This window comes from Mus musculus, chromosome 6 (assembly GCF_000001635.26).
Source record: "Mus musculus strain C57BL/6J chromosome 6, GRCm38.p6 C57BL/6J".
NCBI classification, from domain to species: domain Eukaryota; kingdom Metazoa; phylum Chordata; class Mammalia; order Rodentia; family Muridae; genus Mus; species Mus musculus.
Window position 1 is genome coordinate 140356171 of NC_000072.6, and position 259241 is coordinate 140615411.

Genomic DNA, 259241 nt, shown 5'->3' on the forward strand with positions numbered 1-259241 from the left:
GTCTATTTCCCAAAACTATAAACATCACAGTTGTTCCAATTGTTCATTCACTAATTTGACAAATATTTGCTGTGCATAATAGAATCTTGCACCTTGATGAACCAGATAACAATGATTCAAATAATGAAACCAACAAACATTCTAATGGGAAGCTGTGATCAGAGCAATGAAGGGGGTACAAGGGTAAAACTGGGAAACCTGATGTAGTTTGCATTTACAGGGGTGAGAAGAAGGAAGATGGGGAGCCCTCCCGAAGAAAATGGTGCCTGTTTGGACTATGAGTTATTATCCACATGAGAAAAAAAGAAAAAGAAAAAGACAGAAATATAGCACACTGACCGTTATCATGGCTGCAAGTGTGCTGTGGAGCAGATTTCAAGGATTAAAGACTTAAGGTCCAAATTCACATGTTAATGGGAGATGAGACTATCAGCAAGTGACTGGGTCAGAGGAGTAGTCCTCATGAATGAATTGATGGGTTACCCTGGAGTTGCTTTATCATAAAAGCAAATTCTCTGTAGCTTGTCACCGCATCCCATCATGTGATGAATGTATTATAACACCATGTATTATTTGCGATATAGTACAATGTTACGTTATAATACAACATGAAGACATTCATCAAATACTAACACCGTGATGTTGAACTCTTTGGCCTGTAGAATCATGAGCTGAATAAAGTTCCTTTTTTAAAGAATAATTGATTTTTTTTTTGAAGAGGGCTCTCAGTATATTGCCTAAGCTATTATCAAACTCCTGAGGCATCCTCCTGCCTCAGATCCCCAAATAGTTACAACTATGAGAAAATCACCATGTCCAGCTCTGGTCTAATTCATGTATGTGTGTTGTTTTTAATAATGTGTATGTATGTGCGTCTAGGTGAGTATATGTGAGTGTTAGTTAGTTCAGTGTCACCAGAGGACAGAAGATGTCAGATCCCATGAAGTTGGCTAGATAAAAAGCCTCCTGATATGGTGTTGAGAATCCATTTTTGGTCCTCTGTTAGAGCAATAAGTGCTTTTAACCACTGAATCATTTTTTTCCAGCATTTTTTTTTTTTGTGGATGCTTGTTTGTTTGTTCATGAGAGGATCTCACTAGAAGCCTTCTTCAGAGTGCTGGGATGAAATGCTCACACCACGACACCCAGCAAGGGCTCCATCCTTATACATTATCCAATCTCAAGTGTTCTACTGTATCCAAAGAAAATGGACTGAGATGAGGGCAGAGTGTGTGAGAATGTCTTAGAAATCAGAAGCACCACTATTCAAAGGACTGCGGAAAGGTGTGTGGTTGGAACAGAGGAAGCAGAGAGGGGCCCTGCACAGGAGGAAAGTACAAATTAGGCAGGTCGGAACACGCCAGGGTTGGGGAGAGAGGTGGTTACAGAGTTTGAAACAAAAGGGAGCGTCGTCACTTTAAAGTTCTGAAAAAATCTTCTTGAGGTAGAAATGTGAGGAAAGGTCGGGAGCGGTGTTATTTTTTTGTCATTTTTACCACTTTGACTTCTGAACCATGTCAATGTTTTAACAGTCGTAAAATAACAATGAATATATTTTATCCTGTAAAGGGAATATGAACTAAAACAAATGAACCTTATTCCATTTCAAAAAGATAACATAAGCACAAGGGAGGTGTAAAGGCAGAAAGAGGTGATCCAAGTAGTTTCTGAACACAGTATTTTGACACCATGCCTTCTTCCTTCTGAAGACAGTGGACTGAGATTAAATACCGAATATGTGGCTTTTAATATTTATTGTGAATGAGCAAGAGAAATAAAGAAGTAAGAGAAGGATGAATGTGCACGCTCACCCAGGGAATTCCTAGAAGTAATCCTACCCAGTAGCAATGAGAACCTGTCAAAGCTTGGGCTTCTAAATGGAGTTTCCAGTAACATGAGCCAAGCTCTTGGAGCAATGGCCCACTGCAGACAGAATTTAGAAGGATTAGATGAACCTGGAACATCTTATTGAGTCAGAGAGTCAGGAAGTGATTCATAAACAACTCAGTCATCAAAGGAATACAGAAGCCAGCTTGTGAAGGTAATATGTGGCCAAATATGGGTATATGCTCAGAAGTAAAAAGTATTAAATATAGGCACACTGAAGGAAATAAGGCATGAGTTCATATTACGATAGAAAGCATATGAAACAGAGTGAAAGGTTAAAAGGAAGAGAGAAGAAAGCAGAGGTGGGGGAGGGGCAGAGGAAAGCTTTCATAGGGTGGATATCATAACTTGAACAACCATCATCGCCAAGAGATCCTAGTGAAAACATGATAATTAATTAGAAATCTATGTAGTTCTCCCTATACTAGAGTACCTTCCCAGAAAAAATAGTTGCAAATCAAAGGATAAACTGTAACAATTTTGTAATAGTGTACATACTTACTAGGTACTGTTCTTGTAACTATGTCAAAGCTCCTTTGGTCACAGTTTGTAGCTGTTGTTCTTATAATGATCCTCTGCATTTCATCAGGCTTTGGGGCATCATTTCTTCATCTGAAGCTTGTCATCCAAATGTGAGAGCTGAAGCTGGAGAGATGCCTCACAGGTTATAAACGAGCATTCTGTTCATGCACAGGACCGAAGTTTAGCTCCCAGCATCCACAGGAGGTGTAGCTCATCACCACCTGTAACTCTAACCGCAAAGGATCGGATGCCTTTTGACGACCCAGCTACCTGCACTCCCGTGCAAATGCTCACACACACAGAGACACACATGCATACACATGATACAAGCAATTATTTTTAAAAGGAAAGGCTGTCAATACAGCTCAGTAGTAGAACTTTTTTTTTTTCTAGCATGTGTGAGACCCTGGGTTTGACCCTCAGCACCAAAAAAATAAACCCTGAATCTTGTCACACAAGGTGATGCAAACCTTGTAAGGTAGAGGGAAGGCAGGAGGATCAGGTCAAGGTCACCCTTGTCTACACAGTGAGTTGGAAGAAGATAAGTGGAAAAAATAAATAATAAGCAAGCAAGCAACTAAATGTAATTATCTGAATGTTTATATCAATTGATATACTGGGAGTTTGACAAACAGCTGCCACCGGTTTGGTCGCCAGCACCTGCTCTGTTGGTCGCTTCTGATGCCCCACAGCTCATCCTGGGCTCCACTTTCTCAAGCCTGATTAGTCGCTGCCCCGGGAACTCAAGAGCTTTGCTACTTAACGATAAATTAGAATATGACCTGTGCGAGAATATGAGGTAACTTGAAAAGCACCAAAGAATCAAAAAGGAGGCTAAATCCCAAGAAGAGGCGCTTGACAAGCTTTTAGAGACATGAAAGGAGCCAACTTTAAGCCGTGAGACAGAAGAGGCGATTTTGATCCTTCAGCTGGGAGTAGAGAAGGAGGAATATTAAATGTCCAAAGGCCTCAATTCTCGTTCATCACATCTACCGGAAACGGACAAAATTGACTTTAGGTGGATGCTGCCGACAGGAGGAACTTCGCCAGGAAACATCCGCGCAGCTGAGGCCATTCCTCTTGCTCCACTTTCGGTCTCCGCCATCTTTGATTAATCTCACGTAATTCCCATACTCCTCTCTGCTAAACGTTATGACCTAAATACCTCAATTGTTACTGCTTTCTGAAGTGGGGCATAATGTTACATATTCTAAGATGACAAAATGAGGTGCCAGGACCCAGCAGATGTTCGGCACAGGTGTTTTTAATCCCAAAACAATTACCACCACACACAACACCGAACAAGCTACTCTTACTCATAGATCATCCCACAAGATCTATGATTCCTATGCAGAGTTCCAGAAGGAAGCAGCTTGCTTCTTCCCTCTGATTCTCTTGTCTTCCTACACAGACTTAATGAAGACATCTGCCTGACAATAGTCAGCTTGTCAGATGAGACAAGAGGCAACCAAATCTACCTTGTCATCTGCAAAAACAATAAGAATCCACAGAAAAGTTGTCAGGAATACAGAGGCTTGATCGTGCCCTCAGCCCATCCCGGGCTAATTATAAAACTAATGGATGGTGAATGGCTTTTACAGTTCTCTTAATTTTGACATTCCCTCCTGAAAAACAAAAGAATCATTATTAGTACTGAGACCCGTGAGTAGAATGCAAAGAATGGACTTGGTAGGGAGAGAGATCGCTTAAGAGAGAATAATTAAAATATGGGGCCTTTTCACCTATCTGAATGTTTGATCCAGTGTGCAGAAAATTCTGTGTGATGGAGAGGAGGCTGGGGTGGGGGGGTATTAAACATTGAGAAAGCAGAAGGGGGGGTCCCCCAAAAGATTTGCGATGCAGTTAGCAGGGGTCCCACAATGTCCCACGCTCACAGATGTCACCCCCTAGTTTACTCCCTATTCAGGTCCTCTTGTCTGTTTCTCTTCTCTTCTTTCTCCTTTTCTACATCTCAAAAGCAAATTAATAGCTAAAAGATAGATAGATAGATAGATAGATAGATAGATAGATAGATGAATAGATAGGTGATAAATAGATGAGTAGATCAGTGATAGATGATAGATGAATAGGTAGGTGATAGATGATAGATTGATAGGTGAATAGATTTGTGATAGATAGATATAGATATCTATATATAGAGAGACATATAATGTAAAGACAATGAGAAAACAAAGATAATCTCTTACACCCTCTTTGTTGTATATCTTATTGTAAATTCTTATTGGTTAGCATATTATTTAGATTATTCTCTCCATAAGTACCCAATGAGCATCATTTGATGGGTGCATGCATGTGTTTGTGACATTCCCCTTAGATTCTACTACACTGTGCTATTTTAACAAAGAAGCAACTCAACCCAGGCCACCAGTCCCTTAGTGGATGTGGATCTTAATCGTGGCTTCAGTAGCTCACTGCCCACTGATTTCCTCACTGTACACACTCATGGTAAAAGCACACTTGCCTTGAGGAATAGAGGTGTCTCTGCTCTATCTGCTTTTTCTGTTAGGCCTGAGTCAGAGGCATGACTTAAATTCACCCAACCAGGTTCTTTCTCCAGGGACTATGAATACCCAGTGAGTGACGCAAGATCAAGAGAACTTGTGGAGATGGTTTCCATGGCAACTGAGACAAGAGGTGCACTAAGTATTTTTGGTCGAGGGATGGTTGCCATGTCTCCTCATTCTTGGGCCCACTAAATCCTCCATTGCTTCCCAGCCTTCCCCCTTGGGCCTCTCAGCCCATGGTCCCTACGTTCAGAAACACCATCCCCACTTCCAGCCCTGCCAACGGTCAGTCTTCAATGCAAGGCAGCAGTGATCAGTTTCTACTGATGCCAGTTGCAAACCTGTTCACGAAGGCAACTTGTCTAAAAGATAATTTGCAGCTATTCCAATTTCAGTAAAACTACACGTGAGAAGAAACCCTGACAATGTTACATGGCAGCGTGGGAAAATAGGCCACACACTTGGCTAAGAAACATATTTTTAGCTACTTTCTCTTTTAAATAATTCCAGTAAGGTCTGGAGAGACAGCTCAGTGGTTAATAATGCTTGCTGTTCTTCCAGAGGACCCAGGTTCCGTTCTCAGTAACCACTCTGTAAAGGTACTGAGAACTGAACTGGGTCCTCTGGAGGTACACAGTGGGTCACAGGCAGCCTGTAACTCAGCTCTGGGGGAATCAGATGCCCCCTTCTGACTTCCTCAGGCCCTTGTACACATAGCCTACACCTAGCCATACACACACACACAGGTATAAATATAAACACATCTTTAAAGAAGTCACGTAAAATAAATAATTCCACATGTTTTGTGAAAACGGGAACCAGTCTTTTAAGAAGATAAGGGGTAGTATCTTAGTCAAGGTTCCTATTACAGTGATGAACACCATGACCAAAGCAAGTTGGGGAGAAAAGAGTTTGCTTGGCTTCCACTTCCACATCACAACCCATCCCTGACAGAAGCCAGGACAAAATTCAAACAGAGCAGTAACCCAAAGACAGGAGCTGACACAGAAGCCCTGGAGGAAGAGCTGCTTACTGGCTTGCTCATTATGGCTTGCTCAGTCTGCTTTTTTATAGAACCTAAGACCAGCAGCCCAGGGGTGGCTCCACCTATGATGGAATGAGCCCTCCCACACCAGTCACTAACTAATAAAATAAGGCACAGTTAGCCTCCAGCCCAATCTTACAGAGGCATTTTCTCAACCGAGGCTTCCTCCCCTCTGGTGGCTCTAGCTTGTGTGTCAAGTTGACATAAAACTACCCAGTACAGGTAGCTTGTCACATAAAACACCATCCCTCCACTTTATGACAGAGTTGGGGGAGATATTAATAGATAAAAGCACAGTTTTAAATTTGGCGTAGTGTAAAACTTTAAAATTCTAAAATGTCTCTGAATTAGAACGAGAGCTGTACAAAGGATCAGAGAAAAGGCAGTGGAGTGACAGGATGGGACACACAGACCTGCTGTAGTGACTCCTGTTAATCTTCTGCTGACAGGCAGCTGAGTCATGAAAGTCCCGGGGATCCTAAAGGACAGACAGAGCCCCAAGGGTGAGAGAGGACACCCCAGGAACACAAGGCACAGCATGATAAGACCCTACTTGTTAGTACTCGCTATCAGCCTTCTGAAAACTTGTACCACAGGTCTCAGATTTTATTAAGAAATTACTTTTGATTCGTATCTTTGCATTTCATTTTTTTCCTATATCACAGGAGCAAACTTGAAAGCAGTAAATTCTGTGTTATAGTATTTTACCACACCAGGGACAGAATACAATGAGTGTGTGTGTGTGTGTGTGTGTGTGTGTGTGTGTGTGTGTGTGTGTGTGAGAGAGAGAGAGAGAGAGAGAGAGAGAGAATAAAGAAAAAAACAGAGAAATGAATGGAAATCTAAGGCTAAACTGCCTAAATTAAAGTTCATGTTACCAAGAAATAAAAGCCAAGGTCAGTCTACTAATCAGGCTCCAGGGATGTAGTTCAGCTAGTAGGTTTCTTTAGCATGGCTGAAGCCCTGGGTCCAGTTCTCAGCACCACGTGAACTGTGTGTGTGCCTGTGGTGGTACATGACTGTAATGGTGGCAGCTCTCTGAAGGTGGAGGTATGAAAATCATTAAGTTCAATGTCAGCCTTGGCTACATAGCAAGTTTGAGGCTAGCTTAGACACATAAGGTTCTGTCCCTTTCCCACCCCCAAAAAAGATATTAACTGGGTAACTGAGAAGTTATACATACATAATGATTATTGAAAACTGAAGGAAAAAAAAATCCAAGAATTCCGGCATGAGAACTAGGGGGGAGCATTTGCAGATAAAGAAGAAGCAGCAAAAACCAGTGGGGTGATGGGCTTACAAACACACTGAGAGAACTTAGAGAGCTCACAGGCTCCAATGCAAATAAGAAGTGTTTTAAAGACCTCTGTGGGGCTGGAGAGATGGCTCAGTGGTTAAGAGCAACGACTGCTCTTCCGAAGGTCCTGAGTTCAAATCCCAGCAACCACATGGTGGCTCACAACCATCCGTAATGAGATCTGACGTCCTCTTCTGGTGTATCTGAAGACAGCTACAGTGTACTTAGGTATAATAATAAATCTTTAAAAAAGTAAAAAAAAATTTTTTTAATTAAAAAAAAAAGACCTCTGTGCACATAGATACCACACCTCAAGAAAACTTCTGGTAAAGAGAAGGCATTCGGATTGATTTATGTACCACGTGTTATGATAGCATTAATCATGTTCTCTGGCTTTTTTTTTTTTAACAAAACACATTCGTTGCTAAATTTGGTGAACTATCAAAAAGCGTCTGGAAGATGCCAACAATCTATTCTGATGGTTCATCGCAAGTCAATTATTTTTGGAGAACAAGCATGTCTGTATGATGAAAATTGCAAAGTCAGGGGTGTGCAGGGCCATTAGTATGCACACAGGCACACACACACACATACACACATGCACGCACAAGTGCTTGACCAACCTGGAATAAACAAGAGAAGGGAAGGCCAGGGGCTGTAGAGACTGCTCTGAAATGGCAAGCAGTGCTGCTCATCCAGGGGACCAGAGTTCAGTTCCACTCACCTGCACGACTGCTCATCTCCACCTCTAACTCCAGTTCCAGGGGATCTGCCACCTTCTTCTAGTCTCCAAGGGCATATGGATACCTCTACACAGATGCACACACAGACACATATACATACATTTAAAAAGAAAATAGTTGCAGGTGAAAGGACTCAGTGGATAAAGGGGCTTGCTACCAAGCCTGATGGCTGAATTCAATCCCAGGCCCCACATGGTAGAAGGATCAAACAGACAACTTGCATGCATGCATCCAATAAATACATGTGGGTTTGTTTTTAAAATAAATCATTTTTAAAGGAAGAACAGATATGATGGTACATGCCTTTAAATCCAGCACCCAAGCAGTAGAGACAGGTGAGTTCAAAGCCAGCCTGGTTTGCAGAGCAAGTTCTAGGCCAGTCAGGGGAAACATGAAGAGACTCTCTCTCTCTCTAAAGAAAAAGAGGAAAAGAAATAAGAAGAGGAGGAGAAGGAGAAGGAGGGTACAAACTAATCCTAGGCAATATTTACACTTGTGTGTGTGTGTATGTGTGTGTGTGTGTGTGTGTGTGTGTACTAGAGTACAGTATCCTCAGAGGCCAGAAGAGAGTGTCTGTCAGATCCTCCAAAGCTGTAGCTACAGGCACCTGTAAGGGACTTTATGTCCAAAGTCAGACATAAAAAGTGCTCTTAACTACTGGTTCACTTCTCTACCTGCACCTGGCTTTTATTTTTGTGATGTATTTCATCATCCTACCCAACAAGAGAAAACACTGCTGCGGCTAAAAGTGATATGTTACCACAGGCTCTTGCGTTTGAACACTACCTGGTGGCACTGTTTCAGAAGGTTGTGAGCCTTTAGGAGGTGGAGTCTCGCTAAAAAAAAGTGAGATGGTGGAAGAAGCCACCTTGAAGTTCCGTACCCCAGACCCACTTCCTGTCTCCTCTCTGCTTCCTGATTTTAGTCTCAAGTGTGCTCAACCACTTCCTGTTCCTGCTGCCATACCTGCCCTGTCGTGATGCGCTGTGTTCCTTCTCAGGCTGTAAATCCAAACAAACCCCTCCTCAAATCGCTTTTGTCGAGTATTTCGTCATAGCAGAGAGAAAAATAACCACAGCCATTGGGATGAGATACGCAAGACTTCATAGTGGAGCTCAGCTCGGTTATCCACTAGGAATCTGACCTCAAGGAGTTGCTTCGCCACTTTAATCTTTGGTGCTTTCCTGTACAGGTGGAGTAAATGTCTACTTGATGAGCACTCCATGTGACTGTAATATAAATATGGTTAATAATATGGTCTGGGGAGATACCTCAGTGGGTTAACTGCCTGCCTTGCAATTATGAGGTCCTGAGTTCAATCCCCAGAACCAACATAAAAATTGCAGGAAGGGTGGCATGTCCCAGTGTGAGGACATACAGACAGCCTCAATTGCCTGCCTCATTGTTAATTTATAGGCTATGGAGAAACCTTCTCTCAGAACTCAACCCAAGTTCAATTCCCAGCACCCACGTCAGGCAGCTCACAACTGCCTGCACCTCCAACTTCAGTGGGTGAATCTGAGGCCTCAGATCTCTGTGGGCAATCTGCATTCACTCGCAGAAAGCATGGTGGGCGTCTGAGCGATGACACTCACTGGTGTCTGGGATACCTGTTGTATTGGATGCTTTCCTGTTGCTGTGCTAAAACACCATAAGCAAAGCAATGTACAGAAGGTATACACGCTACAGTTCCAGGGGGTAAGACTCCATCGCGGTGGGCAAGCTTGGCCGCAAGCAGGCAATGTTGGCAGAAGCAAGAAGCTGAGAGCTCACGTTCTCAACCATAAGCCCAGAGGAAAGACAGTATGGAGCAAGGCCTAAGCTTTCAAGTCCCGCCCCAGTGACATACTTCCTCCCAGGCTGTACCTCCTAAGCCTCGGACAGTGTTACCAACTGAGGACCAAGTGTTCAATATCCAGAACCCATGGGGGCCATTGCTCATTTAAAACATCACATCTGTGTACACACAAACACACACATGAATATGTGCACACATGGACATATACACACACTCCATGAAACTACACAAGACGTTTAATGCCAGAGTTGGGTTTTCATATCTGTACCTATGCATGGAGACTTCAGGGCTCCCATTTAGTACTGGCTTTCTTCCTCTGTTTTACCACCACTCTGCTATCTTAGAGTAAAGCCGGAGATTTCCATCTTAGAATAAAACGTTTGGCTCACGAGTGGACTGTTTCAATTTTTTCAAAACTTAGAAAGATACACGTTAGGGCTGCCAGTCTTTTACGCCAGATGCACGTGTTCATTGAGTCCTCTGTTGGTATTAATGGGGGTTGGAAAGACTAGGAGGGGTTACAACCCACTTAAAAACTTAAAAACTGAAGGCTTAAAAGAATCGTCCACAGAAGGGAAAGGGAGAAAGAAACCTGGGGCTGGGGATGTGTTTCAGCGGCAGTACATCAAAGCAACACTGAAGCCTGGAGGGGGAGCAGCTCACCCTGGGCCACATAGCGAGTTATCCCATGAGCCTGGATCATGGGAGACCTATTTAAGGGAGAAAGAGAGGGAAGGAAGGGGTAGAGAACCCGGAGACACGGAAACAAATGTGGTTGCTATAATGGTGACGCCCCAGGGTCTAGCAGAGACAATTTGCAAAATACTTGTTAGTAGAGGTTGCTGGGGGTGAGAAGTCATGGGTGGGTTTACTCAGAGGCAAATCCCTTCTTCGACAGATGGATCTGTCAGGCAAAACAAACAAACAAACAAACAAACCACGCAGCAGGCACAACAGTCTCATGACTGTGGGGGAGGGGTGGTTAACCAGTTGCTTTTTTGCTTTTTTTATTGGGTTTAAAGTACGCTCCATGGGAGGGAATTCACCCTTGTCTGGGAACCTTGTCAGCTTGTTAGGCCTGCAGCTAGGGAGGTTGTGGGCCTGAAAGGGAATCTACTACTGTAGCCTGTTAAACAGTCATGCTATCTCATGACCTTCTAAATGTTGGTCCTGCTTCTCTCAGCCTTGCTCAAAGGAACCCCTTTTAACAGTGGGCAGCAGTAAATGCAGAGACCCCAAGGGGTCACGGTGGTGAGTATAAGTGGCCTTTCAGTGCTCAGCCCTAAATGAGACTACTGCATCTACACCCAAGCCCATGCCCAAGGCTCAGGAAACATAATAGAAAAGGAGATGGACAGAATTTAAGATCCAGACGATGGGGAGGAGAGCTGTAAAGTGTCTTCTGGTTTTGGCATGGCCCCGCATTCCTGAAGGCACAGCAGCAGTGGTCACGCATGTGCACACACATGTGCACGCACGCTCAGGCCAGTCAGTCTCCCTGCATGGAAAGGGAGGGGCTCATGTGGCTCCACCCCTAAGTGAGGAGCTACAGCAATTGATGGATGCTGGAGGAGGGGAGCCAGCTTTCTCTACAGTAGCTGCTCATAGGTCATCCATGTGTGTGCAGACAGTACTCACTGGACTCAGAGGGAGAGAGAGAGAGAGAAAGTGGGGTGGGGCACGTGTTGAGGGATTCATACAGAGCAAGCAGGAAGGAGGACCTGAGAACGGGCATGCTGAAGATACATTATAGAAACTATGAAATTGTCAAGGAATAAATACAATATCTTAATAACTATAATAAGGTAGGCAAGAAAGTCTTCGTGAGTAGGCGAAGGTGCTTGAGTTCAATCCCCAGGACCCATACACAGGAAGGAAAGAACCATCTCCTGAAAGTCGTCCTCTAGCCTATACACACATATACGCAAACACGTACACAGATATACACATATCCACACAGACAAATATATACATATGCATATGTAGAAATATACACATATACACATGCACATATACTCATATATACATATATACACATACATACACGTATACAGATATACACATATACATACCATGGCAAGTTCATGCCGTGCCCGAATATATGCAGGTACACATAATAAATAAATAGATAGATTAATAGATAAATAAATAAATAAACACAATACAAAATTTAAGGCAATAATAACATTGGGAGGGACACAGAGAAAAATCCATTCAATGTTCAACAATTGTGAGTATGCAAGAGGCTATGATGGAGGACTGTGATATCTTCTATTAAAATTCAAGCATTCGTGATACATCTTTATTTATCTCTACCCTTATTCTCATGAGTCTCGGCTGTCACATTATAATCCACCCTCAGTTTATCTGCACACGTGTGTCACTGAAGTGTGTAGGGAACAGGTATAGCTCCATTATCTTGTGATTACAGATAGAGCAATGAAAGCAGAGACAGATAAAGCAATTTCTCTGTGGCCTCACTCCCAGGAGGAGGTTGAGAGGGAAGCAGATGCAGTCTGTAATAGATACCTCTTCTGTCAGATAAGAACACCACCCTCCCACCTCAGCTGGGACCCGCCTCTTTCCCAACCCTGAGTGCCTGCTGATGGAAAGCTGGGAGGGAGATCCTATTGAGAGGAAAGGAAATGAGTACTTCAGTCTCCAGCCACCACTGTAGATGATTATTGTAGATTTGGAGGCTGCTGGATGAGCCCAGACTTGAGGCTGAGGTTCAGGGTGGTTTTTTTGTCTATCAGACGAACATGTCTGTATTTATAAGGAGAACCACCCTTCCACCAGAAGCTCCTGCAGTTTCCATGCTAGCCTTGTGGAGCAAAGAGCCTCTGCAACTTGGACACGTGTCAATGCACTATTGACCAAATCAGAACCACACTGTGGGCCACGCCTCAGGAAGAGGGCCACTCCTTAAGGTAAAACTGGAGGACTCGGGACTCTGGCTCCCAGCCAGCACCTGAGGCAAGACTTTCGCTTTGTTTCTTCATCAGCTTTTAGTTTCTTTCATTTCGAAAGCCATTGTTTAGAAGAAAGCAAGGCCACATATTTCCATCCAAGGGTTAGTAAACAGGGCTGGTATTGTTATTTCTGTTTATAAAATCTGCTTCCTTGTTTCTGGGGAGAGAGAATGGAAAAGAAGTGGGAGACACCTGTCAAAGTGAAGTGTTTAAACAAAAGGATTGGGGTGGCCCAGAAAGCTGAGAACAAAGTTTTTATTATTGTTTAGACTGTGACAAATGTGACTTTAGGTGAGAGAAATGAGATTTTAAAAAACTGTGACTCGCTTACATCAAAACCTGAATCTGACACTTAAAGAAAACTTTTAAGGCCAGGGGTGGTGGCGCAGGCTTTTATTCCCAACGTTTAGGAAGCAGAGACAGGAGGGTCTCTTGGGGTTGAGGCTGACCTGGTCTACATAGTGAATTACAGGACAGCCAGGGCTACACAGAGAAGCCCTGTCTTAAAACAAACAAAGAAACCAAACAACAACAACAAACTTTTACCTTTTTCTTTAGTGTGTGTGTGCATGTACACGTGTGTATGCACACATACCACGTCACACTTGTGGAGGTCAGAGGACCACTTGCAGGAGGTTGTTCCACCTTTCCACTATATGGGTTCTTGTTACCGAATTCGGGCTGCCAGACTTGGTGACAAGCACCTCTGCCCACAGAAGAGGATTTTAACAGTTGGAATAAAGAGACAGAAGTCAATAAGAACAGAGAAACTTCAAATAACAAGATAGCAAGCCTGACCTTTTCCAGGACTCGCAGTATATTTACAAGAATTGGTCTCTTAAGAAATTAGAAAAAGAACAGGAAATTAAATTACAAAAAAAAAAAAAACCTTCAACTAAGGAAATATTAAAGTCAAGAGGAGAGACTGTGGCCTCTGTTATATAGCCTCATGCTTCTGTTGTCTTGTTTTTAACAACTATCAAAGTCTAAAAACCATTCTTAGTTTATTGGCCCCAACAAGAACAGGCCATGGGCAAGATTTGCCCCCAGAACTATCACATTCCAACTTCCGTTCAGATCACAAGGCCATTCTCCTGATCATGAGAAGATACTGAGAAGAATTCTGCCCATACATTTTGACTTTTCAACGACACAGATGAAAACACAAGTCATCAAAGCTACAAGAGCAGGTAATCTAAATGATCTGTTAAAGCCACTGCCCTCTCAATTTAATTCCTTCCCACAGAGAAGACGGCAGTCCAGATGGCTTTGCTGGCGACCCCACCAAAATGTTTAAACAGACTTTTCTAAGGAACAGCAGATCAGGGACAATTTCTCATCGTTTCTGAGTGAACTTCATAACCTTGGTAAGAAAACATGACAGAAACATTATGGGAAGGATAAAGTCTACGCCAGACCTCTCAGAGTACAGGCTGGAAAATCATAAACAAAGCCCTAACAAATCAAATTTAGCAAAAATATAGAACACCTGACTTCATTCCAGGAGGGTGAAACTGGTTAAGATAAAAACAAAAAATAAATCAAACAATTTGTTATATTAATGGCATAAAGGAGATGCCATGTGATGATCAAAAGAGATGGAGAAAATGCTGTGAGGCTGTTAGTTACGATGCTCGCTTGCCACAAAGTCTAGGCAGACTTGGAATGCAGGCAGAGCTGTTGATTTTGATAGGGAATCAACATGAAATACACAGCAACAAATGGCTGGATACTTCCCTAAGGAAATCAGCAACAAGTCTGCCGGTAATGAGTGCTGCATTTAAGTAAGAGTGAAGGTCTCAGCCAGAGTGGAAGATGACCTGTTAATGCAGAAAAGGAGAAAGGAAGAAAGGAAGGAAAGAAGGAAGGAGGGAAGGAAGGTAGGAAGGAAATGGGGGAGGGGCCTATCTGTAGAAACAGGAAGAAAAGTAAAACTCAATGATGTATGTGTTTGTTCACAGAAATTGTAAAAGAATAACATGCTGTTAGCTTTAACAAAGAATTTCAGCGATTGCCTTAGGGTTTCATTGCTGTGAAGAGACACCATGACCATGGCAACTCCTACAAAGGAAAACATTTAACTGGTGTTGGCTTACAGTTTCAGAGGTTCAGTCCATTATTATCATAGTGCAAAGCAGGGTAGCATACAGGCCAATATGGTGTTGGAAAAAGAGCTCAGAGTTCTACATCTCTATCCACAGAGAACAGAAGGAGACTGTGTGCCACACTGGACATAGCTTGAGCATAGAAGACCTCAAAGCCTACTCCAGCTGTGACCCATTTCCTCCAGTCTGTGGGGACTAAGCTTATTCAACCAGCACAGAGGGGTCACTTTATGAAAACACAAATGACCACATTTATATTCTTTAACACTCATTTAGTGTGTGTGTGTGTGTGTGTGTGTGTGTGTGTGCATATGTAGACTTTATAAACAGCTTGCAGGAAGCTGTTCTCTCTTTCTACCATGTGGGTTCCAGGGTTGAACTCAAGTTGACAGAATGGGACCAAGAGCCTCTACCCACTGAGGAACCTCACCAGCTCACAAATGCTTTTCCTTTCCTCCTCCAGAAGATGAACCATTCTCCTGAGCTCTTCTCCAACTCCCAGATATTCCAACAATAAACAGAAAAACTAAGAACTTAGATGGTGTCATCCAAACCACAAAACTATTATTATTTACTAAATTAAAAAAAATAGGTAAATAGGTAAGATCTCTATAAGGAAAAATAAATTATAATGGAGAGGCATGAAGAAGATTACAAAGAAGGCTGAGTTCTGGGAGGCAAAGTCAGGAGGAGCTCTGAGTTCCAGACAAGACTGGTCTATATAATGAGTTCCAGAACAGCCGGAGGCCTCACAAAAGGAAAGAAAAGAAACATCCCAAGTTCCCATGTTTATGAGTTTAAAGACTCAATAATGTCAAAATGAAATTGTCTTCAAACTGTTCTACACAGTCAATGCACTCCCAGGTCAAACCCTAGCCTATAATGAATTAATTCCCTTAATATATATGTAAGCTACATATATAACGATAGTGTATTAGATTATGTTATGTTTCCGATGCAATGCTGAACATAAAAATGAAAATTTCTTAAAATGGGTTAGCCTGATTGCAAATAAGGAAAATGGCCCAAGTCCAGTGAGAACGCTATTTGATTATTTAATCTATTTGGTTTTTTTTGTTTGTTTGTTTTTGTTTTTTTCATTCATTTATTTACAGACAAGGTTTCCCTAAGTAGCTGGCCTCCAACTCATGCTCCCCTTGCATTAGGCTCCCGGATGCTGGGATACACATCCGTGCGTATGAGAAGGTCTCATGAGGACCGGCGCTCCACACAGCACTGAAAGACCCTCTATGTGACAGCGATTAAAACAACAAAACCAAAACTCCAGGAGTAGAAGAGTGTGTGTGTGTGTGTGTGTGTGTGTGTGTGTGTGTGTGTGTGTGTGTGTGTGTTTGAATTATGACTAAAACTGCACGTTAGGGGAAGCAAAACTTTACAGTAAATGCTGTTGGCAGCGTTAGCTACCATCCACAAGGTTTTAAAAGAGGAACCCTAGCCTAATCGCACACCGTTCTCGGAAACCAAGTCCAGATGGACTCCACAGGAGAGAAATGGAAAGTTTCTGAAAGACAAAGCTTTGAGGCTTCTGGAAGATAAGCGAGCAAATATTTTCATGATTGAGTGTGGAAAAGAGTTCGCAAGCCCAATCCTAAAACAATAGCCGGACAGTGTGTCAACATTAAATGTACTGAGCCGTCCTCGGAAAAGTAAAAGGCGATTCAGAGAGGGAGGAGGCGGCATTTTAACACATGCGCACAACCCTGCGAGTCCAACAAGGATAATCGCTTGAAGCCAATCCGAAAAATAGGTGAGAGACCTGAACAGCAGCTTTGCAAAAAAAAAAAAATGATCTCCAAAACATGATGATGGGGACAGGTACTCGCTGGGTCGCTAGACACACGGGGGATGTGAACTGCGAGAGAATACCACAATTTAATATACCCCTAAGGGCTGTTGTGAGTGATGTGAATCTAGGATATATTGTTTCCTCATGACGAAAGGCTAACTATAAAAATTGGTCCAATAACCTAAACTCTTGCAGAGGATCTGAGTTCGGTTCCCAGTACCCATGTTGAGCACCTCACAATCATCTATAACTCTACCTCCAGGTGATGCACCACTTAGGCACCTCACACACTAGGCATTCTCATTCTCTGTCTCTCTGTTTGTCTGTCTGTCTGTCTCTCTCTCTCTCTGTCTCTCTCTCTTTCTCTCTGTCCCTCTCTCTGTCTCTCTTTCTCTATCCCCTCCCCCTGCTCTTCCCTCCTCTCTCCCACATACACACACATCAATTTATATATATATATATATATATATATATATATATATATATATATATATATATTTAAAAATTAAAATTTAAACAGCACCAGGGGCTACAACAGTAACAGAAAATAAATAGAAGCAATACCTGTCAATGAGGTGACTATAGAGCAGCAGGAACTCTCACTTCCACACAAAATTAATATACTGGAAGCTGAGCTCACATGGTGCTTTATATCTGTAGAGGCAGCACAGAGGAGGCTGAGGCAGATTTGCTGTTAGTTCCAGGCAGCCTGAGCTTGAGAGTGAGACTAACGACAATAATAATAATAACAATAATAGCAGTAATAACAACAACAACAAGAACAGTAGTAGTAGTGGTAGTAGAAGTAGCACCATTGCTTGGAAAACAGTTTGGTAATGCCTAGTCTAGGGAGATGACTAACCGCTCAGGTATAGATGTCCACCACTCTGTACACAGGTACATCAAGAGACACATTTGGTTTTTGCCTTGGTCTTGGCTTGGGTTACTGGTATATTTGTTTTTATACAGTGCTGTGGATTGGACACAGGACCCTCCTTACTCCTTAGCACTGCTAAGCCGGTGCTCAGCTAAGCCACTCTTCCAACCCTGAAGAGAGAGCTCTTGGATTATCTGGTTGGTTGTTTTACTCTTAGACTAAAACACCCAGGTACCCATTAACAATAAATTAAGCAAATGAACTTTAGACTCATTTATAATGGAAGATTTTAACCAGTGTGGAAGAAAACAAAAAACAAAAACAAAACAAAACTTCATTAGAGATCTAGATAAATTTGGCAAATACATCGAGCATAGAAGCCAATCTCGAAAGTATGCACACTGCATGATCTCGTTTACTATGAAATTCAAAGCAGGAAAATATTTAACTGCAGAGTTTGCCAATGTGTGCCTAGTGTTAACACTCTAAAGCAAACAAAGAGATGACTCCAGTTATCCCTGAGGGGAGATGGAGGGTCACGGAGAGCCTTTGGGATGCAGGCAGCTTCGGGATGCAGGGGGTAGCTGCATCAGCCTTTATTTAGGCAAGACGTTTTTGTTTTATACATCTTGTATACATTTTAATTTCAAAGTTTAAACTATGCCATAAACCAGTTGGTGGTGGTCAGAGGCATGCTACTTCTAGCAAATGGCCTGCTAAACTCAGCCCTTTCCTTTAGCACACGTGACTCTGTATTCTTGGCTAAAGCTTTCGTGGCAGACTTCAGACTTTTGTGCAAAGCAAATTGTCAGGCTTTCAGAAGAGGAGGAAGAAGAGCAAACATTGCAAACCACGTGTAGTTTTAATTAACACTTCCTAAGTAGAGAAAATACATCAGCTGCTCCATTTGTGACTCCCGGGGACACCATGGGAGAGCTACTTTGCAAGGACACCTGCAGAGTGCACACTCAACACAGTGAGGCCCATCAGCTGAGAGTCTGCTCTGTGGCAGCCACAGCTGGAAGACACCCTGAGGCCCAGGAAGTTATCCTCCGACTACTGCGCCTCTTGCCATCCTCGAAATATGGGGGCTAGAGAGATGTCGCAATGGTTAAAGTGCTTGCTCTGCAGGGGTAAAGACTTGGGGGTTGGATATGCAGAACCCATTTAAATGCTGGGTGGGCAGGAGGCAGGGTGCTCTTGTAATTCCACTCTCAGAAGGTAGGCACACTGGCTACCGAGATTGGGCCTTCACACACAGAGAGAGACAGCTCTAGAATAACAATAAAGAAATAAGCATCCAGATGCTCCCATGAAATGGAAGATCCCAATGAAGCTGCAGGAATCCAGGTATAAACTTTACGGGTGTTTGTTTGTTTGTGTTTTGTTTTCAGTTGGCTGATTAGTTAGTTTGTTTAGTTTTTTTCCCCCCTGTGGGTTTATTTGTTTTTATCTGTGAACCAGGAAGGCATCTTGCAAATATAGAGGTCCTCTAGGTTTGACTCTGAGACCCTGATTCAATAAATAAAAGGATGATCTCCAACATCAACTTCATGCCTCTTCATGCCTACACACACAAATGTTTTCCCACAGGCAAGACAGGCAAACAGGCATGGAAAACAGAAAATAAAATCAAAGAGCAGGCACGTGATGCTGGAACTCTAGTGAAATAATTCAGATTTTGTTAAGTTTGGTTTTTTTGTTTTGTTTTTTTTAAGACCAAGGTCTTACGTATCCTAGGATGGCCGCAGACTCATTAAGCAGTGGAGATGACTTTGAACTCCCGATTTTCCAGCTTCTGCCTACAAAAACTAGGCAGGATCTTAGGTGTGTTCTGCCAAGCCTAGTTTTAGGCCTTGCTGGGGATTGAATCCAGGACTTCATGCATGCTAAGCAAAGAATCAAGGGGAAATAAAAGGGAGTGTTTTAATTTTATTGTTCTGTAATATGCATGTATTGTGTTGTGGGGAAGGAGGCAAGCTCGTGTGTAAGGAAGTAGCCCTCTCCTTCCACCGTGTTCAGGGACTGAAGGCAGGTCATCAGACTTGACAGGGAGAGCTTTTACTCACAGAACTGTAGCTGAAACTCATAAATGTTCAAAACCCACGCCCTGACCTCTCAGCAGGATGCCTTCCCAGTCCATTCACCTCAAACAGAAGGAATGCAGGTCACACGTGCATACTTGAGCTTAACTGATTTCTTCAGTTTTAATCATACTAGATGGATGTTTATCCCCTGTGCATGCATACTATGTGTTTGTGAATATAGATAGATAGATATATAGATATAGATATAGATATAGATATAGATATAGATATAGATATAGATATAGATATAGATATAGATATAGATATAGATATAGATATAGATATAAAGAGAAAGACCTGTCTGCAGCAAAAGATGTCAAGCCAATGGAATTTTTTTATTAGTGTATTCATTATCAGTGTGGGAGTTTTTGCTTGCTTGTATGTCTTTGTACTATGTATGTACCTGGTAGCAATGGAGGCCAGATGATGGCAATGGATCCCCTAAAACTGGAGTTACAAACGGTTGTGAGCCTCCGTGTGGGTGCTGGGAAGCAAACTTGAGTCCTCTGGAAGGTCATCTATGGCTCTTAACCACTAAGCCATCTCTGCAGCATTACCAATGGCACCATGGATGTGATTTTCACAACTGAACTCCGAGTCGTAGATTTTCTAAGAAAAGATGATCTCCTTTCTTGTTGTAGTACATGCTAGCTTCTGAGATGAACTTTATGGTTGTGATGCTTTGAATATGCTTGTCCCATAGGGAGTCGCACCGTTAGAAGGTGTGGCCTTGTTGGAGGAAGTGTGTCACTGTGGGGGTGGACTTTGGAGGTCTCCTGCTTTGTTCAGGCTCCACCCAGTGCAGAAGAGAGCTTCATCTTAGCTGCCTGCGGATGCCAGTCTTTTCTGGCTGTAGTCAGATTAAGATGCAGAACTCTCAACTCCTTCTCCAGCACCATGTCTGCCTGGACGCTGCCAGGCTTCCTGACAGGACAATAATGGACTGAACTTCTGAGTCTGTCAGCCAGCTACGATTAAATATTGTCCCTTATCAGAGTTGCCTTGGTCGTGGTGTCTCTTCACGGCAATGAAACCCTAAGACAAATCTACCAGTTGAGGAAATGGCCTATTTCTTGATGCCAGATAGAACAGCATTTTAAAATAAGCTAAGCACTAGATAGAGGGTTTCCTGATGAAGGGACTTTTCAGACTAGAGAAGCCTCCTAGGGAAGACCATTTGAATGGACAGAGTTTGACACACTTACATCATAGTACAAAGCCTTCAAGCCCACCATGAAGTAACATTCGCTGAAGAACGCATGGGGAAATGAGCTGGATGTGTAAGAGAGCTTTTCTGTGGAGAAGTGAACACAGGAGTCAAAGCTAATGCTGAATAAGTGCCATTTTAAATGGAGAGTGGCCATATTATAACCCAGTTCCTTCTTCTATGGAGAAGAGCGTGAATGAGTGGGCCAGCTGAAAATTAATAAAGCAGTCCCTTCCTCACAGGCCCACCTAATTATGTGAGGTTTTACTCAAGAACCACATGCTTCGGTGCTCGTTTTCTTTGAACCATTTTTTAAAAAATGTTATTAGCCCGCAGGTCGTCCGACCCCCTTCCTCTAACAAATCAGCCTGCCGTAGAAAAGAGAAGCTCTGAAAGAACCCAGCTTTGAATTTCAAGCGCTTCAATTTCATTCTGCCGTTTTGAGGTACGATGAATTTGGCAGTGGCCTTCTCATGCTTTCCCACTGTGGTGCTGGCCCAGCGTAACCTTAATTAAGCATGGAAAACTCCCTGAAGAATAAGTCACTTATTGCGAATCATCGGCTCCCCTGTGGTAGAAAGACTTCTCTTCAGGAAACCTTTACTTAGCAGAACAATTACCATATTCTGTAAACCTATCGATTTCTCCTCATTGTGGAGATGGAAAATGCAAACAGAACTGCGTATTTACTCATTTCATCTTCTAGAACCTTGGCTCTGTGACCTCAGTGTTTTATCCCTTGTGCATGAAAGAAAGGCTGTCTCCAGAGGTTTCCACAGCGGTTACTGATAGATGCAATTCTGATGAATGAAAAATTGGGAGTTCCCTTTACTTCAGTATGTATGTATGTATGAATGTATGTATGCATGAATGTGTGTATGTATGAATGTATGTATGTATGAATGTATGTATGTCTCTGTCCCCCACTCCTCTGTGTGTGTGTGTGTGTGTGTGTGTGTGTGTGTGTGTAGTTAGATTTGGCCCCACTATCGTTTTTCTTCTTGGTAAATGCTAGCATTTGACAGCCATTGTATTGGTTACTTGTAACATGTGGCTAATTGACTTAAAGTTGGGGAAATAATGAGCAGGCTCCTAATATAATGTAATATAATTATAATCCACTTCATAAACCTGAAGCCGAAGCCTGAGTGAGGAGAACGTGAGAGAAAGACGGCTGAGCCTAGGAAACATGCAGTGAGTGTGGCATGTTGGAAATACTTCTAGAACTACCTGAATATTAGTTCCTCACAGAAGGTGAGTGAAGATGACTGAGACGGATGGAGTTCAGCCTTTATCCGTGTGAAGTGTGCAGGCTGCGGACCAGGCACCTGAAACCCAGACTCCTGAAGTTCACACAGACCCACATAGTCCCGAATTTGTATTTCCAACAGGGCAGGTGCCGTTTGCATCTTGGATGTTCTTATCCCTAGCACTCCAGATATGGAGATGAGTGTGCATCCTTTTAGATGTGTGCTATGAGTTCTATAGCTATTACTGCCACATAATTCCTTTGAGTTGCCTCACCTGGGGGAAAGGGGAAGGTAGTCAATGAAATTCTGCCACTTAGAGCCACTCATTAACTATGGTTTAACAATGGTGCAGGACACAGTGTAGGGGGACAAAGAGGCCTACAGATCACAGGCAGCTAGGCCAAGTACAACACTACCGAATTAGTTTATTTTTTTATTTTGAGATAGGTCTCTCTCAGTTGTCCAGCCTGACCCTGAAGTCAGTCTGTGACCCAGGCAAGCCTTAACCCAGCAATCCTACTGCCTCAATCTCCAGATATGTTTTCTTTCTCCTTAGGGAGTGATACCCAGATGGACAGTAGAAGCACAATGGGAGACAAGTCATGGGACACACATAAGAAGAGTGGTGGTGCATGCCTCTTATCCCAAGACTGCAGAGGCAGGCAGGTCCCGGAGTTCTAGGCCAGCCTGGTCTACAGAATAAGACCCTGCCTGAAAAAGAGGAAGCTTAAAACTATAACTCCAGTCCCAGGAGATCTGATGCCCTCTTCTCATATGCCCTGGCACTAGGCATTATAGGGCAGTGGGCTTGGGGGAATAAAGGGAGTGGGAGAAAACCCGCTCCCACCAGAGTTCTGGTGCTCTGGGCAGGCAGACACAGGAGGATTTCTGCACGCTTTCCACGCAGCCCCTTGTGGGTGTCTGGCTGTGGGAAGCCATGGAACCCTGGTCTTACTCTGTAGACCAGGCTGGCCACCAGGGGGTGGACAAGGGGCAGTCCAATGTCTCTGGGCCTCACTGAGGCCAGAAATAACAGGTTCTCAGTCTTGGGCATCCCAGATGCCGCTGGACACCGAAGAAGAGCTGAGAACAAATTGGCTTGGTCATCCCCAGGGCAGAAGGGAGGAGAGGACAGGAAGAGAGTAGGCACTAGATGGTTCCCACGAGGGTGAGAGTCCTTCGTCCAGGCAGTGGCTGGAGTGCAGGAAGGCCTTCTGGTGGGAACTTAGACGCGGCTCTTTAGGGGAAATCATATCCCATCACGGTGGGCCTTGGTGAGAAGAGATGGTCTATGATTTTAGAACTTTATTGTAGAAAAGCAGGGAGAAATAGAGAAGGTAAAAGGAAGAGAGAGGCCAGCCATAGCCACGTGGAAAGAAGGGGGGAAGGGAGGAGAAAAGGAGAGCTAGAGATGAGAGTAAGAAAGGTGAGAGCTTAAGAGAGAGAGGGACAAGCAGGGACAAGAGAGAGGAAGGGGGACAAGCAGGGACAAGAGAGAGACGAGAGAGGAAGGGGACAAGCAGGGACAAGAGAGAGACAAGAGAGAGGAAGGGGGACAAGCAGCTCCTCTTATAGTGGGTTGGGTGACCTTGATGTTGCCAGGTAACTCTGGGAAGGAGTACGCCTGGCTATAGTCAGGTAACTGTGATGGTAGACTCTAGCTGGAATGCCAGGAGCTTGGGGCTTTATCTGCGTGACTGATAGTCACAGAATTATGGAACTGGGGCTCTGTGGTGTCAGGCACCTGTCTCTGGGAATGTGGCTCACTGTTCCGTCCCTTGTAGAGTTTTCTACTGAGTCTCCGGAGCAAGCCTCATTCAACCAAAACAGGCTGCCTTTCACAGTCCCACAAGGCATGATGGACAGACATACATGCTGGCAAAAGAACCATACACATAAAATTTAATTTACAAAGTAAAATTAGAGGTGAGTCACATGTTAATCTCAGGGCAATAATAATGAGTAGCCTTCATGCTCTTCTCGGCAGCTGACAGGTCATCCTGACCAAGTATAAAAAGAGAAATATCTGAATCGAATGACTTCGTAGATAAAAAGAATTTAACAGATTTTCACAGAGTGTTCCATCCAGATACTGAGGAATACACATTTCTTCCAGCAGCCCATGGAACTTTCTCCAAGATAGGTCATATATTAGGGCAAAACCAAGTCTTAGCAAGTAAGAAAGACTGAAATAATTCCTTGTATTCTATATGGCCACAAAGAAATTAACTAGCTAAGAAATTGAGCTTCAATGTCCATCATCTGATGCATAGATAATGAAAAATGTGGTGTGTATACACAAGGGAATTTTCCTCCACTATAAAAAAGACAACATTATGAAATTTACAAGAAAATTGAAGGAAGTAGAAAATATTATATTGTCTCAGTTAGGGTTTTATTGCCATGTAGAAGCAATGACCACAGCAACCCTTATAAAAGAAGACATTCCACTGGGGTTGGCTTATAGTTTCCGAGGTTTAGTTCATTATCTTTATGGCAGGAAGCATGGCAGCCTGCAGGCAGATACAGTGCTGGAGAAGGAGCTCAGAGTTCTACATCTTGATCTACAGGCTGCAGAACACTGTTACACTAGACATAGCTTGAGTATGTATGAGACCTCGAAGCCTGCTTCCTCCACATGTGTGTGTGTGTCCAAACATAAATAAAAGGGATTTTATACATTTTTTTTAATCATGACGGAAAAGAGTAGTGTGAGAGAGAGCTAGAACGGTGTCATGAGATCAGATCTTCTATAACCATGACTACAGGCTGAGTGACCTTGACACCTAGATCCACGGACTGACTCGGATCTAATCTCTCCTTCCAATCTCCCTCTTTCCATGGGGTGGGTGGTGGGAGGGAGGCGTGTGCTTCCATATCATCTCAGCACTGGATGTAACCACGCGGCTAATTTGACCCATGAGATGTCAGCGTAACACATGCAAAATCGAGAGCTGTGTCCTGGCAACTGGGTTTTTCATCTGTGTGTTGCTTGGAAGACCCCATGACCCGAGGCGGGAGCTCCAGCTGACCAATAAGCACATGAGCAGTAAATAACTGCTTATTGTCTTCCAGTGTCCTCAGCTGCAGGCTTGTGGGAGTCTGCCCAGAGCTGATGCAATGAGACTGAGTGGGTTTTGATGACACCAAATCACCCCTGGGATTCACTCTCACTGAGCCAGTCTCTTGCCAACCTTGTAGTGCTAGTAAACTGACTGAGAGATGGATATTTAATTCGTGTGTAATAGCAAGCCCTCCCGCCCAATTGTTTTTAAGTTGTGTTGCTTTCAGGTGGAACTCACAGGTGTGATTTATTTGGATTTATTTGGATGTAGCAATAAAGCAGCCACCTGTCTCTGTGGCGACTGCCAGAGCATTTGAAACTTTCTGCCTGTATATATTATGTATGTATTATAAACGTGGCAAAGGGCCTCTCCTCACACCGTGTATTCTGGGTTCTCGCAAGCATCATAGCATCGCAGCTGACTGACATGCCAATCATCACAGCTGACATGCCGATCACTGTGGTTGAGAAAATTTCTAAGTGACGGGAGAAGAGGAGCAGATTGCAAAAGAGGGAAATCTTCCTCAATGGCCCCTTTAGTCAGCAAACATCTGCATTTATAATACATATATTATATAGCACATATATGTATATACATATACACACATATGCATGATTACAAGATGGGGAACTCTTCCTCAATGGCCTCTTTAGTCAGCAGATATCTGCATTTATAATACATATATTATATAGCACATATATGTATACATATACACACATATGCATGATTGCAAGATGGGGAACTCTTCCTCAATGGCCTCTTTAGTCAGCAGACATCTGCATTTATAATACATATATTATATAGCACATATATGTATACATATACACACATATGCATGATTGCAAGACGGGGAACTCTTCCTCAATGGCCTCTTTAGTCAGCAGACATCTGCGTTTATAATACATATAATATATAGCACGTATATGTATACATATACACACATGTGCATAACATCTTTAAGAAAGAGATGCATGTCACTAGGCATAGTGTTCCAGAGTCTTCTAGGCTCACTAGCCTCAGGCCTCCCCTTCCCCTTGCCCATGCATTCACCTATGACCCTTTAGGGTCTTTTCTTCAATATTTGCCCAGAAACGGTGTTAGCCTCCTAGATCTACGAGGCCAGTGGTTCTCAATCTTCCAAATGTTCTGGTGATCCACCACCACCACCACCACAAAGTGATTCTGTTGCTAGTTCATAACTATAATTGTGTTAGTGTTATGAATTGTGACATAAATATATGGTGTGCATGGCTTCTGATACTGGACCACAAGGAAGTCACAACCCACAAGTTGAGAACCAGTAAACTAGAGCCAGGCACGATGATGGTACACATGAATTGTCCCAGCACTCGGAAGGTAGAGGTGGGAAGATCAGGAGTTCAGGGTCTCACTCACCTCTATATCCTAAGAGGCTAGCCGAAGATACATGAGGCTTTGTCTCAAAAATAAAGGCAGGATGGATATTTTTTTTTTCAGAATGAACTAGAATGAGAAAACCAAAAGTGTCAAAAAGTGAGAGAGAAATCAGAAGACTTTTATAGTCAACAGTTCAAGGCAGATAGAAGTACTCTACTTGTGACAGGTATTTACCAGGAAATAGTCATACTGAAAGTGTAATGTCTGACCTCCAAGGTCCATGGGGAAATAAAAATGTACTAATTCTGTATAAGAAACCTGGGAAGGCATACAGAAGAAAACTACCCCAGGAGTGCGCTGATGTTGGCCAAATTCCTAGGTGGAGCTCTAATCTCCTGTCTCTTACCACGTGATCTTATTTTCAAATAGAAAGATTAAAAATATCTGTACTCCAGCTGAGGTCATTCTAGGTTATGATTAGAATGGTCAGGAGACACGCTTACCCATGGTAAGACTGTGGCTGTGTACTTATAGATGTGGAGGTATCACCAAAACACATACAAACCAAGATGACCAAAGCTTGCCAGAAGCCCTGCAGAGTCTGGAGAGGAGGCGGGGAACAGATCAGTTCTCACAGTCCTCAGACAGAAGTAATCACTGCAGACACCTGGACATCAATCCTCCAGAACTGTGATAAAAATAAATGCCTTTCATCTAAGTTATCAAGTGTGTAGTAGTCTATTGCAGCTGCCTAGAAAACTTGCACCTGAGCCTTGACAGGAATTCCACAAATGGTCTTGTTTGGTTGTAAGCCCAGTTCCATACACGCTGTAGAAGAGCACACTCAACAAAGTACCCCAAGGCTTAAAAGATAGATAAGTAAATAAAGAGATAAATAGAAATTAACCATATGTAAAGCAAATTCTGTGTATCTTTGAGTGGTAGACCAAGACAAACTCCCTTTGCTCCTGTGTACTTCTAACCCTACTCGGGTCTCTGGAATCACTCATGAACTTTGTCATGGTAATGACTCACCCGGCTCCTTTCCGCTCTTCTAATTTTCAGCCATGTGTTTTTTCATCTGTCAATTCACCTCCACCCCAAGTACCAAATCTTAAGGTATCTCTGTTATGAGAATGTTTAATAAGCTCTGTTCCCCTGGGTTAATCATCTATCTAATTTGCTTGGACAATGATCAAACACCATCCTATTTAAAGAGGTTTTTCTTTTTCTTTTTCTTTTTTTTTTTTGTTTTTTTGTTTTTGTTTTTTGGTGTTTTTAGTGGCCAAGCCCCCACTTTTGGGGCTGGATCCAACTACCAGGTCACATGGGCAGCCATAAGTCCACCTTCCCCACTCCCCACATGGCTTGCCTGCTGGCACCTGCCCTAACTATCTGTGCCAGCTTGGTGGCTCTGCCCAAGCTCTGGATCCTTGACTCCTCTGCTCCGACCAGTCTAGCCACTAAAAGCCTCCGTCTAAGCTGTTTATGTCACAATAGCTAAAGAGGCTCCTTAGGCGAAATCTCTTTCCTTCTGGTCAAGAGAACAAAAGGTCTGGCCCGAGCAGAGACCGAACATAGCAACTTACCTTAAACATGAAAGTTAACGCAAGTGGGCGTCTGGTCAACTACCTGGGTAATGGACCACCCTTCCTCCAGGAAGGTGGGTTCACCTGAAGCCACACTGAAGAAATAGAACAAATAACTCCCTTTGGTAAGACGGTATACTCTTCCCTCCTCTCCCTGCCCCTAGCATGGTTGATTTTACAGAGCAGTAGCCACGTAACTTTGTAGGTCTTCCCACTTCTCTGAATTACTGAAAAAAATTATACCTTTTCCTCTGTCTCTTCCCTAAGCATGCTTTCCCTGATTCTTTGGGCTTCCTTCTTTCTCTAAAGCTTGGTCCCCTACCGTGTGGCTGCTTGTCCACCGTGCGGCTGACCTCCATGCAAGCTCAACACAGTCAGCGTGGCGTTCTCTATTTCTTTTCTCCTTCCACCTCTGGGCAGCTGCTGAGACTTACAGCTTGCCTGTCCTGGGTTTTTCCTTTTAAACCCTAAGAAAATTGTCCTTGAGATTCCTTTTGAGTCCATTTGTAAATTCTTTTAATAAGAGAACTGAGAACTTCAATGCGGAACCCAAATCCCTACCCCCACCCCTGCCCCAGTAACACATGGGGATTCTTGTGAACGCTCCCAAACGTCCCATAATTGTTGCCTTTCTACTAAACTGAGAACGCTGTATTTTCTACTTTTTGTCTATTTGTTGTAAGACGGGATCTCCATGTAGTGCAGGTTGGTGTCAACCTTACCAAGTGGCCAACAGTAACTTTGAACTGCTCCCCTTACCTGTATCTCCTGAGCACTGAGATAACAACAGGCTTGTGACACCTTATCTGGTTACATATGGTGCTGGAGATCAGACCCAAGGTTTTCTGTGTCAGAGAACTACCCTACCAACTGAGCTATGTTCCTAGCCCCATTTTCCATTTTTAAAGATATAGCATACTTTTGATCACGTGGCGTTCTGTCAGTGTGAGCTAAGTCATACTGTGGTGCCACAAGATGCTACAGCTCGGCAACCGAAAACAGTCAAGGCTTTTTTTTTTTTTTTTTCCTATCTCCCACTATATTGAGTCAGTACAGACAGACGTGGAAATTATGGGATCGTGAGAAGCAAACAGAGCTTCCCCTCCTCCTAGTCAGATTGAAGCCTCTCCAGGCAAGAAGCAAGAATTCCATCTCAATTAATATCATTTACTGTAAATATATATTCCCGACGTTTTATGTTAAAGTAGCGATGAGAATTAAACCCTGAATGTGAGGCCTTGAGTAGAGCCTCATTCTTTCCCTCAGATGTGGCCTGAGAATCTCACACACAACTTTGTACTATTGCCATTTCTTTATCCGTGCGGATTAGTTTAACTACATTAACTCTGCAAGCGCCCCCCAAGAACTGCTCAGTGAGATTTTGAAATTCACCAAAATCCTACATTTGACTAATAAAAGCAAACCTGGAGTCTTGTTTTCTTTTTACATGTGTCTATGTGTGTGTGTGTTCACATGATTGGGCACACGCATGTGTGCGGTGTGTGTACATGCGCACGGAGGCCGGAGGTCAGCATGCAGACCCTTCCTCGCTCGCTCTCACGTATTCATAGAGACGGAGTCAGTCTCTCACTCTGCAGTTCGATGCTTCCATTCTCTAGCTAACCAGCTTGCTCTCTTGTCTCTGCCTTCGGATCCCTGGAATTACAGACACGCCACCACGGCCACCTGGCATTTCACAGAGATTCTTGGAATCTGAACTCCGCTCCTCATACTTGTAAAACACATACTTTCCAGGCTGAGGTGCCACCCTAGCCCAGGGCTCTCTTTGAGAAGTTTGTCTGTCTGTCTTAATTTCTTACTTCCTTTCTTCTGACTTGCTTTACACTAACCCTCAGGCTTAAGCCCGCATCGAAATACCTTTAGTAAAATCTCCAGTTCTATTTCATTAACTGGCTGGTCCTGAAATGATTGTCAGTTTCCAAGCCACAAATCCCTGTTTTAGCTTCAGATTAGGTCCCCAAAACTCAAGCAGATATTCTCGGGATAGCAGTGGGAAGGTGAACATCCTGTGCCTGTACCCCAAAACACCGTGGTTCTAACTATGCTTAATCAGCTGGTGTCCTTTATTCAGCTCTGGAAGTCTACTCTCCTTCCTCTGTTCTCTTTTGCCGAGGTTGATAAGCATTGCAGCAGAGGCTTATGGGAAAAAGCTGCAAGCATAAGCTTTGCTCTGAGCATGCGCAGGTCTAGAGGCGCTCACTTCGCTTCCGCTTTACGCCCACTAGCTAGGTAATCAATCATTGAGAATTTGGAAAAGGGTATTAAGGGCTTCCACACTCGACAACGATTTTGTTTGTTGTTGTTTGTGAGTCAGGGTCTCATTTTCCCAGGCTGACTTCTAACTCACTAAGTAGGAAGCTGACCTTGAACTCATGAGCCTCCTGCCTCCACCTGCCAAGTGTTAGGGCTACAAGCATATGCCACCAGGCCTGATCATGATTATTTAGCTTAGCTTGAATGTTATCAAGGTCTTTCTTCTTGTTCACAGATTTCTAGATTAAAATAACATAGCTGCAGAGTGTTCGCCAGTCGCTAAACCTGAGACACGTTCCAGGAATGAATATTCTATATTGAAATAAAATGTTTCCTTTTCAACAGCCGGTTAGCTGTGTCAGCATCTCAAACTGCCTGAAATATTGTGTGTGCACATGTGCGTGTGTACATGTGTGTGTGTGCGTGCATGTGTGTGTGATTGTGTGTGGCACTGAGGGGCGGGGGAATGAAGGCCAGAAAGGGGTATCAGGTCCTCTGCAGCTGAGTGACAGGAGGTTATGAGCTCCCGGGTGTGAGCTATGGGCTTCTATAAAGGGCAGCCAATGTTTCTAAACACTAAGCCACTTTTCCCTCCCCATCTCTGCAGTATGTTGGTTTTGCTCAAGCCAAACCATCTAAGTTCTTTACTACCTTTTTCTCCTCAGTAAAGCTTATTTCTACCCTGAGGGAAATAGGCAGCTGAATCATGTGTTGCATCGTTTAGCTGCCCTATAAGCCTATAAAATAAGAGAAAAGTAAAAAACTTGATTTCCTAGTCATTGGCTCATTGAGAGATTGACCGTAGGAAAAAAAACTAAAATCATTGCTTTTGGTAATCTGTGAATGTCAATCATTTATATTTTAAGTATCAAAAAAAAAGTTTATTTTCAGGTTTTATAGGAAGATGATCATACATTTCATGTGACACACACTTTAGTAACAGGTGCCACCCACAGCGAGGGAAGCTGCAAGAGGAGGGCCAACAGCCACCCTCAGAACGGAGGTCGCCCCTTGCTTTTATAGCCATGGTTCTCAACCTGTGGGTCGAGACCCCTCTGAGGGTTGACCAAGGTCACATATTGGGTATTCTGTTTACATTATGATCTATAAACTACGAAATTACAGTTATGAAGGAGCCAAAATATTTTATTTTATGACTGGCGATCACCACAAAAGGAACTGTATAGAAGGGTCACAGCGATCCGACGACGGTTGAGAGTCCCTGTCTTATAGGCTTCAGTGGGGAGATGTCATGAGTTCAGTCCTCAGGAGAGGGTGCTGGAACAGGTCCTTTGTTCCTGTTGCCCTGGGCCTGGGCAGTGGGCAGCTTAATCCTTTCACCCTGTGCTACCTTGGAACCAGTTCATGCCAAGAGCTTAACAGAACTCAGGTTGTCTTAGAAAGATGGGAGAGGAGCTACAGGGAGGCTAGGCTAAGCCCCTCTACAGGGGCAGCATCTGTGAGTACAGGGAGGCTAGGCTAACCCTCTCTACAATGGCAGCATCTGTGACTACAGGGAGGCTAGGGTAACCCCCTCTACAGGGGCAACATCTGTAACTTTGATGTCATTTATTTCCCACAGATAACTCAAAACTTTGCAGTGACTGTTTCTAAAGAATTCCAACATCTTGACTGTATAATGAGCTTAAACAAATGGGAACACAAATTACAGACCTGTTTTTGAAAGCTTTTCTTTGTGAACATTCTATTAACAGAGACGGGAAGTTTCACTGAAATGCAACCTGGAAATTTTATTTTTCCTTGCTTTTCTTTTATAAATCTATAATTATAAAATTGACTTCAAAGGATAGGTTTTTAGACTAACACTTCATAAATTAACTGCATTTCATCTTTGCCATATGCCTTATTATTAAATATAATTTGCAATTGTGACTTCACATAAGATAATGTCTTACATCTGAATTGAAAAGTATTTGCTGAAAATAAAAATAATAAGTTTAAAAAGTTCTCTCATACATATGTGTATGTGTGTGTATATGTGTGTGTATGTATATATGAGTATATGTGTGTATGTTCATGTATATATGTGTGTGTATGTCCATGTTTAGGTGTGTGTGCATGTATGTGTATGTCTGTGTGTGTCTGTGTGTGTTTGTGTGTGTATATGTGTGTGTATGTCAGTCTATGTAAATATGTATATACGTCTGTGTATATGTATGTCTGTGCATATGTATATGAGTACATGTATGTTTGTATATGTCTGTGTATGTGTGTAAATGTATGTATGTAAATGTGTGTATATGTCTGTATATATGCATATTTCTATGTGTGTATGCATTTATGTGCATATGTATATGAGTGCGTGGTATATGTCTGTGTATATCTGTATATATGTATGTGAGTGCATGTACGTGTGTGTATATATATGTGTGTGTTTTACAAGTTTTTTTAAAAAAGCTGTCTTTTTAAAGTTATACAATTATACAAAATCCCTAAGGCCATTCACAATGGTGAAAAAAAATCTAATTCAGCATTTATGCAAATGTGTGGGGAGCCGCCCTCACATTCGCCGTTGCAAGATGGTGCTGACATCCTGTGTTCTAAGTGGTAAACAAATAATCTGCGCATGTGCCAAGGGTAATTCTCCATTCCATGTGCTCTGCCTTTCCCATGACGACAACTCGGCCGATGGGCTGCAGCCAATCAGGGAGCGACACGTCCTAGGCGGAGGATAATTCTCCTTAAAAGGGACGGGGTTTCACCATTCTCTCTCTTGCTCTTGCTCTCTTGCTCTTGCTCTCTTGCTCTCTTGCTCTCTTGCTCTCTTGCTCTCTTGCTCTCTTGCTCTCTGGCTCCTGAAGATGTAAGCAATAAAGCTTTTGCCGCAGAAGATTCTGGTTTGTTGCGTCTTTCCTGGCCGGTCACGAGAACGCGTGTAAGACAAATGAGAGCAGTTTGTGGCTTGACTCCCTGCAGACTTTTTCCTTCTTGAACATAACACCACTTTCAAATCTCTACTCTTCTGTAGTTTTCTCCCTATTTACAAAGATCAGTTGACCTTCTCTTAGAAAGTTATAAATGTTCGTAGTTAGACTTCTTCTCCACGTGTGCAAGTGTGGTATTACTTCTCCCCCTCTCTCCCCCTCCATTCCTCAGCATCCTTCATGGTCTTTAGTGTTACCTAAAACTGTGAGCAGGGACCCTCTACCTGGTACTCTCGCTCCTTAAAATTTGAGTTTTCTGGAACTTTCTCTCCTCCTCCTTGCCATTACACATTCCACCACCGCCCACAGCACCATCCAGGCCTTGCAAGCTGAAAAGCCTCTCTCACCTTGTTCCAGAGGCCTCTCTGGGGCTGGAGCAGAACAGAGCTGCTCTTCCCAGTGTAGCGAAGCTGACACTAACGGGCTGCTGACTTAAAACAGATCTAAGTAGTGTTTCTGGGAAAATAAAACCAAAAACCCAAGCACAGTTGCTCATCCCTTAACCCCAGCACTTGGGAGAGAGAGGCAGGCAGATCCAGAGCCCAAGGTCACCTTTGAGTACACATTGAGTCTGAAGCCGGCCTGGGATCCTGTTGACCTATGTCCCTATGTCTGGTGTGTGTGTGAGAGAGTGTATGGTGTACATGCCTGTGTGTATGTGTGTTCACACGAGTCCATGCTCATGTACCTGTGAGTAGAGGCCAGGGGTTGATGTCAGGGCTCGTCCTCCATCACTCTCTATTTTGTCTACTGAGCAGCATCTCTTGCTTCCTCCCAGAGACCCCTAATTCACTAATGTAGTGAGTCAGCTCAGCTTGCTCTATGCAATCCCCTGTCTCTGCCTCCCAAGGACTGGAATTACGTAATGGCATTCATGTGGTTGCTGGAATTCCCAACACATGCTTGGCCAGCAAGTACCTGCTCTGCATTCATACCTTCCCCATGATTTTTTTCTAGACAAAGGGCACTCTCGAACTCCTGTTGGATCTGAAATTAACTAGAAAAAAATGGTTTTTTTCCCCCCGAATCGTGATAAAGCTAATCTGCTTCTTTAAATTTTTCTTTCTTTACTTTTATGGATTTACTTATATAATTATTACTTCAGTCCTGGAGACCAAACCCCAAGGTTTTGCATACCAAGAAAAATGCTACTGCTGTAGCCACAGGTCCTGATGCTTCTGAGGGAAGCCAGGACCATGACCATCATGACGAACATGGCAAATGTGGACATACCTCACACTCTCTAGGTCCAGCACTTTTGTGACTTCTGCTGTGGGATCCTTGAGAATGAAGAGCATCTAGGGGCTGCAGAGATGGCTCAGCTGTTAAAACACAGCCTGCTTTTGCAGAGGACCCAGGTTCAATTCTAAGCATCCACATGATGCCGCAACACCTTCTGTAATTTCACTTTCCAGGATCCAACACTTTCTTCTGGCCTCCAGAGGTACCAGGCTCTCCCACGGTGTACAGACCTACATGCAGGTAACACACCTATAAACATTTTTAAATTTTTCATCTGGTTTCTGTTTCTGTTCCTTAGATGGTGGAGGTCTGGAAATAGGACCTGAACATGTTTGGCCAAGTACTCTAGTATTGACGTTCCACCCCCCTGTTTGACTCTTAAGACCTTATGGGTAATACCAGTTAGGTTTGGACATTCTGTTTGTCTTATTCTTTTGTTTTGTTTCTTATTTTGTTCAAAATCCAGAAGGGAGGAGTCTGAAGAGATAGCTCAGCAACTAAGAGTGTTTTCTGTGCAACCATCAGAACACACACATGTTAGGATCCCAGCACCTACATAACAAGCCAGGTGTCTCACAAATGCCTGTACTTCCAGCTCTAAGGGATCTGACACCTTCTTCTGGCCTCTGTGGATGCATAAGCCTTCACCATCGGTATACAAAAGCATACACACACACACATACTCTCACACAGACATACACAAACTTATAAATGAACAAAATAAGTCTCCAGAGAGGCTAGAGAGATGGCTCAGCTGATAAGATCGCTTGCTGCTCTCACAGAGGACCTGAGTTTGATGCTCAACACAGGGCCAGTCATGGCACTCTCAATCCTCCATAAGATGCCTGTTCCAGGGGATCCAAAACCCTCTTCTGAACTCCTCTGGCCCTGGGCACACCACACATGATGCACATACATGCATGCAGGCAAAACATTCACACACATAAAATAAAATAATTATTTTTTAACGTCCAGAGGAAAAGAAGACAATAGACCTCACTAGAGACCACAAGATGGGTGAATTGACCACCAACATTGAAAAGTAAAGCAAAAAGAGTCAAACTAGGAAACAGAGGGGAGCTGAGACATCAATGGGAGAGGCTCCTGGTGGGGCCGGGGCAGGTTTGAGACTGTGGTGCACAGTAGAACATTTTGAACATAGTGATCTGTAGAGGTTTGCATTCATGAAGCTGTTTGACCAACAGGCTCATGGCTTTTAGCCATTACAGTTGGGGATTAAAGCTTTGAGTTCTGGATCAGATGCAATGGTCACTACGATAATGGTGGTTTTGCTTTTTGTTTGTTGTGTTTGCTTGCTTGCTTGCCTGCCTGCCTGCCTGCCTGTCTGCCTGTCTGCCTGCCTGCTTGCTTACTTACTCTGGTGCAGGATCTCGTGTAGCCCAGGCTGGCTAGCCTAGAACTAAACACATAGTCAAAAGTGACCCTGATCTACAGAAGCAAATGCTTACGTGTATTTTCTATCTTTTCTATGAAACCCCTCATAAACCACGCAGGGAACAAAAACGATTTGGAAAACAAAACAAAACAACAACAACAACAAAACAACGTGATTCACCATTGTGAATCTTATACACAAATATGCAAGCCATGATAGTTTTAGAAAATGGAACCACACAATACCAGCTGATACAGTTTATCACACAGCTCAGTGTTCTGTTCTTGCGCAAACATAATGGCTAGTTTTGTGTCAGCTTGACAGAAGCTGTAGTTATCACAGAGAAAGGAGCTTCCGTTGAGGAAATGCCTCCACGAGATCCAGCTGTAAGGCGTTTTCTCAATTAGTGATCAAGGTGGAAGGGCCCATTGTGGGTAGTGCCATTCCTGGGCTAGTAGTCCTGGGTTCTATAAGAAAGCAAGCTGAGCAAGCCAGAGGAAGCAAGCCAGTAAGTAACATCCCTCCATGGCTTCTGCATCAGCTCCTGCTTCCTGACCTGACTTCCTTTGGTGATGAACAGCAATGTGGACGTGTAAGCTGAATAAACCCTTTCCTCCCCAACTTGCTTCTTGGTCATGATGTTTGTTCAGGAATAGAAACCCTGACTAAAACAAGCCAAGGAAACCCTCTCTAAAACCACTCAGGGCACAGGTCTCAAAAGTGAGATTTAAGAAGAGCATAATAATTTTCAGTGTTTTTCTTTCCCTATGTTTCTCAGCCTGGCCTGAGATTTTAAGTTAAACAAATGGTTTGTGTCCTCTGAGCCCCTAAATTGACTCTAACTTCCAGTCATCTACTACCCAAAGTTCATTAAACAGTTGTAAGGGACTGGTTTCCACAGCATCCCATTGGTTCTGACCAGAGGCTCTCAGATTAGCTCTGGATGTCGGTATCATACACGGTGGAGGAACTTCTCCACAAACAAGTTTGCTCACTCTAAGAGGCTCAAGGAAGTGAAAATCAGGAGTGTTCAATAGAGCATACAAGATAGAAAAGCTCTTCAAATGAGAGGAGGTAGCATTGAGTGTCACTGTTCCTAAGGGCTGGATTTCACAATGTCTCACATATCGTTCTCCAGGAAAATAATAGAATGCAAATATTGGGGAGCAGGAGAGATGGCTGAGCAGTTAAGACCACTCACTGACTGCTCTTCAAATCTCAGCATCCACGTGGTGGCCCAAACCATCCATAATGAGATCTGATGTCCTCTTCTGGTGCGTCCGAAGACAGCTATGGTGTACTTAGATATAATAGTAAATAAGTCTTTAAAAAAAATGAAAATACTGGGTTTTGCACCACAGCCCCTGTAAAAGTACAGAGCTAAAGATATGTTCTTTCTGGGCAGTCTTATCCAATTAAGACTCTAGACTGAGAGCCAGATGTGGTGGGGCACAACTGTCATCCCAGGACTTGGGAAGTTGGGATAGGAAGATCAGAAGTCCAGGATTGTTCTCGGCAGCACAGCAAGTGTAAGACCAGCCTGAGCTACATGAGACACTGTCTCAAAAAGTTAAAAGTTCTCAAGTCATTGTGACTTTTGTTTCAGCACTCCAGAGGTAGAGGCAGGAGGATCACCACAAGTTTGAAACCAGCCTCGTCTACATGTTAAGTTCCTAGCTAGCCAAGGGTACTTAGTGAGACCTTGTATTAAACAATAACATCAAGTTAATTAAAAATATAAAACCAGACTCATTTCATCCCCTAAGCAATTCTGCTCACCGCAGAATTTCATTTCATGCATGAATTAGGTCATCACTTCTCTAGCCTTTCCAGGTCAGTCTTGCTTTTCATATCTAAGCAAGATGGATCAGGCCTCCACCCAAGAGATTTCAGGCATATAGCCCCTCCCTGGACTTCATGAAAACACACAGCAAGTCCTTGAGCGTTTCACAAATGCATCCTGAGTGTTTTGGGTCAACCCCTTCTGGGTTGTTGACTCAAATCTTTCCATAGATACATAGTTGCCTTCAGAGATGTAGAAATAGAATCCCCTCATTTTAAATGCAGAAGACACTGCCAAGCAATGGCTTAGCATACTTTCCTAAGGCTTAAAGAAGTTATACAGGATTTAACAGAACAATAAGTGTGTGCTGCTCACCAGGAACCTGGAGTGATGAGCCTTCTCACAGATGTCTCCTGGTGACCCTGTGGTGCTAGGAACTAAACCTGGGACCCGAGGGTGTGGAGCAGGTGCTCTCTCACCAAGTAATATCCGCAGTCCTATCTTTGTTTTGACTTTTTAATTTTGAGATGTGGTTACAATCCTCCTGTATCAGCCTTCCAAGTAGCTTACAGTTTGATTACAGTTTCTGAGTCTCGGACTGTGTGCTCTTTTTTTCTCTTGGCACATTAGAAGCCTCTTAATTATGTCTAAACAAAAGTCTCTTCCACTCTTTTGTCTCAAAAGTACCAAATTCTCCATCTCAAGGTCAGTCCGAGAAGACAAGGCCAAGTCGGTGTAATTAAAATCTCTTCCAAAAGGCAATGTAGTCGCCAAAGAATCTACAACAGACCGAGAGGTCTATTTCTGGATGACTTTATCAATGGTCTTCCCTCAGGATCATGGTGAGCACTTAATTTACAAATGCCCAGCTTGCTAAGATGTTATTTATAAAGCTTCCTTCCTTTTGAATTAAAAAGAAAATCAAATTATTGTCCAATTTGGTGGCATACACCTTTCATCCCAGCACTGGGGAGTAGAGGTAGTGGATCTGTGTGAGTTCAGAGCTAGCTAGGGTTACATAGTGAGTCCCTGTCTAAAATAATAATACTGATGGTAGAAGAAGAAGAAGAAGAAGAAGAAGAAGAAGAAGAAGAAGAAGAAGAAGAAGAAGAAGAAGAAGAAGAAGAAGAAGAAGAAGAAGAAGAAGAAGAAGAAGAAGAGGAAAATGAGGAGGAGAAAGAAGAGGAGGAGGAGAAAGAAGAAGAGGAAGATGAGGAGGAAGATAATGAATATGATAAAGTATTTTTGTTGCAAGATGTGGTAGTAGAAGTCTGGACTACCAACTGTTGGGAAGTGGGGGCAGTAGAACCAGGGCTTAGTAGGTAAAAGTTCTAGCTAAGCAGTCAGTCCTGATGATCTAAGTAGGATCCCCAGAACCCTCATAAATATAGGACAAAACCCAGCTCCACAAAGTTGTCTTCACCCCTCCATACACTTGCTGCATGTGCACCCTCACACACTGTGAACACACATTCGTGAGTGCACGTGTTCACACACACACACAAACACACACAGGAGGAAGGAGAGAAGGAAGGTAGGAGGATAGAAGGTAAAAGAAAGAAATGTATGCTCTCTTAGAGTCCACAGTCCTAGATTCTCTCCATAACATTCACTTTATTTTTAAAGAACAGTTATTTCTTTGTGAGTCTTCCTTTTTGTAGGTAGAAGGACAATGAGTCTTCGTATGTGTAGTCTGAGGACAGCAAACTCCTTGGCTATTAGAGAAATTTATTAAGGAGCTGCCTGGGTATATGAACTACTCCCAAAGTAGCCCATAGAAGGGAGAGAATGGGGTGTGGCATTTCGTTGACCGAAGAGTCACTGAAAATTATCTGAGAGTCACTACTTGAAGGACAGCTTCTTCACTCATTGAACTTTGTCCTCTTTTGCAGGGTGTGGTAGGCTTAATCAGAAAGAAAGGAGGCTTCTAGAAGTCTCTCTGCCCTCATTTTCAGTCATGGCTGCTCCTGCAAAGCAGAAGGGGTATTATTCACATGATTCGGGCCGCCGGCCGTCTCTGTTCACTGTAAGTACCCTAAAAGTGTGGACCTGGACCATCCGTGCAGTAGGAGGTAATTGAAGAGTTGAGATTTAAAATCCTTGAAAAGTTGTCACAGGAGAGCATGAAAAGGTTGTCTGAGGTTTTAAGAAGCTTACTGTGTTAAATCTATCTTCGAGTTGATGGGTAACTCTTGAGTCAATCAAACTGTTGACTTACATGTATTCTCATAAAACTTGATTGCCTAATTAAAACATACTTATTGGCAAAGTTGATCTTTTTTTAATTAACTCTTGGCTCAGGAAACATTACAGGAGAAAGGAGAGAAAGGCTGTAAGACCCAAAAGATCAGGGAGTTTGCTGTGAGAATGGGTCTTCTTGTCACGTCAGAAACTACACCCATAAAATCTCACCTACGTGACTGCCTAAAAATGAGCTAAACAAGGACCACAAAAGACATGTCAAAGTAGATGGGGGAAATGTGATATATTGTATATAATATATTATATTATATGTGTGTATATGCTATATGCACTATATTATATACATACATTATATATATATATATATACATATATATATATATAAAACAATGATTAATGAAAAAAGAGTCCAGGAATTTAAAAGAGAGCAAGAAGAAGGGATATATGAGAGAGTTTGCAGGGAGGAAAAGGAAAGAGGGTATTACATTATTATAATCTCAAAAAAGAAAAGAAATAATAAAAAAATAAAAAGAACCCTTGCAAATGATAGTAGAAAAACACCATTTGTTTTCTATGACAGTATCTCGCTGTGCAGAAAGTATCGTTGGCCGACTTTACCTACCAAAAATGGGATTCTACAAATGCAATCCATGCATGCTACTAAGTCTTTCATCTGAGTCGTAAGTGTAGGTGAAGCTCGGAGGAACACCCAGGGACACAAACAGGTCCAAACAGGTCCAAACAGGTAAGTCAGCGCAGAGAGAAATAGCAAGTGTCCCATTCTGAACATTACCACCTTGCAGCTCTCCCTGTGACTAATTTCCATTGCACAATTTTTAGAGCAGGTTTTTTTTTTTAATTACATACACATGATAAGGACATAAAGATTTTTTTTTTTTAAATTTGGGCCACTGAACTTTCAGGAGAATGTTCCGAAGACCTATTTCTTACCACACTAATCCCACTCTTGACTGAGCCACCTAATAAAGACTAGATTTTTCCAGGCATCGAATCTGAACTGGGTTTGTGGCGATCGTAAGTTGACTGTGAGGAATCCTGGGCATGCAGCAAGCTTGTCTGATAGTGTTTTAACTGAATAGAAGCAAGCACGTTTAAAATAACAGTCGGGTCCAAAGAGCATCGCCTTTCCCCGATAGTCTGGCTCCCTTTGCAAGTTTCACAGCACCCACTTCCAGAATTCACCATTTAGTGTTCTAAAGTCCAGCTGTAGTCAATGCTTTGGGGGTTTTGTTTGTTTGTTTGTTTTTGTTTATTTGTGTTGTTGTTTTGGTTATTAGGTTTTTTTGTTTTTATAAGGTCTCACAGCGACTCTGGCTGGCCTAGAACTTGCTATGCACGCCAGGCTGGCCTTGAACTCAGAAACCCACCTGCCTCTGCTTCCCAAGTGCTTGGATTAAAGGCATAAGACAACACTGTCAACACTAAAATTTTATTTTGTATTTTTAAATGTGTATGTATCCGTGTGAGTGAGCCTGTGGAGGTCAGAAAACAACTTCTAAGAGTCTGCTTTCTCTTTCCACCATGTGGATCCCAGAGATCAGAACTCAGGTCACCAAGCTTGGTGATGGCATTTGCCTTACCCCGAAAGCCATCTCTCTGGCTCAGCAAATAATCTTTAAACAAATAAATAAATACAGCTTGTGATAGAAAAAATAAATTAGAAAATATGATCACTTACCGCGCAGCTTTCTAAAGCTTTCCTGCGTCACATGGGATACAGGTAGGTTCTTGCACCTAACTTTGCTGACATTGACGCAAAAGACATTCATGCAATTACAGAGTCTGTGGCCAAACATGAGCAAGCCCAGGACGATAAAAATGGTCCATTCGTCTCCCTTTTCCCCATCGCTTCTCAGTCTTTCGGCTAAGGACGGGAACACAGAACCTCAGTGTCGCACGCAGAGGGGAGCGGCCAGACACAGCAAAGGTAGCCAGGTGAGGCCATTCCTTTTGCAAAGAGAATGCACCAGACTCAACCCCAACTAGTGAGCACACTTGGCCAAGGCGGCTTCTGTCTCTTTCTATTGGTTGGAGCTTCACAATGTGAAGAGATTGGCTAGTCAGTGGCCAGTGAAAGAGAAGGGTCAGGAAATGCGAGCCTTTGCCAGGTTAACTAGCCTCAGAAGGAGGAAAAATCACTTCTCGCATTAACATTCAGTGTGGGTGCATCATTCTGATAGGCTGTCTTCATTTTCCATGCTCAGCAGTACTCTCTTTGGAAAATATGAATCTGTTATAAAATGTAAGAGGTTCCTTTAAAAGCTTGCATCTATCTCTGTGCTAAAGACTTTTTGTTTTGATAAATGAATTAATAATTAAAATCCAAACTCAGCCTTGTAAAGTTTGACAGAAAAAAAAAATTAATGGCATCTGAAAGAAGATATTTGGCTGACATAAGAATGTGATCTCTTAGGAAGCAGAAGGAGCCAAAAATGTTCAATGTATTCATCTTAACTAAAGCAAAACTGTGGAGGTAAGGAACGTGAATGAACACCACAGCTGACATTTAAGCACTGCAGATATTTTTTTTCTCAACCCCCGACCCCAACCCCTGTTTCTCTCACATTAACTTCTCCCTATAATGATCTCCAACTCTGCCTGTCGCCTGCACCGAAAAAAAATGCCGTGCCTCCCAAAACATAAAGTCTCATCTCTCGGGTGGCCAGATCTCAGCTCAGGGCAGTTCTCAGAAACATCGCCCCATTACCAGGATCTGGACCTGATTAAACAAATGACAGTGGCGAGCCTAGAAGTATTCCTCCAACCAGTTAGGCAGAAACCTGGGGAGCTAGGCAAGAGACTAGCCGGACCGAAAGCCACGAATCTCAGATAAGGTTGTCAGGAGCAAGGGAAGGAAACAGACACACTTAAGGAGCAGGGTTTTACAAACCTGGGCAACAAGGGCAAACAACAACGTCATGAAACAAACCAGCCATGGGAAGGCAAGCGGTTACTGACTTCACAGTAGGTGATGTGTTAACTAGGGCACATGCTCCAACTGCAACAACCCCGACTCCAACAAAAGAAAGAGAAAGTGGTCCTCAAATGTCAGTCACATAAGCACTGTCATCCGTGCAGTCTTGGTCGGCCTGGGTTTTGTTTTTATAACTTGTTTCTGGGTCTCTAGGTAGAACTGGCCAGCATCTGTCCAATTTTCAAGCCAAGCTCAATCTCACCAGCTCCACGATTTGTAAGCAGACATTTTACCTGGCTCAACAGGCTGCCGCTTTTCCCTTTTGTGAAAGGTTTGACGCTTTAAACCTCAAGAGCACACTCTTGAAACTGAAGCCAGTTTGCTTCGATGTAAATTCAGCTGTCTTTAATACGTTCCACAATTAATTTTTTTTCTCAAGAAGAGGATATAAGCATTGCCCCTATCAAAATTCAAAACAGATATTGATGAGTGTCCCACAAAGAAAGCAAATAATACATATAATAGTATGTCCTAATAGCCATTATATTGTTCATCTGTCTGTGACTTTGTATTGACAAATTTTATCTATGGAGAATTTCAAGGTCTAATCCATATAATAGTATCCTTTCTCTTTCTCTCTCTCTCTCTCCCTCTCTCTCTCTCTCTCTCTCTCTCTCTCTCTCTCACACACACACACACACACACACACACACACACAGAGCCTATGAAGTATCATCTTACATGTGTAAATAAATTAATTAACAAAAATTTATCATTCTTATTGGCAATATAGTAATTCAACCAAGCTATGGTCGATTTTCCCACTCAACAGCCATCTATTGGGTGTCGACATACATCAGCTCCCAGTTAGGACCAGGAAGTCAGCCCAGAAGGACAGAAAACACATGAGGCTTTCAGCGACATAGAGCTTTTTTTTTTCCCCTCAGATCACCCACTGTTTGATGAGGATGGATTCTTCCTCATTTCCCCTGGAGGAAGAAGTTCAGGCTCTTGAAAACCGAAGCAAGGCAGGGTTACGGATGTAAGCTTAAGTTTGTGAGTGAAGTCAGGGGTTACACCCACGGTGATGTCCTTCCTTCTGTCTAGGGAGTCCAACAATGTGAGAGATTAAGAACTTAGACACTGATACAACCGTGGGACTCAAACAGGAGAGGTCACAATTTTACTTATTGGAATGTGTATGTGTGTGCCTATGAATATAGGGGTGCATGCATAGATGGGCATGTGGAGGTCGGACAACAGTTTTTGGTATCTGTTCTCAGATTCCACCTTGTTTAAGATAAGGTCTCTACTCATGCCTATTCCAGGCTAGTGGGCCCCACATTTTCGATGACTCTCTTCTCTGCCCCACCATCTCCCTGTAGAAGACTGTGATTACAAATGTGTGTGCCTGGAATTACATGGGTTCTAGGAACTCAAATTCTGGCCTTTATGACTATGTAGCAACTTCTTTACCCACTGAGCCACATCCTTGGCCTGCCAAATGTACTTCCTGCTCATCTGAAATTATGTTAAAATAATAAACAATAAGAGTCATTTTGGCCCTGATTGGTACATATAGTCACAATCCTTTCGGGAAGTTTGTTTGTTCTTTGAGTAACTCTTGTCATTATAGCTTGTACTTCCTAATGATAATTGATGCTAATATCATAATGATATATTTTCTTACATATTAATATGATTTGTAAGCATCTTTTATTGGGCAACAATAATAACAAGAATCTTATGTTTGTGAAATGTTTTATAGTTTATAAAACACTTTCACTTCCATTATCTCATTTGACTAATGGTCCTGGAAGGTGGCCAGGGCAACATGTGTATCCCTGCTCCCTAGATACCAAGACTAGAATAGGTTGTACAGATACCCAGACCTGAGGTATCACAGTCAACAGCGAGGCACGTAAATAATATGACAAAAAGGTAGGTCCCGGGACCCAAGTTAAATTTCATTTCCTTCATGCTCTGTGTCAGAGAATACTGTGACCCCATGGTACCATGACTTTAGCCATCAGTGCTATAAAGGCAGTGCCTTTGCCCACTGGGACATTTTGCCAGCCCTATCTGTGATAAATTTTTTTGAAACCTTAAAATATATATAATACTTTATGTGACTCTTTGAGAATTGTATCCATGCATAGAGCGTATTTTGATATTTCATCCCATTCCTCCACCCAGCTCTTTCCAGATCCACTTCCCCTTTAGAGCCTTTTGAAAAGGCATCTACTAGGAAAAATATGTCAAGGAGAACATTTTATAGATAGATCATTTTATCTCAATTAAACTAGCAACATTATGGGCATGGGTAATAAATAAAGAAATCACTAACTACTTTCTGTGCATGAAGGGACCTAAAAAGGGCTAAACTATCACTCAAGGTTATAATAAGTTGGGGGGGGGGTGAGACAACTCCACAAATAAAGTGCTTGCCAGACAAGCCAGACAGACTGAGTTCAGTCCACAGAACTCATGGTAGAAAGAGAGAATTGACTCCTGAAATTCACCCTTTGGCTTTCATGGCACACTCCAAAGCATGTACACACACACACACACACACACACACACACACACACACACACACACACACACACACGCACACACACACATGCACACACACAATAAATACTTTTTAAATTTAAAGAATATTGGCTTAGCAGTTAAGAGCACTGACTGCTCTTCCAGAGGTGCTAAGTTCAATTCCCAGCCACCACATGGTGGCTCGTAAACATCTGTAATGGGATCCGATGCCCTCTTCTGGTGTGTGTCTGAAGACAGCTACAGTGTACTCATATAAATAAAAATAAATAAATGTTTAAAAGAGGAAGAAGATTATGAGCCAGGTGTGGTAGATCAGGCCTTTAGTCCCAGCACTGGGGAGGCAGAGAGCTGGACCTCTCTTAGTTCAAGGCCAGCATGGTCTACAGAGATGGTTCTAGGACAGCCAAATCTACACAGAGAAACCCTGTGTCAAAAAAGGAACAACAATAACAACAAAAATATTACGAATTGCCGAAAAAGAAATAATAAAGTCACCATGAGGATCCTTTTGAGATGCCTAGTTAATTATTCTGGGCAATGATACAGCGGTCAGAGGACAATGTGTGCGGTTCATTCTTTCCTTCCCACGTGGGTCCTGGGGATTGAACTCAGGTTGTCAGCCTTGGTGGCAGTGCCTTTGCCCACTGGGACATTTTGCCAGCCCTATCTGTGATAAATTTTTTTGAAACCTTAAAATATATATAATACTTTATGTGACTCTTTGAGAATTGTATCCATGCATAGAGCGTATTTTGATATTTCATCCCATTCCTCCACCCAGCTCTTTCCAGATCCACTTCCCCTTTAGAGCCTTTTGAAAAGGCATCTACTAGAAAAAATATGTCAAGGAGAACATAGCTAAGGTGTTTTCAAGGCACTCAGTGTTTCAGTGGCTCCTTACCTACAGGAAGTAGGTCATGATGCTTCCCCCAGGGACCATTATTGTTTTGCCCCCTAAGAGTAACGTGGTAAGCAACTCAGACTGCTACTTCTACAAAGTTGTCTAGAGCAGTTACCAGTACACACACAGTTCCAGATGCTCAATACCCCAAGATGCGCAGACCTAGAAAGCTTGGTCTACGAACTCAGGAAATGCACGGGAGGGATTTCTATGTAGCCACGTTTATTGAGAACGCACATTTATTTACTACGGTATATAAGATTGGGGGTCAACTTCTTGGCAGGTTCCTCTTTTTCTAACAAAGTTTCATCTATTCCCTATGATAGCGGAGGACTCCAGGCTGCCTGACTTACGTTCCAGCGACATGGATTTGAGCAGGGCTGGACAGGAGCCCGAGCTGACTGATTAGATTGCCCTTCCCGACCGAATGAAGAAAGACTCCTGGAAATGAGCTTTGGGTTATAGGTCAGGAAACTCAGGAAGTGAAGGGCACGGAATTGCTTAGGCATTATCTTAGGACTGCCAGAGTAAATACAGTCCTCTCGCACTTTTACCTGCCAGATCTGGCAGCTCAACATAAGACGAGGTAATAAGTGGAGTTGCAAAGGCGGCTCTGCAGCTGGGTGTGGCAGTGCACGCCTGTAATCCCAGCCCTTGGAAGGAAGAGGAAGGGGATCAGGAGGTCAATTTCCACTGCATAGTGAGTTGGAGGCCAACTTGGGCTACATGAGCCTTTGTGTTTAAAAAAAAAAAAAAAAAAAAAAAAAGCTGTGAAATGCCCAGTTGGCAAAATGGTCATGAGCATATTGAGACCTGCGTTCAACTTCCAGCATCCACATGAAATATGCAGCATGAGCCAGGCGTGGTGGCACATGCCTTTAATTCCAACACTTGGGAGGCAGAGGCAGGCGGATTTCTGAGTTCAAGGCCAGCCTGGTCTACAGTGTGAGTTCCAGGACAGCCAGGGCTATACAGAGAAACCCTGTCTCGAAAAACCAAAAAAAAAAAAAAAAAAAGTGCAGCACGGTGTCGGTGAGCAGAAAAGGCAGAAATAGGAGGCGCCCTGGAGTTCACTGACCAGCCAGCCTAGCCGCAGGTCCCAGGGAGACACCCTGTCTCCACAATAAGGAGCAAGCTCCTAAAGAATGACATCGGAGTTGACCTCTGGCCTTTACATATGTGTACACACTTGCACGTGCACACACACGGTGCCTACACACATATATACACAGATACATACAAAGCACACAAACAAAAATAATAGAAGCAGAGATAAAGAAAAAAATTTAAAGAGATGATGGCTCCGTGGCTAAGAGCTGGCTGCTCTTCCAGAGGACAAAAGTTCCATTCTCCAGATCCACAATGTGACTTAGTCTGTAGTTCCAGTTCCAGAGGATTCAACTCCTTCTTCTGGCCTCCGTGGGCACCAGGCATATATGCGGTGAAGAGATATACACGTACGCAAAACACCCATTCACATAATGGTAGTTTTATTTCAACTTGACATAACCTTAAGTCGTCAGCAAGGAGGAAACCTCAATTAAGAAAATACCCCCTTAAGATCAGGCTGTGGGAGAGCCTGTGGAGCATTTCCTTAATTAGTGATTGAATCGGGGGAGGAGCCAGCCCATTGTGGGTGGGGCCATCCCTGGGCTGGTGGTCCTGAGTTCTATAAGGAAGCAGGCTGAGCAAGCCATGGGGAGCAAACCAGGAAGCAGAACCTTCCATGGCTTCTGCATCAGCTCCTGCCTCCCGGTTCCTGCCCTGTTTGCGTTCCTGTCCTGACTTCCTTTAGAGATGGACTATGATGTGGAAGTGGAAGTCAAATAAATCCTTTCCTCCCCAACTTCCTTTGGTCATGGTGTTTCATCACAGCAATAGAAATCCTAAGACAATAACAGCAATAGTAATAATAGTGTGATAAGAATAATAATTTTAAAAGAAAATTAGAAAACTAAATGCACTGTACCAAATGTACTGGGGGGGGGGGTGGCATCCCGTCTGCCTTGCCTTCAGCCCCAGCCCCTTGAAAGCTCTCCTTGGACTCCTTGCCCTTGAGTTCTGTGAGACACCACACTTCTTTTTGCAAGAGACCCCATTTTTCCTTCACAGAGCTACATTTTTATGTAGAACATGTTTCCAGGCATGTCTAATGCTGTCACACTCTGAGAGAAGGTTTGATTTCCCAACCTTCAAACAATTCATGGACTCTGTGGGAAAGCTTGTCTCTTGTGACTTAGAGCTCAGGAGTCTTGGGCTATCAAAGTGACTCGGTGGGGAAAGACACTTGCCCTGCATGCCTTGACCGCCTGAGTTCTATCCCAGAACCCAAGTGGTGGAATGAGAGAACGGATTCTTCTAAGATGCTGTTGACCCAAAAATATAACTCAAATCTCAAAAGGGATAAGAGACAGTTTATTATGGAGCCAAACATTCGTAAGGATGGCCCAGGGACAGCAATTTAGATTACCGCAAAGTCCAGGCTCCGACACGGAAACAGTTTCGTGATGTTTTGTTTGTTCATTTTAGGAGTTTTTTGTGTTGTCTGTTTTGGTTTGGTTTTTTTCTGTGTATGAGTATTATTACCCATGAGTATATATATATGCAGCACATGCGTGCCTGCTGTCCATGGAGGTCAGAAGAGGTCATCAGATCTCCAGGAACTGTAGATAACAACACTTGTCAATGCAATGTGGCTGCGGGCAACAGATGGTGGATGCTCTGCAAGAGCAGCCAGTGCTGCCAGGCAGTGGTGGCGCACGCCTTTAATTCCAGCACTCGGGAGGCAGAGGCAGGCAGATTTCTGAGTTCAAGGCCAGTCTGGTCTACAGAGTGAGTTCCAGGACAGCCTGGGCTACACAGAGAAACTCTGTCTTGGGAAACCAGAAAAAAAAAAAAAAAAAAGAGCAGCCTAACCACAGAGACATCTTCCATTCCCTTCATGAAGTTTTTAAAATAAAAGAACAAAGAAAGTAATAACTCAAGACAGTTTTTTGGTTGGTTGATTGGTTGGTTTATTTTTGTTTGTTTGTTTTTTCTGAGACAGGGTTTCTCTGTGTAGCCCTGGCTATCCTGGAACTCACTCTGTAGACCAGGCTGGACTCGAACTCAGAGATCTGCCTGCCTCTACCTCCCAAATGCTCAAGACAGTTTTAAACATGTTGGTGGAAATACTAAAGATATATATTCTAGCAAAGTGTGGAAGCCTGTATTATAAGCCTCAGAGACCATCAAACGATAGTTTTTGCATGGGCAGAAGGCAGTGGTCTACTGAGTTAATCCACGAGAAGGAAGCTAGGAGTCTGTGCAAACCAAATAATTTACCTGATGGTCACAAAGCTGTCAGGCTAGGCACAGAGGATGGCAGTGCACAGCTATTAAGAGAGATAAGGATGGCCTGAGGTAGTTAGGTTCTGGACTTGCAACATTCCAACTTCTAGGACGTTCTAATCAGTTAGTCAATCAACCTTAGAGTAGGTTCTGTTCGGAAGGGCAGCTTCTCTCTGGGAACTTTTGTCCACATTGTCCTCTGAGCTACACATGTGCTCTGTGGCCTAAGTGTGACCACATGCTTGAGTGTGTGCATTCACATATACATGCTTTCACACACACATGAAATAAACTTAGGAATGTAATTTTGAAAACTTACCATTTGGAAATCCTGCCTCTCTGTAAGAAGTACAGTGAAAGATGTGGCTCACCACTTCTGGAAGTGTGTATTTGAAATCTGGGGGTTCACAGTTGGTCTCCTTCCGTCTTTCCTTAGAGATCACCTGTAACTTGGTATAGTCATTCAATGTAGTTCCCCAGAGTAAAAATTATCAGCAGAGAGGGATGGCTGGAATGCTGGCTTCATGGCTAAGAGTACTTTTTGCTCTTGCAGAGAATCTGGGTTTGATTTCCACATGGATCCATCTTCAACTTCAGTTCCAGGGGATCCAAATGCATTCTAGCCTCTGGGGGAACCAGACACAAGCCTGGTACACAGACATATGTGCAGGAAAATACTCATACATACTAAATTTAAAATACATTTTAAATGTTATCAACAGGATAAGGTGAATCTTTCTGGACCACTTATTTCTCCTCTTTCTTCCATGGCTTCTGTCCTTCTCCTGGTCTCTCTTATCTCTCAACCCATTTTCTAACCTCCCAGCTTCAGTACCACAGAGGAGGGGGAAAGTCGCTATTTTCTCAGGGTGGCTGAGAGTGCTGGTCACAGAGTGTTTACATGTTAGGAGTCCTGGGAGAGAGAAGACAACAAAACATTTCTGAGCTTGCTGTATGGAGGAACGGCCATACTGTGGATTACACTAGCCTGAGATGATAGATTACAAGCATCCTACTACACGGAGGGAAAGCCTGTCGATCTGCTTCTGCTAACTGTGGCTAGGACCAAAGTGGCTTTTGCAAGAGCGGAGCTGAGAAGAAAGACTTAAGGACACAGGAGCTAGACTCAATAAGTCAACAGGACACTGGTCCAACTCCCAGAGCAGAGCTGAGAGTGGATATGTGTGTGTGTGTGTGTGTGTGTGTGTGTGTGTGTGTGTGTGTGTGTGTGTGTGTGTGTGTGTGTAGGGGTGACCTGAGACATGGCATACACACATTTGGTAGCACATCTTGAGGAGTAGTGACAAGAAGGGGCTAAGAGGGACAGTGCCTGTGAGGTTCTTAAACCTAACACAACACAGATGGCTAGACCGTTTAATTCCACCCACAAGCTGTCAAATGATTCCCTCTATGCTAAAACATCTGCCCCCTGCCTGAAACTTTGTTAATTGAATTGCTTTTTATTAGTAATCAAGCTCCTTCCAGAGTTTTAAGGTGGATTCCCAGCAATTCACACCTTAATATGAACTTACAAAGGAACCGATCAGTTAGTTGCTGGCTGTGTTTGAAAATGTAGCACTCCCTTTCTGTTAGGGAGAAGGCAGGATTAACCTCTGAAAGGCAGGAAGCCTCAGCTATAGCAAGAAGGCAGGCAGCATTAATAATAGTCAATATCTGGGGAATGTTAGAATTAGAAGCCAAAGGTCTTGAGAGGTACCCCTGTACTTAAGAGCAGGCACTGAACTTGAGAGGACCAGAGTTCGAGTCTCACCACCCACACCAGGTAGTGCAAAACTACTTGCAGCTCTGCTTCCAGGGACCATGACACCTCTGCCCTCATCAGGTAGACCTCTGCCCTCATCAGGTACTTCCCGCAGTTACATCACCCCCTACTCTGGCCACATACATAATTAAAAATAATAATATGACCCTTAAGGAGACATCATCATCATCATCATCATCATCATCATCATTATTATTATTATTATTATTTAGATAAGTTCCCTCTATGTATCTCTGGCTGGCCTAGAAATCACTGTGTGCATTCAGATGGCTTCAAACTTGAAGTCATCTTTTTACCTCTATCTCCTATGTCAAGAGATTACACAAATGCAAAAAAGAATTCTTTTTTTTTAAAAAAAAAATTTAAGAGAATTATTTATTATATATATATATGAGTACACTGTAGCTGTCTTCAGACCCATCAGAAGAGGGCATTGGGTCCCATTAAAGATGGTTGTGAGGCACCATGTGGATGCTGGGATTTGAACTCAGGACCTCTGGAAGAGCAGTCAGTGCTCTGAACCCCTGAGCCACCTCTCCAGTCCAAGATATTTTTTAACTTATTTATTTATTTTATATGTATGGATGTCTTGCCCACAAGTATGTCTGTGCTACGTGTGCATGCAGTACCTACAGAATCCAGAAAAGGGCATCAGATCCCCTGGAACTGGAGTTACAGAGAGTTGAAAGCTGCTAGGTGGGTGGTGGATTCCATGGGCTGCTATAGCGCTATAATATTGACCTTCAAGTATGAAAGCAGGACCAGGAAGTGGGGGCGGGGGTCAGAGGCACAGACACACACGACTTTCCTTCTGATAACAAATGTTTTAGGTCTAAAACTAGAGAATTGTCTAATGCAGTTCCTATAAAGGAGGGTTTTGGACAGAAAATCTGAAAGGCTTTGAAAAATCATTTGGGTGTTTTGAATCTCTCTCTCCCTCTCTCCCTATCTTCTTTTTTCTCCCTTTCTCCTTCTCTCCTTTCCTGTCCTCTCCCCCTCCTCCTCTTCCTCCTTTTCCTTCCTCTTCTGTCTCCCTCCCCTTTCTCTGTGTGTGTGCTCGAGCGTGTGCGTGTGTGCGCGTGTGGGTACAGAGGGCAATCTCAGGCATCATCCTCAGGAATATGGTCCCCATCCTAGAGACAGGGGTCTCTCAGTGGCCTGGAGCTCACCAACTAAACTAGGCTTGCTGGCTAGCAAGCTACAGAGATGCCCCTGTTTCCGCCCCTCCCCACTGCTAGAATTATAAGCCTGCTGCATCACACCATTTTCTGTAGGTCCTGAGTGGGGTCTAGAATTTGGGTCCTCCTGCTTGCAATACAAGCACATTACCAACTGAACTATCCACCTAGACCACCCCTACTCCTGCCCCTGTCCCCCCCCCCCAGCCCTAGCTTTTTCTTTTTCCTCTTTAAACCATTTCAAAAATACCTCATATCCATCATCAAATTAAGGATACTTTCTCAGAGGACAAATTTTTTATATACAATGTTTCAGAAGGGAACAAATGCCACCCTGTTTTTTTTTTTAAGTAATCATTATGAAAATAAATGATGGACTACAGAGGGGAAAACACAGCAAGCTGCCCAGAGATGAGAACAGCATGCAAATTACTACTAATCTAAATTACCTTTTCTTCTCTCCTTTAGAAAAATGCCATCTCTATTTTAAAACATTTCAATCTGAGCAATTCAAGCTATTTCAAGATGTTAGAGCTTAGGTCTCTGAGTCTAATGCCTTTTGCTGCATCTTACAGCATTTAATAAAAGGCATTGTCATGCTATGGTCTGAAACAACTAGGAAGCTTTTTTAAAAATGTCTTTTAGTTTACCACTTGGGCTTCATTAAAGGCAGGACAAACCACATGATGTAATTCTTCTTGACAATAGCATCTTTCCTCTATTGATAGTTGAGTGGTGAGGATGTACTTGCGAAGAATTGATAGTCCTGGAACAGTCAGTATTCCCTGGAACGTCGGTATTCCACGGCTGACCCTGAGAGCTGGGTAGAGGGAAGGAAACACATCCTCTGGGCAGTCTCTGGAAGTGCCGCTTTTGGTTTGAGTTTTCTGTCAGTTCTGTTTTCTGTTTACAGTAATGCAGTAATGCATTGACCAAATGCACTCTGTGGAGATTACAGAGTACCATGGTGGCCCGGAAGACCCACTGACCTTTTTGTTTTATTTTATTGATTATTTGTGTGCGCACGAAGTGGAAATTTCTGGTTTCTTAACAACTCAGTTGTGGCATGTGATGTTTTTCTGGAAGCTGTCTTGTGAGAGGGTGTACCATGTTTTGCTGAAAACAGACACTTGAGAGGGCACGTGATGTTTAGAAAGAGCATAAATGAAATCCTGCAAACAGTGAGAGGACACTCTCCGATTGCTACAATAAGCAACACTTCGCTGGTCTTCACTTCGTAGAGAGAAAAATGCCAAAGAGCTTCTCGTGGTACTCCAGCTGACGCTGGGCACTTCTGAGGATGCCTGTGAGTTGTTGCCCTGTTCCTGCCGCTGCTACTGATTTGTGTTTGGTGTTTGCTATTGAACTGGGCTGCTGGTATTCTGACTACAAAGAGGAGAATCACCCCAAGGAACTACTTCTAGACAGGTTCACAACACCCATTTCCTATTAACTTTGGTTTTCCCGTACCTCTGGTCAGTGGGTTAGAAGGGAGTTTAAGAAGTATAAGAACCCTAAATAAAGTAGGTTTTGAAAAAACTCTTAGTCTACATGTATGTGTGGGTATCCGTGTGTGTGTGTGTGTGTGTGTGTGTTTATGTAAGTACTGGTGTGTTCATGCCATTCTACACATTTGAAAGTTGGAAGCACACTTAACAGAGTGCTCTCTTGCTCTGCCATGTGCTCAAGGGATCAGACTCAGATCTTAAGGCTCAGATCTTATCGGTAAGTGCGTTTATCTACTGAGCCATCTTGCTGGCCCAAAAGTTTAGACAGTCGAGGCTGACCTGAAGTGCCCACCCCATCTCTTCAGTTTTATTCTATCAGCATGCACCACAACAGCCAGCTCCACTAACCATTGATTACTACTTGGTTTCCAATTGAGATACCAAAAAGCAAATTCAAGGACTGAGAGGGGAGGGGCTCCTGTGGCCCCACCCCCATCTAAGAAGCTACTGGTGGTTGACAACTGCTAGTGATTGTCACTCTTCTTTAAAGGCACAGCCACTGGTACATTCTTCAGATCCCAGTGAATGGCCCTAAGTCCATGCATATCAGGACAACGCTAACCGGACTCGAAAGATTAAATAAATAAATACGTAAAGATGTAAAAGCTATTAAAGAATGATCTGTATGAAGAACGACCTACACACCTACAAGTCTGCCTTGCCCTCAGAAAATATCAAGACGAGCATTGAAAACATTCTCTTCATCTAAGAAATTCTTGAGAAGTTACTGTAGTCAGCTCTACCTGTGTGCTTTTTAAGGTACGTGTAGGGATTCATTCATTCAGTAAACATATTTTGAGCACATAACAGGTGCTAAGCATTTCACTGAGAACCAGAGAATGAAGAAACATGATGATAGACCAGATAACACCGGGCTCATCGAGGGTAGTAAATGTCTCCTAGGCAGGATAGCTTCATCAAAACTGATCTCTCCATAGTTTGGGATTCTGGAATTGACATCTATTGTGTTGGCCTTGATGCTGAAAGGTTTTTTGTTTTGTTTTTGTTGTTGTTGTTTGCTTGCTTTGTTGTTCTTTTCCTGGACAAGGTTTCTCCATGTAGCCCCGGTTATCCTGGAACTCACACTGTAGACCAGGCTGGCCTTGAAGTCACAGAGATGTGCCTGCCTCTGCCTCTGCCTCTGCCTCTGCCTCTGCCTCTGCCTCTGCCTCTGCCTCTGCCTCTGCCTCTGCCTCTGCCTCTGCCTCTGCCTCTGCCTCTGCCTCTGCCTCTGCCTCTGCCTCTGCCTCTGCCTCTGCCTCTGCCTCTGCCTCTGCCTCTGCCTCTGCCTCTGCCTCTGCCTCTGCCTCTGCCTTTTCGATTGCTAGGATTAAAGTTGTGTGCTACCTCTGTCTGGCAAAGCTGAAAATTTTTGTGGCCTGTGTTATCCAAGTCTCTGTTCTTTCATCCTCAGAGTGAGCCTTGTCTTCATCATCCAAGAGCTGGAGTCACACACTCATGTTCTGAGCAGTCGACAGAGAGAAGCAGGAAACCTCCCTTATTCTCCCAGTCTCTGTTTTTCTACATTGGAACCTAAACCCAGGCCTCACCTCTAGGTCCAAAAAGTCTGAGAACCATGTATTTAATTTACCAATTAAACATATCAATGTATTGGTGTGTTCAACTCAGAAGGGATCTAAAAGGGATCTCGGATGCCGAGGTAAACTCATTTTCTGCCCAACATGGTCACAGACCTTCCATCTTGTAGACAACACTCTGAGTAAGCTCTTGGACCTGTAGACAATACGGTGAGTGAGCTGGAAGAGAAAGGAGTTAGCTCATGGTATAATTTACTGACTTCAAGTACTATGCATAGAAACAATGTTAATTATCAACAGGATTCAGTTGCCACTTTCTCTGTGCAGGGCTCTCTAATCACTGCCTCCGCAGGTGCCAGCAGAAAGCCCTTCTTACATGCCTCCACCTCCCACTGCAGTGTAGCATCGGAGCTTTTACTAGAGATACAATAAATGTGTTTCTGCCTTCCCCACTCTTTCTCATCCAAACTTGACTTTAATGCCTTAAGGGCTAAAATCTGAGTTTTTATACTCCCACTTTCTCGGGAATTAGGTTCATGAAAAGGTTTTCTATTTGATTTCTTTTTTGAGACAAGGTCTCGTTATATAACCCTGGCTGGGCAGGGCCTTGTGCTCTAGACCAGACTGACCTCGAACTTGCAGAGCTCTTCCTGGTTTTGTCCCTCAGAGACAGGGATTAAAAGTGTGAACAATCATGCCTGGCTGAATTATTTTTAACAAGTAAAAGAATTTCAAATGCGGGGTCTCTGAGCAAACATAACCAAGGTGCCACAGAGTAATAGTATACAGATTACCTTGCCAGCTACCAAAATATTTAACACATTTTTTTGCTAATGAACACAAGTGAATCTTACAGTTTTATCAAATTTAGAATCTCATCTGATGATCAAGCTAAATATAACCGTCAAACTTAGAAAAAGTGTATTTTGTCAATGCTAAGTGCAATGACAGTTATGGCAATTAAAAACTATTCTTTGATCACAATTGCCAAATAAATAAATAAGTTCCTTACAATGTCTTAGTAAAAAGTGCAAGTCTTACCCCCTCTCTTCATTTGCACCGCTGGTCCCAGAGTAGCACGCTTTGGAAACGGAGCGTGCTGGATCTCTGGCTCTTGCTCTTCCCTAGATCTCTGCTGCCTGGAGATTCTTTTCCCTTGATCACCCGGTCTGGAAGGCCGTGTCTCCAGCAGACAAGGCTTAGGCCCAAGGCGGTCCATGTGGCTCAACCCGGGTCCTTGCCTGTTACCCCGCATAGCACCCCAGAGAGTGAACTGAAACGCGATATGGTTGGTTCATACTCTCAGCCCCCTTCGTTCACATTTCCTACTATAATCATTCATAACTTTCTCTCGATTGTCTTAGCTCAAACACAAACGGTTCTCAGATTCGAAACTCGGCTGATAAGACACTTCTGAGTCCACAAGTGCTCTGCTGTAAGAATCAGATCCAAACCAGAAAAGCCTGGGGCTGGGCTGGGGTCTGACTCGGTGGCAAAGCTCTTGTCTAGCATAAGTAAGGTTCCGAGTTCAATATCCCTCCGCACTAATCCCTGTGCAGCAAAGGAAAAAAACAAAATCAAATCACAACAAAACAAGGGCTGTGTAAGGAGGCCCCGCCCCTCTCCCATAATTACTCTGCTGCAGTTTCTTCGTGATTCATTCATATGCTTAATATTGTTGAATACAAACATGGCACAAAGACAGTGAGTGCCCTTGAAAATGCAAAAAAAGAAAAAAAAAAAAAGCACCGGCGTTACATCTTTCTTTCTTTTTACTTTATATTACAATTACCTATACACAGTCTATTTTAGATTATTGGCCATGGGATTCCACATATAGCTGACTTAAACATTGAGTTGGAAATTGGTTAAAGAGTAAATGCATATATAGAAACATGAACATATATAATTTTCAGCTGGGAAAACATTTTGTTTTAAACAAGTTGTGATGGAAACCATTAAAGTGCAAGAGTCTGTTTAGATAGTGGCCATGTATTGTGCACAGCGCTAGTGATGAGAAAGGAAGAAACAATCTCATTCATCTGTCCTGTGTGCCTAGGGCATGTGCCGTATAAAGTTTGAATAAGTCCTTCAAAGACCCCTGTATTAAAGGCTTTGGTGGGGTGTGGGCAGTGCAGGCAGGCAGTGCAGTGCAGGCAGGCAGTAGATCCAGTGGGTAACATGTGGGACAGTAACAGACCCATGTGAGAGGTTCTCAGGTCACAGGGGATGTGCCCTTGGCTCATCTAGTTTTTCTCCTTTGTTTCCTGGTTCATGCTGTGGGCATTTTGTTCTTCCACATATTCCCCTATCCCCCACCCCCACCTCCGAATGTAGTCTCTATTTCTGTCCAGACCCCCAGCAGAGTCTCAAGTAACGAGTCACACAGTGTTGTGCTGGAAAACTCTTCTTACAAGTTGAATTATTTTCTTTGCTGCTGTGGCCAAACACCTGACCAGAATCAACTCAAGGGAGGAAGGGTTTGCTTTGGCTTGCGGTTTGAGGGGAAACAGTTTATCACAGCCAGGAAGGCAGGACTGTGGAAGAGGTGGCTGTTCACAGTGCGTTGGCAGCCAGAAAGCAGAGAGCAGCTGGGAAGTGGAGCCTGCTTATACAACTGCACTGGCTGGCCCTCAAGATTCACTTCCTCCAGTGAGGTTCTACCTGGTAAAGGCTCCACACTCTTCATATTGGCGTTGCCGGAGAGCTGCAGAAATGGCTCAGCAGTTAAGAAAGTTGGTTGTTCTTCGACTGGTTAGGTGTTTGGTTCCCAGAATCTAGATTTAGTAGCTTACTACCACCTGTAATTCCAGTTCCAGGGGATTTGACACTCTCTTTTGGTCTCCTTAGGCATACACATGATACACACACACACACACACACTTTTTTTTTTAAGTAGCTTCATCATTTGGATACTAAGTGAGTCTATGTGGACATTAATGTTGCAAACCATAACATAGGACAATTGTCTGAGGAACTTATACTGTAGCAATGTAAAATTCCTTAACACACCATGAGATATGATACATTTTGTCTCTCATGGTTATGTATATCATTAGTAGTTTTACATTTACTGACTTTATTTTTTTCTGTAGTATTTGAATTTTTTTTTAGCTACTATATATTTTTTTTATCAGTATCACTTTCTCTAGGAAGAACTTCTTCTCCAAGAAAGTCTCTATAGATCTCTTTAACGAGCTAACCATGCCAAACTCTCTTTACTCTGCAATGTGTCATTCAAAACGGCCACACATCTTTAGTATTCTTGAAGCCAGGTAGATAGTGTCATGGATGCAGCTCTTTTCAGACGCTTCTATGCTGCTCTTTGGTCTCTGCCATTTTCTTCCCTATTCTATACGGGATAGTCTATAAAAAGCTAAGAATGTTAAATCTAGGACAGGATAACGGTATGACTCATGGCAAGTTGCAGCAACATAAACAGAAATAAATATCAAAGATGGAGTACTTTGTAAGGCAAGCACAATGGAAGCACATCGCAATATTTATTCATTTAACATTTCCTGAATGACAGTGATAAGAATAAACATAGTGTTTAATTTAGGAAGTGTCAAAAGGAGAAAGAGATACGGGTTATTGTATCAATTAAGTAGGCACCACTACATAGGAATCCAATGGAGGAAGCAGGCTGTGCAGAAAGGATCAGTTTCTTTGTTTGCTTTGTCTAAGACAAGGAAACAATAGCCCAGGCTGAACTTGGACTTTATGTAGCCAAGGATGACCTTGATCCCTATGTCTCCACCTCCAAAGTGCTAGGGTTGCATGTGTGTAGGGACATGCCTGGATTATGAGATACTGGGATAGGGAGGAGGGGGCTGTTGCAGGCTGGGTGAGCACTCTACAAGCCGAGTTATATTCCTCAGGGCAGAGGAACTTGTGAGCAAGGGATTCAAACATAAGTAGAAGACTGATAGGTAAATCAAAAAGAGGGCACTCTAAGGACTGAAGAGCACACACACAGAGTTGAAAACAGTCTGGTTTTTTGGTAGAGCATTCTAGATGGCTAACATGTAGGCTGGGCAGAGCTCAGATTGGGAAAGTCCTCAAAATGCTAAGCGACTGTCTCAGGATTTTATTCTTTAGGCTTTTGTTGCCAAAAGAAAACAAACAAACAAACAGACAGACAACACAAAAACAAAACCAATTTGAAGCAAGAAGGAAATGTATTCAGACGAGCGTTTTAAGAAGACCGTATCAATAGAGGTGACAAGTTCTTGGAGATACAGTTTTGAAGCTCCTGGTGTGGGAACTTGGTTCCATGCTTGGTCGCTAAAAGGATGAGAATTGTATTTCTGGAGGAAAAGTGACTTATTTTTAGCCCGTTGAGTTTGAAGCATTTGAAGCATATCTAAAAGAAATTCTGAGATACGGTTCCTAGCTTACGCAAGAGGTCTAGGGTAGAAAAACAGATTTGGGAATGATGGTCCTGTGAGGCAATGGGTCTCAGACATTAGTGTCCATAAGAATTACCAAAGTGCTGTTGAAAACCTGAGTCCTTGATCTAATAATGGGTGTGTGTGTGGGTGTGGGTGTGTGTGTGTGCCCCTGTGTGCACGTTTGGAGGCAGGAGATTGACGGTGGTTTCCCTCTATCATACTTCACTCTAGCTTTTGACAGGTTGTCTTACTGAGCCCGGAGCTCATCCCTTCGGCTAGGCTGTCTTGACAGGAAGTCCCTGGGATCTGCTGGTTCTGTTTCCAGCTCTGGGATTACAGCTCATACCGTGCCATGCCTGAGTTTTCACATGAGCATGGAGGATTCAAACTCAGAGTCTTGGGTTTGTGCAGACAGCACTTTGACCATTGAGCCATCCCTTGAGCCCTCATCTTGAAACAACTTTAAATAACTGATGCAGACGGGCAACTGAGCCAATTTGGAGAAACAGTGCCAAGAGAACAGGAGGAGAACTGTAAGGAAGTGGTGCTGCAAAACCCAGAAGAGGAGGGTTTCGGAACGTGCGGTGGCCATGTCAATCTAGCAGAAAATCCTGGAAGCACAGAGCCGAGAACATGTACGGCCTGAAGAACAGACTGGATCCTGGAGGAGTGGAGTGCTGGGGGAACGGGCATGGCGAATGGAGCTTGTCTAAGAAAGCAGTGCCTTGTAGGCAAGTTACACTCCAGTGTCAGGAATTGAAGGTCATCCTCAGCTATGCAGTGAACTCTAGGCCAATAGGACTATGTGAGACCCTGTTTCAAATGCAACCAGCAAAAGGACAGTGTGCATCTTTTAAAAAATTATTAATCGCAGGGCTGCAGAGATGGCTTGGCAGTTAAGAGCACCGGCTGCTCTTCCACAGGATCTAGGTTCAATTCCCAGCACCCACATGGCATCAAACAACAATCTGTAACTCCAGTAGCAGGGATCTGACAAAAAATATTAATGCCCAAATGAGTAAATAAATCATTTAAAATTAATAATTGCACTGGGGCGGGAGGAGTGGCTCAGTGGTTAACAGCTTCTCACTGGCTACTCTTCCAGAGGACCCAGGTTCTAATCCCAGCATCCACATGGCTGCTTGCAAACTGTGGGTACCTACGATAGAAGCAGACAATTGGAGCTTTGGAGCTCTGTTGACCAGCAAAAACAAAAAAAGTGCATGTGGGGGGAGGGGACAGTGGTTTGTTTTGGTTTGGGTTTTGAAAGACAGGGCTTCTCTGTGTAGCCCTGGCTGACCCTAGAACTTTCTTTGTAGACCAGGGTGGCCTCTGCCTCGCAAATGCTGTGCCACATTGCCTGTCAAGAAAAGGAAAGGTTTTAATTTAAACAAGTTCAGGGGCTCAGATGGGAGCTCCTTCAAGCTATTCTTTGTGATTGTTGTTTGTTTCCATGGCAGGGTTCTTGTGTAGCTATGGTGGTTGGAATGAGAATGGTCCCCAGAGGCTCATAGATTTAAATGCCCAGTCAGGAAGGAGTAGCAGTATTTGAAAGGATAAGGAGGTGTGGCCTTTGTTGAAGGAAATATACCACTGGAGGTGGGCTTTGGGTTTTTCAAAATCTCAAGCCAGGTCCAGTGGCTCTCTCTTCCTGCTGCCTGCAGATCCAGATATAAAGTTCTCAGCCACCCCTACAGCCTGTGCTGTCATGCTCCCAGCCATGATAAAAAAAAAAAAAAAAAAAACTAAACCTCTGAAACCATAAACAAGCCCCAGTTGAAAGGGTTCTTTTATAAGGGTTTCCATGATCATGATCACAGCATCAGAACAGTGACTGAGGCAGTAGCCCAGGCTAGCCTGTACTTGCTTTAACTTCTGATCCATCTGCCTCCAAGGCTAAGATGCTACCACTGCAGATCTGTGTCATCACACGGACCTGTGTCATCACACGCAGTTTTTGAAGATCATTTCCACCATCATTCGGGAAGCTAAAGAGAGAGTACCATTTCAAGTTCAAAGCCAGCCAACGTTACAGAGTGAGACCCTGACTTAAAACACCAAATAAATAAATTAATTAAATTAAATTAAATGAATTAAAAAAAAATCTCAATCACTGAACTACAGCTTTGTGTTGTTATTCTTTTCAGACAGGGGCTCACTGTTTTGCCCTGGCTGGCCTCGAACTTGCCATGCAGACAAGGCTGGCCTCAAAATCGGGGACCCTGCTTTCCAAGTGTTTGTTAAAAGACATGCATTATCAGCTTTTTATTTTAATTTTTTAAAGGTGAGTGTGTGCGTGCATGCATGCACGCGTGTGTATGTTACATCGGTATGTCAGTGTAGCATGTGTGTGCCTGGTACCTGAAGAGGGCAGAGGAGGCCACCAGATCCCCTGGACCTGGAGTTGCAGACAGTTGTGAGTTGCTATAAGGGAACTGGGAATCAAATTCAAGTCCTCTGGAAAACCAGCAATACCCTTAACTCCTGAGCCATCTCTTCAGCACTTCCTGCTTTCCTTTCCTTTTTAATCCCCATTAACCAACAAGATTGCTGGCACTTAGTAAGGATTCTACTTATGGTTGTTAGATTAGTGAAGTAATTTTATCTGTAACTCTCTGTTATTGGGTTATTTATTTACTAATTTATATTTTATGGAACAAGCTCTCCATCATCCCTAGTTGACCAGGGATGAATTGAATTCTCTTCGTAGCCAGGGATGACTTCAATCGTCTGTCTCTCCTCACCTTCACTGCTCCCCTCCCCCCATCTCCTCTGAACTCCTGTTTCTTCTGCCTCTACTACCAGGTATTGGGGTTACAGGCCTGCCCCATTGCTACTAGCTTTTTTGAGTGCCAAGACTTGAACCCAGAGTTTTATGCATGCTAAAACAAAACAAAACAAAACAAACCACAGAACCAACTGAACAATAGACCCGCCCCTGATCAGTTTGCTTCTTAAGGGGAAAAAAAAAATCCTCCAATAGCTTGGCTTGCAGATCTCCCTGTTCTTTGCGGACTCAGACATTCATGCTCCACCCTTTCTGCCTACATTGTCACTTAGCTAATTTGGTCATCCTTCCTCTCAGACCTCTCCTGGTATATCTTACCTTGCTTTGGCTAGTTCAAGGGACTGTTCACCATAATATTCTTGAGTCTGTCAACCAATGGTGTGACAAAATACATAGTGCCACATCTTATTGGTAGAGTTTGTTTGTAAGGACCAGAGCCTTCTTGTGGAAGGCAGGCAAAAGCACTACTGAAGAGGTCAGCCCAGGAACTTTGAAAAAGTCCACAAGACCCCTCCATCCTGGGAGAGAAAGGTCATAGAGAACATAGGCCCCCCTCCCCTCCAGAAGGGAGGGGCTAATTACATTCCTCAGACCACAGAGGGAACTGACAGTCAACCACCCGCAGATCAAGGAACCCCTCGCTACCTCATTTCCTAAGGACCAATCAGTTTAAGAGTCACACTGTTCTGCCAATCACATTATGCCTAATGGCTGTTGCTCTATTTTACCCCTGAAAACTGACTGGAGTGGCCATCTATCCTTTGGGTGCAGGACGACCCCAACATGCTGGAACAATAAATTCCTCTTGCTTTTGCATCGATCCCAGCCCCGAGTTGTTCACTCAAGGGTTGGGGGCTAGGGGGTGGGGTGGTCCCTGGTAAGCTAAGGCTTGTCAAAGTCTTACACTACCACAGAACTATAGTCCCAGGCCCTTGTTAGTAGAGTTTAATAAATGATAGTATATGTAAATAACAGGTGTTTCTTGATAGTTAAAAACAACAAAAACCCAAACAACAAAACCTTTGCTCTCACAAGCTCTTTTTAAAACTCCATTTAAAAGGAAAGCAGGGGCTGGAGAGAGAGCGCTCCGTCGGGGGTTGGTGAAGTATCCCAAGATGGCTGGGCGTAAACTTGCTCTAAAAACCATTGATTGGGTATCTTTTGTGGAGATCATGCCCCCAAACCAGAAGGCAATTGGAAAAGCCCTGAAGTCCTGGAATGAGACCTTCCACACCAGGTTGGCTAGTCTGTCTGAGAAACCACCTGCGATTGACTGGGCTTTCTACAGGGCCAATGTGGCCAAGCCTGGCTTGGTGGATGATTTTGAAAAGCAGTATAATGCCCTGAAGATCCCTGTGCCTGAGGATAAACACACAGCCCTGGTGGACAGGAGGAGACGGGGGATGTGAAGAGCTGTGCTGAGTTTGCGTCTGGACCTCAGCTCAGGACCCAGGAGTGTGAGAAGCAGCTGGAGAAAACGAGGAACACAATTCCCTTTGACCAGATGACCAGTGATGACTCGAATGAGATCTTCCCAGAAGCCAAGCTGGACAAGAAGAAGTACCCGTACTGGCCCCACCAGCCCATCGAGAGCCTATGAAGCAGCCTGGGACGGAGCCCTGGCCGACATGAAATTAAACATTTAAATAGTGCTGAAAAAGGGGGGGGGGGAGCAGGGGCTAGAGAGATGGCTCAGTGCTTAAGAGCACTGGGACTCAATTCCCAGCACCCACAAGGCAGCTCACAATGTTTTAAACTCTGATTTCGGGGCATCTGACACCCTCTTCTGGCCTCAGTGGGTACTGTGTGCACAAAGTGACTTAAAAAGTTTCTAAAGGGAAGCAAATGAATTTGCAGGGTTTTATATATTATTTATCTAGTGGTGGGGGGAGGGGGTTGTCAGGGGGTTTGAGGTGAGGCTTCTCGCCTTCCACCCTGTGCATGTGAGGAGGAAACTCAGGCCTATAGAGGCTTGGCCACAAGCTCCTTTGCCAACCGAGCCAACTCACGAGGATCTGTTGGTTTCTAAGATGTCACCTTGATGTCTTTCCTTTCAACTATTTTAGGAAGCAATCTTGGGTTTGGACTTTTCTCCCCCACCCCCGTGCTGTGTTCTTGTGCTCTGAGAGCTGTGAGTTCTTTAGATCAAGGATTGTCCTCTGTGAATGGGGAGGGTCATTTTTTTTTTTCCAGGGATTGATATATATATGGGGAGAGTGGCTGTCAGAGTGCATGTGGAGGTTGGAGGACAGCCGTGAGGAGTCGGTTGTCCCCTCCCATCACGTGGGTCCCTATGATCTCACTCGGGCCCTTTCCTTGGGACTCCTAAGCCTCCTCTCCTTCTGAGGAAGTGACAGTCACAGGATGATTCTTCTCAAAAGACAGAATCAGGAAAGAAGAAATCAAATTGTCTCACAGGCTGGAAATATATAAAACAGACAATAAAAAGCAGACATTGGATATGAGTTTAGGTGTGACTCAGTTCTGCAGAGGTTTAAGGTGATAAAAGGATACGTTATTGGGTAATAACTCCATTGAGGGGTTGAGGCATCAGGAAGAAAATTAAACTCTGACGAGCCCAAGGCCGACTCAAGGTTGGGGAGAGTCAGCAATAGGGAAGGCATGATCAAACAGACCCAATAAACAGTGTGTCCCTAAGGAATGGGCATTTCAAGGAGATTTTAAGAAAATAAAAATTTTTACCCATTAATGACGAGACATTATTTAGAGCATTCAACATTGTAATGTACGAAGCCACTTTCACTGGCTCTGGAGGTCATATGGGCTGTTATTTACCCCAATCAAAACCTGTCTTGCTTTGTATACACATCATTAACTCTTTTATTTGCTGTTTTCCCTAAACTCCAGGACATCGGGAATTATTCTTAAGAGTCTAGATTACACAGGGAGCAGTGGTGCACACCGTTAGATCCAGCATTCTGGAGGCAGAAGCAGGCAAATCTCCGATTTAGAGGCTAGCCTGGTCAACAGAGCAAGTTCCAGGACAGCCTGGGCTATACAGTGAGATCCTGTCTCAACAAACAAACAAACAAAACAAAACGAAACAACGAAACAAACGAAAAGATTCTAGATTACTATTTGAGTACTGCAAATGTTTTTCTTTTCTTCCTTCTCTCTCTCTCTCTTGTCTCTGTCTCTCTTTCTACCTCCCCAAACCCCAAGCATAGAATGTGCACTCTACAGTTGAACTACATCCATAGCCTTTGGTTGCGATTTTGAAAGATACATAAGTTAATCTATATTGACTTTTGAGATGTGCTTTCTGTGAACACATCTTGTAGTATCCAAAGATCCAGAGCTAAATAGAAGCCGAGCACAGCACACAGTCAACGTATAGACTTCTCGGTGGTATGCAAACATCCAAATCCCTCAGCAGGACTACCAAGCACTAGATTCATAAGCTATTGTGGCATTTGGGAGACTTTTAAGTTTGTAATGATAACAGAGAGTCAACAGCTCTTCTTATACTTGCTGTGCTGTGCCAGTGACCACTGATGCTAATGTGGGACATTTCCTGCCAGCTATTCATTGATTAAAAAAAAAAAAAAGTCATATTTTCCAGAGACTGGGTAGGAGATAAGATGTCAAAAAGTAATAAGGACTGAAATGAGGGAGCAGAATACAAACGAACCCAAAAGAGAAAACATTACAGCGATGGTATTTTTTTTTCCTCCTGTATATGCAGATGGACAGGAAAATTATAGCAGTAATTGCAGTCTCCGTTTCACCAGAGACGTATGGCCTTGGGGAATCAGGAGATAGGAGGAAAAGCCAATGAAAATGCACGCTCATCAGGAGCTTTGGCCAAGGGCATTCACCCTCCCTGTGCCTTGGTTTCCTTAAAGGTTGAAAAGCATCATTTACTTATTTCAGTTACTTGGGAAGATGAATGAGAGAATGCCTCAGAAGCATCCAAACTGGTCAGGGAAAAAAAAAAAAAAGGTGCTTCGAGAATGCCAAGTTGTACTGTTATTATTGAACTGTGTTTCCTCTGGGATGAGTCATTTGCTGCAAAGCCATGGAGACAATTCCAAGAGTGATGATGAAGGACCAGGGGCAGTAAGGAGCAAGCATAGCGCTCTTTACTGGTGCAAGGGAGGTCTTACTAGCAGTGAACCCTTCCTTTGTTCAAAGGACAAGGGGGCCGGGGGTGCCAAGGCATTAAAAATACTATACAGCAACGTATTCATTCGAGTAGACTCTTGGAAATCTATAGGCGATTTGAATTCAGACTTTGCCATTTTTCACCATAACCCTGGGCACAATCACCTTTGTTCCTTTACGTTTCTTTGCCCCTCTCAGTGAAACGGAGACAATCATAGTTCGAAGGGATTTAAATGTCCACCACCCCAAGGACTCCGTAAAGTTAAGTTGCCCTTGTAATAAATGAGAGAGATTGGGAGCCTAGAAATTCACGTTGATAATCAAGTGCATCTTTTTTAAGAAAGGAAAAGGCAAGTTTTTATTTTCTAAACTATTATATGGCTCAGAAGCTTAGAAAGGAAAAAAAAAAAACCACCAGTAACAAAAAGACCTTAAGTCTGAATCAGTCCCATTTCAGTGGTCCGAGCTCACTCGCGGACCCTCCTTTATTTGGCACGCCACACACCAGAAAAGCCTTTCCCAAAAGCAGTTTTCCATTTCAACGCCCGGCGTCTCCCAGAGAAGCCCCGGGCTAGGCAGGCAGTAGCTGATTCAAAACCTCACAGGTTCGGAGCCCAGCCCTCCGGGCGGGCGCCGGCGGGACCCGACCCCGGAACCTTCGCGCGGCGCGGGCGGGGCACGGGGGAGGGCTTTGGCGGGGGCGCGGCGCCGCTTCGCCCAGCCTCCGAGCGAGCGAGCGAGCGAGCGCAGCGCGGGCCGGCGGCCGGCCGCGGAGGATGCCGAGGGGCGGCGACGCAGGCCGGACTCAGCCGGGGCGGCGGGGAGGGCGCCGCCCGAGGGGGTAGGGCGGCCGCGGGGGCGCGCTCGGGCCGGGCCGCGCGCCCTGCGCTCCTTTCGCTCGCTCGCTCGCTCGCTCGCTCGCGCCCTCCTTCCTCAGCGGCGGCGGCAGCACAAGGCGGCGGCGGCGGCGGCCGGGGAGCAGACATGGCGGCCGACCTGAACCTGGAGTGGATCTGCTCGCTGCCGCGCTCCTGGACGTACGGGATCACTAGGGGCGGCCGCGTCTTCTTCATCAAGTGAGCGGGCGGGGGAGGCGCCGCCGGGCGGCTGGGGGGAGCGGTGGGAGCGAGCGGGCCGGGGGCCCCCGTGGGTCGCCCCTCGCGCCGCTCAGCGCCTGTCCCTTCTCTTCCCTGCAGCGAGGAGGCCAAGAGCACCACCTGGCTACACCCGGTCACCGGCGAGGCCGTGGTCACCGGGCACCGGCGGCAGAGCACAGGTAGGGCCGGCCGGGGCTGCGGCTCCGGGCCACCTGGCGGGGTTGGAGGGGCTCCGGGCTCCGCGCGACTGAGTCCCGGGGCGCCTATTCTTCTCCGCCTTTTCATCAGCGCTTGGAGACGGCGCCCTCTTCCTGGCGCCCTGGTCCCCATCCTTTCCCGGACGCCCCCCGAGGATGGGCGACGCCCCTCTACCCCGGATCGCCCCCGTCTCCGCCTCCAGCACCCTTTAGGAAGTCCTCACCCGCTCCCCTTTGCTCCCCGCATCCCAGCACCCCTGCGGTGAGACGGTCCCGCATCCTCGCCCTGCTCCCCAGAGAACTGCTTTCTGCCAAGCAGCTTCCTCCTCCACCACCTCCTACTTCTCCTAAGTGGGACTGTGGGTAGGTGACTGATGGAAGAGTTAGGGGTGCTGCGGTGCCCCCCCACCATGTGATCCAAACACCGGTGAGTCCCCTCCTGCTACCCGAGTAGCCGCTGGAGTTAGGACGCTGGAGCGGGCGCCGCAGCCAGTGATCCCGGCTCAAAAGTCCCCGGTAGCCGCAGCCAAGCTCCACGTACCACCAGCAGGCGGTGGGCGAGCCAGGGCGGTCCCGCGTGGGGGGCCTTCGGGCCCCAGTTCCACGAGGAAATGCATCTCGGGTTGCTTTGATAGCTTTCTTGAATGTTTAGCATGAGTTGAGCTGGAGGAGGGCTTGTGGTGGTTTCAGTGCTGGTCTGGCTTTCTTTTGTCATTCTTTGTTTACATTCACCCAACTTGTTTGCCTGAAACGTAACGTGAGTTCTCATACTGGCCCGCCTCTATTCCGGGTGACTGCAAAGGCTTGAGAACAGTTGGGTCGAAGGTGAGGCCCAGTTCTGTCTCTCCCTCTGGGTACTTTTCTCGCCAGCTCCGAGGTTCTGAGGATCTCCTATTAAAGTTGCCAGAAGGGTGAACAAACCTGCCTTTTCTGCTAAACGCTGGAGTTCAGTGAAGTGACTAATAATGTGTCCAAATTTGCACAAGTGTGGAGGAGGAAAGGGAAGGCTGCTGTAGCAGGCATGATGAGGTTACATTTTTAGGGCATTTCTGACTAATAAACCGTCATGTTTCCTAACTCTCTGCACTCTTTAGCTTCAGCCTGTTTACTGTACGCATTTGCAACTTTGATAGCCTCGTTACCCTTGTGGATATGGGCACGTTTATTTCATGGAAGACAATATAGGGTTAAAAGAATTTAGCCCAAATGTTTTATGGCATTATCTCAGGCCTATTTTGATTACGTATGACACGAATGTCTTCGAATTACCCTCACAGATTAAAAAATAGCAGTCACATGCCGGAAATATTTTATTCTATGATGTGATTTCGCATTTATCTATTTATTTATTCTTGTTTGATTTACTTTGCTTGGGCTCCCGTTCTGTGCACACATGTGTGCCTTTTCATTCTGGAGATGCTGTGATTAAATCCAAAGCTCTTGTCATCATAAGTGGCACATAAGTGGCCTGTGGCACATAAGTGGCACATAAAGATGCAGTCGCTCACTTGAAACCCCACCTCTCTTCAGGTCAAGTGTGTTGAAACTCGTGTGTAAGGATTCAGTCAGTTTTCCACTAATTGAAGGCTTGCGTTCCTTTCATGGTAGAAGAAACCTAAATGGATTCGAATTGAAAAATAGGGTTTTGAATAAACAAGATATACCTAAAAAGGCAAAATGCTGCCCATTTGGGGTTTGTGCAGTCAGTGATGGGTGTTTTACCAGGGCTCGAAGACTTTGCCTTTGGGATATCACAGCTGATCCTTTCCCACCCTGACCACTGTTAAAGGGAATAATTATGTTAGGTCATCTCAAATATTGCTGGAACTTTCCTGGTGGCTTTAAATTTGAATTGTCATCTTCCAAATTCCAAATAATGTTATATTGATTGACTAATGATCTTGCCAGCCAAGACTTTGGATCGACACATACTTAAATGAACATGGTGAAGACAGATAAGATGGGTTTAAGCTTATTTTGCAGTCTCACTGAAGTAATACTAATTGTAACATATGTTTTTTAGATTTGCCCACTGGCTGGGAAGAAGCATATACGTTCGAAGGTGCAAGATACTATATAAAGTGAGTGAATTTTGATTGCTTCCCTTGGTAATTCAAATGTTGTAATGAACCTGAAGTTGGATACTTCTGAGTCTATACACAATTCTATCTTAAAGTGTGTTGTACAGTGTTAATTGTATCCTTTATATGGTTATGAAATTTTGAGGGAGAGGGTAGCCTCATTCATTATCTTGTTATTTGCCTGGGTATTCATGGATCCACACATTGCAAATTAGGTCACTTTTCGCCATATTAGTTTGCTTGATGTTTCAGTATGTTTCTTTGGTGGGATATTGTAAAGTCTTCTGACTTTAGCTCTGCAGTACTTACAAGTTTTGTCTTTTGATTATCTGTGGTAAGAGAACTCCTGTATACACACACACAAAATATCAGTACTATGTGACTATTCCTCCTTCAGAGTGAGTCCAGCTTAGATGGCAGGTGGCAGCCTGAGTTGTTAATAAGTCGCAGGCCTGATGGAAAGCGGGCAGGGTCAGAGGAAAAGTGGAACCCAGGAAACTCAGGACACCACACACCTGTGATGGCGCTTGCTTGTTACTCTGCCTTAGAGTCTTTAAAATATCCCGACATTGTGTCTTACTAATACTTGCTTGGGTGAGGCTTTGAAGAGAGCTTGAGAGCAAAGATGGCTGACTAATCTGTGAAAACCAGTTCTGTGTGCTCCAGAGTTGGTTGTCATTCACCTTAGAGTTAGTAGTACTCCCCAGAAGGGTGCTCGTGCTAGAGGGGAGCATTGCCCAGGGAAGAGGTCATGCTACCCTGGGAAAATAAGTTGGCTTGTCTTTGTTTCAAGTTAAAAACTATGTGTAAAAGAGCTTTGCTTTTGTTCTTATATAAACATTTTTGGCTAATTTTAAGTGACCGAGTCTTGAAAGAGAATACTTAAGAACAGGATTTGGTAACAAGTTTAATAGTTTATTAGTGGTCACAAATTCGAAGTTTAAAGACACATTAGGCCCAGTCAATTTATTTTTACCAAGTGGTGTTTTTAAAGATCACAGCATATTTTCATTAAATTATACTTACTTGAATGGCTTTTTAGTTTCTGTAGAAAGATGCTTTATGTAAAATGCCAAGGTATATTTATAGGTGCAGTTCCTTTTGAATGCCACAGCAGGAAAAGCAGAAGTGAGACGTAAGGTTTGAGCATCTTCATGAGTGTGGTCCTTCTGGATTAGCTATTCATCTTGACTAAGGGTTTTGTCTGACGATCAAGCCATATATTCTTAGATGACCTAAAAAAAAGGGGGGGGGATTCCAGTGAAAGAAAACCATCAAGTATTTTCCTAGCAATTGTTTTCGTTCTGAATTGAAATGAGCTTGTGTTGCCACAAAGACATAATGCTGATGTTATAAATGAAGGCAGGATGTTTTAGTCTTTGTGAGACAGTTTCACTGTGTTCCTCTAGCTGGGCTGGAATTCATGGAGATCTGTCTCCCAGGTGCCAGGATTGAAGGTGAATGCCACCATGCTGGCATAAAAATAGGTTCTTGATTCTTTTTCATTTATTCAGCACACTTTAGATTACTATACATTAAGCTTAGCTGACATGAGCATAGATATTAATGTCAATAATACTTTTTAATTCCTGTGAATCAGTGTGCTCTTGATTTTTTTTTTTATAGTTCAAAATAGAAAAGTAACCGAGGCCCAATGTGTATATTTTCATTTAGAACTAAGCTGGTAGGCCTTGTTTTACTAGCTAGCCATTTTGATAACATTTTCTTTCATTTTGAATTAGAATTTTGAATATCATGCTTAAGTCACCTTAGGAAAATCAGAACAATATTAGAAAGCTATAAATTAAGACCATCCTAACACTAGTGGGCTTTAATCCTGTGCTATTAAGAGATAGCTGGTAATTGCTTCTAAAATAACAATCATTTGAGTGGTGAGAGCAGCTCATTCAGAATTGGGCACATCTTAGAAATTCACCATACACTGAGCTTCTTCCAGGATGTTGGCATTCACAAACAGATACTATACTAATGTGGGTAGATGGCTTCTCTCTTCTAGTGGGGTCAGAAGACCCCACCCCTTTATTTTTTAGCAACATCACTAAGAACAGCTGTAATTTCTTAGAAACTTTCACATACTAGCTCATCCCATACTAGGGGTGCTTTCTCATTTTGGTGGTGAAGACTGAAATTCATTTTAATGGTGGAAGTAATCAGAATTGTTTCTCTTTGTCCCACCCCCTCCCTCCGCCCCCCATGGAAAGAAGCAACTGGGACACGCCTCCGACACTTAATGTTCTGCAGGTGACAGACAGCTGAGAGGATCTTCCCGAGGAAAGACAGTTTCAGGAAGAGAGGGACCAGTGCTCATGCACTTGAAGGGATAGGGTTGATCAAATGACGGGAAAAGGAGGGTAGAAGAATGAGCTGGTAGACTCGGCTCACATGAGAACATAGAGGAGATGGAGCTGGCCTTCTGACTCGTAATCAAGTGTTGTAGAAGGTGCCCACCCTCAGTGGGGACCTGTAGCCCTCTAGTGCTCAGAGGGGATGTGTGAGCTCGGCAAGCCTTGCTCTTGTGGGGACAGTGCTGGTGCCTGCCTCTCCACAGTCACGGCCCTGGGAGAGCTCTCTCTGGTGGTGCTTTAGTAGTGACAGCTGGAGTGGGCAAGCTCCAGGAGCTTCAGTGTTAGCTTCATCTTTTAAAACCTTTGGAGTAAAACCTTACAGTCTTCCGGACTGTAAGTCAGACAGGCTAAGTTCCACCCAGCGGAGAAGTTTCTTTGAATTTTACTCTGTGCTGTTCTGGGACTTTTCAGTATTGTAGAGAATCATGAAAACTGAGCCTGCCAGGAAGAGGTGGTGTAGGAGACCTGGGAGAGCTGAGCGGCTCCTGTCGTGCTCCCTGTGGCCTGTCCTTAAGTTTGGATGGAGAAGCGCCAATAAGTGAAGTGTGCAGAGCCAGGGTGTGCTGACACTCTCTTGTGGATCTGTGCTCTCTTCCTTCTAAAATGTGTGTGCATCTATCTTTCCTGACGTTTCAAGGAGACAGCTTCAAGGATAAGTAGTTGTCATGTCAGTGAAGGACCCAAGCAGGCGAGAGTTTTATGCATTTGAACGGGGGTGGGGGTGGGGTGGGGGGGTGACACCAGTTTACTTTGTATACTTTAGAAATTGGTTCTTTAGCACAAGTTTACAGCTAAGTTTTTTTAAAAAGGGTTCATAGTATAAACAACATTTTATATTTATATCCAAAATTAAAATTTATAAAAATTCCTTATCTTAAAGATAAGTATATGCTTTGACTTTTTTAATGGAAAAACCAATTTTCGGTGTACCCTAAACTAGCCTTCAAATTATGTATGAACCTGCATATCTATATATAATAAACGCAGAGTCTGAATATTACCTTTTCACCCTGCTTTCTAAAACTCAATTCATGTGATTTACTTTCCGGGAAAAAGGCTAAAAATTATTATAAGTGAATTTATAACTTAAAGTCGAGCTTTAACTATTCCATGTTTTACCCAAAATCAAACACAAGCTCACAAAGTACAGAAGATAATCTTCTATACTTGAATGTTATTAAGCTTCTTGCTTAAGCCTTGCAAATAGTGCTTAATGACTCTTTAATGACAGGTCACTGTTGCTTAAATGGATGTGTCATTGATGATTCCTTTGTGCTTCAAAGCTTTATGATGGTTTACTTAAAGTGCCAAGCAAATCCTAACACAGTGCTCTGTGGCTGTAGAGAAGCTCTGGCTACCTAGGTCATCAGGCAGGAATGGGATCAGACTCCACTTGCACGCTGTGTGGTACTTTCAGATTCTCCGAGGTAGCTTCTCACACTGCTTTTTTCCGTAAGTATAAATTTGACATTTTTGAGATATGTAAATGGAACAATATGTAATTTGGGATAATGAAGTTTCATTTCCATATCTTCAAGAGACTCGAAAATGTGCTAAGAATTCCCAAATACCTGCAATGATGGAGTTTCTGATAGGAGACAGTCATTTAAACTTGCAAGGAATGTGAAGAAAATAGGAAGATGGAGAATAATACAAATCTGTCATAAAAAACATTAGAATCACTGACTATATGTAATATTTAAAATTGTTTTGTAGTTAAGTACTGTAGCAATTACAATAAGATTTGAAACAAAATTTTTGAAACTGGGTCTCAAACTGTAGTTCAGGCTATCCTGGAACTCCTACTTTGTAGCCCTGGGAGACTTGTACCTCAAGGGGATGCTCCTGCCTCAGCCTCCCATGTGCTGGGATCACAAGAGTGGTTCTGACCAGTTGTTTGCCACTAGAGCAGTGTGATGTTCCTGACCAGGCAGTGACAGTGCTTGCTTCCTGTTTGCCAGAAGAGTTGGACTGCAATGTGTAGCTCCTTCTATACACTGAGTACTCTATGCCAGTCCATTAGGTACAACACAGCTATTATCCCTGAAGAAGCTTGTAACATTGTGAACATACCCCATGCATTAAAATAGAGAAATGTGTAGGGAAACATGTGTCTTCTTAATTCTTTTACATATGCTTTATATTTTATGTGTATATAAATTTTAGATCAAATCTAAATATCAGCAATTTCTTTTTAATTTTTATGAGGTAGACATGTGTGTGACTCTTTTTCCTGCATTTGTGTTTGTGTTCCATGTGCACGGCCTGGTGTCCAGCAAGGTCAGAAGAGGGCATCAATGCTCCCCGGGGACTGAGTTACAGATGGTTGTAAGCTGCCATGTAGGTGCTGGGAATCAAACCTGGGTCCTCTATAAGAGCCAGTGCTCTTGACTGCTGAGTTAACTATTCTAAGCCTCTGTTTTACTTTTTTGTTATTTCCATTTCTTGTGGGTTTTATTGTTCTTTAAACTGATTGCCAACGAGGCTATAAAGACCTGTCTTGTATAGGCCATGAAGCCTTATTATTAATTACTAGTATTCAAATCAGGTCTGTGAGCCAAAATATAAGTCAGGGTGCTGGAGAAATGGCTTTAAGCGCCTTTAAGAGGTGGTTTAAGAGCCCTGCTCCTCTTGTAGAGGACCAGGGTTCAGTTCCCAGCAACCACATGGCAATTGTCTGTAATTCCAGTCCCAGTAGATATGGTACCCTCTTCTAGCCTCTGTGGGTACTAGGCACACACATGGTACACAGATACATGAATAGGCAAGATTTCCATACACATAACAATAAATAAATAAAGATAGAAAAGGAATAAGGCAGGGAAAAGCAGGTCCTATACCACGTGGTGCTCTAACTTGGTTACTTGGAACAAAAGGAATGTTTCAGGGCTGGAGAGATGGCTCAGCGGTTAAGAGCACCCACTGCTCTTCCAGAGGTCCAGAGTTCAATTCCCAGCAACCACATGGTGGCTCACAACCATCTGTAATGGGATCTGATGCCCTCTTCTGATGTGCTTGAAGACAGCTACAATGTACTCATATAAATAAAATGAATAAAAGTTACTTTTCAAAAAAGGTATATTTTATACTAATATTATGGTTAGGCTAGTGGACTAGCCTCCCAGGACCTTGTTTAACCCACCAAACCTGTTAACTACTGCGGATAGGGTCTGATGACAGGTCTTTCCTGTCCATTCACTTAGGAGTGCCTTGTTGTTTCATTCACTGGTGTAGGAGCTTGAGCACACGAAGGTGGGGATCTTTGAATCGAAGTCCTAGTAGGAGAAACAGACATCTAGAACAGGAAGAACATCTTCATGAAGGCAAAGTGCAGTTGTGTGAGGGATTAGGAGAGCGCATAACTTAACTGTACAAGGTTCTGTTACCAGCATTCCAGCCACAGTTGAGCTTCGTTGTGGGATTACGTGCCCCTTCTTTTTTAGCCTCAGGACCTCTGCCCAAGACCAGACCTGCTCATTACCCTTAGCCTGTAGTTCTCTTGATACAGCGTAACGCCTGGAATACACTCAGCTTCTGAGTAAGCGGCATCCATGAGCTAACGCTCACACCCAGTCTGGAAGGAGTTTTCTATTACTATTACTACTGATGCTGTTGTTACTACTATCATTGTATGTGCACCAGCGTGGGGTCAGTGGACAGCTTTGTGGAATTGGCTCTCACATTCTCCCTTTTGTATGGGTTCTAGGTACTGCACTCAGGTTGCCACGTTTACATCATCTGTCCACGAGTGCTTTTACTTGCTGGGCCATCTTTCCCCTTAGCCCATGATATCTTACGTGATCGCCTCTCCTCTAAAGACTTAATCTCAAAATCACTGTGTGTTTGGGATGGTGGGAGAGTGAGGAATAAAACTGGGCTAGAAATGGTGGGAAGACTGGAGACTAGCCTGATGTAAACAACCAATCGACTGTCTGGTGAGACCTTTTCATTGTGTTTGACAGATACATGTAAGTTAGGGTTAGTGGTGAAAAGGTTTGTGTATAAATGTGTCAGTTGGAGTTTTGTCAGTTGACAGTAGGAGTTGTCAGTTGGTGTCATAAGAATTTACAAGAAGAGGAGGCAGGTTGGTGAGCTGCCCTGGCCCTGCTTGGAGGTAAAAAGACTTGAGCAAGGTAGGTTTGCAGGTGCGATTGGATTCAGATCTAAAGGACTGGAGGGAGAACTGGAGAGGCTCTGGTTGGCTTTGTAGGTGAGAAGCACTCTAGCTGGAGGAGCACTCTCATGCAAAGCTGGGAGTGCTGGTGGGAGACATGACTACACTTAGATGTCAGTTAGGTTGTCTATATTCCTTGCTATTTCAGTTGTCATCCAGAGATTTCAATTCAAGCAGCCCCTGCATTAGACAGGGCAAGCCTGTTGCTCTAATCTAGAAGTTGATTGCTTCAACAAAGTTTGTGACAGAGGGAGTGGAAAGGAAGGAGGCCATTGATCAAAGATATTAAAGGGGAGTTGACAGGCCTTAGGAATCTTGCTGAGCAAGGAGATTGGCAGAGGAAGAGGTCAGAAGCAAGTGGCTACAAGAATGATGGTGCCCTTAGAACAAGGGAATATGTGCGTTGGGACGCAGCCTGGGTGGATCGACTAACAGGGGTTTGGTTTTTGGAGTTCTTGAGAGAACACAGTAATATTTTGAGTGGCTGACATCAGGCAAACATGTTTCTCCATTCAAATCCCAGACCCATGCTAAGAATTGCATGTTCACCCATCTATTTCTTCAACATATATTGGGGTTGAAAGTCATGGTTTATACTTGTAATTCTAGCGCTGGAAGCAGAGTCAAGCCACTGCAGGTTCAAGGTCAACCCAATCTACACAAGGTCCTGTCTAAGAACAAATAATATGTTTCCCTAAACAAATATGGGGTGGGGTAGAAGAATAGAAACTGGGGAAAGGTTTTAAACTCACAAAGCTTGCTCTCTGTGACATATTCCTCTAATGAATGCTGCCGGCTGGGGACTATAGCCTCAAATACATGCCTGATAGGGACATTTTGCATTCAAACCATCACACCAGCATATTAAGCTATCATATTAAACAAACACTAATAGGGAACTGGAGAGATGAACTTAGCAGTTAAGAACATGTACTGCTTAGGCCGGGCAGTGGTGGCGCACGCCTTTAATCCCAGCACTTGGGAGGTAGAAGCAGGCAGATTTCTGAGTTCGAGGCCAGCCTGGTCTAACAGAGTGAGTTCCAGGACAGCCAGGGCTACACAGAGAAACCCTGTCTCGAAAAAAAAAACAAAAAAACAAAACAAAACAAAACATGTACTGCTCTCCTAGAGGATGTTGGTTCCGTTCCCAGCACCCACAGCAGCCAGCTCACAACAGCTTCAACCCTAGCTCCTGGAGAGTCAACCTGTTCTGTCTTTAGAAGGCACTTGAGTACACCAGTGCTTGTACACATACTCAGGCACACATAAACAAGTAAAGTTTAAAAATCTTTTAAAAGTACATGTTAGATTAAAGAAAGAAAGAGAGAGAGAGAGAAAGAAGGAAAAGAGAGAAAGAAAGAAAGAAAGAAAGAAAGAAAGAAAGAAAGAAAGAAAGAAAGAAAGAAAGAAAGAAAGAAAGAAAGCCAGCCACTTGTGCAATACTGTTTTTGCTCCCTCCAGACAATAGATACTTTCCGTGGAAAATAGATACTCTCGTTCATGGCTGCATTTGGTCCCCTATCCCTTCCTCCTCATCGTGTGCCGTTAATATTCATTGATGACATGCATGGCTTTGCTTATAGCACTGTACTTAATTTTATGCTATCCACAGACCTTGCCATTTGGGTTTTTGTGAAATTTAACATTCTTTCTATGTGACATTTATCCACTACGAATTGGTAAATCACCCGTTAACCCAAGTTTGGTTTGTGTAATTGTGCTCAGGCTGTGGGGACGGGGTTGAGAATGTGTTCAGAGATCTGAAGTATAACCCACTCCACATAAGACCGAAATGATAGAGGGACCCTGGTGGCCGCTTGGGAGACACCCAACACCCAGAACTTGCCCTTGACCAGTGCAGTTTCAGGAAAGCAAGGCAGTGGAGAATCTGTGCTGCTGTGGGCAGTATGGACGAAGCAATGTGTGGACAAAGCAAGTGTAGGCCAGGTCTCGAAATAAGGAAACCTGTGGGCCCAGGAGAAGCCTGAAGCAGGGGAACAGGAAGTGGTCCTCACGGCTGGAAATGACAGACAGGCATTTCTGGGCGACTTAGAGCACCTCTGGCTCTGTGAGACTTTTGTTCTGAGCTGATCAGTAAGTATAGGAGCACCCATCAAATCCCTGTGTTATTAGCACTGTAAAAGCAGCCATGGTCTCAGAACTGTGGGTGACTGTTTGCAGTGTTCACAGGAGATGGACAGTTGGATGTGAAATGAACTGAGCACAGATAGATGGTAAGAAACGCTTTCTATCCCTCTACAGCCATTGCCTCAGCACCATAGGGCACGATTGATTGCACCTTCTCTACCATCCAGTTGGGGCTTCTAGTTGATGTCAGTGACCCAAAGCCAGATGCTGTGGCTCTAGGGTCCTCTTAACCTGCCTTTCTGGGCTGCTGGAGGTTTCTTTCAACCAAACCAGAGACCAGTTGTCTGTTTTTCTGGATTACAGCCTTTTATTTTGAACTCTAAAAGTTAAAGTTCCTTTTTAGTTAAAAAAATTTTTTAATTAATTAATTTATTGTTAACCAGGGTGTTTGGCCACTAGTCTCCGTTGCCTCCTCTTAGCTAGAGCTGAGCTGAGATGCTGGTGTTTGCAAGCCTCCTAGAAGTACTGATAGGGAGGTAGGCCTGACTCATCATGAGAATTTTAATCCAGAAGGCTCAGCTCTCAGAGACGGGAGAGGATAGGGCAGATCAAGTGCTGCATTTGGAAGAAAGGGTAGAAGCTGGTCCTAGACTTCTTAAGTAGAAATCTCCCTGTGCATCTGTGTTGGCCAGGGGTCTCTCTACTGCTTTTGAGCATATTCACCACTTAAAAAATAATAGTGTGAAGGAATGCTTGAGAAATTCTACCACGGCTTCCTTTTTATATATGTGTGTGTCATGTGTCATCCCTTCTGAATGACTGACAATCTACATTTATTATTCTTTGGATAGTCATGGGCGGGGGGGGGGGTGCGTGTGTGCACACACATACAAATTAATCTCTGAAATAAAAATAATGACTTTCTATCATCTTAAATAAATTAATTTTATGAGCTTTGGCTAAAGTTTAAGATGTAGATAATACCCATTTTACTAATTAAATATTTAGAACAAAGCTGTTCAACTTAAAATTTGAGATGCAGTAAAAACAACAGTAGCACAAAATCTTGAAAGAAATAATTCCTTGCTGGACTCTTACAGAATAGATGATATAAAGTAACATGTTAAAGTTAGATCAAGTATTTTTATCTTAAATATTCCTTACACAACATAGGTATATCATACATAATAATGGTTTATAGTTTATAAATTTGAGGTATATATATCATCTTTTGATTACATAGTGAAATGGTTACTATAAGTAGGCAAATTAATATATCATCTTGCAGATGATTGTGTGTAGAGTAATGAATATCTCTTTTCCCAGAAATACTCCAATAGATAATTAATTGTAGCCTTTCAGCATCTATACTTCTTGCTTAATGCCAACCACATCTGTCCATTAACCCATATCTCCCTTCCACTTTGTTACTGTGTATTTGACCTTTCCTGTCTCTTCTCTTTTCCAAAGCTTCCATGTGTAAGTATGATCTTGTATTATTTTGTCTGTGTATGGCTTATTCCACTTAGCTTACTGTTCTTTTCGGGGTTCGAATAGCTCCTATAAGCTCCTATGTTTGAGTACTTGATCCCCAGTTGGTGGAACTGTTTTGGAAGAATTAGAAAGTGTGACCTTGTCAGAGGAGGTGTGTCAAAACCCCAGGCTATAGCCTTTGTCATTGTCTGTCTTCTGGTTAGTCTCAAGGAGAGAGCTCTCAGCTACTGCTGCAGCACTATGCCTGCCCACCCGCCCGCTGCCTTGCTACCCACCATGATGGTCGTGGACTTTAAATTGTGAGCCTCAAATAAATTCTCGTATAAGTTGTCTTAGTTATGTGTATTCGAGCATTGGAAAAGCACTGCAGACAGGCCTCAGGCTCTATCCACAGTGTTGCCGATGCATTAGCAAACCTCCTCGGTGACTTGCCTACCCTGTACACATCTCCTGTGTTCTTCATTGGTTGCTTTTCGGTTTATGTTATGCATTTGCATCTTTTGGTGTTTAGGCTACCTGTCTTAATGGAATCCTTCAAAGTATTTTGGTGTGTGAGTTTCCTATGAGAATTTTTGTCTTTGCTTTTATTCTATGTATATTTGTTCATAAATTTATATATATATATACATATATATATATATATGTATGTATGTATGTATGTAACTGTTATTCTGTGTTTTACCATACTAGTTAAGGCTTATTTTCTTAGTTTATTGAGGTTTGACAATGTGTAATCCTATGCACTAATCATGCATTGCCCTTTTGACCTCATGAGTTGAGCATACAATGTAATGGAAGTCCTTTCCTGGCAGTGAGAGAGCTAAGACGCCGTCTGTTTTGTAGTATACAAAGCCTGTGCACATTGGCCGCAGCAGTGAAGTGAGTAGAAGCTATAGGCTGCATCTTCGTTACCATTGCTTTGATAGAGACTCCTGTTAGTGACTCCTCTGTATAAAGTGGAGAGTGTAACTCTTGTGCCTATTTTGTAGTCTTTTGTAGAAATTATGTACATATTAGGAGTTGATTTATCTGAATATACCATGAAAAGCTGTGTAGTGTGGTATAAATATGAAACATGAAGTCTTTGTTTTGCAAATTTTTGACATTGGGCATCTAAGAAAATGCTTCATTTTCGCTTATTCTAGAAAACATTCCAGATTCATGGCTTCTGAATAAATGTCATCATGTAGATGCTAAATTTCATGGCTGATTTACATCTCTTGAAAGTAAAGACTGCCCCGTGTGATGTACACCGTTGAGGATAACGCGATGCACATTTAGTGACTTACATTTACTTGGTTTTTACAGTATGGGGATTTGTTTAAGAAACACCTGTGATTTAGAAGTAAGAAATCAATTTAGTTGTTAAATATCCAGATCATTAAACTAAGAGCTTCCTTTAAACAGTTAAGTAGTTATTGTTTGTGTGTGAAGATGAAAGACAGGAGCTAGCTTGAATGTTCTCCGAGACTGAACAGTTAAAGGCAGTGCGGCACACTGTGCAGCACAGGGACTGGAGCAGGGACAAACTGCGGGTGCTATAGATGTGTAGGGGGGATAGGTAAGGTGACTTTGAATGGAAGTGCTGCCGACATTTGAAAAAGGTAGACAGACCTTTTCAAAATGAATAGATGCTGTGTACAGGAGGTCAGGAGGAAAGACAAAGTGATAGACTAGAACCCTCTGTCGTTCATAAGATAAATACAAGTTGGGATTACAACTGTGTGAAGCATTTAACTGTATTAACATCAGCATTGCAAAGATGTTAGAAATTATGTCCTCTTGGGGCTGTGACCAGTGATGGCTTGAGTGGGTTGAGACTTGGAAGCTGTAGGTCATAGGCCAAGTAGGGTCACATTCTTCGGAACCCTCCTTTCTCTCCCCATCTTGTTGTAGTCCCAGGGCAGTGCCCCAGGGTGGGAAGCCAGGCCAGGCCTGGTCACTGTAGCCAGTGATCCTCGGCTGATCCCAGATGAGTGGGAACGGTGGTAGCACGTGTTTGTTTTGTGCTGATTAGGTCTACTTTCAGAATGCAACACCGAGCTCTTGGAAGGATAGAGAAGGTGCTTAAAGCAAATGGGAACCTTTGTCAATTTGGAAGGTATTTCCTAAAAATGACACAGAAATTTCGGAAAGGATGATTGTAAAAGGGTAAAGAGCTGCATTTGAGCAGGAGACCTTGGTCCTTCTGGCCACACAACTCACCTACTGACCTGGGCTTTAGAACATCAAGTTGGCCCTCCCTCCAGCTGTTCTCCAGAGTGAAGTTGAGCTTGCATGTAGCTTATTTGCTTTGTTATAGCAGATTTCACAGGAAGAAGCTATGAATTAGAAGCTAGCTAGGTAATTGGTGAGAGAAGTAAAATCCCCTGACAGAGTTCTCTGTCCTGTCTTAGTAGAGTGGTTTCTGGCTGGCTGGCTTCTTTAGTGTCATGGAAGAAGACTGACGTTAAGTATTTTAGTTATTGATTTCTCTTTCTCAAAAGTATTAATGGGGAAAGGTATAGGCTCGCAGGGTAGACTAGATGGGAAGAATCAGAGCTCGCCCCAGCAGCTATCACTGTATCACAAACAGTAGGAAAGCTTAGTAACTGACGCTGAGCTCGAGGCCGCCCAGCCCAGGTTACAGAGACTGCTGCAGGAGGGAAGAAACGGGCACCGCACGACCACTGTGTGTGTGGTTCTGTGTGCATCCTTGGGGCCATCCCAAGCAGTTCTTCTAGTTTCTGCTGGGCCTGCTCCTCTCTGTGAAGGAAAAGGCGAAAGGTGTTTTTGATACTGGCTGCTCTGGACTGCTGTCATTGGCCTCTTATTTGTAGTTCTGTTTTCTGCAGTTTTCTTATATCTGTGGTCAGCAGTAGTACGAAAATATTAAATGAAAAGTATCAGAAATAAATATTTCATACATTTTGAACTCTATGGTGTTCTGAGCAGCGTGATAACATTTGTGCCACCCTGACCAGGACACAGATCTTTTTTGCGTACAGTATTCATGCTGTAGGCTACCTTCTTAAGCTTAAGAACATTGATATTTCTTTTAGATGACCTAGGTTCAGTCCCTAATCTCCACATGATGGCTCATAAACCATCTGTAACTCCAGCCCAAAGGATCCAGCACCCTCTGTAGTTTGTGGGCATCACACGTCCATATAGTGCACAGATACAGACAAATACCTGTACACATTTTTCTTTTTAATTACCAAGAAAAAGCATTCAAGTAAAAGAGCACACTCATGGGTCTCTTGAAGCCTGGTCTTCGTCCTGGGGTGGTGTGACCTCTGACCTCTTCCACTGGTTGGCCAGTGGTAGTCTCACCAGCAGCTCAGACTCAGGGCTGGGGGTGAAGTAGTTTGCATTTGTGACGAGAGCAGACTTACACCACCAGATTCAGAGGAAAAGAAAAAAATGGAATACTTCAAATCCAATAGCATATGCAGAAAAACATTATTGACCCCTCTCCCCATTTCAAATACAGGATTAAACTGAACAGTGGACTTATTACGGATTCTGTCTTCTTTTACAAAGAAACTTAGTATTTTTATTAAAAGTTAATTTCTAAATCATACAGAGTAGAGTTATGTTGTTGTACTGCTGTGTGTACTTGACTTGGTAGTCTCAGCAGGGCCAGAGTGGGCCTAGAGGAACTGCCTGAGTTTCATTGTGTTTTAGGACAGGTTTCTAGAAGGCAAGCTCAGAGCTCTGCCCATGCCCACTCCCCCGCCTGGCGATCAGGCACTTGCTGTCATTCTAACCCACCTTTATTTTCCCTGTAAGCTTGCTTCCTCGCATTGAGGTTTTGTCTACTCTTTGTAGTGATGTGAGCTTCACACGCGTGCAGGGCCTCTGGCCCTGGTTATCACAACATTCTCAAACCTTTTCTCTGCTTATGGGATTTTTATCATAAGCAACAAACTTGTTAAAATACCACATGGAAAAACCTGTGTCTTCAGTACACTGTAGGGAATTAGTTCATCATGGCGGAAGTCTGGGAGCTCAGAGAAAATGCAGAGGTGAAGCCACAAACGCTTACTGCACAAATACAATAAAAGTTAGGCAATCTGAAGACTGAGGAGGAGGAAAATCTGTTCACAGTTAGACTTCATACTTGGAAGGTGGGGTGTGGAGCAAGAAGACAGCTAATGGATTAGGGTAGAGTTTCTCCCAAGACCAGAGATGCTACACAGGGAGTGTAGGTAAGCATGCTTACTGGAGTGTGGTGCGGTATGGTGTGGCCACTGAAACTGGGGTTGTTATGTGCCAGTTATGGGGTAACCAGGTTCTAAAGAGAGGATGTGGTTGGTGGAGGTGTAGCTGGCTGAACTGTTTGAGAGAGTGCAGAGTTCATGTCCTCAGGAGAAAGTCATTGAGAGTTAGATGCTGAGGTGATGCCCTAAGAGGCTAGGATGCAAGGCCAGGGTGCAGGGTGGTAGTGAAGGAGCTGCTCCGTAGCTGGCTCCCTTACAGGCTGCAAAGAAAGTACAGAGCTCGGTAGGACTAAAGTGGGGTCAGAGGGCAAATCGGGAAGATGAGGGACGATGGCTATTGGCATTAATTAATAGATTCTTAGAGAAACGATACCCTTAGGCCAGAGTCTCATTTGCTGAAAGGTGGAGGGCATCCCAGGAAGCTCTAGACTGGTGTTCAGGTAGATTTACGTGAACTTTTTGGTGCTAAAGTTCTAAATCTACACAGCCTGCTACACTGTCTAAGTGCATAGCAAAGTCTGCAAGGGATTAAGTTCCTTATGAAGTGTGGTATTTACGTGCAACACACACACACACACACACACACACACACACACACACACCTTCTTGTATACTTTAAATCATCTTTAGTCTACCTAGATACCTAATGGAATGGAAATGTGCGTTAATCACCCCTTACCCCATACTGGCTTAGGGATAATGACTAGAAGAGTTGTATGCGTTCAGTACAGACTCAGTCGTCATAGGCCTATGATGTAGTATATGAGTAAGACTTGAGGAGTAATTCTCAGACAAGTGGTGCTGAGACCAAACATCGTGGAATGATGGTAGCTATATAGTGGGGTCTGTTTCATCCCTTCCCTTGATGGCCTCAGCTTCTTATCCCTGTGTGGCCATCCCAGAGCCTCTTTTCAGACACTTTGCCTTTTCCCTTGATGCTTTCTGTCCACAACTGATAAATCTCTGGATGTGAAATACATACATAGGAGACTGATTCTATATTCATTTAAGATTATTCATATTTTCTCTATGGGTTTTTTTGTAGTAATCTTTTAAAACTAGAAATGGCATTTTCCAAATGTGAACTATTTAAATATGCCAAACATTAATAACATGTGCAAGTACTGAGGAGATAGTTTAATTAATTCATATAATTCTAGTTATTAAATAAATCAAATCTAAAACCCAAGGATCAAGATTTCATATTTATATTTTTCCTTTTTTGTTAGTTTCTTGCATGAGTGTTAAGGTGGACATCTTCACTGCAAATATAACCTCTTCCTTTGCCTCTTTTTGAAAATTCACAGCATGTGTGGAACCAGAGCAGACTTTGGTGGCCTTCTATCACAGAGTTGGCTGAGGCAGCCGTGTAGGAATGACAACAGTGGAAGGCTACAAATCCCCAGAAGCCCCTGGGAATCGTTATAAAAATGACATTAAGCTCATAGACAGGGGCTGTACATGAAGAATAATTAACATCAATTATTTTTCTTCCCTCCACTCTTCAGTCAGACTTGCTGCAATGAAAGTAGTAAGACTGTTAAAATAATCTGTGTAATTAAACAATTGTGCAATACAAGTCAGGCTTTATTTTTTGTTTTTAATTTGGTACTGCAGAATTGAACTCCAGGCTTTACTGTGTTAGCTTTCCCTCAGTGTGACGAGGTAACTGAGAAAATTGACATAGAAAAAGGGAGTCTAGTTAGCTTTCTGTTGCTGTGAAGGACACCGATCAAAGGTAACTTATGGGAGGGAACTTCCAAGTTCTTGACAGGTGTCGGGGCAGGAGCTTGAAGCAGAAATCCTAGAGAACACCCCCCCACCCCACCCCCCCCCTTAAAGACAGGGTCTCACTCTGTAGCCCTGGTGGTCCTGGAGGTCACTGTGTAGCTGTAGATCAGACTAACCTCAGACTCGGAGATCCTCTTGCCTTTTCCTTCATAAGCTGGGATTAAAGCGTGTGCTAGCATACACGCAGCCCCACCGACTCTATACCGTTGGCTGGCAGCTCTAGTATGGTAGAAGCAACTTGTCTGCAGACTTCAAAGCTCCTGCTTTTAGTCTTCTTCAGCAGATGTTGTTTGAGAATTAGGGATTTAGATAAAGGTGATTCTCTACTACAAGGCTGATGAGGGCTTCAGTAGTGAGTGAGTGCTGAATTTTATCATTAAGTTTCTTTCTGTAGTCTGTAAAATAATTCCCCCCTTTTAATTTACTACTTAATGAATTACATGAATTTCATCAATGTACTTTTGGTTTTTTGAAGCAGAGTTTCTCTGTGTAGACCAGGCTGTCCTGGAACTTGTAGAAATATGCCTGTCACTGCCTCCTGAGTGCTGGGAGTAAAGGTGTGCACCCCCACGCCCAGCCCATGTGGTACCCTTTTGAAAATTAACAAGCTTCCAGCTGGAGGAAACTGTTTCTGCTGAGGACCCAAGTTCAATTCCCAGTACCCACATCAGGTCTGGGAATTGAACTGTCTGAAACTCCACCTTCAGGGAGCTGACACCTCTCTATTTCCTTGGGTGCATACACATAAACAAATAATAAAAATTAAAAGAAAACCTTTATATGTTAGGGTTAGATTTTAGCAAAGTTTGAACAGAAGGTATAAGAAGTTCTGTACATACACTCACACACACTGCCCCCTTCTGGTGATTCCTTGCACAGCAGAATTGGTGAACATGTATTTCCTTATTACTCTGGATGCAGTGTATTGGATTTGACCTTGCACATGAGCTTAGTGCGTGGCTGTTGGGGTGACCTGTCTTCTCCGTACAGTTCTGTCATGTTTTAGAAAGCCTTGTTTGGTGCATTTTAGTACAGACCTGTGCTAAGTGTAGAGTGCTCATCGGAGTGTGCTCCGCGTTGTGTCAGCAGCAGAGAGCCTCTGCCCCCAGTGCTGCCACTGCCCCTGCTACTCCATCTGACTTTAATAGTCCAGTTTTGTGTTATTTGGTACTTAACTGTTTTTTCCAGCTCTTTATAAAAACATGTAAGTGTATGTATTTACAGGTGTGATGTGCTATTGTAAGAAGTATTTAATAGTCAAATCAGTAATTAGCATACACATCTCCTCCTGTATTTATTGTTTCTCGGTGTTAGGAACACTCAGCGTCCTCTTGTAGCTATTTTGAAGTACACAAAAGAGTTGTTATGAATTGCAGTCACCTATTGTGCAGAAGAGCGCTGGGCACTTTACTGTGTGCTGTACCCACTCACCCACCCTCTCCTTACCCCTCCCTCCTTTTCCTACCCTGTGGTAACCATTGTTTTCTGACATTGATGTTTTTAGCTCTCAGGTGATTGGCACAATGTTCTTTGGTGCCTGGCTTATTTCACCCAGTCTTACCTAGTTTGACCCGTCAGGATTTCATTCTTTTTGTTGTTTTGTTCTGTGTTGTTTTGTGTTGGGGGAAACGGTTTCACCTGGTCCTGCTGGCCCCGTACTTGCTGCACAGTGTAGGCTACATTAGATTCCCTCCCTCTTGCCTTGACCTCGCAGGCTGGGATACAGGCTGCCCCATTACCTGGTCCTCATGCTGTGGAGCTGGGCTCTTCTCGTGGTCCCACACACAGACACACTGTCTTCGTGGTATGTTTTTTGGTCAGTCTTGTGGGGCCTTGACATGCTAAGCTGGCCTCTTTACCACTGACGCACACCAGCAGCCCAGCAGCCCAGCTTTAAATAAGAGACATCTTGGGAGGAGGATGGAGAGATTGCTCAGGCATTAAGAGTACTTGCTACTCGTTCAGAGGATCCGTTGAGTTCCCAGCACCCGTGTCAGGGAGCTCCTAACTGTCTTAACTCCAGCCTCAGTGGACCCAGTGCTTCTGGTCTCATGTACGCATACCCACATGCAGATACACACCTGTACATAATTAAAGTCTCTTAACAAATGCCACAGGAATTCTTCATTTTTATCCAAACTTTGGTGTCGATTAGGAAGGTCTCAGCTCTGTGGTAAGTAAATTGGAGTATTAGTAAAGTAGCTGTTTTACCTGATAAAGGGGCTGCAGAGGAGTGAAACCTGGTGTGACAGGAAAGGAAGCAAGCCTGATACTAGGTTCTCCTGAATCATGAGCCTAAGTGCCCTCTTTAGTGAGAGCCCCTGCTGGGAGCAGCGGGAAGGGCTGCTGCTAAAGCCGGTCCTGCTTTGCCCCTCTGGGGCTCCTGTTGGGCACACAGTGTGGGGTGAGACTGTTGAGTGTCTGTGAAGCAGAGGGAGAAAGAGCTAAGCAGCTTTATAGAAAGCATGAAAGACTGACCTCTTGCTTTAGACACTGATTTATATGGTCTGTCTCTCAGGCAAGAGCAAAAGCACACAATCCTAGTGAGGCTGTGTCCGGGCCTTCCCAGAAAGCACTGCGAAGGCCAGTGCTTTGTTGTCAGAAGAGGCACGGCAGGAGCGAGCGCAGGTGTTTCTGGGATCTAAAACAACACTGCCCCAGTGCACGCGGCTGCTTATACCTAAGGTCTAAAGCATGGCTTCCCACATGGCTTTACAGTAGCTTTGTTGTACATGTCTGTGATGTGAGCTCTTAGGGTGAAGTGCAGTGCTCGCTGGCTTTTGTTTCTCTCTGTGTGGAGCATGAAAACTATGCATGCATTCATTTATTCACATGTGAGCCCCGATGTTGTCATCCTGGGATATACAGTGACAGCCTGACATGCTAGCTCTCGCCCTTTCAGGTGGCCCAGAAACACAAAACCTTCTCCCAGTGAATTTTCAGCTACAAAAAAAAAAAGTTTTTTAAAGTTTAAATAAACTTCGTTTTTACTTGACTTGGAAAAGCTGAAGTTAAGTGAATATACTATGTCGAATAACCTGCCAAGCACAGGGGCTGCAAAGGTGAAATCCTCACGGTCTAGAGTCTTGGAACCTCATAATGCCTAGTGGAATTTGAACTACCTGTTTGCTTCGTTGGGTGCTATACACTGAGGGAAATACATATTGCATGCTAAGACTGCAGGCTGGCCTGGTACTTGCTATGTTGCCTAGGCTAGCATTCGTGCCTCTGATCGGTACAGGAATTCATAATTATTCCTGACCCCGACTTTATTCTGTCTCTGGGTGAATGAATATAGACCAGTTTTTGTTTGAGATTTTGAGGGCAAAAAATTGGAAGCCACTTTCCTTCAAGTTTTTGTCTCATTCAGGCCTCCTGCTCTGCAGCCAGCACTTCACCTTCTGAGCTTCTCAGCCTCCCAGTGTGAATTGCTCAGTTAGTGTTTTAGTTGTCCTCGAGTAGTGGAGACCCCGGAGAGCAAGACTGTAGGTAAGGTAAACTCCTGATTCAGTAGCTCCGCACAGCCATACAGAGCTGAATGGCGCTTACTTTACATTACCTGTGTCACACTCATTATGAAAAGGTTTCTGAAAACTCCTATCATGTCCCCTGATACATCCATTGTCATAAACCTTGATTTATAATGAATTTTGAAAAAAAAATATAAAATTAATGTGGGTCCTACAATAATCTGGCAAAGGAGGCCATATTATCCTGATGGCGTAGGACATTGACCGGCTGCATCCGCACACTGTGTGGATGTTCCTTCCTTGCTTGCTTTCAAGTTCTGGGCTTCTCACTTTATAAAGGGAGGAAGTAGAAGCCACGTTAGCTCTATGGGAAAGTGCTGTTCGCTGGAGGAAGCCTTGCGGAGCTCATCTCCCTCTGACCGTATCCCAGCCTTCCTGCTACCTGTGCCCACAGTAGACATCACGTGTCATCTTTAGAAGGCAGAGAACAGGACAGTTTGCCTGAGTAATACAGTGACAGAGGCTGACCTGCAGATACCCCAACTTGTTGTCTATTGATGTTTACTATAGCAAAGTGGGGCAGGTTTTAACTTGTTCATCCTTCATACATATACTTGCATTCTAGTCACTTGTAATCAGACATTTCTGTCTTTGAAATTGTATTGTGAGTTATTAAGCCCCTTCCCTACGTGATCCAACTGATGTCAGTACAGTTTAAAACATAGTCCAGAAAAATTACTGAATTTGACATCAACTAAAACTAAATATTTTCTAGTGTGCCTTTGACTTTTGCTGAGTGCAAGTAGAAGTCTCTATTATTAAGAAGGCTTGTTGGGCTGTTGAGGTGGCTCAGTGGGTAAGAGCACCCAACTGTTCTTCTAAAGGTCCTGAGTTCAAATCCCAGCAACCACATGGTGGCTCACAACCATCCGTAAGGAGATCTGACGCCCTCTTCTGGAGTGTCTGAAGACAGCTACAGTCTACTTACATATAATAAATAAATACATCTTTTTTTAAAAAAAAAAGAAGGCTTGTTTCGTTTCTGTAGGACAGATTAAACACAGCTGGAAATGAAGTAGTTAGTCTCACTGTCTCTCCCTCTGCCCTCTGCTTATTTTTCTGTTTGTATTCCTGGAGGCAAACAGCTGGGCATCCATTTTATCCTTTATTCCTTTACTTAAATGTGACTCCAGAAAGAAGCAAGCTGGGCTTTCAGACTTAGAGAAGATTTCTCTATTTGTTACTAACTTTTCCTGTTGAAACAATATATTCATTATATTAAAATACTTTCTGAAAGTAACCCAACATCTTCCACCTTATATGCTAGCCATATGTGTGCTTCTGCCTTCTTCACTGATGGCTGCTCTAGTCCCTGCGTGTTAGTGCCATTACAGTTTCTAACCTCTGCATAGTGCTTCCTTACTAAACTCTTCACTTGAAAATCTATACAGGTCACTTAGACCCACAATAGCATCCCCGTCAGTAATGAAGATGTGATACTTTCAGATGTATTTCTGGACCAATTCAATGCCAGTATTGTAAAGCCATGGGTACTGTACAAATTAGCATTGACTCTCCAGGTTCCAGCTCAAAGACAGGGCCGTGAGTAAATGAGCAGTTCAGTTTGCTCACTTGAATCAGCCAAGCACTTGAAACACTTCTCAAAACTACCTTTAAGTTAGGTGTTGCTTTGCATCTATATTTTAAAAAACAATATATTATATGAAATGTTATTTTTCTGGCTACAGAAGAAATATGTGTCCCTACTGGAAAAACTCAGAGAATCAATGCAAGAAAATGCCTGAGTTCTGTCACTGTCTACAGAGTCCTGGCTGACACCCTTTCAGTTTCTTTGTGTGGTTTAATCCCAGCACTTGGGAGGCAGAGGCAGGCAGAAAAAAGAAGTTCAGATCCCTTCTTGCTTTGTTTTTAATTTTGAGACAGACTCTCACTGTAGCCCTGCTCCGCTAGGTGTGTTAAATCCTGCCTCCTTTATAGCCCCACTCGATAGCAGCGTGCAGGCCCGTGGGTAAGAGCCATGCTGTGATTGAACAGAAGGCCTGGCTCGAGGAAAATGTGAAGCTGAAGTTTCTGCTTCTCACGCAGCAGCACAGCCCTAGTGCAACACTTAACAGCCTCCCTAGGATCCGTGTGCCTTTGCAATTAGCTGAGAAAGAAATGTGCGTGCGCGCGCGCGCGCTCGCGTGTGCACACACACACACACACACACACACACACACACACACAAGTCCAAAGAGAACTGAGAGTTCTCTCCTTGGGGAAAAGAGTGGTGATCCAGAGTATTTAAGTCAGATGGCCTTAAAGAATGGTCCATCTCTGAGGTAAGCAGGTCGACTGTGTTTGGCAGAGCGCTGGCACATCCCCATTGAAGAAGGCCAGCACCACAGTTGAGGTGTGTGAGTACAGAGGAGGCGGGTTGTGGGCTGTGCTAAATGTTATAATTAGGAATGGACTTGTCTGTTCACATAAATGAGTGAGTTTTCCTTACTGCTAGAAGTCTATGAGACGGTTTGCATTTGAGGAGCAGGTGCTATTCTACCGTTCATTTATCCCCTCTGGAAAGTTTTCAATGTTAAATTTGTTACTTACAAAATGTTTGTCACGTTCTGTTAGTTATTCCTCATCTGCTATGTATGAGTGTTGTATGGTACAATTTCTAGTGTTGCAATTAGACAAAATAGGCAAAATAGCTATTTCTTTTCTCAAAAATTTTATATTTACATATTTATGTTTGTGTTTGTGAGTGGCAGGTGTCTTCTATGACATGTCTATGTAAGTCAGGGGACAACTTGCTGGGTTGGTTCTTTCCACCAATCAGACCTGGGTTGTAGGATTTGGCAGCAGGTGCCCTTCCCTGATGAACCCTCTCACTTTGGCCTCCGTTTAATAATTTTGATGTGAGAGTCAGCACAGATGCTGAAGGTGGTGACCTCAGAGGTGCCAGTAAAACTGGCATGTGGTCTACAGTGGGAGATGCCAAACAGCAGGTAGAAGTAACTGAAGACAAAGAAGAGGTTCTTTTTATGTAAGTAATGGATTTTCTTTCTTTTATTTAAAAAAAAAGAATTATTTATTTTATGTATATGAGTACACTGGAGCTGTCTGCAGACACCAGAAGAGGGCATCAGATCCCATTACAGGTGGTTGTGAGCCACCATGTGGTTGCTGGGAATTGAACTCAAGACCTCTAGAAGAGCAGTCAGTGCTCTTAACCACTGAGCTATCTCTTCAGACCCAGTAATGAGTTTTATTAAGAACCAAACTCTTGATTCACCTAATTCCATGGGATATTGTTTTTACATGAATTAGGAACATCTTCATCTGAGATCATTTATTTCAGTGTACAGCAGATATAAAATAGAAGTAACATCTCGTCCCTGATTAAATAAATAAGCATAGAATGTGTTTCAACTTGCTTTTTATTGCTGTAGTGAAACACTGAACAAAATCATCTTAGTGCAGAAAGGGGTTATTTGACTTAAACATCCAATCACTGCCCATCATTGAAGGACGTCAGGCAGAACCACAGAAGAAAGCTACTTACTGGCGTTCCCCCCTATGCCTTGCTCAGTTTGCTTCTTGTAGCATCTAGGACCATGTGCCCAGGGGTGGTAGTGCCACAGTGAGCTGGGCCGTCCCACCTCAATCTGATGAAGACATTTTATTTTCTCAGTTGAGGTTCCCACTTCCCAGATGAGTTGAATTTGTTTCAAGTTGACAAAGAATATCCAGCAAGGAATACATGCAAAGATTGTTCTATATATTTAATTTTTAAGAAAATTTTTGCCATGTGGGAGCAGCTCACAACCATGTGTAATTCCTGGGATTTGACACCCTCACATCAGTTCACATAAAATATAATTAAGTATTTTTGTTGTTGTTGTTATTGTTTTTTTCGAGACAGGGTTTCTCTGTGTAGCCCTGGCTGTCCTGAAACTCACTCTGTAGACCAGGCTGGCCTTGAACTCAGAAATCTGCCTGTCTCTGTCTCCCAAGTGCTGGGATTAAAGGCGTGCGCCACCACTGCCCAGCCCAGTAATTTTTTTTTTTTTTTTTTTTTTCTTAAGAAAAAACTGTTAAGAGCTTGATCAGAAGCTGGTTTGAACAGCAGAAATGTTCAAAATACTTTTTGTGTGTGTTGAGCACTAATCTAATGGCATTTGTATTATTTAATCTTAGACTTCCCGTGTGTCCTTAAAAAGACACACATGAAATAATAGAAAATGCAGCCCAGTGCAGAATAGGGCAGAGATGAACTCAAACAGACTTAAGAAAGCAGTTCCAGGCCAGGTCAGCAGGTCACAGAGGGAACCCAGTGGATGCTAACTGAAATAGGACACATCATTTAATCTCGTAGCTTCCAGCTTCTGGCTTTCCTCCTACTCTGAGGCAGTTACCCAGCCTGTCTACAGCAGAGCTAGCCTCTGGCTCTGACTCTTCACTCTTAAGCTTGTTGGTGCTGTGTCTTTTAAACATTTTTCCAATAAATTGCATGAGCTTTACAAAATACTTGTAGCTTGTTTTTTGTTATCATTACTATTTTTTGTTGTTGTTTTGGTTGTAGAGTAATAGTAAAATATAAAAGGAAGAAAAAGGCTCAAATTAGAGTAACCTAAACTTCATCATTTTATCTAGCTAGTGTCCATAACCCTGACCACTGAAGCTCGGAGCTGTTAATCACACTTATCATGACTCTGCTTGACTGGTCGCCATGGTTTGTGGCTGTGCGACTCTAGCTGGCCTTGCCCTTGCTTGTCCAGTCTCAGATTTGACTCTCTGCCTCTGTGTCTCTTTTTCTTGAGTGAAATCTGCTTTTACTCAGCTTTCGCACATTATAATGAGCCAGCCTTCCATGGCCTGTCGCATCCCAAGTTTGTCCTCCTATTTCTCAAAGGTCAGAGATCAGCTGTTTATTTTCCTGTTTCTAGAGAAAGTTCTGTGACTTATGTGGTCTGCAGCTTACTGTGTGTGCATATATCACCTTTATGTACAGCGATGTGGGTGATGATGAACCGAACCTCCTGCAAGCTTGTTTGTCCACTTCCCTTCCTTCCCTGGCTTCCTCCTCCTAGCACTAAGTGCTAGTCACCAGGGCAGCCTGGGCAGCCCCCTTAGATTTGCCACTCTCTGGACTCTGCCCGTATCAACATGCAGTTGTCCTTATATATTGCGTCCCGCTCGACCGGCAAGAAAGACGCAACAAACCAGAATCTTCCGCGGCAAAAGCTTTATTGCTTGCTTCTCAGGAAGATCCCGAACTGGGAAAATGGCGCTGCTTTTATAACCCGCAGCGTGACGTTTCAGCACCTGATATGGCGTGACAGCTCCTGATTTGTTGCTTGCCCATCACCCCACTATTACACCCCGAGAATGGGAGTGACTAGGAGTGAATTCACTCTCGCACCTGCGTACAAGGCTTGTTTACTAGTTAGGCACAGCGGAGGCCCGCGCCATCTTATAATGGCGATTGCTCGCAGCACACATGGCTCTCCTCAGAGATTACTGGCGGCACACATGCGATTGCTCGCAGCACTTACCGGCTCTCCACACTTATATTTTGGGTTATTAAATTTATTAAGTAAGCAAGTGATTCAACAACTTCTCTATGTTATCTTTCTACCATGAAAAGGCAACAACAAAGAGATAGGTGCTGAGCATAGCTTCCTTCAGAGAGAAAACGCTGCTCCCTGCAGACCTAACATGTAACAAACTGGCATGCCCTTACTGCTGGCCCACCTTTCCCTAGAGCTCACCCAGATGTTTAGTGCTCTCTCTCCTCCAGCAGTCTGTACCTTGTATATAGATAACCCCATGAAAGCTGTCTTCACAGAAAAGTTGAAGCAGCAGCAACAGTTTGATCCTGAGTTCTTGTGTAGTTATGAAAGTAAAGTCAGACAGTGAACAAGTTTGTCTTTTGTACTTGAACTCCAAAGGTGAACTCCATGTAGCCTTCTTGCATCAAATACTGTATTATTTGATTTTGGTGCATAAGCTTTGATTTTATTGTTGACATTTTACCTACCCATGACTCTACAAGTCGTGTCTCTCCTTGGAAAATTGTGGCCAGGTTCAGTCGTTGCTGCTGGGATAATGTTGTGTTGGTGCTCTGAGCCATGTTGATAATTATCAGGTTTGGAAGTCACTTCCCTGTTGGTTTGTGTCTTAGCTTATCACTCCTTCCTCTCTGTGTGCTGACCCGAAGTGGTCATTTGGCCTGCAGTGTGCACAGGGTGTTGTGCTGTTTGCTGGGGTTACTGGTGTGATTCCTTATTGATAGTTTGGTGGGGAAGCTGCTCATTTAACAGCTACACACACAGATCTGCAGCTAGAGCCGTGATAAGCTCAGCAGCGTTCAGTGTCGGTCGGTCAGTCCTGGTCTGTGGGCCTGACGAAATTGAGATCCAGAGGATAAATGGAGTTCCTCAGACAGGTGTCCTCTGGACTGAGGACTGGTTTGCCGGGAAGGCTCCTGATTGGTGGTGCAGTGGGTCTGGGCAACTGGGGAAAGTTTGTCTCGGGGATGCAGAGACTGAGACGCTTGGGGACACTGAGGAGGAAATGTGGCATGAAACTCTAGGAAGCAGCAGGGTTGCTGGGATTACAGCTTCTGTTTCTCCTGCCAGCATACGTCAGAGAGACGCCAGCGTGGATGGAGGAGCACCAGGATGATGGAAGAGTCATTTTAGTCTTCAGATACACAGTGGTGCTTGCTTTTCCTGTCTTGGCACATTCTGTTTTGAACTTGCTTTGTGGGAGCGTATCTTCCCATTTCCTTGCCAGACCTACCCTTGAGACACCTTCGTGCATGCACCCACACCATACACCTCATCTGGGCCATGATCTCAATGATAAGCTGTTCTTGGAGTTTGAGTGCAAGTGCCATCCATCTGCTTCCTGGTTTCACTGGCTTCGCGCTTTTATTCTTCTGTTAGCTGTGAGCATTGCGATATGGTGGTAGTTGTGATGGCAGCCACTGCAGTAGCTATCAAAACCATGCTAGCTCAAATATATCTTGAAAATGTTTATGTGTACAGATATTTTGCCTACATCTATGTCTGTTAACCATAGACCAGCAGAGGGCATCAGATAGCCTGCAGCTGGAGTGACAGGCAGTTGTAAACTGCACAGGTGCTGGGAATCAAACCCAGATCCTCTGGAAGAACAGCCCATTGTGTCTTCTCTCCAGCACTAGGAAATCTATGTGTTGTGAGACACTGCCCAAGCATTCTGCATGCATACCCATCTTTTCCTCAGATAATAGGAAGAGATGAAGAGGGATCCGAGGGGTATGGCATTGCAGAGTAGGGTTTAAACTAAACCTTGGTTCTTAATTATTCCTCTGATGGTGAAAGTCACAAATAGGAGGCTTAACACACAGTGAGTCGAAGAAGCTTGACTCCAGCCCAGACTGGTTGTCTGAGCTCTTGCTGTGTGTGCAGGCGTACCACGTGTGCTAGGAGAGGGCTAGTCACTGAGAGTGCATGTTTTACAGAGATGTGGTGGCTGGAGAAGTGGCTCCACCGTTAAGAGCACTTACAGCACTCTCAGAAGACCCAAGTTTCAGTTCCTAGCACTCATGTGGGGGTGGGGGTAGGGAGCTGAGGCTCACAACCACCTCTAACACTAGCTTCAGGACATCTAAGTCCTTTGGCCTCAGTAGGCAGCCACACGTGTGATGCACACATGCTTTTACAATCACACATATAAATAAGATCCTTTTTCCCCCTGTGTGTGAGTATATGCGTGTGAGTCCAGGTACCTGCAGAGGCCAAAAGCATCTGATCCCTTGGAGCTGGAGTTATAGCTGGGCTGCTGGGTATGGGCACTGGAACCAGAGAGTTCTCTTCTAACTGCTGAGCCATCTCTTCCGCTCCCATATCATTAAAGGAAAAAAAAAAAAAAAAAAAGACAGACAGACACTTGAAATTACAGCATTTCTTTGTGGCTATGCACTGTGGTTTACTAACTTGCCTTATTACTTTTGGCTGTAACATATTTAACGAGAGAACTTAGAAGCATGTGATTCTTCCCTATTGGAATGTCTACAAGAAGCAAAAGTAGACAATCAAGTGCAGAGATGAGAAGCAGGCGGCCACAGCTCCAGTGGTGGGAATGAGTGTGTGTGGAAGCTGGGCCTAGGGACAGCCCAGAACCCATCAGTGTATACATACCTGGCCCAGAAAACTTGTGTGTGTGTGTGTGTGTGTGTGTGTGTGTGTGTAGGTGTGGTAGAGCATGTCTTTAATCATAGCTCTCCCAGCATTCTGGAGACAGATGGATCTCTGAATTCCAGGTCAGCCAGGCTACATGTGAGACTGTCTCAGATTAATTAAAGAGTAAAGCATTGGTGTCCTGTGTGTTAGGATAGACCGTGCTTCTGAATATGGGTCTAAAGTACAGTGGCACAGATACAGCTTAGCTTACTTGTACCCACAGGGAACTTTGTAGCCTATGTTCCAGGCTACGGTCAGAGTAAGAGCTGCTTCCCCTGGCTGCAGCCAGTGCCCTTAGGGACCTGGGCCATATTGTCTCTGCTGTGCTCAATCAACAGGTAGCTCAAGGGCACACTACTCACTTTCTGTTGTAAGAGGACATAACCACATGCCCGCTCCAAACTGTGGGGATGCAGGCAGAGGGAGTGGAAATGTAATATACTGTGTGCCCTGCTTATTTTTCCTATCTTCTGACTGCTTTTTTCATGACAATGGGTATATTCTCATTACTGTTTTTAATGGCAATAAATAATTCCATTGAACAAATAAGATGAAATAAAATTGAATGACCATGTGGATGATTATTTGATTTTGATTTTTGCTAATATTGACAATTCTGTAGCAAAACTCCTCGGTAAGAAAATCACTTTGGTGTGGTCACTTATCAGAAATAGAATGCAGGGCCCAAAGAGTTTACTTATTTTAAGGTGGTGATCTATTTTAAGGCCATTCCTATGGCCTCCAGATGTCTTCAGTGTACCGTTTTTTAGTTTACATTTTTATCTTGCATGCATGCGTGCACAGTGACTGCTTATGGCACAGCACTTTGATGGCGGTCAGAGGATAGCTTATAGAGTCGCTTCTCTTCTTCTGCCTGGTAGGCTCTGGGTGCTTTTATCCAGTGAGATGGCTCAGTATCCATCTTTTTAGTTATTTTATTTGCTTTTAAATAATTTTTAAAAATTAAATGTCTATGTATTGGTGTTCTGTTATGTAGATGTTAAGCACAATTAGTGTAGGGAAGCAATTCAACCTGTCCGTGCTCACTGTGACCTGGATCCTGTCCGTGCTCACTGTGACCTAGATGACCCGGGCAGCTAAAGTCAGCAGACACCTGTGTGTTTAAAGTACTTAAGGCAGTGATGTTCACTATAGCCCTCATGGCAAATGATAATAAGGAAGTTGGCTATATTTTTTATATTTTGACTATAATTTCATTATTGCCACAAAACTTTTGTTTTGCTCTCACACTCCACTCTTTTGCCTTTTGGTTCTGTTCTTGATGTCATATTTGCCTTTATCCTTAGATCATGAAAGTGTCTGTATTCCCGAATAGTGTCGATCTCACTCATGTATAATTTTTTTTTGGTAAATCTCATCCTTCTAGAAATGATGTGGCTATAGAGTCTAGTTTTATTTTTTATTTTTTTGTTGAATGGTACTTAACTATGCCAGTAGAAATTGGTTGTTTTTATTTTTAAAGGACTGTGTGAATCTTAGATAAAGCCATCGAGAAATGTCTTAAGATGTCTTTCTAGGTAGTGATTAGGATGGAGTAAGGAAGGCAGTTGTAGTTCTGAGTCTTTTAAAGGAGAAAAATATGTGTTGCTGCAAACAGAAATGATCCTTGACTCAGAATCAGGCCTGCTTGACATTTGGCAAATCTCCATCTGCTAGCTGGTCGCCACATTAGTGAGGCTTGTCACTTCACTTACACTGACTGCTACGGTGATGTGTTCCTGGTGCTGTCTCACACTGAGACTCATGCTGGTTGAAGCAAAATTCAAGTTGATTTAGTAAAAATTGACATCAGGATAACTTTAGAGACTTTTTTCTTTATGCATAACTTATAGCATATTAATTTGTTTAATGTGTGTGACTATGAAAAGTTACTATTAAAAATAGCCAAAGTCTATTAGCATGACTTTGTTCCTCAGTTCACATAACATGTTTTGAGCACGTCTGTGCACGAGAGCAATTATTAGGTGTTTGAAAGAAGAGGCCTTCAGCAGTCAGCTCAGGTTTTGTGGGTAACAAAAGAAAAACTTAGCTGTTGGATGAATAACCCGAGCGAGGGTGCACAGGACATCCCCCGGCCCCGCTGACCTCCGCTCCTGGTCTGCATGTGTGCAGGTTCCTTTGGTTTCAGAGACAAAACAGTGCAGTGGCAGCATGTGCCTCTGGGGAGCACTAGAGCCAGGCTTGAGCACACCACCAGATGCTTAGTGAGTTCATGTAGCCTTGGCTACAGGAGGCCCTGTCTCAAAACATGAAGATGTCAGTCTCTGTTCATCAGCCCCATAGCTGAGAGACTCCCAAAAGCCTCGGGGTGTGAGAAGCCCGTTCGGTTGATACTGTGTGGTCTTCTGATTGTCTCAGTCTGTTCCTTTCCATCTGCTACCCTCCACATAAAACTAACCCCCAGCGCTGGATCAGCCGCCTATGGGGAAAGCGATACAATCGTCCTCTTGACTTGCCATTGGCTGGCGGTGACTTTGTAAGTCCTGCAGCTTTCTGTAAGGCTTGGGGTGGAGTCCTTGGTCACTGACAAGTGTGTTTCTCTACAGGCTGTGCCACCCGCCCTTCTACTCAGAAAGTGTAGTCAGCTGAGGGGCTGGGCTCCTACACTACGCATGGGAAACTTCTCTTGGTTGTCTTGCATTCACCCTGCTATAGCAGGAACTGATTACTTTCAAAACATATTCTGTAACCCATAAATCTGTGGGTTTGAATAGAAACAAAGCAGACTGGCTTGGATGTCAGTTTCCAGATAGAAAGAACCATCTCCTGCCTGCCAGTTTCCTTCCTTCATTGATTTAATGGTTTTTGAGATTTACTTTTCACTGAAATTGTATATTTGGGCTTGATCAGTGGGGGAAAAACACTTTTTTTTTTAATGTGTAAGTAGGCTATTCCAATACTACATAAAGCTTCAGAGTTTGTAAAACCAAACTGAGTTATATTTTGTTTGTGCCACAAATGAAACAAATCACTATGGCAAGTACATTTTGGAAACCACAAGATCTTGTGCTGAAGAGTTTATATGATTTACAAACAAGCAGTTCTTTAGCAATTTCTTTTGGGTGAAAGAAATGAAGTTTGACACTAGTATCTTTGTTGTTATAGTTGGGTCTTGAATGTCAACTCCATATTGGAGATGTGGTCCACTTTCCAAAATGTCTTATTATAAGTTACGGCAAATAGAAAGAGTTCTTCAAATTTTAAAATAGTGATACTTAACATAAAACTAAATTTTGAGATTTCTGTTAAGAACGTTTTAATATTCAGGCCAGCAGGATGGCTCAGTAGATGAAAGAGCTTGCCACCAAGCCTGACAGCCTGTTTTATCCCTTGGTTCCCACGTGGACCAACTCCAGTCAGTTTTCCTTGAACTTCTACATTCAAGTCCATGGTGTGTACACAGCAATAGCAATGTTTTTAAAATTTATTTATTTTATGTATGAGTACACTGTAGCTGTCTTCAGACACACCAGAAGAGGGCACCAGTTCCCATTACAGATGGTTGTGAACCACCATGTGGTTGCAGGGAATTGAACTCAGGACCTCTGCAAGAGCAGTAAGTTCTCTGCTGAACCATCTCTCCAGCCCCACAATAACATCTTTTTAAAAATGTGTTACTGAGAATCAGGAGACAGAAACAGGCAGGTCCGTTATGGGTTCAAGGCTAGCTTGGGATATGGAGTGAGGCTTGTCTCTATTAGATCTGCCTACCAGTGGAAGACTTGACTTTCCCAGGGCTTTTTTAAGACTCTTGGGGTAACCTTACCAATGGTTCAATAGTGCCTACTAGGAAAAACAGACTTCCACTTTGAATGTGTACATTAGCGCTCAGATGAGAATTTCAAAAACACTAAACCGTGAAAGAAGATGCATAAATCCAGGAGATAAGTGCCACTGACTGGGCCTAGTCAGCCCCCCTCAATCCGTGGGAATCAGGGGTTCCGGCAGATGGGCATAGAGTCTGCGGGAATGGGGTGACAAACAGACTCGACACAAGGGAGTGTGGATCTGAATGTAATTTGTCAAATCGAGCATCAAACTTTTTATACAGAAGAAAATAGGGAAGTTAGGTGACACACGGGCAAGGTACAATGAGGTTACCAACAGAGGAATGCAAACACAGAAGGACTGGCAGGAACCAACTGGGATAAAATTTGATGTTAACACCTGGGATCAAAAACAGCTCCACCTAAGGTCCACTTAATCTTAGGAGCCAGGGGCAAGGGCTTCGTGCCTTTACCTTAGTTCCTATTCTAGTCTATTGTATAGTCCACCTTCCCTGTAGGCCATTGTAAATACTTGTGTATGGGTGTAACTCAGCTATCTATAGTTCTAAGTATCTACTCTGGTTCCTCCTTGGATCATAAACTTCCTTCTTCCTAGATAATGGTAAATTCCTGCGTAGGGCAGTGACTTAGCTATCCATGCCCAGGGTCTGCTCACGGATTGACTAGGACTGGTGAAAAATCTAACTTAGCTATATGTCAGATAGAGGCACTTATAATAGAGCAATATTAAGGGAAAGCACACAGATCCATTTACCACTAAAGCAAGGACATTGGAGCATTCGTTATACAGGATGCCAAGGTTCTAGGAGACTAAGTTTCCGTGAACTTTTCACCTCGGGACAGCGCCCAGGTTTTTGGGGCCTGTCTTGCTTGTCACTACTGGAGTGGATGTGGCAGTTTGAAGAACCCGTTTGTGCTCTTATATGTGTTTACTCAGTGACCCCCATATCTTTTCCTGTGTCCCTCAGCATCAGCGACTCCTCCAAAAGAGCAGAGGTGCAAGTCAGAGTGTATTCAGTTGAACCATGGTTCCCTTCCTTTTCTTTTATTGTCTGTTTATTCATTTACTTCTGTCTCTTTTGTGTCAGGATACTCTGGTGGAGTCAGCTTGTGAGGCAGAAATGCCAAAAAGCTGCTCATGAGAAATGAATTTCTAGGACTCTCCTCCTGGATATTCTGGCGAAAGCCAACTCTCCAGTTTGGATCGGTTTGTCAGGCGAAAAGCCTGGAAGCTGTTTCACGAGGATAAGAGTCCAGGGAAATTTTCCTCCCAGAGTTATGGCATCTCTTTCCCTAACCCATTATATTCAAATTTCCACCACATTAATCTAGTGTATAGATTCACGTGCACTCTATATAGTATTACCTTATAGTAAATGCCTTTTAAGACTGTATTCTAACATAGCTAAAGCCTTTTTCCAGTGTTCTTAGATTCCAGATAGCAGCAAGGAGCTTAACCTATTCAGTAACTAATTAGCCCCATCATAAAACAATATAAACATCTGTCATTTACTCAGCTGTCTGTAGATAGAGACTAAAAGTCTCACTGAGATAGAAATCTTTTACTACAGGCTACATTCTATGTCAAGTATAGTTGATATACTACCCTGATAAGGGGAAACTCTCCAGACAAGATAAGTTTTACTAGACCTAAAAATTTAGAGCTCTGTGATAGCGCATTACTCTTAAGGCCTGTCAAGAGTTAACAACCCCCTGATGCTTTTAACCTTAAAGTGTGAATTTCTTGCCTGACATTAGGCTGATCCTAGGCAGGGCTTGTTATCCCTAATGTAAACATTTAATTAGTCCCTGTAAATTCCTTTCTGCTGTAACTGGTGAATTTCAGTGTATCTTGTCTTTTTGTGATTTGTATCCTCTGATAATTCGTTGTAATATAAGTCTGAAGCTCAACCAGAACAATACATTCAGATCCAACACCATTCTCCGTGTTCGACTGTCTGTCACTACATCTTATCTCTGCCCATCTACTCTAGAGACCCTTTCTTACGCAGGCACAAGGGACCAGAGGGCCTGTGGCACTTTTGTCTCTCTGAGAGTCTGTAGCCCAGGCTTACATGGAACTCACTATATAGCTATGGCTGCCCCTGAATTCATGGTAGTCCTTTGCCACCTACTGAGCCTATAGATGTGAGCTACCCATACTGAGACAGTTTCATAGTTCTTAATCGCACATCTTTCTGGGCTGCTATTGGTAGCTTATAGTTCTTGTATGTGGCTTTTGTGTAGCTTCTCCCCAACTCTTTTTTGGTAAGCTAACCAGCTCTGATTCTTAGCAGTGTGAGGTAAGGAGTGTTAGGCCCTCTGTACACAGTAACTCAGCTGGGATTGTTGGGATCGTTATATCCATAGTAATTACCACTAAGACACATCGCTAAGTGCGAGTCTGAGCTGCTCAGTGATGTCTGCCATCTCAGGAAGCAGCCTGCACTGAAGCATGACAGTCAGGTCTTTGATGCCCTCAAGACGGGCGAATGAATCACTTAGCTCTCCTTTTCATTCACTAATAACAGTAAGTGTGTAACTTGTGTGGCACCCTTACCTGAAATGCTTTTCTCGCCTTATACTGAACGTGGGCATACCTGTTTTCTGAGTAGTAAGGTGAGAAGAGGGAGATGAGGGGGAGGTGAAAATCGTTATGTGGTAGAGTCTTATGAGCTAACAGTTCAGAAAACTCTTAAGGACAGTGTAGCTTTCTCCATGGCTTCAGTTGAGTTGTAGGAAACTCAGGGTAGAAACTGAACATCCAGCTTCCTTTGGTGGTTTGTTCATCTTGCTTTAAGCATCTAGTGATGGTAGAAGGTATATTGAAGATACTCAGTAGATGACTTAAAGCCTTTTGTATTGTTACTTGTGAATGTTTGTGGAGCCAGGAAGCTGTAAGGGGAGCACTTCTGTGGCTGCTAATTGTGAGATTTATTGCTGGGCATCCATCCCCTCCGAGAACTTCATGGACAGAATGCTCCCTCTCCCTCTCCCACTGTGACTTTAGAAGTCACTCTTCACCCTGCCTCTCTGACACCATGGGACTCTTTTATCTTGATTGTTTTTCTCTGTCCACTTCAGTCCCAGAGAAAGTAGCTTAGCTGGCACACTAGTGACTTACTTAGGAAGATGATTGTCACAACCTAGATTGTAATAAAGTCTACATTTGGAGAACTCTTGCAGATAGTGGTCACCTGTTAACTTCCTATGTTTTTGGTGTTTGGCTAATAAGACAATTGCAAGCCTATAAAATGTAATGAAGTTTGTTTGTTTCAGCTGAGCAACCAAAACAGAAATAGTAGTTAAAACTGTTTTACCCCTATTTCCCACCTCCTCAGGGAAGCCCAGATACCTTGGCTTGGCTTCTGTAGAGGTCACGATGAAGAAAACAGCCTTATGAGAAGGGAACTGCCTGGTTGTGCCAGGACACATTTGGAACCGTGAAAGGCAGCCTGTTTTCTGGTCGAGCTAGGTTTAAACCCCGGAGACCCTGCAGATTAATCTGCAAGGGACAGAAGGCCCGTTTGCCATGCTCCCAGACATAGGCTCCTGACATGAGGCCCCAGCTCCATAATTCTGTGGCCATCAGTCACGTAGGATGTCTAGACTCCACAGTTACCTGGCAACAGCAAGGTAGCACAGCCCACTGTAAAAGGAGCTGCTTGCCCCTTCTCACTCTCTTGCTCTTACTCTGGCTCCCTTGCTCCCCCATCTCCGCCTTCCCTTTCCCCACTCTTCGCCTGGCCATGGCTGGCCTCTACTTCTCTACACTTCTCCCTCTCTATGCCTTTCTACAATAAATACCCTAAAACCATGGACTGCCTCTTCTCATCGGATCCCCCATGCTGGAGCAGTGGAGCAGGTTTCCCCCTAAAGAGCGGCGCATCTAACCTCCCGTTGGGCTCTACGCTCCAGCCACAGCCACCACTAACCCAAGCCTCCTGAGCTAGCTAGACTCTCTCCTACTCCTTTCCCTTTGGCACCCAGGCCAGAGTCCACCCGAGGGTCCCTACTTTGTTCTCAGCTCTTCCGCGACATACAGCGGTGCCTGGAATGTCCAAGAGTGAGAACCTGTTGTCCCTGGCTTCCCTGTAGCCCAGGCATCCCAGAACTGGCTCTTCCATGGTGCCCGATGGTCCGTGGTGCTTGAGAGACTGAGCCTGACTCAGGCAGTTCTGCGTGGACCCCTGACTGCCCCTTTTCCAACTCCCGGAGCAGGATCCCACGGCTTCCCACAGTTCAAGCCTGTCCAGCGGTTCCTTAGGGTTGCTCACAGTCAGACTTCCTGCCTTGCCCAGTGGCACTAGCCCCAAGGGATGCAGGACCCCATTTTTTTACCCCACAGAGACAAGGGATATAAGGAGAAGAGTGACAAGCACTTATGTTCCATGCAGGATGACCTGAGAGTCAGGGAAGGGTAGAGAGCATCAGTTTTTTTTGTTTGCCTTGGGAATATTTTAAATATTTAATACATAAATAAAGAGACAGCTTATACTGTAAGTTCTAATGGTACCCTATATGTAGCTGCTTATAAGTATACATTAATTGTGCCATGGAGGGCTGCAGAGTAGCTCAGTGGTAGAACATTGCCTGGTGGGCATGCCTGGGGCTCATTCCTCAGATCCCACCCACAGTCCTTTACAAGAATGTTGGTTGTAGCTTTCCAAAGTTTGTGTTTGTAGTTATATATTTATAGTATAAAAAAATGAAGAGAACAGAACTTACTGTGAACAATCACAGTAAAGTTAGTCTTGCTCAGGTCACTGAATGCAGCAGCTAAAAGAAAAGGGATGAATGAATCAAATGTCTATATATACGCGTGACTGTGTGTGTGTATACATTCATACATATGTATCTAGAAAGGAGTGCAAAGCCATGCACATACTCGACTTAATACACACACTTCGTAAGGTGCTGTGTATGGAGAAAGCTACAACATTGCTGCAGTGGGAGAAGTGGCTGTCCTGGGGATGCTGAGCCAAGGAGCCCGCCCGCTGGGAGGGTGGGCCTGGGCCCGTGAGAGAGCTCACACTCTCATGCGGCACTTGTGTGGGTTTGGTTTGGTTTGAGACAGGGTTTTTCTACACATCTTTGGCTGTCCTGAACCCCACTGTGTAGACCAAGCTGGCCTCAAACTTAGAGATCATCCTATCCCTGCCTCCTGAGTGCCGGGGTTAAAGGTGTGCGTTACTACTCCTAGCCCCTGCAAATATAATATATGCTATATATTATGTATGAATATACTTCATAATTATGTATGGTATATTATTATATATTAATATATTTCACAAAAACAAAAATGGGGCTGACTTGTGCTTCAGTGGTAGAGTACCCGCTTAGCATGTATGGGGCTCTGAGTTTGGTATTAAGCTATGGAAAAATAATTTTTAATTAAAATTATAAAAAAATACAACATTGACCTCGATTTAAAACTTTTAAAACTGTTGGAAGAAAATATATCAGATAATTTTTGTGATCTTAAAATATGTAAAGATTTCTTAGAAATGATGCCAAAATAGACCATGAAACTTTATAGGAGACTATGTGAGAGGAACAAGATGTGTTTGGAAAAGATGTGTATGGAAGTGGAAAGGAAGCTACTGAAAATGGACAGATGGAAGAACGAGGGCAGAGATGAACTGAAGGGATGAAATAAACAATTTGTAAAGTCCTATAATGAAAACTAAAGCTATGAAATTAATGGAAAAAGAAATGATACCCAAAGTATAGTGCAGACATAGGAAAAATAAGTTGAAATTGTCAAAATTAATGGTGTTTTACATTGTAAAAGAGAGGGCTGGAGAGATGGCTCAGCAGTTAAGAGCACTGGCTCTTCTTCCAGGAGTCCTGAGTTCAATTCTTAGCACCCACCTGGAAACTCAGAACTGACTGTAACTATAACCCCTTAGGATCTGACGCCCTCTTCTGGTGTGCAGATGCAGATGCTGACAAATTACCCATATAAATAAAAATAAGACCTTTAGAAAAAGAGAAGAGAAAGAAAATAGTCTTGGGGAACATATTTGCAGATCATACGAGGCAAGTTACACCCAAGTAACACAATGCAGTGTTCAGAAAACAGCCACTAGGCAGATTCCAATGGTCACTTCTAGAAGTTTGGTCGATGAAAAATGGGAGGTTGCTCAGGCCTTGGAGCGTCACTTAGTAGCAGAGCTCGTTGTAAGTGCGTGCTTGGCCCCATTCCTCCTGCATCACCACAAAGGAAATTGTTCTGCAACTACAGCAGTGCAGATGAAACCCGTAACTAGGAACCAGACCATAACTGCTCAAGACCAAACAGGCCACCGTGGCTCACTAGCACATGCAGGTGTGTGAGGCACAGTTCCTTCCCAGTGCTGTGGGTCATGAACACAGACCCTCTAGAAGCCCCGCACACCAACCACCATTCTCTCAGGTGGTGTTCTCGAGGCGTGGCATCTGTAGACATGTTGAATGGGCCGCAGGCTTTGGGGTTGAGTGCTGGTCCGTTGTTCTTCCCTGCATCTTGCAGGGCTCTTTGTACCTGGGCAAAAGAAGGAGAAAATTATAGCCAAGGTGGCTGCTGATTTCCTCTCTAGCTCATAGCAGTTTGTCACATTTACTAAACTTCCTGTTTCCCCAGGGGTTTTCAGCCCCTACCCATTAGAAGAAGAAAATGGTCTTCACAGAAAAGTATGCTCCTTTCTTGGAGCCAGGCACAAGTAAGGATGAAGCGAGACTGATGCTAGCACCAGCCCTTCCACAGGAATGCTTCGCATTAGCAATAAGACCTCAGAAATGCAAAGTCGCTGTTGGAAGCTGCTGTGTTCCGTGACTGACTCCAAGGAACATGAGGCAGAAGAAGAGTAGGCCTGCTGTAGCCTCAAGTGAGATGTGTGACTCCCAGTGATCCGCCCGACCATGTACACAGCACCATGCATTGTCTGCTGAGAGGCCCAGTGCATTCTCAGCCATCACAAATCAGATATTTAATTTTTAAGTGTTAGAAATGTAAATTTTTCACCTTTCATTCCCATAAACAGAACCTACAGTTGCTATAGCAGCGATTTTTTTTTCCCCACCTACATGAAATTTGAGTTTGAGACAATTATTTTCTCACAGATTTTCAAAGTGTAAAATGAATACACATAGCCATTGCAGCTCAGGAATAATTCCTCAGATGCAAAGTGATTTGTTCTCCATGAGTGAAGCCTGAAAACTCACCCACAGTCCAGTTTGACAGAAGGAGACTTCATGGCGATACAGGGACTGAAGAGCACAAGTGTAGAGAGGCCCAGCCTTCGTCCAGCACCAGAAGAGAAGCATTGGCTCTCAGGGACCAGCTATTCATTAGCTGGTTAGTTGGTCTCTGTTGACTACTTAGAGAACGATTATCATTCGGTGGCCCTAAGGAAGAAGCTTTGCACTTAACTTTTGGTGGTGTTTGATAATGTCGTCTTTTGAAAGCACTCAGCAGTCACTGAGCCCGAACTCTGCCATGCCTCCGTTGTTGCCTCCATGGTACATTTCAGTTGGCAGTGGGGAACAATCAGACCTGTGCCAAATGGTGCTAGTGTGCTTTCATCCATTGTAACTTGCAGGTGCATGTTTAACTCAGAAAGTAATAATTAGTGACTTCTCAGAAAGTATGGATTTTGCCTTTGCTGTGGTGGGCGTTTGTTCCATCATCAATGCCTCTGACTCGAGCAGTGCCCATCATCAGCTTATGTGTGACTAATGGCAGGCCTGCCTTGATGGGCCGACTGTGGGGATGCAAGCTTTGCAAACCAGCAGAACCTTCCTTACAGCAACTCAGGTTGTGACGTGCTTTGTGTGACGTGGTGTGTCATGGTTGGGTTTTAAAAATTGTGAACACTCACCTTCAACCCTAAGAGCTGTCTACTGCCCAAGTTACCATCTCATCGTGTGCTGTGTGCCTTTTAGGAAAGTGTGGGGAGGGTGCTGCTGGCACTCCACGGGCTTGGGATGGAGTGTGCACAGAAAGATGGGTGTGGCTCCTATCTCTGTGTTACACTTTGTTCACAATTCATTGTTCTCTGGTTAAATACAACAGAAAAAGCTGAAACCAGAGATGTGTCCTGTCATTGAGTTAAATACAGGTATATTCAGGGATTATTGAGCCCTGGCCAGGTCAAGAAAGAAACTCAGTACCTAATACACAGCTGGAGAGCGGGGCCCTGTGAAGTGCAGCCTGGCCTTGGTTTCCATAGTGAAACAATAAAAATGTGCTGTGTCATAAAACACAGAACAGTAACAAGCACCTTTGGAGGACTCAGTGGCTTTCGTGGGTGACGTCGCTCTCTCCTGGTCATGAAGTGGAAGGGCTGAGGCTGCACTCTGCCTTCCTTCCTCTCCGGCTCACTGGGTGTTGGTTTCCTCACCCCTGTGACAGAATTCTAGGTAAAATATCAGTGTATTGCTTTCTTTAAAAGGAAAGTAAATGTAGTTACTTATTAATAGGGAGTGGCAACTTTATATATGTTCTATGTTAGTCACATTTATTGAACTCTAGAAGTCTACGAGATTATTGGTTCACTCTGCTTGGGAACAAGAAACCAAATACTTAGAATAAAGAAGAGGGGAATCTTACATTTGTAATATTTTAATTACAGGCAGAGTTGCCTCTCAGAAATCTGATGACTCACACATGATTACATTACATTTTAAAACAAGACATTTAGTTCTTTTGCACTGAGAAATCTGTTTCACAGGTTGATTTTTTTTTTATATGAAGATAGTTATTTTATACAAGTGCAGTCACTCCCAAATGCTTTTTTTATTCTTCTAGTCTATGCTTTAGTGGGGGAGCCCCCATGTAGCCTACCAATTATATAAATCGCGTATGTTACACTCATAAGAGAAGGCAAGTGAGGCACCATATGACCTCAGTCTCCTGAACTTAGCACATGACTAAGCACTGTAAAGGAACCTGAGAAACAGCTGAAGTAAAGAACCGAGGACGGGTTAATTATAAATGCGTGGTGACAGATTTTCCCTCTGGCCTCTGGCGCAGAGGTGGGATTGTTACACTACTTATAGGCAAGTTAATGTCAAGGCAGTTGACATTTAGCCTCTTATTTATAAGAACTCAATATGGACAGCTCATTTTCATGAAAGTTAAATACAGAGAAAAAATGTGGAATGGATAGAATGAAACAAAAATATAATGAAATGTGTCATTAGTTGATTTGAGACCCATACATACACAGTGGAGGTTATATACCTTGCTCTTACACCTGGTTGTACACACAGTGGAAGTTATGTCACTTGTTCTTCTATCGTTCAGTGATCCAGTGATGTTTGAAAGTGTGCAGTCTCTGAGGTCATCAGGAAATCTCAACTATTAGCTTGGAGAGTCACTGTGTGTGCTGGACAAGTGCAGAAGGGCTTAGCTGTTGAACATAGACTTGAAATCACTGTTAGATGGAAGTTAGTACTTTGAAAGACTAGGCCGTTCAACTGTAATCACAGGCATTTTCATTCTCCAATTACTTCGTAGGTTTGTGGAGAGACTCTTGCTTCTTTCACAGGGGCTCACTCTTGGGGCTGAGGCATGGAAAGTCTGGGGTTCTTCATATACAATAGTAAGACTGTGAGGCTTGGTTTGTGGAGTGATTGTGAAATGAGTTTTACATTGGCAGCAAGCAGCTAGGGAGGGACTCTTGTTATATACTCAAGAGTAAAAGTAAGAAGACCTTGGCTTGCTTGGTTGTCCATCCGTCTGTCCATCCATCAGTTCTTACTGAGTCAGCCTTTGGTTTTCCGGGCTGGCTCTGCCTTGACCGTGACTGTTTCCATGCTTCAGCTGTCTCTGCTCTCAGCGCTGGCATCGCTAGTCTGAGCTGGCCTGAGGTGCTGGGGATCAGACCCAGGGAGGCATGCGTGCCAGGCAAGCGTTCTACCCAGTGAGCTACGTGCCCAGCCCAGTTTACAGTATCTTGTCTTCCATTTTACTGTTTGACAAGATCTCGTTACATAATCAAGGCTGGCCTCGACCTTGCGTTGTTGTCCAGGCCAGCCTCAGACAGCAACCCTCCCTCCTGACCATCGCTGGATTTTTGGTACGTGCCCCCTCATCCAGCATACAGATCAGCTTTTGATGTCAGAATTTCACACTTGCAAACTACATTTTAGAGAATTTCCAATTCGAGGACTATCCATTTGTCCCTGCTCTCCCAAAAGATGGGAATATTGTAATTGTGCTTTCAAAGATGTGGAATGCAATGATGATTTAAAGTGTGCCAGTAGCATAGGCTTGTTTTGATCAAATGTTTGAGCATAGAAGAGAAACATAAAGATCCGTGACTTGGAGCAGGAAAGTTAAGAGCAAGAATGCTTGCTGCTCTTTCAGAAGACCTAAATTCAGTCCCCAGCACCTCCAGGCAGCTCACAACTGCCTGTAAGGTCCAGGGGATCCAGTGACCTCCTCTGGCCTCAGGCACCTACATGTGTGGCATACATTCACACAAACACACACAGATACACATAAATAAGAATACAGCCTTTGAAAATAAAAACTGGAGCTAGGATGATAGCTTTATGGTTCAGAGCACATACTGTTCTTGCAGAGGACCCAAATTCAGTTTCCTGCCTTTGTATCAGGGAACTCACAGCCTCCTATACCAGCTCCAGTAGATCTAATGCCCTCTTCTGGCCTCTCAGGGTGCCTGCACACATGTGCTGCACATGCATACATTCAGGTGGGGGCACACACATCATAATAAACTACATAAACAGATAAGTCTTTTCGGAAGGACAACGCATGTCTGAAATGTCATTTGTTCTTCTACTTTCTAAGCGGATGTTTCACATTGCACTTCATAGTCACTGGTTTTCCTTGAAGCATTCAATCCTCCCGAGACCAAGCCAGTCAGACACTTATGATGCAGAGCCTGCCAGTCGATCTTTAAATTTGTCTGTTTTTATTGAATGTACATTGGTATTTTTCCTGCATGTGTGTCTGTGGAGGTGTCAGATCCCTGGAACAGGCCTTACAGACAGTTGTAAACTGCCATGTGGGTGCTGGGAATTGAACCCAGGTCCCGTGGAAGAGCAGCTGGTGCTCTTAGCTGCTGAGCTCAGGATCTGTTTTTACAGAACTACACAGATGACAGCCACACCCAGTCAGGTCTCAGAAGCACTGTTCTGAAATCTGTGTGCTTTACTTGGGTAGGAAGATAGTTGAAAGGACATATTGGCCCAACATTTCCCACTTCTTGTAATTATTAAACAGAGATTAATTTAAATTCTTTCACTATTCTAGAAAATAGATTCAAAAGAACACTTCCTTCTCTAATAAAATGTCTCTATGTGAATGAGCAGGCATGAAGTAGATAGAAAGAAACAGAAGGATCTAGAATATTTGACAGAGCTACATAGTAAGGGTATAAGCCATAATTAAATTTGGCTGACTAATTGAGATGGCGACTATTACTAAATGTACTAAAACAGTGCTACTGTGTTGTCTGAAGGCACTTGAAATGTCTTACTGAGCCGCAATAATATATTGAAGTAAAGACTGACTGAATACCTAACGCACCACTAATAAAATGAAAGGTGATACTGAAAAATATTCATGTGAAAGTGTGTGTGTGCACGCACATGTGTACACACATATATACACACAGTGTGTGTTACAAAAGCACATGTGTGGTGGACAGAGAACAGTTTGCAGGGATCAGTTCTCTTTTTCCACTATCTGGATCGCACTGATGGAATTCAGGATGCTGGCAGCAAGCATCTTTACTCTGAGCCGTCTTACCAGGCCATGTAAACGCATTTAATGCTGGACCCACGTGGTGGTGCATGGCTGTGATCCCAGTGTTCAGGAGAAAGAGAAAGAAAGAAAGGCAAAAGAGAGTCGCTGCTAATCCAAGGCCCACCTGGTAGGCACAGCAAATCCATTCAGCCAGCTGGATGATAAAACAGTTTCCGTTTTTTAAAGGGAGAGGTGGCAGGGTGTGTAAGGTGTTTGCTGTAAAAATGTAAGGACAGAGTTCTCAACCCCGGCACCCATCCATGTAAATGTTGTTTGGTATGATGGCCCACCTGTAATCCCAGCATTCAAGAGATAGACATCTGAGGTCCCCCGGGAAAGCTAGCTATCTAGGCCAGCAGAATCAGTGAGCCTTGAGTTCAAGTGAGAGAGACCCTGCCTTGATAAAGAAGGTGGAGAGCAATTAGAGAAGACACCCAATGGCCTCCATATATGTGTGCACATAGCTCTGTACTCTCAACTTACTATATAGGAAATAAAATTAGACCAGTAGCAAGAATAACAGATTTGTAAAAAATGTATACAAGTAACTCACTGGATTTTCACTTATCTCTTCCATTGGTACATTAATTGGAAGATGGCTTTGCTGCAGAAGCCAGTGAAAAGCTGACCTGTGTGGTCAACTTTAATTATATTGTAGGTAAAGTAGATTTTAAAAGTGTGATCTGGGAGTATGGTGATGGAAAAGAAAGTTGATAGAAAAATACTGATTTCTAGTAGTCTCCTATACCATAGTAGCAGAGGTTTGGACCTGGGGGTCCATCTACTGGAAACAAGTTGTAGTTTGGCAGAAAACATCAGCTGGCTGGTCAGTTGTGATCAGCCAGCAGATGGACACACAGAAAGCATCTGAGAGACCTGTGGTAAAAATCAAGAAGAAAAATGTGCTTGTGTGTGGGGTTGCAGTGAGGCCGAAGGACGTGCAAGTAAGACAGTGGCTGAAGTTTGAGGCTGTTGAGGACTTTTGGGTGGCTTTTGTAGTGTGTTCAGTGCACAAGCAGAAGATATGTTTCAGACCAGATTTTCTTAAGGAAGTCAGATCCTGAAGAAACAACTTTCCTTATATCCTGTGGCACTCTTCACTGCTTCTTCAAGGTGTGTGTGATTGAGATGGACCCAGAGTGGGAAAAGTTTTGCCTTGTACCCAGGTGGCTGTGCCTGCATCAGCGTGGTCACAGCGATGCATATCAGCAGGTAGTTGTGAGGCAGTTTAGACAGGAAAAGAGATGAGGCAAATAGGTTTATGCAGCAGTAACCAGGAAGGACCTACTGAGACTAGGTGTAGGAGAAAATATGGAAATATTTCAACACTACGTCTCTGGTGGTGCTGGAGAGATGGTGCAGTGGCTAACGGCACACGCTGCTCTTGAAAAGGACCCAGGTTCAGTTCCCAGCACCTGAGACATGCAGCTTACAGCCTACTGTAGCTCCAGTTTCCAGGTGACCGATCCTGTGGCCTTTCCTGGCCTTTTATGGCTGCCTGCTCACACATGGTACGTATATTTCCATCTACAGCCACACATGCATAAGGTAAGATGAACAAATAAACATTTAGAAACAAAGTCATTGATACCATGTTTACCTTGAGATGATATAGCCCCAAATTCTGAGACTGTGATTTAAATTCTGGACATGGTTCAATAGATAACTATTCTAACTCTCACTTATAATAATGTCTGGCAAATAGCTAACATCTTGACACTGTTAATGCCTGTGCTAAGTCGTCATCATATGATGGTGACATGAGGCTTGTCATCATGTCATGTTTACCTTCAGCATTCCAGTTGTAACTGAAGTATCTCGGCTGCTTGAGGTGGTATCTCACAGATAGCATACTGATAATACAAGAAAGTTAGCAGACCTGGCTGTCTGAGGTCTGAAAATGGCTCTGAAAGCCCAGGCTCTGTTTACTTCACTTTCTTCCTGGCATGCAAAACTTCTCAGCTTCAAGTTTCGGACCTGTGGGTTAGAACCACTCAGCTGGTAAACTACTTTAGCCCCTAGGAATGGAGCCAAGGGATGCTTAGTCTGTGTATAATTGAAAGAAATACTTCAACAGGAAGAAGTGCAAACTCTTACTTCTTACCAGTGAAGATAATTTCACGGTTGTTTTATGTGAGTCATAATATGTCTTGTTTTCAGGTATATATTTCTTTTAAGTTTAGTTTATTGCGTTTGCGTATGTGTGTGTATGGACATGGTGGCCCTAGTCTGAATGTCCAGAGGCCAGCCTTGGGGAGTAGTTCTCATCCTCCACCATGTGGCTCTGTAGAGTCACCTGGGACATCAGGCTTGGACAGACCCCTCACCTGATGAGCTATGTCACAGGCCCCAGAGAGGACCTTCTTTAGCAATTTTACAATGATTGCAAATAAGAGGACTGGTAACGTTTGATGCTATGAAAAGTTGGCATTTTAGTAGCAAGAAGTCAAGCCTTTTAAGCTTTTTAAAAGGTAGCAAACAAATTTGTACTGGTAAGTTATCTCCACCCCGCCCTTCCTTGACGACCAATTAAAGTCCTGAATTGTATTCTTTAGCAGACTGAATGAACATGTAAAATGTCCAGTTCCTTGTTTGGCCAGATGAGGGCGCTGGCTCTTCAGTGTTCTGGAGCTTAGGCTATGGAGCAGATTTGTTTTCTTTATTCAGCCAGTTTCTTGTCTGTCTTACTGCTAGCAAGACAGACAGCTTACAAGCTTTTGACTGTGCTGTGTTTATATAGATTGATCTTTCTCAAAAGAAAACCTTCAGCTTTTTGTATAGAATTTTTAAATATGGAAATTTTAAAATAAGTGATACAATTTAGAGGAACATGATAACTGAAAAATATAAATGTATACTTATTTGTAATTTTGATTATTAATAATAAGTGTTGAAATTTATTGAGAAAAATACCATAGTTAACAACTTTCATTGTAATGACTGTCTACAGCAGTGCATATTGGTTATACTTATCTTGTTACATGTGAGTTTTAAAATCTAAATTATTTCTTTCATAATTCTTGAAATTGGCCATAATTGTGGTCTTGAATTCTCCTTGGAACTTGCCTGCTACATCTCAGTCAAGCCAGTCCAGTCCTGGCTGTTTCACAGTTGACTTTTGAGTCTTTACTAAACTATCATTGCGCTTCAGAACTTGACTTTCAGAAATGGTGTAAACTTGTTTGGTCATCTATGATGGAAGGATAAGAGCTTTACTATGTGAGCCTTTTAAAAAACAATCAAAGGCCAGGCATGGTGGCATACACCGTGTCTCTGCGGACAGGAGGCTGGTACAGGAGAATCTGCGTTTGTTATTAGAGAGACCTTATCTCAAAGAAACCAAAGCCTAGCCAGCCAGCCAGCCAGCAGACCATCAACATTGTGCTTTCCTTTCCCTTTCCCTTTCCCTTCCCCTTCCCCTTCCCCTTCCCCTTCCCCTTTCCCCTTTCCCCTTTCCCCTTTCCCCTTTCCCCTTCCCTTTCCCTTTCCCTTTCCCTTTCCCTTTCCCTTTCCCTTTCCCTTTCCCTTTCCCTTCCCTTCCCTTCTTCTGACAGCAAATAGTCATAGTCTTCATCCCTACCCTGTGAGCTCTTCTTCTGTGTTGGGTCTGAAACCTTAAAGATGTCAGTCCAGCTGTCCAGCCTTGAGAAGTAGCTGCATCTGTGGCCTCTGCGTTCCTCAACAGCCCCTGGACTTTACTCACACCTTCCTTTTACTTAGGCTCTTTTGAATTTGATTAATTGTTATTTGAAGCTACAAGAGTCCCACTTCAGAGGGGAGAGGAGGGGGTAAGAATGTACATGCATACATGCATGCATACATACATACATACACATGCATACATACATACCTACACATGCATACATATGCATACATGCATACATACATACATACATACAAACAAATTTTAAAGTATTCAGTGATTCAGGAATTTATAATCAAACCACCAACTACATAATTGACTCTTTAATGTCATGGTACACAAATGTACATGTAGTGTCCTTATCATTAATTAATTAATCACCATCTTTTGAACAGTTCCTTATTAGAACATAACCTTCTACTGTAAGCAAGGAGGTAGGGCATTTTATAGCAGAGCCTCTTTCACTCTGATATTCCTTTTGAGTCACCAGACTGCATTTTATTTGCAACCTGTCTCCATAGACTTGTGCATGGGTATTGTCAGCCACAAGATCTTAATAACTAGAATCAGACTGGAAACCATAGCAACAAGAGTTGCTGAAAGGCCCCTGAAAATGTATAGTTGTTCAGGCTTCAGTAAGTACTTGTATTAATTTTGTCACTCAGGGTAAGTGTCTAGTTCAGTATAAAGTGACTGGTATTTTAAAGTATAAGTCAAGAAACTATTTCCTGGAAGGTAGCATTAAAAGTAATGGAGCAGCTGGGTAGTGGAGGTGCACACCTTCAGTCCCAGGACACGCGAGGCAAAGGCTGGCAGATCTTTTGAGTCCAAAGCCTGCCTGATCCACAGAGTGAATTCCAGGGCAGCCAGGGCTACACAGAGAAAACCTGTCTTGAAAAAAAACAAAACAAAAAAGGGGGTGGGGGGCGGTGAGCTCAGGTGGGAGTCCCGTGGCTGCTGGACAACTCACCACATTGTGACTTCAGTTGGATAGTTTGGCTCCTGGGCCCCATGTCTGCTCCTACCAGGTACACAATATTGCTGGTTAAATAGAACAAGACAACAGATTATCACCTGTGTGCATAATTGACTCTGGCCCTAATTTAGTGTACCAAATGTATTTTCAAACATTTACTTAAAAGAAAAACAAAAAACAAAAAAAAAGGGGGGGGGGCTGGCAAGATGGCTCTGACTGTTCTTCCATAGGTCCTGAGTTCAAATTCCAACAACCACTCGTAATGAGATCTGACGCCCTCTCTCGTGTTCCATAGGTCCTGAGTTCAAATTCCAACAACCACCCGTAATGAGATCTGACGCCCTCTCTCGTGTGTACTGACGTCAGCTACAGTGTACTTATGTATAATAATAAATAAATTTTAAAAACCAAAGTATTATTTCTAATTAGTATGTTTTAAAAAAGGAAAGACAGGGGCTGGTGAGATGGTTCAGTGGGTAAGAGCACCCGACTGCTCTTCCGAAGGTCCGGAGTTCAAATCCCAGCAACCACATGGTGGCTCACAACCATCTGTAACAAGATCTGACTCCCTCTTCTGGAGTGTCTGAAGACAGCTACAGTGTACTTACATATAATAAATAAATAAATCTTAAAAAAAAAAAAAAGGAAAGACAACTGAGGAGTTGACTAAAGTGAGATCTAGACCATATTTTCTGTGGTCTGGGTGTTTTCTTCGAAATTGTTTTAAAGTTCTCAACTTCTGTTCTTTGCTTTACTTCCTATTTAAAATACTATTTGTGAATTTGCATCATTCACTGAAATTCTATATTCAAAATCAGTTTTTACCTTATCAGAGGCTTTTAGGGAGGGTTGAAGTCAGAATTAATTTCATCTGTTAAAGATCACGTATTTCCCACGGCCCCTCCCCCTCCCATTTGTGCAGAGCTTTGAAATAGATTATGCAATAATAGTACAGTAGGAAATATATTTAGGATTTATTAAATTTTTTAAAAATCTTTAATGGTTAAAGAATGTTATTCCACTCTTGCCCTCTAGTGGTTGAAGTAGATATTTTAAGTATGTGATTAAGGGTAACTACTCTTGGTGTCATACTTTCTTTTATTCCTAGATGCATTTATTAGTTTACTGGTTTGTCAAATATAACGTATTTTGTATAAGTCTTCAGCAATATGTTAGATGTGCCCTTGTATTGTTAGTCCTGTAGATTCTTCCTTTAGTAGCAGTGGGTTCGTGTATGTAGAATCTTACAAATGCATTGCAGAGGGCTGGCTCAGCAAGTGCTTACCCAGGACTGGCAACCCACTAAACTTGTGGATTCCATAAGGTGGCAGGAGAGAGCTGGCTCCCGAGAGTCACCCCCAGACTTGCACACACAGCCAGTGAATATCATATTTGGTCCACCACTCATGAGAACAATGCGGGTTTCATTGAAGTTACCACGTCAAATAGAAACAGTAAAGGGGTGATAGCTCGGCGGGTTAGCACATGCACTGTAAGCATGAGGACCTGGCATGGAACCCTAGCCCCGGGGATGAAGATAGTCGGTCCTGAGAGCCTGCTGGCCAGTCAGCATAGCTGAGACAGCAAGCTCCTGGTTCTGTAAGAGAGCCTGTCTCAAGGAAACAAGGAAGACAGTGAAGAGGAGGACACCTCTGCCTTCAGCCTCTGTGTACACAGGTCACACAACCACACATTCATGTACCCTGCCACCCCACACCAAGTCAAGTCTGCTAGGGGCCAGGAAAGTATAGGCATGTCATATGCGCAGGTTTGATACACACAACTAAGAAGTTACAGAGGTAAGTTAAGAAGTGTTTTACATTAATAATAAAAATATTAAACCATTGAAGTAAAATTGGAAAGGTAAAAAAGTGGCCAATCCTTTCTGTTATTATTTACCTTTAAATCTCTCTTCTGTCTTAGCATAATGTTTATAAATCTGCTTTCAGCATGCTATGCTCATTTTGAAAATATACCCATGCTACTTTCAGTCTTTTAAGAGTAGGAGAAGATGCAAATATTAAATACTAAAATTATATCAATTTGCCTTTCACATAGTAGCATTAATGTCATTTTAGAGCCAACAACAATGGTGCTCTTAGCATGGTGCTTCCAGGGGAGCTGACTGCACACAGGTACCTGGCGGTCAGTGATGCTGCCTCCAGGACTCAGGTGTCAGGCTCAGTTAGTACCGATAGCCTTTCCTTTAGAGTACTTCATTCCTTCTGTGAACTTAACGTTTTATTTTTATCTTAACATATATTTACATTTATGATTTATATAAGGATATTATTATACATATTTGGTGGCATGAATTTAAGAAAAAAAGTCCTTTAACTGAAAGATGTGTTGTGGACTTTTCTTATGTCAAAGCTTCTGATAGTTTCCAGGGCCATAGTGATATAGTGATAAGCAAAACAGGCATAGTTCCCCTATACTAGTAATTTCACAGGCCAAACACACACACACACACACACACACACACACAAACACACGCACACACACACATACACTGGGGCAGATAAATAACTTGACAGGAAAGAGCCCTCTAGGGTGAAGAGATTCATGAGGTGTGAGAGAACATAGCATGCCTGCAACGTGACTAGTGGACAGGGAAGCTAGCCTGTTAGGAGACTGCTGCCTGTGTACAAATGAGAGAAGGCAGTGGGTTAGAGGACAGTGTGGTGATCTCTGTGGCTGGGAGCACACTGAGCTCTAGAGTTGGAAGTTTACAAATTAGTTCCAGGCAGATGATGTGTGAGAGGAAATGTGTGTGTTGTAGGAAATGATGTAGGTTGTAGGAAAGCCAGGTGGAGATCTGAAGAAGGCAGTGCGAGCTCCCGGTCCACAGCTCAGGAATGAGTCAGGAAATAAGTGTGCTGACATTAGAATATCAGTGCAGCTTAGCCCAGTGCACAGCCTGTCCTCCAGGTCGAGATGGCAGTGTGCTAACGTCTTATTGACGTGAGTAGCCTCCTTATGAAAGATTAATAGCATTTGCAGAAGCCCCATGAGAAACGATAGTCAGACTTTTCCTTCGTGGGTCTTTCTGTGATGGAGCCTTCCTCTGCGCTTGATCTCGTCCTGGAGGGATTTGATTGACTGCTTTGTCCTTTCCCAAAGACATTGATTGATTCATTGCCTTGCTAATTGTTGCAATCTTGTCAATTCCCTGCTTCCTCACACACTCATATACTTTTAAGATTATATTTAGCTAAAACTTGATCTTAGAATTATTCTTCAATAGATTTTATTAACTTTCCCTGCTGCCTTTTATAGAATCGAAACTCTATAGTCAACACCACACCTTTTGTACTTTTTAATTTTGAAGTAATCTTGAAACCTTAACGCCTTACTATTCCGTTCTTTACTATTTGCTGGTGAAATTATATTTTCAGTTGTAAGAATACTGTTTGAAGTCAACAAGAGCTTTTCCTGTTCCAACATTGGAAATAATTAAATCCGCTGTATTAAATTTCCTCCCTGTCCATTCCTTCCCTCTGCTTTTTCCTTCTGATTCCCACATAGTTGCTTTTCATTGGCTACTCATGTATCAGTTTACTGTAAAGCATTGTACCCGCCCTTACAGAAGAGAGAGGCTGGGCTCTTCTGTGTGTGGACCTCGTGTTTCTGTAGCTCTTGGCAGAGAGCAGAGACAGCCTTTTGCTGTTGTGCGTGGCTGATGGCGATCTGAACGTACACCACTGTAAAGTGCAGCTCTGGCTGGGACACTGGAGTGTAAACACCAGTCTCACCAACTCAGTGTAGCTGATTGTCGCTGCCATGTTGAAGAACTGAAGGTGACTCATAGCCAGAGTGCTCCACGATGTTAGATCATAAAACAAGTTCCCTGTATGATCTCCCTCTGTGTGTTTACCTTTATTCTTGTGAGACAACCACTAAGTGTGTTTTAAATGATACCCACAAAGAAACATTCCTAGACAGGCACAGGGTGAAATTAAAAAGAAAGGGGCTGCAGGAGCCATTTCCCAAACACAGTGAGAAAAAAAAGGAAGCCTTGCATTTTAAGGAGACAGCAAGAGAAGCCAGAAAAGCAGTGTGAAGTCTCTCAGAACGCAGAGTGTGCTAATTCATTACTTCTAGGACACCAGCATGTTTGCAGCAAGACATGAGGCTGTGCTGAACTAACAGGCATTGAACACTGGAAAGAACCAAAAGACGAGGAAACCAGCCTATAAAATAGAAAAAAATCTTCTCATCATCTGACAGAGGATTAATATCCAGAACACATCAGAAATTAAACACCAAAAGGACAGATAATCCAGTCAGCAAGTTGGCAAACAAACTGAATAATTACATTAAAATAATACCAATATCTTAAGCCATGAGGAAATGCAAATCAGAACTACACGTTCTGTCTCGCCCTACTCAGATGGCTATCATGAAGAAAACACATCTAAACAGAAAATAAAACAAATGCTGGCTTATAGCTGTAGAGGGAAGGAGCTCTTACATACTGTTACTGGGCATGTAAATTAGCACAGTCATTATGCAAATGAGTGTTGATGTTCCTTCAAAAGCTAGAAATAGAACTAGCATATGATTTAGCTATACCACCCCTGGGAAGGAGTCCAAGTCAGCGTACAGCGAGGATGCTCTGAGCATCACGCTTACTTCTGTTCTATTCTGAATAGCCATGGGATGGGGTAGGTGCCTAGCAACAGGTGAGTGGGTACAGAAAGCAGCCGTATATAGCTGGGGTGGTAAGTCAGCATAAGGAGAGTGGAATCAGGTCATTTGCAGAAAAATAGATGGAGCTGAGACCATCACACATGTTAAAGTAGAACGGCCTGCACTGGGCATTGCATGCTTTCTTTTACGTAGAACCTAAGGAGACAAAAGAACTGGAGAGCTGTTAGAGAGGAGGAAGGAGATAGGATTGGCCAGCAAGAGGACAAGGTGACAGGTAAACATGATCAGAATTGAACATGTGTGAGAGTGTCACTGTATGATCCACCATTTTATCCAGTAAGGATGGATTCGTTTAAAAAAAAAAAGTAGTATATTGTGTCAGTGATTTAAAAATTTTTGGCTGATATTCACTGTCCACATAAGTTTAAAAAACTAAAACCATGGGTCCACATTGCTTACCTAGTACAAAATTCAACTTGACCTTGACTTACTAACTGAAACTGGTGGTCTACATGGTGAGATAGGGATCTGCAAAAAACCAAACATCAAAGACACCAACGCTGCCAGTCTCAAGTAGGCCCATGAAATGAGCAGTTCTCAGAAGAGGAGACACAAGTGGCCAGTAGCCGTGTTTAGCAGTGAGCACCTGGCCATCGGAAATACAAATGAAAACTACTCTAGGGTACCAGGTAAGGCGTTACCCAGTCAGAATGGCTATGGCATTGGTGCTGGGGAGGATGTGAGGAAAGAGGAACTCTATTCAGTGCGGATGGGAGAGAGCATCCTAGTGCAGCCATTACAGGAATCAGATAGAGGGTTCTCCAGAGCTTAAAAATGGCAGTGCAGTGTGACTGCTCTACGTGTGGACATGTGCCCAAAAGTCTCCATCCCCACCTACCCTAGAGAGACCTGTACATCCTTGTTAACTGCTGCTCTGCACCATAGCCGGTAGCTGGAACCAGAGGAGATGGGCATCAACACTCACTGAGTAGTGAAGGTGTGACATTTATGCTGAGTGGAGCTTTATTCAGCTACAGAGGAAAATGAAGTCATGAAGTCTCCAGGGAAATGCTTGCTTTTGGTTTGAATCTTAGAGAAGCATTTCATTTATAGAGAAGTGCCATTATTTCTACTTATGACAGGAAAGTCAAAGGTATAAGACTGCATTTTAGAAAACAGTATTTATAGGAAATAAAGTGCTTCTTAAGTTCTGTTTCGTTGGTAAAGTATGAAATTAAGAAAAAAAAAAGTACTCAGAAAGTCAGTGAAAATTTGAAAATGGAGAACCGTTTGCTGTTACTGAGGTTAGTAATGGTGGTCACCAGTGAGCGAGGCGATCTAGACAGCGGTGAGGAGGAAGTGTGGGCTGGCTCCATGCTGTGGGACTGGTCCTCCAGGTGAGGGAGCAGCCCAGCCTGGCTTTGTAAATAGAATTGTGTCAGATGTGACTGTGTACCATCTGTGACTGTTTTCTCATTATCATGGGAGGGTTGATAGTTGTGACAGAAACCGTTTGGTTCACAAGGGCTAAATGTTTACTATCCCTGGTGAAACAAGCTTTTTGGCTTTTGTTTGGGATTTTTAAAAAGCAAATTTTAGATTTATTTTATGAATTTTGTCTGCATGCATGTATGTGTACCACACGTGCGCCTGGTGCCCTCCGAGGTCGGAAGAGTGCACTGAATTCCCTGCAGCTGGAGTGTGGGCTCTGGGAAGCAAACACAGGTCCTCTTTGAGAACAGCAAGGACCTTTAACTATGGAGCCATCTCTCCAGATCCTGTTTTAGACTTCTAAATTAATGTGTTATATTTGGGAGTATGGAATGCAGTATATGAGTCAAAGACAGAATCTTGTAAACAAACGTTAAGCAGAAAGAAAGCTAACTGTTAATGTCTTTGACTGTATTTTTTAGAAGAAAATCTTGATCAGAAAGGGCCACAGTGCAGTGATTTGTAAGGACATTGTGTCGTTAGTCTGGTCTTTTGTTTTTTTTAGTTTTGTTGTTTTTTTGTTTTTGTTTGTTTTTTAGACGTATTATTTATGTTATGTATACGAGTATGCTGTAACTGTATAGATGGTTGTGAGCCATCATGTGATTGCTGGGAATTGAACTCAGGACCTCTGCTTGCTTCAGCCTGAAGATTTATTTATTGTTATAAATACACAATACACTGTACACTGTAGCTGTCCTCAGACACACCAGAAGAGGGCATCAGATCTCATTACAGATGGTTGTGAGCTACCATGTGGTTGCTGGGATTTGAATTCAAGACCTTCGGAAGAGCAGTCAGTGCTCTTAACTGCTGAGCCATCTTTCCAGCCCTGGACTTCGTTTTTTTTTAGATAATTTATGAAGCCAGCATTTGAAAAGTAAATCTGATCACTATAAAAAAGCAATAAAAAATTTTACCCTTTACTCTAAATTGGCAGTTAGGTTTTTTTCTATTTACTTAAAAATGCATGGTTTTGTGTACTTTTTGTGTTGTTGTAAATTAAGTATAACCCTAAGAATAAAGCCCCCTAGTTGTGTTCTCCCTCCACCATACTGCAGAGTGATGTTTAGAGTCACATTTATTTACCAGCCTTTTGACATGTTACCGACAAATTGAACAGGAAGTTTCTGGAACCCAAAGCCAAGCAGGCAGATGCCTGCAGTAAGGAGTCTGGGGTGAGATGAGCACACCCGCAGTGCTGCAGCCTGCCCTGATGCAGTGTTCTGAGTGCTGAGACTTATAAATGTGTTTCTCCTTGCCTGGTTCTGCAGCACAACAAAACCTACTTTCTTAAACAGGAAAACACTTTGTTCTGTGTATAGTGTACACTTTAAGGTTGATGAGTAAAAAGGCATTTGGAGGCACTAGGTGTGGTGATGCATTTCTGTAATCTTAGCACTTGGAAAGTGGAAGTTAGAGGACCAAGTCCTGATCTGAGGCCAGGTCCTGCAGAATCCAAGCTGCAATATCTTCGTGATGCAGGGCAGGGCAACAGCAAGATATCTGAGAGGAGTTCCAGTGAGCATCCAGTATTGATAGTGTAGCAGAAGCCAATGGCCTCGAGCCAGAACGGTGACTCATTGCAGTGACCATTTGCAAGCAGAGCTGCTTGGACAAAAGGACATTCTGTGTGACATATCGCAGTTCAGTGGTGGGATTTTTTTCTTTTCTTTTTCCTTTTTTAGGGGAGGTTGCAAGGGCAGAGGATAGATACGGAAGGATGGGGAGATGAATGGAGTTGGGGTACATGATGTAAAGTTCAAAAAAAATCAATAAAAAGTTAATAAAAATAAAAAAGGGTTTAAGGCCAGCCTCGAAAACAAAACCCAAACCTGTAAATGGTTAGAGAACAATTAACTTTATGCTAATGTACTGGGCATTTATTTAAAGGCGACCAAGGGATGCTGAGAGCAGAGAGCTATTAGGATCTCAACCTGGCCAGCACTTTTACTGATAATACACCTCTCTCGGTTGGACTGGTTCTGTTCTATAGAGGCAGCTGTCCCTACTCGACATCTTATATCATTGGCACCTCCAACATCTTGACATCTCCAGTATAATCAAGATTTCACTCTCACAACTTGATCCAATGGCCTCTCTCTCTCTCTCTCTCTCTCTCTCTCTCTCTCTCTCTCTCTCTCTCTCTCTCTCTCTCTCTCTCTCAGCTTCCAGTCAAGTGCTTCTGCCATAGGCCTGGCCTGATGAGCTTTTCTTAACCAAAGAGGGAGCTTCCCCAACCCTTTACTCTTGTCTTCTTCATGTCTCTAAAGCCAGAGCCAAGTATCCAGTGCTGCCCAGTTCTGAGACTTGGAATATAATCTGGCAGTCTTTTTAAATTATATTTTCATAAACTGATTTTTTTATTTTATTTTTTTTCTTTCCATTTTTTATTAGGTATTTAGCTCATTATCATAAACTGATTTGTTGATGGCTTACATTCCCATGACTTTAGGCATTTAGGGATTTTTTAAAAACAAATTAGCAACTAGATATTTTTCAAACATTAGTTCATTTAATGTTTATAATTCCATAAAATAAGAAATAGTGTTCTCATTCAACACATGACTAAGCCAAATCTTAAAGAGCCTTTTGCAAAGCGGGTAGGCAGACTAGAGCCTGGGTGTGAGACCTCTCCCGCACACCCTGTGAAGCTCGCTGCTGACCTGGGGACCTTTCCTTCCCTGCCCTCTTCCCAAAGCCTCTCTGTTGTTCTCCCTGCCGACTGCTCGGTGACCACAAGCACTGTGCTGAGAGCGACCGACCATCAGTATGCCGGCTCTGTTGCCTACTCGAGGTAGCTTGTTCTAACCCTGTGTTCCACAGAAGCAGCTACGTGCCATGGGCAGCACAGATCCGATTTACTTTCAAGCTGTCCTTGATCATTCCCTTGACTTTTGCCATCTTGTCTTCTTTGTCGATGTTTACATAATTTTGCCTAATGAGCATCTGGTGTTTGTCTTGCCAACACTAATTGAGATGACTAGATGTTGAACTATATCCATCTAGTTTTAGATTTAAAAGGGCAATAGTTTTTGTTTTTCTGATGACCTAAAGTGATATTTTATTGTATCTGAATTTCTTAAGTTTTATTTCAGTAAAATTCAGTCATGAAATGTTTTTGTAAATTGATGATTTCCAAGGCCCTTGGCATGCCGTATGCCCGCAGTCAGCGTCGGTCTGCACCTCCGTCCCCTTGCTGGTCTCATGTGCGCTGACATGCAGTGTCTCATGGGGACAGTGGAAAGCAGCTATGCAAGCATTCTTAATCTCTCTCCTTCACTCAGCAATACTGGACCACCTCCTATTGGAGGCTCAGTTGACACATCCCCTTCCAAAAGTGTCCAGATGTGCCTCTTCCTGGGTCCCCTGTACCTCCCATCTGCCACCATCACCCTCCAGTTACAGTGGCCTCTCAGCTTTTCTTGCTCTTGAACTTTTAGGATCGACTCTCCACACTGTAGCTAAGCACATCTTCTCAGAGTGTGAGCATCTCGACCACATTGTCAGCGCTGCCACGAACAGCTGTCCCATTGCACTGAGAGGATCCCCAGATCCTGCCTGGCCTGAGAGTCCAGCGATGGCTGACTTCCCGTGTCTCAGACCTCATCGCCTGCCAGCTTTCTCTTACCCATTCTACTTGGCTACACAAGCCTTCTTTCTTGTCTTTATGATGCCAAGCTTAGCTTCTAAATTTAGCTTGCCCCATCTGGACCCCACCCTCCACTCGAATGCCATTTAGAACAGCATTCCTTCCTCAGGCCTTTTCTGCTTGTCCACTCACAGGCCCTAGCGTGCCCTAGCTCTGCATAGCGTGCCCTAGCTCTGCACAGCCTTTTCTCTAGTCTCTGATTCCTGCCTGTGAGCTCGGAGGCTCCTGAAGCAGACACCTCATTAGTGTTTTGTCTGCCGTGTGGACAAGGGCGTTTGCAGCAGAATGTACTCAGCACACATTCAGAGAATGAGTGAACAAAGGGAACAAATTACTTTTAAGTGGCAAATTTCAGCAATACTTAAGGTAATATTCTAGTCAACTCATTGACAGTATTCTTAGCAGAATAGGGAAAAATACAACTTATGATTGGAGGAAGAGGTATTAAGTAGTTATTATAATGTCTCATAGCAGAAAGTAATAATAATCTTGTCCCAACCCTGGCTTTTCTTTTTACTTATATAATGCAATATTTTAAAAATATTTTTCTCTTATACCTTTATTCAGAAGCAACATTGTCTTGTATGTCCTTTGTTTTTCTAGTAAAGCATGAGGGTTTTTTTTCTTGGTATAAGTATTGTCTATTGCAACAGACAACTTAAATGCCAAAATAATATATAATTAGGTCTATTCATTATCTTGCCACATGCTAAGTAGATGCTAAGGGTTTATTGCTACAATAAAAGTCAATGGTATATTTAAGCTTCTTTTATGTGAAAATGTATTTTAAAATTTACCATTTTTTGTCAGTAGCAAATTTATTATGTAGAATGTATACTTCTGCTAAAGACTCCTGTAAGTTTATGTGCCCCCTCAAATACCTTCTTGTTACTTCTCCCTTCCATTTAACAACCTTTTTTTTAAACTTTTTTATTTTATTCTGTGAATGTTTTGTCTGCATGTACCACATGCATGCTTAATGGTCCTTTTGGAAGTCAGAAAAAAAAGAATTAGATCCCCTAGAACTGGAGTTACAGGTGGTTGTGAGCCACCATGTCTGTGTGTGTGTATCTATGTCTGTGTGTGTATATGTGAGTGCCCTGCCCATAAAGGCCAGAAGAGGGCATATGATGTATAGGACCTGGAGGTCTGGGCAGTTGTGAGCTACCCAGTGTGAATGTTGGGAAGAGCGGAGCACATTCTTCACCTCTGAGCCATCTCTTAGCTCCTCGGTGTTGTGATGTATAGTTGGAAGTTCTACATTTTAATAGTTAGTAAAAATGCATAATTTCAAAAATCAAATTACTTCCTTTTTCTGCTGCCTTCTGAAGCCCCAAGTGAGAAATCCATAAAGCAGAAAGAGGTATCTTTGCCAGCAGTAAACTGTCAGTGCTTTGAGACTGATTGGCACTGTGTGGGACTAGGACTCTGATTGGGTTGTGGGAAGAGTGGAGTGGTAGCACTGAGGACTTACAGCGGCCGTTTCTGATTCGTGGTTTGTCTTGTCATTCTCAGATCCCTTTTCTACCTTGTGTTTCCCTTCTCGTGTTCAGGATCCTTTGGCCACTGTTCCTTTCGCTGGCGGGTTAACTCTTTAGACTTCTCATTAGTATCTGACAGTATGATCTTGAGGGCTTCCAGCTAGCTCACTACTCAACTGTAATTTTGATAGATTTGTACTCTAAGGTCCTCTAAATGTTAAATACTAGTGCAGCCGTCAGTGAGCCTGGCAGCCACAGGAGCCATCGGAAGAAGCACATTCAAAGACTCGATGTTTTTGGAGAAACCGGATAACTATATTTTATAACTAAGGCCTTTTTACATATTGCCTCAAACTCTGTAAACAAGTTGAAATGAAAATCATTTTATCCTTTTCTCCCATCCTTCCTGGGAATGGAAGACTTAAGGGCAATCGCAGGGTTCGAGGTAAGGCCTGGGAGTTTGTCGTTTTGTAAAACTAGGGTAGAAAGTGGTGTGGCTGGATTGCTGGGGGTGGGGGTGGGAGTGACCCCCTCAGATGCTTGTCCATTGTCCCATCACTGCCTCCATTCTAAGATCACTAAGCCAGCTGGGAGAGAAATACAGCTATCATGTACTAACTTCATTAGCCTTCGCTGCCCGCCCTTTCTACTCAGATCTATTTATATCTTGTTTTCTTTTTCCTTATCTTTTGTTACTTATTATTTCTGCTCTCCAAAACCAAAAACGTAAGGGGAAATTTTTAATGACTATGCCAAAGGGATTCAGAAAAGGAAGAATAATTTTTCTACCAATGATTCTCTAATAACTAGCAAGCCATAATGTCAATCACGATAGCAACCCATAGGTCTGTATAATAACAACATCATATACAAAACATGCTAAAAGTCATTAAAGAAAAATGGATGTTGTACTTTACCAGTTTCAGACTTTTGCTTTATTTTAGAACATTTCCTACGCTCTCCTTCCTGCTTCACTCTGGCCACCTCTGCCCTCGACCGCCAGTGCGTGTTTGCACAGTGCAGCCCATGTGGACCTCTGTTTTCGCCTGAAATTCTCAGCTTCTCTTGTATCAGCTAGCTGAGTTGTATTTCAGCTATTTACTTATCCCTCTCTGCCTGTGAACTAGTTACTATTTACTTACCCCTCTCTGCCTGTGAACTAGTACACCTCCAGAGAAATAAGTTAATCAGAGTGCCAGTGCTGCTTAACTGGAGTCTTTTGGATGAGCCAGGCAGGGTTTATGGGTTGGGATAACCTCTTCCAGGCCTATGTGTGCCACTGGGTGTCTGAGGCCATTGGGCTCCAGCCTAGAGCCTGTTGATTGTTCCATGCTTTTAGATTGAATAGGGAAGACTGTGGGGTTGGACAGAGTTCATTAAAACCTTTCGTGGCGAAAGGTCTCCCCAAGCTGATTGAGAAGGCATAGCTGGGATAGGAGTTGTTCTTCAGCAGCAGGCAGCCAAAGATGGAGTGTGGCTTCTTGAGGGTCTTGTGAAGTTTTCATAGTGGCATGATGGCAGAATGCTTGGTTGTCTGGCTGATAGCCATTCACTTAAGAGAGCAAACTGCTAGGGCCAGGTCTAATGTCTGGCAGTCAGGGAGTCAGATTATTCTACTCATCAATGTCTTAGCTTATTTAAAGGGAAAATTAACATTGGTGATTCAACAATACTTCACAGTGTGTAATGCTTAATTCTTATGAATTCCTTAGAGTGGTTCCTCTCATCTCTCTCAGAACCTCCACAGTGTATAAACAGTGTGTGACCTCACACCCACTCACTTTAGAGTAAGTAAGCGCGCGTGCAAGCATGTGCGTGTTTCCAATATTTCTCAGCTACCCCAGATGGCCCTGGCACATTCCTGTGGTAAACAGAATAACAGACTGTAACATGAGACTCCACTCATGAGCACACAGCATCAAGTGTGAGTTCCATCATACTCTGCAGGCAGTGACGTCTCAGTGAGAGCTAAGCATCGGAGAGCCATGGAGAGCCACTGGAAAGACACTTGTTTGTTTGGTCTCTGTGTCTTCTCAGCTCAACTGGGAGCCCAGCACTGCCCTCAAAGTACAACAAATTGCAGGCAAAACTCCTGGAAGCTGGATCTAGGGGGGTGTGTTTGTCATCTAACCCAGGAGGATGACACAGGAGGATCATGAGCATTAGGCTAGCCTGGGTAACAGAGCAAGGCCCTGTTTCAAAACAGCAGTGAAAAGCTGATGTGTTCATTTCCATTCTTGGACCTTCCATCCACACACTTAGTAAAGTGTGGAATAGAAAGACAGTTATATTTAAGTCTTCATAGAACATGTGATTCTCAGAGAAATAAACGATGTCTTTGTTGAATTTTTTAAAAACTCATTCTTATTGGGGACATCTGGGAAATATTTCTTTCAGACTTCGCTGGTAGAAAGGGTAAGCCGAAATTAAAGAAGGGTTGCATAACATAGAGATTAATAACACAATAACACAAGTATGGCAGTGTACACTGTAATTTCACTATGTCAAGGTTGAGCAGACAGTCAACAACCTCACAGCCTGCTGGGCTGCATAGGATAATACTGTCTCAAACAGATTTAAAACAAAACCCTCTAATTACCGTGAACACTTAAATTGGATGTATATAAGAGGGAAATCATGCTGAAGGGAAGTGTAGTGTGGAGAAATGTAAAGGATGAAATGAAAGAGAACAGGGCTGTGTCTGTGTAGCTTGAGCTGCCTCTTTCCCTGTCCCCCTCCATGTTCATGTCTGTGTATCCCGTGTCAGTGTGTGCGTGTGTGTCTATGTGTCTGTGGGTCTATGTGTGTTTGTTTCTTGGTTTAGATGCGATGTCTTTACTCTGCAGTAGTTTCAAACATAGTCCAACTCTTGCTGTCTACTTCCAGGTTTTCCCTCAGAATAATTAGCTTTTTCTCCCTAATGTTGATACTATCTTTGTTCATGCAGCCAGTGTCACTGTTCCAGTCCCCATGTGGGTTTGTGGACCTTGCTCCTGACTGTCCCTTGTCCCTTCTCCCCATACCCTCATAAAAACTCGAGTGATTTCTCTCCTCAGAATGCTCTCCTCCCTGTAGACTTTGAGTCTGTATGACTCTGGGTCCCTACCTTATCTTTCGTTCTTTCCCTTTCTGGGCTTCTTCTTCAAAGATGGCTGTTGTGCACCTGCCCAAAGACCCAAAGCTCCAGTGCTCTCTGACAGGAAGAGCGCTGAGGAAAATGTTTTGTTGGTAGTTTTCTATGAAGTTAATATAGTTTCTACTGGGAAACTGTTGAAATTAAATGTGGTTCCATTTACTTTCTCTGTAGTCCTTTCCCAGTCTTCAGTCTAAGAGTTGAACCCAAGGTCTTTCAGAACCTAACTAACAAGCACTCTATCCAAGCTACATCTTTTGTGTTGACTTTTAAAAATCATTTCAAATTATGTATATGTGTATATGTCTGTGTTGCCATGTGCATTTGAGTGTGAATGCACACAGAGACCTCTAAATGAAGTTAAAAGCAGTTTGGGAGCCTCCTAATATGGGTGCTGGGAACCAAGTTTGATTTTCTTGTAAGGGCAGGGCATCCTCTTAAACATAGAGCCAGGTCTGCATTTGATTGGTTGGTTTTGATTTTGAGGCAGTATTTCCTTATGTACCTCTTCCTGGCCTTGAACTTGCTGTATAGTCAAGACTGGCTTGATCTCACAATCTTTCTGCCTTTGTGCTGTGGAGGGGGAGGGAGGGAGGGAGGGAGGGAGGGAGGAGGAGGAGGAGGAGGAAGAGGAAGAGGAGAAAATAAATAAAATAAAGCAAAAACCCACTGATTAGCATATGTGACCATTTAATGATAGTTAGCTTTGTTCCATCAGAGGTTTGCTGTCTTCATCTTTGTGTGTGGCAAGTGTTCAGCTTCTTCCTACAAATACTTCCTAGTTTTGCTTCTCTGCCCAGAGGGAAAAGGGGAAGTGGGTACAAAAAAGTTGTGTGGTTGAGTTTTCCTGGACTGGGTTGAATTGGAGTAGGGGTAAATCACCATCAACTCAAAGTTGATGGCTGTTCCTATAGGTTACCCAGAAAATCACAGCAAACTATTATGTTCTAATATAAATAGAAATTTAAAATATAATAAAATAAATATGTATGTGTAAACTCCGGGTTTTCTACCATTTTTGTAAAACATGTTCTTTTGCCCGGAGTAGTGGCACACACCTTTTATCTCAGCAGTGAGTAAGACAGAACTCTCTGAGTTCCAGGTCAGCCAAGACATGGGACATGCACGCACACACGCGTTCCCCCCCACACACACACACACACATACACAGTGGGGGGAGTTTAAAAGGGTCTGTTTTCTACACTTAGCAATATTTGGGTCATACCTACTGTTATGTAACACCATCTATAATCGATTATATAATCTGTAGTGTAAAAAAATCAACTTTAATTTGAGGATAGCAAACATTGGCACAAATATATACCATTGCTTCAGGCCACTACTATTTACACAGGAGAAATTAAACACCTCTATAAAGAAAACGAAAGAACCAGCCAAGCTGCATGGGGGTGGGACTGCAAATATAGAGTGAGCTGCAGTGACGAACAGCAGCATCTGCTTCATAGATCAGGCTGCCTGGTCGGTATGCATGAGGACAGATGAAGGAGGAGAGGTGAAATGGATTCTAGGTTGCTTGCTTTATTGGTGCTTGTATTTACATTTGGAGGCCACATCTTAGATGTCTTAAATTGCAGTTTATCCTGGCCTCTTGGCATATTGTGTTGGTAGTTGAACACTGTACCTGGGCATGGAGATGGCTCAGCCAATAAGAGCATTGCTGGGCTTGCAAAGGACCCAGTTCAGCCTACAGATGTCTGTTATTTCAGCTCCTGGGAGATCTAGCCTCTCTCATCTGCCCCCAGTATTCATGTGCACAGACCCCACCCAGACAAACAATTAAAAACAAAGTAAATATTTAAAATTATTGAAACATAAGGTGTGCTTTAATAAAAGTGTAGAAGTAGTTCTTGCTTGTCACATCAGGTTAAACGAAGCAGCAAGACCACAGAGTTAATGTCCAGGCGTTAGCCCGGCATTGTGTGTAGATTACAGCCGATGGTCCTTGGGTGTGCATCTCTCTTGAGTTTGTGTGGAAGTAGGTCATGGCATGCTGAGATACCGAGTCATGTAAGTTAGATACCGAGCATGCTCATAGGAGGGACCTGCTTCTCCTATGACTGCGGTGTGCTTCAGCTTCTGGGAAGGGAAGGAGCAGGAGGAGGAGCGCGGTGTTAGCGGTTGATCAGAAAGCAGAAGCCTGGAATGAAGAGCAGAGCACCGCTTCCTTAGTTAGCAAAAGACTGGTGAGTGACTGCTTTGTCTGTTTCCAGTAGGCTGTGCCTTTACCTCCGCCCGCAGCTCGGCTGTGCAGAGCCGACAAGGCTGTGTGCAGTTTGTACACAGCCCTGGAGAAATTTGCTCAGCACTCTTTAGTCTCTTCCTTCAGAAATATTACCAGCGCAGTTTCGGGGTGACAGACTCACAAAGTCCTATGATGATAATGCTTCCCATGGCTTCCGCCAATGTCGTTGCTCCTGTGCTGAGTAGGGCTGGCAGAATTGTATGCTGAGAGACCAGGATTTGTTCATCCAGGCAGCTTGGCATCCTTGCAGTCACTGCTCTTGCTCGGCTGCCTTTACCGGTCTATACTGCATTTCCTAAAGTAACTGCAAATACAGCTGTTTAGCTAGGATCGGTTATTTAAAGAAAGTAAAAGAGTGTTTACAGTAATCCACATGTTAACTAGGTGGCTCAGAAGTAAAGTTTTCTTTGCAATAACGTAAGATGAGAACAGTAGCACCTTGTAAAGCATGCTACAGTTCCATGTGCATGCTCGGAATTCATTCTGTTTAGTTAACACATTAACTGTGCAAGTGTCTCGAACAGTGCTTTGCTGGTTTAGTTCTTTAAACTCACTGTGGTGCTTGCTAGGAATATACTCTTAAGTAATTTCTAATTGTTTAATCCAAAGTGTTTACGTTTTAGTATGAACTTAAAAGTGAAATATTTTATATATTTTTACATATTTTACTCTTGAGATACCCAGAAGTGTTTATAATTGTTTATTGTTTTTAATGGCACTATATTTTACCATGTGGAAGAGATGCGGGTGATAGTCTTCTGGGTACTCTGGAGAGTCCAATTCCACCTCTGAGCTTGGGATAAGTGCTGTAGCTTTTGAAGATTTGAGAGAAAGCATAAAATTGCCATATATCTCTCCTTGGGGAAAATTGAGTCGTACATCCAAATGTCGAGTGGGGAGTTTGAGACTTAGCAGGTGCTTTGAAGAGCTCTAGAAGGAAGGAATGAGGGGGAATACTGAATGCTTAGTGCTGCCACGTGCCAGGCAGTCATGTGATGCTTTCCTAAAATACCTCTGTTTTGTGAACTGCCCCCGCTATGCCATTTTCCAAGATTGGCACGTGGGAAGGAAGTGGGTGTGCATTGGAAGCTTGGAGATTCAGAAAGAAGGTTAGCAGTTGGGTGGGCGAAGGTCCCATTTCTCAACACTGACTTCTGCTCATGACCCTGGGCATCCCAAGTATCATTTGTCTGCACTTACTTTTGTGTGAGACTTTGCTGTGTAAATAGCAAATCCTTTAAGGTGTCTACTGCTGACTGTGAGACCATAGCACGTGTCCCCAGTGTGACCCTAGCCAGCTCCACCTTTAGTGTTTTGCTGACTTCTCCCTAAGCATTTCAGATGAACAAAATGTATAAACCTCTTTTGGTTTCAAAGTTAATCTGTATATTTAGTTTTATTTGCCTCTCCTTATAGAGCATTATGGCTCTTCAGTAGAAGACAGATAACAAAAGAGTTGCTGGTTTGTTTGTTTGTTTGTTTGTTTGTTTGTTTGTTTTTTAAGCATATAGAAACAGTGGGAAAGATGCAAGGAGAGAAATGTAGAAAGACAGTTGCTGATTGCAAAGGCTGCCTGGTTCTAAAACAGAAGCACAGATGTGTTGTTCATCGTCAAGCCAGTGTGTTCCTCTCCCAACTACAGGCAGGGTGCTCCCTAACTTCTGTGACTCCACAGTACGGAAAGTTCCTGAGTGGACCTGGCTGGTGATGGGCCCTATGATCAAGTCAATTTGAAAACCAGCAACCTACGAAGGCTTTTTATACGGATTGTGGCCTTTTCCATCCTGCTCCGGGGCTTAAATTCTCCTGGAATATACTTTGCTTTGTAAAGAAAAACTCTACACACCTTTAAACATGTGGCAGGTATCTGACAGTCCAAGCAGGAACTTGCTCAGTGTGGAAGGGAATGGGGCCACCTTATTGAGGAAGTTCCAAGAGGAGACGTGCATGGTGAGCCTTAGCTAACAGGGCCTGTAACATGCTAAAACTGCTGCTTTAAAAGACCTGCACTGCCCTGACCAAGGTTGTGCAAACCACAACTGTGCTTTGGGAGTAGCTACTGGTTCTAACTAGGACTGTGTCAGGATTGTGCGGTGAGATGGTGACCAAGTGGAAATTTTTATAATTCTCACAAGTTTCTGTTCTTCTCAGCCTTTAGACAGGTGTGGGGAGCACACACCTGCTTACTCCAGGCCAACCTAAGTGATATACAACCACATTCGGCTTTTGAGGAAAAACGACAAGGTTTTCATAGATTATTGCTGTCTATGAAGAACAAACAGACTTTCAGAAAATGTTATTTGTAGTAAGAAAAGAAGTAGCGTTTGTAATCTGGTAGACCTAACCCTGATCTGTTTCCTGCCTGTTAACTTCATGTAGATATTCTCACCTCACCGGTCTCTGTTTCCCACTCCACCCCTCACTGTGAACAGAAATGTCAATGATTTTTTTATATATATAGTAGAATCAATTTTTTAAAATTTTAGACTGGTGTTAGTAGCAGTAAATAAATGTCACCTCAATTTCATAATTAAAAAATACCTCTCTTATTTTAAAGCATACTAATTTATTTATTTTAAAACTTTATGTATGTATTTTGTATGTATGAGTGCTCTGTCTACATGTATGCCTGCATGCCAGAAGAGGGCTGTCAGATCCCATTATAGATGGTTGTGAGCCACCATGTGGTTGCTGGGAATTGAACTCAGGACCTCTGGAAGAGAACACCACTGCTTTTAACTGCTGACCCATCTCTCCAACCCCCAAGCATACTAGTTTATAAAGACCAACATATTGAGAGTGTTTTATTTTTTTTAGATTTATTTATGTGTATGAGTGTTTTGCTGTGTGTCGGTATAGCACATACATGTCTGGTGCTTGACTCTCCTGAAACAGGAGTTAGGAATAATTGTGAGTTTACATTGGATGTGGGAGTCAAACCCAGATCCTCTGCAAGAATCATCTCTCCATCTCCTACTTAAGGTACTTTAATAACAAAATGGAGAGAGAGAGAGAGAGAGAGAGGGAGAGAGAGAGAGAGAGAGAGAGAGAGAGAGAGAGAGAGAGAGAGAGAGAGAGAGAGAATGTAAATAGGATAGTGTTGAAAAGAGTCTCCATTTTCAAAGCCAGCTCTATTTTGAACTTTTTTTTATTACTATTATTAGATTTTTGAGATAGGATCCTATGTAGCAAAAGATGGCCTTAAACTCTTGATCCTTCTAAATTTACCTTCTAAGTGCTAAAATTATCACCAGTCCTGGTTCTATGTTAACTTTCTAGAGTATTTGCTAAACTATGGTCTAGGTGTAATTTGCACAATAGAAACATTCAAGAGACTTGACTAACTATCATGATGGTCTAGCCGGGTGCTATGATGCACACCTATAGTTCCATCTCTTGGGAGGCAGGGGGATCAGGATTTAAGATCATCCTTAGCTGTAGAAAACCTTTAAGGCCAGCCTGTGCTACACAAGATCCTATTTTTAATAACAAAACAACTTTAAAAAATTATTTTTACTATTTTTAATTTTGTGTATGTGTTTGTGTGTGTGTGGTGTGTGTGTGTGTGTGTGTGTGTGTACACACACACACACATGACTGCAGATGCCTACAAATAACAGGGGTGGCCCATGCCCCTGGAGCTGGAGTTGCAGATGGCTTTGAGCCATGTAGTGTGGGTGCTGGGAGCTGAACTTAGACCCTCTGGAAGATCAGAATGTAAGCTTGACCATTGAGCAGTCTCTCTAGCCCTCAACTTGGTTTTTTTTAACCCATATGCTTTTGTTGCTATAATTATTATTAGATTATTATTATACTGTTACATAGTTAATTCTTTGTCATCATTTACACCCAGTAAATTCTAGGGTCAATGAATGAGGCTACTCAGTATAACTCTTAAGTAGCAAGGTGGTTCAGCTGTCACACTGAGAAAGAGTACATCACAGCGCTTTCCCATAGTCCTATACTTGGTCTCCTAATAGTCACTTTTTGGCAGATTTAAGGGAGTTCAGTGACTTGATATAAACGTAGCATTTAATAAGCTCTCGGGTATGAATGACTTAAGATGTTTCAATGTTGCATTGCTTCCAAGAGATCCCATGGCAACTCTCATAAAAAGACAGCATTTACTTGGGGCCGGCTTATAGTCTCAGAGGTTTGGCCCATTGTTGACATGGTGGGAAGCATGGCGATGTGCAGGCAGAAAAGGTGCTGGAGAAATCTGGAGAGTTCTACATCCAGATCGTGGGCAACAGGAGGAGAGAGACATGGGGCCTAGCTTGAACTTTTGAAACTTTAAAACCTATACCATGACACACTTCCTCCAACAAGGCCTCACCTACTAATAAATAAAAGCAGCAATAGTGACAGTAACCTTCTTTGGTTTTTGTTTTGGATTTTGAGACTATATCAGATTACCCAGGCCTTGCAGCCGAAGGTGACCTCAAGCTCCAGATCTTTCTGCCTTTCTAACGATGGGTGTATAGGCATTCTGAACCTTCTCTTTCCAGATGGAGTCTCGTTCTCCTGCCTCCACCCCCATCTGTTGTTGGGGGCTAGGGGAAGGCTGTCTTGAATCCTGTCACATCTGGAGTGAATATGTCTCTTGACAAGCTGTCGGCATGCTTCTTTACACATGTGTCACAGGTTTTCATTGGAGTAGAGCCTTTAAAATGGTTTCAACTGGAGGCTGGAGCAATAGCTCAGTGGTTAAGAACACTAGCTGCTCTTACAGAGGACCTAGGTTTGATTCCCAGCACCCACATGGTGGCTCCCAACCACACCTATAACTCAAATTCCCCAAGGACACCAGGTATGTGTGTGTGCACAGATATTCTTGCAAGCAAAATGCCATACATAAATAAGTAATTTTTATGAAATTATTTGAATTTCAGTATATACCATAATCCACACTAGTTCTTCAACTAAATGTGTGCACCCTTCCCTTCACTCCCACTTTGAGTGCTTGGCCTTTTTTTATTTCTCATGATACATGATTCTTCCTAATATCCCAAGTGCTGTTAGAGAGGTGACAGGTCTCCTTTGTTACATGCTTACTGAACGCCCAGTGCCTTCTGCCTTGTCGGTGCTGCCACTCGCGCCTTCAGGGACGTTTGGTTTGGTTTTCTCTGAGAAACTGATAATTAGATTTAGTTGCAGCTGGCTTGTGTCCCTATTCAATTTGAAATCTAACTTAAACAGCAGTTGCCCTTGCTTTTAGCCTTCTGACTATGTGTATTCTCCAGTCCCAATTTACTCTGCGAAGAGGGTACACAAATAATGGATCTGGACTACAGGTGGGCTGGTTGCCATACCTCAGTGTGTGAGCACTGAAGGCTGGTCAGGTTTCTTACAAATTTTGGTTTCTTGGTGTCTTATTAGCTACATTTAACCAAAAGTAACATGGGTTAGGGTTATATTTTCCGTGTAATTTTGCAACCCTAAAATAAAAACAAAATCTTTTTAAGAACATTCTGAGATTTCTAATATTTTTCAAATACAGTTGAAAGTACTCTGGATGCTGAGTAGATGATTCAGAGGGTAAGAGTGCTTGCTGGGCAAGCATGAGGCCTGCATTGAAATGCCCACCATGCATCTAGAAAGCCAGACATGGTTGCCTGTGCCTGTCATCCCAGCCTAGCTGAAAAGGCTCCTAATTCAGTGAGACCCTGTCTAAGGCATCAAGGTGGTGAGCTGTGTATGGTGTCTGCATGAGCACTGCCACCACACACATGCACCACACACACACCACATACACCACAAATAAAAGAAGCAAAGAGACTTACTCTACTTTTCACAGAGAGAAAATTCCACCTCTTGAACATCAGGTCTGCGAATGAATACCAGTAGTATCCCCCAGGCATCATTTGGCTTAGAGAAGTTTCCATGGAAGAAACTTAATGTTAGGTTAGCTGAAGAAACTTAGTGGTCACCATCTTCTTATTCTTCTTATCTGTCATCTCGGTGACTGTCTGACAAAAGGCTGTGTTCTGTCTGCCACAAATCAGTGTGCTTTTTTCCTTGCTTACATAGACTGTGATATTTTCCTTTTGTCTATTAAGCAGTAGATACGTCTAAGACAAAGCTATTACTTCTCTTTGGCACTATACCTTTTCTTTGAGAAAAATCTCTGAAATGAGAAAGTATGATTTGTCTACTAAAGGCAATTTTATGAATTTATCCGAAACCTTGAGCACATGTATCTAGGAGAGAGAGAGAATTATAGCAGTTAACATCTAGCTAGCTGGGCATCCAGAAATGAGTAACCGAATCTTAGGGAAAAAGCTTTCCCATAAAAACAAATATAAATCCTAAGGCAAAGGACAGGAATGTTGACAGAGCCATCTACCACAGCACTCATTTGTTGTGTTTTTTTCTATATATACTTCACTAAGCGCTAAGAACTAAACATTTGGGGGCAGTTAAGAGTATCTTTTGAGCCTGGTACACACCTTTTAATCCTAGCACTTAGGAGGTGGATCTCTGTGAGTTTAAGGCCAGCCTGGTCTACAAAGTAAGTTCCAGGATGGACAAGGCTACAGAGAAACCCTGTCTCAAAAAAACCAAAGTGGGGGTAGAAGCATCAGAAGAAGCTGGAATGTCAGAAGCCAAGATTTGAGTTCTTGAGCAAATAACATGGAGTTGGGGGCAGTGATGGAGCAGGCAGCCTGAGGAGAGTGACAGAACTGTAGACTAACTGCTGACCAGAGTGGATAGAGAAAAGGGCTGCTGCCCCTGGGGTTTAGAGCCCACCAGAGCCTCACAGAGGCCTCGGTGATCACACTCACTGCCTTTCATTTGAAACAAACAATCGGGTTTCTTTACTGTTTTGTTTTTCCTCCAGAATGTATTTGCTTACCAAAGTCTGTTTCCTTTGCAGTGTCTGGCCTCTCCCTGCCACTTTAAGCTTGTTGAACAAATTTTTTACTATGAAATATAAAGTGTTATGAGATAAAAATAGTAAGAAGCTATAACTGTACATAGAACTTAGTCACTGTTTGGGTGTTTAGTGTTCTCTAGCATGAGCACTAGCCAAGAAGATGCAGCCTTTGGGGACTGGCAGCCGAGATGCTGCTCATTGTGAATGGCTGTGAGTTAGTTCTACAGAGCTCTTTGGGCTCTTCTGCTCTCATACCCACCAGAAACTTCTTCAAGTTGTGATTTTTAAAACTTCAAAACATTTTCATATTTGAAACAGTATCGTCGTGGCCTCCTAAGAGCATATCATTTAGGCAAACAAAGGCCCCACTCTCATTTCTTGAGTTTCTTTTAAAATTTAGCAGTTGTTGGCTCTTAAGACAGCTGACCAAGGACAGGCACTTGTCCCCAAAGCCTGGTGACCTGAGCTCAACCTGTCTAATCCACATAAAAGTAGGAAAGGAGAAAACAGGCATAGACATGTGTGCACACATGCACACATGCGCAAACATACACATGTGTGCGCACGTGCGCACACACACATTTTTAAAAAATAAATAAAATAAAACTGAAACCATTATAAAGAAATCTCAAGGCTAACCAAGGATACATAGTGAAGCCCTGTCACAAAATACTACTACTACTACTGCTACTACTAATAATAATAATAAAGAAATCTCATTTTTCAACAAGTTTAAAAACTCTGTTCTAATCGTTAGACCTAGTGAGTAAGGTCTCAATAACTGCTGACATGTATAAGTTACTAAGTTTTGGCTTTCTGGCAAAATTGAGTCAAATAATAATTTAACAATAACTCTTCAACTTACAAATAAAGTATATCAGAAGAGTTCATGCAGCAGAATGTTGTATATATAATAAATAAGTAAATCTTAGAAAGAATAAATAAAAACCCAGCAGCAGAGAGGGACAGGCTCGGGTTGGTAGTGCCGTGCTGCAGCAGACACTGCCTCACAGAAAGTGACAGACTGCCAAGAGGTGCTGCTTGAAATGTGTTCCAGTGTCACATGATCAAACCCCAGCTCTTACAACCTGTTCAACTCAAACAGTACGAGGTACCAGTGATTTTTGTTTAATATCTATTTTTCTTATTTTGACTTATGTTTGTGAGTATCTGTGTAAAGAGTGCCACATGTCGGGGGTGGGGGTTGCCTGAGGCCAGAGAAGAGTGTGGGATCCTCTGGAACTGGAGGTCCAGGCAGTTGAGAGCACCCTGGTGTAGGTGAAAGGAGCTAACCTCAGGTCTTCTAGAAGAGCAAGCCCCCTTGGTCACTGACTCATGCCTCTATGCACAGCAGCATGCTAAGAGCAGGAAGAGGGAGTGCTAGGCACCACAGACGTTTGCCTCTCAGTCTTAGTTACAAGGTGATCTTTACTTCTATCCGACACAGTGGGAGCAAGAAATAAGGCATTTATTCTTAACTACTCACAGTTCATGTCCTCAGTAATCAGATCCAAAAATGCCGTACAGTAGAGACAGCTTTGTGAAGGGCACTGTTTTTATTTGCTCTGAAAATGGGCTTCCAGACTGTCTGATTGATTTTGCCCTAGTCAGAAGGAGGGAATTTCAGAAAGTTGTCTACTCTTCCTAAACAGAAACTGCACCCAGTCCTTTTTGCCTGGTAAGCAAATGCTCGCTCTACCACTGAGTTAGCTCCCCAGCTCTCAATACACCCAGCTCCCCTCTTTTTCTAGTTCTGACCTTAAAGTAGCAATGACTTAAGTAGATTAATTTTACTATGTATTAAATACCTATAGACTACTTATTACTTAAAAGCAGTTTGAGGGTTGGAGAGATAGCTCTTCAAGAAAAGAACTTGACACACAGCTTGAGGACCTGAGTTCAAATGCCCAGAACCATGTAGAAGCCGTATGATAGCACACATCTGTCTGCTGTCAGGAATGAAGCAGGAGGATTCCTGGATCATCTGTGGCCAGGAAGGCTGGCATTCATGTGGAAGACAACCAAGAGAACTCTATCTCAGAAGAAGGTGGGAAGCCCGGCCTGGCAGCATGCTGTCCACCGACTGCACCCTAAGTCCACGTGTGCTCACACACAACTGTCTCTCTTCAGAATAAAGCCGCTCAGGGCCGGGAGAGCTGTCTCGGTGACTAAGGACACTTGTTGCTCTTGTGGAAGATTCAGATTCAGTTGTAAGCACCACAGGATCCTTTTCAGTCTTCTGGAACTCTAGTTCCAGAGGGCAAGCTGGCATCCTCTTCTTCCTCTAAGCAATCTCTCGCTCTCTCTCGCTCCCTCTCGCTCTCTCGCTCTCTCTCGCTCTCTCTCTCGCTCTCTCTCGCTCTCTCGCTCTCTCGCTCTCTCTCGCTCTCTCTCTTGCTCTCTCTTGCTCTCTCTCGCTCTCTCGCTCTCTCTCTCGCTCTCTCTTGCTCTCTCTCGCTCTCTCTCTCGCTCTCTCTTGCTCTCTCTCTTGCTCTCGCTCTCTCTCGCGCGCTCTCTTGCTCTCTCTCGCTCTCTCTCGCTCTCTCTCACTCTCTCTCGCTCTCTCTCTCTCGCTCTCTCTCGCTCTCTCTCGCTCTCTCGCTCTCGCTCTCTCTCTCGCTCTCTCGCTCTCGCTCTCTCTAACTTCTAAGAAACAATATTGGAACACTTGGGTTAACTGGAGGAATTGTTACCGCACTTTTACCTCTCTCTCTGGTTGTGTGAAGCTCACTTAACCTGTAGAACAATGGCTAATACTTTGCCAAAGATACTTTTTTCCTTTTTCTTTTAAAAAGATTTGCACAGGGGCTGGAGAGATGGCTCAGCTGTTAAGAGCACTGACTGCTCTTCCAAAGGTCCTGAGTTCAAATTCCAACAACCACATGGTGGCTCACAGCCATCTGTAATGAGATCTGGCGCCCTCTTCTGGAGTGTCTGAAGACAGTTACAGTGTAATAAATTTATTTTATAATAAATAAATAAATAAATCTTTTTTTTAAAAAGATTTGCACAAAAAATTAAAATTTTAATTGCCATGTTATTATATTCTTCATTGATGCATCTATTGATTACATTGGCTCTTTGAATGCAGCTGTAATTTCTAGGAAAAAAGGGAGATTAATGCCCCTTAAATGTTATCAGCCACATGCCCAGGTGGTATACCCACACCCTCTTGGGGTAATTAGTTTATAGTCTGCATCATGGACCTGAAGAGCGTTTATAGGAAAATGAACCCTGGGGGTGGTGCCGCCTGAGCCTTGCTGTGTGCTTTGACCCAGGCCTGCCTTCTCTTCTCCTCTCCTCTCCTCTCTTCCTCCCTTTTTTCTTCTAATAGCTAATCTTTAGTGCCTACTCAGTCTAATTCTTATATAAAGCCACATGTGGCTAAGATTTATAATTAACATGTTAAAAATTCTTAACAGTCTCTGTGACAGCGCCTTTATGTTTTTTAAGCATCCTTTGTAAGGAGTTATATCCAGTGTTAACTCCAATTTTTTTCTACTTTAGAAAGAATGAACTGGAGAATGAGCTAGTTTGTTATTAGAGAAAATGCTGACTTAGACAAATTAATATGATTGATTTATGATCTGTCTTTAGCAAATAAATTACACTTCTAGGCAGAGTGTAATTCCTTCATCACAAAGTGTCAGTACGCAGCACCGAGGGGACAAGCAAGCCCATTGAAATATGAGCAAAGGATTTGGCAAGGTGATCCCCAGCGACACACAGCACATGAGATGTGTCCCCCACTGGTCACTGGGACACTTGAATTCTGCAACACCACTGAGACCTCACGGTGTGCCTGCCTATCCATTCGGGTGCCTCTGGTCCACTCTGGGCTGTGTTGAGAGCTGTTCAACTCCAAGTAGCCAGGAAGCAGAGAAAGAGGGAGGGGAAGCAGGAAAGGGTGGGGCGAGTGACCTTGCAGTGATTTACTTCCTCCCAGTAGGCCCTGACTCCTAGTTTTCACCAACTTCCCATGATGCAGCATGTGACGAGTTCATTAAGACGTCTGAGACCTAAGCATCCAGTCACGTCTCAGAAGCCCATCAGTTTACAACCAAGCCTATAGCCAGTGGGCACACTAAAGCCCACAAGCGCTCTCTGTTGAATGCATGCTGGGTCAACATTCCGATCCTCCTGATTGTACAGCCTTTCACACGTTGGTGCCAGGCTAAGCAATAGCTACATTTGTTTCTGTTCAGCATTAATAGAGAGATTTGGCCTGGTGTGTTCATGTTCATTTCCCAAATAGCAATCCCACAGTGTCTACTCAGCAGACACCTTTATATTTTGTAAAAGTATGGTAGAATCACATACTACACTATAAGCAAAGCCTAATGTAGTGATTTGTTCTTTTGCAGCTTTAGGGATCGCAGATTTATTGTACATGTGAACAGTTTGCACACACTCTATTGCTATGTACACTCAATTTTTTATTGAAATAGTGAACATATAAAGAACTGGCTTGAGTTCTAGAGACTTCTTCCCCCTCCCCCCACCCCCAAACCCCAGACACGGTTTCTGTGTGTAGCCCTGGCTGTCCTGGAACTCACTCTGTAGACCAGGCTGGCCTCGAACTCAGAAATCCGCCTGCCTCTGCCACCCAAGTGCTGGGATTAAAGGCGTGCGCCACCACGCCCGGCTATATCCAACTCTTAAAAGGAAATTTCAAATGCTACATAACAAAAAAGTACTCCATTAATAATATACAAATAAGAGGCAATAGAAAAATCTATGTCAGAAATGTCTTTAAATCAAACCCACAGAGTGTGGAGTGTCTCTCTCTCTGTGTGTGTGTGTGTGTGTGTGTGTGTGTGTGTGTGTGTGTGTGTGTGTGTGTGTCTGTGTGTGTGTGTTTAACATAAGCACACTGGTTTTTATTTTAGCAACTGTCTTATTGTATAATGTCAAATTCAGATCTCTCTCAGAGCTGGGCTGGCTGGCTGTGCTTAGGTCAAGTGTGGATATTTAAAGGAAGCCTCTGTTACCCTGCCACAGCATTCAGACCCCCTGCTTAGGGAGATAGCTACCAAGTTGCTTTTATTTGAGCCTACATTTTGCTTGGCAACTAGGTCCTGTAAGCCAAGGGTTGCTCCTAGAAGACTCGTGACTGTTGTGCGGTGAGAGGTGTGGATGGATTATTCCCCTTCCGTTGTCTTGTGGGATCCAGCAGTATAGTGGTGCATGCTTATAAACCTAGGATTGGGGAGGCTGAGGCAGGAGGATCCTAAACCCAGGCTAGGCCATCGTAGGCTGCATGAAGAGACCTTGTCTTGAGAGAGGTAGAAAACAAAAGCACCCGTCAAAGCCCATCCAGTGGGTCGGCCGTTTCTAACGTCTGTGTCAATGCATCTGTAATTTACGCTCCTCAGAGCCAGTTACTGAAGTCGCTGCTTACATTAATATACCCTCGTCCTTTCACATCTAAAAGAAAAGTAATGCTTTAGAAACATGTAGCTGATTCAGAGTTGTAATTATAAACGACTCCCAAGACTGATCGCCATTTCAAATGTTTCGTTTGATTGACACTGCTTCTGCTATGTGAGGAGGTTTGGTACAGTCTGCCAATTCCAACTGATTCCATCTTTTGTGGTACTTTCTGTTATGCAGAACTCATACTCCTTGTGTTGTTGATGGTCACTGTCCCTGCATCCGTTGCACTGCTTGCACTTCTCACTGATTCCAGTGTGCTTCTTTAACTTGTCATAGACGGGGATGGAGCCCTGGTACCTGCCAGCCTGCTCTCCACTCTGCCCTAAAACTTTCTCCAGTTGGAAAGGGTCCTGATTGTAGTCTATATTTTTTCCCCTCTCATTGGCTTTGAGTACATGAGCTTCTTAGGTCCTAGGCATAAATAATAATTACTTTTAGATAATTAATTCTCTACCTCTGCCAGTAATTGGTTTATGATAAAGAGCTCCTGTGTAATTTAAATACAAGGTAGTATGTCCTTTAAGTAAAACATGCCGAGATGGGCATTACAGAGTTGCAATAAACCCTCCATTTCCTACTTCATTATCCTAGAGTAATAGATCGTTTTTCGAGATTTTTTGTTCCAAAATGACTGCCAGCTTGCTTTTATTTATTTATTTATTTATTTATTTATTTATTTATTTATTTATTTATTATTCAAAATAAATTTTAAAAAAATCAAGAGAAGAAAAATTTAATTTCTAGCTGAATGAGTTTCCCTTTAAAGCATTTTTCAGAGACATCTCAGTTTGTTTTGTTCTTTTAATCAGCTACACCAATGAATATGGCCATACCAAGTTGTAGGGATGCCTGGTACCTGTACTTTTAGTTGGCTGCCTTTCTTCACTGAGTGAAGTTGGACAGGACAGGAAACATAAGCATTAGGCAGCAAAGATGATCTCCATGCCACTGCAGTTACTAAAGTCTGGCCCTACTAAGAGTTCCTTAGTGCCTGTTGTAGAAAGTCCTTTGTAAGAGAATATTTTATCCAGGATCTAAATAGTAATAAATGTGGAGTCAAACTTGTCTCATTCTCTAAAGGAAAACATAGTTTTCTTCTATATCCAGGTCCTTCTGGGTTTGTTGCTGTTATTGACATAATGTGGTCATTTGTTTGGAGTTGGCTTTTTTTTTTTTTTTTTTTTTGGTTTTTCGAGACAGGGTTTCTCTGTGTAGCCCTGGCTGTCCTGGAACTCACTTTGTAGACCAGGCTGGCCTCGAACTCAGAGATCCGCCTGCCTCTGCCTCCCGAGTGCTGGGATTAAAGGTGTGCGCCACCACGCCCGGCTGGAGTTGGCTTTTTAAGGCAAGCTGTTACTGTGCATCCTAGACTAAGCTAGAATTCACTGTAGGCTCTGGCTCAGGCTCCTGAGTGGGAAGCACCATGCCCTGCTTTATCCGTGAGCAGAGGAGGACTTACAGCAAGGTGGTTCCTATTCATCCTGCTGTGCAGCAAATGAAACTGCCTCACGGGGAAAGGGGAAAGAGAAAACCATTCCTGAGGATGTCAGTGATAAACTCGAACCTTCTTGTCACTTAGAAGCCCCATGAAAGTTCCTTTCTCAGACCCCTCTCTACCGTGCATAGCCACTTACATGTAAGCTACATTCCCAGCCTCTGGTTTGGTTGAGACAGTCTTACTACACATCCCGGACTGACCCCAGACTCACAGCCTCCCTGGCCCACCTGAGCCTTTGCAACCAATGCTTACAGAAATGCACTGCTGCAACCAAGTCTGGCACAGTTGTGAACCTCTCTATTTTTAAAAATTTTGACTTCTGTGCAACCACATGTGGGAAAGTGTGTGTGTGTGTGTGTGTGTGTGTGTGTGTGTGTGTGTGTGTGTGTGTGTGTGTGTGTGAGAAAGAGAGAGAGAGACAGACAGACAGACAGACAGACAGGGATTTGAGAATTTTACACATGACTAATGGATTGATTGCAGCCATCCCTCAGGCTGCCCGTCCAGCCCTCCTATATCCTCTCTTAGCCACTTTTCCTCTCAGCTTTCATGTGTTCTTTTAAACTCCCTGCGTCCACTTAGCCCTGTGTGGTTTTTATCGGGAACCACATCCAAAGGAAATGGACTCCTCCTCCTCCCCAGCAGCCGCAGCTCCCACTGTGCGGGCCTGGCATGGGCTCCACGAGCCTCTTCCCACCATGCTCCATCCTGTGCAGGTAGCCTTGTGGCTCAGATTCTGTTCTTCGTGTACATCCTTATAGAGTCCAAGATCAAAATGATACTTCTATTTTACTTAGATAATTTATCCCAGTTACTCATAGCCAATTTACATACCTTTTTTCTTTTTCATTTTTTTAATGTTCCTACATGGCCTAGAAACATGCTTCTTTTACAGAAAAATGGAAAACATTATCTTCTGTAAATATTAAACAAATGACAAATATATTATTAGCCAAGGAAATTAAATCTCAACCCAGGCTGGTTTGTTTGACTTTGACTTAACTCTAGACAGCAAAATATATACAGCATTTCTAATAGAGGCTATTCTCCTGTCTTCAGTAAAAGAAAAATCTTGTGGGCTATATAAGGAGGGGTGTGTATAGATGAGTGTGTACGCATGGGGAGTATGTACAAGGGAGTATGAGCAGGTGAGAGTGTATACAGAAGAAAAGTTCAAAGAGATAAGGTGTGTGTACAAATGAGATGTGAAAAATAGCAGACAGTTTTCCTTCAGTTCCAGAGACGAGTCCAAAAGTAAATACGGCAGAGTCCGTGTGTTCTACATAAGTGGATAACAAAGAAATGTACAGTGTCCTTCTTGTTAGTTGTAGAGAAAGTGGGAGACTGAAGAGATGACAGGTCAGTTAAGAGCATATGCTCCTCTTGCAGAGGACCCACGCTTGCTTCCCAGTGCCCTTGTGGAGCAGCTCACGATCCTGTAACTTCTGCTCCAGGACGTCCATGCCCTCTTCTGGTCTCTTTGGCCACTGTATGCACATGCATTGCACATACATGCACACACATAAGTAAAAAATAAATCTTTTAAAACTAAGAATTAGTTGGAGCAGGCAGACATGTTGTTTAGACCTTTTATTGAGTCCACAGCACAGCTACAAGTGGCTCTTCTGTGCCAAGGCTAAATCTCCTTAATGCATTCTGCCCTGTATATAGAGTTTTCATTCTACAGTTTGCACATACTGCCATTGCAAATTTTTCTAAATATTTAATACAGTGAAAGTATGGTTAAAGATTAACTACTCTCTCCACTTTTTCCCTATTACATTTGAGACAGTGTGTGTGTGTGTGTGTGTGTGTGTGTGTGTGTGTGTGTGTGTGTGTGTGTGTGTGTGTGTGTAAACGTCCAGGGCTAATACAGACGTAACCACATGCTAGCTCAGAAGTTGAAATAACTCCTGGCAGCTCAAACTCAGGACACAGATGCTGACCAGTTTTAGTGCATCCTTGCTGCCTTGTGTTTGCTGAGACAGGGTCTCGGTGCTCATTGTGCAGAGCACACTGGCCTCCAGCTCACAGAATTCACTGCCTTTGCCTCCAGAATACAGGGATTAAAAGTGTGGCCACCAGGGCCAACTGTTTTGTTTGCTGCCTGTAATGTCTTACCTCACACCTTGATTTATAGGTAGTTGGATAAATGAACTAGAATTTGTCCTCGAGAGTCCATGAATGCATACTTTCTTTTTATTATGCAGAAAAGTTTGTTTCACCCCGTGGGGGTAGGTGCTTTGAAATAGAAATATGTAGTTACTCACAGGACTGATTATAACAGGCAGTGTGACCTCAGCTAGCAGCTTGGGCGAAATCTCCCGAAGAAGATAGTATTTGAACAGGACTTGAAAAATATAAGTTGGTGAGGCACACAGTTTATAAACGAATTGAATTAGCTGTAACTTACCTCATGCAAAAAGCAGAATTTAGAAAGGATTGGAAGAAGAAAGAGAATTCTTAAAGCCTTAAGTCAGAGTCTTACTAACTGGCCTTAGGAAAAAAGGTCACCTTGCTCATTAATGACCTGAGAACTGGATAGTCTCAAATTCAGAGCTTCTGGATTCTCTTAGTTAGCAAGTATGTTCTAGTAGCTTCCACTCCCTACAGAGGACGAGTCTAGTGGTATGAGGGGCTTTCTCATTATAATTGGTTTCTTCCTAAGCAGGTGTTTATGGACTGACTGGATTCTTACATCTCTTCCAAGTACTTATTCCAGACGTCTGCTGCTTTGTGAGGTTTTATCTCTAAAAGAACAGCAACCTGAAACAATGGAAACTCACCCCCACACCCATTCTTGATTTTTTTTTTTTTAAACACAGTTTCCACCTCCTGGGAGTTGAGCTCACAGGCATGGACCACAAGGTCAAGCGCATTCTACTATTTCCACATCAGAAAGATTTGTATTAAATGACTAAGGGGGTGAAATCCTTAACTAACCAATGAGACACCTTACACTTACTGTCTTACCGTAGTGTTAGGTACTGGGAGGAAATACTAGAAACAGGGCTCCTTTCCCATTACAAGAGCTTCTATATTGAATATTAATTATGAATAAATTGGCCCCAGATGATGGATGGGATCGGGTTTCAGATTGAGGTATTTGGAAATAAATCTCTTGCAGAGTGAATGTTGCGAATCCAGATAGATCAAGTAAGTCAAGGGCAGGGGTAGCATTTTCAAGATTACAATCCACTGAGAAGTGAAATCGTAAGTATGTAAGGACTCAAAACTGACAGTGTGGCCGCTGGGCTGTCGGGTGTCTCACAGGCGTGCCTTGTGCTTGAGTGAAACACGGGTGCTGGTGTAAGTTCTTATGAGACCCCTGCTGAACTCTAGTTTTTGGTTGTAGATCGTATCCTGTTTGTCGTCTGTCTGTCCATTTGATACATATTGTGTTTTGGCTGGACGTGTGTAGTATCTTTTTACCGTTTATGTGCCTGGTACCCACAGTGACCAGAAGCGGTTCGGTCCTCTGACTCTGTGGTTACAGATGGTTGTGCCATGTGAGTGGTGGGACTCAAACCCTGCTCCTCTGCTAGGGCAGCATGTGAGCCTAACCACTGCCAAGTGGAACCTTTCGCTGTGGTTTTTAGAAATGCTTTGTTTTCGTTTGTATATGTACACCCACTTTGGAGAGTTGGTTCTCTCCTCCCATCGGCCTCAGGGACTGCATTCATGTCATGAGGCCAAAATGGCAATGACTTTTACCACCTGAGCCCTCACTGGCCTTCTCTTCTGTCTTCATGAGGCGCGGCTCCTGCGGTAGACTTTAGAGATACGTGAAAAGAAAATTGGGATTAGTTGAGGTTTAGGACTCCCCACGGATTTGAAGTTGATTGGCTTCAGCAGTGTAGTGGGCTGTCTGTCTCCACAGCTTTTCTTGGCTTTCTCCTGACCATGTGATCAGTGCAGGCCTGAGACCTGCTGGGCAGAATTGTACAAGGCACATGAGAATTGCCTTATTGTTAGTCATCTTTCTGTAAGTAAATAGTTTGTCTGCTAGTGGGTAGTGTGTGTGTGTGTGTGTGTGTGTGTGTGTGTGTGTGTGAGAAGTTTAGACTTTTTGCTGACGTGTGTGCTCCGAGCATAGCTACCCCTAATGGATTTCATCTTGAAATAGTCGGATGGCCTTCGTTTTGTTAAGCAGTTTCCACATATCCCCCAGGCCATTAGCCATTTCCTCCTCTGGGCTCTCAAACCAGGTTATGTTTTAATGATTTGTTTACAGCCCGCTTTCTCCTATTAAGCTGTCAGTTGGGCCTGTGGTGACCTTGAAAGAGGGACTTTATCTTACTCTCCCCTTTGTTCCCGTGGCTGACCACACTGTAAACAGTGAGTAAGCCGTCTTCGTCTTCGTTGTTGCGAGGGCAAGAGACTTCACAAGCGCCATAATGTCATAAACCAAGTGCTAGGCTGCCTTGTCCCTTCTTCCTCTCCCCAGGTGGAGACTCTTGGAGCAGATCTCTTGTTTCATTTCATTGTTTCTTGGAGCAGTGCGTTGTGGAGCCCCTGGACCACTGTGTGATGCTGCAAACGCTGAGCTAGGTTTTTGTCTGATTTTGAAAGTCCTGCTTTACTACGGGATCACATGTAACCCAGGTGCATGAGAGGAATGGCAACGTTGCTTTTTAGTACATTATTTTGTTCATCTGCGTAGCTGATGTTTTTGTTGTTGTTGTTTGTTTCCAGGTTTATAGTTGTTTGATTGTTTCCTTAAAACAGGATAGGATGTCATGGTTTTTGTTTTTTGTTTTTTTTTAACACTGTAGCTGTCCTCAGACACTCCAGAAGAGGGCATCAGATTTCATTATGGATGGTTGTGAGCCACCATGTGGTTGCTGGGATTTGAACTCCTGACCTGTGGAAGAGCAGTTAGCGCTCTTAACCAGGCCGTCTCACCAGCCCGGATGTCATGGTTTTAATGTTCATATACTTGAGCCCAGGTCACTAAGTGTTGTTATTATTTTGGAAAGCCCTGGAAGCTTTACAAGGTTGGCCCTCGAAGGCTCCTTGGCCCCTGGTCCCTGTGTGTTGTTTCCTCCGCTTCCTGCTCTTCTATGGTGTGCTCGCTCAGCCTCTAACACTCCGTGGTCCTTCCTCCATGAGGCGAGCTGCTTGGGCATGGTGTCCCTGACATGATGCAATGCAGATAACTGAGAATAAAGCAGTCCTCCTGTAAGTTAGTTCTGTCAGATAGTATGTCTAAGCCATGCAAAAATAACTAATAGAAAAAATTGGTACCAGGGGAGTAAGGTCACTGTAACTAAACCTAACAACATGATTATTAGGTTTTGAAAACTGATGTATAAGAAGAATGTGAAAGAGTTTGAAGGCAGACTAGAGCACCCCTCCTACAGTTCGTTAAGCAAAGCTAAGTGGACCATTCTGGTAGGAGTTTAGAAAGCTAGAACCTTATAGAAATACACAGTAAAGACTATTCTGTGAGGTTTAAAAGGGAACATGACTCTATTAGAATTGGACTGGAAACCATTCATGTTATATTCTAGCACAGAATCTGTCTCTAGTTTATGCATGTCTGAAACCTTGAAAGAGTATAAATTGAAAAATGATATAGTGTTCAGGCTATGCCATTGCTAGTGCTAGCTGCACTACCACTAGTTTTCATTGAGAATTGGGAGCTTTTAAAAGCAGAGCAGAAATTCATAGGAAAACATACAGTTTGGCCAGAAAAGTAGTTTCTTTAAAGTTGCAGGCAAAGAAGCCATTAAAGAGAAGCCAGACAATTTATACAAGAGTGTTAAAATTAAAAGTACCTTAGATATTTCAGGAATTGAGAAGTCCCCATTCCTGGTACCAAAATGTATATTCTAGGGTTTCTAGAAGATCAGAACTAAAAGAAGGTGTATGGAGGGGGAGAGAGTGAGTGATACAAGGAGATTTATTAGCGTGGCTTACGTAATAGAAGGCAGGGTAGCTGTGTGATGGCTACCTGCACGCTAGAGAGTCCCTGGTGCTGAGTCCACATTGAAAGGCTGGCACTACTGGGGCCTGATGTCCATAGATGATGGCAACAGTGACCTTGGTTTCTGGAAGAGGAGAGCTTCCACATGTACCCTGACTCCCTCTTCTCAGTTATATCCATAGAATTTCCATCTACCACTTACCCACATGCCAGTCCTTTTTAGAAATGCCCTCCAAACATACCCAGGATTGTGCTCCTCCATTCCTAGACATCTATCTCTCAGTGGAGCCATTTTGCTAACTAAGTCAAGCGATCACCAAGAGCCTCACGGGATCGCTCCAGCTAGCCTTTACCTCTCGATCCTCTGGTCTTGGTGCTCCTAGATGTTGGGGTAGATATGTGTGTCATCCCATTCGTCTTAGTGAATTTCTAGGTTCTCTGTTGCAAAGCTGTCCTGATGAGGACGTCTTCATTAGATAATAGGGAGTCTAATTGCTTTAGAGGTAATAAGCCCAATAGCCGGGCAGCAGTGGTTGTATGCCTTTAATCCCAACACTTAGGAGACTGAGGCAGTTGGATCTCTTGAGTTTGAGAACAGCCTGATAAGGCTGCACAGAGAAATCCTGTCTCAATAACAAACAAACAAACAAAGCTTTCTCTATTCTAGTACTCTCACTCTAAGTTAGTATGATGTCTGGTATTGGATTCGCCTTTGCCTTTGGAATTGTGAGGGAGGTTTATTGACTTCTTTTTGACGTCCCCAAGGTGGGATTGTTTTCTTTATTAGTGTAAAAAGTTTAAGTTGAATATAATTGAAATTAGCAAAATCTTAACCTAAAAAAGGAAGGGAGGATTCTGAGCCATATGTACAACCTCTGGATTTAGCAAACTGTTGGCCTGCTTTCTTATAGCTCAGACTACATAATGAAGCAATTCTGTCCTCTGGATTTAATTTTTGTTAAGACAGTTTCATAGAGAAGGAATGTTTTAGCACCCATTAGGTTGTGTGTTAGATTTGGTGTAAGACAGCTCCAATTAACATATTTGAGAAGTATTAGACCATTAGCATTCTAACAAGTTATTTACAGCAAGTTTGGTAAAGTGGTTTGTCCATTCTTGTATAAAATTACTGTTTTGTGAAAGAGGCATGAACTATAGAAGAAATACAGTCAGCCATTAGATGAGTCAGCTTTTGATTATGTGGCTTTGTGTGACTTTCGTGGTTCTCACAATAAGCCCATAGGGTTATATTATTAGACTTGTTTTCCATGGAGAAGGCTGAGGCTAGGTGACCTGTCTGTGATCAGAGAGCTGTTGAGAAGGCACTGAACTTGGAAACTGCAGCATCCAACTCCAGGGCTGGTATGCTGTGACCACTGATGAGGCTGGTCTCCTCCTGCAGGCCTGCACATTCACAGACAGACAGTGAGGCAGCACAACACTTCACTCTGTTATGTTTACAAGGAAGCAAAATGATGGTCACTGTTCAGGCTGAGCCAGGATACAGGGAGAGAAACCGGGTGGAGGACAATAGAAATCTAAAGCTCGGTCCTTCCCCCATCTCTTCCCCAAGACTCCCAGAGCGTCCCTGATCTGTGGCTGTGGTCTCTGCATCGGTCTCGGTCAGCTGCTGGGTGGAGCCTCTCGGAGGACTCTGAGGCTAGGCTCCTGGCCGCAAGCACAGCAGTATCATCAACAGAGGCAGGGTTGTTTCTTGCCTGTGGGATGGGTCAGTCACTTGGTTGGCTATTCCCTCAGTCTCTGCTCCATCTTTGTCCCTGCACTTCTTGCAGGCAGGACACATTTTGGGTCGAAGATTTTGTGAATGGGTCAGTGTCCTTATCTCTCCACTGGGAGTCCTGCCTGGCTACAGAAGGTGGCTACTGCAGGCTCCATATCGCCCACTGCTAGGTGTTTCAGAGCAGTCCCCATCCCATGTCTTTGGCTTACTCTCCAGATGCCCCAGTCCCTGCTGAGTCTATTCTCTCTCCTAGCCCTGCCTACGCCTGATTTCCCCCAGCCCCTTCTCCTTTCCCACCCAGTTCCCTCCCTCCATCTACCTCTGATGATAATTTAATTGCTCCTTCTGAGTGAGAGTCAAGCATCCTCCCTTGGGCCCTCCTCGTTATTTAGCTTCTTTGGGTCTGTGAATTGTAGCATGGGTATCCTGTACTTTATGACTAATATCCACTTATAAGTGAGTACATACCATGCATGTCCTTTTTCAGTCTGTGTTACCTCACTCAGGTTGATATTTTGTAGTTCCCGAGGAACCCAGAGGGGATAGGAACTCCACAAGGAGACCAACACAGTCAACTAACCTGGACTTCTGGGGGCTCCTGGGGACTGACCCACCAACCAAAGAGCATACATGGGCTAGACCTAGTGCCCTCTCCCCCACACGTATATAGCAGGTGTGCAGATTGGTCTTCTTGCAGATACAACTGGAACTGCGGCTTGCCATAAATCTGTTGCCTGCCTGTGGATCCTGTGCCCCTAACTTGTCTGGCCTCGGTGGGAGAGGATGTGCAGTGACTAGTCCTGGTCCTGCAGTGACTTGAGGTGCCAGGATGGGTTGATACCCGGGGGGTAGCTGTGATCAGTGTTGCCTGCGCCCTGGCCTGTTCACCGTCTGACCCTACCTGCCCTTGAGGGCTGGAGGTAGGTGGTATGGAGACAGCAACACAGCCTCTGGAGCAGGAGAGAAACATGCAGCAAGCTCATCTGAGCACTGCTGCAAGCTCCTTTAGTACCCTCCACCCAGGCCCCATTGGTTCCAGAAAACATCTCTTCTACACAGCAGTTCCCCATTGGCTGGCATTGTCTGGGCCAGCAATCCTGGTCTCTCGGGCAGTGCTTAGTTAGGTCCTCCTGCAGGTGCTTTTGTGGCTTCATAGCCCCCAGTGTTTACATAAAGGTAGCCCCACTGTTCCTGCTACAGATCAGAAAGTAAATAAATAAATAAATTACTTGAAAAGAAAAAGAATTAGAGTACAAAAGAATAAAGAAGTTTGTTTCCTTCATTTAAAAAAAAATGTAACTAAAGCTATACACACTGTGTGAGATCCATTCAGAATCTAGGGATTATCCTATGTGGCTAAATACGGAAAAGTCCTAGCACAGCCAGTGCCTTGGGTTGGGTTGGGTTGGGTTGGGTTGGGCTTTTTTTGGTTTGTTTTGTTGTTGTTGTTGTTGTTGTTGTTGTTGTTGTTTGTTCATTTGTTTTGTTTTGTTTTTTGCTTGTTTGTAGTAAGAAATAGAAAATAAGTAGCTATTATGGTTAGCTAAATGATAGGATGTCATCTAAGAATGAAAGTTAGGAAAGTTATACTGTGGTAGCCTCCTGTGAATTCCCACCTATGCACACAAACTTTGGTCAGGGTGTGTTTCAGCAGGATGTCTTTGGTCGTCAGCACAGCAGTGGCAGTGCCTGGGCAGTGCTGCCTCCCAGGCGGTAGCTGCAGTCAGGAAACATCACTAGGGAGGCCCAAGTGCAGACACAGCCACTCCGTTATTGTTTCTGGGGAGTGGAAATCCAGAAATCTGTTGAATTTTGAAACAATAAGTAGTGACTTGGGAAAGAGCAGAGTGGGTGGGGACATTTCAATTGGAGTGTCCTTTTAGTTGGTATGCTTACAGACAGAAAATGCCCAATAATGTAGAACACTTATTTTCAATTTCTCACTAGGCATTTTCTTCAAAGCTATCTGCAATCATATACCTTGATACTTTTCCTTATCTTCTATGCCAAATTTAAGGAAATTGAAGTCAGGTTTTTGGTTTTTTTTGGGTTTTGGTTGTTTTTTTTTTTTTGGCTAGAAAGCAAGCTTAATCATAACACATTCTTCCTGGAGAAACTGCTTTAATTTGCGGCTGCAATGACAGGCTAGAGTGACGTCAGTGTAGTGTCAGACTTCAGAGTGGCAGGCCAGCCTGAAAGCCACAGTGCATTTCCTTAGTGTTTGGTCCTCAGCAGGGCTCACCGCGAGCTGCAGAGACAAAGGAATTGACTCTTTCCACCCCAGGCCTCCTGTGCCTGCAACTGAGTCCTGAAGGGTGTGGTGTGGGTGTGACTGAGGAGGTGAGTGAGGCTCCTGCCCTAGTCCCACGCAGGCAGGGTGCATAAATAGTTCTAAACTATTAGAGTCATAGACATGACTTTCAGATGACCTGAACATTTTAAGATAGCAGTGTCAGAAATATATTCCTCTTAGCTTGTCCTTAACATCCAGCTACGTAAATACACTGTAGACATAAATTACTTTCAAGCCAAGAATTTTTGTTTTTAAAAAAAGAAAAAACAAAACTCAGTTTATCTTACTTAATTTTTTAACTTACTCAAGTGAAAGTTGGGTACTTCCCCCCCTCAGAATTAGATGAATAATTCTTAGATGTTGTTGTAGAAAATATAGAAAATATTACTGTATTATGTCTTAAAATTTTAGTGTAGTTTAAGTTAATGAACAATTAGTTAAAATTGCCTTTGTTTCTCTGATCTGGAGGGCTGTTTCTGTGATATGATTCAAAGTTGGAATCTTTTCTAACCTAAACTTTCAGAACAAAATACTAGCAGAAAATATTAGAGACTGTTTTTTCCATTGAAAGAAATTTTAGAAACATGTATGCCTTTAAGAATATATTCTTACTAGCAATATCAATTCATGTTTTTTTGAGCTGTAACATGAAGGGCTTTGGTTGGAAAGCATTGACTGATAGAAGAACAGCGTGGTGTGTGAGCCTCCTTTGTCGTCCGGAAGCTCCTTTAGCTACAGGTTCTTGCCAGTCTTACAGACGGGCTGTGTTTATGCTGCACATATTGGAGCTCCTGAAGCCACCCCACTGATGTTTATGACAGCATGCTTTTCCTAAGGTTCAGTAGCAGTTTTGATTTCAACATGTTAAGAATAGATGTTTTATATGGGGGAAAGGCAATAATTCTTAATAAATAATATGTCCTGCTTCAATTTTATATGACAAATAAAGATAATTTACTGTATATATTTTATATGAATAACATTTTATGTTATAAGATTCCAAATTTAAGGACTAGGTTGCTGCCTTAGCAGTATAGTATATTTTACTACATATTTGGAAGCATAGAAGTAGGGTTTCAAGTTCATTTTATTTAGCTTGACAGCTTTAAGAGTCAGTTCCTTTTTCCCTGAACTTATTGAATTTTTCAGCTTCCACCTAAGATTCTGCCCAAAGCTAGAAAATTTAGGAAGTGCTGTATATGGAAAAGTTATGAATATTTCTATTCCCTTTAAAAATTTATCATGAATTCACTTAAAATAGTTTAAGATGCTTTAAAGCCTGAATTTTAAACCAAACCAGTGCCTTGGTTACTATGGTCCCATGCCTGGAACAGATGAGGCACTCAGTTGAGACAAAGATGGGTTTGAGGCATTATGACATCAGAGGTCATTGGCTGCTACCAAAGTGCAAGTGAGAGGAATCTACTGTGACTTCCTTTTGAATGAATAGGCAGTTAACTCTGACAAAAGATGGTAAACATAGCTGTAGGGAGACGACTTAGAATGAACCTCAAAGTTTCCTTGGCTCTAAAGTAGACGATGTACCTGGCGAGAGTTTGTGTGGTAACCTCAGATGACTAGCTCAGCCCTTTTCAGGCTTAAACTATATATTTTGTTCTCTTGTGATGAGCAAAACTAAACATTGGGCACATTGGCTAATTAATAACATGTCGGCATACATAACTAAGTTTCTAAGTGAGTTAAGTGAGAGAGGAGAATTGCCTCAACCTCTGTATTAGAGAGGTTCTATCTTACTGTGAACTTGGAAGCCTGCACACTCCAACTGAGGGTCAGTGCCTCCAGACACAGGCCCTGCCTTAAGCCCCTGCCTCCCCTGGGCGCACACAGCTGCCTGCCCATGTGCTAGTTGTTTATCTGCTTAAGGAAGTGGCTCTTTGGGTTGGATTTTTATCCCACTCTTGCCCTGGGTGCTGCATAGCAGCAATTACTTGTTGACTAAACTGAACAGTAAGTGCTTGGGTAAGTCTCTGCTGTCCATATTTTGTCTATAGGTAGGTAGGTACTCCTTGTCACTGTTTACTTATATTTGAGGCTGTGTTGCTAGTGCTCATTGAATGAATAAAAAAACAGAAGCATTTTCTGTGTAAAGAATGATGCATTCTTTTTAAAGAGAATTGAGCTTGTTTCACGTGGGTATTATTTGACTTAATTCTCATGAAATAATTGTTTCAACACAGCTGTGTAGTTTCTAAAAATAAGTACATAGAGTGGAGAGAATAGACAAGTTAAGAAGCTAGAGAGTTGGCTTAGTGGTTAAGAGCAGTGGCTGCTCTTCCAGAGGACCCAAGACTGGTTATCAGCATGGTCCCTCAAAACCATCTATAGCTCCAGTTCCAAGGAATGCACCTCCCTCTGCTGGCAGCCTCAGGCACTGCGTGCACCTGGAACACTCAAATACAATCAATGCACATACAATTTTCAAGTATTGTAAAAGAATAGGTAAATTAAGTCATTAGCATTTTCTGTTTGAACTGAATTATTTACTTTGTCAATTTGACTCTTAAAAAGAATGGCTTCATCTACAGTAGAGCTGTTGGGCTACTTCAAATTGTGGTAGCTTACATGTGGGTCAGAAGTAGGTTCCATGTCTAAAGAGATAAGGTGTAAGAACTAGCGCCTGAACTTGGCTCTTTCTAGCTTGCTGTTAGCGTCCTTCCCATTGGTACGCTAAATATCTATTTAATCTATGCTACTACAGAATATTGCTAATTAGCGTTCTTTAGGGAGTGGTAGAGTTGTCTGAATTCATGAAATTACAGGTTATATACTTTTAATGCTACATTATTGCTTTTAAATGACAAATGGAATATTCTTGCATGTTTCTAGTTGAGCTTTATAAAGTCCCACCTACCCTGGGACTTTTGTGACAATACTTTTGTACAGGTTTTGTTGCCTTTTTTTGAATTATCTTTTAAAGAGCTGTAATATACCCTGTAATCATTTTTATTTTGCTATGTGACTTTGCATATACTCTTTCCACTCTAGAGCACTCTACAATAAATTTTAAGCGTAGGCCATATTATTAGTGTTCCTTGTTCATTAAATTATAATTGTCTATGTCATTTTATTTCAAAGTAAAGATGGTGACAGTAGCCAGAAATCTTTTAAAGCAAGGAAGTACCCAGTTGTATTTGCTTTTAGTAACTAATTCTTCTAGCACTCTACTTCAGTCACTATTTGGTAAGGACTATCTTACACTCGTTAATATGCCTCGATGTCACCAAAGACTTTCCTTATAGAATGACAGAGGTTGTGTGTTTTGTTGTTTTTCTTTGGTGTACATTTTATAGTTGTATAGTATGAAGAATGGATAGGAGACAATGAGGTAGATTAAGGTACTATCTAAAATGTCTAGGGAATCAGATAAATATGTGGCATATAACAGGTATACAAATGTATTTGATAAATTACAAATAATATTTAAGAAGTAGATAAACTCCTCTGAATGTCCAGTGGATGTAGTTCCATTGTCAGACTGTTCTGTGTAAGTACAGACCTTGACCATCTCCCTTTCTGCCCCTAAGGGAACCTCAGAGGCTACTCAGCCTCTCTCAGTACAGCTGTAGCTGAAATCTTACAGGCTGTCTGTTCTCATAGCGTGATCTCTAGCCACTACAAAAATAACATGGCTTAGTACTTTTATACTTGGCCTAAAATTAGTTTGAATTTTTACGACCATCTTAAATTAATATTTCTGTCTTAACCATACAATGCTAGCTATTCTTTTTATTAAGATAAACATCCTAAGTCAGATTCACCCAAGTTGCCTGCAGGCAAAAAGACATGTTAAAATCATTTTAGTCTCTTGTGCCCTTAATTTACCAAGTGGTCTGAGGTGTAGCCCTGTCGTGACACCTGGGAGGATGTGACAGGAACATTTTGTCTTTAACTAGCTTGGTGCTAATTGATTTATTCTTGAGTTACTTCAGAATTATTTAGAATCTATCCTAAGAGTTTATTTTTATAGGTATATGTAAAGTACATGCTATTTTTATTTTTAAAAGGGTTTTCACAGGGCAGTTTATACAGTCTCTGGCGTGTGCGCCCTTCGACTCTGCAGTGTTGTAGCTCTGGTCGGAAAGGAGTGTTCAGCCTCCTCTTGGCTGGCTGCAGTACGCTTGAGATTTCCCACCCAGCGTTAGGCCCCCGTCGTGCTTAGGCAGAGCCAGATTTTCAGCTCCTGTCGCTGTGATGCATGCCTTGGGGTTGGTGGTGGCATTTGTACTCGGTGGTACCTGTGATAAGGGAATGTGACATGGTGTTTCTAAATCTGCTGCGGTGTTCATTTTTATTGGAGCAGCTGACTAAGGGGGAAGATCACGGAGCTTCAGGGCATGGAAGATAGAAAGGCATTGGGTGTAAATGGAATTGGAATTCGAGGTTTCATGATGACTTTGTGTGGAAGTGGTGTTGCTGAGGCAGAGAGCAGAGGAGCCCCAGTCAGGCCGCATGTGCCCTGGCCAGCACTCCCTGTCACTGCAGTTCTTAAGAGAATGACTTCTGAGCAAATTGTGCTGTGTGCTCTGGGTGCCATTGCACCAGATGGTGAGGGCAGAGCCAAAAATGTCACTGGCTGGTAAGTCAGGGAAGGAGACTGTGGAAGGAGCATAGCAGCCTGCTGGAAGGCAGCCTGGCCTGGGGAGGGCCTCTTCTCCCTGTTCTGGTGATGCAGTGTAACTGATCAGCCCACCTCAGAGTGCAGGCCCCGGTCCCTAGTGCAGCAAAGCAGCTGGGTTCCATGGCCCCTTCTGTCGCTGTGAGAGTCGGCACTAGTGATGTCTGTGCATCTTGCCGTGTGAGGAGCAAAATAAAGTCTTCACATGCAATGTCTCCCAGACATTGTTTTCTCAGTGTGGAGAGAAGGGTGCGAAGGGGTTAAGTCGTGCCTCCGGAGACTGCATGGCAGGTCACTGGTCCCCGAGGTTAAGCAGCACGTCTGGAAGTGCTTAGGACTGAGTTGCAAGTGGCACTTAGAACTGAATGTGGGGACAGGAAATGTATACTTCTCATGTTCTTAAACAATTACATCTTTGAATTGCTAACCCTGTGGTGGTTTTCCACATAACCAAGGCCTAAGAATTGGCTTTCTCTCAAGAGAATCTGGGTACTTCGGGTTTTCTTCTTTTTTGTTCCTAAAATATTGAGTTTAATTGTAGGCCCAGTTTCCTATGCTAGCGTATTTTTAGTTTGTAAATAAGTTGTTAAAACAGTCATTATGGCAGTCAGATTTCAAAATAATATTTTCCTTCTGTTTATTAAAATGAAAATAAATAGCTTACTATATAAAGCATTAGTGAATTTTCCATTTAGTAATAATAGAAACATTATTTTAAGTCAGTATAAAAGTCATCAATTTAATAACTAACAGGCATGTTTTTTAAAAGCTAATTAGATTTGATTGTCAATGATGGTAGTTACCGAATGACTTCTATGGACAAAACTCTCCCCAGCATCACATCAAGCCTTGTGCTGTCTTGTGTTGCAGCCGTGAGCTGTAAACTGAAATGGAAAAACACACGAGCTCTGGTACTCTTTTGGTTGAGTACATGTGTGCACAAGATGAGTTGCAAGCACACCTTTGAGCTGCTGGCTGCGGGTATCTTACCTTCCCGCGAAGCACAGCAGCTTCCGTGGTTCACAAGCCCCCTGCCTTCTGCTCTCAGGAATGTGGTAACTTGTGGATCAGGCCCTTGTAAAAGTCCAAGGCACATGGCTTTGTCACTCGGGCCAAACCTCACTGTGCAATCTGTTTCCTTACTCTGAATAAGATCCCTCTCTTTGCCTTGAGAGGACTCAGGTCATGTGGGCTCACATCGCAACTTAATAACAGAAATAAAATCTTTTGGACAGTTTTCTAAAAACATACTTTTCTCTTTTTTTACTTTTTCCATAGTGAGTATATTTCCAACTTTGTTGCCAGTTACATAAACCCCTGCCTAATAAGCTCACTTTGCTTAGGGGTCGTCTATCACTCCCGAAGACTACATTAGCTGTGATGGCAACATAAATGGAAAAATGAATTTGCTCTATATTAGTCACTGAAGTTAACCACATGCTCTAGTGTATATGCTGAATGTCCCTCAGGGGCCCACGTGTTAAAGACTTGGTCCCCAGAATGAGAGACAGGGCGGGCCTCTCAAACGGTGATTGTCATTGAGAACATGCTCACACAAAAGGACCCCATGGGACCCTGGCAGCCAGGGGAGTAGAGCTTGGGCAGCACTGTTCTCCCCACTATGTCCTGCCCAGAAGGCTCTGAGTATTAGAACCAATTGGTTAACTGAATCTTGAGAATTATGAGCAAGAATATTTTTCTCGCAAAACTAAAAAAAAAAAAAAAAGAATATTTTTCTCTTATTAATTCACAATCTCAGGAAGTTTGTTACAGCCACAGGAAACAGATGAGTACATCATGAATTTTTTTTCTAAATACGGAAAAAATCAAATGTTTCTACAGTGCTAAGAATAGCCAAAATTGTAGTTATTGGCCAAAATATTACAACATTTTTGAGACTATGCAGAAAATCTCAACAAATCTTATGCTCAGATTAAATCGTCTTCATGGACTTCCCAAAACTTTCCAAAGGGAGAAACTAGTGACGCTGCCGCCGCAGCCGACGCCTCCTCCTCCTCCTCCTCCTCCTCCTCCTCCTCTTCTTCTTCCTCCTCCTCTTCCTTCTGTATAAAACATGTAGTGTTTATAATCTGAGATAGCATGGGGTTTTCTTTACAATATATGAAGAAAGCAGGCTGTCAGCCTTCCCCTTCTGGATGCTGCAGTGCAGTCTCATTCATTTCTTTGTTTGTTTGTTTGTTTGTTTGTTTGTTTGTTTTCCTCCCTGTGGTTATGGGGACAGTCTTGAGGCTTGACTGTGTAGTCTATGTAGGCTTACGATACTACTGTTATTTTTGCCATTGTGAGGTAGGACCTCGGTCTGTTTGATTGACAGGACTGTGGAGAAGAACAGCTGTGGAGCATTAGCCAACCTGAAAAGTCAATGCCAAGGAAAAGTGCACTCTGAACTTACAGTCTGTGTGCATGATGCCGGGACACTGTGGCTAACTGGGCCTGAAAGGGTACCCAAGTAAACAGGACAAGATAAACAATAGAGATGGAGTCGTGGGGGTTGGACCTCAGACTTCATGAAGGCTAGATAAGCACTCTGCCTATCACTCAGACAACCGTCCCATAAAATTTTCTTTTAATATGAGAAATAGCCATTCCCCATACTTGATTCAGCAAATCATTATATATCTGCTATTCTTGGTTGATTTTTATACTCTAAAGCTCTGCACAGTGTGGGCCTCACTGGATAGCAGGATTTATAACTGTTTTCCGTGAAGCGTGAGGTTATCCCTTCAGTTCTTTTGGATTGTATCATTTTAGAAACCAGAATGTGAGGCCTGAGAAATAGCTCAGTGGGCTAAGGCCCTGCTACCAAGCCTAGGAACCTGAGCTCAGAGCCAGGAACCGAATGGTGGAAGGGGAGAGTCAGTTCCCACAGTTGCCCTCTAACCTCCACGTGCACAGACACGCACAACAAATGTTCTCAAACCGAAACCAATGTCCTTCTGTCATCCCATGCTTTATTAGAGTTCATATTTGAAGTGATGGGTTTTGTATGTTGTTTCTCGTGTAGGTATGGCATTCTCGTGGGTGTGTGTGTCTAGAGGACACAGGAGAGTGAAGACATGATGCTTCCCACTCGGGGACCTCTCTGGGCTGTGTGTGGTCAGGCAGGCTCCCTTCCTCAGCACCGGGACCTTTTAGGAGATACTTTGATGTGGACCACTCTCCTCACATTATAAAATGCTGAACATACTGCAGGCTCCACCAAGTACATTCTAATGACAGCTTCTGGTGATAGCATTCAGATGTCTTCTGGTAGACACACACACAAACACACACACACCAAGAGCCTCTGGACTTGTTCTGCAATAGAGGCATTCTAGAAGGAAATGTGGACACATGGACATGTAGGAAGTTTAGAAATGTGTGGCTTTCCTCCCTTGCTGCTGGAATTCCCCTGACTATAGGTGTGTTTTGTTTCAAGACCTGAATTTTATCCTCTTTTGTAAGAATTCTCTTTGAAACACAAATTTACATTTAAACAACATACAAAAATGTAATTTTTACACTTTCTGTTTTCATGCATGAAGACCAACAGGTCTCTTGACAAATTGTGTTTTCTTTCATGCTTTTGACTGGTGACTAAGGATCAAGCCCAGAGCCTCAGCCATGCTAAGCTTGTGTTTCACCGAGGAGCTTCAGCAGCAGCCCAGAGTGTGAATGTGCTCAGGCTGAGGAAAGGGCTGGCAGCTAAGAGCATTGGTTGTCCGTGCATGAGGACCTGAGTTCCAAAGAACACATGCAAGTGCTGGACATGGCTGAGGAGGCAGAGAAAGACAGATTCGAAGAGTTTGCTGACCAGCTAGCCCAGTCTCTGGTTCAGAGAGACTGTCTCAGAATAATAAAGTAGAGCACAGTAGAGCAAGAAGTCACTAGAAGCCCAGCATGCACGCACACATGGCATGCACAGCGTCACACTAACTTGCAGAACACAGACCGGGGAGGGAGGAAATCAGGCAGTGACAAGCCCAGAGTGGGCAGGGAAGACGGATTAGAAGAAAATAAAACTGTAGTTAGTATTAGTAGCACAGGAATAACGATGAAGTCTCATGGAACCGGTGGTACAGTTGTACACATGAGTAAATAAATGCAGAGGATGCTGATAGGATTCTTGCCTTGAAAGGGAACTACAGTTTGAGGAAGTGGGCATCTTGGGAAGGGCTCCAGCATAGGAATTATTGGCAAGTATGGGTGTGTTTCATAAATAGCTAATGAACTAAAAGCAACTGGTATGTAGTATTGGAGATGTATGAAGATGTCTGGTTTGCCAGTTTTGATGTCTGTCTGCTAGATGCAGTTTTCTACATTAATAGGGTTTTCCACAGATCAAAAAAATGTGTAAGCAAAAATAGATTTGTGCATGCTCAGTTCATTTTCTAATGTATTAACATCTGTAGAAGACATTGCCAAACACACATTGTAGCAAAACTGAGGATATTTTAATTCAGGACAGACCAAACCTGATGAACTATGAGACAGAATGGCAAATTCGTGTCCGCATGAGGTTTGCAGGTAAGCAGGAGGCTCATTTTAGCAGAATGAGGAAAGGGGCTGGGAAGCATTGTCTTCTCTGCCCACCTTTGATCAGGATCAGTTACCCTCCTTTGTGCCAAGGACAATGCTCAGGACCCACTTAGCACAGGGCCTGCTGCCTCTCCCACAAGGACAAGTGTGTATAAGTTAGAGAGCTCTGTCTATCAGCACAGAAGGGAGTTAGGCTGGGGCTGGCGAGTGTGATCAGAATGTAATATATACAGGTATGAACTGCTAAAGGATAATTTAATTTAAATATTCTACTTATTTACCTTTATGGGAATTCACTTTGCTGGTTTCTCTGTGCTGTTTAGCATATCTCCTATATATGACTTAGCGTTTGCTCTCTGAAATGTGCCAGAGTTGGGCCCAAGTTAAAGGAGACTGGCAGATGTGACTTGTGTCTCACCCGTGAAATATTAGATATAGCAATAACAGGTCCAGCAGACTGGGCTTTGTTAAGAAATACTGAGGAGACAGAGCTGAAGTTTCAGACCTAGTGAAGGGCTGAGCTTCATGGTATGTATCGGTGAACTGCACTCACACATGTTTGTTCAGTGACTCTGATGTCAGAATTTTAAAGTAGGTACTTTGCTACTAGACTATTAGAAAAGCATTTATGGTTGTAGACGTAGCTACACATAATTTATTTCTTTTATTCTTTCAGCCACAATGAAAGGAAAGTGACCTGCAAGCATCCGGTTACAGGACAGCCATCCCAAGACAACTGTATCTTTGTTGTGAATGATCAGTAAGTAGAGTGCTTCATGCGCTGCACTCAGTGCAGGTTTACAGAGGATTGCTGTAACCCATGTCTAACAGTGCAGTTCAACACTTGTACCTGGACTGTCTAATACAGTGCAGTTCAACACTTGTACCTGGACGCGCGGTCACAGACAACAGTGTCAGCTCTGTACCACTGCAGAGAAACATGCTCAGATTCTTTCCTAAGGAGTGTCATTTTAGAACCCGTTTCATGAGAACTAAAATCTGGCTCTCAGCTCTAGAGCTCAGGATGATGTCAGGCTAAAGAAACAGCAGACTGTCTGTCCATCTGAACCGAGCTGCTCCCCAGCCTTCAGGTTGGGCTGTGATGCTGACTGTCTGCTGTGCACGTTTGCTTGCTTGTTTGTAGCTATCATCCTCTGTTTCCTACTGTACCATCGGAAAACTATCCATAGCTTTTAGTTATTTCTAACTATACAATGATTAACTCTGTGTGTGTGTGTGTGTGTGTGTGTGTGTGTGTGAGAGAGAGAGAGAGAGAGAGAGAGAGAGAGAGAGAGAGAGAGAGAGAGAGATTGAACACATGCACATGCTGGTGAAACAAGACTGAGCTCCGGGCCTTGTGATTGGCATTGCATTATTCAGTCTTTTGTAATTGATTTTTCTTTTTTAATTTGTTAAAATTGCAATATCTACATTAATGCCTATTTAAATATGATGCTCACTCATGTTAGGCTAGAATTAGTAGAAGTAAAAGTGTTAGATTTATTTAAAGTGGCAACAGCATTAAAGTATTATTACCTTATGGTACATAGAGTCAAACTATTTAAAAGAAGGTCACCTTTATGCCTGAGGAGGCCTTGGTCTGAAGCAGTTCACATGCACAGCTGGCTGCAGCATTGGTATTTTTTTCAGGACTGTTGCAACCATGACGTCCGAAGACAAGAAGGAACGACCCATAAGTATGATAAATGAAGCTTCCAATTACAACATGGCTTCAGATTATGCAGTGCATCCCATGAGCCCTGTGGGCAGGGTGAGTTATTCTGCTGCTGCTGCTTAGTTACAAGTAGTCGTTTATATCTATTGCTAATACTCATTATAGATTGGAAATTGGAATTAAAGAATAATAATTACATTTTTAATATTGCATAGTACTAATTATATTGACAGTGATTAACATAAATAATAGCTTCAAATATAAATTAATAAAAATGTAATGACCTACATTTCTTTTAGATTTTGATGTGAGATATTCAGTAATTTTGTAAACTTTATAGATATTTGTATGAGGGAATGGGTATTCTGTTGAATCAGCTAAACTTTTAGATGGAAAATTAATATAGTAGTCTTGAAATCACATTTCCTTGTGAAGAATTCTTATACTTGAAATAAGCCAGCAAAACTGAAGTTGTAAATTTTCCTGCAAGTAACAGAGAAATCGGGAGAAAGATGAAAACTGTAAAAATGGAGACAGTGTTAAAGCCCCAGCCCTTAATAGTTCATGTTCTGTCTGTCTTCTTTCATGTTTAGACCTCGCGGGCCTCCAAAAAGGTTCATAATTTTGGGAAAAGGTCCAATTCAATTAAAAGGAACCCTAATGCACCTGTGGTCCGGCGTGGCTGGCTGTATAAGCAGGTAGGTCCTCTGAGCAGATGCCTGGATGAGACGGCTCGAAGTCCTCCGTCTGAGAAGTTGATGACCGAGCATGTTTAGGGACTAGGGGTTTAGAAAGCAGAAACTGAGAGGACACCCAGCATCCAGTCTGTTGTTGTCTGCCTTTTTCCTGTCCTCCCAGGAAGTCACACCACTTACCCAGCCTGCTCATTGGTACATCTCACAGATGCTAATACGTCTCAGTAGAGTCCCCAAGATATGTGGTTACCCCATGTTCACTGAATTTAAGAGCACTTAAACCAAGTTCAGTAGCCCATGCTGGAGGCAGAGGCAAAGACCCACAAAGTTCAGGACCGCCCTGGGTTCAACTCCAGCTCCAAACCCAGGGAGAGACTGCTTAACTACAGCAGTGGCTTAGTGACCTTGCAGATTCCTTGTTTTGTGGTTAGTAATCTTTTTTTTTTTTTTTTTTTTGGTGGACCTAATAATATTCATTCGTTAAAATATATAGTTATTCAGGTGTGGTAACACTGGACCTTTAATCCCAGCACTCAGGAGGCAAAGGTGGGTGGATCTCTGTGAATTCGGAGCCAGCCTGGTCTACAGAGGGAGTTCTAGAACAGCCAGGACTACTCAGAGAGAAACCCTGTCTCAAGAAAAGGAAGGAAGGGAGGGAGGGAGGGAGGGAGGAAAGGAAAGAAAGACAAAACACCAAACCAACCAAACAACAACAAAAACTCAGAGTAAATTTGCTGTGAAGTCTTCTGGGGATGCTGTTCCCCATCGGAAGTCATGGATCACAGGAGAGCTGTCCTCAAGTTCATACTCAAGTCTGTCTGCAGGCCTAGTTTGTAAAGAAGACTCCGTGTTCATCTTACCTACTATTATGACTCAAAGATATTTGGGTAGTTTGTTGTGGATGAACCCAGTTGAGGCCACTGGAGCTCTCACCAACAGCTGCAGATCTTGTCTCTAGCTTTCACATGTGGGGTGTTATGGCAATAGTGTTACATGTGTAAGCATTTAGTGATGGATGGATATGTGACCTTAGAAATATTTGTAGCTTTCCTGTCTGTTCCAAAGAAAGAATATAATTAAGACCGAAAGTGTCATAGAATGTTTATGCACACACGTCCCTTTGGTTTGTGGCTTCTCTCTTGGAATTGCTGTTCATTTTAAAGAGAAACATTTTCTGTTTAGGACTTTTTTTTTTTCTGCCTATATTTCATCTCTATGATTTTAAGGTCACTGTTAAATTAAATAGAAAGATATTAAGAAGTATTAATGTAGACATTTAAACAAGTCTGGCATTTTGAGGGCATCCAGTTTTCTCTAGCATTCTTGCTTATTGAATGTGGGGAAAGTAATTTTATTCTGAGGGTGATCTTGTCTGCAGCTGATAGTTTCATGAAGTTGATGTCTTAGTGTTAGAGGGAGGCTGAGTGCACCCTAAGTGCAGGTGGAAGAAGGACTTTGTTCACTATTTTCCTGTGAAGGTTTCTCACTCACATGTTTTGTATCATCTTAGGTTAGAAACCATCTCAGTGCACATCTGTGCTGTTATTGGTGGCTAACGCACTGAGTCTGGTTAGCAGACTGAGTTTGCACCACTGCATGCTTCCATCCTACTCTTCTCACAAGCTCACGTGCTCAGAAGACAGAATGGAAGCTGCTTCATCCTCTCCCTTTGTCATAGGACTCTTTCATGGAACAGTCTACTTGGGCCACCTTAATTAACATGAGCCCCTAGAGTTTTTGTTTTAAACCTTGTTTAGTCAGCATATAACAGTTTTACTTATTTATGCAGAATCCTGTGACATTTTCATATGTATAAGCACTATAATGGAGTCAGGAACTGCATGTCTACATCTTCAGAAGCTCCTCGTGACTCTGTGGTAGGAACAGTCAGCCTTTTGATGCTCTGGTCCCCTGGCTGTGCAAGGAAGAAGCTCGGCTCAGCCTTCAGTGGGGCTGTGTTACGTGCATGTCATAAGTGTCTTCACTGTGTTACCCCATGCAGGACAGCACCGGCATGAAGCTGTGGAAGAAGCGCTGGTTTGTGCTCTCTGACCTTTGCCTTTTCTATTACCGAGGTGAGTCCATGACTGCCTGCCTGCCTGCCTGCCACACTTTACAACTGCTAAGCTTGGGCTGTGTCCTCAGAGGAAAGACATGAGTAGTGCTTTTACTGTTTACAGTGAACAAATAATATCAGAAAAACCTCTCTTTGCTGACCCAAGGCTCAGGGTTCCTAGAGTATGGCAGAAGACAAGAGAAGGCTCCAGGCTGACTAGAGACAAAGTCTTACAGTGTGGCCCTGGCCTGGAACTCACAGTGTAGATCAGGCTGGTCTTGAATTCACAGAGATCTGCCTACTTTTACCTTTCAAGTACTGGTATTAAAGGTGTGGACTAGCACGCCTAGATGAAGACTAGCCTGATTCTGTATTCTGATGTGCTTTGTGCGAAGAGCTTAGGAGTCATCACTCAGTTACGCTGTCTCTGAGCTCAGTGCCTAACAGAGTCCTTGGCTGGCCGCACCTCTGTAGAGATTGCACATCTCTCTGCACCTGAGCTTGCCTGGTGCTAGAATCTGCCTCAGCCTTCTAGTGTCCAGGATTATAGACACGGTCATCACTGCCAGCTAAGGGTTTATGTGTTTGTTTTGTCACATCTAGCTATGAGTTTATGGATTACCCATAGATATGGCTTTATATAAGTGAGTATAATGTCAGGAGCTGTTATGGTGGATTGGAAAATGAAAAACATGAATTGTGAATATAAATGTATGTGTGTGTGTGTGATATACAATCATATATTAGAGTTATTCATTTCTGTTTATTTGAGACGGTCTGGCTTAGTCCAGGCTGGCCTTGAATTTGTACTTCTTTCCTCCCCTGAGTACTGAAAATCAATGATCATTATATCCTGAAAACATGGAAAAGATTATGTGAAAGATACGTACCAGGCTCTTAACTATCAACACTGAAGAAATGTGGGGATTAGTGAGTAAATAAACCCCTTCATTCTCCTAGATAGCCATGAAAGAGTCTTTGTGGTTTTTCTTATTATTAGAAAGTTATTAGGGGGGCTGGCGAGATGGCTCAGCAGGTAAGAGCACTGGCTGCTCTTCCAGTGGTCCTGAGTTCAATTCCCAGCAGCCACATGGTGGCTCACAGCCATCTGTAATGGGATCCGATGCCCTCTTCTGGTGTGTCTGAAGACAGCTACAGTGTACTTGTATACATTAAATAAATAAATAAATAAATCTTAAAACAAAACAAAACTGCTAATCATGTTGGTTCACACTTTTAAAAAAAAAAAAAAAAGAAAGTTATTAGGATGAGCTCTTATTGAGTTGCCTAGGCTAGCTTCAGATTCTTGGTGCGTGGTAGGCTAATGCTACCATGTTGAACTAATTAATAAAAGCCTTGACATGGAAGTCCAACACATTCTCAGTGTCACACTTGAACTGTGGGGCCTGTGGAAGAAAGCAGGCTGCACTGATACACTTCTCTCTCAAGGACAATCTCTCCTTTAAAACCTGATTGGAAATTATCGCTTATTATTAATTATGTTATTGGAGTTGTTGGGGCTGGAGAGAAGACTCAGTGGTTAAGAGCACTGACTGATCTTCTAGAGGTCCTGAGTTCAACTCCCAGCAACCACATGGTGGCTTGAACAACATTGGGGGAAGGATTACACTACCAACTTGTTATTAAGAATTTATGGCTTTTCTTTGCACATAAGAATTACACAATATGAGCTGGGTATATAGATTGGAGCATGACAATAATCTCCCACCATCACTCTGCTGGGACCTGGGCCCTTATATGCTTGTCAGTATTTGCAGCCCCAACATTTGATATGTATGTATTTTTTTTGTTGTTGTTGTAGTTTTAAAAGATGCACATACTTTTATGTATATGAAGGTTTACCTACACGTATACCAGATGTGGGCCTGGTGCCCAAGGAAGGCAGAAGAGGGCATCAGATCCCCTGAAACTGAAGTTACAGACAGTTGTCAGCTACCACGTGTGGGTGCTGGGAACCAAACCTGGCTCCTCTCCAAACATAGCAAGTGCTCTTAACTACTGAGCCATCTCTCTCTGGCCCTGTTATGTCTTCTTGGTTCTGTGGAGTTGGCTTTCTATTTCTCTTTTGATTTTTATCTGAAATCCTACTTTATTGGGTATCAGAAGAGCTATACTATCTTATTTTCGACTTCATTTCTTGATAGATTGACTTCCATCCTTTGACTGTCCATCTAGAGACAACAGACAGTGTGAATCTTATTCAGTCAGTTGTTTGTGCTTTTGTTTCTCCAGTATTGTACTAGGAGATTGGTAGTTGACTCTTGGATTGTGTGGTTTCCTTCCTAGCTTTTAATTGTTCATTTATTCCTCTCAGGAAATGTATTCTTGGATGTGAGGGCAATCTGGCTGTGACATCTGTCACCCCATTGTTCTCCAAGGTTGATTGGGCTGATCTGGCTGGCTAGGCAAGTGTCCCCTTCCTCCCTCATTGCTCCATGTGCGTCCCTCCCGAAGCTGCATGCTCAGTCGAAAAGGACGAATATCCCTGAATAAAGAAATGTATGCTTTCCTTTGTTCTTGGCTTAAGACTTCCTTCTTCATCTGTATATAGTATTCCTTCAACTGGTCATGAATGATATATCTTAACTTAGGCTTGTTTTGATCTATCCTTCCTCCATCAATTTTTAACTTTCTTCCTTTACATGTATTTCTTTCATGGGTATGAATGTTTACTTGCTCATGTATGTCTCACGTGTGTGCCTGTTGACCACAGAGTCACATGAGGTCATCAGATCCCCGTGGGACCGTAGTTAGACGGATCGAGTTCGGCATCATTTTGAAAGATACCTTTGTAGTACACAGTTGTCTAACTTGGATGGCTTGAGTATGTGTTTTGTGCTTTCTGGCACTTAGGACTGCTGTTAGAAGCTGTTGCTGCTCTCGTGCTTGCATGGGTAGGGGGTTGGTGTAACTGCCTCCCTTTATTTTGTGCTTTTCCGTCTTAGCTATGAATTACACACGGACAAAGTTTCCTCTGGCGATATCCACCTGGAACTCAAATTCTGCTTTTGTTTGAAATCCCTTTCTTTCTCTAGATTTCAAGACTTTTCTGCTATAATTAGTTTCTCTCTGCTTTGTTGGGTTTTTGTTGTTGTTGTTGTTGTTTTTGTTTTTGGTTGTTATTGTTATCTTTTGTTTTTTGGGTTTTTGTTGTTGGTTTTTGGTTTTAAGGCGTTTATTATAGAAAGACAGAAAGGGAGAAGTGTAGAGAGTTGAAGGTGGCATGGCTACATGGAATGGGGGGAAGAGAGGGGGAGCAAGGGAGCAAGGGAATAAGAGGTAAGAGAGCAAGAGCATCATCTTTTTTTCTTAACTCCTACCTCATGGGATTTTTTTTTTAACCAAAGCATTTTTTTATTTAAATTTACATCAGAAGTTATAGTAATCAAGAGCAGTGCACTGGCATAAAAACGGAGCTTTGGAACAAAAGTGGTAGCCAAGAAATAAAACTGAACAAATATAGTCAGTTAAGTTCTGGCAAGGACACTGAGGACACCATTAAGTACATAAAACAGAAAACTGGGTACTCGTATGCAAAGGGATGAACCTGGACCCTTATACCGCTTATAAAACAGACTGTCTACACATAAGGCCCGAGTCCTAAAGCCACAGTGTAGGTACAAGAGATCATAGGGGCAGCTCTTTAACACCGGCCTTCAAAATGGGAGCCAGCCTTCCCAGTGAAATAGTTTGAAACCACACGTTTGAGGTCAGTGTTGATGCTTGACTGTCGCAGCTGGTGTCCTTCATTCCTGATGATTTCTCTGTATCACTGACTGTATCCCTGAGTCTTAGAATGAGTTTATCCACTTTCTTGTCTCATCATCTTTGACGTCATAGATGAATGTTACTAACTCTGAACTCACCCAGCATTTACCTGTGTCACTGTCTTGGTTTTGGGTGTGCTCTTGTGATCTCTGGCTTTTCTAACTTGCTCCTCTGTCTGAGTTGTGATGTGTAGATGCTGTAGTTTGGTTATTTCTTTTGAGTTTACTTGGGAATCTGCTTATTCTCCAGCCTTCTCTTGAGACTTGAGTCACAGGACCACTCAGAGGAGCTAACACGGTCTGCTGGGCGAGGCTGCTACTTAACGCTCCCAGCTGGAGCTGAGGCAGGTTTCCTCTTTCCTGGGAATTGTCCTAGCTTTTTCTCTTTATTTCTCTACGGTAGTCTATTGTGTCCTAGGTAACTTTTCTTTTCTTTTTTAAATATTTATTTATTACAGATGGCTGTGAGCTACCATGTGGTTGCTGGGAATTGAACTCAGGACCTCTGGAAGAGCAGTCAGTGCTCTTACCCACTAAGCCATCTCTCCAGCCCCTAGATGACTTTTCTTAATGAGAGCAAATGCAGGCAGCTTCTAGCCCTGCATTCTACCCAACAACCCCCTCTCTGTTTGCACATTGTAATTGACAATTGGATTATGCAAAATATGTGGCAAGGTTCTGTGGTCACCTGCCAAAGTGCTAACATGTGTATTAACCTTCCTTTTTTTCAAGACAGGGTTTCTCTGTGTAGCCCTGGCTGTCCTGGAACTCACTCTGTAGACCAGGCTGGCCTGGAACTCAGAAATCCACCTGCCTCTGCCTCCCAAGTGCTGGGATTAAAGGCGTATGCCACCACTGCCCAGCACTGCCCACCACCTTCTAAATGCAGAGTTACTAGAATTGTTTTCACCAGTTCACTGCCCAGGAAACTGTAGTTGAGGAGTACTGCTAAATCAGAATTTACCAAGCCTATAAAATTTCATTTTGTCTCCAGACATTAGCCAGCATGTAATTTTTACTGTGTAATTTTTGTCATTGAGTTTCCTGCTCTTGGGGAATAGTTGTCTGTATTCCTCCTTTTCCAGTACATTTATTGACAATTTTTGAGTATAACCTGAAACAAGAAAATGTTTACTATTCCTAGTTTATTTCTAAAATAAAAATTTCATAATAATTTATAACAAAAAATACCAAATCTTTGTAATGGTTTTGCTTCTGAAAGGTGCATGTTTTATTTATTAATGACCTGCGTGTGTGATGTGGGGGTAGGCATGCCGATGTCGCAGCAGATGTGTTGAGTGCCATGACACAGCAAATGTGTGAGCACTGATCGGATTCGCTTCTCCTCCCACCTCCTGGGTCCTGGAGCTGGAGCTCAGCTCATGCAGCAAGTGCTTACACCACAGAAATGTGTAAGACAGAGCACAGAGCCTGGCCCTGGCAAGCTTGATCCCAGTACACCAGAGGCAGGCAGATCTCCAGGGTGAGTCCAGGACAGCCAAGGCTACAAAAGGATGACTGTTGGGTCATCTTCCTCAGTGTGGTTTATGTGCTTGCTTTGGAGGTCTGTCACTCAAGCCCTCAGTTTCACTATGGGTCTTGTAAGGACAAGCATAGAGCTCCACTGCTCTGAAATTGTACAGTTCTCGGGCCGTAGATGGAGACTTGTTCATGTGAACGTCCTTGGATACCTGCTCCTCCTACCTCTCTAACTCTCCTCATAGAAATTGCCAGTCCGGGCTGGTGAGATGGCTCAGTGGGTAAGAGCACCCGACTGCTCTTCCGAAGGTCAGGAGTTCAAATCCCAGCAACCACATGGTGGCTCACAACCATCTGTAACAAGATCTGACTCCCTCTTCTGGAGTGTCTGAGGACAGCTACAGTGTACTTGCATATAATCAATAAATGAATTAAAAAAAAAAAAAAAGAAATTGCCAGTCCAGGAGGACAGGGAGCAAGCAGTGTGAACAACTAGAGCATGGAGTGTGTTGGGACTTGGGACAGGTGGCAAAAATTCCCGAAGAACAGAGAGTCTGACCGACACTAACTTCTCTTTTAGATGAGAAGGAGGAGGGTATTTTGGGAAGTATCCTGTTGCCTAGTTTTCAGATAGCCATGCTCACTGCTGAGGACCACATCAATCGCAAATATGCTTTTAAGGTAAGGAAACGTGCGTGCAGTGTTTGAAGCTTTAAAGAACAGATACTGACCCATAAACTATTGTACAAAAGAACTCCCAGTAGCCATGTGTGCATCTAAAGTGTTTTGGTGGTGCTAGAGAGATGGTTCAGTGGTCCAGAGCACTAACTGCTCTTCTGGAGAACCTGGGTTTAATTGCCAGTGCCACATAGAGCTCACAACTGTGACTCCAATACCAAAGAATCCAGTGCCCTCTTCTGTCACAGACACACATGCAGGCAAAACACTCATGCACATAAAGTAAAATTCAAAAATAGAGCATAAGGGTTAGCGATGTTACTGTCCTTTTAGGAAGCACGTACTAGCATGGCACAATGAATTCATGGATGGCTGTAGATCTCTGTTCTCAGTTATTATTTCCTCAGATGAAATATTTGGGAAGAGTATTGGAAGCCATAGCTCTTCATTATGACATGTTCGCAGACTCTTTGGGATAGCCTTAAAGAGATTCTCAAGTACACAATGCTCGGATCCCACCTAGTGCGGGCCTTTTGCTAAGAATATGTTGCATTGGGATTCACCGTGAAGCTAAAAGAGAAGTCAGTTAAAGAGAAATGTTTAACAATCTGCAGTGTTAAAATAGCAATAAAAGCGGCCACTGCACTTGGTATAGATTTTCTGTGATATGAGTTTGATTTGTTGTGTCTTTTGCCTGTAACAGTAGTAATCACTGTTTCAACTTTTCTTTTGTGGTATTTCACCTAAATTCCGAGCTGTATGACTGCATTTCTTGATGTTGAGTCTGCTCCTGTCGGCATGGTAAGTAGGAACTTGATGCTTTCTGAACTCACTAATGGGGGCGGCCAAGTGAGTGGCTTTGTTGAGTTGTCTCAGGGCAGGCCCAGGATCTTCTCCCCAGCAGCACAGTCCTTTCACTGATCACAGATATGGGCAGTGTTCATCTATTTTTCCAAGAGTCCAGGGACTACTAATCATTTTAAGAGCAGAGGACTTTAGCTTTGTCTAGGCTGTTTCCACAGTTGTCTCTGACGTCACCGTGGAGGTTTGTCAGCTGTGACAGTACAGAGATGGATGAGTGTGCCTGAGGACTGTGTGTGCATCCTAAAGCCATGACGCCTGACCTTGAGGACGCAGCAGGATCGTGGCATGGGGGGCATGATGCCAGATGGAAAGCTCTAGTTCAGAGCTTGGCCACGCCCTGCTCCACACCCTCCTCACATTCTCTTATGCCCCAGCAGCCTTTGTTCATTTAGCCAAGTCTCTGGGCGTCTAATGGGAAACCACCACAGAATATTTCAATGGAAATGGAGACTGCTCATTCCTGGCGCCAGCCCTCTCTGACCAAGTGCCTATTTTTGTTATCTGCTACATGGAATGCTCTCCCACAGTAGCAGGCTCGCCAGCACCTTTATTTTCTTTTCCTTCTGATGTTCTGATAAAAAGAACAGTGCACTGGCCCTTCCCATCCTCACAAACTACAGGTGTTTGCATGGTAACTTGGAAGCCTAGAAGGAAATGGCATTGGGCTCACTTATCCCTAAGTGTCCACGCGGCATCTATGAAAGGCATGGACAGCATCGGCTTTTAAAGCTGAGGGCCTTGCCATGGGGGTGGGTGGTGGGGATGCTTGCTGTGGCTTTTCAGTTTTGTTGTTGTGTTGCTCTTCTGCATACCCTGCTTTTGTGTTGTGCTGTTTTGCATTTTGAAACCACCGGGTCTCCACTCTGGATCACATTGTACTAGAATTCACCAAGTAGTCCAGGCTGGCCTCAAACTAATGCCCCAGCCTCCCAAGTACTGTGCCTGTGCAGTAAATCAGGGTGGTGAGAGCCGAGTGGGTGGAGACCCGCAGAGGTCTGAGGTGCTCCGAGCATAGGCTTTGTACCTTTGAGGTAGACACACGCAATTGGAGAAGCATTCAGAGGATGCACTCAGAGTGTGTACTCTCTCTAAGTCATGCCTGTGCGTTAGGTAAAGGACAAAGCGCTTCCTTGGAAATCTCGTACAATGATCCGACGAGGGTGGACTTTCCCTCTCTTTTTCAGGGCGCAGCTCATGGAGAGTGACGCTGTTGTTTTCACTCAGGCAGCCCACCCAAACATGCGGACCTATTATTTCTGCACCGATACAGGAAAGGAGATGGAGCTGTGGATGAAGGCCATGTTAGATGCTGCTCTGGTGCAGACAGAACCTGTGAAAAGGTACAGCCTAGGGAAGCGGCAGTGCCTCCCGCCTTGGCTCACTCCTGCCTTCAAATGCCTTTCATCATGCATGTTCTCTCGCCGCCCAGGCCGGCCCTCCTGCCCGCCTGGCCTGGGGTGCTGGGTCAGGTGACGACCCCACCTGCACTCCTGTCCCCTCCTTCTCCCGTCATTTTCACTGTCACTACTCTGGGTGACTCTAGAATCCTCACATTCAAACTGAATGTTCTTTCTTCTTACAGAATTACCTTTAATTTCCGGTGAGTACATCTTTTTATTACCTTAAAGCTACATAGATTTATGTGCTTCATGGAAGAGCTTGGGTTGGTTTTTTTGTTTGTTTGTTTGTTTTTGTTTTTTCGTTTTATTTTGGTTTTGTTTTTAAAGATCCCAAATCATAGAATTTAATTTCATGCAGTTAATTTCATTGTGTTTTTATATTGTATTGGTATTTGGGAAGTAAATAAATAAACAATAAGAAATTCTGGTGAGCTTTATTTTTATTAATATTATCTGGTTAATTCCAATTATTAATAATTCCAGAAAATTTAAATAATTTCTAAATTAGCTACTTCTTGACGAGTTGTGCCTTTCCTTTAATACAGTCGCACTAATGAAAACTGATCCTAGAGTTCTTTATTTTCTTCCCTGCTTGAAGATAACAGGCCATGTTATAATGAGAATTAGTCTACTAGACATTCTGGCACGCCATTTTGTGTGTGTGTGTGTGTGTGTGTGTGTGTGTGTGTGTGTGTGTGTGTGTGTGTGTGTGTGTGTATACATGCTACAGTGTCTATATGGAGGTAAGAGGGCAACTTTCAGGAGTCAGCTCTTTTCCTTCCCCTACATGGTTGCCAGTAATCACACTCAGCATCTTGACCCACTGAGCTATCTCTGGCCCAAGGTACACACTTACAGTCGGAGCATTCCTGCACAGAAGAGTCTCAAGCTCAAAGACAGCCTGGGCTATGTCACAAACCCTGTCTCAAAAGGAAACAGACCTAATCAGAAAAAATACATTTCTCAAACTACAGCAGTAGAGGTTGAATGACTGCACTTTTGAGTCAGGGCAGAGGGTTCTCTATGGAGTTCTTGCTGTTCTGGAACTCAGTGTGCTTACCAAATAGCTTTGAACAGACAGTACACCTGCCTCTGCCTCTGCCTCCGCCTCCCAAGGGCTGAGGAATACACTTCTTAAAAAGTCCTATAATTTGAAGATTTATAATGTAGTTAAATTTGTTTCTAGCCAGTGATAATTAAGTTCACATTTTGTATAACTGCAAACTTGCACATCTAAAGGTTTTCCCCATCTTTTTAGTATGTGTGTGTGTGAGTGTCCCACTTAGAGACCAAGCCCCATGGCATTTTGAGCATACTACTTCAGTGTACATTTATAGTCTTTTTTTAAGATTGATTTATTTATTTTATGTATATGAGTACACTGTAGCTGTACAGATGGTTGTGAGTCTTCATGTGGTTGTTGGGAATTGAATTTTTTAGGACCTCTGCTCACTCTTGTCAACCCGGCTTGCTCAGGTCAGCCCCACTTTCTCCAATCAACCCCCGCTCAGTCCCTGCTTGCTCTGATCCAAAGATTCATTTATTATTATACATAAGTACACTGTAGCTTACTTCAGATGCACCAGAAGAGGTCATCAGATCTTATTACGGGTGGTTGTGAGCCACCATGTGGTTGCTGGGATTTGAACTCAGGACCTTTGGAAGAGCAGTCAGTGCTTTTACCTACTGAGCCACCTCGCCAGCCCATTAATAGTCTTTTGACATGTTGTCTGAAAGACTGAATTGAGCCTTTATAAGATACTTGTACTCGCCCTCCCACCCCCACCCCTTCCCCAAGACAAAGTCTCTCTGTGTAGCCCTGTCTGTCCTGGAACTCACTCTGTAGACCAGGCTGGCCTTGAAACAGAGATGTCCCTGCCTCTGCCTCCTGAGTACGAGGATTAAAGGCGTGGGCCATCAATGCTAGCTCTGCTAGCCGCCAGCCATAGTCCTAGTCCTTGGGGCAGCTGATCCCAGCACTTGGATGGTAGAGCAGTGGGTAGTTAAGTGTTCAAGGCTAGGATGGGTGCATGTTTGAAGTGAATAAAAGTATTTGTCTCAAAAAATGGATGGTCTGAACCAAGTCTTCAGAACCCATGGAGGGGGTCGGGGGAGTGTTGTCCTCTGACTTCCACACGCACACAGTGACTTGTGTGTCCCCACATGCATATCATGAAAATGCACACACTGATAATAAGTAAGACAGAGTTCCACTTGGTGACACACACTTTCAATCCCAGCTCTTGGGAGACAAGGAAGGAAAATCTCCCAAGTTTCAGAATAGCCTGGTCTACAAGGCAAGTTTCAGGACAGCTGGTGCTAGGCAGAGAAAACAAACAAAGTAATAATAAGTAATAATTTGATGAGGGAGTCACTTGGACTCACATGTATCGTGTACACCCACATGCAGTACTAAGTCGAGAGAAAAACAGAGACTGGATTATAACCTGGCTTCTCTTTCATCTATACTTAAAATAATGAAAATCTAAGTAAATTTATCTTTAAGTAAAGCTTCTAGGGAATTTTATTTTCAAGTAATTTCTGTATTATATTTTTCTCATTTTTAACTTATTGCCTTTTTTGTTGTTGTTGTTTGTTCAATTTACAGCTGTAAAAGCTGGAGCCAGCTGTGCAGGGCACCCCTGTAATTTTAGCACCTGAGACTTGGAAGCATGGGAATCATGAGTTCAGGCCAGACCTAGGCTGTTCAATGAAATCTATGACCAAAAAGTAATATAGATTCATTAAAACCACACATAAAAATGTGGGGTTTGAGATAGTTCCACGATTAAGAGCAGTGCCTGCTTTCCAGAAACCTTGGGTTTGATTCCCAGCACCCACAGGGATGCTCACAACCATCTGTGACTCCAGTTTCATGGGATCTGGTGCCCTCTCTGGCCTCCAAAGGCACTGTATACATGCAGGCAAAATGGCCATATACGTTTAAAAAGATACAGTAGTTACACATATCAACTCATAGTACAAGATGACAAGAGTGAGTGACTATTCTGTGTCCCCATAACCATGTAGAGCCAGTTGTGTTGTAGTGTCTCCTCTTAGCCAGCAGTTACTGAGTAGGGCCACCAAACTCAGCCTGGAGTTAGCAGCCCCTGTCAGAGCATAGACTTGCCTCACTTTCTTCTACTCTTAGCTATTGGCATTTTTGTCCTATCCCGCTATGTTTAGGCATTCAATATTGAAAGTATCTTATTTTTAAATTTCATAAATGCAGTGAGATGTTTTGTTTGTTTGATAAAAGTAGTGGGACCCCTTTGCTTTGTGGCCCAGATACTTAGACAGATAGCAGGGCATATCACTTTTGGAGATAAAATAACCATGTTTGGGGAAGACGGGTTTTCCTTCTATGTTAGGTAAGTACTCAACCACCGGCTACATCCATGACCAAGCCATGCAAGGCTGGGGTCCAGAAACGCCACCAGGGTAGGGTACATCCATGACCAAGCCATGCAAGGCTGGGGTCCAGAAACGCCACCAGGGTAGGTAGGAAGTGAAGAAAGGACAGACAGACACTCACAGAAAAGCCGGGCTCCAGTGTGTCCACTCGTGGAGTGGCACCAAGTTTATTATGTGCAGCACAGAGCAGAAGAGTTAGTGTCAGTAAGAGGCCTCAGGCTGGGGACATCTGCGAGCAAGGAGTGGCACCTGCTAGTCTCTGCACCTACTGGTCAGTCATTCGTAAACACTCGTACTCGAACACACTATCAAGAGTCTCACTTGACCAGAGGAAGGCCTTTGTCAGTGATGTGGCCAGCTCATGTCAGACAGTTCACGTTCACTCAAGCCTTCACCCACTCCCCACAGCCTGGGTTTTAAAACTCAGCTCTTCTAAATTCATAAAGGATTTCGCTCAGAAACTGCAATGTTTTAGTGCCCTGGAACATAGATAGTTGTTAGCATTCTTACAATCTAGTTCTAATACACTTTCTCTGAATAATTTCCATTTCTGTGCACATAGTTTCGTCTTGTACAGCCTCATTGTGTTTTCTGACTTTTAAACAGGTTGTGGGTGTTTACCTGCATGTATGTCTGTATGCTGTGTATGCCCCTAGTGCTCATGGATGCCAGAGAAGGCATCTGATCCTCCTAGAACTAGAATTGCACAGTTAGGAGCTTCCATGTGGGTGCTGGGTACTGAACCTGGGTCCTCTGCAAGATCCACAAGTTCCTGAACCACTGAACTCACTCACTCACTCTCTCTCTCTCTCTCTCTCTCTCTCTCTCTCTCTCTCTCTCTCTCTCTCTCTCTCAATCCTCAGTGTTTTTCTCTTTGTGTGTGTATGCTAGGCTTCTAGCCCATGATCATGCTAGGCACATAACCATCTCTGTGACTAAACCAAACCTCCAACCCAATGTTTCTATTGTCACTTGATGTACAGTAATTTCACATATTCCTATATATAAAGTAATTATACATGGGACATTTCACATGCATATACTGTGTAGTGATCTGATTGGGGTAATTAGCAGAGCTGTCATCTCAGACTTTGATCATTTCTTTTTTCTGAGGGTATTAAAAATCTAGACTAGTTATTTGAAAAACCATTATCAACTATAGTTGCCTTACAATGCTGTTATGATGGAAGAAATGTCTTCTATTCAGCTATACTAATTATCTATCCTCTCTCTGCACTCTTCTCCCCCATCCCTCCCCTGCCTCTGCAAACTACTACTCTGTTTTGCTTTTTGGAGGTCAGATTTCTAGATTCTACATGTAAATGAGAGGATATATTTCTAGATTAGACTTATTTCACTAACATAATGATCTCTGGGATATTCATATGACTGTAGTCTCTGTGTGTGTGTGTGTGTGTGTATTAGTGTGTGTGTGTGTGTGTGTGTGTGTGTGTGTGTATTAGTGTGTGTGTATTACAAAACCTCTATCTATCTATTGATGTATACATCTTATATCTTGGCTTTTATTGTCTGCTGTGATATAATAAGCATATAGGTGTAGGAATCTCCTCACCATACTAATTGGATGGATTCTCAGTGGTAGGATTGCTAGATCATAATTTTTTCTTCTTTTTTGTTTTAGTATATTTTTGTTTGTTGGTTGGTTGTTTTGGTTTTTAGTCCAACTGTCATGTAACCCTGACTGGCCTCAAACTTACTATAAACTGAAGGATGGCCTTAAACTCCTGACCCTACACATCACACTGGAGTTACATGTCCACACATGTCTTCAGGTGGCAGTTCTGTTTCTTGATTTTGAAGAACCTACCATTTTTCTTAGTGGTCACGCGTTTCCAGCTTCTCTGCTGTCATGACCTAAGCATCGCTTTCCTAAATCAGATGCATTTCTTGTGGTTTATGCTCTCATGGTTTTCTGAGTCAGTTTTGTTCCATTTAAAAAAAAAAAAAGTCATTACATACTTATGTTTCTTCAGTGATAAGTATTTGGAGAAAACATTACAATTGTCTAAAACAGTAGCTGTAATTTACTGAACTTAGTTTACATTTCTAAGGATAGTGCTAAACAACCCCTTCATGAAGACTTCATTGAACTTTTCCTAGGTGTCAGTTTCGCAGTGGCTTCCTTTTTGAAGGGAAGAAGCCCCACAGGCTGTCAGTGTGGTCCACCCCACCCTACCCCATGCCACCCGTGTCTGCTGTTGTATCTGATCTAGCCGTGTGACTTAGGTCTCTGCTATTTCACTCCAAATGAAGGCGCTTATCTTTTCACTCTTGCTGGAGCTCCGTGCCAGAGTGTCTATGGAATCTATATTTCTTAACTTACAGACATGTGATATGTATGTTCTCCACATGTTATAGAACTTAACAGTACCGTAGCCCTTGGGGTCTCAGTAGTACCATGGTGTGCTGATGCAGGAGGCAGACCACATCTGTTAGTTCATGATGAGTGCAGTGATCTTGACAAGTTTATGTGGGTTCAGACACTCACCTTGATTTTATAAAAGCCTAGATAGGATTGGCTCAGAAATACAGCCTCTCATCAGAAAAAGCTCTAGCAACTGAGTAGTGAACTCGGCAGCCCAGAAACAGTTGACCAGCAGTAAAAGCAGTATAAGCAGGCAGTTGTCCTTTGGTTGTCAGACAGGCCTCTGACATTGCTGAAGGTACTCTATCTACCAAAAAGCTTACAGTGTAAAGCTGCTGAACCTTGCCCAGAGATGCAGTTAGCAAGTGAAGATGCCCACTGACCCTGGGCTTGGTAGGACATGCCTTGAATCCCAGGCAGAAGCAAACAATGTCGGTGAGTTCCAGCCTAGCCAAGCCTACATAGTGAGATCATTTGTTTTTTAAAGGAAAGAACAAAAGCTGTGCACTGAGCATGAACAGCTTGGCCCTGAGAGCTCCTAAACTGTGCGATCTGGGTCTGATGTCTCAGACCTGTAATGTCAGCAGCCACAACACCTGAGAGGCAGAGACAAAGGATCACTTGAAGTGTGAGGCCAACCTGGGCAACATGGTGACATCACTCCGAGGCACACAGGTCCTCTTGCGTCTCATTGGGGTCAGCTCTTTGGTGGCATCAGACTATAATTTCCTGTTGCAGCAGCTTCCACCGCCAGGCTCATGAGTGTCTCATGATGAGCTGACCTTCATGACTGAGAGCCACATTGTTATTTCAGTTGCTGGCTGCTTTAAGTGGGCTGTGGTTTAACCATTAATGGTAAGAGACAGCGTTTACTGGGTTTGCAGACAGAGGCACGGTGCATTTGTCTTGGTGGTTTTGCCTAGCAGTGTTCTCCTGCATTCTAGTAGTAGCCTGCATGGTAATGCGGTGATTCCGAGGCTCTGCCTGCGGCAGCTTGTGCTCTGCCTGTTCCTTTGTTGCCTGCCCTCAGGAAAGTTACTCGCCTGGGCTAGACACCTGTCCCATTTACTGACTGTGCTCTCTCCTCTGCTTTCAGAGTGGACAAGATTACAACTGACAGTGCATCAACCAAAGAAACCAATAACATTCCCAACCACAGAGTTCTCATTAGACCCGAGGTCCAAAACCATCAGAAGAATAAGGAAATCAGCAAAATTGAAGAAAAAAGGGCCTTAGAAGCTGAAAGATACGGATTTCAGAAGGACGGGCAAGATAGACCATTAACAAAAATTAACAGTGTGAAGTTGAACTCCCTGCTATCAGAATATGAAAGCGGGCCAGACTGCCCACCTCAGAATGTACACTACAGACCCATCAATGTGAATAGTTCTGACGGCAAAGCGGTGAATGTCAGCTTGGCAGATGTCCGGGGTGGGAGTCACCCAAATGCAGGGCCCCTAGCCACAGAGGCCGACCGAGTCATTCAGAGAACGAATTCAATGCAACAGCTAGAGCAGTGGATTAAAGTCCAGAAAGGACGGGGTCTTGAAGAAGAGCCCAGAGGGTAAGTACGTAGCGTCATCAGCCTGCTTCCTCTGACGTGCTGGGCAGGTTGGCTTCACTTGCAGTGCTGGGTTAAAGTGTGCTTAGGTTTCATACTTTGATTACTGTATCTTGCTCATGGTGATCAGATGTGATTTCTGTCTCTTGTTTCTGTGGATAGCCTACCTTTGGTGAAGAGCCATCCTTTCTGGCCCAGAACAAATGATAGGCAGAAGCTGGGGGAAGAGTTGAGTTTTAGGAAGAGATGAGGCCTTCACCCTTCTGCCTTTACCTCTCCTCCTAGAATTCAGAACCGTGATGAACCAGTGTGAATTTGTCTCTAGCCTTAATCTCTCTTTCATTAGCAGCTTCTGCATCCCCGTGGACTGAAGGATCTCTGAGGACAAGAAACCTGGGAACCAGGTGTGGTAGCACACACCTGTAACTCCGAGATTTGGGAATAGAGGCAGGGGGATCAGGAGTTCAAGTCCAGCCAGAGCTACACAGTGAAACCTCGTCTCACAATAAAACCATGAGATCACTGTGGGACCAGAGTGTGCCTAGAGTGCCTTGGGTTTGATTTCTAGCACTACAAAATAGGGAAAGGAAGAGAGGAGAAGGTCTGGCCCTGTGCCTGTGAGTCCAACTTCAGAGGGCAGTCCACCCTTGAGCACGGTGTATCTAAAGTGGTTAAAAGTATGAAAGTGAATACATTTACTCCATGGGAGACTAGAACAAAGGAGAGTTCTAAGGAAAGTGCCAGGTGCGATGGTCCATGCCTCTCTAATCCTAACACTCCTGTGGTTGAGCCTGAAGACTGAGAGTCGGAGGCCAGCCACAGAGTAAGACCCTGTCCTCATTTTAATAAAAGGAGAGGGGACCTAAGAGAACAGACATTTGAGAAATAAGAAATGGCAGAATTTGCAAAGATTATAAGGAATATATGCTGAGAAGTAGATACATTTCAGAAAACTTGTTTTGTTTTGTTTTGGGAGAGGTTGGCTGGCCTAGAATATGATATGTAGACCAGGTTAGCCTCAAACTCACTCTGCCTTATAAGTGCTGGAGTAGAGTTGTACCCCACCGCATCCGGCACACGCGAGTGAGTGCGTGCGTGTGTGCACACACACACACACAGACAGATGTTTATTTTATGTGTGTGAATGTTTTACTAGTATGTATATTTGTACATTGTGAACATCCTGATGCCTGCAGAGGCCAGAAGATATCTGTGTTCCCTCTGTGGTCATGAACAACCAATGCTCTTAAGCACAGAGCTGTCTCTACAGCCCCTCAAAACGCAAAGCATAAGCCAGGCGTGGTGCTGCACCCTTGAAATCTCAGCACTCTGGAGGCTGAGACCAATGCCAGCCTAGGTTATTTCATAGTTAGTAGTAGGCCAGCCAGTACTACATAGTGAGACCCATTTGAAAACACTCAAACAGTAAATTAAAATTTTAAAGTAAATTTTACAGCTAGGGACAGAATGCAGTGGTAGAGCACTTGCCTGGTGTGCACAAGGCATGGAGTTGATCCTAACCCTCCCGAGTCAACAGATTTTACATTTCTATAAGTTTTTTTTTGTTCAAATTCATAAAATTCGTTGTAATTTTTTTTTTGGTGGGGGATGGGAGGTGGTGGTTAGCTTGAGACAGGGTTTCTCTGTGTAGCCCTGGCTGTCCTGGAACTTTCTGTAGATGAGGCTAGATTCAAACTCAGAGATCTGTCTGCTTCTGTCCTGAGTGCTGGGATTAAAGGCATGCACCACCACTGTCTGGCTCCAAATTTTTCTTAAAGCAAGAGTTCTTTGAGAAAGTATGTTTTAATTTAAATGGACTTTCCAAGTTACCTTAGGTGCTTTATATTGATAATGTCGCCATGGTATAGTGTGTAGCCATTTCCATGCAGGTCTCTATGTAGTGGAACTGTTACTGTAACGTGTAAGTCCCAGAGCACGTTGTTCTTCAGTTCACTGCAGAAGCTTGTGAGACATGGGGGTGTGTTCCAGCTCTGCTCAGGTACAGTGCCGGCCTGCAGTATCAGAAGCTTCAGGAGGGTGGCTCTAAAGCCTTGGTAGGCTGGCCTTGGTAGCTCTCCCGAGGCTGCAAGCGCACCCCCCTGTGAGGTGCTGCTCACTGTCTCCCACATCCTGTGTGTTCCCTTTCAGGGTTTGCACAAGAGAGAGTTGTGAATAAGGCTGACTTTACCGGATACATTGTAGAGACGTCTGTACAACATAGTGATTGAGTTGTAAAGTACTTGAAAATTGGGAAAACACTGTTCGTTTTTGAAACAGGATCTCACCATGTGGTTCTGACTGGCTTGACCAGGAACTCCTAGATGCCCCTGTCTCTGCCTCAGTATTGCTGTACCTCTGTATCTGGCCTCCAAGACGGTGTCAGAATTGCAAGGTACATGCAGAAATACACACACACACACACACACACACACACACACACACTGACTAGTTTGATGTAGCATTCCCACGGTGTGTGTTGGTTCGTGTCATACACTGTCTGATTGACTTTCACACGGACCACAGTCCTAGGTAAGCAGATTACGTACCGACTGGATGAGAAATAGAGTTTAACTCTTGGACAGCCGGCTGATATACTCTCAGCAGGAAACAAATCAGTGCCTTTGATTAGACAGAAACCAGGAAGCAGCTCTGAGGGCAAAAAGGTTTGGAGGACTAAAGGTCACATTCAGACTGGAGGGTGGCCAAGTTGCTTCCTCTCTATTTAAATCTCAAATAAAACATTTTCTTCTTTAGTTTAAAAGTGTAGAGAGGGTAGCAGACATCGGGGACTTACGTTTTCCTGTGTGGTGTCAGTGAGGTTGAGCAGCCCCTGCACGGACTTTGTCCTTTTCTTCTGTGGGCAGCCTCCCGAAGGCTGGACTGATGGCTCGGACAAGGGTTCTGTCTGCAGGTTCACAGGTTCACAGTGTTGTCGTTCCCCTGGGTACTTGAAGTGTCACATTCTTTGCAGATGGCTCATGGCCTCTTTGAATCTTGGAAAAGTATCATGTACTGTTGTAAATCAACCTTCCCAAAAAACATTTGCAAACTTGTACTGGTAAAAAGAAGCATTGTAATCCATGAAATAACTGATTTCTTCTTCTTTATGAAAGGCTTGCTTTAATTACTGAGACCCTAGTAGGCAGCAGGGGTGGTTAACGTTGGTAGGTCCCTGTATTGAGAGGAACAGAGCTGCAGAGTGTCTGAGTAGCCGAGCCTTGATTGGCCCCAGGGCAGATCATAGGCAGCAGCTGCTGAGTGGGCTCCCTGTGCTTGCCTCTTATGCTTTCTGCTTCACACTAAATCACACTTGGCTGAATTTACATTTCGTTAGGACAGCAATCAATGGAATATTTTATACCTCTGAAAAGCAGGTCTCCTAAAGCTAGACCATGTATGAGACCACAAAAAAAATGAATTTACTTGTTAATAACCGTTTTTCTATTAGAAGTCCCCCAAAGTTTCAAAGAGGGCGGAACCTTTCAAACTCGTGTCCATAGCCAGGCTGATGGGAACACTGCGGGTAATAGCACAGGAGGGCGTGGCAGTTGGAGCAGATACAGCGGCTCACATGCCAGTGATGCTTCAGAGACTGACAAGTGCTGTCACTGCACATTGTGCTTTGCACTATTAGTCGTCTGGGGTATTTTAGTCTGGCGATTCATGTGCCTTCTCATGCTGATACAGTTCCATGGTGGCATTCTGTACTTCTGTACCTTCTTAAGGAAGGCATGGTGGTTAAGTTGAGATGGACACTCAAGTGCCAGAGTGGAGTCTTGGATGGAATCAACTTCCCCCGGCTGCCATACCTGAAGAGATGGGTGTGGGGCTGCCAGCTCTTCATTTGTGACCCTGATCTCTGTCTTTTGTCTTATCAAAGAGAGGAGGGAGGGAAGTCTAATTGGGGCCCGAGGGTTGCAACAGGAGAGAAAGCCACAACTGATTGAACTCTGGTCTAGTCACATGACACTGTGCCTCTCTCCACTCCCAGAGTTGGTTGCTCGATGATTGGCCTTAGGGGGTGGGGCCACTGACAGCATTGCAAGAGCCTGAAAGAGGAGCCAGAATGATGGAGGAGATGTTTACTCTTCAGGAGAGATGACTGAAGGGATCAGACTGTTTGAATAGTAATGAGTAATGTGACCTTAGGCTCTAGACAGCTTGGCAATAAGCTCTCTTGTAGTCTAGAAAGCACAGTGGCTAGAGAGGACTCGTGTGACTACCAGACAGTGGGGACACAAGGCACCCACAGCCTTTTGAGCTCACTGCTTCCTAAGCTCTCTGTCTTCCTTATGCTTACTTCTGTTTTTTATTTTCATTTTGGGTATGAATATCATGGGTGTTGGGCCTGGGGTTGGGGGTGCCCAAGAGGCCGAAAGCTGAGGTGGATGTGAGTCACCTCATGTGGATACTGGAAGAGCAGCAAGCATTCCGCTGCTGAGTCATCTCTCCAGCCCCTGATGGCTTTAGTTTCAATTAATTCATTATAATAGAGAAATAATTTCATGCACAGCACACATGTCTTTAGCAGATGTTTTTTAAAAGAAGGAATTTTTTTTTCATTTATATATAAATGTCTGGAAATTGTTACAAGTAGGCATTTTCATTCACAAACTCTTATTATGATGCCAGACATTAAAAGAATATGGATATGATAACCTGGGTAGCCTGGAGCTTGCTATGCAGACCGCACTGGCCTTGAACTCACAGAGATCCAACTGCCTGTATTCCCCCCGCCCAAGTCCTGGGGTTGCAGGTGTGCGTGCCTTCCTTCTCTGCCTTTCCCTCTGCATTGCAGTATTTTCCATAATCACAAAGAGAAGGTATATCCCTCCAAAAGAGAACTTCTCACTGAATAACAATAATATAATTTTACATACCAGTAAGAACTAACTAACTGTAGTGTATGTGCCTCATAGCCAAGTGTGCACCCAGTCGTTACATGTGGTCCCAGTCATATCTGTTGAAGGACTTTGGGGGTTTTGTTGTTGTTGTTGAAAGGTCCTGTCCAACCCAAGCTCCCTTAGACCTGCCGCATGCCTCCAGAGTGCACAGGTGCCACCACAGCTGCTGGAACAGTATTGACGCATTGCTGCCAGTCACAAGTCCGTGTCAGAGACTCTGCAAGAGCCAGAGATGGCTCAGCAGTTCAAAGTACTTGCTACTTCCCAGAAGACCCAGGTTCGATTCCCAGCACCATGTTGGGTGGCTCACAACTGCGTGTAACTGCAGGGGCAGTGGATTTGACTCTTCTGTCCTCCTTGTATGTGCTCCGGCACACACATAGCATTCACTCACACAGACGAACACACACACATATATATATATACAATAAAAAGACATCTTTGGCTTCTTATTTATCAGCCAAAGAATTAGATTATTAAGGATAGTAAAATAAGGGCTGGAGAAGTAGGTGCCTCAGCAATTAAGAGCACTGAACCTATGTTCTGTTCCCAGTACCCACTTAGTGGCTCACAGCCATCTGTAACTCTAGTTCCACAGGATCCAGTGCCCTCTTCTGATCTCTACCTGCACCAGGCACGAAAATGGTGCACAAAAAAATGCAGGCTAACCCACTGATATGCATAAAATAAATAAAAACACATAAAATTTCTTTAGGAGTTTAGTAAACCCCTGCAGGTCAGTTCCCCCCCAGTTCTTGTAGTGATTAGCAGCTGCAGACACCTCACACAGTACAAGGCAGAGGAAGCAGGAAAGGCCAAGAGTGCCTGTCGTGAAAGTTCAGTCCTTAGAGCCCTGGAGGCAGGCGTGCGTGCGTGCGTGCGTGCGTGCGTGCGTGCGTGCGTGCGTGCGTGCGTGCGTGCGTGGAAGCCATACCACCTTTCCCATAGCCCTGGGAGTTTTTTGGGTTACAGTAACTTTGTCTTAGGATACAAATGTATGTACCACAGAATGATAGGCTATGATGAACACTTGAAATTTAATCTTAACCTTTTTTGTTTGGTTCTTTTAAGGCAGGGCCTTACTATCTATCTAGTTGCACAATTAAAGATGAAGGCTTAAGATTAGTTCTTGAATAATTTCTTTTTAAATTTTATTTGTTAATATTTTGGGAGGTGGGTTTTTTGGTTTTTGGTTTCAGGGAGGGGAGAGTGGGTTGGTTGTTGGAGGTTTTTTGTTTGCTTTTTAAGACAGGGAGTGTCTCACTGCAGACCAGGCTGGCCTCAAACTTAGAGATCCACCTACCTGTGCTTAAGAAGCCCTGGAGTTAAGAGCTAATGTTCTTACTGTCACTCGGAATGGGCAAATGCTCCTTCCGTAAGCCAGACAGTTCCTAGAATTACTGTGGATTCTATTCATAGCCTGCATTCCCAGATGGAATTTCACCTAAAAAGCTTGAGCTTTTTAATGATTTATACTTCATATAACATTTTGGCTGACGAGTCCTTCCTTCCTTTTCCTCTTTCGATGTGTTACGTATTGGGGTTCAAACCCAGGGCTTTGCACGTGCTGAGCAACTCCACATGCCAAAAAGCTATGTCCTTTTAAAAGATAGAGCTATCTCTCTCCATTTTGCTACAACTTTCATTTTTTACAACTTCTCTTTAATCTTAGAGTAATTTCTTATCAAACATTGCCAAGAAATATGCCAAGCCACAGAGCCCAGATCCTGGCCCGCTGCCCTGAAGGTTACCGGACACTCCCGAGAAACAGCAAGACCAGACCTGAGAGTATCTGCAGCGTAACCTCTTCTGGTCATGAGAAGACAGGGCCGGGAGCAGAAGAGAAGCGGCGATCCATGAGAGATGACACCATGTGGCAGCTGTACGAGTGGCAGCAGCGCCAGTTTTACCACAAGCAGAGCACCCTCCCTCGGCACGGCTGCCTGAGCAGTCCCAAAGCCATGGTGCAGGTGTCTGACCAGACGATGCACTCCATCCCCACGTCACCTTCCCATGGGTCAGCAGCTGCTTACCAGGGCTTCTCCCCTCAGCGGACGTACAGGTCAGAAGTGACCTCGCCCATCCAGAGAGGAGATGTGACGATAGACCGCAGGCACAGGCCTCATCACCCTAAGGTAAAATGCTGTTTGTGTGAACTCATCACTCAATGATGTTGATGATGATGATGTAAAATTAAGTTAGAGGCAAGAGAACAAGGCTGTTCTCTTAAAAATTCATCTTAAAAATTAAAACTCTCACCCTGGCTTGAAAAAAAAATTAAAACTGTTAAAATCCCATAATAGAGTCTAAGCTTTCAATACTTTGGATTATGAGAGCAATTCGTTCATTTGTTTGTTTGTTTGTGACCTAAGCCTCATATATCCAGGCAAGTGTTTACATGTGAAGTACGTCTTACATGCTTTTGAGGCAGGATCTCTGTAAGTTGTCCAAGCTGGCTTCAAACTCTAAATGGTCCTTTCTCAGCCTAAGATTCTAAGTTTGGTCCATGTTTTAGCTATTTTCTATTGCTATGACAAAACACAGTGACCAAGGCAGCTTTTTGAAGGAAGGGTTAATTTTGGGCTTACAGACAAGGATCATTATTCAGACTTATGAATTAGTAGACCTCTGCCAAAGCAACATGGAACCTATCACTTCAAAGAGAAAATTTCACAGTGTTTGTCACCACTGGCGGTGTCTGAATTCAAGCTAAACGATCTTGGAAACCACGTTTGCAGACTGGATTTGACGCTTTTCAGGACTGAAGGAGTGATGTCATATTAACAAACGTGATCTTTCAGTGTTCTGTACGGAAACATCTCAACTTGGAGAACATCACATGACTTGCTGAGCCAGTGCTTTGCAGGTGACCTCTTTCATTACCAGATTGCATACAGCCACCAGGTTAAGGTGTGGTAGACTAGAGGACGTTAGCTCCCAGGAAGCTCTAAAAGAAATGCCACTTTATTTTGAGCTTAGCTACAGATGGGAGATGACTATCTCCACCACCCAGATGAGCTACTCACTGTCCCCACCCTCAGCAGCTCCCAGATGCCAGGTGGGTTTGGTAATACGCTCTCACTAAAGGCCTGTCATGAGAGACTGAACATAAAAGCAGGCATGAAAAAACAGCCAAATAGTAAAATCCGTGAAACTTTGAACCTATGACACTCCCCTCGCTAAATTTTCTCTAAAGACTCTGAAGCCAGACCAGTGAGATGGTTCAGTAGGTAAGGATGTAGCTGTGTCAGCCTAGTGACCTGAGGTCAATCTCCAGAGCCCACCTCTGGAGTAGAGTAAGTAAAGTAGAGGGAGGACAGAACGAGTGCTACAGAGTCATCCTCTGACTTCCACATATGTGCTGTGCACACACACACACACACACACACACACTCATACTCATACGTGTCCTGAGAACAAGCAGTTTGCATGCTGTTGACCAGTCTTCATAGAATTAGCATCTATATTTTAGCCAAGTAAATAATGTTAATATTTCTCTCATAAAAACTAATGACAATTTTAATTAGTATTCCATAATGTAAATTTAAGATTATTCATCAATAATAATGACACCACCACCCCCAAAAACCAAAGCTCACCTCTGAATTCTCTTCTTTCCCCCCCAGCATGTCTATGTAGCTGACAGAAGGTCAATGCCAGCTGGCTTAACTTTACAGGCTGTTAGTCCCCAGAGCCTCCAAGGCAGAACGGTGAGTGTGATGACTTTACTTATCATATGCTTGCTTTATTTGCTGCCCAGAAAGACATGAAGCTGACATAGTTTTTAAGTGTGAATTTTCAGAGACATCACCTACAGAAAAAAACAATATTGCTTTGTAACAAAGATTCAACATGAAAAGAAGGTAGACTTCTGTAGCCATGCCAGTGTCTCTGTGGCTGCCTTCCCCTGAGTGTCAAATAAAGGAGCACATTTCACGTTTAGCTCTGGGTTTTTGATTTGTTATCCCCCTTTTCTTCAAAATAAAAACCAGACACAGTGGAACACAGGGATGGATGGCTAGGAGTTAGGCCAACCATGGCTACATAGCATATATGACCACATGGCATACGTGGCCACAGAGTTTTGGTTTTGCTTATCTTAAAACCCAAGTAGCTCAGTAGGGAGCTTGCATAAGATGCACAAGACTGTATTCAAGCTCAGCAGGCCTGTTCCAGCAGCTCTCCACCTGTGGGTTGTGACTCCTTCGAGGGTCACACAGCAGCTAGCCTATGTATCAGATGTTTACAATTCATAACAGCAAAGTTACAGTTGTGAAGTAGCAATGAAAATAATTTTATAGCCGGGGCTCAGCACAGCATGAGGAACTGCGTTAAGGGTGGGAGCGTTAGGAAGACTGAGAACCATCACCTTACAGGAGCACCCAGCACAGACATAGGAGTGCAAGCCAGCAGCAGCCGACTGCACAAGACCTTCTGAGTGCAACATTTTCCCTGTGGCTTTTGTTTTATTCTGAAACTGAGGGTTGATATATAGCACAGGCCAGCCTGGAGCTTAGTCTTCCTTCTTGTTTGGCCTCCTCATGGTGGGATTACATGAGCATACTGCCACGCTTGGCTTCTCTGTTAGCTGCTTTAGAGTCAAAACTACATTGATTTGTGTATTTACCCAAAGAAAGACTATAGTGTAGTCAGCCGGCCATGGAAGCTTGTATTTAATCCTGTTGATCCAGAGGCTGAAGCTAGAAGACTGAGAGTTAGAGCCCAGCCTGAGATACAGGGTGGAAGAGATACACCACAGCAAGTATTCTTACTATCTTCATTTAGTTGTCAATATTATCTATACTTAGAAATATTTTTAATATCAGTTCTTCAAATCAAAGAAAAATAGATGACTTTGCTTTCTTTGGCTTAGTTTTTTTTGGGGGGGTTGATTTTTTTAATTTGTTTTTTATTGTTATTGTTGTTTTGTTTGCTTTTGGCAAGCTCTCGATCTAACAATCTTCCTGCCCCAGCCTCTGGAGTACTCAGATTACAGGTGCATGGACACTGCTGGAATCCTCTCTGTGTGACCTGACTCCATTGTCAGTAGATAGTCCTATTTGTTTGAGGATGTGATTTCACACCTATAGGATTGTTCATTATTATTTAAAATTCTCTTCTACAGTAATCAAAACAAATTCATCTGTATTTCTTAGAAACATATTTCACCTTACATGTTTAGATAAAAAGAATTTGTTCCTCGTTTAAAGTGATCTCAGTTTCTCAAAGATTGTGAATATATTTTATTAAAAAACAAGAACCATTAAATACTAGGTTGTTAAAAAAACAAGAACTGTTAGGCAGTAGATTGTCAGTGTGACAGAAGCAGGCAGCAGTCACAGACTGGCTGCTAGCTGTCCATTTTCTCTTCCATTTTGCTCCCCCTAGCGTCGATTCAGAATCAAACATATTTACCATCGCACCAGTCTTTTGATGCCATTGATGCCTCTTGATTGGACCTCAACATGTGAATAAACAGCTAACTTAGAGCCTTCCATCCTTTTGAAAATTCCCCCATTATTTTAGTCCATACATAAACTTCTTTGGATTTTCTGTCAGAAATCAGTCTAAGGTTCAGACTATCCTATTCTACCAAAAAGAAAGAAGAGAGTATGGCAGTCCCTATCTACCCACATGTCTAGCAAGGCCTCAAGAGCTGGACAGGTGATCAGGAGATAAAGCCTGTCCCAAAGTCCTATAGTCAAGAGGTGGCTTGAGAGCAAAAGCTGGCCTTTTGGATTTTGTTTGGGTTTGGGTTTTTTTTTTGGGGGGTGGGGGTCACTCGCTGTAGCTTGACATCACATGTACTAAACACTGCTAATTATAAAAGCCTGCTGCCTTCTCTTTGTGTTCACCTTCATATGAGAGCCAATAGGAGGTGTAGCTTCCTTCTGTGATGCTGTGCCTGTCTGGAGGCAACAATGAAAATGCCATGGGCCTCTAAAAGAATGTTATTGTATAGGAAATGGAGAGCCACCACAGCGGATGAGCAGAGAGCCAGCATAAAACTGCATGGAAACAGAGCTCAGCAGGGCCCAGGCCCGGGTGACAGGGTTCAGCGGTGCGTAGGCCCTCGACATTTGGGAGCAGAGTCCCTTTCCCTGCCCCTTAAAGTTTGTAAACGAAACTCAGAGAAATCGCTGTCCATCTGCTGCTTAGGACCCCACAAATACTGAGGAATCCCCCACTGTTGGAAAGCTTTCCTCCCCAGGATGTGTAGTACCACTGGGGAACCAGTCCCCAGTGTTTCCAGAGATCACTGTGCAGGGATCGAGGAACACTAACAGCAATATTTGTTTTCCTTTCTTTTCCCTTAAAAAAAATGACATCTTAATCATTTAAAAAAAAAAAAATTGCTGTGGAAACTCTATTGGTAGGTCTTTACAAAATACCAATGACTTAAGTGCCGATTCTTGGAATTCAGAAATAATGCCCAAGTTTTTCATTTTTGAAATGTAATTCTTTTGGTTTACTTGTTCTTTGAAATGGTGTTGGATGGGCCAATAGCGTTCTGTTGCCAGAAGAGCCTTGAGTATAGTTTCAATACTCTGATGACATCTTTAATGAGCAACTTAACCGTTCTCTGTGCTAAACGTTATGGTGGTTCAGTGCCTTTTACTCTTGACAATGAAATACTCTCATGCGTGCTGAATGTCCTGCTGCTGTGCTGTGAAGTAACACTGTCCCTTCTGTCTCTCTAGATGTCTATGCATTTATGTAGGACCTATCATCATAGTGCCTAGGCTCTATGATGCCAACCGTAAGAGGAAACTTGCCAAGAAATCTTGGTTTAATGTTTGTCACTTAAGACAACAATTAATCTGTTTTCCACTGTTTGGATTCTTAAATTGTACTCCTTCAGCCAGAGGAGCTCACACTGCTGCTAATAAAGCTGAGACGGCAGCAGGCAGAGCTGAGTAGTGTCCGGGAGCACACCTTAGCACAGCTCATGCAGCTGAAACTTGAGGCCCACAGCCCAAAGGTCAGCTCTGGAGAGGGGGGTCTGCCGCCATCAGTGCATTCTGTGTCCTTGGTGTTGCGCATGATCATGCCTGTGCCATCGCTGCAGGAGCATTGCAGTCTCCTATTGACCCTTTGAGAGTTCAGCTTACTTACCTGGAGAGAGAAGTGAGAAAGTACAATGAGTGTACACTTCTTAGCCTTCAACTCAACTGTTTGGGTCTCAAGATAGTTCTGCTGCTCAGTAAATAAATCCTTCAACTTCTACATCTGAAAAAATAGGTACTGAAAGCTTAGGTTTTCAAATAAAGCAGTAAGTAAGTTGAAAATTCATTATAAGCCTTTTTTTCTTATGACAAAAAAATGAAGACATAAAAATACTTCTTACCTGCACACCTGTGACCCCAGCACTCAGGGTTGAGTGCAGGAGGATCAGTGAGTTGGAGGCCAGTCTGAAATCTCTCAAAGGGTTAATAGCCTCTGTGTCTATGAGAAGGGAGGGCTGTAGCACAGAGGAGGGCTGCCATGTAAACCTTCTGTCTGCTAAAGCCATCGCAAGCATTTTCTCCTGAACAGCTCGGGGTCTGTGATTTTACATCCTAAGTATGTTGTCTGTGCCCTGACAGAGCATGTGTGTGTGTATGGGTGGGGGGTGCTATGGGGTTGCGCTGTAACAACTACCTGTTTTTCCTATTACTGACTGACCTTTTGACAATTTGCTCTCTATCCCTCCTTCCTTGATTGATGGCTACTAGAATGAGATTCTTTCACATCATCTCCAAAGGAACACCATATATTTGGATCATCAGGTGGGGTTTGTAGAATTTCCTTATTATGATACCAGTTAGAACTTACCATTTATAGTAAAATTTTCCTGGCTTCTTAGATACTTCAGTCACTTTAATTAATTACATAATTTCTTTAAGTGACAATAAAGAGCCCTGACCAAAAGGCCTTTGTGAGGGTCAATGGGGTGGGCACGAACACTGGGGCGCCTGAATCCTGTTTCTTTCCTTGTATCTCATAAAAACTCTGAGGTACTGAGGTGTGTCTGAGCTTGGAGTGAGCTGTGCAGGAGTGACCACTGTGGAAGGCCTGATGGCAGTGGGGTTCCCTGAGGAGAGTTTCCTAAGGTCAGGGTGGAGTGTGCCGCGGGCCACTTTCAGGTGCCTGGGTGCTGTCTCCTCCCAGGGTGTGGTCCTTGCCAAGTATGCAGGGTCTATGTCAGTACCCTGTGATTCTCCCCCTTACCTCATGGTGGGTGGCCAAGAGGGGATCTCTAGTGAACAGTGAAAGACATGGTGGCTGCTGGCTGTGCCTGTCACTGTGGGGTATAAACTGAGACCCCGTGTCCGAAAGGCAAACACACCTCAAGAAGTGAAAGAAAGCATCAACGAACAAGGACTGTTCGGGGTTAGGGTGTTAGACACTGTTAATATTTAATGGGTCTTGGAATCTTATCAGACATAATTTCTGCTAACAAATTAATTCTTTAATAAAGATCAAGCTAAGCTTTATTTTGACTTGCCTTGAAATGCATAGATTTGAATGTTTTATCAAATATAGTTCCTACAAGAAACGTTATAAGACAGATGCTTACATCTTTGAAAGAAAATGGTAATTGCAGCTTTATAAATGATTTCTACTTAAAGAGAGATTTTATGCCAGAATGACCCTTTGTGGACATGTTCAGTCACCCTAATTGTAAAGAAGCACACTTTTCTTAGTGTGTACTTTACATACTTCCCAGTCGTTTTTGCCATGATTTTGCCTGTTGGAATGCTTCAGAAATCAGCATTCTGTTATCCAAGTTCAGATCTTCACTGCAGAGACTTGGCTGATGAAATTCAATCTTGTCTCTCAAATGAACTTTAAAGCAGTATAATAAAGATAACCTCATATTATAAAGAGCTCCCAGGGTCTATAAGGAATAAAGTGTCTTTAAATTTCCTTTACACTGTAAATTAGAGTACCTGGCATGACCGCACACACCCATGCTCCCAGCAGTCCTGAGGAAGATCAAAACTTCAAGACTAACCTGAGTTACAGAACAAGACCCTGTCTCAAAAACACGTCCCTGACTAGCAAATGAGCAAGCAAGCCATGGAACATTCTGAAAGCCTGTGGGAAAACACAAACTTTATAAGCTTAAAAAAAACAACAGTAGTGTAAGCGTGAATCCGAAGTTACCTAGCATCTTTGAAATATGCCCAGTGGTTTGCTGTGATTCTTAGTAATCTCAGTAAGGACTGGTACAGTTATGGGGAAGAACTTAGGGGGCTCCCAGTCAGATAAATATGGTGTCACAGCCACCACTGTCCTTTCTCGGCTTCCCAGAACAGCACAGGTCCATCTTGGGCTTGTGTACCCTCACAGGTCTCTAGACCTGCTGCTATGCCTCACTAGTGCTCGTTCTAATACAGTGAAATGAATGCTGGTCATTTATGGACTCTGTCAACAGAGTTTTCAAGTAATTTGCCTTGTTCTCAGATTTCAAAAATTACATTGTTTTTATCTTAAAATTTTATGATAATGGGAATAATTACAGAAATGATGTTCTGAGTGATATTTTGCATTTAAATATACTACTTCTGATAGCATTTGGCCATTTTAAATAACAGTTAGAATGTAAAAGTTTTGACAAACAGAAGTGCATCTGTATGAAAGTGCGTAGAGCCTTGTAACCCCTTGGAGCTGGACAGCTGGCTCCTGAGTAAAGCGCTTGCTGTGAGAGGATGCAGGCTCCCCAGGGCCCACACAGGAGCCCAGCAGCATGGCACACACCCATAATCCCAGCCAATCCCAGAGCAGTCTGGTCAGCCAGCCTAGCAAAACCAGCAGGCCTCAGGTCCCACTGGATCTCCAAACAGAAAGACAGAAGCCATGGTGCTCCTGAGAGAGAACACACTTGGCCCCTGACTAGCTATGCATACACCACCCACAAAAGGTTATCTAAAGAAAACTCTTCTGACATACACTTAAAATTTGTTCGTAGCAATGTATTGAAATTAAATTTTTTGAACTGCACTGTGCATTGTATGTAACTATCGCTGTACTGTACAGTACGTAAAAATAATTATGATAATTTTAGTTTAGTAGAACTTCCCATTCAGCTCAAACCTTTCCAGCTGTCTCTTGTTGCTGCCAGTAACCTGTCTGAGATGACCAGGCCTGTTGTTTTTGCAGGCATTATTAGAAGTCCAGGATTTATAGATTGACTCATCAGTTTTATAGAACCACATATTAGAGCAGATCAGAGGAAGATGCTCTGGGTAAATTTCAAAGTCAAAGGCATGTGTGTGCTGGCTTCTCTCCCTCTCTGCTCCTCCTCCGTCTCCCCACTCACAAACATTAAATAAAAGGAGGCGATGCAGCCTTCCTCTGGCCTTCTGTAGGTGCCACAGTCACCCACAGGAAAACCTTCCTTCCTGTAGATTGTGTTCATTTCTAACATCAGTCGTGGAAAGTAGAATCAGAAGATGCCCTGAGTGCTAGCCCTTTTCTGCTGCCACTGGCATGCCACAGCAGGTGAAGCATGCAGGGCTGGTGCGTCACACACTCGGGCTGAAGATTGACTTCTGCTCCTCATAGCTTGAGCACGAGAGCATGGTTTCTCGATGCCACCTCTCATGACAAGTGATTACTGAAGTGACTTTTAAAACCAGTGCAAGCCTTCAGTCCCAGCACTTGGGAGGCTTAAAGTGTCAGGGTCTTGGAAGATACATATCATGAGTTGTAGGCCTGCTGGACTACAGACTTAGACCCTGTCTCACAAAAGCAAAACATAAATAAGAGTAGCTGTACACTTCTGTAGGAGGATTTCTGCTTTATTCTGTACTACACTGTCATAGATTGTTTAAATAGCTAGTCCACTACTTGTAGTCTGTATTTTTGATGATATCTTGTTTATTCTTTTGAGAATTCCATATGTGTTTATATTGTATTTTAATCATGTCCACTCCCCCAGGTTCCCTACAACACTCCTCCCTCCCAGTTTCATGCCCCCTTTCCCATAATGCATTGGGTCCCATCAGTGCTGCCTGTTCATCTCGTTTGTTTCTTTCCACGTTTCCTTTGTGACGTCCCTGTTAGTGATGAAGAGCAAGGAAGAGGGTCAGTGAATTCCGCAGTGACCTCAGCGATGCTCCAGCCTCTGTCTGCTGAGTTATGGGATTTAGAGGCGTGCCCCGCCATTGCCCAAACTAGTCTTAGGGCCTAGAAAGTTGATATCTTCTTGTACCTTGCTGCAAAGAATAAATAATCTTGTACCAATCTTTTTCACTCCTTTAGTCTCATATAGCCAAGCAAACTTTGATTCTCCCACAATCTGGTTTTTTGCTGTTTTATAGGGGGGTTCTGTGTGTGTGTGTGTGTGTGTGTGTGAGAGAGAGAGAGAGAGACACTGTCTGTCTGTCTTCCCTCTCTCTCTCTCTCCCTCCTCTATCACCTCTCTCCCTTTTTCCCCTCTCTTCCTCCCTTGGTCTCTCCAGAGCCCATGACAGACCAAAGTATGGATAGTATATAGGGTAAAAAGTCTAAGCTCACTTCTGGGTTTTGAAAACCCACCAGTCCACACCTCCCCGTCCCTCCCTCCCTGCCCCCGCCCCTTATCTCTCCCCCTCAACCCCCCCACACCCCCACCACACCCCTGTATAAAGTCTGTCTCCTGCTCAGTTCCCTGCTGCTTTTCACCCAGAGGCAACCATCCTCCCGTGTCTTTCTCAATAAATGTCCTGTGTGAGGTTTGTGCAGTCTGACCTTGTAGTATTTCTTGGCTCCCTATTGCCAGGATACCATTCCTTCCAGAGCTGATCCTGGGGAAACAGCCCTCAGAGCTGTACCATTTCTGTTGGAGAAACTTCATAGTAACAGTAAAGATACCACTGAAGTCCAATTTGATGAGTCAATGCATTTTAGTGTTACAGGAATATGGGTGAGGGGCTACTTCCGGGAGCCGAAGTGTCTCAAAGACAGCTGCATCACCCCAGCTTGAGGGACATCTCACAAAATCTTGGAACCTGGAGCTTACCACAAAGCCTACAGGTAGCTCAACAAGTTGAGTGTCCTTTCCACATGCCACTTCCGGGCAGCTCAGCTTGTTTCTGTTGCATCCAAGCAGCTCAGAGAGGCCTTTGCAACGTGGCTCCTCTGAGACAGACTCATCTTTTAGTGATTCACTGGCAGGGAAGGGTAGGGTAAACCTGGTCAGTTTGGGGGACTTCCTCACACTGCTTCAGTTGTTTACCTCTGTTTAAAGAGCTCTCCCTTAGGATGGAAGGTTTCCCTCTGGGTGGAAACTGTTACACAACACTCCCTCCTCCTTCCTCGTTTCCTCCCCTCTCTCCTTTTCCCCACCCACTCTCTCTCTCTTTCTCTTTCCTTTTTCTCTTTCTCTTTCTCTTTCTCTTTCTTTCTCCCTCTCCCTCTCCCCTTCCCTTGCTGTCCTCCCATCTCCAGCGTATTTAACCTTGGAAGTTGAAGCCCAGACAGTTCTTGACTAGAATAGGACATCATAATGGCAGAATTCTAAGGAAACTGACTAGATACCAGGTTCATTCGCATTCTGAGCAGAGACTTAATACCCACTTGTCAGTCCTCTGATCTGGTAACCCGGCCTGCCCGGTGCCTACATGATCGTAGTGATCGTAGTGGTTGTGGCTGATAGATCTGGTCCTTGTTGATACCTGTCTCACCTGTCTTAACCTTAACACCAAAGCTCCTTTCCCTCACATTCTCTCAGCTATGATGAGTTCATCTCCTCAGCTCTCTGCTAGTTACTGTGTTCTTTCATGTTTCTGCCAGAAAGCAGAGCTTGTAGTGTGACCTTCCTTGATGTGGGCTTATTTGCAAGTCGTTCACCTTGGGAAATGATACCAAGGTGAGAACAAAGAGTGACAGAGAATGACAACCACGGGTTCCCTAGGCCTCACATTAAATCTTGACAAATGAACAGAAACTCAGGAAATTATTCCCAGTTCACAGGAGAATTACCCAGGAGAACCTAGGGCTACCCCTAAGACTGGCTGCCACTGCCCTGAGGCAGTGTTTGCATACATAAGCACTGGTGGGCTCTCACTCACATGCAGGGGACTTAGGCACTGGCTGCATTCTCATACAGGGTGCATAAGGTCCATGACTGCCGGGTGGGTCTCACGTTAGAACAAGATTAGCTGAGAAGATGTGGAGAGGGAGAGCCTTGCATTCTGGAGTTTTAATAGTGTGTTTTAGTTAGTTCTCCAGCACAGGCCCACCGTTTCCAAAGTGAGCTTTTCATCTGTAGCTCTCATATTGGGCAAAAACACTAAAAGCAAAAAGTGGAATCCTCAGGACGGTGAGTCATTCTGGCCAAGGGCGTTTTAGAGCTGTCTGCCATGACTGAGCCATTCCGTCTACACAGAGATTGTCAGGTTGCACAAGGGTCGCCTAGGACTTGTGTCCAGTGGTTCCCGTGTATGTGGGTGAGGGACACTACTTTAAATAGACTTTATGATTGGGAAATTAGATTTTCCTGTGCAGTGCAAGGCTTTATCATCTATCCTAATATAAGACGAATAGTCATTAATCGGCTACAGAAACGACAGTGAAATCTGGCTGCCGGGCTACAGGGAGGTTTTTATGCCCGCTAGTACAGGAGAGTCATGTGCTTTGCCAGTGCAGTGGACAGCACACACCTTGAACCCTGGGGGAACAGAAATCTGTGTTTTCTAATGTGTAGACAATAAAAACTACAAAGTGCAGTGATGAGCAATAGACCTGTCCGCCATTTCCACTTGGTCTAAGAATGCTGGTCTCTTGAATGCTGTAGCTTAACTGCCAAGCCTGCTACACGAAACTCTGCTTCCCTAAAAGCAATAATGAAGTAGCATCATGCTTCTGCCTACCATGGGAGGAGCTAAGGAGACTTACTGAGTCCTTACTCAGTAAGTTTTATTTTAAATGTCCTTGAATAGTTCAATATATGCCATTATACTGTGAGAAAATACAAGGGTTATGAAAATGTCTATGAAGACTAATTTTAATAAAATGTTATCTAAGTGATAAAGATGTTGGGTATTATGAAATTTTAATATCCGTACAGAACTTAACTATTTTCTGACTAGCCTTATAAAGAGCCATAATTCATGTCAGTCTTATTACTGTATAAAATTAAACGTCATCATTTTTGTCCTTCTGAATTCACAGACTTTCCCTCTAGAAAGTTTAGATTCTTTTACATATTAATGCTATATCATCTAACATGTGAAAGTAGCTGTTAGTTGGATATAATGATTAAGGTAAAATCTGGTTGTAGCACAATACAGTCAGTAAGGTTTATTTTATAACCTTTGGTGTATTGTATAGCTTTGGATACTTGCTTGAAATTGTTGGTAGACATTGTCTGTGCAACCATGGGGTGAAATGTAAGCAACTGCACTGTTAGGAAGATACTAAAGTAGAGGATATATTTACAGTGTCGTCTTTCAAATCTACCTGTGCTGTAAACTGATGTTTGCTGTATGCTCCTCCTGATTTGAAATAGATGAAAGAAAATGAACCTATTATCACCATGGTTCACACAATGATTGAGAACTCGGCGCTAAGACCACAACTGTACCAACAAGTAAGGTCTTGGACTCTGAATGACACCGCATTGTCATCTGCAAACCCTCAGTGACAGCCTTGTCTCTCCTCAGATCTCATGACATCAGTGTTTTTACCTTTTGTTTGTGTTTGTTCGGGAAACCACACTTCATCCATGCTCCAAGATGCTGTGGTACCCTTAGCATGGCTTGGCTGAGCGCTTGCCCCTGAGTATTAAGTGTGCCATCCTCCTAAAGCTTTTGTGTACATCATGTGGTTAATAGATACTTGGAGGTCTGCAGTGCGCTTGCTTAGCAGGAGTTACTAGGCTTCCCTGCATTGACTGAAGGCATTAGCAATGGATTCCAGGGAGAAGGATTTGTAAAACTGGTTCCTTTACTTTGAAGGCATTATAAATGGATTCCAGGGAGAAGGATTTGTAAAAACTGGTTCCTTTTAAGCACAGCCCACCAAATCTCTCCTACTCCATCCAGCATGAATACATTTCATTTATGTGGGAGGTGATTATGAGGTTTAGTACTAATGGAGTAGAACCTAGCCAAGTTGCAACTCAGTAGGGCTGTTGGTTCTCCTGTATTATTTATGATTCCTATGTGTCCATACCCTATGTCCTTAACTTAGAGTGTGTCGGGGAGGTCGTAGGCTTTGATTTAGGAACCTTGGTAACCTGCAGATCTGCAAAGGAAGTCACCTGTTTCTCTCCATTGTTTCCAGTTATTATTTATCCATGGTCTAAATGTTCCCGGCTCTGTGTTCAACAGCATCAGCTTCTTCCACTTCAGCACCCTCCAGTTCTCTGGGCAATGGCCTGTTAGAATATTTTTAAAACATAATGAAGAGGAAAGAATTAACTCACATGAAAAATGAATACAGATCCTAATTCAAGTGTCAGCAGCACCAGATAGAAAGAAGCCTGTGAGCCTGCACTAGCCAGAAAGGTCCAGGCGCCTCCGTCTCTGGAGGCTGCTTGTAGTCAGGTGGCAGGACTGTGTGACGCCAAGAGATGAGGCCTCTGGGGCCCAGTTTTCAAAATGTTTGAGGTGTGTTTAATGACTGGGCCATCTCTAATTTACAGAAGATAATCAAAATACTAAATATTTAAAGTTAAACAGCTTTACTTTAAGAAAACGGACATGGCATCTTGCCTTTTTGTGTGTGTGTCCACATGTGCATAACCCTCAGGGGCATCGGTGTGCAAGTCTGAGGACAGCTTGTGAGAACGGTTCCCTACTTCTCGACCCTGGCATCCGGGATCCAGCTGAGGTCCACAGGCTCAGGCATGCGCTCCACCCACTGGGCCATCTCATGCCACAGCGGCTTTGATTTGAGACTGGGTCCTGCTTCCTTCTAAGTGCTGGGACTATACTGTACTCATTAACAGCCAAGCCTTCCTGCAGCCACCTTACTTCATGTATTCTCTTAGGTGGCCTCCTGAAACCCACCTAGACGATGGGTTTTCTCCGACATGACTGAGTGAAAAGATCTAATAGTAAATGTATGAAGTTTTTATTTTATTTTTTCTTTTCTTTTTTTGTTTTTTTTGTTTTTTGTTTTTTGTTTTTTTTTGTTGTTGTTGTTGTTGTTGTTCTTTCGAGACAGTGTTTCTCTGTGTAGCCCTGGCTGTCCTGGAACTCACTCTGTAGACCAGGCTGGCCTCGAACTCAGAAATCTGCCTGCCTCTGCCTCCCAAGTGCTGAAACTAAAGGTGTGCGCTACCACGCCTGGCTTATTTTATTATTTTATGTGCTTGTACTACACATGTACCTAGTGCCTGAGGACATCAAATCCCCCGGAGTAAACAGAACTGAATCCCAGTCCTCTGGAAATAGCCAGGGCCCTTGCTGAACTGGAATTCACTATATAGCCATGCTACCGTGGACTCAGATTATCTCCATCCCCCTGCCTCCTCAATGCTGGGATTAAAGATTTGGCCCATACCTGGCTGGCTGTTGTACATCAGGCCGTCCTGGAACTCAGTCAAGGTGACCCTGAACCTATGATCCTCCTGCCTCTCCCCAGCAATGCTGGGATTGTGGGCATCCATCTCTCTGCCCATTTTTGTTGGTACTGGGGGTTGAGGTAAGGCCTTCGTGAGTGCTGGGTACGCACTCTACCAACCCCAGCTGGCTTTATTTTTAGCTCTTTGGATAATACATTATCAAAAAGTAACTCCAGGGGGCTGGAGAGATAGCTCAGTGGTTAAGAGCACTGACTACCCTTCCAGAGGTCCTGAGTTCAATTCCCAGCAACCACATACATGGTGGCTCACAGCCATCTGTAATGGAAACTGGTGCCCTGTTCTTATGAGTCTGAAAACAGCTACATAAAATAAAATAATTTTTAAAAAGTAATTCCAAAGCCAGGCATTTTCACACCTGTAACCCCAGGCCCTCGGGAAGGGAAAGTACAGGGTGTGGTTTGAGTTCAAGGCCATCTCAGGCGACAAAGGAAGATCATTGCTGCGTGGGGAGGAGAAAAGAGAGAAAGCCGAAATTGGGGCCGAAGAGATGGCTCAGTGGTTAAGAGCGCATGCTGCTCTTGAAGAGGACTGAGTTTGGTTTCCAGAGCCCAAATGTGGGGATTGAATGTCCTGCACTCACATGTGCATGTGCACACACACCACAATTTAAATTTTTTCCTATTTTGGGGTGTACATGCATGTACATGCATCATGTACATTCATGAAAGAGACAGATTGCAAACACAAGGGATTTTAAAAGTTGAGTTTTGTTATGTGTTTCTGTATGGTTGGTTTTCTTGTTATTGTTTGCTCATTTTAGTTTGGGTTTGTTGGGAAGGGCTTTGCTTTTTTGTTTGTTTGGTTGTTTGTTTTTTGGTTTTTGGGGTTTTTTTGTAGCTTTGGCTTGCCTAGAATTCACCAGGCTGGCCTCAGATCGGCCTCCCTCTGCCTCCTGAGGCCTGGGATTAAAGACATTCCTCCTGTGCCCAGCACTGAAAATTGAATATTAGTTAACACTATTTTATTTTTCATTAATGCCAAGCCATTGAAAGAGGGAAAAGGAAAGCAACATTAGAAGACTAAAGCTTAGCACTTGCCGGCTCTACTGGATTCTGGTTCCATCCTCAGCACAGCCAAACAGAGGGAGAGGAGAAGAGGGAACCATGAAAGGACAAGAGAGGCTTTGCTGCAGCCCTAAGAAAAGATGGGTCAGCTAGCTAGATGGTGATAAGGCTCTCGCCACCAAGCCTGACAACCTAGCTGGACCCCTGGGTCCCACGTGGTGGAAAAAAAGGCTGTTTTCAAGAGTGTACCCACACAAACACAAAAGAAGGGGGCTTGGAGGCCATGGTTTTGATTCCGGGTCTCTTGTGGTTTAGGAATGTATAAGACTGTTACCATTGAGTACTATACTATTATAGTTCCAGCACTTGGGAGGTAGAGACAGGAGTATCGGGAGTTCAGAGTCATCATTGGCTGCATAGACGCGAGTTTGAGTCCACTCCAGTCTTTATGAGACAGTATCGGGTGCTGGAGAGATGGCTCAGTGCTTAGGAGCACTTGTGACTCTTCCAGAGGATCACATTTCAGTTGCCAGCATCCTCGCAGGGTGGCTTACAAGTAACTGTATGTAACACCAATTCCTGGGAATCTAATACTCTTCTGGACCCCTCGGGCACATATGTGTACATGGCACAGTCACATAAATTAAAATAATGTTTTAAATGTCCAGTGGTACAGTAACTACAAGTATCACATAAATTTGATGTATTGCTTGACCATAAACACATCACGCAAAAGCTGAAACAACTGGGTCTGCTCAGCACTGGGGAGGATAGGTGTAACTTCTGGGCCAGCCAGGGCTACATCACAAGGTCCTGTCAAAAGGTTATTAACTGTTCAGTGGACACTTTTGATGCTATGGCAACTGGTCTGAAAATGAGTTTTAAATGACTCTAAATAAAAACAGCACAGCAGGGTCCCAGACAGTCACCATAAACCCCAGTGTTCTTTTCCTCCCTCCTTGGGCACACGGTGCAGCTCCTGTTTTTAACCCAGATACCAAACTCCTGTAGCGGTGTGCACATGCCATGGTCTAGTAAAGCTGCTTTGCATTTAACTTTAAATATGAAGCCAAATGTACCAGAGCACCTCAATAGCACAAGGCCTGTGCCTTTCAGTCCTTGCAAGTGTAAAACCCAACTTGGGCCTTTTCCAGTTTGTATCATGGAAAGAAGCATTTTAAAACTCACTCTTTGTCCCTTTTCCAGGGAAGGGTGGAAATGTTTCTTTGCATGCAGGGGCTTTAGTCTAGAATGACACTTGATGTTGGTGGGGTGCTATTGGCTGGTCTGTACCTACAGTAATAGATGACTTCTTTTGCCATCTAATTCATTTTTCATGTACTGTTCACTTCTGTAAAACCTCGAGGTTTAATGGTCATTCTGCATTCCTTAAATAGTCATGGTTCATTTGCATGAGGTATGGAAGTAGAGTCATAAGATGAAGTGTGTAATTCCAGAAGTTACCTTGTATGTTTGGAATGCTTGGGTTTTTAACCTTCTGCTCTGCATGTTTCTAGATCCATTTAGTGTTCTCAGCTGTTTGCTTTAAAGCTGTAGCAGTCAAGCTCTGTATCTTTACAGAGGGGACATATTGTTATGGATTTATACGTGTGTATATAAAATTCATCTCCCCAAACTAGATCATATTGGGGAGTATATATTTTCCTGAACCAACAGTGAGGAAAAATGTTCCATGTAGTAAATATACAATAAGCTCAGCTCAATTTTGCCTAATATGTTTTTGTTGCTGTCTAGCAGTCAATATAAAACCAAAAGACAAGGGAGAGAGTGAAATGAGGCCCACAGAGGCTGTGGTGTGCTCTGGGTGTGACTGGCTGAGATGGCAGTGGGACTCTTGGTAAGCACGGTCAGAAATGAGGACTCTTGGGACCGAAAGGCAATTAGGAGAAGGTTAAAAGAGGTTTCCATACATGGAAGAGTGCTCCCTCACAAGGCTGGGGTGTCATGTGCTCCACTGCAAGAGCTTGACACTAATGCATGAGGCTTTGAGTTCAGTCCCCACACTATAGAAATAATCATCAATGTTTACAGTATCTACGACACAGCCGACAGGACAAACCTCTTCTGCATTTTGTTTATGCATAGCTTAAAGCATAGGCTTTCAGTTTTATGAGGTTTCAAATGATTTCCTTGTTGCAATTAAACCTGCCCTTTTCCTCATTATCTTTTAGTTCTTAAGACAGAAGAACAAGATAAGTCTCTATTGTGTATGTGTGTTTCTATTACATATATGTACACGGTGTGGTCTAGGTCTCGTTAATGCGGTTGTGCTGAGCTGTGTTGGCTTGAGTGCACACACTGTGAGCTTTTCCTGGATGTGCTGATGCAAGCGTTTGATTCAGTGCAGCTGCTATGGTTGTGTGTGTCCGTTTTCCATCAGAATAATGTCTGTCCTTACAGTGGAAAATGGAAGGTGCTGTATTGACGTTGGCCAGTTTATTATCTGAGAAGCTTGCCTTGGCATTGTTCTCCTGTATCTTGTGTACTGTATCACTGCTAAATGTTTCTTTACTTTTGTGATGGTTTGTGCTTGAATTCAAATTCTAGAAGTATAAAAATTATAAAAATCACGCTTGCCACACCATCATTTTGACAGAAAGTTAAAGTATTCGCTATAGACTGAATATACTACTTAAATAGGATTTTTAAAATTGCTTTATGGCATTTTTTTCTTATAGCTGTCACAAGATGAATGTAGAGGCACATTATACAAATACAGACCTGAAGAAGCAGGTATTGATGTAAGTACCTCTGGCCCACAGAACTCACTTTTATACCAGGCCGGCTTTGAACTCATAGAGATCCTCCTGTCTCTGCCTCTCAAGTACTAGAATTAAAGTCATGTGCCATTATGCACAACTATCATTAAGATTAAAAAAAAACAAAACAAAGCCAGGAATCATGTTGGCACATTCCTCTGGTCCCAGCCAAGCTAAGGCAGGAGGATTTGAGGAAGTTCCGGGACAGCCTGAACTACAGATGACAACTTTGTCTCCGGTGAACAAACAGACAAACAAATAAACAAACAGTTTACCCTAGGACGAGAGTTCCGAGGCAGAGCATTTGCTTAGCATTCCTGAGATCTGGGTTTTAGCCCCAGATCCAAAAGAAAAGGAAAGATGTCAAAGTATTTGATTGCTCTTACTTCATTTTTTTTATTTATTTTTATTTATTTTTGCATTTTGAATTTGGACCTGAGTGGGCTGTAACTGGAGATCTACCTGCCTCCGGCTCCAGAGATCAAAGGCGCGTGCCATATTCCCTGCTCAAAAGCTCTTACTTTGGGTGGTTCTGATTGAAATAAAACTGTCATAAAAGAATTAATTTTTTTACAACTTCAACCTGATAGTCCACGGCTATTCTAAATGGTTCCCTTTCCCTCATTACAGGAAAGACTTTAAATTGCTAACAAAACACATCTTCTCTTCTAGGCCAAATTAAGCAGATTGTGTGAACAGGATAAAGTGGTCCGAGCGCTGGAGGAGAAGCTGCAGCAGCTGCACAAGGAGAAAGTAGGCCGATTACCTTTACTCTCTACGGGTGCTGTTGCTGCCTGTGCTGCTTAGGAGGACTCTGGCAGCCAGTTACGTGAGCTAACTCACTCACGGGTGCAGAACATTAAGTGCAGTCCTCTTTATTACCGCAGTACACGCTTGAGCAAGCCTTGCTGTCAGCCAGCCAAGAGATAGAGATGAATGCTGATAACCCAGCTGCCATTCAAACTGTGGTGTTGCAGAGGGATGACCTGCAAAACGGACTGCTGAGCACGTGTCGGGAACTCTCCCGAGCCACTGCTGTGAGTACACTGAGTTCCCTAGAGGCCCTGGATCAGGGCCTGGCACACAGTACTAGGAGACCGAGGCAGGATGATCACTAAGTTCAAGACCTGACTGCCGGAGAGTGGAATGAGTTCAGGGTCAGACACGCAACTTAGTGAGAACCTTTCTTAAAAGAAAAAGAGGCTTGGCCACTTGGTCAATGGTATAGCCAGGCATGGTGCTATACCTTTATGATCCCAACACTTAGAGAGCCAGGATTAGAGGCCACAGCCTGTCTCAAAAACAAACAAACAAAAAACTGATTAAACTGGGCATGGTGGCATGTATATATATTCACATTTTATTTATATACTTATTTATTTCTGTGTGTGCAATGTGGAGATCAGAGAACAATTTTGGGGAGTCATTTATCTCCTTCCATCATATAGGCTTTGGGGTTCAAACCCAGATCATCAGGATACAAGTACCTTTAATAGATAGATATAGATATAGATATACACACATACATACATATATGTATGTATAGTAGGTTTTTGTCTTTTCTTTATGCTTTTGGCTGGGCTGTCTTTAGTCTTACTATCACAAGAGATGTTCAGTCAAACATGGTGTCACATCTCCCCTAAGACTAATGCTCAGGAGTCCGAGGCAGAAGGATTGCTAGAAGTTTAAGTCCAGCCTATGCTACACAGTGAGATTTTATTCTTTCATGTATATGTATATGTATGTATGTATGTATGTATGTATGTATGTATGTATGTATATGTGTATATATACATATACATACATATATATATATTTACACATGTAAATACACTGTTGCTGACTTCAGACCCTCCAGAAGATGGCATCAGATCTCATTACAGATGGTTGTGAGCCACCATGTGGTTGCTGGGATTTGAACTCTGGACCTTCGGAAGAACAGTCAGTGCTCTTAACTGCTGAGCCATCTCTGCAGCCCGAGATTTTATTCTTAATTCTTGTTGGTATACTTGTGTTTAAGACATACAAACCAAGGTTGGCTTTTTCTATGATTAGAGTCCTACTCTGAATTCTTGGTTTGTTTGTTTTTTGTTTTTTAAGATTTACTTTATGTATGTGGGTGATGGGTGGGTGCCTAAGGAGGCCCTAAGAAGCAGGTGAATTAACAAGCAGCTGAGAGCCACCCGAGTGAGTGCTGGAAACTGAGCTCAGGCCCTCTGCAGACGTAAGAAGCACTGTTAACTCCTGAACTGTGTCTAGTGTTCCTCTCCCCTTTTAGCCACAGGCTCACTGTCTAGGCCTGACTGGCTGGAACTCCCAGAGCCCGCCTGCCTCTGCCTCTGCCTCTGCCTCTGCCTCTGCCTCTGCCCCTCTGCCTCTGCCTCCTCTGCCTCTGCCTCTGCCCCTCTGCCTCTGCCTCTGCCTCTGCCTCTTTTAAAAAACAAACAAACAAAAAGCAAAACAAAAAGTACTGCTTGTCTTGCAGAGGACCTAGGTTTGGTTTGGTTCCCAGCAGCCACATGGAGGTTCATCTCAGGCAGTGCCATACACACCTGCAAGCAAACATACAAAATAAATAAATCTAAAAAAAAGTTGTCTTAAAGAAAAAATGGAACAGAGAGATGGCTGAGCTGTTAGAGGCTAGGTTCACCACCAAACTGCCAGAAAACAAAGGACAGCAAATGCTGGGGAAATGTGAGGAAGCTGTCTCCATCCCTGCCAAGGATGCACACCACAGCCTGGACGTTAGGCTCCCAAGGAGACTCAAAACAGGGCTTGTGGCCGACAGCCACGCCAGCTAAGGAATGGGACCAGCCTGGACGTATGTAATCTGATAAGTGGCAGATACACCGTGGATTTCTTTTTGTCAGACCTAAAGAAAAATTAAATCCTGACATTTCACATACACACAAATAGATGGAACTGGGGAGGTCATTACATTAAATACAATAAGGCTGACTCTAAAAAAAAAGCACTGTGTGCTGTCTCTGAAGGAACGGAATCTTGAAAAGGAGGAAACGGTATGGAGAGTGGATGACTGCGGTTCCTGTGTTAGTGCTGGAGATGTAACTTAGTAAAACACTTGCTTACCATGCTTTTGGCTTCAATCTTCAGCACTGCCAAAGATTTTTTTTTAATGATTTATGTATTTATTATATGTAAATACACTGTAGCTGTCTTCAGACACACCAGAAAAAGGCATCCAATCTCATGACAGATGGCTATAAGCCACCCTGTGGTTGCTGGGATTTGAACTCAGGGCCTCTGGAAGAACAGTCAGTGCTCTTCACCACTGAGCCATCTTACCAGCCCAGATATTTTTATTTTTACACAAAATAAACCATAAAGTTTTCTGAAACCTTGGGAGGTTTTAAGTATACTGATAATGCCATCACAAATCTCCTTTAAAATGACGATGATTTTGATTTTAGGAGCTGGAACGAGCCTGGAGAGAATATGACAAGTTGGAATATGATGTGACTGTTACCAGGGACCAGATGCAGGGTCAGCTCGACCGCCTTGGAGAAGTGCAGGTAGGAAAGGCTTGTAGTCTACCTCTGTAGCCTTCCCAGGCTCAGGCTGTTGGCCTCTGCGGATACACAGTGGAGTGTCTTCAGTGACAGGACTCTCACTCTCCCACCATGTTCCCCGTCTCCTCTATAAAACCTTTGCATCTTACGGGACCCTGGTGAACCCTGAAGCATTTGTGCTTCTTTGTGTTTAGTGCAGTTCCCTCAGCGCTCTCAGTACTTAGCTCTCTCTCAGTACTGTGTGCTCAGTCCTTAGCTCAACTCTCAGCACTTACTATAAATTAGGTTCAGATTCTTCGCATGTCATTCTGTGACTGCTAACACACAGTTGTTTATTATATGCACTATTTTTTTCCTCTAATAGTATCTTACTTGTAGCTCTTGCATACTAAGGTAATAAATATGCCCATCAGACCTAGTTGTCAGATAATATTTATTTTTAAATATAATATTCTTCTTGGGACTAGAGCACTTAAGAGCACTTGCTGCCCTTCCAGAGACCCCGTATTGAAGAGCTCACAACCACTTATAACGCTAAGTCCAGGGGATCCATTCCTGTCCTTCAGCCTCTGAGGTTCCCCACATACGTGGCACACACTGTCTCGCTGTTTGTTCTATTACTGCTACAAGGAGACACTGTGACCAAGGCAAACTATTCTAAAAAGAAAGTATTTAACTGGGGGCTTGCTTACAGTTTCAGATGGTTAGTCCCTGACAGCCACAGGCAGAAAAGAGACACTGAGCCCGCTGTGGCCCTTGAAACCCCACAGCCCACCCACAATGACACACCTCCTCCAACAAGGACACACCCCCTCAGCCTTCCCAAGCAGTTTGATTCTCTGGTGATTAAGCATTCAAATATATGAGCTTATGTTGGCCATTTTCATTCAAACCACCACCATACACACCCACACAAAATATAACTAAACCTTAAAACATGAAACTTGTACAAATTTTAGGTTGCCAAAAACATGTATCTGTACAGACTTTATACTCTACAGGCATGCAAGTTTCTGGCTTGCATGGTTAATCTTCTCTCCCTGTCTGTCGTTTTTCTCCTGAGCTTTCACTCCTGAGTCCTTCTGTGTGCTTTGTAATACTTGAGGCATTGACAGGTTTCAGGCAAATAGACACTGAGAACAGACCTGTAACCAGGAAGGATGGTAAACAGCTGCAGTCCCAGAGTTCAGCAGGCAGGCAGAGCCAGAGCTTAGGCTCCAAACAGTTCCAGGCCAGCAGGGCTGCTTAGTGAGATACTCCCTGTCTGAGTTTGGGTTTTATTGCTGTGAAGAGACACCATGGCCAAGGCAGCTCTTATGAAGGACATCATTTAATTGGGGTTTACATTTCAGAGTTCAGTACATTATCATGGCAGGAAACAAGGCAGGGTGCAAGCCAACTTGATGCTGGAGAAGGTGCTGAGAGTTCTATATCTTGATCTGAAGGCAGCCAGGAGAGACTGAATTCTGCAGACAGTCAGGAGGGGACTCTCTTCCTCACTGGTCAGAACTTGAGCACTAAGAGCCATCAGAGCCCACAACAGTGACACACTTCCTCAACAAGTTAGAGGACTTATGTTATTGTGGGTGGGCTTTGGGGCTTCAAAAGCCACAGCGGGGGCTGGAGAGAAGACTCTGGTTAAGAGCACTGGCTGCTCTTCCAGAGGTCCTGAGTTCAACTCCCAGCAACCACATGGTGGCTCACAACCATCTATAATGGGATTTGATGCTCTCTTCTAGTCTGTCTGAAGACAGCGCCAGTGTACCCACATCCATGAGATAAATAAATATAAAAAAAGAAGCAGCAGCAGCAGCCACAGCAGGCTCAGTGTGACTGTCAGGCACTACTTCAGCACTGTGCCTGTCTGTATCCAGCCATGATAGTCAGGGACTAACCATCGGAAACTGTAAGCAAGTCCCCAGTCAAGTACTTTCTTTTTAGAAGAGTTTGCCCCCCAAAGCAAGCCACCAGGCAGCATTGGTTCTCACCACCCAGCGCTCAGGAGGCAGAGGTAGGTGGATCTCTGTGAGTTTTGGGTTTGGGGTCAGCCGGAGTTACACAGAGAAACCCTGTCTCAGAAAAAAATAAGATAGGAAGAGTTTGGCTGTGGCCATGGTGTTCCCTCTCTCACAGCAACAGGACATTGTATGTGGACAGTGTGTGCCACATGTGTGGATACCTCAGAGGTCATGGACCCTGGACTTTGTGTAACAGGTGGTTGTGAGCTACTAACGTGTGGTTTTTGGAAGGACAGCAAGCTCTCTTAAGTGCTAAGCTATCATTCCAGCCCCAAGACAAATGGATTTCCCTGCAAGGGTCATATAAGTATAACAGAGTCTTGAAACTGTGTGGTTTTAACTTAAAGCATGATACAAAATGTTTAAATAAGAAAGCATGATACAGAATGTAGGCCAGGTAGTGGTGGCGCACACCTTTAATCCCAGCACTTGGGAGGCAGAGGCAAGAGGATTTCTGAGTTCGAGACCAGCCTGGTCTACAAAGTGAGTTCCAGGACAGCCAGGGCTACACAGAGAAACCCTGTCTTGAAAAACCAAAAAAAAAAAAAAAAAGAAGAAGAAGAAGAAGAAGAAAGTGAATGTACCAGAATAGAGTAAAAGTGGCTGGGATGAAATGTTTGTATTGGAAACACACTTACTTACTTCCGTCAATCAAGTGGGGATTGTTTGTTTTTTTTTTTTTGTTTTGTTTTTTTTAGAATTAATTGTTTTTATTAGGTATTTTCCTCATTTACATTTCCAATGCTATCCAAAAAGTCCCCAACACACTCCCCCCCCCACTCCCCCACCCACCCACTCCCACTCCTTGGCCCTGGCGTTCCCCTGTACTGGGGCATATAAAGTTTGCAAGTCCAATGGGCCTCTCTTTGCAGTGATGGCCGACTAGGCCATCTTTTGATACATATGCAGCTAGAGTCAAGAGCTCCGAGGTACTGGTTAGTTCATAATGTTGTTCCACCTATAGGGTTGCAGATCCCTTTAGCTCCTTGGTTACTTTCTCTAGCTCCTCCATTGAGGGCCCTGTGACCCATCCAATAGCTGACTGTGAGCATCCACTTCTGTGTTTGCTAGGCCCCGGCATAGTCTCACAAGAGACAGCTACATCTGGGTCCTTTCGATAAAATCTTGCTAGTGTATGCAATGGTGTCAGCGTTTGGAAGCTGATTATGGGGGATTGTTTTTTATGTTTTAGAATTTAGGAAGTAGTGCAGGAGCCCTGATCCTCAGAACATGTCCCATGCCTGTCAGTGAACCATGAAACCACAAGTAATACAGTGCCTTCCCTCCCTGTACAGGAAGGTTGGGAGGAGGTGATGGGGCATAAGTGTCCTCAGCTCTGCTCCTGGGCTGCGCACGCCCACGCCTGCAGCAGCAGCTGTAACTGAGCAGCAGTTACACGGTAGTGACTCTTTCTTAAATCCAGCGCTGCTGCTGTGCGAGAGCCTTGTGCATGCAGGACAAATGACTTCCTGCCACTGATCTGCAGCCCACCGTTGGCTTGGCTGTATGTGAAACCAGAGAAAGTGATCTGTAGCCGAGGTAGCCCATGGAGAACTCCTTGGCTTTCCTTCTCTTCTCCCGAGCTCGGGCCAGCCTCCAGGCCTTCCTGCCGTGATGGACATGCACAGCTTTACTGGTTTTTGTTTGTTTGTTTGTTTGGGGGTTTTTTGGGATTTTTTGTTTTGTTTTTTGAGACAGGGTTTCTCTGTATAGCCCTGGCTGTCCTGGAGCTCACTTTGTAGACCAGGCTGGCCTTGAACTCAGAAATCAGCCTACCTCTGCCTCCTGAGTGCTGGGATTAAAGGTGTGCACTACCACGCCTGGCACAGCTTTACTGTTTGCCTCGTGTGTGTTACGCTAAATACCCTGGGACTTAGCCCTCGGCCGCTCTAATTGTTTATTTATGACTAGTAGAACTTATAAGGTTGACGGTTTTCGTAAGTTGTTATTGAGTTAGTTATTTTCCTGTTGCTGTCATAGAAAACCCTAACAAAAAGCAACTTAGTGGAGAAAGGGTTTCTTCTGGCCCTCTGCCTTGGTTCCATCACGGCAGGAAGGCCTGGAGGCTGGCCAGAGCTCGGGAGGGAGAGAACGAGGACGGGCCCAGCTGTAAAGCATCAACGCTCCCACCCAGTGTGGACTGCCTTTATCAAGGCCCCGCCAGCAGACACCCAGGGTTCAAATGCATGAGTCCACGGGCCTGCCCCACGCAAGCACTACAGTGATCTGTCGTCTTTGCTGATAGAGTGAGTCGGCAGGAATTCAACGGGCACAGATTCAAAAGGAGCTCTGGAGAATTCAAGATGTCATGGAGGGGTTGAGCAAACACAAACAGCAAAGAGGCTCTTCAGAAACAGGTGGGTCAGCTCTGCACAGCGGTGTCTAAATGGAAAGATGGCGTTACATTTGCACCTCAATAGAGTCTATCACCAGAAACCAGCCCTCTGAGCCACTGAATGGTACATAACTTAATAAACCAAAAGCAGCAATTCTGGCAGCCACCGCCACACAAACCCTGACCTGAGTGAGTGAAGCTGAAGGGACTTCAGCGACTCTCCCCTTCTGAGTCTTCCTAGTGTGGGGACAAAAACGGAAGTGATCCTACACCCCTTTTTCTCAATTTGCTCCCCCCACTTTTAAAATTTTTTATTTATTTAATGTGAGTGCTCTGCTGCATATACATCTGCAGGCCAGAAGAGGGCATCAGATCTCATTACAGATGGCTGTGAGCCACCATGTGGTTGCTAGGAATTGAACTCAGGACCTCTGGAAAAGCAACCGGTGCTCTTAACCTCTGAGCCATCTCTCCAGCTCTGCTTCCCGGCTACCTTTTAATAAATCTTTTATTTATATTTTGAAAGTTTCATTCATGTATGTGGCATATCAACATATGTCAACATCACCTTCTTGTCTTTTCTTGGTTCTAACCAATGAGTGCAGTTCCTGCTACCATTACCATGGTAACTGATCTTGTTGGCTTTCCCCGCCCCAAATGTAGTAGTAGCTGCCTAAGAGAGATTAACTGCAGGGACTAACTGTGCTTCATGTCGGTGAATGTGTGCTGTATCTGCAGCTCTCTCTGTTACTGTCTGTGAGTCACTCTGTAACAGGCATCGTTCCACCAGGTCCCACAGTGTAAAGAGTTAGTATGTACTCCATTCTAAAGACTACGGCCAGATTGGTCTCATAAAAGATTACTGTGTATGCCAATAATGCGTGAGGAAACCTGTTTCCACATATCCTTTCTTTTCTTATTATTAAGATTTTTAAAAAAACTTTATGTGTGCTGGTGTTCTGCCTCCATGTTCATCTGTGTGACTTGTGCCTGTGGAGGCCAGAAGGCAGCAGAGCCCCTGGAACTGTTAAAGGCCGTTGTGCGCCTCCAGCTGAGAATCAGTCAGCCATCTTTCCAGCCTGAAATACCATCTTTTAATTTTAGTATTTAGAGCCAGATGTTGGTGGTAGTATAGACCTTAAATCCTTGCACTCTGGAGGCAGAGGCAGGCAGATCCCTGAGTTTGAGGCCAGCCTAGTGTACAATGCAAGTTCCAGGCAGCCAGGGCTACACAGAGAAACCTTGCCCCTCCCCCCCCCCCCCCCGCCCCCAAAAAAGAAAAGAAACGGAAGGCTTCACCACATATGATAGCTAACACCACAGTCCTAGCACTAGGGAGGTTGAGGCCAGGGGGTTGCCTTGTGTCTGAGGCCAGCCTCAGTTACTGGCAGGGAAGATTAACTCCATTTCTGAAAGCAGGCAATGGGTAGGGATAGAGCGGAGAAGACTTCATCTAAAATAAGTAGAACCAGGCTGGCCTGGTGGGACAGCTCAGTGGGTAAGGACATTGGCTGCAATACTGGAGACCTGGGTTTGATCCCTGAGACCCACAAGGTGGAAGGACAGAGCCCACTAGTACAAGCTGTCCTCTGCCTTCTATCTACATGAGCACTTGGCACGTGTGCATGCACATGCTCATAAAATAAAAACATCGAATTTCAATTATTTTTTTAAATTTATTTATTTATTGTGTATAAGTAAACTGTAGCTGTCTTCAGACACACCAGAAGAGGGCATCAGATCTCATTACAGATGGTTGTGAGCCACCATGTAGTTGCTGGGATTTGAACTCAGGACCTCTGGAAGAACAGTCAGTGTTCTTAACCTCTGAGCCATCTCTCCAGGCCAGAGTTTAAATCCTTAAGTAAAGTAAGCTAACTGAAATCATGCTTGCTGTGGATTTAGAAAGTTGTTCTTGTTGATCAGTGGGGCACATGCCTTCAATCCCAGCACTCAGGAGGCAGAGGCAGGGGGATCTCTGTGAGTTCCAGGACAGCCAGGGCAGTTACACAGAGAAAAATCCTGTCTTGAAGAAGAAAACAACCAAAAAAAAGAAAAGAAGAAAGGAAAGTGTTCTTACATAAGCAGTGATGTTTTCTAATTTTCCCAGTAGGTCTGGCAGGATCAAAGCCTTTCTCATCAGTTAAGTACAAGAGCGAGGTAAGTTGGGCTTGGTTTTCTACCTAACTTGAGATATTAACAAGTGAGATAAAAGTAGTTACATCTCCTCTGTTCCAGCCTGCCCGGGTGGCGGTGCCTGTAACCCAGTGCTCGGGAGGCTGAGACACGAGGAAGCAAGTTTGCCTGGGCTGCATAGCAAGACTGTCTCAGGAGAAAAAAAATGTTTTTTAAATAAATATATCTAGGTCATTTTAACCTTAAAATGTGACTTAGTAATCTGGTGTCTTAATGACTTCTAACATGATTTTTTTCTTCCTTAAATGTAAAACTTAGTGGCTACTTTTTAAAGTCTGTTAAAACCGAAACATTATTGTACATTTTGCTTGTAATTTAAATATTTATCATGGCTTCTTATGTTTGATAAAATTTGTAGGGTGGTTGCTAGATAAAGGCTTGGTCGTGCATGCCATAGAGAAATTATAACAACAAAGAGATACTGTCAACCTAACTGAAGAAAATCTCTGCCCTTGAGTTTTATTTAAAGGCCAAAAAAGAAAAATTTTTTTCTCTCAAAGGCATCAAGAATATATAATAAGTTTTTGTTTTTTTTTTTAGCCAGATCTTTTTTCTTGTGGTTTTGCAGTGAAGTACAGTCTATTCACATGGTAACCTGTCTGGGTAGGTGAAGCTACCCCGTACATGTAGGCGAAAGCAGCCCGGCTGGCGTTTGAAGCCCCGTATTGACTATCATGCTAAATTGCTTTGCTTTTTCAATGTAAGACTCTTGGCTTGGCAGTGTCCCTTTAACCATATTAAAGTAACTTTAAGTTAATTTAGCAATGAAAACAGTGTAGAAATGCTTAATCCAATGTGCTTATCTAAATAAGGTGACTATTCTACAATCTTTAGGAAGAGGAAGTAGTCCCACCTCGGCCTCCACTTCCTCGGTCTTATGACTTTACAGAGCAGCCTCCCATAATCCCCCCTCTGCCCAGTGATAGCAGCTCCTTGCTCTGTTATAGCAGGGGCCCCGTGCATCTGCCTGAAGACAAGAAGATTCATCAAGTTCAAGGATATCCAAGAAATGGATCTCACTGTGTAAGTGGCTGGAGTAGCCACAGAGTGATCATGTCTACCTGCTCATTTTTTAAATTAATTTATTTCATACTCTAGCTTAATTTTGCTATAACTCCATTTTTAACTAGTGCTTTTTTGTTTGCATATAACATTACCCTTTGTTTTTCCAATTTACATTTTATCATTCTCATTTTTTAATGTTCTCATAATTTTAATATTTCATTTTCCATAAAGTGGTTACTTTGCACATTTTGCTGAAGCCGTATTTTAAATTTGCTATTCCATAGTGTTAGACACAGGGTATTTAGATCAGAAAATAATGTTTTAGGGAAACAGCAAAATAGATGGGAGCTGGGCGGTCTAGGAAACCATGCAAGGATGCAGGCACTGGCAAGGAGCAGTACCCCTGCGATTGGAAGTGAGGCTTCAGTGAGACATGAAGACGGTTGTTATAAGCAAGTAGGAGGTTGAGGGACCTGGGACTGGGCAGGTGCATTGTGAGGTCAAGGCTAGCCTGAGCTGTAGAGCAAGTCCTTGTTTCCAAGAGAGAATGGAACTTGGATAATGGTGAGGATATTGTATTCTCTGACAGGAATTTAGTTTGGGATGAGCCTTGCTCACCCAGACAATCGTCTAGATGAAAGTTATTGGATTCTATGACTGTTTTTAGACCTTAGTTTAACCATGATAAAATTATGGCTTTGGGCCAGGTATGATGGCACCCATCTGTCATTCCAGCACTCAGAGAGGCAGGTGCAGGAGAGCTATGACTCCAGAGCAACTGAGGCTGAGTAGCCTCAAGCAGGGTCAGGGGGAGAATATCCCAGGGTCAAGAGGTCAAGGCAAGCCTGGGCTATATGAGACCCGCCTCCAAAAGGATAGCTTTGGGTAATAAAGTGCATGCAAGGAGCTAGAGAGGTAGCTCAGGACCCCAGATTCGGTTTCTTTTTCTTCGCAATGCATAACCATCTGTTAAGGCAGTCTCAGGGACTCCAACACCCTCTTATAGCCTCTGTGGGCACCAGGCATACCTGTGGGGTGCACTTAAAAACAGGCAAGCCAAACTCTAATATACATAAAATAAATCTCTAGAGTGCGTACAAGGCCTTTGGATACCTAACACACAGAAAAAAAGTACGTCCCTAGGAATATTCTTAATTTTAAAATAAATTAGTAAATTTTACTAATTAAAAATCTCCCTAAAGAAGAAAAAAAAAACTTTGAATTATTCTTTCTACTTGGTTATCACATGACATGTATTGTGTTATGTCAAAAGTAGCCAGCTGGGGCTTTCAATTTGCATCTTTAAAAGCAAACATTTTTCAGTTGAGCCCAAGACCTTTCGGGTGCTAGACAAGACTTCTATCTAGCACTGAGCCTCCTGCCTGGTCGAGATACAGTGAACAGTGAATGTACAGCTTTTGTTGTTGCAATCACATGTCTTCCATTCAAGGGTCCAGATTATAGACTCTACAAGAGTGAGCCAGAGTTAACCACAGTGGCAGAAGTCGATGAATCTAACGGAGAAGAAAAGTCAGAGCCAGTTTCTGAGACAGAAGCTCCAGTCGTTAAAGGTCAGCATTTTCAGTATTTTTCCTCTTTTTAGGTCTTGGTTTTCAGATATCTTAGTATATATTTTCAACCAGTATGTACATAAATCTGTCATCTCTTATGTGAAATCTTTGAGATCTCTTTGAGTTTCCCAGTTAAAAAATGTTTTGAGCTGGGTAGTGGTGGCGCACACCTTTAATCCCAGCACTTGGGAGACAGAGGCAGGTGGATTTCTGAGTTCGAGGCCAGCCTGGTCTACAGAGTGAGTTCCAGGACAGCCAGGGCTACACAGAGAAACCCTGTCTCAAAAAAAAAAAAAAAAAAAAAAAGTTTTGAGCTTTGAGCTGTATGTGGTGGTGCATACCTTTAATCCCAGCACTTAAGAGGTAGAAGTAGCTGACTCTGGGACTTCAAGGTCAGCCAGAGTGATATAATGAGACCTTGTCTCACCAAAAATAAAAAAAAAAAAAAGAAGAAAGAAAGAGAGAGATAGAAAAAGAAATACTTTGAAACATGTTGACACAAACCTATAAGAGGATTGCTATGAGTTTGTGACCAACTAGGGCTGTGTAGCAAGACTTTGTCTTAAAATAAATAAAGAGGCCAGAGAGTTGACTCAGCAGTTAAAAGCAATTATGAAGGACCTAGGTTCAAGTCTCACAGCCATCTGTAACTCTAGCTCCAGGGCTCTCAAACTCTCTTCTGACCACTGATGGCACTAGGCACACACATGGAGTACCTATATACGTACGTACGTGCGTACATACACACACACATAAAATAAAACCTTTAAAAACCGTGTGGCTTTTGTTTTCTGAGACAGGTTTCTCTGTGCGGCCGTGGCTGTTCGGGAACTCCCTCTGAAGAGTGCTCTGGCCTTGAACTCAGAGGTCTACCTGCCTCTGCCTCTGCCTCTCTGCCTCTGCCTCCTCTGCCTCTCTGCCTCTGCCTCCTCTGCCTCTGCCTAAGTGCTGGGATTAAAAGTGTGCACCCCAACTGCCCAGCTAAAAGATATGTTTTTAAAGAAATTGAAATTAAAAAGTTTGGGCAAAAAGTCACCATAAGGAATGGTGTAATGGCCCAGTGATCGGGAGTGCTTGCTTTTCTTTCGGGGGACCCAGGTTCAGTACCCAGAACCCACATCTACACACAGAGTTACAAATACAATGAAATGATCTTTTTGACATTTTTCAATGTGGTTTTTTTTTTTTAATCTATGCCTCATGTGTATGTACCCTCAGGTCAGGAGAGGGAGGGGGACCCTTAGAGTAGATGTTGTGGTGCCGGACATGGGTACTGACAATAGGACCCCAAGCCTCTGTAACAGCAGGAGAGACTCTTTCTTTCTTTCTTTCTTTCTTTTTTTCTTTTTTTTTTTTTTTTTTTTTTTTTTTTGGTTTTCCGAGACAGGGTTTCTCTGTGTAGCCTTGGCTGTCATGGAACTCACTCTGTAGACCAGGCTGGCCTCGAACTCAGAAATCCGCCTGCTTTTGCCTCCCGAGTGCTGGGATTAAAGGCGTGCGCCACCACGCCCGGCTGGCGGGAGAGACTCTAACTGCTGAGCCTTCTCTCCCATCCCAGTCCCACCAGACCGTGGGCCTGGAAGCCTGTGTGTCAAGTGGCAGGAGAACACTCACTGTTGATGGGTTAGGTCAGTCCCAACTCAGTAGAAATCCATAGTCAGCCAAGACCTCCAGGGTAGCGCTCATCAGGACACCACGCCAGGTCACAAGTGCCCTGTGGAACTTACACTGCTTTAATTTCCAGGTTCCCATTTTCCAGTCGGAGTTCCTCTGAGAACAAAGTCACCCACACCCGAGTCCTCCACGATAGCTTCCTATGTGACCTTGAGGAAGACTAAGAAGATGGTGGAGCTAAGAACGGTATAGATCTCCTCACTGCTGCTCACAGCTTGCTTGCTGTTTGAAGAGTTGGATTAGGAACATCGCCGTCTTTCTATGCTTTTTGTTCAGGACAGCCAAGCACGGTATCTTGGTCAACCCCAGCCTGAGCCTTAGTCCACAGTCAGGTGCACAGTGACACCATGTCTTCTTAACAGGAAAGACAGTTAGATAGTCCAAGGCATGTTGGCACATGCTTGTGACCCTAACTTCTCAGGAGATGGCAGTGTACCCTGGCTTGAGGACAGCCTGGATTACAAAAGACCCTGGCTCAAAATTTACCTCCCAAATAAAAACAATTGTAAGATAAAACTAACAGCTAGAGCCGGGTGTGGTGGCGCACACCTTTAATCCCAGCACTTGGGAGGCAGAGGCAGGTGGATTTCTGAGTTCGAGGCCAGCCTGGTCCACAAAGTGAGTTCCAGGACAGCCAGGGCTACACAGAGAAACCCTGTCTCAAAAAAAAAAAAACTAACAGCTATGTATCACTGTTAATGTAGTGGTCATAGTTCTAAAGTAGTGTTATTAAGAGAGATAGGCTGTTTTTCTCATTAAGATGGGTCTGTTTACACAGATCCTGCCTCAGCCTCCCACATGTTACACACCACTCTACCCCTACCACTGCCAACTCAGACCAAGGAAACCCAGAAACCTATGAATTCTGTCCCACAGATTGTAAAAATGTGTAGGACTTTAAAATCTATGTCATATAAAGTGGGTTACAATTTTTCTTTACTAGTGTGACTAATACTTCTAAGCCTAAGCCCTTCAGTTTATATAAAATGAAATAGACACATGGAAAAACCATGAAAATTAGCCATTTATGACAGTTTACAACTATGAAAATTAACTTTATAGAAAATACTATTTCTGGGGCTGGTGAGATGGCTCAGTGGGTAAGAGCACCCAACTGCTCTTCCAAAGGTCCAGAGTTCAAATCCCAGCAACCACATGGTGGCTCATAACCATCCGTAACAAGATCTGACTCCCTTTTCTGGTGTGTCTGAAGACAGCTACAATGTACTTACATATAATAATAAATAAATCTTAAAAAAAAAAAAAAGAAAATACTATTTCTGAACTTTTATTGCTAATCAAAAAACATCGTAGGGTATTTTCTTGATTAGTCACTTCATAGTATTGTGTGACGAAAAATATTACACTCCTCTAAAATGATAAGCGTTTGTTGTGTAAGCATTTTGCCCCATTTCGTCCCTCCCTCTTTTCTCCTAATCTGAGGGTTATGCCATTTTCTGTGTCAGAGACATGGAATAACTTTATTCAGAGGAGCCATAGCCATTTATTCATTTATGTTTAGTGAGACAGGCATCAATATGTAACCCAGGCTTCCTAGGGTATCACTACAGCAGGTGTGTGTGTGTGTGTGTGTGTGTGTGTGTGTGTGTGTGTGTGTGTGTGTGTGTGTGTGTGTGTGAGAGAGAGAGAGAGAGTGGTGTGTGTGTGTTTGTGTGAGGCTGTCTCAGTGAACTCCAGAAATGTGCCTGTCTCCCGCTACTTCTCTCACGAACGCTCTGGGCCTTTAGATAGGAGCTGCTGCTGCTGACTTTCTCGTGGTGCTGGGGACACAGACCCAGGTCCTCACGCGTGACAGCAGGCGCTTTACTGACCGAGCCAGCTCCCCAGCCCCAGCACTGGCTTTTTAAAGCAGCAGCCAAATTTAATAGGGTAGTTTTATTTTGGTTTGGTTTGGGTTTTGAGACAGTTTCTCTGTGTAGCCTTGGCTATTTTGGAAGCCTATAGACCAGCCTGGACTTGAACTCACAAAGATCCGCCTGGCTATGCTCCCAAGTGATGGGACTAAAGGGGTATTCCGACACCACCCAGCTACAGCAGGGTTTGATAGTATTATTTAATGTAGCTTTGGAGCCCATGGCTCAAGAGAAAGAGAAGCATTCAGAAAGAGAGAACGCGAGCATAGGCTTCTCTTAGCTGCCCTGTGGCCCTTTCAGCCCTCACTCTTATGGTTGGCTGAGTTGATTTTTGTAATGTTGCAGCTGGAGGTCAGGAGGCCAGCGCTCTGCCACAGGCTAGTGCTTCTGATGTGCCCCTATTGGTGTTAAAGACAAAAATTTATTAATTTACCTTATAGCAGTTTTTTATTCATGATATTTTTAGAAATATTGTTTGTTTTTGAGACAATGATCTCATGCTCTCCAGCCTTGCTTTGAACTCTGTATAGCTGAAAATGTTCTTGATCCTCCTCCTCCTGGGTTATTTGGTACCTGGAATCCAACTGGGGCCTAGTGCGTGCTATGCAAGAACCTCACCAAGTGAGGGACTGTGCGTGCCTGCGTGTTCACAGACTTATTTTTAATTTTAAGGAAAGACCAAGAAGTGCCGTGGAGCAGCTGTGTCTGGCTGAGAGTGCTCGACCTAGAATGACTGTGGAAGAGCAGCTAGAGAGGATCAGGAGACACCAGCAGGCCTGCCTGAGGGAGAAGAAGAAGGGGCTGAGTGTCCTCGGTGCTTCCGACCCGTCAGACGTGAGGGACAGTCCACTCAGGCTTACTCAGGTACCCTGACTTAACTGTGATGTCATTGCTCTTCACTGCTCTAGGCACATCTTTCCTCCTTGCTTGTCAAGAAAACTGGCTTACTTAATATGCTGCGAAGAGGCAGCCAGGGTAGTGACAGAAGAGCCACTAGCCATGGGCATTGTCACAGGCTAATTAATACTCTATCTCAGAATTATATCCGAGCCCTTAATACAACCTCACTGAGGTGTTATAGACCTCTGTGAACTCCTACTGTAGCACAAGCAGGCCTTGTGTGGCATTCTCCTGCCATGGTCGGTCCCCATGCAACTGAGGTTACAGACAGTGTCACAAACCGGGCTGAGGTTGAAGGTAGGGCTGATGTGTGTGGGTGTGCACTCCACAGCACCCATGTGGAGAGGACAACCCGTGGCAACTGGTTCTCCCCTGCAGCTGAGCTGTCCCGGGATGGAGCTCAGGCTGTCAGGCTTGGCAGTAAGCAGCGCCCTTATCCACTGAGCCGTCTCTGACCAGTTTCTCTTTCATCCTTGCTGTTTGCAACGAGACCAGGCTGGTCTGGCAGTTCCCCTCCCTTTACCTCCAGTATTGGATTGCAGGCATAAGCCACCACACCCAGCTCTTTATGTTTTACTTTATTTTTAGTCAGGGTGGGAGGGGTAACACAGGTCTCTCCACTTCCACACGTAGCAGAAAAGAGCCTTGAGCTCCTGATCTCCTGCCTCCACTTCAAAATGACAGCATCCCCTCTTCTCTCCCTCTCTCCCCCCTTTCTCTGTTTGTTTTGTTGTGTTTTTTTCTTTTCACTTTTCAGGACCAGGTTTCTCTGTATAGCCCTGGCTATCCTGGACTTAATTTGTAGACTAGGCTGGCCTCAAACTCACAGTATCCTCCTGCTTCTGCCTCCCAGGTGCTGGGGTTAAAGGTGTGCACTACTATGCCCCAGCCCCCCCCCCCCCCAAAGTTTATCTTAAGACAGAGTCTCACTAATTGTCCATGCTGCCTTGAATTGATCTTGTAGCCAGGCAGTCCTGAATTAGCCTGCAGAGGGCCTGGGCCCCAAAGAGGCCCCATCATTGACTGCCTCAGCTGAGTTATTACATAGGCATAGACTTATATGTTTGGTAGGTTTTAATAGATCTACCATAGAGATAGCAGCTTCATATGATTTGATTATTATAATAGTAAGCTATGGTGGCTTATTAAAATGAAACTAACCCTGTGCTCCAGAGAGGAGAGCCAACACAACTGTTGGATGCCCTTGTACCACCTTCGGCTTAGCCATCTCCGCTGTGAGCTCCTGATGCAACATGACCTGTTTATACAGAGAGCCATGTAAGTGTATCAACACATGAGCTGCCATGCAGGATGAGCCCTATCCTTGCTTACTTGTTACTGTGACAAACACCAGACCTGAGAGCGACTTAGGGGAGAAAAGGGATGCTTTTCTTGCAGGTCTGTCATCAAGAGGAGCCAAGAGATGGCACTACCCACAGTAGGCTTAGCAAATTAGAAAATGATCCACAGAGCAGTCTGACAGAGGCAGTCCCCCATGTGAGACGCCTCCAGAAAGTTCTCCATTAGGCTATGTCAGCTCCATTAGGCTGTGAGAGCTGGCATTAACATGGGAGGCATATGCTATGGGGTGGCATGTGCAAGGTCCTGTGTCTAATTCTCAGCACTACCAAACTGTCTGTCTTACCCTGTGCATGACTTAACACGGCCTTTTGTACGGAGAAAGATGTCTCTAAGTCTGCTGCCTTGCTCTTCTCAACCTCGGCAGCCATTTCTTCCACTTGTTCACTGCACACACTCCCCAGAGGTAACGCATGCCATAAATGCATCAGCTGCAAGGGCTTCCCGGCCCTGGCCCCACCTCTTCTGCCATCCAAGAAGAGCAGGCCTTGCTCTGACTGTTGAACTATGGCATATTTTACAAATTGCAGAATGGGTGAGGGAAGGAGAAAAGTATATTTTCCCTTCATTTATCCCTTTTTTATAGAAATCTTCCCTGTACGTAAAAGTCTGGTTTTGTTTTCCACATTAATGCCTACTGTCTGTAAAACTGTGCACACACGTGCACAGTGCCAGGCTAAGGATGCTCAGGAGGCAGAGGGAAAGCTGGGTGTGGCAGCTCAAGCATGTAATTCCAGCACAGGGGCCTGGGCTGCCTAATGAGATACTGTCTAAACCAGCAATGCTGTAGAAATGGCTCGGAGGTTAAGCGTGCAGGCTGCTCTTCAAGAGGACCCAGGTTCTGTTCCCAGCACCCACACGGCAGTTGAGTTCCAGGAGAGCTGACTCTTCTGGCTCCACAGTACCCATATGCACAGTACCCATATGCACAGTACCCATATACACAGTACCCATATACACAGTACCCATATACACAGACAGCCATACTTACACGCATAGCCAAACCAAAGTGCTGTAAGGCCAGGCAGCACAGTACAGACCTAGAACCACAACGTTCGAGAGCCGTGGGCAGAGGATTTCCATACCAGCCTAGGCTACATTACAAGACCCATCTGTAACCCTGCCAACTCATAAAGCCCAGAAAAGAGACGCACTACAGATTCATGTCCAGCCTGAGCTACCTAGTGAGTTCTGGGCCAGTCTGGAATGATACCCTGACTCAAAACAATAACAGAAAATGTAAGTACATAAATAAAAATGCTCTCTGTGTTTTGAGCAGACTCTAAGGAGGGATGATAACGTTAAGGAGCTAGACACCGTCCACAGAGAAAATGATGTAAAGCCAGACTACGAGACTCCAGCAGCACAGTGTGCTCACCTAGAAGACGCTGAACCCCAGAATGCAGACATCGGCAGAAAGGTAAAAGTTCAGATAGGGAAGGGTGGTGGGAGGCTGGGAAGATGAGAGTGAGGGGATTAAGGTGTGCTTTTAGTCAGAGAGCTCTAAGACTCAATCATAGATATGTTTGCCACATAAAAATACCACCCAATAGCTATGTCTGTAATGTGGATTATCTCTCATATAGATGGCCTTTTGCATTTTAGTAGTAAACAATATTAATTTTTAATATACTTAAATCTAGATTTATCTACAAGTATTTGGGGATATAATCTTTAATGTGATCATTTCTGGTTTACTAATATTAAATATACTAGGAATATATTGAAAAGCACTTTTTCTTATTTGTAGCTAAAAAGATCTGAAATGCTTTACACACCTGAACCAAATGGAATGGCTTCTGAGGAAGTGACGGAGAAGGAAAGACAGAAAGAGCAGGTGCATGCCGATGGGTCATGCAGGTAAGAGCCACAGGAAACGGGCTCAGCACTCCAGAAAGCAGGGGCTCCTTGTATGATTTATTTACTTTTTTTATTAGGTATTTTCCTCGTTTACATTTCCAATGCTATCCCAAAAGTCCCCCATACCCACCCCCCCCCCAATCCCCTACCCACCCACTCCCCCGTTTTGGCCCTGGCGTTCCCCTGTACTGAGGCATATAAAGTTTGCAAGACCAATGGGCCTCTCTTTGCAGTGATGGCCGACTAGGTCATCTTTTGATATATATGCAGCTAGAGTCAAGAGCTCCGGGGTACTGGTTAGTTCATAATGTTGTTCCACCTATAGGGTTGCAGATCCCTTTAGCTCCTTGGGTACTTTCTCTAGCTCCTCCATTGGGGGCCCTGTGATCCATCCAATAGCTGACTGTGAGCATCCACTTCTGTGTTTGCTGGGCCCCGGAATAGTCTGATTTATTTACTTTTATGTGTCTATTTTGCCTGCATGTATATATGTACACCATATATGTGCAGTGCCTGCCGAGGCCAGAACTAGATTTAACACACAGTTGTGAGCTGCCATATGGACAGAACCCGTGTTCTCTCCAGTAGCAGCCAGTGCTCTAAACTGCTGAGCCAGCCCTCCAGCCCAGCTGTGTGACTCTTTAAACTTGGTGAACTATGCTGCGTGCAGTAGGGATCAGGAGGCAGAGGTAGGCAGGTCTCTGAGTTTGAAGCCAGATGGACTCTAGAGAAAGTTCCGGGATAGCCAGGGCTACGTAGAGAGACCTTGTCTCAGAAAACCAAACTCGCCGGGCGTGGTGGCGCACGCCTTTAATCCCAGCACTCAGGAGGCAGAGGCAGGCAGATTTCTGAGTTCGAGGCCAGCCTGGTCTACAAAGTGAGTTCCAGGACAGGCAGGGCTATACAGAGAAACCCTGTCTCGAAAAACAAAAACAAAAACAAAACAAACAAACAAAAAACAAAGCAAGTGTTTGAATGAGAACTGGAATGAGTTCAGGGCTTGCTGTACAGACATGAGGTAATAAACAAGCTACGACAGCAGAGCACACCTGGACCTGACACTGTGGGAAACTCAGGAGCTCTTGGACCAGCCAGTGTCACCAAGTCCAAGAAGACTATCCTGGCTAGGGGCTGGATAGAGCTCAGCAGTTAAGAGCACCAGGCTGCTCTTCTGGGTTGGGTTCCCAAAATGCACATGGCAGCTCATTGCTGTTTCTAACTCCACTTCCAGAGAATCTGATGCTCTCTTCTGGCCACTGAGGCTACTGTGCATGCATATGGTATGCAGGCATACAAGCAGACAAAACACCCGTATACATAGAATGAAAAGATGTTGCTTTAGGGAGTCAGGGGTTCAGGTGAGGTTTAGCTGAAACAAGTGGCTGCCGCTGAGGAGGCAGCTCTCATACATCATTAGCTCAGTCTTTCTGGTCTGCATTTTATAAAAAAGAAAATAACGTCATTTATGAGATGAATATGAAGTTATTAAGTAGGTAGCAGCATCTTTTCTGTATGAGGGTGTGTGTGTGTGTATGTGTGTGTGTGTGTGTATGTGTGTGTGTGTGTGTGTGTGTGTGTGTGCTGAGGGTTCCATGTAGGCCAGGCTGGCTGAGCATCCCTGTGAACTTGTGATCATCCTGCCTCAGGCTTCGGCCCAGGGACTGCAGGAGTGGACCCCACAGCAAGCTTCTGTGTAGTATGAGTCTCCATTAGAAAGTTAGAAAGAGGCCAAGTGTGGTGCTCAACAGGCATGGCCTTGTTCGGAAAGCTGAGTCACAGCAGCCAAGGCTGTGTAACCAGACCCCAGATCAGAAGTTCGAAGAAGCTGGCTGGCGTCCTGCAAGTTTTAACATGCCAGTCTGTCCCCATCAGCCCTCAGGAAGAGACGGCCATGACAGAGCATCAGATGGAAGGCCCCCCTGAGGAAGCAGAGAGTCTTCATGAGGAGGAAGAAACTCTTGCTTCCTGTGAGCCAGCTCCTGAGATTCCTAGGGAGAATCAAACCACAGGTACGTGCATGCTGCAAGCTTAATACTTCCCTTAGTGGGTGCTAAGGGGAGCTCTTGATTTTGCTTCTACAAGGAAAGTCTACCAAGGGACTCACTTCCTTGTGTAGTCTCTGCCTTTGTACCTGAGCCTCAGGTGTGTCCCTGGACTATAGAGGAAGCAGCTGCCCCTGCTCCAACACCGTGGCCTGGGGCTCAGAGAAGGAGTTTTCTTTTGTCTTTTTTTTTCTTTTTTTTTTTTTTAGATTTATTATTATATTTAAGTACACTGTAGCTATCTTCAGACACACCAGAAGAGGGCATCAGATCCCGTTACAGATGGTTGTGAGCCACCATGTGGTTGCTGGGATTTGAACTCAGGACCTTTGGAAGAGCAGTTGGTGCTCTTAACCCCTGAGCCATCTCTCCAGCCCTCGTTTTATTTTTCAACCATGACACAGTGTTTCTCTAGAGGAGCCAAGCATGGAGACTCTCGCAGTTCCTGTACTCAAGGAGGCTGAGGCGGTTGAAGCCCATCCTGTGCTGACCGAACATGGCCTTGTCTCAGAAGTCATTAGGGCTGGAGAGACGGCTCAAGGCTCAAGTTACATACTGCTTTTACAGTTGGTTTCCTCGTGCACTGCCTTGAGAGCCTGAGATGACTTGTGCCCACCTCCACACAGACAGACATTTCTTGTTGATGCTGAGAGAGGCTTTTTCTGTGTAACAGCTCCAGCTGTCTGGAACCCACCGGCGCACACCTCTGCACACATGCATTTGCTGTTGGTTTCTCTAGGTAACAGCCCTAGCTGCCCTAGAATTTGCTTTGTAGACCAGGCTGGTCTCAAACTCACCAAGTTCCTCCTGCCTTTGCCTTGAGAGTGCTGGGATTAAAAGTGTGTGCCACCATGCCCTGCTACATAATTTAAAATAAGATCTTTTTTAAACGATTTCTTCCTACATGGAAATCCTACAGGCCAGGATCGTTAGAAAGCACACCTGATACTTTGGGAGCTGTGGAATTGTGTTTGCTCTGGCAGGTACCCTAGTGCACACTGAGACCTCAGTATGGGAGTCCCACGATGTCCACGGCACATTAGCAAGCAAGTGGTTGTGCTGGTCTGTCTTTCTCTCTCGGGTATAAGGGTGGGGTGGACCTTGGCCTTCTGTTCTTCACTCCTAGCCCTGCCTCCCAAGCCCCGGGCCTCTTACACATTTGCCTCCTGTACTCTGTAAGCAAAACCATTTCAGTCCTCTAAACTCGATGTCACGCTGGCCTGATACCAAAGAGTAGCACAGGGATTCCCGCTCTGGAACCATTAGAGCCACTCTGGGTTGGTGTGCTGTGGTGCTAAGCCTGTAACACTGACACCTCCATGGTGTGAACTAGAAAAGATACAACAGTACTTTCTGACAAATACCTGGGAACTGACTTTAAAGCAAGAAAAGGAAGGCTAGGCCAGATGGTACAAGCCCCGTTTTAACTGTTCTTTCTTTTCCTTTTTCCTTTTTTCCACTTTGGGTTTTTTCGAGACAAGGTGGTTCTGGAATTCACTTTGTAGACCAGACTGGCCCCAAACTAGAGACCTGCCTCTGCTTCCCTCCCTAGTGCTAGAATCAGGACTGTGCCACCATGCCCAGCCTTAGTTGGATTTGTAAGATGTCTTCTGACCTCTACAAACATACACACATTTGTGCACACACACACACACACACACAATATCAACTATCTTTGTTACGACAAACGACATTGATGTATGTGTATGTGTGTGCGTGTGTATATACTTATCTTCTGTTTTCTTGGTGTGTTTTAGTGAGAAGTCTGTCCCCGTCTCCTGACTCCTCCACGGCAGCAGATCCGCCCACTCCTCCACAGCTCAGGGAAGGATCGCATTTCATGTGTGTGTAGTCGCAGAAGTACGTCTTCTCTTCCCTTTGGTACTTTGTGTTAGGAGTATGTTACTTGGATTCTATCCATTTGTTGGAACAGCAATACAAGCAAATTAACCCTGGACTATGTCCCACCAGAGCACCTGGCCATGTATGTGAAGTCCAGGCCGTAGTTCAGGTTTCTCATATTGCCCTGGCAGGGAGTGGGTCTCTGGTGGCATTTTCTCTCAGTCTGTCATAGCATCATCCACACGTGCAGCAGAATCTGCAGTGAGCGGCCTGTGCCAGCCCTCCTGGCAGCGCTGCAGCTGTGCCCTGGAGACATCCTGCCCACACTCAGGCTGAGGAGCCAGGGCTGCCCTTTGGACAAAGCCATGATTATGATGTAGTCTGGGGCGGAGGCTTGACATTTCGAAACCGTTGGGTTGGAGCCAGGATAGAGCGAGCTGAGGGTGACTTCCTTCATTGCTTCTTTGGGGCTTTTTTATTATTATTACTGTTCCCAATAGTAATGTGTGTACTGTATATCTAATGTGTATGTGTGATGGATATGCCACATGAGTGTGCCATGACAAGAGTGTGAAGGCCAAAGGACAGCTTTGTGGATCCAGTTCTGTCCTGCCCCTATGTCCATTCTGAGGTTTGAACTTGAGTTATCAGTGAGGGCATAGGCACTGCTAAACTGTCTCACTGTCCCTCACACACACCAGACTCCACACTGTGTGCACAGAACCTCCCTTACTCAGAAATTTGTGCTTACAAGTAAATCGTTTTCCTGGAAAATGGGAGTGAGAATCTATACGCCGTTTCTATATGTTTTCTCAGCATCCACTGCCTCTTACAATGCTGGGAGCTTTTGAGTTCCTATAAACTCCAGAGTAGCCCTGGAGTAACAGCAGCATGAGCTGTCAGGCAGGCAGTCTTCAGGTGTCCCCAGCCGGCCGCACAGCGGCCTCTCACCTGGGCTCTGCCTTCACCCTGTCTTGGCCTTTGTAGTAGCTCTGCGCTTTGACTCGAAGCTCCTGTGGTTGTGGGTTGGCTTCCGTGCTGGGTTGAGGAGCTTCGCTAGAGTTAGGAATGACCAGTTGTGCCACCACGCCCAGCCTCATATGTTTTTTTAAAAAAGTTATTTTTGTGCCTTTAAAAAATGACTTAATTGATAATAGATCATGCAGGGCAGGGCGCCTTCTTTCTGGGTCAGGTTCACTGCTCCCTGCTTTCAGTAGCAGAGGGTGTCTGTTATCCAGAGCAGGCCAGTACAATAAACAGAAAATGGAAAAAAAAAAAAAAGGAATGACCAGTTGTCATAGGTGTACCTGTGGCTTGCCTTTTTCACTAGCAGAACTTTAGTTGTGTAAAAGTGACTCTGGTGACAGAATGACACTAGACAGGAAACATAAACAGGCTTGTGGCCTGACAGGTGTCCTCTCCTTCTATTAGGGAACAATGTGCAGTGAGAATATTCACGGGCCAGGCATCGTGGCCTTTGGGTTTAATCCCAGCTCCTGAGAGAGAGGCAGGCACACACGAGTGGGTTTAATCCCAGCTCCTGAGAGAGAGGCAGGCACACACGAGTGGGTTTCCGTGAGTTTGAGGACAGCCTGGTATTTACATAGTGAGCTCCAGGGGCCAAAGCTGCATGGTGAGACCCAGTCTCAAAACACAAAACTGCACAGGAGCTGGGCATGTAGCTCAGTTGGTATAGACATACCTAGTACACATGAAGTTCTGCATTCAGTTCCTAGCACCACAAAGAATCAGGCATAGTGGTGCACACTAGCAATCCCAGCACTTGGGAGGAAGAAGCAGGAGAATTCAAAATTCCCGGCCAGCCTGAGCTTCATGAGGCTCCACGTCAAAACAGAAAGGCGTTCTCAAGAATTTATGGTACAGCCAGGTGGTGGTGGCGCACGCCTTTAATCCCAGCACTCAGCACTCGGGAGGCAGAGGCAGGCGGATTTCTGAGTTCGAGGCCAGCCTGGTCTACAAAGTGAGTTCCAGGACAGCCAGGGCTATACAGAGAAACCCTGTCTTCAAAAAAAAAAAAAAAAGAATTTACGGTACAGTAACTGCCCTTGGATGCGATGTGCCAGCTTGTTACTGGACTGTGACTAACCTTTACTCCAGCTCCAGTGGCAATGGGTGTGAGTTACAGCCAGGCACAGAAATCACTGTGAAATACTTCTCATCTCCTGTTGTTGACCACCGCACACAGCTAACCTGTGGCACAGGCACTGTTGCTACTTAACACCTTGCCAATCACTCTGCATGTCACCATTCTCTGACCCTGTGGTTTTGGCAGGATGTAGGGGTCCTCACAAGTGCTGCTGTAGATACAGCTCAGTACATTGCTGTGTGTGATAGAGAGGTCAGGCAGAGCTAGCCTGCTTCGCTCATCTGCTGCAGCCAATGGAGACATTTCTGAACTGCTGTGGGATTGACTGCATCCTCGGTTGTTGCTTCAGTAAGGAAGTGAAGAAAGTGCCTGTCCGTATGTTCTGGGTTAGGGTTTTCCAGGCCATGCCTGTCACCTGCTGTTCTGCCTCAGTCACTTTGGGACGTAGCAGTCATGTGCTTTGCAGATGTCAGAAGTAATCTCCCGTCCTCGTGTTTTTCAGCTGCACTGGCGTCTGTTGAGAGCTCACAGAGCTGAAGCTGTGGACCTCAGTGGTGTAAGAAGATGTACAATATACCTTAACTCTATGAAATTCATAGTTCGGATGCTGCTGACCACAGAGCATCATTTTATCACCTTTGGAAAATGTTTATTCCAAACTAGCTTTAATGGCCCGTACGTGCACTCCGTAGTGTCAAGGTCACCGTCCTCCGCAGTCCGCCCACCCGCCCGCTTGCTGCTATTTGAGTTCAGAGCGTATCAGTCAGGTGCTTTCTCCCTCATGCTCCATCAGAGCTTGCTTGGTTGCAGTTCCCAGGTCTGGATGCTTAAGTCTCAGTGAACTTGGGTCTCTTGCTTTTCAGTGAGGCTATGCTTTCCTTCGAAGCTTGTTTGCTTCCCTCCTTTTTTCTTCCCATTTTGGCTTCTGCAGTACTTCATTTGACACTTGATTTGTAAAAATTTTATATAAATATATTTAAAATGTGCCATTTTCTCACTGCTCAGTGAAGTCTGTCCTGTTTTCTGCTCTAACCCCTCCTCAGTGAGACTGCACCATCAGCAGTCCCTGCCTCGCTCCGTCTGCTTCCACACAAATGCTGTTGCTTAGCTTTCCTTTCAAAAGCCAAACAATTACAAGCGTAGGTATTTTGAAGTACTGGACATTTATGTCATTGGGATAGATGTGTACAGCAATAAGCAGGCTTTTAGATCCAGTACTTGGTTTGTGTACAGATGTAATTATGTTCATTGTGTGGAAGTTACACAGTGAACACATGTAATAAGGCTGCTTACTAGAGTTTAATGCAAATGTTCATAGCTCATTTCTTTTTTTATCATGTTAAATAAATGTTGATGTTCTTAAATCACTGGTGTTAGAATCTTTTTCCTTTTCTATCTATCTATCTATCTATCTATCTATCTATCTATCTATCTATCTATCTATCTATTGCTCTCCAGGGTTTCAGGATTTCACCATGTTGCTCTGGCTGGCCTGGAACTTGCTATGTAGACTGGCTTTGAGAGACTGCCTGGCTCTGCTCCCCAAGTATTGGAGGTAGAGGCACCACCATGTCTTTTCATGCAAAAGTAGAGACTCTGAGACCAGGAGTGTAGCTGAGAGGTAGAGCATTTCCTCAGCATGTGGGAGCCCTATGTTCAACTTCAACAGCAGAAAAAAGAAAATGGGGGAAAAATCAAGAGACCCACATGACCTCTAAAAGAAAAAGTGGTGTGTCAACCTGCCTCCCTGGGCAACATCATTCAAAGGCCTGGTGCATCCAGCCCTCCCATGACAGAGTAGAGGAATCTGAGGGCACACAGGAAAATGGTGCCAACCATGGTTCATAGCCACTTCATGCCACGGTGTAGACCACCATATCATTCTTCCAACTTGTCATAAATTGCAGCTTAACATCAATGTTTTGAGAAGTCCCCTACCTTGTTTCCATGTCTCCAAGCTTCAGTGTCAGTGTGCTTAGAGAATGTGGGGGAAGGGCAGACAGGGCTGTGTCTGCCATGGGGAACAGTTTCTCACGAGCGGGCCCCGGAGATGGTTTCTTTCGGATGCATTCTTTGCAGATGTTCACGCTCTTCAGAATCAATTACGTTCTCTTCCCCTCTAACCTTTTGTTCATGCTGTACATTGTTCAGAGCACAAGGAAATGGGATGCTTTTTGGATTCCCGTGTAGAATAGCCCCGACCAAGTTGGCACTAGTCACGTCTGTCCCCACCCCATGACACACTAAAAAGGATTTAGATTTAATTGAAAATGCAGGTGTATAAAATGCATGCACTGCAAAAGGAAACAAAGGAAAATGCACTCTGCTAGAGTCTGTAGGTCAGTGAAAACAGGTCAGCACAGCATTGCCAGCCCCCACCTCTGTAAATGCGCCACCTTAATTCAGCCGTATCAAAGAAAAGCCTCACGCTCTGCCCCTCTCACGGTACACGGTGACTTTATCATCATAAGAGGTGACCTCTGTCTTTCTCCAAGAGTCTTTGGGCTTCTCTGTGGGTTTGGGGTTGGGGGGGGGAGGGTCTCTTTCTTTTTAAGGATTTGCTTCTTAAGTGTGTATTTGTGCACATGAGTTCAGGATCTCACTGAGGCTAGAGATAGCAGGTACCACTGGAGCTGGAATTACAGGCCATTGTGAGCGATTCTTAATCCCACCAGGCAAGAATAAGACCACTAGTACAATATCGAGCCACATTTGAAGCAACCTTTCATTAAATACTGGCTAGGATAATGGGCTCTGGCCAGGTGTATTCCGAAGTTCCCAGAAAGTGGCCATGAGCTACATTGACCAACTGCTTATAAAGGCTAACTCATAAAATGATGCGCTTCCCGCCTTAGTCTAATGCTAGGTGGGGTGTGGGGCGAGCAGACGTTATGACCTACTTTCGGCCTGGGTACCTCTGGCCTACATGTGATCAAGCACGTCTGGTACAGCTGAGTCAACCAAACTTGCTTAGGGAAATGAAAACCTGTGGCTTGTTATCTTATTGAAAGCATCAGCCTCCAGCAGCTCCGGGCAAGGGCTTACAGCTTAGAAGCACTTTTGGTTTCATAGATCTCTTAGGCACGGTGATTAAAAACTTAAAACATAACTTACATTACCTGATATGGGTGCTGGTAACCAAACTTGGGCCCTCCAGAAGAGCAGTGTACACCCTTAATTCCTGACATCTCTCCAGACCCTGTTTATTTCACCTCACGAGTATGTTGTATACTTTCTTCTTTTGTCAGTTTTGAAGTTTTAACTGTAAAGTAGTTTACATTGAAAAGTCAACCTGAAACTTGAAAAGGCTGAGAGCAATACAGCTGGCAGGACTTAATCCTGTGCCATGGGATTCAGCCTGTGGCAGGTCTCCTGAGCAAAAGATAGGACAGGACCAGTGCCCCGTGTGCACCATTTAAGCATTCCCTGGTCTCTCTGAGTATAGTCTAACAAGTTTTTTGACATGTCCCTCAAGCATCAAGGTCACTCCTACCCCAGCAAAGCTACACCTACCCCAACAAGGTCTCGTCTCCTAAAAGTGCCACGCTCCCTATGGGCCTCCGGGCCGTTTTCATTTGAACCTCCGCACAGAGGTATCTGGAGCTATGGGGAGAGCTTGTGTGGAACCTTTAGGTATAGTGTGAAGTTCAGTGAGAAAAACATTTAAAAGACAGGGTAAAAACATAGGTGTGGGCATGAGGAGGATGGATGGATCAAAGGGAGGAGCCAGAGTGGAAGGGAACTTAGAAGGATTTGTTCTCTGCTCCCTTTGCTGGGAGGCCGCGTTTCAAACCAGTTAGGACTGGTTCGTGCAGATGCAGCACCGTTCGCATAGGAGGCCTCTTTAATCTTGGAACACTGGAGCAGTCAAGGAGGCCAGCTGGTCCTGAAGGACATTAAGTTGATCTGAGCTGGTGAGACAGAGGCTCACTGATGCACAGGGGGCCTCAGTCCAGCCACATTTGTTGTGAGTCCCAAAAAACCATGGAGAGAGTGGCAAGGAGAGGGACGCACTGGATGGTTTGTCCCCTCTCAGAGGGCCACCGAACCACCCTTAGGGATCTGGGGGTGTGAGGCTCTTGGGAACTGCTTCGAGACCGACAGTCGACTGATGGTCGATGAGGGGAGCGGTCATTAGAGTGCCTCAGAAGAGGGTCCGTCCAAAGGGTCATAGTTAGACTTAACCATTGACAGAGAGCCAGGATGTAAGTCAGGAGGGAGCAACTGTGCAGCACTGTGGGGAACATTAAGAGGCAGTTACATGAGGAAAACTTGAGATTACTGAGTTAAATGCAAGTGTGCAACTGGCTGGGTCATGGTCCAGAGTTCCGTTGCTGGGTAATTGTAGGTAGGTAACCATTTGTTTACATTAGACTCCTGCATAAAAACCACCTGGAAGCCATGTAGAAGTAGTCAGTTAAGGGCAGCATCCAAGGCCTGGATCCGAACAGAAAGCTTCTGCTGTCACCTGCTCTCATATATGATGAACTTTGTATATCGGAATGTTAACAGCATCAGCTACTATGTAATGAACAAAAACAGTACCCCAAGAAAAACTATTTCTGGTTAGAAACAATTTGGTTAAATTATACAAATTTGGACCATTACCTTAAATAATCATATCTAGTATTGGAAAACATGGCAATACAATTTTTGTTAACATGGTTGCAAGATCATCAGCCAAGATGGCAGCTAGCCACATGGTTGTCATTTCCTTCTGCCACCTCGTGAGCCCATCAGGCAGGCACACACCCCTATTTTTCTTTTTAAAAACTTCTCTTCTTATAAACAAACTTAAATCCAAGTTACATACAAGCAGCCTGTAACAAAGAATATTACCTATGTATAGATTATTAATTTTTACTGTCAACCCTTTCTGTTATAAGTTTTTTTGTTTTAAGATTTATTTTGCCAAGCGTGGTGGCACATGCCTTTAATCGCAGCACTTGGGAGGCAGAGGCAGGCGGATTTCTGAGTTCGAGGCCAGCCTGGTCTACAGAGTGAGTTCCAGGACAGCCAGGGCTAGCTACACAGAGAAACCCTGTGTCAAAAAAAAAAAAAAAAAAAAAAAAAGATTTATGTGTATAAGTACACAGTCACTGTCTTCAGACACACCAGAAGAGGGCGCCGGATCCCATTATAGATGTGTGAGTCACCATGTGGTTGCTGGGAATTGAACTTAGGACTTCTGGAAGAGTGATCAGTGCTCTTAACCGCTGAGCCATCTCTGCAACCCCCGTTATAGACTTTAAGGTAAGATTTTATTACAAATTATTTTACAGATCTTTTAAACCACACGCAGTGAATTTACAAATCCTAAGATTCAGAAATTTTTACAAACCCTTAAAGTTTATACTTTAGCAATAGTTTTAGATATAATTGGGGGTGATATTTTGAAAGTTAAAACCAAGAAAAGGAGTATTATTAGATAAGCAACCCTAATTCTGATGGGAATCATTTACTTTTTAGCTGATTATCAGCACATAATGTCTTCTCCTGGGCTGGTCTGTTTTTCTCCCCCTTTTTCCTAGCCGAGTCAGGTGACCCACTGTGGGAGACAAGGAAGTCCCTGTGCTCTAGGGGATCCTGGAGTGCTGAACACACAGGGTAACACACAGGTCAAAGGTAGAGATGCATAACCTGTTACCTACCCTGAAGGCTTCTGGGAGCTGACGCGGTTAATCGCCTGGTGACCTTTGTGCTGTCTGTATGGCCAGACACAGACACTAGATCCAGGCATCCACACCAGATCCTCTCCCAAGACCCTAATCATGAGTTTGACAATCTATAGAACCTGTCTTTATAAAAGGTGTCACATGCACTCAGTCTATAGACTGCATCACTATGGAGGTGTCACGTGTACTTTACAGAGGCGCGATCCTGAGTCTGATCTTTGCTTAGTTTACTTTGTGATTTTTTTTTTTTTTTTTTTTTTTTTTTTTTGTGCACAGGGGATTGACATAATTATCACCAGGAAGGTTTTCTCTAAGTTGTGCCGTGCTTAAATGTGTTTAAAATAAACTACTCAACTTAACCAACACTGGGTACTTAGTAGAACTGAACTGCCTTCTTGCTTCGCTCAGAGCGGAACGGTACTCAGCTGGCCGGTAATGGTCTCAGAGGTCTCTCACAGCCTGCCCGCCTCACCCAGGACACATACTCTGGAGGAATTTTCAAGCAAACATGATTGGATCTGGAGCAGGCAGGCCAAATTCTAACTCCAGAGCCAGCTTTTTCACTAGAGTAGGACAGCATACGCATGAGAGATAGTTTCTCAGTATTTCTCACTTTGCCTCCTTGCCCCCCAAAAGACATTTGTAAGACTGAACCCAGTGGTCTACATACCCGTTACCTGTGTGTGTGTGGGTGTTTGTGTGTGTGTGTGTGTGTGTGTGTGTGTGTGTGAGAGAGAGAGAGAGAGAGAGAGAATGGGAAAGACCATCTGAATGCTTTTCCCTCTTAATTGTTACAGATACAAGGAGGATTTTCCAGGTTTGGAGAGGTAGAAACACAGCAAGCCGAAAGCATAGGGAAGAAGAATTCTACAGTAGGCCGAAAGCATAAGGCTCTATGCTCTCAGGAATAGGTACAAGCTTAGAAAGCCCAGCAGGAATGGTGGTGCAAATTCCAGCTCTGAGGAGGGAAGCAAGTCAGAGCCACGAAGAAATTGTAAATGAATTGTGTTATGTGGAGGAGGAGCTCAGACCATGCCATCATCCCATCTGCTGGCGTTACCTAAATCTTTGTTTGCTTGTTTTGTTTTTTGAGACAGGGTTTCTCTGTGTAGCCCTGGCTATCCCTGGAACTCACTCTGTACACCAGGCTGTCCTTGAACTCAGAAGTCCGCCTGCCTCTAACTCCCATGCTCCACCACTGCCCGTACCTAAATCTTTTTAGATAGTAGAAATTGAACCAGAAGATGGTAGTTTATGTCTTTAATCCCAGCACTGGGGAGGCAGAGGCAGGAGGATCTCATGTGAGTTCGAGGCCAGCCTCATCTACAGAGATAGTTTCAGAACAGCCAGGGTCACACACACACACACACACACACACACACACACACACACACACACACAAAAACTGTCTCCTGTCTCAAGCTTAAGAAAGAGGAAAGAGGAGGAAGGAGGACGAAGGGAGAGGCAGAGGAGGAAGAAGGAGAAGGAAGAGCAAAATAAAAACAGGTTAATATCCAGCCACTTAGATTGTCTTCTAAGTCTCAAAATAAACGAATGTGTCTGGAAGTTGAGGGGCACCCCAACCTCTACAGTTCCAGGGTTAGGAAACCACAGGGCCAGCGGAAGTTTCTCAGAGTTCTCCACTGATTGAGTGGTAGGTCAGTGGAGAAGGAAAGGCATTTCAGAATGTCTTTCCCATTTTCACACGCACACACACACACACACACACACACACACACACACACACACACACACAGGTTATGAATATGTAGAACGCCCGGGTTCTGTCTTACAGAGATTCCGATGTCTTTTAGGTAAACTATTGAAAAAACTGTTTCCTGTTTCTCTTCCCTCCTTCCATCCCCTGCGTTCTAGGAATTGAACTCCCATCATCAGACTTGATGGCTGATGCCTTTACAGACTGAGCTATCTTGATGGCATTTGGGGGGTGGGGAAGAGTGGCACGTGAATGGAGAGGTCAAAGGGCAACCTGTCGGTTCCCAGGCTTCACCCACTGGGCCATTTAAGGGGCTCTTGTGTTTCTTTTTTAATGTTAATCTTTCATTCCCATTTTAGCCTGAGCAGACCCCCAGGAGCGGCTTAATAAAAGGGAGATTAGCTCCTGCGGGAAGAATGCTGGCATTGACAAAACCTTGGCTTTCTGTTGCTTGTTACTATGTCTCAGGTAGAGGAGAGGATAATGGGCTGGCTGCGTTTCTAAAGAGAGCCTGGCCAAAGCCACTTTCTCTAACAAACTCTGTAGCCCTCAGGGGCTCCACCCTGCCTGACATACTCCATGCACGAACCTGGCTCTCTCTGTTGCCTGCTGGATCTTGCCTGCAAGGATGACAAATTATCCATTTGTGAAGCTCAGCCTTGCAGACAGGCTGAACGGGAGAGCTTTCAGCTGGAGGGACTGCTCTGGGATGGTGCATGGTAGCCCACACCCACAGTCCCATGCTTCAGAAGGAGGAAAAGGAAAGCTAAGAGTTGGCCTAGCCCAGAGGAGAGACTATGTGGACCCACAAGCACACATACATACATACACACACACACACACACACACACACACACACACACACACTTGGGGGTGGGGAATAGCTTTCCAGAATCGGCTGGCAGGACTTTTGGGTTACACCTTGGCTCTAAAACTCCAAATACCCCTCACTTCCCAGCAGCCATCTAACACAGACAAAGACTTATTAACTGGACATGGGCTCCGTTGTAATCATAAAAAGAGAAAGAAATATAAGAATATGTTCTATGGGAGTCGGGGGGTATGGGGGAAAGGAGTGCCTCACTGGCCCATGACAAGGCATCCTTTCCCCTGAGGGACCAGCCACAAGATGATACAGTATAGAATAGTTTATTCAGGGCATGGGGAGGGGACATAAGAGGGTAGTAGAGGCAGAGAAAGGCAGAGAGAAGGAGAGAGTAGAGAAGTAGAGGCCGGCCATGACCAGGTGGAGAGAGGGGGAAGGGAATGATGAGAGGGGGAGCAAGGGGGGCAAGAGGCAAGAAAGCAAGAGTAAGAGAGAGAGAAGAGGCAAGCAACCCCTTTTATAGTAGACCAGGCCTACCTGGATGTTGCCAGGTAACTGAGGGAGTGGAGTCCAGACAGAATACCAAGGGACTCAGAGCCATGGAGAAAACAGATAACTTGCTTGTCCCAATGTGTATTTCATTTAAAACATGTATGTAAGCGTGTCTGTGCCACATGTGTGCAGGCACCTACAAGATCCAGAAGAGGACATCAGATCCACTAGAGACTGGTGTTCCAGGTATCATTCTGTGCTTGACATGGGTGCTAGGATCCAAAATCCAGCCCTCCAAGAGAGCACTGAGGGCTTTTAAAACCTCAGGGCCACCTCATCAGCTCCTCACTTACACGTTTAGATATAAAAAAAGATGGCTCACTCGTCTAATCCTAGAGCCCAGGAAACTAAATCAGAAGCTTCGTCCCAAGTTTCAGGCCAATCTGGGCTACAGTGTGAGCTCCTGTCTCAAGCAGATACAATTTACAAGCAAAAGCAGGCAATGGCAGGTCCCTCCGTCCCCAGCATTCAGGAGGGACACAGAGGGCTTTATTAGCCCGCAACCCAGAGCAGGCTCTTCCCTTGGCACTGAAGCACAGGAGTAGAACATTTAAAAGGCGGAAGCCACAATGGGATTGTTGTTAGCTGGGTGTTAGGGGAACCTAGTGACATTTGGCTATGCATTCAGTAGATCTTTCAGTTATGCATTCAAGCCATGGTCGGGCACAGCAAGTCCAGCATGTATCGCCAAGGCAGACCTGACTGTTCAGGGACTAGGGGCTAAAAAAACACCTGAATAGGGCTGGAGAGATGGCCCAGCGGTTAAGAGCACTGACTGCTCTTCCGAAGGTCCTGAAGGTCCTGAGTTCAAATCCCAGCAACCACATGGTGGCTCACAACCATCCTTAATGAGATCTGACGCTGCCCTCTTCTGGTGTGTCTGAAGACAGCTACAGTGTACTTACATATAATAATAAATAAATCTGCCAGGGCAAGCAGAGGTCCTGATTTCAATTCCTAGCAACCACATGATGACTCACAACCATTTGTACAGTACAGTGTATTCATATACATAAAATAAATAAATAAATCTTAAAAAACAATAACCACAACACCGGAACAGACATAAGATGCAGTCAGGATAAGAGCAGAACTAGGTGGGGTGGCTTCACTAACTTCAGGGGAATCTATAGCGTCTCTGATCTACACAGAGAGCCCCAGGCCCTCTAGGAACGCATAATAAAACCCTGTCTCAAACACAAAACTGAATAATAATAGAATAATAGTGAATTAAAACAAAAAACCTCATAGGTAAAATAACTGCATTTGCTCCTTTGTCTTTTTGTGACGGGTTACCCTGGACTCACTCTGTATGATCCTCTGGGCTATGACCCCCCTGGTTCTTGGATTACCCGTGTGCACCATCATGCCTGGCTAATTGCCTTATTGTGTCTAATGATCTAAGTCCAGGGTGGTGACACAGGAATGTGAAGTTAGTCATTTTGAGTAGAAACAGAAAGATCAGGAGTTCAAGGTCATGGTCTGCCTGAGTTTGAATCTGAGGTCAGGAGTTCAAGGTCATGGTCATGTGTGAACTCCGTGGACCTGTGTTTGTTGCACTTCTGTGCAAAGCTGCTGTCTGAGTCTGTTGCACTGTCCTGTGAATGACTTTATGGCTGGTCTCTAGGGTCTGCTCTAGGGTCTTATGTTTGTCCATAAGATTCAAACAGAGGCAAATCTTCTTCCATCCTTCCCTCCCCTGCTCTGCCTTGTCATTCCAAATGATGCTGAAAATCCTGGGGTACTTAAGAAGGCTGTGTGGACAGGGCCTGCGCAGCACTCCCCGAAAACTCTCTCCACTGACAGAACAGGAGACTCCCGCCACCTTCCTCCTTGGTGCCCTGCCCTACCTTACAGGTGAGCCTGACAAACTTTCCATGAACGGAGACTGCTGGTCTCCCCCTCAGAAGCCCAGTCTGAACGAAGGGACCTCAAGCTTGTCAGGGCTTCTGAGCCCCTGCTGCCTGTTAGGCCACAGATCTCTTCCCTAGCCAACCTTATCCATAATGCAGTGGCTTCCGCTCTGAGGAGAGCAGGATTGACTCCCCGCCACCCCCTTTCAAAGCAATCGTGAGGACGAAGCAATTACACTTAATGACACAGAGGAGAGAAAACCTTTCTGTTTGCATCCCAGCCCCACCTCAAGAAGATTGTGTGGCATTTGCGTCATTCTGAGGAATTTTGTGACAGGGGTTTCCTAGGCGTTTTTGTGTCCTAATTGAATCATCCTGTCCAAACAGCTCACAGCTTCGGAAGCCAAACGTGTTCTTAAGTAATCGAATAGGAGGCTTCACAGAAGGGCACACAGACAATGCTGTGGTGGAACTTAACCATGGGCTCATCTTACAGTCAGGAACAGCGGGGCCAGCAAGAGGGCTCAGTGGAACAGGAGCTTGCTGCCAAGCCTGATGACTGAGTTTGATCCTAGGGATCCACAGAGAAGGAGGGGAGTGACTCCCACAGTGTCCTCTGCCCTCCCTCCATATGAATGTTGTACACACAGACACACACAGTGCATAAATAATGTAATTTTAAAAATGAACTATGGGCCAGAGAGGTGGCATAGCACTGAGGAACACTTGTTGCTTTTGCTGACGACCGGGTTTAAGTTTCCAGTACGCACAAGGTGGCTCACAAAAGCTTGCAAACTCCAGCTCCAGGGGAGTTGGCATCCTCTTCTGACCCTACTCAGGCACTTCCTGTACATACACATCATTTTAAAATTAGGTCAGGGTGATGTGCTAGGCCTATAGTTCTAGCACGCAGGAGGCAGAGGCAGGAGGATCTCTGAGTTCGAGGCCAGCCTGGTCTACAAAGTGAGTTCCAGGACAGCCAGAGCTACACAGAGAAACTCTGTCTCGAAAAACAAAACAAAAACAAAAAAACAAAACAAAAAAAAAACCCTGGTGTCAGCATTTTGTCTAGGCTCTGCCCCACAGTTACCTGGCAACAGCCAGGTGTGCCTGACTCACTATAAAAGGGGCTAAATCGCCTCCCCTCCTCGCTCTCTTGCTTTCTTGCTCCTGCTCTGCTGTCCTCTTGCCCCTTTCCCCCTCTCTCCATATGCTTATGGCTGGCCTCCCCTCTTCCCCCTCCTCCTCCTCCTCCTCCTCCTCTTCCTCCTTCTCCTCGTCCTCCTTCTCCTCCTTCTTTCTTCTCCTCATCCTCCTTCTTCCTCTCTCTCTCTCTCTCTCTCTCTCTCTCTCTTCCTCCCTTCCTCTCTCTCTCTCCCTCCCTCCCTCTCTCTCTCTCTCTCCCTCCCCTCCGTATGCCGTAAACAATCTCTATTTTATAGTATACCAGGATGCCTCAGCATGGGCCCGCAGAGACACTCCCTTCCCCAACACCTGACTACACCTCCACCACACATACTCCTTCTCTCCTTATCTTTTTATAAAACACAACACCTAGAGCCTTTTCCGTGTCATACAAACCCTGGAGCACTAACCTACAGCCCCAGCCCTTTCCTCTGTATTTCTGAGACAGGCTCTGGCTAAGTGGTCTGAATGAGGTCCAGCTGAGGTTATACCTCAGCCTCCAGCCTACAATGACTGGCCTGAGACTTCCTTACCATTATGCATGTAACATGGCCGCAGGTATACAAGCCTCCAATTCTCTATGCAGCCTTGACGTACTCCATCTTCTAAGAACTGGATTACAGTACTGTGCGTCGAGCTCAGTTATCCATTGCTAAAGACTGAACTCAGATCCTCGAGCATGCTAAATGAGCACTCTGCCAACTGAGCATCCCCAGTTCATGCCATTTGCTTTAATCAGCATTGATTGGTGAAATGTGTTTTGTTTTTGAGACAGTCTATATATAGTCCCGGTTGTCCTGGAACTCTCTGTGTATGCCAGGTTGACCTCACACTCACAAGAGATCCTCCTGCCTCTGCCTCTCAGTTGCTGAGATTAAAGGCATGCACCAAACACGCCTGGCTGCCCTGACTAACTTCCTGACTTAGAGTTGCACAACCCGGAACTCCAGAAGGTGATGAATCGCAGGTGTAGGCCCCTACATCAAGCCTGAGTGTGTGAGCTCATGTAGCTACCCTGTGGTCCCAGGGCCAGGCCCACATACATGTTAGGCATGTGCAGTATGACACTACATCAGCTTAGCCTTTACTAAGCCCATTTTACATAGGAGGAACATTAAGGAATGGGCCCAAAGCCACAGAGCAGTCCTAAACTACTGACATGTCAAAGCCCACCCACTTGTTTTTCTTCTGATGACTGGGTGTCGGTCACTAGCTAGCTTTGAACTCACTATGTAGCTCAGGATGACCTTTGACCGCCTTATCCTTCTGTCTCTACCTTCCCAGAACTGGAGATTGCAGATGTGTGTCACCACACCCAGTTTTACCCCTTGCTAAAGAATGAGCCTAGGGCTTCGCACTTCCAAGGCGAGCACAGAACTCACTGGGCCATCGATCTGCCTGGCCTTGAACCAACAGTTTTAAGCTGAGCAGCCAACCTTTTGTGTAGATACAAAAATTTTAATTTAACAAATAAGTATATGTACCTATTTAAATTCCGTAGACTGTCTCAGACAGAATTACCCTTCCCAAACAAGAGCAAAACAAACTAAACGTATTAGTTTTCTTGAGAACCTGGGAAGTGAGGAGCAAGGGATGGAGGCTGTGTGGTTTATCTCAATTTAGACCAATGGGAGCGCTTTGCTAAGTGGGGAAAGAAAGGAAACTCTACAGTTTGTTGTTGTTGTTGTTGTTGTTGCTGTTGTTTTGTTTTGTTTTTCGAGACAGGGTTTCTCTGTGTAGCTCTGCTATCCTGGAACTCACTTTTTGTTTTGTTTGTTTGTTTGTTTGTTTGTTTGTTTGTTTTGAACTCTACAGTTTTTGAAATGAAATTTTAAAACAAAACTTGGTGGTCTGTGTGCATCTCTCATCCACAACATACATTTAAACCCCTGTAGGCAGCTGAGTATGCACGTGTCTCTTCTAACTGGAACAGGAGTAAAGGGATATTGCCCAAGATAAACTAAACACTATTACAGGGAGCTCATCAGAGGTGACCACTCAGACACAGTTTATGGCCAGTTGAAAACCTTTATTCCCGCCAGCTGGGACTATACCCAAGTATTTAGGGACCCAGGTATATCCCCAATGTCCAGAGAACAATGTTTCTGAGGGCAGAAACCAGGCCCTGGCATCTTGCTCAGCATCTAGGTAAGGAAGGGAACTTCATGTAAGCAGGCCATCTGACAGAAGCTAAAATAAGCAGAAGGAGGTTCCTCATGGTTTAACGGAAGCTAAGCTATCTAGGACAGCCTGACCTGGCTTCCTAGAATGGAGCTGGGTAATTTTCTATGGGATTCTCAATCAAGGAGATCAAATTCTAGTTAAACCCGAAAATGGCCTTAGTAAGAATACAAGATGGCGAAACCTCTGAACTCTCTTGCTCTGCTATATCACCCTAACCCTAAGCTAAACATTCCTCAACTAGTGATTTCTAATTGTTTTTTAATTTTGCAAAAACAAAACTGCCCCATATTACTTAATCCACCTGCACTGGTATTTCCCCGATAGGTATCTGGAAAATCTTATTAGTTCTATTACTGAGCTTCAGATTATATCGGGCACAACCATTTCCCTTGAGTCCCAATTAAATAAGGCTGAAATCAACTTCCTGCCAACAGTGTTTGTGCTAAAAGAAGAGAAAAAAAATCACCGTTCCATTATTTTATACACTCTTAGAAAATAGAGAAGTTTTTTTTTTTAGATTTTTTTTTCCATTTTCGTTTTCACTTTATGTGTATGACTGACTGTTCTGCCTGCACATATATTTATGTGCCACATTTACGCGTGGTTCCTGTAGAGGTTATCAGAGGGTATCGGATCCCCTGGAACTGGAGTTATGCAAGGTTGTGAATCTCAGGGTAGACTTCACTAGAGTCTTCTACACAGGAAACAAACACACTTAATCACTGACATATCTCTCAGGCACCATAAAAAATTATTTTTATTAATTATGTGTATGTGTGCCTCCTGGGGATGGGTGCCTGTGGAGGCCAGAAGGTGGCTTTCTGGAGCTGGAGTTATAGACCATTATGAGACACTGACATAGAAGCCAGGAAATAAACTAGTTCTGTCCATGAGCAGAACACATTGCTGAGCTGTTATCTCTTCAGTCCAAATAGTTTCTCTCTCCTTCCTTCCTTCCTTCCTTCCTTCCTTCCTTCCTTCCTTCCTTCCTTCCTTCCTTCCTTCCTTCCTTCCTTCCTCCCTCCCTCCCTCCCTCCCTCCCTCCCTCCCTCCATCTCTTTCTCCCTTTCTTTCTCTTTCTTTCTTGATTTGTTTTGTTTTTTGTGATAGGGTTTCTCTGTGTAGCCCTGGCTGTCCTGGAACTCACTCTGTAGACCAGGCTGGCCTCGAACTCAGAAATCTGCCTGCCTCTGCCTCCTAAGTGCTGGGAGTAAAGGCGTGAGCCACCACTGCCCAGCTTCTCTCTCTCTCTCTCTCTCTCTCTCTCTCTCTCTCTCTCTCTCTCTCTCTCTCTCTCTCTAAAGATCTGTTTATTTATTATATGTAAGTACACTGTAGCTGTCTTCAGACACTTTTTCTTCTCTCTCCATGTCCCACCCCCTCACTCCAGCCCTGTTCGCTCCAGCCCAAAGATTTATTTATTATTTTATGTAAGTACACTGTTGCTGACTTCAGACCCTCCAGAAGATGGCATCAGATCTCATTACAGATGGTTGTGAGCCACCATGTGGTTGCTGGGATTGAACTCAGGACTTCTGGGAGAATGACCAGTGCTCTTAACCGCTGAGCCATCTCTCCAGCCCAAATAGCTTCTTTCTTAAAGAGTTAAAACCTCAAAAATACTTTTTTTTTTTTGACTCCTTCCTTGGAAAAAGGCTCCTGAATTCCAAAGGGTGAGGAAGGAAACTATGAAATCATTTTGACTGAATTTGTTCAGCAGGGGAAGAGCTGGTTTTTATTTTCCACGTGAGCTGCCAAGTTCACCAGCCGTGGGTGGGGGGACCTCAGTCTTATTTTTTTAACTTCATGCGCTATTCTTAAACTACAGGCTTGGGGAAACAAAAAATCCCATTAGAAGATCAGATTCTTCAGGTGGATCTAATTTATGTACCATTTGACCAAGTCAGTCAGACCAGGCTGAGGGCCCAGGCTTTTTGCACTATCCTACTGCAGGGCGCTGTGTAAGGAGCAATGAGTGTTCTTCTGGGTGATAGCTGCGCTGTATTTCCTAAAGAACAGAGTCCAAACCTTTGTCCAAAGTAAGCTTCTAAAATCTAGCGTTGGCTCAGATTCGTTGGTGAAACGGCCCAGGGACCTGCTCCTGGAGACTAGCTGTCATGCCCTGCCTTCATAACCACAAGAGCAGAGATGAGCAATCCAGGAGCAGGGAAAGACAGAGAGCTCTCTAGAAATGCCTTCTCTCCTTCTAAAATACAGCCAGCACCTCCACTTCCATTGCCGACTTTCTCTTTCCTCAACCAACACTAATTCCTGGTTAGCATAAGTGAAAGGGCTCACGGTCAGACAGAGCGGAAACCTGTCACGTTACAGGACACGAACCATCGCACGCTGGTACACAGTGCTTGCTTGACTGTATTCTCTGCTTTGAAGGGAAGTTGGAGCAAGCACACCTCAGGCTATTGCATTATGTCTGTCCCTTTAGTAAATCCACAGAGAGCTGGGACTTCCCGACAGCCAAGTGGCCCTGATGGAAGAGATCCAACTGTTCCTAGACAGACCTCACATTGTGTGTCTTCCTTTATAGGTGTTTGTTCTGGCGTTCGGAGCCGATTTACATGGCCCCTCTCCCAAAGCTTCCCTGTACCTCTGGAATTCCGTGTTCCCATTAGCTCAGTCGACCCCTCCCCACCCCCAACCAAAGCTTTCTGAGCTCTGCACCCTATCTCAGCATAGAGAAGGTGGGGTGGTTGGTTGTATTGATTTATAGATGGATTAACTCATTCATTTTAGTAGTGTCTCACTATCTCATGATGTAGCCCTGGCTAGCCTGGACTTTGCTAGTAGACTAGGCTGGCTTGGAAGTCACGAGATCCTCATGTCTCTCTACCTTGAAAGTGCTGGGATTAGAGGTGCATACTACCACGCCCAGGTAATATTTTTTTAAAGAACGTATTCTCTTTGATTAGTTTATTTTATGTCTGAGTACTTCGCTGTATATATGTATATACCTATGTTATGTGAGTATGTATGTGCACCCCCATGAGTGCCTGTGCCTACACACACATTGGCAGAGGAAGAGGCTATTGGAGCCCCTAGAACTGAAGTTACAGATAGCTGTGAGCTGTCCAGCATGGGGGCTAGGAACTGACCTCTGGTCCTCTGTAAGAGTGGTAAGTATTCTTAGCCACTAAGCCATTCTCCAGCCTCAAGTGTTCAGTGACTACTTTTGGAGTCAATACAAATGCCAGCAATGGTCACAGTTGACCAGCTGTCCAGGTGACCGTGAGATCAGGACGCATTCTGACTGTGTGTATCTGTGGCTCTGAATTGTGGTGTAGGGTCCTTATCCCCTAACAGGCGAGTCAGGAGTTTAAGAACATCCTCAGCTACACACTGAATTCTTGGCCAGCTTGGGCTACTTAAGATCTTGTCTAAAACCAAACCAAACCAAAAGAATTCCAAGCAGGGCTTGCTTTTAATCCCAGCACTCAGGGAGTCAGAGGCAGGAGGGTCTCTGTTAGTTTGAGGCCAGCCTGGTCTACATAGTGAGTTCCAGGATAGCCAAGGCTACACAGAGAAACCCTGTCTCACCCCCCCCCCCCAAAAAAAAAGGACTGGAGAGATGGCTTAGTGGTTAAGAGCACTGACTACCCTCCCAGAGGTCCTGAGTTCAATTCCCAGCAACCACATGGTGGCTAACAACCATCTGTAATGGGATCTGATGCTCTCTTCTGACATACAGATCTACATACAGATAAAATACTCATATACATAAAATAATTACATTAATCATTAAAAAAAAAGAAATCATTCAGAGAGAAGCTACAAAGTGTGAAAGTCTGCATCAGAAGCCAGCAGGGAGGGAGTCTTGTTCTACCTAACAAGTTCTAAAATAGAGAATTTGTTTTGTGTAAATTAACATTTGTTAGTTAAAACCTCAGTTAGCTAGTGATGATGAAGTTCACAGTTACCTCAAAGCGACACCCATTTTAGGAAGGGATGAACTATTGAACAGGAGGAGCGGTGAACACATCCTGCCAGGTTAGTCCGTGGAGCTATGGGTGGTTGCAAAGGTCTGCAATCCTGGCTGTGGGGAAGCAGAACTGGCAGTTCAAAGCCAGCTGGAGCTATATATGGAGTTCCACAGCTTGTCTCAGTTCTAGGGAAATGTTTTACCCTACACTGGACACCATTCGCAGACCAAACAAGTGGTCCCTACAAGTCTATCTTGGTAAACCTATGAGTTTATTGTGGTAACTTATAGGGCCATGCATGACTCAGACATGCATCACTGGAAAATCCACACCAGCATAAGGGTGAGAACACAGGAGCTCTGCAGCCAAGGAAATCCCTGCAGATCTTGCAGGCAGCTCCCCAGGAGAGTCCCTTGGGGTAAGCTTATGTGACCTTGGGGGAGGGGCTTTGGGAGGCTTTTCAGTTACCGCTTTTGGGGGAAATCTTGCAAATTGCATGAACTTCTCCCTCCTGCAGCGGATGTTTAAATTAGGAGATGACCACACAACAATTCAAGTTTGAGGTTTTTATTTATTTATTTTTTCTCCTGAGGCAGGGTTTCTCTGTGTAGTCCTGGCTGTCCTGGAACTAACTCTGTAGACCAGACTGGTCTGGAACTCACAAAGATCTTCCAGCTGCTGCTTCCAGTGCTGGGATTAAAAGTGTGCACCTGCTGGGTGTGGTAGTGCACGCCTTTAATCCCAGCATTTGGGAGGCAGAGGCAGGTGGATTTCTGAGTTCCAGGCCAGCCTGGTCTACATACAGAGTGAGTTCCAGGACAGCCAGGGCTACACAGAGAAACCCTGTCTCAAAAAACCAAAAAAAAAAAAAAAAAGTGTGCACCCCACTGCCCTGAGATTTTAGTTCTTACTCTGTATTGAGCCAAAAGACTTCTAGAACTCTCTAGGCAGGGACTTTCTGTACTTCAAATGGGTACTCTACTAATCCTTACCTCACAGAGTCCAGAGATTCCACCAGCTAATCCAGCCTAGGACCTTCAAGGAGTTGTTAACACAGATGAAGATTTTTGCAAGCGGTTGTCAGGGGCTGTCATCGCTGTTCTGATCTCACGCCCCGGCGGCAGCTTGGAGACTCCAGCACCGCTGGACCTATCTCCAGAAGGAAGCTAGTCATTTATTAAGCCCTGCTAAGGAAGCAAGAACATAATGAACACCGACTATCCTGCATGAAGCCCTGCATGCTAGCTCACTTCCTCCTCACAAAAGCTCTACAAGTGCTGTAAGGGAGGGGACAGTAGATCACATAAAGCTCTTGAGGTGACACCTCATGTTCTCTGGCAAAAGGCTGGCTTGATTGCAAAGGTGTATGTATGACTCATTCTAACTCTACTGTTCATTTCATACCACCCACGTAAACAGGATGAACACGCACGCACGCACGCGCACACACACAGATAAATAAAAATTTGAAAAAGATTTAATTCCTGGTTAAAACAAAACTCAGGCTGGACATGACTCATAAACCTATAGGCCAATTGCTTGGGAGAGAAATTGAAAAAGCAGGATTTCTGGAAGTCCGAGGCTATCCTGGACCTGTCTAAATCCCAACACAGAAGGATGAAGAAACTGCTCTGTGATCAAGAGTGTGTGTGTATTGTTCTTCCAGAGGGCGGAGATCATTCTAGCGCATATGCCAGGTGTCTCACAACCTCCTGCAACCTCAGCTCCAAGCTCTTTT

General features: G+C 43.8%; 1 protein-coding gene and 1 pseudogene across 51 annotated transcripts; both read left to right on the plus strand.

The window, feature by feature from the left end:
* Nucleotides 1–63968: 63968 nt before the first annotated feature.
* Gm5051 lies at nt 63969–64485 on the plus strand (annotated as a pseudogene).
* Nucleotides 64486–67468: 2983 nt separating this feature from the next.
* Plekha5 (pleckstrin homology domain containing, family A member 5) lies at nt 67469–240940 on the plus strand. 51 transcript variants are annotated; one of them, XR_003956147.1, is made up of 32 exons: nt 67469–68086; nt 68207–68286; nt 70328–70385; nt 168695–168778; nt 169669–169789; nt 170287–170391; nt 172391–172463; nt 178292–178392; nt 180478–180593; nt 180836–180853; nt 187550–188017; nt 194591–195053; nt 196545–196628; nt 199781–199900; nt 200634–200687; nt 207398–207478; nt 212676–212711; nt 213183–213245; nt 213936–214016; nt 214151–214300; nt 216695–216796; nt 221057–221168; nt 223257–223306; nt 224290–224365; nt 225798–225918; nt 227663–227778; nt 230139–230330; nt 233005–233145; nt 233476–233585; nt 235458–235594; nt 237385–237487; nt 240079–240940. XR_003956147.1 is itself a non-coding variant. In XM_006506863.2 (32 exons), the coding sequence occupies exons 1-31, from the start codon at nt 67995–67997 to the stop codon at nt 237477–237479; spliced, it is 3813 nt and encodes a 1270-aa protein (XP_006506926.1). In that variant the 5' UTR covers nt 67469–67994; the 3' UTR covers nt 237480–237487; nt 240079–240940. The 51 variants fall into 51 exon arrangements, 45 of the variants coding, with proteins under 45 accessions (XP_006506926.1, XP_017176796.1, XP_030110942.1 ...); XR_003956148.1 differs by having other exon boundaries at nt 224293–224365; XR_001785082.1 differs by having other exon boundaries at nt 223260–223306.
* The last annotated feature ends 18301 nt before the right edge of the window (nt 240941–259241 follow it).

Bases quoted from the DNA above. Each gene is read 5' to 3' on its own strand.
- Plekha5 (XM_006506863.2), top strand. From the start codon at position 67,995: ATGGCGGCCGACCTGAACCTGGAGTGGATCTGCTCGCTGCCGCGCTCC. The intron at 170,392-172,390 runs GTAGGTCCTCTG...TACCCCATGCAG, and splicing joins GTGGCTGGCTGTATAAGCAG to GACAGCACCGGCATGAAGCT. The intron at 214,301-216,694 runs GTGAGTACACTG...TTTTGATTTTAG, and splicing joins AACTCTCCCGAGCCACTGCT to GAGCTGGAACGAGCCTGGAG.